The following is a 257,942-nucleotide window of genomic DNA, read 5'->3' as shown; positions in this document are numbered from 1 at the left end:
CCCAATCCCACCATAAACTGCCGACCCAATAACCCGGATCCAACAGACGGAGGAGACGGGGGCTCCAAAGTACCGAACCGGCATCTCTCTGTTACACGCAACACAACCCAACTTCCAGAGGCTGGGACCAACACTCAACCATAACACTACAAGTCAACCGCATTGTTGATTTGTCTTGCAAATTGCGCACACGCACACACGCGCACACACACACATGCAGTTGCGTACACTTATCAATATGCATCGCTTCCGCACATGTGTGAGATACCATTCCCTTGCGGGGTGACAAACTATACGCAGGTGTCTCACATTTCAGCGAATGATTTTATAAACCCCGACCACTCATTGTAATCGCAGTCATCGTCATTCATGCTTCATGGAAGTGTTCACGCTCCTTCGAACAAAAGTATCATGACTATCAGAATCAGGTGGCGAGTGGGCAGGTGGTTTCATTTATTTCTCAAGAGAGAAAAAAAATAAAATGAAATAACAAAAGCCCACGATAATTCCTATTTGAAACTAGGTAGCTTTCTGCCCAATAGGGGCCGGTCAGCGTGAATCCAGCTTCAGGCGGATGCCCAAGGCAGCAAATACATGACTGGTTAGGCGTAACACGGAAATGATGGTATGCCTATTCGATGTCTTGACCAGTCACGTGAAGAAAAAGAGGCTTTTGAAGAAAGAAAAAGAAAAGAATCATAAAGACGTCAAAGGTCAGTTGCGTCCTCATTTCCAACGGCCACAACTGCCTCGACCAATAAATAAAATAAAGCTTAATATCCACACAAAAAAAAAAAAAAACATCAGCCTCCAAGGTCTCCAAACTGGTGTTGTATGTTCGCCGAAACCGGTCCACTCGGATCCCATGGGTAGCCGACAATAAATCTCCCGAGCCAGTTGGCCAAGTCAAAGCCACGCGAAACGCACACACACATACACGCACGCACGCACCACACCACACCACACAGCACACAGCATCCCGCATGGCTTCGACTATTTCCCACTATAACGGTCAAACTAGAGTTGCCTCCAGGGGTTTGTTGCCCGATCCAACAAAGAAACCCGTCCGTGAGTCCGTCTTGAGAGTGTCCTCCGTGTCCGGCTGGTCCTGTGATACCCAGCAGAAAAGGGTGGAAACAGACAAGCCCGGGTCATCAAGTCTTTTTTTTTTTTTTTTGGGTCAAAAGTAGAAACACGGAAGCCAGAGTCCAAATCCAAACCATGCAATGGCGGCTAGCGGAAGCCATGGTTGTCGAGAAATTGTCGTCAGAAATGGAGAATTTGTCGTCAGGAACGGAGCTTTGTCTAGGTTGTCGTAACGGTCGTTCAGTCATATCGTTGCAGTAAAAATAGAATCTTTCATGGGGGAGAAAAAGAAATAAAAAAGAAAATAGAAAAAGGAAAAGAGAAGACACCATGTCTTCATCCAGTTCCGCTCTCCTGAAATCCTCAATCCTGGAACACGGTTGGTTGCCACCAACAGGGTATAGTCCACGGCTAGTCTCGCGCTTTCTGTCTTTCTCTCTCTCCTTCTCTCTCTCGCTGCGTCGCTGTGAAGCCTTCCCCAAATTTATATCAGAAAAAAAGGTCCGAATTTCGCTGGCCGCTCCCGCTCCGTGCTCTTCAATGATTGGGAAATGGCCCAGCTCTGGAGGGGAAGGGGCCGGTTTGGCGATTCAGCGAATCCCAATCGGCATAATCCCCTTGTCACGCAAGAAATGCGGCTCTTCTCACGCCTCATTCTAGTGAGGCAGTGGAGCTGCTGCTAGAGTGGTGGCCAGACCTGCGGCTGTGTCCGTGGCTGGAAGACGTGTGGCGGCTGCTCTTGCGGGTCTTGCGGCTGGTTTCGTCCACGGGAAGTCCCTGGACGATCCCGTTACGAGCGAGCATGCCCCCATTGACCGAGAAGTTCCGGCATACCATAAAGGCGCGCATGGCTGCGTTCTCCTGGGCTAACTTGCCCGATTCGTATGCAAGATCCGTCTGGTACTCCCGGCCATTGACTAGAACCAGGCAGGTGTAGCCATTGGTGTCGCGGTAACATTCGTACATGGGGTCATGCCATCCACGACGCCGACAGAGGCCTGCAAGACGTGCTCAGTTAGCCCCGTGATCCCGGTCACGGCCAAACTGACCTGTAATTGGGCATCCTTCCTCTGCACAGGATCCAAGAGGAAGGAAGGGAGGGGCCGCAAGACTTAGATGACGTGAAACAATCTGCATGGCAGCCCGACATGAACGCCCTCAGCCCTACAAGATGCATTGGGTGCGCAAGGGGGTGGGAAGGGGGGGGGGGGGGGGGGGGGGAACCAGATCGATGGATGACAGGGCTTAGATGTGGTGGCCAGGGGTTAAGCGTCAGAAGCAGGAACAGGCGGAGCAAGCTCTCTGTCGTGGACATGTTGTGCGGGGGTCAACCATCCTGGAGGTGTGCCGATGGCATCCTTCTCCAAGACAACCCCACCAAGAAACGGGTGACGTGTAATCGAAGCCGACAAAAAGATGCCAGGGATACGCGTTTAGACGGGTCAATTGGTGACTTACTCTCAAGGTACTGAATGTAAAAGCCACCCATCGTGTCGATTGCTTCCAATGCGCCCGGTCTGACTTGCAACGGCCGGCAAGGGGATGTAAAGGGACAACGCCTAGAAGCCCGGGGCGAAAAACAGAAAAGTGGACGCAAGAAGCAAACCGAGAAGGCGGGCCAGGATCCGGGACTCCGTATAATGCGATGCAGTCGAGCCCAACCTAGGGGCAATGGGGTATAGAAAGCACACGAAAAAGTAGGGCAACACCCGAGGTGAAGGCTTGTCCTACGGAGAGGAGGGTGGTATGAGTTGGGCGGTTGGAGATGTTAAGGCTGATCGTGCTACGTATCCAAGGCTCGGACGCAGGAAGGGAGGTCCTGGGCCAGCACCAGCGAGACATGTGTGCTTTATTGCGGTGACGGGAAGCGTTAATGCGGGGCAGCGGATGGCAAAAAAAAAAGTCAAGATACAGACAGATGCAACAAGGAAAGACGGGAAGCGAGACGGAGACGGGGGAAGGGTTCGCCAGATGCAAGCCGACTAGGAGATGCGGCTCAAAGTGTGACCTATTTTGATGCTTGATGTGTTGGCGCGTGTCATTGCCAGTTGATACAACCGCTGAGGCCGGGCCAACTCCACACCAACAACATGGGGGGATGCATCGTCTTGGGGGAAGATCTCCTTCGATAAGTCCGGCCAAGATGGGCTGGGGAAGGACAAGGGTCCCAGCACGCTGCTGCGTCTGCTCGTACCTGTCGGTCCTGGCCCCTCGGGCAGACTCACCAGAAGGGTATCTCGGTATCTCGCCGTTCACACCCCCCTCCACGCAAATTGTGTTTTGTCCGAACCTGGGCTGGACCGCGAGCAGCTTGCTTGGGTAAAAAGGCCCCAGAATATGCAGACCTAGGCATGGTGAGGTGGCAAAATGGGGACCGCCGAAGGTAAAATGTGCTCAGGAGGGGTGACGGGAGACGAAGAGGATTCGAAAGGAAAGACCCGGCAGCCTGTGGTTGTTGTTGCTCTGCTGCCGGGACCCAGCCAAGACCCGTTATTTGGGTAGTCCGAAGGACGTAGAGCAAGGGGTTGTCTGGCTTCGTAACTTCGAGAATCGGGGGGGCAGGGGGGAAAGGAGTGAGGAGACGATACCTTCCCCGAGATCCATCTGGCGGCCACTAATGCAGCTGCATCGAATCGACCATGTACCGCCTAGTACAGGAAACTGTGCCATCCGCAACGGCATGTCTTCGAGCAGTCCCCGTTAAGAGCCATGCATCTCCACCCTGCCAAGATGCCGCTGTGGTCGACCGCCACAAGTAGCGACCAGCAGAATAACGCCGCCCGAGTACATTGCATTGGGACCGGGCGGGAACGAGACAAGGTTGGCGCTCCAGAAAGTTAGCGGCGACGCAGGTCTCCAGGCCATTCTGCAAAGATGTACATCCGTATAACGTCGATGGTCTTTGGAGTCGTATTTGTGGGCCATAACCCCGCGGGGCCATGGTCGATTCGCCCGTCTCGCGTCTCCGTCGCCGTCGGCAACCGATTTTTGGGAGCGAAGCGGGCCCGAAGAGTGTGGTTCTGGAAACTTTTTTTTTGATTATCTTTTTTTTTTCTTATTATTAACATGCGACCGACACGCCAGCGAATCAGGGGCGGGCAATTGGCTTTCTGGAACGACACTTGACAACAGCGGGGGGAACGACCGGCGCTTGTCGGCGATCATGAGTCCAGTCGGAGAGGCATGAATGGGAAAGGCTGTGGTCGCCTCGATGGCGAATTCGGCCCCTTCCTCTGGGTGGACTAGGAAGGCACATCGGCGCGCTGCCAGCCGCGAGAATGACTGGCTTGAGGCCACACCACGAAGTCGGTGAAGAGGGATGAGGTGCATGAACAGTGGCTGGGGCCGGCAAACCCTTGCATGCCCTGCATCTGGCCCTAACGACAAGCGGCGATTCTGAATGGAGGATGGGGCCGCAAGGCAACTAGGCACAGGCCGACCTTAACACTCATGCAATGATGAGTTGGCACTGCTGCTTGATATTAAAACAAGAACCCAAGTATGGGTCGGCGGCGAGAGGGGGGAAAAGCATGGCGAATAGACTCTGACGAATGCGTGCATGTACAGGACGACCCGCTATCGGCCTCGGACCCCAAGATCCGCCCAAGCGAGAGCGGGGAGAGAGGTTGGAGTCGTCAGCGAGGCCAATTGCCCGTACGATGGGTGAGAGGCTTTGCGATGCTGGAGACAAGACAGACCAGGTGAGGATGCAGGTTCAAAGTTTTGGTGGGGTTGACGGGTTTCGGCGGGCCAAGGCTCCCTGCCAGTGTGGAAATTGGCGTGGGGCATCTCCAAAAATGTTCAGGTTGAACGTTGCCAGTGGGACACAGACCAACGACCGCAGGCAGAACGAAACAAAGTCCCGCGGGGCAAACGCCAAATCGGGCATGCGAAAACCTTCCATGTTGCGGGCGATGCAGTGGTCGGCGTGAGTGCCCCGAGTGGTCGGGAAGGGATGGCCAGTGAGCACTAGGGAGAATTCTGGAACCGTCGGCGGTCCAATCCAACGAATTCTTCCCATTTTCGGCGCAGAACGCCAGCCGCCGGTAACGTTTGACGGTTCGGCCTGGGCGTTCACAAAACAAACATTGACCACTGAGACCCGGCCACGCGGTACCTGGCACAGAGCTAGCCCGCAACGGCGGTTTTATTCGCAGCCTTTCTGTTTTTCACATCATCAACATGACACCATCAAAACACAGCCTGTGCTCATGTGACGGGAGACTTCCACACAGCAAGCAGCCAACGCGAAGCAAAACCTTCCAGGCACACGCACCCCATGGTGCTCTCGGCGTGAGCGCGGCAACGTCGTCGGCTCCGGTGCCTGCCCCGGAATCTCGGTGGCCGGGTCGGGATCGACGGATTTGGACGTCTTCCTCGTTCAGTTGAGGTGGGGGTGGGAGAACAGGGAGCAGGAGGGGTCCCCTGTGCCCCGCAGCAGGTTACACAGGCCTAAAATGGGCGCTGGTGAGGGGCAAGCCGACCCCTCATCGCATTTCCAGATGTCAGTGCTTCCCGTCCCCCGCAACGTCATAGCCACGGGCCAATCGACCGAGTCGCAGGCGGTATCGCTACACCACAGACACCGTCTCTGATGCCGCAGCTGGATATGAACAGGGACACAACCGGAAAATACTGGGGAAGCAGAAAAAAAGGGCGGCGGCATAGACCACACCCGGCACCGCACCCTTGGTCCCCCTGTCGTTAACCTCGTTACCCCTGTCCACGTCACTTCTGCCGGCGCCGTTTCAAGTAGCTTTGGTATATCTCCTCTGCCTTGCCCACCTATACCCATGTAGGATTACACGGCAGGAATTGTACCGCCCGAATGCATGTAAAAGGCCTCTGCCATGCAACCTTCTCATTTCTCGAGGTCCTTGGGGCCACTCAACTGGCAGCCGTCATCCGAAATGTCGCCAAAGGACCCATTCCGAGGCCCGTTACCACGGCCATGTTTTGGAAAACACGGGAACAGCTGGGTCCGATGGATGGCACGGAACGAAAGACAGGGAAAGGAACCGAGAACGCAACTAGCACGGCTAGAAGCCCCCCAAAAATGTATTCCCCATCGCTAACGACGGAGACTAGGCCGGATCGACCCGAGAAACATTGGTCAGGGGAGAGCGCCTCTTGCGTGCTCCCGGCGGCCACATCCCCTATCATCCTTCCGGCCTGTCTGGAATCAAGTCGGTTTCCGCGGCAGGCGTCATTAAACCCCAACCAACGCTTGATGGCCGAGCAGGGAGAACCCAACCGAGATCTTCGCGACTACAGCTGCGGACGCGTCTCAGCCCAGCCCGGCCGCCCAACAGGGCCCGGATTGGCGGGTCTCACTTCGGGGTGTGGGCAGGGAGGGAGGATGGGGCCGAGGGATCCAGGCAAGCCCGATGCGGTTGGCAAACACCATGAACATTGGGGGTGGCCACGCGCGTCGCTCAGTTCTGGCTGATTGAGCTGAGAGCAAGCAACTTGGCGGCGCCGTGCATGTTGAGAAAATGGGGGGATCCGGGCCAGGGTATGCAGTTGTTGGCGCCACGTCCCATCATCTCGTCTTCCTCACCCTACCCACCCACCTTCCCTCCCTGCCATCCGCGCTTCCTCAGGCAGACAAATGAGGTCGGACAGGCATATGATCGATCAGGTGGCGAGGCCGCCGGCCGCCGGATATGCAGTCAGCCACTAACACTCTTTGTCTCCTCCTCTTCCCCACCAACGGTACTCACGGTTAACGAGCAGGGAAATGAGAATGGGAAAGAGATCTTGCGGCAGGTTCGCTAAGGGGCCTCGAAATCAGGCGTTCCGTATACGGATCCAAGATGGGCGGCTGCACCTCGGGTCGTTTATTCTGGCCTAGCCTCTCGACCAGCCCACCCGGTCGCCACCGTATCCTGTACATCCGTTTTGTACTCTACATAAAGTAGTGGTGCCGTATCTTCTCGGGCAAACGACTGCCCTTTTCTCTCCGCATTATCGCCAATTCTGACATATGTCCCATGCCTGCATCCAATGATCCAATCTGACTCTCCTCTCCCCACCCTCGCACTTCTCGCTCTGCATACAATACATCATGCTCGCTGCGTGCAGCCACGTTGACTAGAAGGCGTCGTTTGTCGGTGAGAGGACTTACCTTCCGCCCATACCCATCCTGCTCGCTTGCCATACATACCCCGACCGCGACGGACGAGGATCGTCCGAGGGCCAATGATAGACCCATCAGGAGATACATGTGGCGTGTAAACAACTTGTGGGATCCCGAGAGCTTACAATGATGGCGGGAAGCGGGCGAGATGAAGCAACTGAAAAGAGAAATTTTCTTTTTGGCACTCGCAGGGGTGGACGAGAGTGGGTTTCTACCCCTTCCAGCCTGCTGGCACCGGGCTGTTCTGTCGTTCCCTTCCCGTGCATGTCTTTGACTTGATAGATCTGAGCAAGCCCGCTCAGAAGCCCTGTTTGGCCTGAAAGTACTCCTTGATCATCCGTACGTTCTGCTGCGGTATGGCATAGACTGGGTGGATTGGACGAACGAGGTCCTTGGGATCGAAAATCTGCACAGGATACGGCAACACGGTCCACTCCAAGTCTGCTGCTGCTGCTGCTGCTGCTGCCGTCTCTCCTGTTGTCTCTGGCTCCTCGAGATCCCACTCGTGCTGCGCTGAACTGAGGCCGGAAAGGACGTAGCAGGTGTGATAGGCATCTGACATCCTAGAATGTGGGGGCAAAATCCAATGAGACACCCGAACGGACAAACCATGAACACGCGAGATGACAATGACGACGGCGAGGGGGCGGGTTATGGGGGTGGCAGGAGTGGCGAGAAAAATAAATCAGGAGAGACACGACTTACTTTCCCGGTTTGTCTCGCAGACCGCCCCTTTTGGTCTGGTCTTGGCAACAACAGAGGATATACCGCGTCAAGCCTTCCCGGCTGAATAGGCTTTCTGTCGCCGGAGCAAGCTTACTGCTGGCATATGGGCTGGCCGGGTCATCTGCGGCCTCGGTTCCGCCGTTGCTGTTAAGGCACGCCTCGATCAGGGGAAAGCACCCGCCGACCCAATGACTGTAGCATCCGTCGGCCAGCTTGTTCGTGCGTCCAGAAAAGCCGCCTTCCGGCGCATACTGCCGTGACGACAGCCAGGCTATGAGTCGTGGAACATCCAGGTATCTGTCCGTCTAATCAGCATGCTGTGCTTCTCGCCACGACGTGGGACGGATCTGGGATCCTGCCGATGCTGCGTACTTTTGGAATATGTGGCTGGGATAATCCAGAAGGGCGAGTGAGCCAAGAGCACAAAATGCATACGCCCCGTGGGCCTCGGCGTTCGGCTGGCCGGAGATGCCGCCCTCGTAGGTTTGGCCTGGCGGGTTAGCAGCGGCCCTCTGGGATTTCGAGGATCTTCCATTCGCTGTGCTTACATCGTCGGACGTAGTCGGCCACTCCCGAGAGGAGGTTCGTGCCGCCGTTTTCGGTCCATGCAGGAGACTCGGGCGTCAAATCCAGTGGGAGTTGCAGCAGCGTGATGATCACAGCTGCGCAGTATGCCCCCCTTTTTGTGGTGGTCAGTTCAGATTGGCTTTTTAAAAGAAGCATGCTGGGCACTGTTGGGCATCGACGTACCGGATGTCTTCTTCGCCCCCGAGGCAAACTTGGAACCCGCCATCCGGCTGCTTCAGACTGCAGAGCCACCTCCACATTGTCCTACGATCGACCACCTCGAAGGCTTCCTCTCGGCCTACCAAGGCGAGCGACAACACAACGGCATACGTCGTAGCCAAGTGCGAAAGCTGCCTTCCTCCGCCGCCAAAGCCTCCGGTGTCGTTCTGCATCGACCGCGCGGTCTCGATAACCGACTCCCGATAGGACGACACATCCTCGCCCAGCATTGTGAGTGCCGACAGACACCAGTAGAGGAACCATGGCCTACTGGCGTCGGCAGCCACGAAGCGACCGGGCAACTTTCCCAAAGATTGGTGCAGGAACTTGATGTGCTTTTGTCGGTCCAGCCGCGGAACTCCGTGCTCGTTGTACTCGACTAGATCATCCTCTCCACTCAAGAAAGGCAGGCAGCTGTCGGCAACGTCGTCCTGGAGCCGGGATGTGTCGGTGACCAGGGGATCCCTGACGAGCGGGTGCCGTGTGAATAGGTCTGGAATCATGAGGCCTAGGTCTCTGCGCTCGATAGCTATCTCTTCGTCGACGGTCTCGCTGTCTGGCGCCGAAGATGAAGTCGGTTGCGAATTCGACATCTTTTTCCACCTGAAGGCCACGCGCTTTTGGTGCCTCGACGGCTTTGTTCGGATCGGCATGTAATACGAATCTCGGGACGGGATAACACAGGTAAAGGAACAATACTTGTGATTCACTTGCTTCTTAACATTATTCTCGCATGCCATAAATGGAAGCTTTGATGTTTGCAGCATCGAGGCGCTTCCCATTGGGCCAAAGTGGCGCCCAGCTGCCTTCGCATGGCGGCCAGACGCCAAGACCCTGGTCAGGGCGAAGGCCGTTGGGAATGCGGGCCCTTTCAGTTCGCATTCTCAGCTTCTTTGCTGCCTTCATTTTCCCCTCTTCGTCCAGTTCGTCTGTTTGCCAGTTAGGCCTCTCCCCTATGTTGGGTTCTGAGGCCCCTAGTCCCCCAATCTAGCACTCCAACGCCAGTTCCGCGGCGCCGGACTCAGCCGCCGAATTCTACGAGTTTGACGGACCCGGATTCGGCTTCGGTGCACGCTGCTATATCCCGGGGGTCCTGCACCCTAAACCTGCACAAACGAACGGCGCAGCACCGGGTCTGCCCCGGCCTGCCGCCCGCGAAAAGGTCGGCACGGCAACGTTACCGGGGCGCTTTTCGCTCATCCGGTTCATCAACTCGCTTCACCAGACCCCTCTCGGCTGGTGGATCGTTCGGTGTTCAGCCTCTGACTCGCGTCCCGTCGATAGTCTGATATCTGCATACTCTGCAGCATCGGGCGACATCGCAATTACCTTCATTGGACCACAAAGAACACGCGAGGTCTGGACCGAGCAAAGTCTCCTGCAACGGCTTTTGCTTCTTCGCCATTGCGGCCCACAAGCACCGTTGGACCTGCATATCCCTTCCGGATTGCAAGCTCCACGGCTTTGTCATGCAGAGCAGGAGCTAGTTGACGGCAAATCTGCTGATACTATCAGAGCAGTCCTATGTTTTCCGAAACAGCTTCTTTCGGGGTTCGTGAGATACGCCCAAGTTGGACAGCTAGTGACGAAGAAGCAGACGGGAGGACAAGGTGACGGGTTGAAAGAGAAGCCGTCGCGAAAGACAAGTGTCTACGACTTGTCTTACCCGGCCGCAGTGGCCAAGAGTTGAGAGGTGATAGTTCGACCGACCGGCAGCACCGAACCGAGCCGAACGTGGAGCGCATTGGTGTCCTTGCCTCCCCGGTCGGCAGGTGATGCCGGAGGGGGCTTAGGACGAGCACCCCGAGGTCTTTGCGGGCCCCGGAACCTTCCCCGGAGCTTTGATGTCGATTCAGATCCGTATTAGGGTTGCCACATACCCCCCCGTTATTGACCGTCGTAGGATAGGACGGGGCTGGCTCCATGCATATCTTGCGCAGCCGGCGTACACAGGCGCATACCTGATCAACCGAAGCCACGAGAATTCCGCTGCCTTGACAGGCAGGTGAGACCCGGCTCGCTCCTTGCGTGGAAACAGGTGAGCAAACGGCGTATGTGCGTCTCACGCGTCTTTGTGGCAGATTCTCCTCCTATCGCTTGTTCCTTGAGATGGGTCAAGCCACTAGGGTCCTGATCCCTCCCGATCCTGTTTCTGAGGATTGGGTGATCTGGCCTATCTGGTATGGTTGTTGCTCTCCTTAACTCTTTGCAGCTTCCACATCTATTTTCTCCCTTATTCAAATCCAAACCCAAAGAAGAAAGCAGCTTTACTACGTAGTTAATTGGCCCGCTAGGAACCAGTGGGGTACGGAGGTATTAGGAAAGGCTTATTGTTCGAGACCGCAACGCAAGCTAAACTTGATCTTGGAAGCAAACATTTGACTCGGCTCGTGCGTCTCGGGCTTTTTTTATGCTTCGTTTCCTTTTTTTTTTTTTTTTTTTTTTTTTTTCCTATGGGCCCCTGAGGTTTCCCGATCCTTACGCTGGGTAGGAGGTATACCCCTCCCGGCAACCCTTGTCCGGATGCTCATCCCGTAGACAGATGCTGCTGTGGTTGTGGCGAGTGGCCTGGCCTTAGCCATGGAGTATGAGGCCCAGGACAACGAATTGACCTCGTGTATCTCTTCCCGTTCTCATTGATCCCCTCTCAACAACAACAACCCAGCAAGGAGTCGCGAAGGAGGCTAACCACTCCTGGTTCAAAAGGGTCCAGCACAGCTGAAGGGTCCCGCTTCTCAGCGAGATCTTGATCCGTGTGGGGAACATGGCTTGGGCATCGTGTCGATTAAGTCCTCTTTGCACAGTGGGAGACACGTTGACCACAAAACGAAACAACTGGCCGTCCGAGCCGAATGCAACCTAGGGAGCTAATACGCCGTCATGATGCAGGGAAAAAAGGACCTCCATTTTCTACTGTAGCAAATACATGACTGTCCCATTGCCCGCTCTCTGGCGTGCTTCACTGCTAGCCTTTACTGGTCCCGCCTTGTCGACATTTCGCAGGAGGGGAGCGGGGCTTGATGGAGCTTTGCTTGGCATTCAGGTCTGGACGGCGAAACAGCCATCCGAATTCGAAGCTTGGAAGGTCGACTCTGCGGGGTTCCGCCCAAAGGGATGAAACTCGGACCGAGACCACGCACATTACGGCGGTAACCTAATGTACTGTGAATACGGTAGTACCTCTTACAGTCTGTGATGCTCCGGTGGGATTCGGCCAGCATCTTTTGGGTGTAGGACGAAGCGGAGGTCCGCATGTCTAGGATGCATTAGATAGGGTAAGTAGTATGCCATCACAGCGGGAACGGCAACCACACTTCAGCCGCCAGATGGCCCACGCAGACAATTGATTCGGCAGAAGCCGAGGTCCCGTCACGCAAGACGTTTGTCGAACAGCTGCCATGCAACAGATCACGTTGCATCTTGGCCACTGCGTAGATTGGCCGAGACCCCTCAATTGAATTTGGAATGAGATCTGACCTGCACAACCCACTTTTGCTTTGATGTCTTTGACTAGCAACAATAGCTATCGCACACGCGCCTCTTTTTTTGTTTTTCTTTTCCTCTTCATGGGGGAACCGGCTTCGGGCCGGAGATCTGCGCAACATCCAGCATTGACGGGCCAATCCGCCCCACCAGAATCCAGGCGGGCGCCCCTCGATCGTTAGCCTTGTTATTCAAAGGCTCGACTCAACCAGCAACTAGCAACACCCTGGAAGCTGAGACCATACTACGTATGTAGCAGCTGGTCGAGTTGGTTCGAAGGACTCGGATCCTGACGCGCCCTTTGGTTGTCGTTAACGGCACATGATTTTCCGATCTTTGATGGGGGGCTGGCGCCGTGACTTTAACACGGAGACCGCGCCTCTCGAGTCAAGATGCTAGGCTCTTTCGCACAACACTTCCTGGCCAGCTCAGCCCCGTGTCTCTCGGCTCCGCGATGCTGTCGGCACCTGGAGGGGCTGGGAAACCGGGCACCAAGTCCTTGCACAGTGCGGCGGGGCGTTTGGCCGCGACGATCCCGTGCTGCCAGTCGCCCGCGGGTGGCGGGATTTTGGCGCCGCTGATTGGCGGCGACGACCCATGCACCCGCCCACTGCGTGCATGTCCCGGTGGCCTAGGGCCCAATCAACGATGGGCGCGGAACCGGGGTTTGGATGCACTCTCACCGCCTCTTCAACCGACGGGAGCGAGTCGGTTGTGAGAAGGCGCGGCAGCTGGGGTGGGGGTAAGAGATGGTGCGCTCCACCTCGCCCCGGCCCTGCGATCTCCTCTCCGCTCCCGACCAAGCAGCGTTTTCTCACGCTTCTCGTACGCCCGGAAGGGTTCCTCCTGCACCCTTTCCCCAGATTCACCCGTCGCTTCTTTTCCAACGACCAAAGTCAGACGAACCTAAGGCGCTGGATCCGTCTCTGGCGACTTCCTCCTCGTCCGTGCTCCTCGACCCAAGAGACTCTATAGACAGCGCTTGACGCTTGTCATGAACCCCTCTTGACCGACTCGACATCGACAAAAGAGCGGTGTCGGTGCGCCCCCTCGTGGCCCCTGGCTGGCGCCTCAAGACCCTCGAAGATCCTCCAATCCCGTCCCCGCCAGCCCCTTTCCTTCTTGATCTCTCCTTCCTGGTTTCGGCAAGATGACCTACGATTTCAACGCCGCTGGGGGGGAAGCACTGTTGGAGCAGCTTGTATACGACCATCACGAACGTTACTCGTATCCCGCCGTGTCGTCTGCCGCCCCGTCCCAGGATCTCACGTCCACTGCGTTGGCCACCATGTCGCAAGCAAACCGTCTGAGCTTGAGTCCGGGGACGACCTGGCTGCCGCTTGATTTGACGGGCGCCGGGAGCGCGCCTGTGTCGATTCACTCGCCCAACTCTGCCAGCGCGACTGCCTCGTCTCCTGATGACCAGAGCGCACAGTCCCCAGGGCATCAGAGCGCCATGTCGAGCCCTCTCCAACAGCAGCAACACTCCCCTTTCCAGCCGGCCGCGCACCCGAACCCCTCGGGCATCATTCCGGACTGGTCGCTTCCTCTGCAGGCGCAGCAACAACCTACTCCTGACCTCGCTCAGTTTATCCAGGATTCGGCGTTGATGAGCTTCAACCCATTCCAGTCCAACTTCCCGCCGGCTCCGCTGGAATACCTCCCGGCAACCACACAGGCCACCTTGGAGGCCAGCTTGCAACTAGAGCCGACCTTCAACACCATGTCCCCGATTGACGGGGCGTCTCGGGTTATGCAATGGGGGGCGGGCATGGCAAACTGGCAGGATTTTGATACGGCCATCAATTTCCAGCATGACGGGCTCTCCCGCGTCAGGAGTCTAGGGAGTCATTCGCCCACGGGCACCTATCTAGAGGTTCTGTCGCTGGGCTCGAGCAGCGACAATGGTTGGGCGGCCGTAGACGCTTATCCGAACTGTGACACCTTTCAGCAGTCTCAGCATTCGCAAACTGCAGCAATTTTCAACCCAAGCCAGACGCTCCACTTGAGGAACAACTCCGACTCAACTTCTGACAGCAACTCACTCGAGTTCGGCAGTTACGAAGAGGTGACGTTCCCTTATTCTCCCTTCTCGCCCGGCTCCGACACATTTGTAGACCCATCGAGCAATCACCGCAACTGCTTGCCCGGTGAGCATCACCATCAGCCGACCTCGACGGAACTCATTAGCCCTTCTGCTGCTGTTGCGCCCTTGCCGATCAAGACTGTTTCCGCCACGAACAGGCCCATCGTCGCTAGCGGCTCCAGTGGTTCCGGCTCAACGTCACCCCCCGCAAGACGGAACTCGGGCACGCGGAAGAGCCCCATTGCCAAGGCGACGAAACCCGTCATTAGGAGGTCGTCAACGGGGAAGAAGGATGGCACCGGTGAAAAGAAGGTGGGCAGGCGTCGCGGTCCCTTGCTCCCTGAGCAGCGCAAGCAGGCGAGCGAGATCCGGAAACTCCGGGCCTGTCTCCGCTGCAAGTTTCTCAAGAAGACGTGCGACAAGGGGGAGCCTTGTGCTGGCTGCCAGCCTTCGCATGCTCGCCTGTGGCAAGTCCCTTGCACTCGGATCGACATTAAGGATATTGGCTATTTCATGAAGGATTGGAAGGCCGATTATGAGCGGCATCTCGACCGCGGCATGTCCGTGTTTAATGTGAAGGGCTTCGCGCAGAAGGAGACTCTAATGTGGATCACGCACGGCTACGGTTTCTGCCTGCCCGTCATGGTCCGCGAGGTTTATGTGGCGGATGACAGCTGTTTCCAGGTTGACTGGGTAGAGTCGACTCTGCAGGACCAGGATCCCATCGATTTTGAGATCCGCACCGAGCGTCTTGATGTTGGCCAAGAAGGTATCTCGACAGAAGCACTCTCCGAGTATCTCGACAAGCATATCGACGAGGGCTTTGAGCAATTCATTGACGACCACTTTGAGGGAACTCCTTTCATCACCGAGATCTTCAAGACGGCTTATCGGTTTTATACCAAGGAGAGGCTACCCGTCATCCGCAAGGCGCTCAAGCTCGTTGTGGCATACAATCTCACCCTGCACATCACCATGATTGAGCAACCCACGGAGGAACCTATGGAGGGCCACATCGATGACGAGGACTCCAAGTACTACGGCAAGGTTATTGCCCCCGTCATGATCAATTTTCAGATCAAGTGCGCCATGGCCGACATGTGGCGCGAACTACAGAAGGATATCCTAGAGGAACTCTCAGCGCTCTACTCGAGTGTCTACAGCGGAGAGCGATTAAAGAACTGGCCCACCATCTTCATGCTCGCCTCCATCCTCCTGGCCGTCTGGGAAGAGATCCAGTTTGATTGTCATTACCGCGTTCCCGACCCCGTCGCTGTCGAGAAGTTTTGCAATGACATGGAGACGGTGCCCGTCGGCGTCATTGTCGGCCTGTTCCATGCCATCTCGCAGAAGCTGCCGGCCTTTACCGAGTGGGATACCCGGAGGCACGGCCAGCTACTCAACAACAACCCCGCTGTCTGCGAGGCAATGACTGAAGTACGGCAACATGTCATCAAGCATGGTGAGTTATGACTGCTGCCCCACCCCGTTTATTCTGGTAAAAGAGACATTATGTATTAACCCAACATTGCAGAGTCGTACCTGAGGACGCGCGCCGATACGAAGTTCGACCGATATGATTTTGATTCGTTATCAAACAAGCTGCTGTCCAAGCTGGTCATTCGGGCTAACTAAATGCCACCTCGCCTGTCACGGCATGATCCTGCTTTACGGTCCCGATGTCGTCAGTGGTATAACCTCCCATCCGGCTTGCGAGGGCGATGGCTGTGTTTCTTATGTCTTTATCTTGGGCCTGCTGCTGAGCGACGGCGTTGTGCTTTTGCAATTTTGCTTTTCTTGTCGTTCAATTGTTACAGGCTCTCATTACTTTTCCTCTTCGCGACTCTCACTCAGGGCTGGCCGTTGCCATGCTGCTACGGAAATGACTAACGTCCATCACGACGGGAAGACATTGAGTTATGACCAAACATTATCATACTTTTACGATCATTTTTTTTTTTTTTTCAAGAAAAAAGGCAAGACCCGACGATCTGTATGACTGAATCGGCACCACCTGCATCTTCATTGTGTAGGGCCGTGATGGCAATCAAAGGGCATGGGCGCAACGCGGAAAACGACGGAAATGCTCTTCACGAATTCATTCGCACTCGGGACGAACACAACAGACGAACAGAGCATATAGAAAAAGATGTGCATGGATTTGGCGTTTGATAGGCAAGCCCTGCAAGCCTTCAAGACACGACTACGTTGCTAGGATCAGCTGTGAGAGGGTTGGATAGGGGAAAGTGCAGTGGATGTGAAGTGGGTTGTTTTAATCGAATCGTTGCTTCGAGTGCGGGTATATTGGAACAATGGTACTGCGTGATGCATTTGACTTTGCGGTATTTGTGTCTTGTTGCTGGAGAAGTATGGAGCAGTGTTACTCAAGCTACTTGAGGCCTGGGCTTTGTGAAGACACTGAAGAACTCGCTTCATAGTGTACCAACCTTGCTTGCATACTGTATTGTCTCATTCTGACAGACTTTCCTGGCAGTATCACGGATCTGCTGCTCATCCTTCCAATTCATTTCCTGGGCCACATCCGAGCACACCCTCTTCTCGACTCTGCAATGCGAGCGATTATTAAGCCACATCTTCTATTGCATACATAATGGCGGGGGGCAGCGGCAGCGGCAGCAGTGGGTATTTGGGAATGATTGCATCCCGAATTCAGAAGGGAGAGAGCGGCTGCGCCGCATCTCACGCCCTCCACTTCATTTTGTTGTCCCGGCCGGGTGATTGACAGGGGCTAGTGGAGTCCGGCCTCTTTGCAAAAGCGGACGGCGATGACGTCGGTACCTGCGCGATGCATAGAGACACCTCCGGGGCCAGGGTAAGGTAGAGAGATCCAGCCGAATACTGACGCCCGAGAGAGTGCATTGGGCGAAATGACAGTGATTATTAATCGACCAAAGCAAACGATAATCTTCTACGCAATTACGCTGGCAATTCAATGTTTTGATATCCCATTCAGACTGATGGATGTGTCGCCAGAGGCGAAGGGGGTCCCGACCTTAGTTCTAGGCCTGGGAACCCCGCCCGGTCGTTTGGGAGAGGGTGGGATAGCGGGTACCTTGGAGAGTGGGGAGTGAGCCCGGCATGGCAGGTCGTGATCAGGGCGGAGAGGTGCAACAAAGAGACCGAAGGAGTCGTTTTGAAGCACCAACTGTGTAATGGGCTTAACTCGCAATCGAGGTTGAGGACGTCCATTGCCTGCGCGATGCCTCTCTTGATGGCCCAGTCCTCGGCCCGAGCGACGCGTTCGTTTGCCCCCTGCTCCAGTCTAAAGTCGGCCTTGGCCTCACCGACCAGCCCGGGCATGATTCCGGCTTCTAACTTAATCCTTCCTCATTGCACCATTGAAACTTGGATATATGCTTTCGGTCTTGTTGATTGAGCACTTTTGGCCCAACCCACAAACGGCGTTGCAGGCTTTGCTTCGCCGAACACGTCACAAAGGCCTGGCTTATCAGCCAAGTGCGGGGAGAAGCTACGCTGGGACCACTCTTGCACGGTCGCTTTGGTCTCGCACTGGCGGAGGGAATGACCGCCAGACTGGGTGCCGCAGAGGTAGTGAAGGAGGCAATAAGCACTGCAAATACATTTTTCTTTTTATTGTACAAAGAAGGTGGAAGAAGCTGTTACAGACTGGATATCACTCCGCTGGCTTATTCAGCTCTGGTTGTGGCAAAAACCGGCCGCGCGAGGCTGGCCGTTGTTGGAGGACCACATTCGCCCCACTGCTATCGCCCGTTCTTGTGGATTCCGCGCCATTCCCTGCCACCACATTGACCAGATGGCGGCCCTTGCGCCTTCACTGACGCATCACACAGCCACCCCGCTTCGGAGCGGCAGCCTGGCCTTCTCCAACCTGCTTGCCCAACTATTTAACCTTTACCGCCTGTCTTCCTCCTCTGCAACCTTCTTCCATCAACAACCTCCGATTCCCCCATATTGCCATCAAACGAGCGTCTTTTGAGAGTCAAGAAAATATCCAACCCATTAATCAAGCAGAGGGAGTCCCGACTTCAGCCGTTGCCAACATGCAGATCTTCGTCAAGACCCGTAAGTTGCCCTCGTTGTCACGCGCCGGCGACCTGATACCTCTTCGACCCAACCAATGTCCCGACTTGATGAAGCCGATGTGCTAACTCACACTAGTGACCGGCAAGACCATCACCCTCGAGGTGGAGTCGTCCGATACCATCGATAATGTCAAGTCGAAGATTCAGGACAAGGAGGGCATTCCGCCTGACCAGCAGCGCCTGATTTTCGCGGGCAAGCAGCTCGAGGATGGCCGTACCCTTTCTGATTACAATATTCAGAAGGAGTCGACGCTCCACCTTGTCCTTCGTCTCCGCGGCGGCATGCAGATCTTCGTCAAGACCCTGACCGGCAAGACCATCACCCTCGAGGTGGAGTCCTCGGATACCATCGACAATGTGAAGTCCAAGATCCAGGACAAGGAGGGCATTCCCCCGGACCAGCAACGCCTCATTTTTGCTGGCAAGCAACTTGAGGACGGCCGCACTCTCTCTGATTACAACATCCAGAAAGAGTCGACTCTCCACCTCGTCCTCCGTCTGCGTGGCGGCATGCAAATCTTCGTCAAGACTCTGACTGGCAAGACGATTACATTGGAGGTGGAGTCGTCAGACACCATCGATAACGTCAAGTCTAAGATTCAGGACAAAGAGGGTATCCCGCCTGACCAGCAGCGGCTGATCTTCGCTGGCAAGCAGTTGGAGGACGGTCGGACGCTGTCCGACTACAACATCCAGAAGGAGAGCACTCTGCATTTGGTTCTCCGGCTCCGTGGTGGTATGCAGATTTTCGTCAAGACGCTCACGGGAAAGACGATCACGCTCGAGGTAGAATCCTCTGACACGATCGACAATGTGAAGTCCAAGATTCAGGACAAGGAGGGTATCCCGCCCGACCAGCAGCGGTTGATCTTTGCCGGCAAGCAGTTGGAGGATGGTCGGACTCTGTCTGACTACAATATCCAGAAGGAGAGCACCCTGCACTTGGTGCTGCGTCTCCGTGGTGGCCAGTAAGCGTGTCAGCAGGTTCTGGGATGGAACGCAGGGATTCGGCGTTATCAGCGGTTTTGGGACGGTCAGCCAAAGGCGACTGCATGGCTTCCGGTAAATAGCATAGGGCACGGCACATGACGGATGTGCAGTGCTGAATAGACTCACCTTGAGTCTCTGTACTTGGTTTTATCGTGCTTGCATCCCACTCGTGATTGTATGATTCGTGTCAGCCTCGAAATCACAGAGTCGAGGTCATCCCGGCTCGCCCGGTTGCGTGCGGGGTCGATAAGGTCGAGGGGCCCGTTTCGGAAAGGCGGGGATACAGCGGAATGTGACATGCGTGCGGCACCAGTAAAAAGAACCTGGAAGCTTTGCGAAAACTTCGTTCTTGCAAAACGGACGTAGGTTGCGAGAACCCGCGATAACCTAAGCCGTTTCTGGTTGGCCCACCATGAAGTTTGCTGGAAGGGACGGCGAGCTTCGAGAAGCAGAAACGCTCTTCTTACCTCCGTGACCCCTCCTGGAAAATTCTTTTGCCACCAAACGCATCATCTTTGCAGCCCGGCATTCGTCAAGACGACGGCGCTTGCAGTTCGGTTCGGCCCTACCGGCAAACATTTGAAGCGCTCTACGGAGGCTATGCCGTCCAACTATTATCATTTGAAGTTTGAGCTCTACGCGACGCCCGATCCGACCGCCAGCGGGGACAACGAGACCGACCACACGCGGGAGGGCGACAGTCAGTGCAGCGAGAACAACATCTGGGTGCCCTCTCCCGGCGCGACCGTCTTTGACGATTTGCCTTCCCACCGGCGCGGCCTACCGCGGCAATCGACGACGACGAGGACAGCGGCGGCCCTGACGAGCTGGCCCGCGGGTTTCGACGGATCGTACGACGGCGCCGCCAGCATTCGCACTGCTACTGCGGCGAACTACTACCCGACCAAGATCATCGATTGTGGCGCGCAGAGGGGGAAAGCGCACGCCAGTCACGGTGGTAGCGGCGGCGGCGGCGGCGGCGGTAGCAACGGAGGCGGGAATATTGTGAGGCTCAGCGAGCGGCAGTTCCGAGCGAGGGAGCGCAGGGGTTCGTCGCCCCCGCCTAAGGTCGCGGACGGGATCGGCCCGAGGACGGCAGTGAGGGATTGGCGGTTCGGCAGGATCAGGATCGAGAGTTTTGATCTTATTGACCGGAAAGATCAGAAGGAGGAGGAGCAGCAGCTGGAGTTGAGCCGGAGTATGGGCAAGATGGGGGTAAAAGAGGATGCTACGCCGGCTGTGTCGTTGGGACCGAGTTTGGGAGGGATGGGCCAGGCGACGAAGGCGAGGTATCTGCCGTTGGAGACCAAGAATACCGAGGCTGGGTGGGGCATCGTTCATCTTTATAGGGAAGGTGATGAAACGAATGCGCTGCGCGGCTTGTCGGATTGGAGAGACGATGGTGATGGTGATGATGATGATGGCGGGGAGGGAAACAGTCGTGGGGTAGAAAGGGTCCCGGAGGATGAGCAGGGCACGATTCTTTGCATCCCGGCTGTCCCCAGCTATATGTCGCCGAGTGATTTTTTGGGATTCGTTGGGGAGAGATGGCGAGGCGGCGTTAGCCACTATCGGATGATCATGACGAGCAGGATGAGCCGATACATGGTTCTCATGAAGTTTCGGGATCGCAGGAGCGCGATGGAGTGGCGAAAGGAATTTGACGGGAAGCCTTTTGACAGCGTCGAGGTCAGTGTTCTGCTTCTTTCCTTGCGCTCGTGGAGGATAGGTGCTTACTGCGGATGCAACAGACCGAGATCTGCCACGTTACGTTCATCAAGTCTATCACGGTCGAGACACCAAGCCGGTCGAGTATTCAGAGAAAGACCTCAGAAGGCAATAATGGCCGCTTTTCTCCAACATCTTCTAGCGTCGTCAGCTCGCTCAAACCCTTCCCTCCACCGACCCCGAACCTCATCGAACTCCCAACTTGCGCGGTGTGCCTCGAGCGGATGGACGACACTACCGGCTTGATGACAATACTTTGCCAACATGTCTTCCACTGCACATGTTTACAGACATGGAAAGGCTCGGGTTGCCCCGTTTGCCGAGCGACGAACCCCAAACCGAATTCCGACGCATACGACCCCGAAAACCCTTACTCTCAGCCATTCGGGTCCGGCGTAGCCAACATCTGCAACAACTGCAACTGCACCGACGACCTATGGATCTGTCTCATCTGCGGCAATGTCGGCTGCGGGCGCTATAACGGCGGGCATGCAAAGGAACACTGGAAGATGACGGCGCACAGCTTCAGCCTCGAACTCCAGACGCAACACGTCTGGGACTATGCAGGCGACATGTGGGTACACCGGCTGATCCGCGACAAGGGCGATGGCAAGGTCGTCGAGCTGCCACGGAACACCAGCAACGACCGCCAAGCGGATGGAGGTGGTGGCGGCGGGGACGGGGCAGGGCAAGAGGATGTTGTTCCCCGCGCTAAACTCGACCGCATCGGCATGGAATACACGCACCTCCTCACGAGCCAGCTCGAGAGCCAACGCATCTACTTTGAGGAGATGGTTAACAAGGCAGCTGATAAAGCGGCGAAGGCTGCTGCGGCTGCGGAGTCGGCCTCCGCGCAGGCGAACGAGGCGCTGAAGCAGCTGACGGCGCTGAGAGAGGAGCACCGCATCCTGAAAGAGGAGACGGTCCCATCCTTGGAGCGGGAACTAGCGAGAGAGAGAAACCGCGCGACAAAATCGGCAGAGCTGGCGAGGAATATGGGGAAGGCTCTGCAGGAAGAGAAGGAGGTCACGGCAGGGCTGATGAAGAGGATCGAGCATCTTAATGGGGAGGCGGCGAGCATGGGTAACACGATGGAGCAGCTGAAGGCAGAGAACGAGGAGCTCAAGGAGATGAATCGGGATTTAACCATATTTATTAGTGGGCAGGAGAAGCTGAAGGAGATGGAGAAGGAGGGAATGATCGAGCACGGTGAGCTGGAGGACGGATTGGTCGGTGTGGCGGAGGGCGGCTCGAAGAGGAAGGGCAAGGGGAAGGCGAAGAAGTAAGGGAGCTTGCATTCGGAAGTGGCTCGTGGCGTAGCAGGCGCATCCGGCGTATGGTAGCTGGCTTTGCTTCTAGTAGCACTGTTCAGGAATATGTATGCAAAGCAATTGACTATATACTCTAGCCGTCGTTACGTTTGAGTGCTCGTATCCCTTTGGTTTCTCCCCTGGCATCAGGGGTCCCCACCCGGGCGTTACGTAATATACACACACCAAAAGCCAGGATGCCGTGTAAACAAAGAACACTCCCCCTCACCTGCCAGACATGAGACCAGCGCGAGGCAATATCAGCAGCCGCTTTGATATGGTATAAAACACAGCATGCATCGACTCATCGATAGTTGCGGCAACAAAGAGCTGGGGTTAATGTTGAAATGTGGGGGATGGCGGGTTTGCCATACCCTAGTGTAGTCCGCCAAGGCGAGGTCGTTCGCGGCCACACCGAGCCGAGGGATGGACGCTTCTAGATTTTCAGCGGTATGCCGGCTCGGCATTACGTGACTATGATCGTGGGCCTTCTGCGCCTCTGTACACCAACTGAAGAATGTAACGAAATTTTCGCAGGAAATTGCGGCACGCAATCAAGCCGCTAGGTGCCGGTACACCATGCATCACATGGATGAATTGAGTTTCGAGAGCTTTACTTATCTCTTCTCCTTGAACACGAACCCCGCGCGAATGCTGGCCCAAGCTCTCGGAAGCTGACCGCTTGATGCGTCGTTATCTTATCGCATATTTCCTCCTGCAGGCGTGTGGACGGTGATTTTTGTTGGGATTCCTAGCTTCCTGTCCTCTCGCATGTATGGGATTCTGCTTTACTACCCTCCGTTGGTTGGTCGCTGAACTCGTCTCGTCTCGCTGCTGGCTGCAAAGCAGCTTGCTGCATGCATGGCTGCATGCGTCTCGCATCTTGATAGCTTGGCCAGCTCCTCGAGACGGCCAACCAGAGGGGGGAGACGGGCATATCAAGCCAATGGGAACAATACATAGCACCCAAGCCCCGCTGGGATACCCGAAGGCCATCCGCCCAGAAACCTGCCAAAGCGCTGAAGCACACACCCCTCACCCCCCGTCGAACGGTTTGGGACGGTTGGGATGACATCGTCATGCCCCACATGCCTTGGCGCTCCTTGGGTCGGCAAGGGGGCCGAAATTCTTACACACATTTGCCGCCTCGTTGCCGTTCCGTGTGCGTCGAGGAAAAGATTCCATGTCCCAGCCCAGGGTTCAGCCTTTTCCCCCATCCTTCCTCAACGCTGGCTTCTTTCTTCGATCCTATATTGTCATTTATTTATCGTCATATATACCCTTTTCCCCTTTCACCTCTAGTAGCCCTTGAAAGTTTTGATACCCGTCAGAAATTACGCGCTCCTCGGCCCGTCCCGATCTAGAGCTCTAGACTTCCTGTCACCCTGTCGATCCGCCTCTGTGGTTCGTCGACACTCAGACTGCGACATCAGGTCCATCTGTCTAAAAGCCTCGGTCGGCTGCACTGGGACCTATGAGAAACACCGAGCGCGAATCGAGCCCGAACACCCCTCCCAGTCTTCCGGCCAGTTCTTACCCGATTGGCATACCCGATTGGCACTGCGATGCGAGTGTGCGCTTTGCGGGTATCTTGCAAAGGCTAAAGTCGCATCCATATTGTACAACAAGAACGCACCTCTCTGGCCCACTAGCGAACTAGCCGCTCCGTTCCGCGCCGGTTTTTCTGCAGGAACAATCCGAGGCAGAGATATAAGATTCACCGACTACAACACAGTTGGGAGTACCTCGCAGCGTCTTATCGCTGCCTAGGCTGCCCTCTTCCGACGGCAGCGCCAATCACCCTCTCACCGTCGCCATGGCTGACCGCAAAACTCAGCAACTCGGTCCCCAATCGCAGGGCGCAGCTTCTCCGACTTTTCCAAAGGAACTCTACCCCATGAGCAACTGGAAGTATGACACGTTCCTGTGGACTACCTCCGTCCTGGTTGATCTCTTCTTCCGGGAGGTGCACCCCCGGGGCTCTTGGAGGGTGCCCCGTAGCGGGCCCGTTCTTTTCGTCGCAGCTCCTCACGCAAATCAGGTAGGTACCTCGGCCTCCCTTCACGATGACAATGTGAGACGCGGTCCGCTGACGGCGCCATTGCCTCGCAGTTCGTCGATGCCCTGATCCTCCAGCGAACACTGCGAAACGAGGCCCAGCGCCGCGTCTCGCTCCTCGTTGCCCAGAAGTCAGTCCATGGTTTCATCGGATTCGCATCCCGCCAGGTCGGGTCGGTTCCAGTCGGGCGGGCCCAAGACTACGCGAAACCCGGCCAGGGCACCATATATCTCCCCGATCCCGTCAACGATCCGACTCTTATCCGCGGAATTGGCACGGATTTCGAGAAGCAGGCTGAAGTCGGCGGCATGCTCTTCCTCCCGCCTGCCAAGGGTCAGAGCGGATCGAGCATTGATATTGCGCAAATTCTCGGGCCCAATGAGATCCGGATCAAACGTCCCTTCAAGGGGAAACTTGCTCTGACGCAGCTCACGGGCCGCACCGACGTGGACGAGCACGGCAATTTGAGAGACGAGGATCTCAAGGGCCCCACGGATGGGTATGAGGGAACCAAGTACAAACTGGCACCCCACATCGACCAGTCCGAAGTATATCGGGCCGTGTTTGACCGGCTCAAGTCTGGCGGATGTGTCGGTATCTTCCCGGAGGGAGGTAGCCACGACCGCACCGAGCTACTGCCCCTCAAGGCAGGAGTGGCCATTATGGCGCTGGGAACGCTTGCTGAGGCTCCCGATTGCGGCCTGAAAATCGTGCCGGTTGGCATGAACTATTTCCACGCCCACAAGTTCCGGTCGAGAGCTGTCGTCGAATTTGGCCCGCCATTCGAGGTTCCGACGAGGCTCGTTGAGCTTTACAAGAACAACGAGCGAAGAGAGGCGATCGGCCAGGTACTGGATATGGTGCACCAGGCCCTGAGCGCAGTCACGGTCTCGACGCCTGACTACGATACGCTGATGGTTATCCAGGCGGCACGGAGACTGTATAACCCCACCGGCAAGAAGCTGCCTCTCCCCGTGATCGTCGAGCTGAATCGGCGGCTGGCATTGGGCTATGAAAGGTATAAGAACGACCAGCGCATCGTCCAGCTCAAGAAGTCGGTCAACGACTACAACAGACAGCTCCGCTACCTAAACATTCGTGATCATCAGGTCCAGTACGCCAAGATGTCGTGGCCCAAGGTGGTCCTGACCTTCTTCTACCGCTTCGCCAAGCTACTAGTTCTCTCTGCGGGCGTGCTTCCCGGTCTCATCCTCTTCGCTCCCGTGTTCATCGCTACAAAATATATCAGCCAGAAGAAGGCGAAGCTGGCGCTGGCGGGTTCTACAGTGAAGGTCCAGGGACGGGATGTTATGGCTACATGGAAAATCATGGTCTCGATGTTTTTCGCCCCAGTCCTCTACTTCTTCTACACGGCAATCACGGCGATATTGGTCTGGCGGGACCGCCTCGGTGGACGGGTGCCCGAGTGGGTCCCTATATGGGCGGTGTTCGTAGCCGGATTCATCTTCTTCCCCGCCATTACCTTCGCGGCGCTTCGCTTTGGAGAAGTTGGCATGGACATACTGAAATCGCTTCGGCCGCTCGCACTTTGCATCATCCCCACCTCAAGCTACAGCATTAGCCAGTTGCGGGAGCGTCGCGCCGAGCTTAGCGAGCAAGTCACGCATGTGATTAACACGCTCGGACCGGAGATGTTTCCCGACTTTGAGCATACCCGATTGATAGGCGATAGCTCGGGCCGGGCCGGCGCCTCCGCAGCAGCAGCGGCAGCAGCTAGCAGCGAAACTAGCTCTCCTGTCTCGACCACCCGACCGCCGATGCACTACCGCGCTTATAGCGGCACATCGTCGCCCGGCGCGGACGGCGTCGAGAGCCCGTCGCACAAGATGCCCTTGCGGCGCAGCACGACGCAGTCGAGCCGCAACATCCCGCGCAACGAGTCGTTCAGCAATATCGGCAAGGTGCCCATGTTTGCTACGCGCCCGCCGAGCCGGAGTCGCAGTCGGAGCAGCAGTGCCGGCGGCGGCTCAGGGATGAGTGGATTCCCAATCAGCGGGTTTACCGCGCTGGATAGCAAGGAGGGCTTCGACGAGGCGAACAAGAAGATCAGGGCGGCGATGAAGGAGAGGGGGGAGATCAGGCGGCGGAGGAAGGAGGCAAAGGAAGCGGGATTGGGGGAATCTAGTGACGAGGACGAATCCGTGGGCAGTTTGGGGGAGAGTGCGGTGAGCCTAGGAGATTATGACGAAGCGAGGAAGGCGAAATGATGGAATTTGGGGGTTGGGATGGAGGGAGGGGTGGGAGGAAAGCGCCATGGGGGAGAGGGTTTCTTGGGTTTTTACTGACGAGGTTTGGCGAATGGATGAGATAATGCAGTCATGGCATGGTTATTGTTGGTAGGGCTATGTGTATCTAAAAAGGGGGTATTGGGTTTGGTCCGGGTGTCTTTTCTGTCTAGGCTTCTAGAGTATTTAGTCTAGCGTCTCAAAGTGGATCTGTTGTCGTGGGATCGCTAAGGGGCGTGCCTGACCGGCCTTTCAATGTGTTGTAATATTGTAATAAATATGAGGGAAAAAAAGGGTTCCCGTTGCAATGTTATATACCGGTATTGGTAAATCTGTGAAGCAGCCGGGCCTCCTATACGCCCACACCGCCGTGATACGGGGGTGATGACACGACTAATCTGATCTTCTGGTAAACTAGCGGTCGGGATCCTTGCCGGCTCAAACGATATATTACGCAATGTGCCGTCATGGTGCCTATCATATCTAGGTGAGCTAGACGGATGCGGTCAGAGAAGGAATATAACGGGAGTAACGTTCCCATCTGGTGTCGCTCGGCGTTACGAGGCTGTTGTGGCTGTTTTTTGTTGACGGATCTCCGTCTGTGCACTGTGACGGAAAGAAGGAATCTCGCGTGCCCACATTAATCCTCTATCGTCTTGGCAAGTACTCTGGGCCGTTTTTGTGATGGCGGATTCGATGAACCACAGTATCGGGCTCCCATGCAAATACACCCAAATCCTGGCTTGAACAGCGATCCGCCGGGTTTTCGGAAGGCTTATACGGTCAACGGCCCCCCGCGGGCCCACTTTAACCATTACCTCCGAATCACCGACACACGCGGGATAACCGGACGGCTTTACGCCACAGGTTTTCTTTAATTAGTGGATCGCCCCGTTCCTCAACGGGGACCTGTCGCCGCTGGCCGGCTGGGGAGCACCTTCGTAGGGCGCTAGACAGACGGCGGCGACGCTAGGGTTAGCACCAGCATCAGCACCAACACCAGCAGCAGTGTCGGCCCCCTATAAACCGGAAAAAAAGAAAAAGAAAAGAAAAAAATGACGAGCGCGTTCAAGTCGCTCATCAACAGCGCCAAAGCGCTCGCCATCGGCAACTCTGGGAGCAAGGCCTCGATGCAGGACCTCTTCCCAGCCGTGGACAAGGCTGTCGACGGCGACGACTGCGACCGCGACTGCGACACTTGCGCCGTGCAGTACCCCAAGGGCTTCAAGATTGACGAGTCCGACGACCTCTACGGCTTCGTGAAAGGGTGGAGCACCCACGTACTAGTCGCCACGGGCAAGACGGACTGGGTGCGCGATGTCGCCGACGAGAAGGGGAGCCTCATGCAGGCCATCGCACACGCCAAGCCCCCTAGCAACGGGGTACGGCCGCCTCCCATCCCTCCCTCTTTCCCTCCCTCCCTCATAACTCCCCTCCATCAGGGTATTACCCGCTAACGACGGCGACTCGGATCTTTTCATCCAGCGCCTCCTCGTCTCGGCATCCAACATACCCACGCCGCACAGCCCGCCCTCCTACTCGGAGCCCACCAGGGTCCTCCTCCTCCCGGCCTTCGTCCTCATCGAGAACGTCACGCCGGCGACCGTCCAGACCCTCCTCACCTCCATCGTGTCCAACTCGCCGACCACCACCACGCCCCTGACCGCGAAGGTGTCCATCCCGCCGTCGCTACCGGCCCCGCTCCCCGAGGGGACGCCGGCGGCGCTCAAGGACCTGACGACGCGGCCGTGCCCGCACCGCGCGCTGATCCTCCTGTGCAGCCAGAGGACGCGCGACGCGCGGTGCGGGCAGAGCGCGCCGCTGCTGCGCAAGGAGTTCCAGCGGCACCTGCAGCCGCTGGGGCTGGCGCGGGACCTGGACGACGAGCGGCCCGGCGGGGTGGGCATCTACTTCATCAGCCACGTCGGCGGCCACAAGTACAGCGCCAACGTCATGGTGTACCGGAGGCCGAACGCGTTTGGGATAGACGGGGTGCGGCGGGCCGACGGCGGCGCAGAGCTGGTTGTCAACGGCAACGGCAACAGCAACAGTAATGGCAATAGCAATGGCAACGGCAATCGCTCTGCTGCGAAGGATTCTAAGAATGGCCAAAGGGGCGGTGGCGCAGGTGAGGGAGAGAGTGGTAGAGAAGGGGAGGAGGAGGAGGAGGAGGAGGAGGAGGAGGAGGAGGGGAAGGTGGAGCAGGAGAATGTCGGTGCTGGACAGTGTATCTGGCTCGCAAGAGTTAGGCCGGAGGATTGTGAGGGGATTGTCAAGTTCACGGTGCTGCAGGGGAAGGTCGTTAAGCCGGCACGGCAGCTGCGCGGAGGCTTTGATAGGGGCAAGGGGTTGCTGAGTTGGTGATGATGGGGGATGGCGGATGATTGAGAGGTTAGGAAGTTGATTAGAGGGGTAGTTTAGGTAGCGTTCGCACGCTGACTTGGAGGCTGCCTCATCAAGGTTCCCTTTTTCTTTTTTTTTTTAAAAAAAAAAAAAAAAATTCGTTACTATTTTGCTTTTGGCTGCACACCGCTACCAGCCCGATCGCCGTGGGGTAGTGGGGCGATCGCGGGGTGGAAACGTTATCGATAACTGCCCCAGTGGTTCACCCGACATTGCCGTGGCAACCGTCCCCCAGTAAACAATCATGTCATTGGCTGCGGCCGTCTTGGCTCTGCCAATGACGAGCAACCAGAGCGACTTGCAACATCCGGGCGTGGTGCAGTTTCCCCGGCGAGGCCGCGAGTTATTTCCATTCCAAACGGCCGCCTTGGTCCTCGACTCTGCCCATTGGCATTCTCAGCTTCGCCGACACGAAGCAGCCCGCGGTTTCGGCAATGGCATAATACAGCATCGCGGCATTCTGACAAGCGGCACAGTTGGCATTTCTTTTTTGTGATTTTGTTTTCGGGGCGAAGTAATCACTGGCATCTGGCATCTCGGCATCTGGCATTTTCGCATTGGCATTCCGCTCGGCGTTCCCACGGCAATTGCAAAGACATCGACATCTCATCTCACTCTAACGCAGCCATGTCCACCATGGCCGACCCGAACAGACCTCCCGGGCCGCCCGCGCCAGCGACATCAGCTCAGGCCGCAGCAGCCGCAGACGCAGGGTCGCGTCATCAACGGTCCAAGTCGTCAGTCCTACGCTCGCTCATGGGCGGCGGACACAAGAGGAACAACTCAGACGGCTCGTCCCTCCCGCCCCCAGCCCTCTGTACGCCAATAGCATCGACACCGGGCTTCCTGGCTTCCCAGCGCAGCCTGGCGGTCGGGACCATTGGCGACGTGTTCTATGTCGGCTTCGACACATCAGCAGCTGCAGCCATGGAGCCGCAGCGCTACTCGCACGCCCTCGGGGAACTGCAGCAGAACCGACAGGAGCGGTCGCCCGAGAGGCCACGGGGCCGCGGTCGGGGTGATGAGCCGCCGCCATCGCCGACGAAGAGCGGCTTCGCCACCATCTCGCTGAGGCCCTTCGGGTCGAGGGACTCGAGCAAGCCGCCCAAGTCGAGGGACAACAACACCTCACCGACAAAGCCCAAGAAGGCCAAGTCGGCAACCAACATCACATCGCTCCTACGGCCCAAGTCCATGAAGAACTTGAAACAGCTGCTGACCGACGAAGACGACGCGGCCCGCACCGCCAAAGAGAAGGACAAGGAGAACAGGACGCCACCGCATTCGCTGGGCAGCGACCACCACGTGTTGGTGACAGCACCAGCGACACCTATTTACGCACAATTCGCGAGCCAGGCGTTCGGCCTTCCCTCGCCGCGGCTAGAACCCCCGGTCGAGCTCCCCATTAGGAACGGGAACCAGCCGGAGCGGCCCGGTGCGCTGTCATCATGGAGGAAGCCGCGTCCCAAATCGTTCCAGGCCTACGTGACGCGTCGAGAAGATGATACGGCTCGGTCGGCCGAATCGGGTGGCGACAGTCGCGCCAAGCGATTGACGTGGGGGAAGGGCAGCGCAGCATCGGGACCGGGACCGCAGCCTGCCGCGGGATCCGGGTCAAAGTCGTCGGCACCTGTCGCCGCTCCCGAGGTCCCCTTTATCGACCCAAAAGATATCGACAGGCACCTCGAGGCCATGCTGGATCGCCGCAATATTCCCGAGAACCAGCGGTACAAGATGCGGAATTTGAGTGACACCATCAAGATGGAGTTTATCCGGCAGGATTGGGCAGAGATGCAGGCCAAGCTCGAGCGCCCGGGCTCGAACGATGGTAGCGCGCCATCGTCGGGGCCGAGTGGAACGGCAGTGGGGCTTACAGCTGACCAGGAGGACATCAATGGGAATGCCAAGAAGGAGAAGAAGAAACACGGCCGGGGGTTGAGCCTAACCATCGTCAGGGGTGGCAACAAATCGAATCCATCATCGCCGCTCAAGAAGAAAAAAGGGGATAGCAGCTTGGGTCGGCATTTCAGGACCAAGTCGAGCGAGAGCCTCGTGAGCGAGCCACCGTCGCCGGGGCCATTCTCTGGTTATGGCAGCGGCCTCTTGGCCAAAGTCAAGGGCCAGCAGCTGCCTGGCGACTTCGTGACGTATCTTCGAAAGGTGCAGCAGCCCGAGCAAGTGGAGGTGGGCAAGTTGCACAAGCTACGGCTCTTGCTCCGCAATGAGACGGTCGCCTGGACCGAGGAATTTATCCGACAGGGTGGCATGAAGGAGATCGTGGAGCTACTCCACCGTATCATGGCCGTTGAGTGGAGGTATGTAATGCTCTGTTGGTTCTTTTTCGGGGAATGAAATCCCTGCCTGGCAGCTGCGTTGGTGCTATTGTGGTCGCAATCCAGGGGTCCAGGCTCATACCCACCCCCTTACTCTCCCCTTCTTACTGGTCCTGGATACGGGAGGATCACTAACGATGCCCTGTAGAGAGGAGCACGAGGATGCCCTGCTGCACGAGAACCTGTTGTGCCTCAAGGCGTTATGCACCACCGACATGGCGCTGCACTATCTGCATTCGATCCACACCATCCTCTTTCCAGCCTTGCTGCACATGATCTTCGATCCGGAAAAGAAGGGACCCAGCGAGTTCACCACCCGCAATATCATCACTTCCATCCTCCTCACCTACATCGAGGCCGCCACACCCCAAGAGCGCGTGTCGCGGGCCCGGGCCATCTTGGGCTACCTACGGGATCCAGAGCCCAAGGAGGAAGACCGGCCAGTTGACTTTGTCCTCGAGATGCGCCGCGAGCGGCCCTACCGCGTCTGGTGCAAGGAGGTAGTAAACGTCACCAAGGAGGTGTTTTGGATCTTCCTGCATAACCTCAACATCGTCGCGCTGCCGGCCGCCGACAAGCTGTCGTCTTGTGACCAGGAAGGCGCGGGCCCTACCGTCCCCACGCCCTCTTCAAATCCGGGGGTGGGGGGCACAAGGTTGTCTAGCGGCAGCAGTCGCGGAGCAGCAGCAGACCCTGACAGCCAAAGCCAGTACGCCTACATGGCGCGGTACTTCCCGCAGGAGCGGCCGCCCGTGCCCGCGGCGCCCTACGTCGGAGGGGTCGAGTGGGACGCGACAAACTACTTGGCCAGTCACCTCGACCTGATGAACGCCATCCTGGCCTGCACCGGCCCGACGGCGAGGGAGCGCAACGCCCTCCGGGCCGCGCTGCGCATCTCCGGGTGGGAGCGCTGCCTTGGCGGCAGCCTGCGTCTATGCAAGGAAAAGTTTTACGGTGCCGTCCATGACGGCTTGCGGACCTGGGTCGCGGCCGCGTACGAGGACGGGTGGGACGTCCGTGATGTCAGGTACGGTCCGCCGCCCGAGACCAAGAGCCGGAGCTCTTCCCCCGCTAAAAAGAACGGCGGCGGCGGCGGCGGCGGCGCTGGTGCTGGTGCTGGCGCTGGTGGCGGCAATAAGAAGAATAAGCAAGACCCGGCGCCGCCGCCAAGGATTGAGATGCCCAAGCTCGATTTTGGCAGCGGTGTCGTTGGCGGCGGGAATCAGCTGCTGCTGGCTGATGTACGAGCGAATGAGCCTTGGCTTTCTTGAATTAAGGGAGGGGAGTGGTGGGAGAGGGGGGAGACAAGGTCGAGACATGAAACGGGCGGCCCCCAATTTGTCTCCCATTCGGCTATTTGCGAAGAAAAAGCAAAATAGAAACGGTTTTTGAGAGAGCCGTTTGTGGCTGTGGCGGGTGGCGTCCCCTTGTCTCACCTTCATTCAGCGGTGCGAACGGAAAAGTCGAACGGGGGAGAAACGAAGAGAAAAAAGAAAAGGTATAAGAGAAATACCGGCCAACGAACGGACGAACGAGCTGTATGGTCGTTTACCCTGCTTGCAAGGGATTTGGTTGGTCAGCTCGTCTCCTCTCTCCTCCCCCCCTTCTCTCGTTCTTTCCCTTTCCCTTTCTCCCATCAGCTCTTCATTCGCTATCCTACTTCACATGTACGGGGCAAGATACACATTTCCTTCCTTTTTTTTTTTTTTTTTTTTTTTTTTTCCCTTCAGCCATAGAGGGTCATTTTTTCCCCAAATGGACAAGCCTGCTCCACGGACGAAAGCCATTTTTCGCCGCTTGGATTTGTGAAACCAAACGGTTGGCTGGCTTGGCTTTTCGGAAGGTCTATGTTGGTGGTGGCGATTAGGCGGTCTTTTGTGATCTTGTTTGTGTGTGTTTTGCTTGGACATGGATAAACAGGACACTTATATGAAACCGAGGACTGGGGAAGACAGGAAAGAGAGTTTACATGATTCACCGCGGCCGCGGGGTAGGATACATTGGGGTTTTTCTTTTCTCTATGGGGGTTTCTTTTGTCGCATTCCGTGTTTCTTCTGGGTCTGGTATCTGTTGTCCTTTTACACAATGTTACGAAGAGGTTGGGTGGGGAGGAGGAGGAAGAGGAGAAGGCGGCAGCGGCGGAGGAGAGGAGAGAGCCAGGCAGGCGGGTTTCTGTTTGTCATATCCTTCGGGTTGGTTACACTCACAGAAGGATCCGCCCTGGGACAGACGCTGGGAAAAGATGGCTTTGTCCTGTAGCCAGGATAGTTATGTTATGACTGCACGCTTTAATGAAACATGGAACCTTGACATCGACCTGAGCTGCAAGAGATGTCAGAGATGTGAGCTTCCCTGCGGTACTACCCGAGGGATTCATACAAGCACATGACATCCTTCTGACTCAGACAGCCAGGGTATGTACCGAGCTGTCAGACCTCCAACGTGGCTATGTCATTTGAAGGGATACGGTACACGTACTTCCCTGCCGTTCCCATTGGCGCTTAGAGCGGGCATCTTGGGTCGGAAGCCGCGATCGGTTTGATGGGCTCCGGACGGCTGGGACTGACGCCACATTTTTCAGTCTAAGGAGGCCGGGGAAAGATTTTGGCTAGGTCTGGGGTGAGCTGGGCTGGATTCCTCAGACCGACTTCTCGCCGCGCAGTCAGTTCCACCAGCACATCGACGACTCTTAGGTTCTCGTGCTCCTGTAGGATGTCCCCATGGCGCTGTCCTCCTGAGGCGCGCCCAATCACACCGACAACCCGGCCAGCAAAGGCAAGGTCACAAAGAGGGCTTGACACGACTTTCCTTACAATCAATCAGAAGCCGAGAGTGACAAGTCACCATCCAGGCCTAAACAACCCTTGCTGCCTTAGTTTTCCTCTGTGCGGTACGATAGGCTGTCGGCAGTACGTCAATAAGGATGCCCATACCGTTAGATCCAGGCAGGCGCGGATAATGGGGCCGAAGAACAAAACACGTCGAACAGCTGGGAAGCTTGGCGTATGTGCCCGATCAGGGGCGGAAGTAGGAAGTAGTCTGCCGAGGCCGTGTGACTGATCAGCCGTTGTCAAGATTTGATGGGTGGTTGGTTCGCATATCCTCGGTAATCGCGAGAAGGATGTCCTGAGCCACGGCGATTTGCTCGTGGGATGCCTGGTGACTCCTCCCTCAGGTGCTTTCCCCGCAGGCATCTTAGGACACATCCCAAAAACCCTGCACATGCAACATAGGCCACTGATCCGAGTACTCCAGCGGTCCACTCTGCTCGTGGCGGTTGGCGAGGGGGAAAACCAACCAGCCACGTAGGGGCGGTTGCGTTTGGGGCCGAAGCGCCCTTGACCCCGAAGACGAACCGATCTTCTCCAATATTAAAAAGTTTTCCAGACGACTTTGTGGCGGGAGCCTGATCGCTGTGGTTGAGGATCCGAAGCCCGGAGGGCGCAACAACTCTTCCCAACCCTATCTTCATAAGAAAACAGAGAGCGGCCAGCTTCCCGATTAATCTGTAAATGTCAGCGCGGTGAGAGAAAGTGGCTGATGAGCAGAGAATGGTCTTCTGCGTATAGAGGATCACCATCGCCGGCGGGTGCAAGGGTTTCTTTTCTTTCTTTTTCTTCCCAAAAAAAAAATAAAATAAAATAAAAATAAAAATAAAAAAAAAGAACAAGGAAGCCGGCAGCCAGGCCGAAGATCAGTGGTGCGTAATCCCAAGGACTATCACATATACCGAATACCAATCATCCGGTGCGTCAAGCGCATCTTGTTCATGGGTTGATTGATGGTGACGGCATATGACCTCAGATCAAGAGTCGTCGACGGCGGTCAAACCGCAGGGGACCGACTCTTTCGTCGTGGTGGAGAGTAGGGAAGGAGGCCAGGATACTTCAAAGCTCCCTAAAGGAGCTGTATTGCTCGAAACAGACACTGGACATGCTCGAGCCGCGCACCTCGGCGGAAGGGGTTTGTTATGCAGTTGTTCTGTTGGTTGGCCTTGTTGAAGGGCCTGGAGCAGGTAAGTGGCTAGGATCAAGGGCCTGTCGCGCTGCGCGACGCCATTGGAAGACGACGGAAAATGTAGACTGGACCATCCGAGACACATCCGAGAGACCAGACGAAACTAGAGGAGCCGAGACGGTGGACATTAGGCCAGGACTATGTGATGGGACGGGCTGGGTCACCGCACGGCCTCGCCGGGACGGGCATGAGGACCACAGCCAGGGGCGCCCGCGCCCCTTGGAGCGGGTTTGTCCAACTAAACACGGTTTTCTGACTTTACCATGACATTTTGCGGCGTGACGGAACCGATAGACAAACCACAGTGTGGTTGTGCATACTCTTCCAACACAACAAGGATGCAAGTGTGCAGAGAACCAGACTGGGGGGGGAAGAGGGGGGGTGTGGGGTGCGACTCGGTAAGGAGACAATGCCCCTGCTGCTGCTGCGGTGCGGCTGTTGGGAACGTCCTCTCGTTGCGGTTGGCGGCCGAGGAGGAGTCGTGGACCGGATCGGAGGGCTGCGTTACGTAGACATTGACCGGCACCATCCGCGGCGCCGGGAGTGAATCCACGGTTTGAACGAGATGGCGGCGCTCATCCGGGTCCCGAAGACGTCATGTTTGGTCCTCAAGCGATTGACACCAGGGAACAGGGAAGCTCGTCTCATTCCTCGTCGACGAGCAGGTGCCACAGTGCGGTCGGAGAGGGATCGGGAACGGTCCTGAAGGCCCCACCCGGCCGGCGCTCACCCCCTGGTCCTCCCCATTGCATCGGGCGGTGAGCGTTGAGTGGGTCTGGAGAAGCCCGGACCTTTCGGGAAAGCGTCCTAGGGCCACCCTGGAGCCCGGTGAGCAATGGCGTCTGCTGATAGGCGACGACATGAGGTAGAGAAAGGGGAAGACAGGGGCGCCGGCTGGATGGGACAGGCTAGCCATGGATTCACCCAGCATCACTTGTAGGCTGGCCCTAATGCCAGGGTTCGGCACTGCCTTGGTAACGTCGCCTGCTGTGTCTTGCTGTGTATGCGGATGCCCGAGAGCACATGCCATGTGCAGTGTAACCAGAGCATCGATGGCCAACTGCCTGCCCTGGACGTGGGCGTCTTTGTGGGCCGAGGCCGACCCCCATCATTCCGGATTGCGAGGGCCCCGCGGCGCGCCTCAAGAGGCTGACGGGGTGTGTGCCGCTAGGCGACAGGGGGGCGCAACTGCACATCGTTCTCAGAATCCGTTCGACCAGGCTGTTTGCCGCTGGGTGCAGTGGACGTACGGGCTGCATAGGAGACCTGAGGTGCTGGTCCGACAGCAGGAAGGCGGCGGGGACTTGGATCCGAGACTTCGGTGAGAGAAGGCCGAGGTGGTGGATGCGTGCGCAACCTGCTGGCCTTGTTATGAGTAGGGGGAAGCAGCAGTTCGGGCCTACCTGCGTTTGCCTGCTTTGCCATGTTTCGCTTCACTGGCAGCTGCCCTGCAGGCCTGGTGCAGCACCAGCTCGCGTGTAGCTTCGTTTCTGACGCGGCGTGGCAGTCGTGTGGGTTTTCTTTTTGGTTGTTATTATTTTTATTGTTTTGATTTTCTTTTCTTTTCCTCTCCCGCGAGCATGCTGTGTCAAAACAACATCCAACGCTCGCTCAACCGGACGCTACAAGCGAGCAGATTTGAAGGGCACTCGGATGGCGGAACGGGGCGATATTAATAACTAATATTGGCACCAAATCTCAACGTGGGCCGCGGAGAATGAAAGCCAAAACGTCCCGTCCCTTCGTCACTGCACCCCGTCTGCGTTACGGTTGGGTTTTGTTGAGAGGCTTCCCGTGTGGTATCTGCGCGTAGTGGTCACTGGCCACTGGTCACTAGTGTGTCTGTCTAGCGTACCTGCCTGGCATGGGTGACCCGGCGCGGCGTACCACAGCAAGTCGTGGTACCCACAGGCTCCCACATGGGCTAGCGCGGGGTCCCAAGCAGGCATGCCCACGCCACGCCTCACACCTCACATGCCAGGCTCTTGGCCCGCTCTTACCCCTCCACCACGAAAGCTGGGAAACTTCCGCTGCGTGTCTCGCCGTCCCCGGTTCTCGTCCATCAAAGGCTTCCGGGACCTGACGCTCATCCGCGGGGGTCGCCTGGATCTTACCGACCACTACCTACCTACCCTTCCTACGCGGATCTGACTTTTGTCGATTGCACTGGCAGCCCGTTTTCCGTACGTCTCTTTCGGCCACCCCCCGGTGCGTCAGCAATAGCCAGGCTTCGGGTGGCTTCGAAGAGAAGCGAGCCCCAGAGAGAGAGAGAGAGAGAGAGAGAGAGAGAGAGAGAGAGAGAGAGAGAGAGAGAAAGAGAGAGATCGGGTTGCCGAGGCGCGCCGAAAGGTACGCCAACGATCCAGGCATCCCGGCGCAGAGGGCAAGCAAAGCATAGGCTGCCAACACCTCCAGCAAATCCGGCCCACAAACACTATCTCCCAGGAATCCCAGATCTCGGCCGTTTCCTGCAGGCGGCACTTGTGCGGGACGAACTGGTCGTTACCCTCGTGCCGCTACTGTGTGAACCCTGCGGCGTGCTAGCGAGCGACGAATCCGGCGACTCGAGGCCGGGAGCCCCATCGCAAGGCCTCTCGACCTTTTTGACGTGTGTGGGACACCTATACACCACCTAACTGCCTTGCGGTGCAGCGGGCCATCCTGCGGCCGGGCTAGCCCGCCTCCTCTCAACATGTCAATAAAGTAAGTCTATTTCGTCGGCAGGCCCCGTTTCCCATCCCCGGCTACCGACACTACCTCTTGCGTGTCGTGTCTTGCGCTTTTACATACCTTTGACCCGTCCTCCCCCATGACGTCTCTCCTATGCACTCTTGCTCCCTCAGCGCAAATCGGCCGCCTCCCCTGTCTGACACCTGCTCTCACCCGGGACCCCACACCGTCTGCTCCGAACCTGTCAGATCATGGCCGACCAGTTCCTGGCCGAGCAACACACATGGACGCTCATTCGGAACTCTCAGTCTAACGAGGAGGACAGTTGGGTCATGCTGACCCGGGACGGCGAGATTGTGCCCATCCCCGGCGAGAAGATTCTGCATACTTCGCGGCCGCGTGTCAGTCTCGAGATCTCGACGCCGCGTGAGCTTCAGGTCGCCGAGCCGTTTTCCCTCAAGTGCGACAACGGCATCGCCTACATCACAAATGAGCGGGTATGCTCACCGCCCTTCCCCTCTCTCCCCCCCCCCCCCTCCCCGCCTTCCCTTCCTTATTGCTTCTTCTCGGGCCCTTGGCCCCGACGGAGCGGGTCGTTCCCTAGCTTACCGCACTGCAGGTGATCTACCTCCCCGCCAGACCAAGCGGGGACTTCAAGTCGTTCTTCACGCCCGTATTGAACTTTAGCGACACCCATGTCCATTCCTCCTGGATTGGCCCCTGGAGCTGGGGTGGCGTTGTAAGGCCTGTTCCTGGGGGTGGTATTCCCATGCACATTCCGAGGATAGACGTCAAGTTTATCTTCAGGGATGGTGGCCATAGTGACTTCCAGACCAAGTTTGAATGGCTCAAGGAACGCCTGCACCATGCACAAGAATTGGGTGTACTGCCGAGCCAGAACATCGAACCCCCGCCGCCGTACGAGGCCGGTGGATCCGGTCCTTCCAGCAGTGTCCCGGCTGGTTCCCAGACACCAAACCAGCCGGCTCAGCCCGCTCCCGATGAGCCGCCGCCGGATTATGTGGAAGCACAGACGCAGGCCATCACGATGCGGTACGAAGAACGCATGCGGGAGGAAGCAGAGCGACATTGAGCATCAAGCAAAGCTTTGAGGCTGGCGTGGACTCGGTCGTTTAATAACCTTGTTTCCCTGCTTTTCGGTTCATTGTTGACTTGTTTCCCCCCCCTTCGTTTTCTCCATTTCACTCGCAGGCTTCGCTCCGCGCTATGCCAATCCCTGATACCATATTAATTCTGAGTTTTTGCATCGTACAGTATTTGGATCATTTCGGTGGATCTCGGGTGGCCAAAGCCGTTTTATTGTTTATTTTATTGTTTTTTGCTCTCATTTTTAGGGAGCCGTTCTCAAATAGCTTTATGAGCGGAGAGAAAAGGTGCTCACACTGATCTTTGGCTGGCGTCTGTGTTAAACATTTCGGGTCAAGGTTCTATGGGGCTGTATACCACAATTCCATGCAGAGGACGAGGCTACTTTGGGTCTTGCGGTGAAGGATCTGCCGCTGGTTATTGTAAGCTGTCAGACGCTGGTTTTAGAATATCCCTCAATCTGCCTGATTATGTTGTGACCATGTCGCAGGCTCGTCGATTCGTGTGGATGACAGTGGAAGAGCTGCATGGCTGCTCGGCCGCAGATTGTAAAGTCAATCATGCCGCGGTAGTTGTTTGGTGCCACCCCAAGCTCAGCTAAGCTCAGCTCCCACTTTAAAAAAAGCTCAGCCACTAACTCTCACATCCGGCGGCACGTGACAAGCGGAATCAGCCGGAGCTCGGGCCCGAAACAATCTGACCAATCAACAGGATGCAATTGGAAGCCCGGCCGGTTTTCGCTTACCCGATTTTTGCGAGAGCTCCAACGTCGCGCGATTGTCGACTGCTCGAGCAAACCCCGTTCAGGCCACCCGCCAACCTTTCTGCCATTGACACCGCTCGCCGCCCCGGCTGATCAACAATGGGCTTCTGGGACACGATAACCGACCTCGTCGAGGCCGCCACGCCTTGGTCGACGGCTGATGCTGAGGCCCCAGCCAAGGAATCGGTATGCGTCACTTTGGATTATTCCCGCTCTCCGTCTTCTGCTGGCAGGTGCTGGCCCTGGGAAAGGTTTCCGAGAGTTTCTTGCTATCTGCCCGCCGTTTCTGGGTCCTCATCAAATCGGCGAGGCGTTGCTCCATTGTTGTGGCCGTGCGTTGGCCGGAAAGGGCTCGGACAGCAAGTTTTACTGACACGCGGATGATTTTCTACAGACCGAGGAGGTGACCGCCGAGACCACCAAGGAAGAAGCCGACACGGAGAAGGAGGCGTCCGCTACCTCCGAAGAGCTCGCTGCCGAAGAGGAGGCTGCCGCTGAGGAGGAAGAGGAAGAAGAGGAAGAAGAGGAGGAGGAGGAGGAGATTGTCGACCCCAAGGAGAAGTTTGAGGAAGGTGGGTTTACCGATATCGCTTTGTTACCATTGCCGCCGCCTTTCTAGCCCCGAGTCATAACGCTATTGCCGAGGAGGACGAGGTTCTTATGCGTTGCTTCGTCGCCCTTTATCCTAGCCCGCGAAGAGGGGGGCTAGCACTGGCCGATCGATTTGATGCACATGTTTCGCTGCTGCACATGCCAAGATACATGCTGACGCCGGAGTGGTTTTGATATACAGAGTGCAAGGAGTCCAAGCAATGCGCACCTGCCAAGCATCACTTTGACGAATGCGTCGAGCGCGTCACCAATGCCCAGTCCGAAGGCAAGACCAACGAGGACTGCGTTGAAGAATGTACGTATTTCAGCATCTCTTCCTCGCCGGTTAAGCACTGACTCTGCAAACAGTTTTCCACCTTGCCCACTGCGCCTCCCAGTGCGCAGCGCCCAAGCTCTGGTCCGTCCTCAAATAAAACCAATCAAATCGCTCCCCCCCCCCCCCGCGATGGGCCCTGTCTTTCGGTCGGCAGCCGGCAGTCAGCTTCTCCCAGGATAAGGTTGAAGCGTTTTCTCATTGACAACAGGCAAGCGCATATATGGCTTCTATAGAAGAGGAGGATGTTCCCATAGACGAATTAAGGGAGTTAGCTGGCTTTTCTCGTCTGTGAGTGCGAGGGTCGAGGGGCAAGGGGCTGCATCGCCAGGCGGGCTAAAATACAGGACGGTGGGGGAGAGACACTCTGTATATTTGATTCGGCTGGGGGCGGGGGCGGGCCGGATCTGTTGTATCACTACCTGCCCTCTCATCTGGTCACTATTATACTACACGCTGTGAAAGAAGGATATTAGACGTTTGATGCTATGACTAGCTCGCATTTTATTTTCCCTTCCATCCGCGATCTCCGCGCGCCCTTCGCCGCCGTTGGTGCATGCGAGGTACTCAGAGGCTGCCATGGAGCCCGATCTCACATCTCACATTGCAATGGGCCATCTTGCCCCTCTTCCATCATGCATGATGGGCGACTGGCATGCATGAGGATGCAGGCGCGGCGTAAGCAAGGTTGTCACCTAGGTTTTCATGTCTGCCACTCCCTTTTCGTTTCTTATTTTTTTTTTATTTTTTTTTTTTTTTTTCCCATCCGCCGTCACCGTTCAGGATTAGGTACGTATGCACCTAACATGGGGACCAAGGATGACCCAGATTGCGGCTCGGCTCGGTAGGTATATATAGGTACTACCGTAGGTGGTGATGACAGTCCCAATTATTATTTGTTCCTTTTGGTCATTGGCTGTGGGAAGATGGAGAAGATGACTGACCCCCACGGCCAGGTCGTATCGTATTACACGAGGCTCGTGAGGGATTCAATCTCCTTTGTCAGACTCAATTAATCACTACCTTAGCATTGAGTGGAGTGGGGAAAAGATTTGTATGGACTTGGGGGCGGCGGTTGGGGTAAGACGCTGACTGCTTTGGTGGTTTTGGTTTTCTGGGTCAGCAGCACATATTCATGCCTTACACATGTACCTGTATGGTACATGCCAGGGACTAAACACCTCGCCAGTTCAAGTAAAGCTGCACGTGCACCTGCCAGACTGGGGATGATAAGGTAAGAGATGAAACTTGCAAGGGACGGGAGCATTGTTTCCCGGCAGCGTTGAGCTTGATATGAAGCTGGCCAAAAGCTTGCCTTGAGCTCAGTGGCCGTCCCCCGTGGCTTTGATCCTGTTTGGTGTACACCAAAGCCCAGTCGCGGCGGCTGGCAATACCTCGCTCTTGTACGGCTTCTAAAAGGACGTTGATGGATCATCTCTAATCCACTGTCATTTGACCCCTGGCCGGCTTCCCTACCATTCACATGCGGGGACGGACCCCAGTCCCAGTCCGGGCGAGCGTTGTTGCCAAGATCTCGGGAAGAGGGGATGCGCCACGAAAGACTAAAGTGATCATGGGTTATTCTAGCGCTATACTTCGTACAAGCATGCGAATCTTGCTGGATCTGCTTTGTTTCGTCTATATTGTGTATTCTACAAATCCAAATCCAAATCCGTAGGAGAGGCAATAGGAGTCAATCTGACGGAGGATTCAAACAGGAAAGCCGCAAACTTGGAGAGGACCGCGCAATCAGCCGCAGCGCGCCGCGATCCTGCAGACCGACCCCTAGACCCATGCTGTGCAACTTCGCGCGTCGACAACGGAGGCCGGCTTGAAAAGCTTGACCATGGCCCACGGCGAAAAGGCCGGAACAGAAACGCGTAGCGCCAGTCAAGACGAAAGTGCACGCGACTCGGGCATCGGTGACGACAGAGGCAACAAGGACAAAGTTGGCCACAAGATGCAGGGACGGGCTCATCCATGGCAGGAGCTTAGGGGGGAAGAGGGCGGCGAGGATGACAAGAAAACGACGAGAAGTGGCGGCAGTGGTAGCGACAACGGCATCGGCGACACCACTATGGTAATCAAGCGCGGCACTTCGGACGACATAGGACCGATTGAGATGAATGAGCTCCCGACGCAGACGCGGCAGACGGGTGCGGGGCTTTCGCCGCATGCACCGCTTGGCTCGGCGTCGGAGGCTGCAGATGCCAACGGTGGCAGTACGGCGGTGCCGGCCGCGGCCGAGTACAAGGTGTATAAGCGGCGGTGGTTCGGATTGCTGCAATTGACACTGCTGAATATCATGGTCAGTTGGGATGTAAGTGGATTTTCCCCATCATCCTCTTCTCCTCTGCCGCGCAGTTGTTTGGTGGCGGTTGGGGCCACTCCCGCCACATCTGCATCCTGTCGCGCAGAGTTCCGCTCTGAAGCGCTGGACGGGAAACGGCCAGCCGGTATCATGCCCTACTGATCCGCCACGAACCAACAGTGGCTCACCTTTTCGCCGGTCGCCAGCCACGCAGCGCGGTACTTCAACACCGACGAGACCACTATCAACTGGCTAAGCACAGCTTTCCTATTCGCCTTTACGTTTATCACCCCCGTGGTCATCTACGTCCTGCACTTGGGCCCGAAGCCGTCCATCATCGTATCTGCCTCCCTCATCCTGGCCGGGAACTGGATCCGTTTTGCCGGCTCACACTCGAGCTCGGGGGGTTTGTTCGGTGTCGTGATGTTTGGGCAGATCCTCATCGGTCTGGCCCAACCTTTCGTGCTTGCAGCTCCCACCCGTTACTCAGACCTCTGGTTCACGAACCGGGGCCGTATTGCTGCTACGGCACTGACCAGTCTGGCAAACCCGCTCGGCGCAGCTCTGGGCCAACTGATTGTCCCGTTCTGGGTTACCCAGCCGAGCGATATGTCCAGCATGGTGCTTTACGTCTCCATCATTGTGAGTAGCAGAAATTATCCCACGAGATAAGCTTAGCTCCGGCATCCTAACGACTATTTCTAGTCTTCGGTATGCGCCATACCGTCCTTCTTCATCCCCGCCGCCCCTCCGACCCCAGCAGCTCCCTCAGGCGAAACCCCCAAGATGAGCCTGCGCGCCTCAGCCAAGGTCCTCTTCAACCAGCTCGAGTTCTGGCTGCTCTTTGTGCCGTTTTCAATCTACGTCGCCCTCTTCAACGCCATCTCCTCCCTCCTCAACCGTACGTTCCATCCCAATGACTAACACATGAACTCCCCTTTTTCTAGCCGTCTTGTCTTGGCCCCCTTTTTGCTCACGAGCATCTCTATCCCCGTCCCGCAATGAAACCTCTCGGAAGCCCTCTTCCAAAGAAGACGAACAGAATGAATGAAAAAAAAAAAAGGAAACACGCGGCTAACATAACCCGTTCATCCAGAAATCATGCTTCCCCACGGCTACAACGAAGAGCAAGCCGGCATAGCCGGCGCCCTCCTCATCGTCGTCGGCCTCGTCGCCTCGGCCGTCACCTCCCCGCTGATCGACCGCACCAAGGCCTACCTCGTCGCCATCCGCCTCGCGGTCCCCCTCATCGGCCTCTGCTACCTCGTCTTCATCTTCATGCCGCCCACCAACCCCTCCGGGGGCGTGGCGGGCCCCTACGCGGTCATGGCGGTGCTCGGCGCCGCCTCCTTCTCCCTCCTCCCCGTCGTCGTCGAGTACCTCGTCGAGCTGACCCACCCCATCAGCCCGGCCGTGACGTCGACGCTGGCGTGGAGCGGCGGCCAGGCCTTGGGCGGCGTGTTCATCATCGTCTGCGGCGCGTTGAAGGCGGGCGAGGGCGGGGACCCCCCCGGGGATATGAGGAACGCGCTGATATTTATGGCGGTCGTGGCGTTGGTGGCTGTGCCGGTGCCGTTGTGCTTGGGCTTGTTTGGGAGGGGGGAGAGGTTGGTGCTGAGGAGGGTGAGGTCGGATGAGGAGGTGAGGGAGAGGGGGGAGGAGCCGAAATGAGTCCCTGAGTTGGGTATGACTGATGATTTGGGCCATGGTTGGAGTTGTTATGAGGATGGTCTTGATTGTTTATCTCGAGTTTGTATATATGGAGGGCATTAATGTTTATTGGGTGCTTGGGGAGGACCGACTTTGCGCAGATACCCCGATCCTCCACCATCTATGAGTATTTAGGCCAGCCACATGTAGCGGCAGCCTTTGAAATTACGATTAGCAATAGTATATGCGTTATTTCGTCTTCATGACCGCCCAGCCTCCACGGCATCGACCCTTGCCTCCCACTCTTCCCTCAGTTCCTCCATCTTCCGCCAGCACGTGGCCCCTAGCGCCTGGAACTCGGCCAGCCTCTCCTCAGTCACATCCACCGCGTCCCCTTTTCGCCCGGAGAGCTTGCCTTGCTGCTTCAACGCGAGCATCTCCTCCACCTTGCCCTCCCAACCCCAGCCGTCCACCTCCGTCTTCTTCACACGGCACTCTCCCATGATGTTGGTGCTGGTCCCCCACTTGACACGCTCGGCGTGCGCCGCGTCCAGCCACGCCTGATCCTGCAACGCCATCCACACCGGTGCGCACGCCCCGTTGTACCCCGTGATTGGATGCCACGGGGAGCCCAACCAGCGGGCAATGTACAGGACGATGGTGTACCAGAAGTGCATGAAGGCGTTGAGCGGGAAAAGAGTCGTCTGGACGACGCCCGGGTGGACGAGGTAGATTTTGGGCGGCGTAGGGGGCTGCGACTTGCCGTTTGACTGGTCCTTGTCCTTGTTAAGGGGGCTGATGCTGAGGTAGCGGTCAACAAATGGTCTAGAGGCTGGGAGGGTCGATGTCAGAGCCAAGACATCCGTCAGTCGTTTGGTGGACTCGTAGGCGGCTTTGGTCTTGATGGCCTGGAAATCATCCAGTGACAGACACGGCCAGTCCGGCTCGACGCTCGTCTCCCAAATGATGCGGCCTGGCGGGAGGGTGCTGCTAGCGGGGCGCGTGAGCAGCGGTACCAGCCGCTGCGCAAAGATGTAGTGCCCGAATACGTTGGCGCAGAAGACCTCTCCCATCTGCGGCGAGCCGTTTCCCTTTGTGCCTTTGATGGGGTCGATGAGGTGCCCCCCGGTAGCGCCCTTGAAGGTGGGCCAAGTTGTAGCGCTGACGAGACCTTTGGTGAAGATGTTGTGGAAGACCTTGGACCAATCGAGGCCGTCCCACCCTCCTATACCAGCGTTGAAGATGACGGAATCCAGGCGTGGAATTTTGACATCGACCAGCGATTCGAAGCTGTCATCGTTGCTGAGGCTGGTGACGGTGCCAAAGAGGAGCTGATTCGCTGCGCGGCGGATGGTGGGCAGGTTGCACAGGTCGACCTGGACGCTGAGGATATGGACTCGCCGAGTAGTTTGCTTCGGATCGTAGTCGGGCCCAGCGCGTGACCGGAGGATTTTGGATGTCGCAGCGAACTGTTTCGCGTGTTTGCGGAGGGCATCGATCGTGTCCTGAGACTTCTTGGTACTCCGCGTGGTGGGTATCACAACCAGATGCGACGACAGGGATCGTGTCGTGAGGTATTCGTCAATGAGCCGTTCGCCGATGCCAAAACCAATTCCGCTGTAGCGCTTGACGTCAGAGCAGATGAAGGGTGATTTTCTCAGGGCGGCACGTACCTGTTACCACCAGTCACCAACACGAACATGGTGTCACGGCTTGGGAGCCTTTCCCACGGTGCTGGAGCCATAGTGGCGGAGATGTCCGATTCTGGTGTCCAAGATTGCTCGATCAAGATGCCAACTCGATACCGGATCGCTATACCGTATAATTGAGCTTGAACTAGCTGATGGCAGTTACCGGCGACTCTGGACTTCTTGACAGCAGAGTTCGGATGGCGGTCGAGGTCGCCACTGCAAAAATGTCTATTGGACAAGTGAACTGCATGTGGGGCATGTCTCTTCCCGCCGCCCTGCGCTAGAGGCTCGCCCCACTGCTCGCCTTGCATACCTGGGGACAGGGCCCTAGCTTTCCTCTTCCAAATCCCTGCCTGGTTCCAAATCCTATCCCAACAAGAGAACTGGTGGATTCGGCAGCATGGTCAACAAAGTCCTGATACTCGCTGGAGCTCCCGAGAGCAGTGTGATCGATTGGGCCTCCACAGAGCTGCTCTCGGGCTTTCACGACACCATCGCTCGATTCCTCGACAATAGCAACACAGGCAACCGCGCCTCTCTCGCAGAGTCCTCCGCATCCGAGCATGCAGCTTGGCGGTCACTCTCGTTGGACCAGACGAGGATTCCAATTGGTTTCTCGCACCAGTATGCCTTCGAGTTCGACTACCTGCCGCGCGGTTCGGCCACTGGGGCGAGCACAGAGTTTCTCACCACGGCGTCTATCTCCTTCGCTTGGGAGGGTGACAACGATGAGCACAGTGCCGTACTGTCGCAGTTCTACGAGCATTCTATAGCCGTCTACCAGGATTTGCCCTCGTCCCAGCTCATCTCTTGTCCGGGCAGTCAGGTCACCTCGTTTATCAGCGACGGCTCGACCTCCTTTCTCAGCCGTGATGGCAGTCAGGCCCAATCTCTCCGAGGCCCATTGCAGTTCAGGGGCAGCGACATTCTCACTGATCTTGAGAGTATTCCTTCTGCAGCATACCTCCTCAAAATTTTACCACAGACCATGACCTGCAATCTGATTGTGGGAATCATCTCCATCTCGCAACCGCGCATGGTCAAGACCCGGTGGGGCGCCACGAGACACCTCGTCGAAGTCCTTGTTGGCGATGAGACCAGGGCTGGTTTCGCCATAACATATTGGCTGCCGTCTGACAGCCTGGCCGAGAGCCCTCTCGCAGGGCTGCGGCCCCAGGACATTCTCCTAATGCAGAATGTGGCTCTCAACGTCTTCACCAAGAAGGTGTACGGGTCCAGTCTGCGAAAGGAACTCACAAAAGTATACCTGCTGTATCGAATGAGGTTGGACGCTGGAGACACGGGTGGGTATTACAGCACTGCCGACCTCGCATCCAATAATAGCACCCATCCGCAGCTAGAAAAGACGCAACGGGTTCGAGATTGGGTGCTCAACTTTGTCGGACAGGGAAGTCACGCCGAATCCAAGACGAGCCCCAGAGCTCGCTGGGACAGACCACCTGCGGACGATACTCAATTGACATGACCAGCAAAATGTTAAGTGCCTTGAAGATAGGAAATCAAGAACAGAGTTTTACGTCCGCCGACTGCTGGAAGCTCCCTCGTCGAGGACCCAGCAATCCCCGGCAAAAGGCCATCGGTCGGCTTCCGTCCCGAATGGAGTCCGGCCCCGGCTTGGCGGCACGGATCATCGGGTGAGACCCGCGTGTGGCTGAGACCCCCTGACGCGTAATGACGAGAATTGCGACGACGTAGCGCCACGGTGTTCGCCAGCCTCTCTCGAACCCGCGGATACGTATAATTCTTTTGTCCTCCATTACCGATTTGCCCCAAGGAAGCTTCCACGACAAGCTTGCCGAGATCGATAATGGACACTATGCCAGCTCCTCCAAACATGATGCGCAGAAGTCACAAGAAATCCCGGAGGGGATGTCTTGAGTGCAAGCGTCGCCATATCAAAGTAGGAGACAGTGACACTCTCCCATGTGGCCACACCTAGAAAAGCTGACTCCGCAGTGTGACGAGACCCGCCCACAGTGCATCAACTGCACCACCGGGGAACGAGACTGCCAGTACTCGATTCCTTGGAATGAGCCCCGGAAGCCACCGTCAGATTACTCCACCGGCTCGCAGATCTCGTCTCCCGGATCTACTTCCAACCCCACCCCCGCAGCATTCCCCGAGGTGCACCACCCCCCGGTTGATGAACCGCATCTCGCAGTTGATATGGTCCACATGGAGCTTCTTTACCATTACGTGTCCGACGACGGGGGGATATACCCGTTGCTGGACGATTGCCTTAAGCATATCATCATGGCGACGGCCCTCCGCGAGCCCTACGTCATGCATTCGGTCCTCGCACTCTCGGCGCATCATCTCAGTGTTATCCGGCCCGGCCAGCAACCTTTCTACCACAACCTGGCGATCCAGCTCCAGACGCGCGCACTGTCCCTTTTTAACAGCATCGACGTCAGTTTCTTTGGCGACTCAATTGAGAAACGGATCCCCGTCTTCATCTTCTCATGCCTGTTGGGGTTCCATGCCCTCTGCGATTTCCTATCCCACCGAGACGGCGACTTCGATTCGGCCATAGCCCGGTACCAGGCGTACCTACGTCTCCATCGCGGCATGCACACTGTCATGGCAGGCCATTGGGACGGGCTCCGAGATACAGAGCTAAGAGTGATCTTCGACGAGTTATGGCCACGGCGTTTCCGAATGAAGCTTGAGGGGCAAGAATGTGACGATATCCGGAGAAGAATTGAGTCTTCCAGTTTAGACCCCAACGAGCTTGCGACGACTCAAAAAGCCATTGACCTTGTGCAGGCGGTGCTCGAGGCCCGACACAGCCTAAAGCGCAGAGCATATATCCTCGGCTCCTGGGCCGCCTTGATTTCTGAGCCATTTGTAGGGATGCTAGAGAGGGGCCGGCCCGAGGCGCTGGCAGTCCTTGCGTACTATTTCCTGGCGCTCCATTACTGCCGCGATGTGTGGATGGTCGGCGGTGCGGGCCAGTTCCTCCTGACGTTGCTTGTTGATCACTTTCGGGGCGGGGAGTGGGAAGCATGGGTGGGACCACCGTACCGGATGCTGAAAGATTCGTTGGAAAACGAAGCATTCGGGGGTCAGTTCCCGGCTGCCTGTCGATAGCTTGGTACAAGCCATGCTCATGCGCGACATGTGTCACATGATTTCCCTGCGCGGTTAGCCACCTAAGGTTCGGCCCTCGTTGCGGCCCAAGCTAGCCCTGCCCGTTTCACCACATCAGATGCCGCATGTCCCAATGGCTCGGAACTACACGTACGTGGTCGCCCGACCCCTGGAAGCCGATGCTTCCCGCATCGCTGAGATCCACGTCGCGGCGATGGATTCCAATCCGTTGTTGCATGCGCAATTCCCCACTTCCGACAGCCTAGTGGCGCTCCAACGCTTCTTGGAAGCAGACACGGCCGACCGGCTGCGGAACCCCACCAGCGGATTCCTGGTCGCGCGAGATCCCGAGGCTGGAACGATCGCCGGCTTTGTCAGGTGGGACTCGCCGTCGCATCCGGAGCATGTCAAGCTCGAAAGTGGCAGCCTGCGAAACTTGGAGGGATGTCGGCGCGAGTTCCTAGACGAGTATTCGTCGCGTGCCGCCGAGGCCAAGAGAAGATCGTTCTGTGACAATCCCTGTTACTGTAGGTGATCTCAAAAGTCTCTATTTCCGCCGGGCCCTCAGGAACTCTGGGATATTTGGAGGCAAACCAAATGAGATGCAGTCCATCCGGCCGGGCCCACGATTGGACGGTCTGAGCCGGTGGGGATTGGCTGTCACCTGGCCGAGCAATCGCCGTTTCCCCTGACGGCCCTGTCTAGTGTTTCTGGAAATTGTGGGTAGAAGGCTAACTTGTTCCCCATCTAGGCTTGAGCTTCGTCTGTGTCGATCCGCTTCTTCAAGGTCGGGGAACCGGTTCCCTGCTAGCCCGGAAAGTGCTTGAAATGGCAGACGCGGATGGATTGCCGGTTTACCTGGAGTGCACCGAAGTCGCGGTCCCCATGTATGAGAAGCTTGGGTTTCGAGGCATCGATTCTTTTGAGATGAGGGTTCCGAGATACGGTTTGGCAGGTCAAGGCGACGTTGTCTATCGGGAGTTGTGTATGACTTGGTATCCCGCGCCCAAGGAGCAACAAGCCGGTGTCTCTAGGTGTCAAACCGACAGGTTCGAAGTGTGAGGGTTAAAGTGTATGATCAGCAAGCTGTTAGACTGATGGACGAAAACCTCTTCGACGACAACTTAAACCGGGCACAAGTGCATCTTTCTTGGGGCATTGCAGCCAATGGCCGGCCCGCTCCGGCTCCCGGCCGCCCTTCCGGCGTGGTCCGCTCCCCCCGGCAAACCCCGTGGTATCACTGGGATTGCATCATGCAGCTGAGGCCAAAGAAACTGAGATCCCACTAAATGGACGTGTTTCCTACAGAGAATTCTATTCTCTCCCGTGAGTTCTGCAGGAGCTGATGAAGTAAGTGTATGTTAATTCAACTACCTTGGGTCTCAAAAGAGCCGGGTATCCTTTCCGGGTCGCTTGGATGATGAATGACTCCGGCAAATCAACTCGCCGCTTACTCTCTGGCATATGCAGATTGGCCGAAGTTGGACAGGTGATGTAACGATGGCTGGTTGGCACCCCCGCGCCGAAGGAGCTGTGGAACGCAGGCGCAGGGGACCCTTGAAGTCTCCTCCACAGTTTCAGGGACCTGGGGAGTGGGGTGTTGGAGGAGCAAGGCGTTCCCTAAACTGTCTCCGGAAGACCCTCACGCGCCCACTCCCACACGAGAGCTTTAAATGGAGGCCAGTCGTGTGTTACCTGCAGCCATCTTCTTCGATCTGAAATCCTTGAAGCTCTCGTGTCTTTGCCGTGATAGGCTGTTGGGCGATTCGCGGCAGGCAAGACAGAGCTGGTCAGCCCACACAGGCTTCTAGACGCAAATGCATGCAATTGTACTTTCGAAGAAGCACCCCGCTCTCTCGGCCTAACCTCCCTATCACCTTTTCCCTACTATGTACTACTACATTTACCTACCTTACCTGCCGGCCATCCGGCGATGACGGACCAGAACGATAAAAACTCGGAGCCGCAGAGCTGGGCTCAATCGTTTCAACGCCGTGTTTTCCGCTGCCGTGCATGGCCCATCGCACTAGCGGATCTGGGCGCGCTCACCAATCGGCCCCTGGGTACGAGGTTCCGGCAGGCTCGTTCATCGTACATGTTTTGCAAAGAATCCGGCCAACGGGGACGCAAAACATGCGACTCTGACAGAAGGATAAAAGCAAGGGCGCCAGGCTTGTGACGCTGGGCAGCGCTTTCTGATCCGATCCGACGTCGTTGACGCATTCTGACTCGGCAAAGGGGGGAGCCATTACGTTAAATGTATTCCCGAAAGGGCGGTAGCTGGCTAACCAGTCGTTTTCTATTTGGTAATCGGGCGCCCATCCGCATCGACGGGACGATGCTTCGGCGGGGCACATGCAACGCTTTGAGGCGACCCCCGGGCGACTTTTCGGCGCTCCTATCGAGCTTGCTGCCTAAACATGGACTGCTGTGAAAAGCTTAGCACTCTGTTACTGCAATGAACACCGCCAGGGGCCTGCCAAAGTCGCTGCAGGTACCGCCCGACCTGCAACCGTTATCTCGGACTTTTGGCATTAGGAATTTCCAACTGAAATCACCGTCATGATAAGGTCAAACTCTGCTGCTATCATCGGGCGGGCATGTGTTTCTGCATGCCTTTTACGGCTTCATCCGCGTCAGAGCACGGGGCGAGCGAGACACGAAAAGCTGGCCTTTTGCCCGCCGTTCTTGCTTGGCGATGTGCTGCACACCTGCCAAGTGTTAGTGATTTACGAGGGACTGAGGAATCCAAGCTGGCAGGAAAACCGGCAACTGGCACAAGAATCTTGGTATCTCCCTATACTCTTGTAATGGCGTGCCCTCGGCGGCGAGCAACCGCTCCTACTCCTTTGCGTCCGACCTCTGGAGAGAGTCCGCGCTGAACTACTCCTCCGAAAGGGGACACTTGCATTTCTTTATTATTACCGGTCAGTGCCAGGACCACACCGACTTCACCCTCTCCAGCTAAAAGCTCCTTCCAAACTCGTCAATTGGGCCCAGGCTTCCTTTTTCCCATCCAGAGCTTTGGAACGGAGGGCGAAGAGAATAAGAGACGAAGAAGAAGAGAGCGGAAGAAAACAACACCCACGCCTTTCCCAAGAGCGAGCAGGTGTTATTCATGCGAGATCCCTCGAAAACGCGAGTCTGCTGCTACTGCAAATGACGCAGATAAGCCTGGCTTATCTTATCCTTGCCTCGATCATCACATAGATCCATCCTGCCAATCCGGCCACATCATATCTGGTCCGCCCTCATATCTACGGGGCCCGCATAACGTTACCGCTTGCTCACTTATCAGCTCCTGCTCTGGTCCGCACGCGGCCAGTCGGCCGTACCCCCCTTTTTGGTTATCTCGCTCGACGCATACACCCCAGCCGCAGTACCGTTCGCCCTCTCCTCCGAGCCGACAATCAGGGCCTCCGACTGGCGACAGATACCGACGATAAGGACCGATACCAAGATAAACAGCACTTACACGCCCCGTGCCACCTTGGCTAGAGACGGACAGGCGTGGGTGCCCGTGCGTGGATCGTGAGAGGCAGTTCCGGCGCAGCCCTGCGACTGGTCAGAGAGCGCCGGTCAAGCAACCTTATCTACGGGCCTGCCTTATCTGCCCTGACGCGGCAGTCTTTGCGGTGCCTGACAAACCGGACTGCCGTCTGTTTGCGCGGCATCCGTGGACCCTGTCATCTCTGTAGCTCCCGGGGGATACTCCGTTTGGTCCGTTAAGGGCAGATCGCAGCAGGCCACCACATCCTAACCTTGCCGTGGCGCCGGCGTTGAAGGGAAATCTCCGATCTGGAGAGTCAGCCGCCTCGGTTGGAAGCGAGCAGGGCGTCTGTGTGTGTCTCGGACCAGGGCATTGGGAAGCCGCGGCACTTGGCACTCGCTGTGGGAGGGAGGAAGAGCATTCCACCACGTTGCATCCTCGGCCATCCTGCCGAACTGCACTCATCCTCGAGTTGGGGGCTTTGCCTAGATCCGTTCGCGGACCTTGCCGCTTTTTACCTACGCCATGTCCGCTCACTGCGCCGTCCCCAGGACGGCTCCCATTGCCATTGCGCCAAAACCGCCGCGCTTCCCCCCGAGCCGCCAGGGCAGCATACACCTTGATTCGTACCCCGGGCTTCGGAGCGGCTTCGACTCACCCGACTCCGACTCGGTAAGCGGGCACTCAGCACCCCCTTGTGAAGCCTGTCTCCACCGGCGAAGCGATTGCGTCATGAACGAGGACGAGGAGAGTTGCGTTGCGTGCCTGGTCACGGGGACGGAGTGTTCCCTGTCCGACAACCCACCGCCGCGGAAGCGTAAGCTGAACGGTGACGTTGAGGGTAGCTGTAGCAAGAGAAGGTGAGGGATGCCCTGTTACGAATTCGGGTTAGATGTCTCAACCCCACCCACATTCCTGTCTCATTATCTCCCTATTCCCCTGCCTGTCTGTTTAAACACACCCCGAGGCTAGGCGCAGTGTCGACACAAAATTTACCTAACATCTGATTGGTCGGTGCAGTTCTCCCGGACGGTCTGATAACAGGAGGCGGCGGCATCAACAGTCAAGCGCCCCGTGCACCACGGCCAGTAGCTCCTTGATTGAGGACATGGCTAACTTTGGCGGTCCGACGCTACTGAAACGCACCCTCGGCCTACAGACAGACAGGTACAGTCAGTATATAGGACCGACCACTGACTTTGAGCCGTCCCTGATCAACCTCTCGTCGTTTGACCCGCACGATGAGAGCCTCCTCGCGCGCGGGACCCTCAGGAGGGTCAGCGACAATGACACCTTTCTCATGCTCCCTGACCACAACACTCCGGGATATGACCACATCATCGATGACGCGGACGAGATCGAGAGGCTGGTGGCGCCTCACGGCCGCAAGCTGATAGATCTATACTTTCGGGTCGTGCATCCCGGCTTCCCCATCATCCAGAAAGGCGTGTTCCTCGAAAAATATGAACGGTCGCACCGCGAGTTCTCACCCCCGCTCCTCGCAGCCGTCTATATCTTGGCCATCAACTGGTGGGGCCACTCGGAGGAACTGGCCAGTCTCCCGAGGCCGAACGTCCGCGAACTCGAAAGGCTGGTGCGGACCACGCTGGCAGATGCCATGTACCGGCCGAAACTGTCGACAATACAGGCCGGGCTTCTCTTGTCGCAGCGGCCCGAGGGAGACCAGTGGGCTCCGACAGCGCAGCTGGTCGCCATCGCGCAGGAGCTCGGTCTGCACCTAGACTGTACTAACTGGAAGATTCCGCCCTGGGAACGCGGGTTGAGGAAGCGCCTGGCTTGGGCGTTGTATATGCAGGTAGGTTCCCCAGGTGGAAGGCATGTGCCCATCGTCTTAACCACTGCTTCTAGGACAAATGGGGTGCTCTCGTCCACGGCCGGCCCTCGCACATTTTCTCTTCCAATTGGGCCGTTCAGCAGTTGAATCCAAACGACTTCCCCGACGTGGAATGGGATGAAAACGACGTCGAGGAGAAGATAGAGATTGAGCGCGGACGTGTCCTGTTCGGGCAGATGGTTCAGCTGTCGCAGATCCTCGCCGAGATTCTCGAGACCTTCTACACTCTGCAGGCCTCGCGGACTGCTGCCGATGCGGGACCGCAGGGCACGCAGCTGATCCTATCGCTCGCCAAACCGATCCAGCTCAAACTCAAGGAGTGGTACAGCGGGCTGCCGGCCGTCGTGCGCATGGACAACACATTCCACACCAGCCCGTCGCCGCCCAACCGCCTCTCCAGCATCGGCTACCTCCACCTCGCGTATTTCGCCACCGAGATCACTCTCCACCGGCGCATCATCCGCTCGATAGACGCGTCCACGGCAGCCAGCGAACAGTTATCCCCCGGCGCGGCATCATCCTCGTCACCCTCGCCAGCCGCTCTTACCAACAACTATCCCGGCGGCGGCGTCGACCCGTACATCCAACACATCTGCCGGAGCGCGGCCAAGGCGCGGCTCATCTCGGCAATGGACTTTGTCAACCGCCTTACGCCCTCGCACCTCCGCGCGTTCTGGTACTTTGCGTCCAAGACGAACTTTGCGCTGATCGGCACCTTTGGGTCCCTGCTCTGGGCCACCTCACCCGGCCGTGAGGAGGCGGATTGGTACCGCCGGCGGCTCGGCGAGTACCGCTGGACGCTATCTGTCAGCTCGAAGCCGGGCGGGGGCAAGGGCCTGACCGAGTTCGCCATGGGCATGCTGGACATTTCTACGGGCTTGCTCAAGCAGTTGCCCGAGAAGCCACTGCTGAGCCGCAGCGGGAGCGCGGTGGATTTTGATGCCGCGCGGAGGCAGAGTATGTTGGCGCTTGGGGGGAGCGGTGGGAGCGCGAACAGCTTGGGTACGTTGACGATGGGGAGTGGGAGTGGGGGTGGTGGTGGGTTCGGCGTTGGGCTGGGATTGCAGAGGAGTGCCGAGGCGAGCGGCGTGCAGAGTCCGGGAAGTGCGGATGTCGACGGCGATGTTGATGTCGATCTCGACGAGGAGAGCGAGAGCAGTGAAGAGGGGGCGGTTTATGGTAATTTCTCGACGAGAGCGGGGATGGCGGGTTTGGCGGACTGACTGATATTATGTGATGGGGGATGAATTTTGTGTGTTGGGTTTGCCTGCATGGCGTGCCTAGCACGCGATCTACTCGGGGACCAGTAGCGCGGCGCGGCGGTAAGATTCGGCACGATGCCGAATGGCGCCATGCGCCCTTTCGAAATTTTTTTTCCAGACCTGATCTTAGATGGCGCTATCTATGAGGGAAGTAAGGGGAGCGTGGTGTCGGCATGGATGAAGATATGACGGATGATAAGGATGCGATTTGATATGGCTTCATGTTCTCCAGGGTTTGGCTTGTTTGTGGCTCTGAGGGATTTGATACCCGCCGTGTTTATAGAAGGGTCCGTGTTTGTATATAGCTTATCTACTTGCAAGAAGCTGAATAGGTGGGTGGAAGTTTGTTCCTACTATTCGAAAGGACGTCCTTTCTCCGGTGTCATAGTCTGTGAGTGGTCGGACGTGGTCGTCTCGGCTAGGTGCTTGGTTAAGACGAAAGCTTTTGGCTGTCCTTAATGCGACAGGACTGCTGCAGCGACTTGGCCGCTCTTGCCAAAGCGAAAGAAAGCAGCAGAGTCAAGTGACCACTTGAGTCACTAGCACTGCCAGTAGCCGGCGAGGTGCTTACTTGACTCAGAACAATGCTTCTTCCCTCGGTCAGTTCCCGGACCTCTCATCCACACTGGAATTTCACTTCAATTGTCATCGAACCGCTAGAGACCACACATTCCAGTCCCTCTTTATATCGGATAGCAGAAGAGATTCGGACCGGGTACTGCTAATTCTTTGCGGAATATAGCCATTGGCGACTTGACAGCCATTTTCACGACTACCGGGACGCGACTTCCCAACTCTCCGGGTCGGACCCGCGCCCCACTAGGCACGAGACCGTCCCGGGTTCGCGGGGCAGTTCCGGCCAGGACAGCAAAAGTAGGGTTATCAACCCGTATCCCCATACAACAGGAAAACGACCAGCCTCAAACGTAAGAAACGCAGATCCTCCTCAACCGTACTTCCCCGCGACGGTTTACGCCGACACACATCTCCGAGTCACCAAACGTACTCTCTCTGCCTTGTGTGCCATCGGAAACTTCGAGTACCAGGCGGCGCAGGCTACCCAGGCAGTAAAGCGAGGGCACGCGAACCATGCTCCGTAACTGGTCAACAGATCGACGAATGACTCGGAGACGCACAGTCACTCTCTAGCTGACCTTCCTAACATTTCTCCAACTGTTGCCTCTCGTTTCCGCTCACTACCTTCTTCGTTCTGCTCTCTGTTACTTGCCCAACGCCAATGCAAAGACGGCCGATTCCTACCATGGTCTCGACCACCCCTCTCTTTCGTTTATTTCTGCAACATCAGATTCGATCCTTCATCGACATCCGACTCGATGTCCGAGGCAAGCGGCTCGCAGTCGCAGACCATTCCCTTGAGTGACTTCCTCAGTGCCCGAGATGACCTTCATTTCGTCTGGAACGACGCCAATCGGGAGACCTCTGAACTCTGGCTGAGACCTGTTGAAGCGGCGGCACTTGACCCGCGAAAACACAAGGTTTTCCATCACGGCCACAAAGAGTACCTCCGGCCACCGGCCCCGTTTGTCCAGCAGGGGCCGGAACTCGGCGACTCGGGATCAACCGTGGTCTACAAAGTCACCGCGCCCGAGGGGTACTCCTACCGCCGCCCTCTCGCTCTCAAGGTCATAGTCTGCAAGGACAACTTCCGCCCGCCGGGTCCCGATAGCTGGGTCCGCAGGAAGGCGTTGGAAGAAGTCAAAAACATGACCAATATCAGGCACCCGCACATTGTCGCCTACGTCGCCTCCTTCGAGGACTACTGCATCCAACCCAGCGAAAGCAGATCGCGGCAAGGCAAGGGTCGTCGACTCTCTTTCGTAGGGACCCACCCACAGCATATAAAGCGGCACATCCTTGGCATTGCCATGTACCCGCCGGCGCAGTGCAACCTGCACACCTTCATGAACGAGGTCTTTCACGATCCCAAGGAGGTTGATTGGATGCTGGCCCATCTCCACACCTATTTCGGGTGCTTATCCCAAGCCGTTGCCTACCTGCATAACCAGGGGGTACGGATCCGTCACAAGGACATCAAGCCGGAGAATGTTGTCATTGACGACTTCGGCCTTCCGATTCTCACCGATTTCGGTCTGTCGAAGCATTTTGAAGCAGGCCAATACTCCGAGGGACCGACCTTGAAAACGCTCAAATACGCAGATCCCGAAGCAGTACATGAAACCTCTCGGGATGTGAGCTCAGACATCTTCTCCTTGGGATGCGTGTTCCTGGAGATGGCCACCGTCCTCCTCGGCAAACCACCCCTCTTCGCCGAGGAACAACTGAATTTTTTAGATGGCCGCCCATCCAACCAATTCAAGTACTCAGAGTCCCTCCACAACCTTGACACCTATCTCGCTCTCTTGTCATCCACCCACCTCGTCGCCCGGAATTGTCGACAGCAGGAATCGACTGCGGCCGTACTCCAGATCCTGCCACACATTCGCCGTATGATGGACGAGGACCAGAAGAAGCGGCCCAGGGCGCAAGAATTGTACCCCTGGTTCAGGCATCTGTATGATGTCTACGAGGCGCCCGGGCCGTGTCCAAATTGCGAGGCGGAGAGAGCTACGGGGAAGGCAATTCCACTGCCACCCATGAGCGGGAGTGGTAATCCAAGAGCGAGTCAAGGGTCGATTGGCGGTTCGGCGCATAAGAGGGGGTAGGCTGAGTGAGCATAGACGGTTTGGCGGTGGGTAAGTGGTTTGCCATGCGCCCGTGGCTTGACGAAATTGATAGGCGGATTTGGGGAATTGGCGTTGAGAGGTGTTTGTTGCTTTGATCGATGATCCCTACCCAGTATGTGCTTACTAACGGTTTGGGAATGGGGTGTTGATGCGAGCTTTCGTCTCTTTTTGTCTTCTTTTCTTCCATTTCATATGTCTTTCTTTCTTCACCGCGGTCGTCAATTGCGGTAGTCATGGTTCGGTCAGATATCACACAGGGCCCGGGGGGACGGGGGGAGGGGAGGGGGGGGGGGGGGGGCGAGCATATCTAGAGGGCGACGACAATGATGATGATCGAAAGACACGTCGACATATGGCAATATGGTATTTGCGGATGATCGGTATGGATTTTGGGAAACAGAAGGCCCTGCATGCCGTTGATGGCACTATCTACCGGGGCATCATATCTAGGCTCGGTCGTCGAATTAGGGGCTATACGGCGGGCGAGCATGATGCTTCGAAGGCAATGAGCGGTGGGTTTCCGGGCCGAAGAAGTATGGGAACCCGGCAGCTGCATGCGTATCTCAGTGGCATAAAGGAGACGATTATATAGGTAAAATTGATAAGTAAATGACTTCTGCTCAGGCTGTGCAACATGGGAGTCTTACTCTTGTTTGAGAAGTGCCAATAGAATGTCGTTGCGGCTAAAGGCCTAGGATACCAAGCCCGATTACGAGCTTACACGAAGAGCAAGAAGCAAGGAGATTACACAGCATGGAAACATCCTCGCTAGTCCTGTTAACAGGACGCAATGACAAATATGGGCTGGGAATACGTATCCTTGCATATGTGTACCGGGCTCATGGGACCCTAGAATGGTTTGACCAAGGGGATAGGATGACACTGTGCTTCTATGACTGATTACGCTGAGGGTAAGAGTTAACTGACAGAGGGCTGACATGGAACAATAACTTGGCTGATCAGACAATCCTATTTGCATAGGTGTGCAAGAGCTGGGATGGTTGAAAAGATGCTAATGGAGCGTACCTGCAAAATAAAATTCCATGAGGCACGCGGTAAGGGTGGAGAGCAATGACCAAGCTGGCACCAGTTATGGTCATCGGAATGAGTGTATGCATAGAGGGCAAGGTAATCTTCTTTAGGAGAAACAAGTTAGCTGAAATTTGTACGTTTGTTCGGCCGACGGCCTGGGCTGGGTAGGGTACCCGGACTTTAGAGACGGGAACAGGGTAATTCAAGGGTAGCAAGTTCTAGAGTTGGTGGTTCGGTGACAAAAACAGGGATCGGGAAATATCGAATGACAGCTATCCAGAATGTTTTCACGTTTCCTTGCCGCGGTGTTCGGGTTGTTGTGGACCGGTACCAGCCTCTGACTCACAACTCCACACCAGAATTTGATTCACCTCCTACGGAGTTACGCTGCCTAAAACCCACTTTCTCACTGCTCTAACTCAACAAGCAAGCACAAGCTGCGTGGCGCAGCGGAAGCGCGCCGGGCTCATAACCCGGAGGTCACTCGATCGAAACGAGTCGCAGCTACTTAACTTCTTTTTCGTTCCTCTCCAGGATAATATGTTTGTGTGCTTCAGAGCAGGTATTTTGGTTTCAAGACCACAAACTCCAACTCTCCTCCATCACTATATCTTTTCGCCCTCCAATATCGGCCTGGCTTCCTCGCTCCTCCACCAGCTGCCTTCTCCGCCGGGGTACTCATACCTATCCATGCTTTCCGGCTTCATTTCCACACTGTATCCGGGGTCCATCGGCGTCTGGTAGAACCCGTCCTTGATGACTGACGGATGCAAGAAGTGTTCGTGCAGGTGATCCACATATTCCAGCACAGATTGCTTCCCGCTCACGACGACGTAATCGATGGTGCTGAGGTGCTGCGTGTACTCGGGCAGGCCGACGCCTCCGGAATGCGGCACGATCGGAACTCCATACTTCTTCGCCATGAGTAGCACGGCGAGAACCTCGTTAACACCCCCCAAGCGACAGGCGTCGATCTGGCACACGTCAATTGCGCCCGCCATGAGTAGCTGCTTGAAGATTACGCGGTTCTGGCACATCTCGCCCGTGGCCACGCCGATGCCGTGCGGCCGCAGCGCGTCGCGCACGGCCTTGTGGCCCAAGATGTCGTCAGGTGACGTTGGCTCCTCAATGAACCAGGGCCGGAACTCGGCTAGCTGCTTCATGTACTCAATCGCTTCGGGGACCGACCACACCTGGTTGGCGTCCACCATGAGAACGTTCCCCTTGTCGTAGCCGATCACGTCGCGTGCAATACCCAGCCGCCGCTTGTCCTGTTCCACGCCGCCGCCAACCTTGACCTTGAAGTGCTTGTATCCCTTGGCCAGAGTCTCGTGCAGCAGGACGCGCATCTTGTCTTCACCGTAACCGAGCCAGCCGGCGCTGGTGGTATAGGCCGGGACAGCGCGGCTATTCTCGGCGTCGCGCAAACGGTCCGCCTTGCCCGGCTCCGCCTCCCGCAGCATTGCCAGGGCTTCCTCGGGTGTTACGGCGTCGGTGATGTAGCGGAAGTCGATGCAGTCGACAAACTGCTCCGGCGTCATGTCAGCCACGACGCGCCATACGGGCTTTCCTAGCACCTTTGCCCATAGATCCCAGATTGCATTGACAACGGCGCCCAGGGCCAGGTGGATGACGCCCTTTTCCGGACCGATCCATCGCAGCTGGCTGTCGTTGACGAGATGCCGCCATGTCTTCCCACAGTGCGCAACGAGACTAGACAACGTTCTGCCCTTGATGCGATCGGCAACGTGGTTGATAGCCGCGCAGATGATGTCATTTCCGCGGCCAATGGTGAACGTCTGGAGGTGCGCAGTCAGCCCGGGGTCGCAACGATTCACATTGATAGGAGCCGAGTACCATTCCGTGACCAGCATGAGCCGAATCTGTCTGCAGGATGCAGTAGGCGGCCGAGTAATCCCCAGCCGCATTCATGGCATCCGAACCCGTCTTGTCCAACGAGGTGGGAAACCGCACATCCCGTGTGGCCCAGCCAGTGATGGTAATTTCAGCCATGATGTCAGGCGTGTTCCGGGCGCCGGATGCGGGCTGACCAGAGGGGACAGAGAGAGTTCAGAGTACTAGGTGAGCAAACTAGCCTAGCCACGTTGAGACCCAAGTCCTATGAAGTATCTTCGTGCCAGTCACGTAATTCCCTCAACACCATAGGAATTTAGATGCTTGAGCATCATTGTCACAGGTTGAAGCCACGGCCTGCGCTATCGGCTTCCGACACCGAGCTGCGCGGGAATGAGGGGCATGGTGGGGTTAAATTCCGACGCGGTCCAGTTCAAGGCACCCTCGACCTATGATTGATGGATAATTCGAGTGGGCCGCCGTCCGGGTCCATCACTGGATGCCGTTGTTTTATGGTACGCGCCACTGTCGGGGCAATTGCATTCGAAGAACCGAGTCCGGGCCCGTGATGTCGAGCTGGGTGTCATCCCGTCCCTTGAGTACGCTCCCGGAGATCCCCGGTTCCGGTAACGGCCTCGGGACGCTTCAAGGTCGGCGGGGGCGGAGTGATTCAGACCATGGAGAGTGAGCGGGAAGCACCATGCGTGCTATCCCTTACTATTCTTAGGAGCACCAATACCGGTATGTCGATGAATGCATCATATTCTTGATTTTGATAGCTCGTGATTCACAGCTTTAGAATCCGTTTTTTCGGTCCTTGATGTCAGGTTAGCGGTCTGACGCGCGACGTCATTGCTCTCTGTGTAACAGGAGGACAGGTAATTGATTGGTTTGGGTGTTAACGTGATTCAAAAACGGTTAGTGCTCTGAGATACAACAAGGACCAAACCAAAAGAGGAAAAGCAAACGGTGTTCACGCCTATCGGTCCTTCGAACTTACTGCGACAACAACAAGCGATTTTCTTCAGCCTCGTCTTGCCCCGGACTGCTGCAATCCACTGCGACGGACAGCCCGTATGCCCATGCCCTGCGTCCGTTAGTAGCAACTAGCCCGCAGGCCAAAAATTGGTTTGCAATGTGCAGTGCATGTTTCAGCAATTGCCCGGCATTAGCCTTTACCACCAATTCCAACGAACGGCTGAACCGTCTCCTCTTCCCCGCACTTTGGGCCCTTGGATGCCACGAGGCCACCCGCTAGCCGGCAGGCCCTCAGTTGACTAGTCCAGCGAGGTTGATTTCCCAATGGCCGCCTCATGGTCTGAGAAAGGCGCGGTGCGTAGGGCTTCCTCTGCTTGACACCCTCCTCGATTTATGCGGCTTTAGTCCATGTGATTCCCGAGTCCCGACTCAGCCGTCGGAATGCTTAAAAAAAAACCAGAGAAGATCCAGCCGCCCGCCGGCACACAATGCGCCTTCACCTTGCCGAGGCGGTATTCCCGTCTCGACATACTCGGAGCCCGTCTGTCCGCCCAACCCCCACTGCGCTCGAAAATGCAAGTCGTGCCTTTTCGAATGGGAACGAATTTTGGCAGAGCTGCATGGCCGGGGTCCAGCCGCTTTCCCGCTGATGCAAGCGCATCAGAATGTGGTATCCGTTGATGTTCCACTGGAACGGCCATTTGCCCGAAACAGTCCTCCACGGTCAAAAAGATCAAGTGCTTTCATGATTCAAACCACACGAGGCCGAGCAGGGTAGCTGCCTGCATGGAATCGGCCTCTTGCGAGTGCGGGCTGGATCTTGTTTTTGGTGTGGGCGGACCGTCCTTGGGCCACCCAAGATCCGAGTTGCCCCAATTGGTGTGGCCATATATGTGTCTGGGGACGTCATCTTTCTCAAACCTTCCCACTCTCCAACTTATAAGCCGTTTGTGAGCCTTTTTGCCTTCATCCGCAACGCCCTTGAACCCTCAAGGGCTGCCGTGCTATATTGTTCCCGCGTCTGACAGCCGTCACCTTCGTCGCCTAAATCGGCATTTCTCAATAAACAATGGAACAGGGGAGAGATAGCCTATTGGCCGCTCTTCCGTCGGTAGCCAAGGGCCCCAAACTGAGGAGGAAACTGCAGAAGAGCGTGTCGAAGCATCGAAGCAACATCGCGTGGCGGTTCGGCTCGGGCGCGTCGACCGAAAGCCCGTCATCCAATAAATGCGATACGGCAAACAACAAACCAGCAACCCAGGCGCAAAACCAAGGGCCGCCATTGCCTTCTCCTGACCTCAGCGACCCCAAATGGGCCGAGTTTTTCCGGGGAGACCTGTGCACCCACGCGCAGGAGATGACTTCCAGGTCATGGGAGCATCTTGGAATCACGACGCACATAGTTCCAGAGCTCTCCCATCTCGCCACCACCAACTCACAGCCGCCACCAACTTCCGCTTCAGACGCTCCTGCCTCGTCAACCCCTAAAATGAGGCGGCGCGCAAAGACACCCATTTTCTCGATCGGACAGCTGGAGGATATCACGAGGCCTAGCAATGCCCTTGCAAGGACTTCGAGCGTCGAACTTATCGCCGACCAGTACCGGGCTTTACTCGACTATCGCGCTTCTGTGTACACCGACTCGTACTCTGAGCCTCCACCCTCGCTTGAGGACGATGATGAAGGCGATGACGATGACCACGAAGGGGCAGCAGCTATGAGGCGGCAGCGGAGCTCCGAGAGCTTACCGGACGACGCGCCAATATGCGTACCAATGCACCTGGGCGAGCTTGTACAACGCTCGCCCACGTCGGACGACGGCACATTGGTTTCGTTTGAGGAGGAAACGGTCTATTTCAAGCCCGTCTCATTTTCTCCGGAACCGACATCGCCGGCTGTGCAGGTGCCCAGTAACCCGTCTCATTCACCCCCGGACGACAATCTGAGTTTGCAGATATGCCTAGATCTTCTTACGCGTGATCTATCATCTGCGCTCGCAAGCCGACCGAGCCGGTCTTGCGCGGGTACATCGGCTTTGCAGGTATGGGTTATGATCGAAGCCTACGAGAAGCTACGGGACCGGATTTTGGAGAGCGGAAACGGTTCGGAGGAGTCGCGGTCACTTGGGATGATGTTCGATATGTGGCTACGGGCATTGTACACGATACACGACTCGTTGAATGGGAGCCAGGCGGCGAGCGAGAGTGACTACGGAGCGGAACTCGGGACGGAGGAGTTGGACTAGGGCATTTCATTCATGATACCAGGATGGGAGTTCCCGGACGGATTATAGGGGCGTTTCTTGGTGTATATTCGGTAGTTTCAGGGCGGTATTTCTCAATATTCGACCTGTTACCTAATCTCTATATCTCCTTGTATACGGCATTCCAATAGGCAGAACACGGCCGGACTCATGGCTGTCAGTCAAATTGGCATGATGCCCCACGCATCGGACCTGTCTCCGCCCCCGATCACCGGTTCGCTTGCCCCACAGAGATCGGCAAGAGCTCCGGGACCCACTAAGCAGTGGGGCCTGTTCCAGTTAGTGCAACCCCATGAGGACGCTCAGCCAAACCCCAAAGACCAGGGGCGGTTCCCCAAATCGCGAATCGAGCACTGGCCAAGCTTGTCTGCCTGCTGCTGGTCAAAGCAAGCACCCATTCATCTTCATCGTACGGTAGATACGCGGCTAAAGATGGACGATGACGATTTCGGCGCCGACGATGATATTCTAGCCGCCCTGGCAGCCGCTCAATCCGGGCCATCCAGGCAGCCTCAACAACGACCAGCTGCGGCTCCAAAGGTCCAGCAGCCGACGCCCCAGCGGCTCGACAGACCGCCGCCGCCGAATGCTTCTTCGACTTCCGGGCCTAAGATTGTGCAGCCGACTCCCCAGGCATTGCCCACGCGGTCATCAGGGTCATCAATCCTCGTCTCGCCTAGGCAAAAAGGAAACCCGGTGCTGGCGTGCCTCCGATCGGTTTCGTGGGAGTACAGCGACATCCCTGCGGACTATGGATTGGGGTTGACGACCTGCGCGTTGTTCTTGAGGTGAGTGCCGCTTCGCAACCTACCGAACCTTTTCCCCTCAGCCAATACCCGCCAAACCAGACCGATCGATTGGATTGACATGTAAACCGCAAAACACAACATGGAACAGCCTAAAATACCACCGCCTCCACCCGGAATATATCTATACGCGCATCCGCAACCTCCAGCACAAGTACAACCTTCGCATCCTCCTGACGCTGGTCGACATCCCCAACCACGAGGAGTCGCTCCGCGAGCTGTCCAAGACGTCGCTCGTCAACGACGTGACCGTGATCCTCTGCTGGAGCGCCGCCGAGGCCGCGCGCTACCTGGAGCTGTACAAGTCGTACGAGCACGCCGGCTTCGCCGCCATCCGCGGGCAGCAGGCCACGGGCTACGCCGAGAAGCTGGTCGAGTTCGTGACGGTGCCCCGCACCATCAACAAGGCCGACGCGGTCGCGCTGGTCAGCAGCTTCGGCAGCCTGCGGCACGCGGTGAACGCCGACCCGGAGCAGGTCGCGGTCGTGGGCGGGTGGGGCGAGAAGAAGGTGAGGAGCTGGTGCAGGGCTGTGGAGGAGCCGTTTAGGGCGCGCAAGGCGAGGAAGAGGACGGCCGTGAGGGATACGGGGGACGTGCCGATCGGGAGGGTGCCTACGGGGGCGGCTGGTTCGAAGAGAGGGGCTGTGGGTGTTGGGACAGTGGGGGATGATGAGGAGGCGGAGGAGGCTTGGATGATTGCGGCCGCGGAAGATACGGAGGGAGGAGGGAAACAGAGTGACGCGGTGCCGGCTTTGGCTCCGACTCCGGCTCCAGGTCCAACTCCAGCTGGAACTCATAAGAGTGACCAGATGAGCGAGGGCGTGGCGGCTGCGCTGGCAAGGCTCAGAGAGAAGGGCTAAGTAGTGCTCTGTGTCTGGTGGGGACGCCGGCGCTCTCCAGTCCTCCAACGCACGGCAACGCACGACGTGACTCTAGCGCAGAGATCCGTCATCTGGCACTGCATTAGGCGGGAGAGTGCGGTGTACCTACCGGCCCGCTGTTGTGCTTGTTAGCCACAAAGCCACGCGCCTGCTGTTCCATGAGGGGGTTGCTCTTCGTATCGGCGAACAGGCCATGCCCAGGCAACGGCCCACAACAGTGGAGCGCGACAGTGATCAGCCGAGGAGCCTGCCATGCTTTCCCAAAGCGGTTCTGCGCCCATGTATGGTTGCGTTGCGGAAGCAAAACAACCATTGCGACAACCACGGCCCTCGCAACTTCTTTGGGCTGTCTTCTCTTGGCTTTGCCGAGCAGAAGTACCCCGAGACGCAAGCTGAGTGGTCCGGCACCTGGTCTGCCAAGCGACAGCGTTTTGACGGAAAAGGCGTTCAAGGAGTTGTGGGGCAGTAGCCCGGGATCCACAGTGCATGCGCTTATCGTGTGATCCCTCCTGCATTTGCCGAGTGGGAGGTGGGGGGGAACGAGGGGTTGCAGCAACCTCTGTCTAGGTAACCTTCCTTCTTCCAACAACCGCGCGTTGTCCATTGTCCAAACCTGAATGTCGCACAATCTAGAAAGAACGACGGCTTTAACCTATATTGACCGCTTAATGCATCCGCGGTCCCGGGTCCGCGAAGGGATGCGGCTCACAAACCCTGCTGTGGAAGCCTCGAACACAGGTTGCTGCCCAACCTCCCAGAGGACACTGTTCTCATGAGCAGAAGGATGCAAAGTATGCATATCCTGAAATGCAACCTGGAATCGGCAGTCATTCCTCTCAAAGAAACATGACCGGGGGAATGGCGCAGCTAAGGCTTCGGCCCTTTTCCGGGTTCTGCTTTCTGGTGGTCTTAATAAGATCAAGGCGCTAGGTGGTATTAAGATCTTCTGGGGTTGGCAGCCCGTCACCATTTCAGGATCTGGGCCTAGAAGTCCAGATGTTGTCAGCGAACTCGTTGTTTCCCTGCCCCATCCTTCTCGGCCAGGATCTCAGGGCGGAACGGTCAGAAGACAACATTGGCACTGCATTGCAACATTGGCCTTTCACTACCGTAAGGTAGTAGATGTTGGTCCCAAGGCCAAAGGTGCCCACGCCAATGTCGCCAATGTCGCCGGCAGGATCCGAGCTCCTGCTTCTTTGGGCAGGTCTACAGCGGAACTGGCCAATCACGCCCCCGTTCCGGGTCACTCAGGGGAGCGCCACGGATCGGCACTCAGCGCGCCACGGCTTGCTTGACCACGATTCCGCGTGCCTGGGTGCATCTCTTTCGTTGCTTCCCATGCAGAACGGCGTGCGACCTTCTGACGTTCTTCAGCGCACTGGCCGGCCTGCAAGGATCAGGTAGCCAGAGTGCAGTATTTACCTGCTCACATGGGCCTGCGGTCCGTTGCATCAGGCGCCATCTGTCGTCCGACTCGTCCCCAGTTGGCATTCGGCCACGGCGAGACTTAATATAAGAATTCCCTGGGAATTCCAGTCGCTCTTGGCTCTCTCGCGCGCGCTCCAGTCAAGTTCCACTCCGGGAGTCCTTCTGGTTTTGCATCGACTACTCTGCTATCGTCTTGTTTATAGCAGGGCACTCTTTGGCAGGCCGCCCTCTGAATCCAAGAAGCTATGCACGTCAACAACCTCGGACGCGTTGCCCTCCTGGGACTGGCAGCGTCAGCAGCGGCAGCACCCCAAAAGCCTCGGGCACCACAGTATGCGGCCAACAAACAGCGCACCGACGCGGTGAAGCAGGCGTTTCAGACATCATGGGACGGGTATTACAAATATGCCTTTCCCCATGATTCCCTCCGGCCTGTGTCGAACGGGTTCGCGGACGACAGGTGTGCTTGCTATGTGCTCTCTGGCTTGTGGTAGTGGCTAACCGATAATGTCTTTCAAGAAATGGATGGGGAGCAAGCGCTGTAGACGCGCTCAGCACTGCACTGGTCATGGGAAATTGGGATGTCGTAGAGCAAATCTTGGAATTCATCCCGAAGATCAACTTCGATAACACGTCCACCGAGGTATCACTATTCGAGACCACCATTCGGTACCTTGGAGGGCTGTTGTCTGGTAAGATTCAAAGCATGTCACGTGCAGCCAGTGTGGTTCCTGACATGGTCAACAGCCTACGACCTCGTTACGGGCCCTCTAGATGGCCATGTTGATCAGCCAGGCAAAGTGAAAGCCATCCTCGACCAAGCCAAGCGGCTGGCGGACAACCTGAAGGTCGCCTTTGATACACCCAGCGGTGTCCCAGACAACGGCCTCTTCTTCAACCCGCCGCGCAAATCAGGCTCAGCCACAAACGGTATCGCCACCATCGGCACCCTGGTGCTAGAGTGGACGCGGTTAAGCGACCTGACCAACGACGACGAGTACGCGAAGCTCGCTCAGAAAGCCGAGTCGTACCTCCTGCGTCCGCAGCCCGCGCTGGGAGAGCCCTTCCCCGGGCTGCTCGGGACCAACGTCAACCTCACAACGGGCCTCTTCGTAGACGGCAACGGCGGCTGGGGCGGCGGGACCGACAGCTTTTACGAGTATCTCATCAAGATGTTCCTGTACGATCCGGGCCGCTTCGGCGAGTACCGCGACCGCTGGATCAAGGCGGCCGACTCGTCGATCAGGTATCTCACCTCGCACCCGACAACGCGGCCCGATCTCACTTTCCTAGCCATGTGGCGAAACCAAACGCTACATTTCGTTTCTGAACACTGTAAGCTCCCTCGTTCCCTTCCTTTCTCTCCCATTTCTTCCCCTTTCCCCAAGACTGACATCTTCTAACTAAAGTGGCCTGCTTCAACGCGGGCAACTTCATTCTGGGTGGCCTCGTCCTTGACGAGCCGGCTTACACGAAGATGGGCCTCGCTCTCGTGGACGGCTGCCGCGCCACGTACGCGTCGACGGCCACAGGCATCGGGCCGGAGGTGTTCCGGTGGCAGGACCTGTCGCGTGCGCCGGCCGACCCGACGCACAACCCGCCGCCGCCGGCCGCCCAGAGCGCCTTCTACGACAAGGCCGGCTTCTGGGTGACCAACCCCGGCTACGTCCTGCGGCCCGAGGTCATCGAGAGCTACTACTACGCGTACCGCGCCACCGGCGACAAGAAGTACCAGGACTGGGCGTGGGAGGCGTTCGTGGCGGTGCATGAGACGTGCAGGGTGGGCAGCGGCTATTCCGGAGTCAGGAATGTGACGGTGGAAGGCGGAGGCAGCTTCTTCGATTTCCAGGAGAGTTTCTGGTTTGCTGAGGTGCTCAAGTATAGCTATTTGATTCATGCCGAGGTGAGAAACCTCCCCTCCCCCCTCCCCGCTGGTCTGGTGGCTAGGGAAATGTTTGGAACAGGAAGTGGGCTGACGATAGCTTTTTGATACAGGACGCCCCGTGGCAGGTCAAGACCGATCATGCGAATCAGTTTGTGTATAACACCGAGGCACATCCGATTCGGTTGGCGAAGGGGCGAGAGGGGGGTCCTCGGAGATAGGGCACGGAAGGCTAGAAGCGTGGAATGGTGATGGGGAAATGGCAAGTTATCGGGGGGATGAAGCGTTTTGCATAAATGTACCTGTTGGTGCTCTTAATTGTAGTGAATATCCATCTTTGATGTCCCCCGACCGTAATATATGCAACGAATCTCTGCAGGGTCTGTCTGTCTCCACACGTCATGCTACAGTCACGTTTGAAAGCACGCGTAATGTTTAGTATTCAAGAGTAGAGAAGAGGTCCTTGATTCCTATCAATAGCAAGACTTGATAAGTCGAGATCTTATTCCCACGCCATCTTTCTAGCTGAGAGGAACGTCGGGTACAGCATGTACCATCGGGAACGGCCCGTATCTCGCAGCGACCCCCATCATGCTCCGCCCTCGCGCTTGGCATACTCCTCCTCCATTGCCTCCTCGTAGAGCCGGTCAGCTTCGAGCTCGGCCTCTGTCTTCGGCCGCGTCGTCCCCGCGCCTGTGTTGACCCCAGCACCGGCTGGTTGCGTCGTGGTAGCACTGGGTGCCTGCGTAGTGTCCGAGAACCCTGATTGGGCAGCGGTCGACGGGGTCGTTGTCTTGTCAGACATTTTGTTGACTGTATGAGTGTGAGATAATTTGTGGTGTAATGTGATAGGATATTGGTAAACGCCGAAGAGCTCTGTGGTAAATTTTTGGTTGTTGTTTGGTCGAGTGTTTGCATTGAGGTTGCTCGGTTCTTGCCATGTTCCCTGCCTTGGCGGGGGCGAGTTACAGGTGGCAAACTGCCTAAAGTGAGAATCTCAACATTCGCGAAGAGGTGAGTGAAGAGTGATGAGGTGTTGCCCAGGTGAATCAGACTCAACGCGCTCGGTAAGTGAAGGTACTTGCAAGGCATTCACCTCAGTGCCTGTAGGACTGAAGTGCAGTGACTCATTCACTAAGACCCACTTGCTTCAGTGATTCAGCGGACTTTCCTGGTGGTTTTACAGATGTTCATACCAAAAGAATCCGCTCACCGCTTTCGGTTCCTTTCTGCTGGCAGAATTCCTCCAGTGGGCATTCCAGGGAGCCACAGCGGTTAACCACTATAAGCGATTGGCTCTGTGCCTGGCGCATCCAGCGCCACTGCGGCAATAAAATAGAAGAAAGTAGATAGTTACCCTGAAATTGACGTTGATTACGTGCAATTACGGTTGACGGCGCGCAATTGAGGTCGATAGAATTAGTTGTGGCGATGATGGTGATGGCGATGGTGGGGTTGGTGGAAGCGCTGTATTTTCAGTGGGTTATAGTGGGTAAGCTCTATAATGGTTAAAATGCCAAGAAGGCGGTGAGCGGATTTTTTTGGTAGGAACGTCCGTTGTAGCTCTTCGTTTGCCATGAGACATGGGGTCGGTCAGCCCTTATCAATTCGCGACGCCTAGATAAGTCTATCTTATCAGAAGGCAGTCCCACAAAATTATAGCGCGATTTACTGGGATATAGTGTACGTTATCATCCCACTTTTGTTAGAGTCTCTCTACAAAATGTTGACTCAGTTCTTCTCACCACTTTGCAAGTACAGTGAGGGGTAAAAAGTTTAAGGCCTACAGCCCCACTTCGGTACGCACATGTAGACTCAAACTTTTTGCCGGGCACCATAATCTTCGGAGCTAGAAATCGTAAAAACCTTGACAGCATCTTCGCCGACTTTGTGCCAGACACCAAGTTGCTTTGCTTCCCGTATACCTCTTGCATCTAACCCTTGGGTCTATCTCTCGCACTTACCTTTTCAGGTCACCTCTTGACTGCAAGGAATCATTATAATGGCGCCGGAACGTGTTTGTCTGTAAGTGATTCCGGCGCTGGTGTAAGATACAGCTTGACTGACGACTGACCTAATTCAGTGCCTACTCAGGTGGTAAGTTGAACACGCTTAAGAGAAGATCACAAATTCGTACTCATGGACATAATAGGCCTTGACACAAGTACAATTCTCCGGTGGTTGGTTTTGCAAGGCTATGAGGTTGTGTGCTTTCTTGCCAATTGCGGTCAGGAGGAGGACTTCGAGGCTGTGAAGTCCAAGGCTCTTAAGCTCGGGGCTGAGCACATGATCATCGAGGATGTCCAACAGGAGCTCATTGACGAGCTGGTCTGGCCTGCCATTCAATGTGCGTCCGCCCGCTCTGCGTCTTGGAGTGAGTTCTACAAGCCTGCTGACACTTGACATCCATAGGCAACGCAATCTATGAGGACCGATGTAAGATACTCAGGTTGACCGCTTATCGACATCCCAGCTAACATCGAGATGACCTGCTCGGGACGAGTCTTGCCCGCCCAGTGATCGCCAGGGCGATGATCAAAGTCGCGAAGAAGTACAGCTGCACGATCCTGAGCCACGGATGTAAGCAGCCTTCCGGCTGGGTCACAACATGCTTGTTGTATCGACAATTTGCTAACACAGGTTTCCCATCTCTTCAGGTACCGGCAAGGGTGTAAGTTGTCGAATCTTATATTTTCACGTTCCTGATGCTAACGCTTCCAGAACGAGTATGTCTATATCTCCAAGGAGCCTCTGGCTTGATACTTACGTCTTTCTCCTAGTCAAGTTCGCTTCGAGCTGGCATGGAAGGCCTGCGACCCCACCCTGAAGGTTCTGGCTCCGTGGCGCATGCCAGAGTTCTACAACCGATTCGCGTTTGTTGATCACTCACACTCGCTTTCTCGCAGCCAAGCTGACGAGCGCACAGAGGACGTGCGGATCTACTCAAGTTCGCCGCCGAGCAAAACATTCCCGTCAGCTCTACGCCCAAGGCCCCCTGGTCCATGGACGACAACATCATCCACTGTAGCTACGAGGCTGGGGTAGGCCGCCTTACATCCGCTTGATAAACTCTATCTTGCATCGTGCTGACCCTATCAGATCCTCGAGCAACCAGAACTGGAGCCCCCGAAGGATATGTGGAAGCGCACTGTTGGTAAGGCGCTTCTGCCCATTCCAACCAATTCGAGTAGACGCTGACGTCCATCTGTAGATCCGACGAAGGCCCCTGACGAGCCGACACGCTTCACCGTCCATTTCGATCAAGGCGTTCCCGTCAAGCTTGAGGTCGGCGACAAGGTCGTCACCGGCTCGCTGGAGATTTTCAAGGAAGCAAATGAGATCGGCCGGGTCAATGGTGAGGCTTCAAACTACGAAAGCTCCTGAGTCTCTGCTAACCAATTATTAGGAATCGGACGTGTCGACATTGTCGAGTCCAGGTTTATCGGTGAGTTCGCGCTCGTCAGGAAGTGTATTGCTGTCAGCTGTGTCATCCGCTGACGACTCTCAGGCCTGAAAAGTAGGGGCTGTTACGGTATGCAGCTAGATCTGGATCAATGACCGTACAATTTCTAACATCGCGTCCATAGATAGTCCAGGCCTATCGATTCTTCGACAGGCTCATATAGATCTTGAAGGAATCACCATGGACGCCAAGGTACGCTCCATCCGCGACCGTCTTTCTCAAGACTGGTCAGCCGCTATCTACAACGGTCAGTCATCTCCGTCCACGCTCACGTCTTGTCGTCGAATTGAACATCCTAACTCTTCAACTAGGCATGTACTTCAGTCCCGAGCGGGAGCTTGTTGAGCATGCCATCAAGTTCTCACAACGTCAAGTTGAGGGCAAGGTGAATCTCGTTGCCTATAAAGGGTGCGCGTACGTCGTTGGACGTTCCAGCGAGACCTCCAACCTCTACTCTGCCGATGAGAGCAGCATGGACACGCTAGACATGAATTGGACGCCCCAAGACACATCGGGCTTCATCGCCATACAATCTATCCGCCTCGAGAAGTACGGTGCGAGGAAGATCAAGGACGGCGAGCCCCTTGCCCGTGTCTGAGCGCAGACTCGGCATGTCGGCCTCAGGTTTCGGCACCTTTGGGTAGACGGCGAAACTTACGGGGCTCAAGGCCCACCATGCGGTAGTTCAGTCTCGTGCTTAGAAGAGAAACCCTAAATCTGTATGCTATTCTGATTGTCTTGCCGTACCATCCGCAGTCATCATACTGAATAAAGGGGTAGAATAACTCCGTCGCCTGGTAAAACAGACATACCTACCTTACTCTTAGGTGCCGCGAGCTGGTGCACTGCCAGCTTCCTGTATCAATAGATTTAATAGTGTATAAAGACTAAGCAGCAGAGTAAGTGGAGTGTATTTAGAATCGGATAAAACAACCTTGTAACATGTCTATGTTGAGCTATCTTACCTACCTTAGTAACTGTAAAGCACCGTTGATGCTGATGATTATACTATACCCAAAGATACCGAAGGAGGATTTGCTCTCTCCAAGTGTTACTACCTAGAGGACAAGCAGCAAGACCGCGGCCCGGCACTTGTGTCGTTGGGCTTGGTCGCACAACTACTGGCAAGCTACGTGACAGATCCACTAACTAAAGAGCAGCCGACGGCGGACTATTGGGAACAGGACGCCGACGGATGCTACTTCCACAAACACTCAGATGGCAGAACCACTTGGGCTGAATCGTAATGTAGATTGATGGATGCATCCGAGCAAGCGGAGAGTAGATTCACTGTTGGGTAAAGGACTGGTCCGTGCTTGCCGAAAGCCGAAGGTAGCCTGCTTCTGCCTACAAATAGGGAACTGATGCCCAAGACCGGATGCCTCAAGCGGGTAGCCGATCACTTCCCGTCACTTTGATCACTTGTGATAAAAGTCTGAAATCGTCTGGATCTCCTCCCTCATGAGCCCTGTTGATACCGCTACACAGCCGTGTTTCTTTCATATGGACTCCACCCACCCCGGCGAGATAAGGCGGTGTGGCGATGGGCAGGCTCTGCTTGAGTCTCGTTCGTCATTGACGTCTGCCTTGTCCGGACGACACCTTCCACTGGTCCTTAGTTGCGCATACTGGCTAGACAGAGCTTCTTGGTTATGTGACAAGGCACACGCCGCGCTCGGGTATGGGATTATGAGACCCTTTTGCGCCTGTTGGTGGAGATCACAGAAGTGACTGTGCCCCGGGTCCATCCCTCGGCAAGCCACCTCGTTGCGGTAGCCAACCTCTTCCCTGGCTGTCGAGAAACATATCCTAGACCAGCCGTCGAGCGGGTTTTGAAGACAGTTAGGAGGAGCGTCTGCGTACATATCCCCGTCGCCGTATCCCAGATCTTGACGGTCTTGTCGGATGACCCGGACGTAACGAGCTTTGAGTCGGGAGAGAACGCGACGGAGCAGGTAGTATCGCTATGCCCCTCCAGCGTCTGCGTGCACGCATTCCAATCATCTTCTACAACTGGCCCAGTGGTGATCCACCTCGGTTCTTTCTGCTTGAATAGACCGGTGCAGTTGCCGTTGGTCGTTACGACCGCATATTTCAACAAGGTGCGGCCGACTCGCTGAGATTATACTTCACAATTTGATGTTAGGTTCGCGACTAGTGTATTCCAATATGGAATCCGTCGCCACTGGCTGGTTTGATGTTAGACATAGCCAACCTAGTGTTAGTGAGGAGCCGTAGGTCGTTAGGCGGACAACCCAAACGGCTGAAGTCGAAGACGGATCCATGGAGCCATTGCAGCGACAGGGATGCTGCTCATCAAATAACGCACGGGGGTATGGGTTGATGGACTCGCCGACTGTGTGTACCCTACCACTCACTGAGACCAACGACTGGGACCCTTTCTTCATTTCGCCTTCCGCCGGACCTTAAACGTCTTTAGTGGGTCCTTCTTCCCGCCAACCTTAAACGACCTCCCCTTGTGCTTGCCTTTCCTATGTCTCCTATCCTTGACCTCCTTCTTAAACGGCACGAAGCCGACATCGCTGGACGTCAGCGCCTTTTTCCCTTCTTTGGGAAGTAGGTAATCGGGCACGTGCTTGAGATGTGGCTGTTGTCTTGTCGTCCTGCCGAGCTCGCCGTCGTGCCTCAGGTGCGAGAGCTCTGCCGGGTTCTCCTCAAAGTACCTGCGTGGCGGCTTTAGCGTCTGCATGTGCGAAGAACAGAAAAAGATACTCACCGCTTCAACGTCTCGCTCCTTAGCAATTCCTGCCTCAGCTCTCTTGTCCTTGCTTCCCGAATCGCCACCTTCGTGACGGCACGCAGAGCTGAAAATGAGTCAGTACTTGTTTAGGCGGTCTTAGGGCCGGGGTGGGCATACCATCGTTCATACGGTATCTGAAGGCCTCCATCTGGGGTTTGCTGAAGTTGTACGGCTCGAGTTTCCTATTCTGCTTGGCCTGTTGCCTCATAATCTTGGCCAGAACTTTTTCATCCTTCTCGCAGCTCTTTATTGACGTCGCCTTGTGCTTGCCGTAGAGCTCCTTTGGGATGACGAAAGAAAGGGCAATACCGGCGCGCCCAGCTCTGGCGGTACGCCCTATCCGGTGAGTGTAGGATGAAGAAGATGTGGGCAGGTCAAAGTTGACCACGGCCGCAACGTTCTTGAAGTCGATTCCTGCGGAACATAGTTAGTTTTGCTTGGCTCGAGACAGTTAGAACCGGTCGGCGTACCTCGAGATACACTGTATTCTTCATCTATTTCGTGTTTCCTCTTCTTCTTTGGTTGATCCGCTTCCTCGCCCCCTTTCTGAGACTTGGAATCTTTCTTGGACTGCTTGGCTTCCCCTTCGCCAGCAGCTTCGTCTCCAAACACCTCGCTCTTCTCGTCTGACGCGATAATGATGTCGTAGATGCCCTACTCAGCGCATTAGCCCCTGGGTCTCTTGAACGAATTATTTGGACCTACGCGGTTGAACTCCTCGATAATCTTGATCCGAGTATTGATCGGCAGTTCGGAGTTCAAGACGCAACTTCTAATACTGAATTGCTCAAAGAACAACTGCAAGCGGTTAGAATGCTGTGGAGTCACTGGATAGAGCACCTGGAGGTTACCTTTAGCCGATACGACCGATCGATATCGGCGACAAAGATTAAACAGGGCCCCTTGATCAGCTGCAGCTTGAAGATGAGGTACGAAATCAACCACTTGTCATCCTCGCCGCACCTAACGTCTGTCAGCCAATGCCCAAGCCAAGATATCCGTTCAACCCCAACATACTTGACGTAGAACTGAGTAAGTTTCTCGTCCTCGTTGCCAAACTCCTCCTTCAGATCCAGCAACGTTGGGTTCCGACAAAAGATGCCCTTCAGCGTGTCCAGCTCAGCCGAGAGTGTCGCGCTCATCATGATGGTCTGCACGCCCTTCGGCAGCGAGCGTGAGATGTTCTCCATGTCCTCATCGTAGCCGTATGAGAGCACCAAGTCGGCCTCATCCAGCACCAGATACTGCAGCTTGCTCAGCGAGAGCGCCGACGAGTTGACGCTGTTCCATGCGCGGGCGGGGGTCGAGACGACAATGTCCGGGACATTGGCGAGGAGGGAGCGCTGGACGGCGTCCGAGAGGTTTTCGGTCAGCTTGGCGGCCTGGATATCCTTTGCGCAGAAGGCTGAGAACTGCTCAATGGCTTTGAAGACCTGGTCGGCGAGTTCGCGGGTCGGGACGAGGATGAGGGCGGCAGTGAAGGGCGTAGAATCGGTCTGTCAATTGTCTCAGCATCTGGATCCAGAAGGGTGGCAGTAAGAGAGGTGTTGGCGAATGCACATACGCTCTTGCGCTTTAGGATAGAAGAGAGCACGGGAAGAACATAAGCAGCCGTCTTCCCGGATCCTGTCTTGGCCTTGCAGAGCACATCTTGGCCTTGCAGAGCCAGTGGGATGGCCTTGCGCTGGACGAGGGTTGGTTTCTCGAAGCTCTGTTTGGCAACGGCCTGCACCAGGCGCGCGTCGAGGCCGAGCTCGGCGAACGACGGCTCACTTTCGGTCCGCTGCGTCTCTGCTTGGCCGGGTTTGCTCTCGGATTCCGCCGCCGCCGCGGGTTCGTCATTCCTGTCCAGTTTCCGCTTCATGGTTGCTACTTAGGTATACCAATCGAATTACGGTGGCGGCGCTGTTGACTCGGCACTGCATCCCCAGGGCCTCTTATCAATTATTAGAGGGGCTTCGACTTGGGGAAAATTTTTGGGAGACTGGCAGTTCTGTCTGATAAGATAAGGAAACGGCCCGCTCTTTCGCAAAGCGGACCGAGCTCACAACCCCACAGGCCCCACACAGCTTATTTGGCCCCTGTAAACCCCCAATGCAAGGGGTCTACCGGTAACTCGGCGTCGTGCCGGAACCAACAATGGCATATCCAATTATTTGAGAAGTTGACGTTAAGGGCCTTATAATGTGGAGAGCAAGCCTTGACAGACATGCGCAAAGAGCTCTCCGAGGGATGACAAACCGCAGCGGACAGAAGACTGCAGAAAGTGATTGAAGTATCAGTAAGCAACGAGAATCTTTGCGTCATCGCGTGGGGAACGCGGGGCCGGCATGGCACCATCTGCAATAGTCCTAACGCCAGCCAGCATCTAGTGTACATAAAGAGTGGGAGGACAGCCTCTCCGAGCATGCAGGTAACCAATTGCGCTACACGTCGACCCATGCCTAGCTACCTACGAGGGAGTCGTCATTTGATACGTTACTGTATAAGAAGCCGGGCTGTTCCCAGGCCTGTTAGGACCCTAGGGACCGTGTCGCCTCGTCTTAGCTATCTTCGGTTCTCGGCACACATCCCTTCAAGGACGCTGTCCTCTGCCGCACATTCAACTCAGACAACATCAGACGAAATGGCCGAACCCACCGGTCTCATTGCCAAATCCGGCATTGAGCTCTTGACTTTCGGTCAGCCTCGCAGCCTCTCCTACCCCGCCCGCCTAGCTACTCACACTGGGCCCCTCTAGGAACGCCCAATGGCCACAAGATCTCAGTCTTCCTCGAAGAACTCAAAGAAGCGTATGGTAAGGATTACACGGTCCAATCGGTCAACATCAGCAAGAACACGCAAAAACAGCCATGGTACACTGTGCTCAACCCCAACGGCCGCATCCCCACCATCGTCGACCACGACCGCGGCGGCTTTGTCGTCTTTGAGGGTCTCGCCATTCTGTCGTACCTCTCACGGCACTATGACCCAGAGCACAAGTTCAGCTTCCCCCTCGACTCGGACGACTATTCCGTCTGCGAGCAGTGGATGGCTTGGCAGCACGGTGGTCTAGGGCCGATGTAAGATTTCCCTTGTTCTATTTCTCTCATTTTCCTCCCACCACATGAAGCAGAAAAAAAAAAAATAATAATGAAAAAAGAACTAACCAAAACCCCTTCACCCCCTTTTTCCCCCCGAAAATAGGCAAGGCCAAGCAAACCACTTCCTCGGTTCCGCCCCGGAAAAGATCCCCTACCCCGCCCAGCGCTACGTCGGCGAGACGGAGCGGCTCTACGGCATCCTCGACGCGCGCCTCGCCGAGCGCGACTACGTCGCCGGGCCCGGGCCCCGCGGCACGTACAGCATCGCCGACATGAGCCTCATCGGCTGGGTCAACATCAGCCGGCACGGCGGGATCGACCTGGCCGGCCAGTTCCCCCACGTCAAGGCGTGGTATGACAGGCTGCTCGAGCGGCCGGCCGTCCAGAGGGGGCTGACCGTCCCGAGCGGGGCGCCCTCGCCCATCTCGAATGGCGTGTTGGAGAAGGCGTGGAGAGAGGGTGGGGAGGCGAAGAAGCGGATCGAGGAGAAGAAAGCCTTCGTGGAGGCTGCCAAGGAGAAGTATGGGTACAAGTACTCTTCTCCTTGAGGGTAGTAGTAGTAGGGGGATTGTGGTCGGGTACGTGGGGCATGTCTCTCACTGACTGCAAGGCGCATCTCTCCGCGTCTAGGGTTATGGTGTGGTGAGGGGCTCCTTACGGTCAGGGGAGACGGTCATCTTGTAGATGAGGAAGATTTGGCCTTGGGTTAATCGCTTATGGGATTGTAATACAGAACCATCGTGAGGCTATATAAACAGCGGAGCCTAGAGACCTCCTTATCCCTCCACCCAATATCTTACAGAGCCACCTTTCCTCTCAGAATCACCCCCATGTAGCCCCACCCCTCCTCCTAGACTGCCTCATCCGATGGCTCAACCGCCACTCATCCCCCTTCGTATCCCTCCCAGCCAGTGGCCGAATCCCCTCCTCCCTCACATAACCCCCAACTTTCCTTCCCGACGCAGAGGCCGCCTCCGCCTTCTTGCACTTGTACAGCCCTCTTGTCTCCTCCAACAACCATTCCGCTTTGATGCTTGTCGCACAATGCATGTACTCCTTGCTGGTCGCCACGACAGAGTGATACACCACCAGATCTGCACTCTGCTGTCCCCGCCGCGTCGGCGATATCAGCGCCGAGGAAGGGTGCAAGAAGACGGTCGAGCCGTCGGTTAGGGTCTTGAACGACCCCGGATCCTGGTCGGATGACCGCCGCGCAACGTTGCGGCAGAAGCCAGCGCAGAGCGCGCGGCGGATGGGTTCCGTTGACGATAATGACGGCGGCAATGATGAGGATGAGGAATATGAGATGATCGGGTAACCGTGCTGCGTCAGGAGATTGGCCAGCTGCTCGCGGATGTGGTCGGCCTGGTGCATGGCGCGCTCGTTGACGAAGTTTTCGCTGCAAAACCTGCCTCTACTGGTTGATGGGGTGCCGGACCAGACCGCGTGCAAGTTGAGCAGCGTGAGGTGGTCGCTGGTCGGGTCGTGGAAGCGGGCTTTTCTGGCGTCGGCTCGGGAACGTTGTTTTTCGTCCTGGGGGCGGTGAAAGACGGTGGTCGATACGCTCAGCATGGCGGTGATGCTGAGCATCTCGGCTGAGCACCCCTTTTCGGCCGACGCGATGAGTGCCCGGGCCAGGGGCGGGTCCACGGGGAAGTCGGCCATGCGCCGCCCAAGGCTTGTGAGCAAGCCCTCGTCGTCGAGTGCGCCCAGATCGAAGAGGAGGTGCAGGGCTGAGTGGACTGCACCCGTGGATGGCGGGTCCATGAAGGGGAAGGCAGGGATGTTGTTGATGCCCATGGCCTTAAGGAGGAGCGCCGTGTTGGCCATGTTTGTGCGTTGTATCTCGGGTACCGTGGTAGGTATCATCTCTGACTGGTAGGCGGCCTCGGTGTAGAGCCGGAAGCACTTCCCAGGCGCAGTGCGGCCTGCACGGCCCGCCCGTTGGTTGGCTTGTGCTTGCGAGATTGGAGTAACGACGAGCGACTCCATGCCAAGTTTTGGGTCGAAGACATTCTGCTTAACGAAGCCGGAATCGATGACGAAGCAGATGCCGTCAATGGTGATGGATGTTTCGGCGATGTTGGTTGCAATGATCACCTTTCGGCTTCCACGCGGCGTAGGCTCAAATATGCGAGTTTGTTTCTCGGGCGGTAAAGTTGAGTAAATCGGCAGGACGATGAGTTCCGGGATGGTGTGTCCAAAGGCTTTCACTCTCTCGTTCAGGACAGTGCAGGCCATGTCGATCTCGTCCTGGCCGGTCAGAAACACGAGAATGTCTCCGCTATCTTCGGCCAAATGGACCTCCAGGGCGGTGTTGACGGCCGCCTCGATATAGTCTGACTCCGGATCTTTCGAATAAAGAATCTGAACCGGGTAAGTCCGGCCAGGGATGGTGAGGATGGGGCAGCGGTTGAAGTAGACTGAAAATCTCTCGGCGTCGAGCGTGGCGGACGTTGCAATGACTTTGAGAGACGGCCTCCGGACCATAGCCTTCTTGAGTAAGGCGAACAGGACGTCGGTGGCGATGGTCCGCTCGTGGGCTTCATCGAGCATGATAACCGAGTATCGCTTGAGATACGGATCCGCAAGGATCTCGCGTTGCAGCATGCCGTCGGTCATGTATTTGATCTGGGTGGAGGGGCTTGTGCAATCGTCGAAGCGGATGGAGTACCCGACCTCGTGGCCTAGGGGACAGCCGACTTCTCCCGCAACGCGCTTGGCCACTGACATTGCTGCAACTCGCCGAGGTTGAGTGATCCCGATCATGCGGTCCTGGCTAGCGATGCCAGCCTCGCAAATGTATTGAGGTAGTTGTGTGGTTTTTCCGGAGCCCGTCTCGCCGATGACCACGATGACTTGGTTGTCCTTCACTGCTTGGATGAACTGGTCTCGGAATTTAAAGACTGGGAGTCTTTGTCGCTGCTGTGAAATCCTTGTGTCCAGCCCTCGGTGCGGGGAGCGACGTCGGGAGCCATCATGCCGCTCACGGAGTCTTGATCGTTCTCTGAATGAAGATTGACGACATTGGGGCGTGCTGCCTCTGAACGGGCTACGGCTTCTGCTGCGGTAATCTCTCTTTGTACGCCATCATTGTCACAATTGTATTTTTTCTCTTGTGGTATGGCGTCCTGTGTTTAGGCTGGTCTGAGATTAAATGGAGGAATAGCACGGAACGAGACGAAACCGTGTGCAAAGTGGGAAGGCCAAGGTACTTATGGCCATTCTGACATTACGTGATTAAGACGTTCGTCCCAAGCTAGAGCCATTCTGTGACGGCTAGCTTTGGAGCTAGGTATTAGTGAGTTCGAGGGCGGAGGTCACTGCAGATACCGACATGTGATGCACTAATTATCGCGGGAATACGTGCTAACACCGTGGAGTTTCAACAGCCCTCCGATAGCCAGCTGTTGGGTGCAACGTGCCGAAGCAACTCACGACTACTGTAAGGTAGTAAGCAATGGGTATCCGAGGGCGCGGGTTGAAAAAGAACCCTGGTACATTGCATAGATAGAACTCGAATGTCATCGACGCGCGTCAGAGATACAGGGTCCAAACTTTCAGAACAGTAGTGACCTGTGGTCAGGCCGCAAAGTTCAAAATGAAACTGTTATTTTGCGCTGGTGAATGGAAAACTCGACTAAGAAAAAACGAGACCGTGGCTCCTGACGCTTTTCAGTAAGACAACCGCCATAGGATATTAACCATTCATCATCAAAGTCCATCCCGGATTCCCCCCCGACTAATCTGAACGTCACAATCTACTGGGGGGCACCCATCAAACCCTTCGAAACTTTAAGGCGAGAAATCTCGACCTCAATACTCCTAGTTTGACGACAGCAGCGCATGCATCCCCATCGCCATTCAGTGCACGCTGACGTATCCTCTAGTAACGACGTTCGTACTCACGAGGATAGGGCTCCCTTGGATACGGATCGCGGGCCGGGAAGTCCGGGGGAGGCGGTCGACGATCATATGGAGCGCGTCCGTTCATGTATGGGTCGGGGGGGTAGTCTCGCGGGGCGCGATACGGCTCATCGTAGCGGCCGCGAGGGGGAGGATAGTCATCCATGGGCGGTCCACGGCGGGGAGGCGAACGGTAACCGCCCCTCCGGTCGTCGTAATAATCCCGCCTTAGGGGCGGGGGGGACCGTTCACGGTATCCCTCCCTATAACCATCCCGACGAGGGCTGTAACCACGCGGAGGACCACGCCGGTCATAGTCATCCGCAGGAGGAGGATAAGGACGTCGCGGAGATCTCGAGCGAGCCCGGTCGCCTCTCGGGACGTCAGGTTGGGTCTGTTCGGCGGGTTAGTTCATGAGTCAAAAGCAATTGGGAGGGTAGTCGTACGTTTGCAACGCAGGTCACACGAGAGTTCTTGAACTCGCGTCCATCCAGCTTCTCAACGGCCGTTCTTAGATCGGCAGCAGTTTCAAACTCGACGAAACTAGAGCGCGAGTCAGCATGTGCGGTTCGCTGCCAGCCTCCCGGGTAGCCGTACCCTTCGTTGTTGGAATTGCGGTTGGTCTCAGAGTAGACGACATCAAGGCCGGACTGCCGAGCAAAGTCCTTCAAGTCCTAGAGCCAGAGTCCATGTAAGTCGAGATCCTGGAGTCGGCATTTGGCGATATCCAATGCGAGAACCAGTCAAGTCCAGTGAAGCCAAGAGTGCCAGAGGGTTGGGGGGACATGGGGAGAGAGCTTCCCGAAGCATCGCCAACAAAACCCAGCGAAAATAACGGCAAAGACGATACTGTGACCACCGAAGAACAGCAGGGAAGCATAACCCTAGGGAAGCATGCCGACCAGGACGCGGCCATCCCAACAATAAGACCTGTTTGGAGGGCAGGGAGTGACGTCCAGACGGGCTGACCAAACCAGCCGAACCGGGATAGGGGGGGAGGGTTAGTCCAACCAAGGCCAAGGGATATGGCCAGTTCCAATAAGGCTCAAGTGGATCAATCGATATTATGTCCGTGGAAAACGAAGTGGAAGAGTTTTAACAGACCTGCCAGCTGGTATCATTGGGGAGTCCAGTGATTTGCATTCGGAAAGGTGTGCGACGGGGCCGAGGAGCGCTGTTGCGCTCATGGCTGTACCCGCTGCCTTGTTCACGATGTCGGGTGCCGCGAGCAAACTGGACAGTGAGACGCTCGCCCATGAAGTCGGATCCATCTTGAGCAGGGTCGTTAGCCAGGGAAGCGGTGGGTATGAAGATCGGGATTTCCAATGGGGTGCCTCAACGTACGGAAAGCTAGATAACATATCGTTAGCAAATTTGTCGCCGCCAGCACACAGACAGAAGAAAAAAAAAAAAGCCATCCGACGAGGTGGCAAAGAGCTTACCTGGGACGACATCCCGTGCATCCATGGCGTCCTTGTATTCGATGAAACCAAACCCATTCATGAGCTTGATCTCAGTGATCTCACCGGTGCCATGGGTTGCAAAATGAGCCTCGACATCGGCCTTGGTTGCTATGGTAGGCATCAGCATCAGCGGCGCGTGTCGGCGCGAGCCGTTGATGGGACAAGGCCGGGGAGTTCTAGGTCGCGGGCGACTCACCATTCCTGGGCAGGTTGCCCAAATAGAGGCGAGTAGACGACACCTCTGTCATTGTTGCCAAAGTTGGTAGTTCCTTGTCCTGGAGCGACCTGGATGGATTGGATGAATTGTTGTTAAGGAAGCGGGCGTGGGGATGGGAAGGCTCCGTCCTGCGGGTGGGGTCAAGACCTCGAGTCGCGACCAAGCCTCGCCGCAAGTCAGCCCGGCTGCGACGGTTTTTGGCCTCTTTAGCGCGCGCGAGGGCGAGGGCGACCGGAAGGGTGGAAATACTAGACGCTGGATGCGAGTATTGACGCTGCCCGGTGGATGACGATGCAAGGATGCCGAGCAACAGTGCTGTGGAATCGCACTGAGATGGGGACCAAGTCCGTGCCGCGAGGAAGGGATGGGGGCGTGGCTGGTGGTGAAGAGTGGAAAAAGGAAAAATTGGCTAGCAGAGGCGACCGGGGGGGAAGAAGAATGGGAGGGAGGCGGTCCCACTGAGGCCAGAGGCTGCAGCAAACTGCGCAAAGAAAGCGGGTGGGAGGAGCAAGCAGGATGCACAGCTGCCCGCGCCAAGGCTTGGTTTGCCCAACCACAGGAGGATTGCTGCAGTGGGGTGAAGTCCTAGCAAAGCCAGCCGCCGACACAGAACCTAACGCCGCCTTGCATCCACATGCGACCGGCATGTCGCTTGCCCCATCGTTCGGCAGAGAGCCTTGTCGTGCTAAGTCGTTGCCACACGATTCATCCGCGGCTTCACATGACCAAGCCACAGAGTCACACCCTTACGCGCTGCTTGGTCTGCATTCAATTGGATTGGTGGATTCACGGCGGGACATTTCATGTCGCTTAGAGCCCTCTTGTGCCCAGGATACGTACGTACACTAAGCTGAGACTTTGTGGTTTGGAGGTTAGGATTCGGCGTACAGTATATATACGGACTAAACTCAAACCGCTGCTATCTAACGCTAGACATGCTAGCTGCTAATCAACAGCATAGATCAAATCAACAAACCCTCATCAGGAACGCCTTTGCTATGCAGCCCGCAAAGATCTGCAACCCGCCGGCTCAGCTTTCAAACAGAATATCGATGATTTCGTCCAAGAAGGTAAAAGCCAGATGGGCACTGTACAACCAACAACGTTAGCGCTTCTCCAATCTGAGGTACCCCTAGATGTGATGGAATGGGCATACTTCAACCGCGAATTATTGAACGTCGCAAACAGCCTCCTGCTCGCCGCCTGGGCATTCAGCCGTCCCACCACGCTTCCGACCAAATCCGGCACGAGTGTCGCAAGCATCAAACTGGCCTCCGTCTTTGTCCTCGCCTTCTCCGCCGGCGTCCGGGGCACCTTGTTCCTGGGCAGCTTGCCACCAGGCCACATGCCCTCCTTTAGCAAGCTGACATACTTGAGCAGAGCTTCTTCCTGCACTAGCAACTTGACGTTGTCCCTCAGCTTGCGCTCAATCGTGCCGCCCAGCAGCTGGTGCAGCACCACCACCACGGCCCTGCCGCGCAGCCAGTTGTTGCCCCTGTTGAGTTCGAACACCTCCAAAAAGATGTCACATATCGGCTTGACGAACGGCTCGAGCTCCCTGTTGTTGTTCTCAAACGCGTTGAGCTCGGCCTCCGCCTCGGCGGTGTTCATCATGCCCGCTGTCGCTGCCGCCTCGTCAGTGAGCGCGCCCAGGGGCATCGGCATCGTCCCCAGCTGGTTGGTAGCCGCGGCGATCAGATTCTGCCCCGCCAGCGAGAGCTGGTCCAACACGGGGATGCTACCGAGTATGTCCTCCATGCCGTCGGCGACTGAGTCGTAGAGGCGCGAGATCATGTCCTTTTGCTTGTAGCTGCTGCTGGTGGCAACCCCGTCTTCGCGCTCTGTCGAGCCCTCGCCCTGCTGCGGGGTGATGACGCTCTGGGAGAGAAACGCGCGCAGTTCTCGGCTGCGGCAGACATCGGGCAGGAGGAGCAGCTCGCTAAGGTATTTTTCGAGGGCGATGCGCCGCTTCTGGAGGAAGTCACTCTGCAATTTCATGACCATGCGCCGGCGTGGAAAGTCGAGGTTGCGTACCGAGGGGTAGCACGAGCGGAGCTTCTGATGCAGCTCAAGGAATTCGCTGTAGCGCCGCGTGATGACCCACGTCGCTGCGGGCATCTGTTCGCCCGCGTTCCTCGAGACCTCGATCGCGTAGAGAGCAAATTCCTTGCCGTCGTCTTCTCTCCCCACTTGGATCGACTTGATCTTGATGGTGGAGCGCCCGTACAGGCTGTTGTCACTCTCCTGGATGACGTACTGCTGTCTCTGCAGCTCCTTGCGCCGGATCTCTCTCTGTAGGCTGGTCTTTGACTTCCGTAATATCCTTAGCTCAGCCATGTTGTTAGTCAATTCTGCCTTTCTCAGAAGAGAATCCACCACTGCTTCTTGAGCAACTAGCTTGTCAATATCGTTGGTTAGGACCGTAATCGCTTCTGCAAGTCCAAGATCACCGGGCGCAGCCTGGTGCACCGCATCCGCGTCATCGTCATCCCTCTCATAGTCCGAATCAGACCGCTCGTCAGAGAGGAACTTGTCCTCGTCACCAAAAAGGTCATCGTCAACAAACACGCCAATGCGCGATGCCGCGCTGACAAGGCCCAAAGACGCCAAGCTAGGTTTCTCCTGTCCTTTCGCCGGCCGATCCCCGTCCAGCGAACCTCTGTTTGACCGGGGAAGATCCCCGGGTCGCATGATATCGATGGATCCCCGATCTGGCCTGGGTTGTTCGGTCGGCCTGTTAATATCAAGTGACGTTCCGCCGGATCGAGGCATATCCACCGAGCCCCTGTTCGATCTCGACGCGTCTGCTGGTGAGCTCGCTTTTTTTATTGCCCCCGGAGCACCGAAGATGCTGGTTGACCCAACATCGTCTGAGCCAAACAACGAGGCTCTCAGATCCTCCGCCGTTGGGGCTTGAGTATCCTCGAGAATGGTATTGAGCGCCTTCTCCATCGCCTGGACTACCCTGGTGTCGGGGACAGGTGGCGTGGCGCTCGAATCCTGGTCGAGACTCGCTACGGAATCAGCCAAGGCGTCGTCCCCTACATCATCATCGTCGAATAATGGATTGGGAGAGCGATCCTCGTCAACAGATCGCCGAGGCCCAGCGACAAGGGCATCGAGACCACCGTTGCCATTAGCGTTCAGGGCTCTTAGATCAGACATTGATCCGGCTTTCCGGGTGTTGAGGCTTGTTTGTAGCCTTGGGCCAAGGCGCGACGAGGGGTTCAGTTTGGACGAGGTGTATGAAGAGGCTCGAGGAAGGGGAGATCCCGAGCGGAGAGGCCCCGTAGCTGGCAATGATGTGCGCTTGGACGCCTCTTCAGCAGCTAATGCTTTGAAGAATAGATCCGACCTTTTGAAATTTTGAAAATGTTTGGCCTGCATTTCCTCCAGGACGGCGCTCTGCGCACGCAGAATTTCCCTCCGCGCCTTGTAGTACTGCTCGGGTGTTGCTCGTTTGCCGGCCTTGAGGAACTCTTGAATGATGTGCTTCGAAGCCTCTGGAACCTTGAGCTCAGGTTTACTGAGATAAGCGGCATCAATCTGGGCAAGATCGAGTCTGTCTGATTCGGTCCAAGGGGGCAGTTGTAGAGGGAGTTGTTCCCCCCCGGGCCCGTCGTCCTCGAGAGGGTTGCGGAAGCCATCCACAACAAGCCAAAACTGGACCATGGGCATGAGACGCTGTCTATCCATGTACTCCATGAAGTAGGATAGACCGGAAGGGTCCCGAAGCAAGTCGGTGAGCGATGCGTTTTCGAGCCGGGACGCGCTCGGTGTGACAACCGCCGGACTTTGTGGAAGGGTTCGCCGACCGCCTCCCGCAGCCAGATGCTGGACCTTCTGATCCAGCAGCCGCTTCCCCATCTCCAGCCTACGTAGGTAGACCTGATCCACATTCTCCTGTTGCAAGTCCTTCATGAGTTGACTGGCGACTTCGCTGCGGAAGCGCCTCGCATCCGACAGATTGTTCACCTTCCGAATTGCTCGAATGAACCTCTCAAACCTCCTCTCGCTATCTGCAGGATTCAAACGCGGGAACGCGACTGGCTTCCCCATCTTCGGGGCGGGAGAGGCGTGCTGGTCTAGTGCGGCGCGGAGTCTCCGGACCGTGGAGCGGTCTTGTAGCATGCTCCGCCCATAGTTCTCCATCAACTGGTTCCAAGTATCCGGCTCGGCCAACATCTGCATCAGAGGGAACATGACTGCGCAGGCAGTGATCTCGCGGACGATGATCGACACAGCTCTCGAGGCTAGCAGGCTTTCTGGCAGAACCTTGGATAAAATCTTGGGCATTGTTTGTCTTAGATAGTCTTGTTGCGTTGTTTTCGTGTCCGAGAAAGACAAACTCGCAGCTGGATGCAGCTTCCCCTCCTTGTATTTGGATGCGATCGCCAGGTCCAGCTCTTCCGTCTCGGTGACGGACCGATTCAGCTTGCGTCCTCTTACGGATCGCTCGGCGTCATAGAAATCGCGGAAGTGCGTCGTTAAAATCGGGACAAGGCGTGTGGTCAGCACCTCGGCGAGGTCGAGCTCCCGCATCCGGTCGCGAACCTTAAGCAAGGCGCCCCTTATAGCCTTGTCTACCTCGTCCGTGAATACCGGGTTCTTGCTAATGTTCGAGTACCACACCCTAATGAAGTCACGGACAATGTACTCAAGCACCTCGTCGAGAGCCGCTGACACCTTCGGAGACTCGGGGCACAGCGGCGTCCTGACGTAGGCTTGGCGCTGTTGCAGGGCGGCAACCTCTCTCTTCCACGCATCCGGGCCGATGAATACGGGGCCATTCGGGAGAGCTGTCTTTCGGAGACTGCGATATCTAGGGCCCCGAGAAGTGAGCAGCACGAGCGCAAGCAGGGAGACGAGTGCGACTAGCACACCGCCAACGAAGGCGTGACCGGCCCATCGCAATACCGGGAACCAATTGACGGCATAGCCCCAGGCGATAAAGCATGCAATACCGCCAAATGCTATCTCTCTCCCTTGAAGGGCCATAGTCGGGAGCGGGCAGCGGACGGCTGTCGTCGCCGCATGTTTTATCACTGGTTGTTTGTTGGAGGGAGGGGAGATTAGCTATCATAGCGGAGCCGACGTCGCGTCACAGGTGATGTCGACCATGCAATAGATGCATAGGTAGCGACATGGATACCCAGCAGCCCAGTTACACAACGCTAAAACCCTATCCCTAGCTATTCGCACTCAAGTTCGAGCTGTGCAACATACTGAACACCACAACTTGAGGAGCCGCCGTATCCTCTTACTGTTGTATTATTAATTATTTTTTTTTTAAAAAAATATTTATTTATTTTAATTTACTTTTTTTGGGCCGTATCTTTCAGTGTAGGAATACATTTGCAGCCACTGGGGGTATCACTCAACCACCGGACCATCCCCTCAACTCTCTCCCATACAGTATCTCAGATGCTTCCACTAATCACCAAGCAGGATCCTCCAGCCTCCTAAACAGCGCAACATGCTTTTGGCCCTTATGCCTCTCCACCTTCTTCCCCTCTTCTGTCTCAGTCCGCATGATAGACACACACGGGTCTGCCTCCTGCTCCTCTTCGGATACTCTCTCAAATGAAGGGTGCGCCTCAAAGTGTTGTACCATCCACTCATGCAAATCCGGCACGTCGGTGATCGTATACACAATCCCGCCCGGCCGCACAACGTACGCATACTCCGAGTTTAGAGTCGTCGAGACGATGCGCTGCTTGTGCTTACGCGCCTTGAAATGCGGATCCGGGAAGCAGATGAAGATCTTGGTGAGCTGGCCCTTGCGGAAGAAGTTGGGCAGAAACTTCATCGTGTTGGCGCGCAAGACGCCGGCATTGCGGTAGAGCTTCGCTTCCTGGTTCTGTACCCGCAACGCCTTAATCCGGTCCTCCACGAACTGCGTCACAGAGACGCGAATTTCGAGGCCGAGGATCAGCGTATCCGGCATCGTGGGAGCCAGAGCGACCAGCAGGCCGCCGAAACCGCAGCCAATGTCTGCCACCTCGACTTCTTTTGATAACCTCTTGGGTGTGTTGCTGGCAGTTTCTTGTCCTGATGCAGTATCAAGGGCCGTCATTTCCTGGTCTTCAGCCTCTTGAACCACGTAGTCAGGATATAGTGAAGACCAGTCCATCTGATCTGGGCTTGGGGGGCTGTATCCGAGTCAGGTCCTGTAGTCTACGAAAGAGGCGGCGCTACTCACTATATTAATTGATGATCGGAAAAGGGATTGGCATGGGCCCTCTGGCGATAAAACTTCTTTCGTGGGAGCTCCGAGACACCCTCCTGCCTCATCGCCGCGCGATAATCTTCGCGCTTTTGCCTCTTGTTCTTGGTACCGCCCATCTTCTCTGTTGCCCGCGGCATATGAACTATGAGCGATGGAATACGGCGGAATTCTGGTTTACTCGAGGCGCTGCTCGTTTGGAGACCAAAGCAAGCTGCTACGTGTACGAATGCTGCAAAGCTGAGATGTTGGTAGATTCCATGACAAGTTCCTTGTCACTGATACGGCAAAAGTTCAGCGTCGTGCTTCATGGCGGCTCCACTCCACATTTGTGCTGCAGGGGTCATTTGCCCCGCTATCGGCAGCTTTGCATGGCGATATTTGAGGGACCAGTACCCCGCGATCTCTTAGTGATTTTCGCTGAATTGCTATCCTAGAGTTTCTGCTACAAGTTCCGCTTCCTCTGGAATTCCCAACGATACCTATTGATATACAATGGCTTCCGTGCGGCAAATCAACATCGCCATTATCGGTAAGCTGCCCAGCAAGCCGCCGTCTTCCACAGTTAAGCTTACATCGGTTTCCCGCAGGCGCTGGCGGAGTAGGAAAGTGCTTCCTGTCCCAGCTCGAGCAGCTGGCTCACCGTCGGCCCAACCCGAAATTGGTCCTCGCCTACATCTGCACCAGCAAAAAGGCCCTCTACAGCACTGACTACCAGGCCATTAGCCTCAACAACGTCTCCTCAACTCTGGCCTCCTCCTCGCTGGCCCCTCTGCCGCTTCCCAAGCTGGTCGAGTTCCTCAATGGTTCGGGGTCGAAGACGGTCCTCGTCGACAATACGAGCTCGCAGGATGTTGCCGAGGCGTATCCTCTGTTCCTCAGCAACGGTATCAGCATCGTCACCCCCAACAAGAAAGCCTTCTCAGGCTCCTACAAGCTGTGGCAGGATATCTTCAGCGCAGCCGAGAAGTCGGGCGCCAAGGTGTACCACGAGTCCTCTGTTGGCGCCGGCCTGCCCGTTATCTCGACGCTGAAGGACCTGGTGGATACGGGTGACGAGGTCACCAAGATTGAAGGCGTCTTCAGTGGCACCATGTCCTTCCTCTTCAACTCGTTTGCGCCGACATCAGGCTCCGGGGGCAAGTGGTCGGCCGAGGTAAAGAAGGCGAAGGAGCTGGGTTACACAGAGCCCGACCCACGAGATGATCTGAACGGACTCGATGTCGCGCGGAAGCTGACCATCCTCGCTCGGCTGGCGGGCCTGGAAGTCGAGTCGCCAACGTCCTTCCCGGTGCAGAGCCTGATCCCTAAGGAGTTGGAGTCTGTTGCCAGCGGGGACGAGTTTATTGATAGGCTCCCGGCATTCGATGCGCAAATGGAGGAGACCAAGGCGGCCGCTGAGAAGGAAAGCAAGGTGGTGCGGTTCGTGGGCAGTATCGACGTCGCCACAAAGCAGGTCAAAGTCGGCCTCGAGAAATTTGATCTGTCCCATCCCATCGCGGCATTGAAGGGCAGTGATAACATCATTAGCTTCTATACTAAGCGGTATGGAAGCAACCCGCTAATCATCCAGGGCGCCGGAGCTGGTGGCGACGTGACGGCGATGGGTGTGACAAGCGATCTCCTGAAGGTACTTTCTCAGATTGCTTAGTCCAAATTCGATGTATGGCAAGATGTATGTCCGTAAAAAATTCGGCTCCAGCATTGGCCCTGTTGTGTACGAATGGGCCTCGGCCTTCTTCAAGTGTTGTACATAGCCGTGCTGGACTCGGAGTATCGGGACTGTCAGTCGGTCTTCTTTGTCCCGATTGATCCATGCGGAGCCGAGACCCTATCGGGCTGTCTCAGTTGGCCGGGATTTTCGTCGATTTCCACGTGGCCTGGCCGCCGCCTTCCAGCGGTTATTCGCCATAAATACAGTGATACATCGGTGATGAATAGTAAAACAATTGGTGAGAGAAGTAGGAGGGCAATGATTATCTAGCTTCGGTTAGAAAAAGCCGCTTGTAAAGACTATGAATGAACTTACAAAGAACCAAAACGTCCCGCGGAGGATATAGTGGTACGCGGACGGAACGATGCTAGGCTCCGTGAACCAGACATACCAGCTGGAGGAGTCGGAGCCGTCAGCCATCCCGGCCAGTGCGTTTATCGACTGCACAAAGAAAACACGTAATGCAAGTGTTTGATGCGACTCTCGACGGTGGTCAAATGTGTACTAAGTGGCTGATTGAGTACACAGTAGCACTCCGCGGTGTAGCGGGGGATCGACTGGTCGAAGTGAGCTTGCCGGCGAGCTGTTGGGGATCCAAAACGGCATATTAACCATGCGATTGACATATACTTCCATAAAAGACGAGATTGGGGTTGGGGAATGACACGTGTGTTGAGCGAGACGGTGCGCAGGGAGAAAGAGAGGGAGAGTCGGGTGTTCGCGATAAGGCCAAGCAGATGCCAGGGATAGGATTGGCCATCCGAACCTGAGCCGATGTGCTGGTGACGGGAGTGACAGCTTCCCCGGGTTTGGCAGTCCAGCCCCAGCTTGGTGGGCCCGCCAAGTAACTTAGTGGTGACGAGCAACGAGGCCCGGAAGGCACCGTTTCGATTTGCTCCGCTCAGTCCACTAGGGAGGGAGACATCCATTTTCCCCACACCATGAACGCAGCTTTCGCTGGGTTACGCAGTCAACCCGTCCTGACATGCGGCAGATACCCATCTTTACGCAGCATTATCTTCTACAAGTGACGCAGTTTCCGGCATAAGAACGGCTTTGCCGCGGCAGCTACGCCCTCCACGGCACATTGACAGATCCCCGACTCTCCGCTGCGCTCCGAATACACCAGCGATACCATGCCTCAAGATCCGCACTTATACGGCCAACCACCGCCCAAGAAACAAAAGAAGGAGATGGCTCTCTCGGGCTCCCTGGCCTTCACCTCACAGCTCAGCTCTCTTCTCGCCTCATCTTCCGCCGGCATGCCCAGTGGCGCCTCTTCGAGCACAACTACAGGCCGGGCACGCCCGTCCAAATCCAAGACAACCGATCTTGCTAGCGTGAAAGTCAAGAGGTCGAGCAAAGATGGCGCCACCAACACCAACACCGACGTGGTCATGGATGGCAAGAAGCTCAACCTCAAATCGCCGCTCGGCACCGAAGAAAGCAAAGCCGAGCTCGAATTTGCCCGCCGTAAAATGGAGTCAAAGGCTCGCCTCTACGCAGCCATGCAGCGAGGTGACTATGTCGGCCGCGAGATTGGCCTCGTGGATTTCGACCGCAAATGGGCCGAATCGCAGTCCCAAAACAACCTCGATAAGCCCCAATCCTCCTCAGACTCGGACTCGGACTCGGACACCAACGTCGACACCGCCCTAATAGAATACACCGACGAGTTCGGCCGCCTCCGACGCGGTACGCGGGCGGAGAAGATGCGCATGGAACGTCGCCTCGCACGGGGTGCCGCCTCCGCAGCGGAGCTCGACCGCATGTCTGCGCGCCCCAAGGCGCCGGAAACACTCATTTACGGCGACGCGGTTCAGGTCGAGGCCTTCGCTGCTCGGAACGGCCTCGAGGCAATGGAGGAACTCGCGCGCAAGCGGGACCGGAGTCCTACCCCACCCGAGACGGTGCATTACCAGGCCGACCGGGAGATACGGACTAAGGGGGTTGGTTTCTACAAGTTTAGTAAAGAAGAAGCGAAGCGGGAAGAAGAGATGAAGGCTTTGGAAGAGGAGCGAGCACGGACAGAGGCGTCGAGGAAGGAAAGGGAGGAGAATATGGCAAGGAGGAAAAAGGAGATTGAGGAGCGGAGGAAGGAGATTGGGGAGAGGAGGGCGAAGAAGATGGCCGAGAGCTTCTTAGACGGGTTAGGGAGGGATTTGGTTACTAACAGCAAGGGCGGGAGTGACGATGGCGATGACGGTGATGGCAAGCGAAAGGCAATTTAATGCAGAGGAAAGTTCAGGGTGAAGGATGGATTGTGGTCGACGAAATTGCCAAGTGATACCCCTGAGTGACCCAACATCGGGCACCTAGACAATAACGGAAATTGATCTGATATATGGATACAAACCAGCATACCGGAATTATATAACCTTAGAGCCCCAAAGCCCTGCTCGACTACCGAATCGTTTTGAAACCGGAGGACGATCGTCTCGTCACACAATGCAAAACCACTACACTATGTAGTCGTCTCGATGCGCCATAGTGGTCCTGGGAAACCGGCTACCCCAAACCATATCTACATACCTCGAGACTCTCCCCCTGACAGCGCTCACCGTATCAACCACACTCCTATGATTGCCGCCCAACCTTTTCCACTGCAAAACATTTACAAACATCATCTGCATTGCCTATCTATTTCGGGCTAGAGCAAAATAGAGCATGGTATCCGTAACCAAAGGCACTCTCTCGATCAAAATCGCACGACGCAGCCCAAACTAAGCACGTCAATCGTCCTTCATACAAAATGCGGTCTTTTGCCAGATCGATTCCCCCCATCCTCGATCCAGCGTGCCCGTCGCAGTCACAACATCAAATCTCCTCGGTACCTGCCATCCCATTCCACCCATATCCAACTGAATCATCGCCGCATTTCCCAATATCCAATCCCGGCATAATCCGAACTGCAACTGCGCCGCTCCCATGACGAGCAATTCCAAAGAACAATACAAACGAGCTCGCAACATCGGCTACGATCGATCGATCGATCTCCGTCTCAATTCCCTGCTCATGTCCTCCTCGTGCTGTGGCGTGCCGTGTATAACAGGTCCCGGCCCAAACCCGCACAACTCCCCCAAGAACGCCAAATGGCTGGTTGACAACCAACACACCAAAACGTAAATCCAAAAAGTCAATCCGTGGATATTTCCTCCGATCCTAACCAACCCAAAGGCGCAACGCAGAAAGACAGCTTGTATGCCTTTTTAGATGCCAAAAAAAAAAAAAAAAATAAGAACCCCGGACAGTGAAAGCCGAATGAAACGAAAGGAAGAAGAAAAAGGAGTCAAGAACGTAGCCCAACGAAGGAACGCTACGTCAAGAACCACATGCACCCACAAGCGCTCATATCCGCCCCATCCCTCGACTGCAAACCCCGTCGCCGCCGATCCCATGACGACGACGAGAATGACCTCCTTTCCAAACCATCAACCTCATCCGTATCCGGCACACCCACCGGCCCCCAAGACGGTTCCGTCTCCACGATCTGAACCACAACCGGTTCCCCGTCGTCGTCATGCACTACCTTGGCCGCCTGCCCCGGCTCCTGAATCTTCACCTGGGTGCACTGAGGCATGGGCGCGCCCGACGTCGGGACGCGGCGCTCCTCAACCTTGATCACCCTGGGGTAAGGCGGGCGCGGGCTGATACTGGCATAGCCGGAGGGAAAGGGGCTGCCGGGTTCGGTTGTGGTGGTGGTGGAGGGGGAGGAGGAGGAGGAGGAGGAGGAGGGGGAAGAGGTGGTGCTGCTGGTGCTGGTGGTGCTGGTGGTGGAGGATGTGGTGAACGACTTGGTAGAAGAATCGGGCGGGAAGCGCGCGTGGGCGTGTTGCATCCCATAACCTTTGCCTTCCGACGAGTGCTCATTCCCGGGCCCTCCATTGTCGAACGATCCGGTTGGGAGCGAACTCAACGCCGATTCCGCTACCATCGGCTCTGAGCTTGGTGTTGGAGTTGTCGATGATGAGGAAGAGGTTTGTGTTGATGATGTTGAAGGCGACGGCAGTAGGGACCAGTTCGAGTAGCTCGAGTTCTGTTGGGCGTAAATGAAAAGCTCGATGTACGTGTCCGGCCAGTTGCACACCCAAGCCTTGTCGCCGGATTGTGCGACCATCTTCTTCTTGAAGTTTGCCATTCCGGGGTCGATCGTGACGTGTCGTACCTTCTTCTCGCCGATCTCGGCACTCTCGGTACTGTCTGACCGGCTGAGCGCTCGTTCTGGTAGAATGACGGTTTTGGTGTACGGTAACGTCTTGAACCAGGCGGGTCCGCGGTTTGGCTCGCTCTTGTCGGTGACTAAATCCAGAGCTACGGGCTCCCGGATCAACGGCGGCTGCGTTCCGTAAGCGTATACATGGTTCAAAAGGATAAAGTCGTGATTGCTGTCCACCGAGATATTGTATCGGCCATTCGTCCCGCTAACCGTCAAGTACAAGCTCGGCGTGACGCTACGGCAGTTCCAGGCTGGCGACAGAGTGGGGTCCTCGAAACATTTAGACGAACGCAGGTCGTCCAAGAGCGGCATGCTGTAATTGCCGATCGGCAAAGGTGGGAGATCTGTTGGTGTAGGGATTGGGACAACATCAGATCGTGGATCCCTAGTGAGGTCAGCAACGACCGGTCTCCAACATGATCATTAACAAAACTTACCAAGGCCCAGGCTTGCGCCCCTTCTTTTGTTTGGCTAGGAACGTGCCAATTACGGAGCCCAATATTACTCCCATCAATACCAAAAGTACGGCAATGAGACACATCACCCAGTATGGGATTATGCCCCATAGCTTCCGTCTCATCCAGACCTGCCATTTCTTTGGCGGGTTTCTTTTTTCTGATACTTCATCGTCCAGTTTGATCCGTCGCTGGCTATCATCAGAGGTGAAGCTCCGCGATGAGTGCCGTGACCGTGGTGAGCCTAGGTCATCCGTGGATTCAAACTCCGGATTTCGCGTGGCTAGGCCAAGGCCCCCCGCTCCGGGGATTGCCGGGAGCGTGGATGAAGGGACCGTGACATTGAGAGGCACTATTGACGCGCCCCCTTGAACAATCCCGGGGAAGCCGTCGGCGACCGTCGCCTTCTGTACATATGTCTCATCAGGGTACCGGCTATAGGGAGGCAGCTGCTCTGTATGACCGTCAGGGCCGATCATGTCACCAACTTCCTCACCATCAGGGCCCACCCGCCGTTGGTACTGATCCGGAAGACCATGGAAACCGAGCGGGATGGAAGAGGCCTGAATGGCACTTGACTGGATCCCGTCGATTTGCGGATACAGGCCGTAGGGGTGACTCGGGCCTCTTGGTCCCGAATAAGACGACTCTGACAGGGGCAGTGTTGACGACGTGGTCATGCTCGTTGTCCTCGTCGGCCTTACGTTTTGCGGGTACATCTGATACGGGTGTGAAGGACCTAGGGGTCCTTGATATGGAGTGTCATTGGGAAAATATGCCGTTGACTCGGTCGAGTTGGTGTTGTGTCGAGTCAATCCCGCCGGCTCATTGCGCGAAGACAGCGAGTCTTGTGACATGTGAAGCTTAGAAGCGCTCGAGGGGCGGCCGGACCTAGACGATGACCCGGGGCTCTCGTCAGCCAGGAGGGTGGAGGCGGAGGCAAGGGAAGGCGTTGACGGCGCCGGTCGGTGCTGTATGTTGGAAGGTCGAAATCCATCTGCAACAACGCCCGCCGCAACGAAATCAGGCTCCTCATCAACGTCATTGACCGATATCCTCACCGAACTCCTCGTCGACACTCTCCTCTCCAGCTCGCCGGCCTTGTTGCCTGTCGGATCCATGGTCGCGTCTCACGGGTCTGACGGGTCAGACCACCAGTCTGTCCGGTCGGCACCGCCAACTCTTCAAGGACGGGCGAGGGCTCCCTGCCCAGTCATCGACGCCTTTAGATTCGGCTGCCTTTGCTGGTGAGCGAGGAAAAAAAAAAAAATTGTTTCCTGAAAACCTATTCCGTAGTGATTCTCGGGGCGGTCGTCGCTCCGGGACAGCAGTTTTCGTCGGCTCCGAGGGCTCTGCTGCGCAGGTGTGCGGCGGTGTTTTTGTGGTTGCGAGAATGATTGGCAGACGAGTTTCTCCAGGCTGAAAAGGCGTGAACAGTCACTCTGCTGTGGATCCGCATGTCCCGCCCCAGATGTCCACGGTCCTACCACGGAGAACAACCGGATGGGCTGCGCGCGGAGACGAGGGAGACCTTCGGACAGTTCAGGGACAGGTAAGTCTATCCGTCTGGGTTTCGGACTCGATTTGGGGGGCTACGGCACACACTGCCATTGGCGGGTTGCAGATGCCCTGACCTCCCACCCGTCTTCGGGCGGATCGCTCTGGCGGGGCCGTCGGAGTTGCTTGGCATATCTGCTGTGCGCGAGGGATATGCACCGCTCACAGGGCGATCCTTGAATCCAATGCCGGATTGCCAGGCTCAGTCCCAGTCGGATAAATCGACCGTACCCCTGCATAGTACAACCATGCCTGACTGTACCTGTCTGACGGTAGATGACGATGAAATACGAAAATATAGGGGCGGGAAAGAAAAAATGAACAAGAAAAAAAGAGAGAATGAAACAAGCCGGGAATGAAAGAAGAGAATACGGAAAAGAGAGTGAGGAGAGGAGAGGGGGAAATGGGAGAAGGGAACCAGAAATTTGCTAGTGTATGAGCGATCGCTAGAACGAGTCGAGTAGTTAGACATTGTCATAATATCAAATACTACTGTCCATTTACCCAACGCGGGCTCATCCACATCAAGCCACCCACTCCTCCACCCATCCTACCCGGGCATGGAACAAGTGTCTGGCACACAGGCTCGCTGCAGCTTCCTGCGCATTCAGGTCGACTGTGCTGGTAGCGGAATCGTCGCTGGCACCACGAGAATCGTCGCAGGCACCACGAGAATCGTCGCAGGCTCTGGGCTCGTTTAGCGATCGTTCAAACTTTGCAAACGATCCAAGCAGGCCATTGCCCCATCGGCAGGGCGGTATCTACGAGTACTTTACTCAACTTATTCCACCGTAGGTCTCGCAAGCAAGATCCCAAAACGATCCGCAGCTCGTCGTCCCATCCGCCCTGGAGGTTAATTAACCGGCAGTCTCCGAGTGATGGACGCTTTGGGCTCGTGAGCACCTTTTGGCCGGTAACACTCGAGTGCCCTGGCTAGCCAGGCTTCAGCAGCATCTGCAATCTGCAGCCCGCAGAAGGCCAATATCTTCCACGCCCGGGATTCGTCCGTCCATTTGAGCCTATGGCTAGCGAACCCACGCCCGTAGCAGAGCCGGAGGATGAGGGACGACCGAGGAGGCTGCCTCTCTGGGCTATACAATAGCGAGATGGGGTATAGTAGGTACCAAGGGAATGAAGTGTTTGACGAAGAGGGGTCCGGAAGTGATTTCTCGGACTGGTCCGTCAAGACAGCGTGCAAACAACTCGGCCAACAGGGCTTGCTGTACTGATGAGTGGAACGGGCTCAGCGCCCACGGATTTGCATGATCGAGGGTGGTTTGTTAACGGGCGTCGGGGTCCAGAACTCGTCACGCGGTCGGGCAAACCGAACTTGGACAAAAAAAAACTGCAATGGCCCGTCGGCGAGCGCTGCCTTAGCATAGAGTTTGTGTTGTTTGTCTCCATAACACCACAGGTGAGGCAGGCCGGCTGTTCAGCTCCAGTTCTACGAGCGAACAAGCGATCTGCAGCCGAAGCGTCGCGGGCGAGGAGATTGTGGGGTCATCTTCCCAGTCCCGAGTCTTGGGATGGCTGCTTTGCTTTGCCGGCGCCGAAATTGAAGACTGGCAACCGCACACGGGAGAATGCACTCGGTTGAAAATGCCCCGGGCCGCACGGTATTAGCGGCACAGCCCCCTATAATTAAAAACGAAGTGCAGAGAACTCACAGCGCTCCGTTGTTTAAATCCCTGAACAAGCGTTGATGTAAATTCCGAGTTCCGTGCAAGTCTCACCAACCGGGCTGCTCGAAGAGAGAGGGAGCGAGACAAAAGACGCAATTCCCAGCTTTGCGCACCCCCCATCCCCCCAATTACATGATCGAAACAACGGTTTTGTGGGTATTTTGTGATGGAAGTTGCGCTTCGCTCCGTGGAAAATTTAGACACACCTCACACCTCAGGTTTGAGCGCCCGACCTCGGCGGACCTCGGCAGTGAGACGATCGGTAGCTGTTGTGAGCCCAACGAACCAAGCCCCTCAGCTTCCATTCCAGGTTGGTAAACCTCGCGATTCCTGGCAAGATGCCATCTCAGTCGTTACGGCAAACCAAGTCCGGGCCATGCGCCGGGAGCCCACCACTACAAGCACCCATTCTCCTTCTCCGATAAATGGAACGAGATGAACAACCGCGACTCAAAAGGAGACAAAACATCTTCTCTCGGTGCTCTCTTCATATTGCGTAGCTTTGTTGCCCCCGCGCAGAGCGAGTCAAGCAAAGCGCCAAAACTATTGGAAACGAGCCATTCCCGAGCCGCCTCGTTAAATTGTCTTTGCTCTACACTTCACACCATTACCACACCCAAAATCGAGCCATATGGGACGTCTGGTGTGCTGGTGTACTGGTGCAGCCTCACTCGAAATATTAGCGGCACCATTTGCCAAGCTCTTCCGTAAGGCTGCGGTTACGTTGTCTTAGCTTAGCGATACCCCGGGTTGCCCCGCCCTCCTGACCAAAGACATCCCCAGGTCGTGCTCAAGAAACTTCATCGGCGCTAAGAGCAGTGGCCATTTCTAATCCTGCTTCAACCATGCCCGTTCGATACCTAACTACCTTGGGTAGCAACCTGACCGGTCGAGTGGCGGTTCTGGTCGGGCGGCGTAACTGAAGACTAGCACTTGCTTCTCCCATCGTCTCCTCGTGGCTCCATTCACGGACCTCTTCCCTCATGAGCAGAGCCCGCCCTCTTACCGCCGAACGCCGGGGTGAGGAAAGGGGTGCACAAGGGCGCCCGCACCTTGAGCCTTTTTTACCGCCAAGCTGTGATGCAGCTACCCAACTGCAGGTTCCGGCCTCCTCTGGGAAGCAGGGCGCGTGGCTTACTGGTTTTCAGCACGCACCTTGCGCCCAAGAGCGGCCCTGAAGACGGACAGCCAATCAAATCTGCGCCCGACCAGAGTGTGTGTACCAGACACACGTCCATCCGACCTTCTCGCGACTTCTGAGGCTCCGAGGCTCTGGGACGAATCGAGGCAGCCGGATCAGCATTCCACAGGGAGCTGGCGAATCTGCGATGCCCAAAGCGTCGTGCAGTTTGGCCAGATACCTGGTCGCCTTGTCTGCCTCCGGCTCGGGTTCTTTGAATGTAACCATGCGCATTGCAGCCCCAGACGCGCCGCCCGACTTAGCTGCAGAGCAGTCAGCCAGGAGGTCGCTCTGCGGCGTCTCCCCATGCACCTCCCTACGTGGTGAGCTCCCCGAGTATGCTCAGGTTTTGCCCGGCCCATAAAATGCTGTGTCTATCTTTTTCCATGTTGGTCCTCCTTTCCTTGTAAACTCTTCCAAAGTTTGACTCTCGTCACTCGCCCCGAACTAGTATCTCAACGATCTCAATTGGCCGCAAGGGTCAACCCCTGGGTCACTCATCACTTGTCCACTTGTCATTGTCCCGCAGGCATTGCCCCTGTTGTCGTCCGCCTTTGCTCATCCACCTAGAGCAAGGCTCGCTAATACCGCCCGGAATTGCGTATATAAGGCCACGACTCCCCCCTCCAACCATGTTTTCCGACTCGAGCAGCTCGGGCTCGAACTCGCGGGGCCGTTGCAGGGAGCGCCGCCTCCCCAAGACGGCGGCTGTAAATGCCCTCCTCTACTTTAGCGGGCGGAACCCCATGAGGGTCAAGAGCATCCGGGCCTACGACAGCGACGACATTGAAACTCGGAGCACCGGTTCCGGTGCCTCCATGTTCTCGTGGTCTAGCAGCGGAAGGAGTGATGTCTACCTAGTCGAATCTACTACGCCGTACTGGTACGACTACCCAGGTCCAAAACCGGCTACGCGCAAGAAAGCGAAATCGTCCAAGAAGGGCCGTTCTTCTCGCGCATCCCCGCCGCGTCCTCCCACGGGGACCTGGCCGAGAAATGCCACCGTCCAAGATGTGAGCGACGACGACGACGACGACGACAGCAGCGTCGGGAGTTTCGAGGGGTATGGCCACCCGCAGGCGCCCTTTCCGCACCCGGGAATGATGCCACCTCATGGTCGTTCCCCGAATCCCCAGCCCGGCGCGTTTCAGCCCGTCTACCCCGGCATGTACACGCATGCCAATCATCCGCCCCCGCCCCGTCCAGCTGGCTTCGCTCCGACGCATCCTCCTCCGCCGCCGGCGCAGGCTGCCGCGCCACCCCCGCCTGGAGGACGCTTTGTGCCTGGCCGTGGCGGGATTCAAGTGTTCGTTAATGACTGAGCCATTAAACTCTGGGTGTCTGAGACATCTTTGGTGATGATGATGATTTTACGACCTATCGAATGAGCGTTCCTGGCGTTTAGTGACCGAATGGTGGGTAGGGCTCGGAAGTCTATGTCTAGTTCGCTTTGTAACACTATCGGCGCAGTTTTATCCGGAAGGACAGGACGGATCACAACAGTGCCAGGATACCTTTTCCTGAGGGGGGAAAGAAAAAGGACTTTTTGCAAGGCTTTGGGAAGACTGGTTCTCGAGATATGAATGGCTCGTGGAAGGGGTAGGTTTTTGAGAGCCATCATGTTTTTCTATTTTCTCCCTCGTCTCGGAGGGAAGATTGGCATATAATGAGACATGACTTCTCTTGTGCGATAATCTAGCAGCCTAAGAAGTTTTGATTTCGTTTGCAAAGCCCTCTCACGCACCGGGAGCCTACTAGTAAATGATAAATCCGTCCACCTCAAACGAGGCTGGACGTGGTGAGTTGCCCCCATCCCTTTCCAAGATGCGTGTGAAGTACGTCACATTATCCATGCCTAGCTGCTGATTTGCGCAGTAAACTTTGTCAGCTTCGTCACAGCATCTGTGTCACTCTTCATTTGCACGTATGGGAAATACATCGCGATGAGTTGGAAATGGACCTAGTTGGCAGGTCTGGCTTACCGCCTGCACTAGCTTAGCTAGGCCTTTCATTCTGAAGAACCGGATACCATACACTGGGTGTGCCCGGGAAACCAGGCCTTTACGGCGGAATAGCATGCGGCGCTCCGTACTCAAGTGAGATACAACGCTTTTTCAAACCTCGTCGCGTAGATTCTAGTACTAAACCCAAAATGATGGGTAGTATCTTGCAGAAATGGAAAAGGTACCTTGTGAAGCTCTTGGATTCCCTCCCTCCTTCCTAACAGGGACCAAGGATACTATGACTTAAATTACCTAGAGGCCTGGGACGAGGCGATCTAGAAGGCGGATACAAGCATTACGATGGACTTTATTGACCATATAACAATTATAGGATCACATCGAAAGGCTCGTCCTAGGAATACTTTCGGTAGTATTAGCAGCCGTATACCGACATCAATGGCCAACATATAGACAGAAACGACTGCAAGGCGATCAAGAACGCAAGTCGCCTCCGTCTAGCTATCGTAATGCTGAGAGATATGCCATTTCAGTAGTTCTTTAATACGGTAATAGCCATCTACTTCAATCTGCGGAAGCCCAATATCAATAGAAAACTAGTCGCGAGTGTAAATAGCTTAATCTCTCTACTGACATTCAACATTGTGTAGGATACAGCTGTCTTTCTAGTCGAGGGGCATTGTATACAACTGGCGGGCTGTTGTATCTTCCTCGTATATACCGGAGTACGGCCTGTGGAGATTGTCGACAACGAGCCGAGCAAGCTCAAAGACGGAACATGGGAAGAGCTCCACAGTCAAAAAAACACTAGAAATGGTGCCGATAACGGCGGCGACGAGGTAGCAAACGAAACCTTATAGTTGCCCGAGGCCTTGCTCTAATAAAAAGACCTCCAAGGAGAGCGGCTCCCACGATGGTTTCGGTTGAAATCTTGTCCTCCAATCACGGTCTAATGGGCGGGTCCTACTCTTGTAGATGTTCATAAAAGAGCATTCCCATCTCCGTTTTGCCGCCTAGCGCTGCTAGTTTCATAGGTGATGAGAACATGTTGATATCCTTGATCGGGCTATGGCCCGCCAAATGCAGTCGGTTAGTTAGGGGTGGGTGGTTGAGGTGAGCCGCGGGGCTGAGGAAGTTGATGCCAGGGGAGAGCCACCAGCACAGCGCATCGACAACGGCTCCAGCGTTATCGTCTCCGGTTTCTTGACAAGAATGACTCTGCCGACCTGTCGAATCTCGACCAAGCGCCCGATGGATGGATCACGTTCGATACGGACCCGATAGACGACACATGCGTGGCACAGTTTCTGAACACTGTAGTTTCTCAGATTCTCTTGATCCGCCATTGTTGCAGGTTACCGCGAGCGCCCAAAAGTTTTTAGCCGCGACTCAAACAGAGCAGGCTGGAGCAGGTTGTAAAACACACAGCACACGAGCCTTAAGCCTCAGCGCCCTGGTGACGCCGCGTGAGTAGATGCAGGATAAGAGAATTTGATGAACTAACTCGGGCAGGAGCTGTAGAATGTGCACCATGTAGCGACTAGGATAAGTCCTTTTAAGTGTCGAAATGCAGTTGCTGGGTAACCCTAACCCAGCCAACTTGCGTCCCTGAGAAGTCGCATCCGCGCCGCGCCGCAATCATGGCGTTTCGGCAGTGGCCCCGCCATCCGGCTCAAACGTTCGCTCCCATCAGGACTCTGCCGAGCGTCGCTGACAGCTTAACGCCGGCGTCGCGTCCTATCTGTCCTATCTAAATGTTGCCCACACAGCTGTATCGCGTCACAATTGCGCCCGAAAGTTTCGATACCACACTCACGCTCCGTGGAGTTTATCCACGAAAACCAATATGACGCATGCCCAGTACCCGTCCAGGCCGACCGCGACGGACGACCTTGTGCGACGCATGCGGAGCGGTACCGATCCGAGGGACTCCCACGCTCTGTAGGCCTTGGTAAAGGAGATGATCAAGATCTTCCGGGATGACCGCCGTCCGTCCCACGTGCCAGAGGCTGCTGCACTCACCCCTATCACCACCGTCAGCAGTTATCAAGACCTATCCCGGGCTTTTGGCAACGCTGTGATTCACGGTACAGCAGACGGTAATATCCTCGAACACCAGATCCTGGAGGCATTTGTGTCCGTCCTCCGCTGCGCTGGCGGGAACAAAACCGCCGATCTTGAGCTTGGGTCTGTGTTGAAGAGCCTGCAAACGCGGCTCAAGGCCGCCGTGGACCAGGCCGATCCCATATCCCAATATCGGCTAATCCGCACTTTGTCGTCCGTCCTGGACGCCCTGATAGATACGAAAACCGCTGGCCTTAGCCGCGAGGAGCTGCACGAACCTTTGTTAAAGCAGCTCGGAACCTTGAGCGAAGAGCGAGAACTCCGCCTCGCTCAAGCCGCTTGCTACGCGCATCAGGCCCTGCTTGGCATTCCGAACGACGAAAGTCCCTACAGAGCGCTCTGGCGCAATATGCAGCCCGTTATAGGAGGTGTCGCCAAGGTGGCCGGTGCGGTGCCCACCATGGATCCGGCGAAGCTATTCGACGGTCTAATGCAGTTGGCGGATCTGCCGGCTTTGGTACGCTCCATGGTCGACGTGGCCAACGCCGTTTCCGGCTTGGTCAACAGTTTAGGAGGCGCTGCCGAGGCTGTCAAGCTTCGACAGAAGCAGAAGAGTTGGTATGTAGCTCTTCGGTTCACGGATATGCTTCTCGAGGCAAAAGCCTTCAGCCACCTCGAGAAATTTATCAAAACTGTCCCCTGCCGCTCCGAGAAGGAATTTCTATGCGGTCTTTATGCACAGCTTGAACTGGCCTGGAAGACTGAAGACCGGGAGACTGAGGGCCATAAACATCAAATCGTCCAGCTCTTCGATCAAGTCCTTGTGCCAATTGGGTGCGAATCCCGCCATCGACGTGTCTACGAATGGGTTAAATTGGTTGCCGATACCCTGGGGCAGCCCCATTGGAAAAGCAGAGTCCAACTGGGACGGGGCTTCCGATGGCCATGGAGAGAAGAGTATACGGATTTGATACACTTCCAGGAACCTAAAAAAGACGCCCTTCCGGCAGACCTGCTTAACGAGGCTTGGAAGCGCTGCTTCGAAGCCCAGGTGTTTTACGCGGATATCGAAGTGCGGAAACACTATCTAGAAAACGATGAAGAACTCCTCAAAATCGAGCGGCTCTCGGGTGATCGACTGCCCATGGAGCAGTGCTACATTAATCTCGCGGTCGTGGAGCAGGTAGATGTCAATGCCAGCCACTCAGAGCAGGCAGATCCAGAGCAGGCAGATCCAGAGCAGGCAGATCCAAAGCGTCGCAAATCGTCCCCTTTTTCGCTCCCCGCTCGGCTCAAAGTGAAAACGCCTTCTCAAGACAAGAAGGCATCTATACATTCTCTTCTTGACGTCCGGAAAAGACAAGATGGTACGGAAGCCCCGTCGCAACGGATTTTGATTCGGGGCCAGGCAGGCGTGGGAAAAACCACACTGTGCAAAAGGATAGTTTACAATTACCTCCACGAGGGCGTGTGGACTGGCATGTTCGACCGTTTATTCTGGGTGCCTCTGCGCACGCTGAAAGCGAAGTTGCCCTTGAACCCAGCTTACAACCTCGAACAATGGCTTCACGACGAGTACTTCCGTGCCGGAGATGGAGACAAACTCGCCAGAGCATTAGCAGAGAAAGTGGACGACCCTGGCCAGCGGAGCAGGACCCTGTTCGTCCTCGATGGGCTAGATGAAGTGTCCCGCGAGCTGGATTCCGAGACGCCTGGACTTCTTCACGACCTCCTAAAGCAACCTCGCGTCATCGTCACATCCCGGCCATCAGGGCTGAATCTGGCGTATGTTGGACGTGTCGATCTGGAACTGGAAACAATTGGCTTCGACCAGGACCAAGTAAAATCCTACATCAAGATGGCTGCAGGCATGCAGGCCTCAGAAATCGAGGCGTTCCTCCAGGGTCATTCGCTTCTACAAGACCTAGTTCGGATTCCGATACAGCTAGAAGCACTTTGTTACTGTTGGGACGTTTCTATGAATTCTCAGGGGGCACCTACGACGATTACAGCCCTCTACCGAAGAATTGAATCAAAACTGTGGAAGAAGGATGCCGCGCGGTTAGAAAAGCCGCATGAAGGCAAACCGCTCGCCGAGGACACCGCAAAGCGAATGCTCGATAGCGATATCGCTTGGAAGGCGGCACCAGAACACAGCCTTCTCTGCTGCCTTGCTTTTACTGGTCTTTGCAGCGACGTGATAGAGTTCGACCAAATCAACCAAAACGAAATTCTGGGTCACTGGGGCCGTGGCTTGGAGGGCCTGCAAGCTGCGGACGCTCGTCCGTCGTGTCTCTCGCTCGCGAAAATCTCATTTCTGCGCTCGTCAGACGCCGCCTCCGACCCGGGAAACCGAAGCTACCACTTCCTGCACTTGACCTTCCAGGAGTTCTTCGCTGCGCAGTACTTTGTGGAGCACTGGATTTCTGGCAGGAAGCTTGATGTTCCCAATTTGGGACCAAGCAGCCCCGAGACCGAGCCCACAGCTGAGGTTTTCCTGCGGAAGGAGAAGTACAAAGCGCGCTACGATGTTTTTTGGCGTTTTGTTGCTGGCCTCCTTCACGAAAAACGCGATGATGGACAACTGTGCCGGTTCTTTCACACGATCGACAACGAGCCGCGCGACCTCTTAGGCCCGACGCACCAGCGGCTGGTCATGCACTGCTTGAACGAGGTGCCGTCGAATAAATCGATGAGTTTCGCTCGCCTTCGAACAGGCTTCGAAAAACAGTTATCAGGATGGGTGCTGTTTGAATGCAGCTTCCGAGATCGGTCATCACTGGCCAGCGAAATGGAACTTCCCGAGCAGGTCCTAGAGGATGCCATCCGAGAAGGGTCTGAAGACGCGAAAGTGAAAATTCTGTTCGCGCTCCGAAAAGTTTCGGCAACGGCCATAGAACTACTACCCAACTGGCTGAAGGACGGCGTTTCTGCACAGCTACAAGTGGCAGCGCTTAGCATACCACAACCCCTCAAAGGCTTACCACCAACCACCCTTGAACCTATCATTGACCGGCTTCAAGACGAGCACGGGGGCGTCCGAAGGGCGGCAGTTAAAGCGCTCGCACGCCAAGGCCCGTACTCGCCCGAAGTCTTGGAAGCTATACTCGGCCGGCTCCAAGACAAAGACTCGCCCGTCCGACAGGCCGCAGTTGAAGCGCTCGCAAGCCAAGTCAAGCACAAGCCCGCAGTCCACGAAGCTATAGCCGGCTTGCTTGTTCAAGACGAGGACGTGCATGTCCGGTTGGCCGCAGTTACAGCGTTCGCAGACCAAGCTAAGCATTCGCCCGCCATCCTCGAAGCTATACTCGACCAGTTTCAAGACTATAATGAGGAATACCGAGAGGAGGTAGTATCTGCGCTCAGTGGCCCAGCCGCGTACTCGCCTGCGGTCCTCAAAATGATAATTGGCGGGCTTGATGACTGGGATAAGGGCGTTCGACGGGTAGCTAGAGAAACGCTCGTAGAGGAAGCTGCACGTTCGTCCGCGTTTTTGAAAACCATGATCAGCATGCTTCGAGACGAGAATAGAAATGTCCGCCGGGCTATAATTGACGCTCTCGAAGGCCAAGCTACACACTCGCCCGAAGCCTTGGAAGCTATACTCGGCCAGCTTCAAGACAAAGAATCGCCCGTCCGACAGATCGCAGTTAAAGCGCTCGGACGCCAAGCTAAGCATTTGCCTGCGGTTCATGAAGCTATAGCCGGCTTGCTTGTTCAAGACGAGGATATATATATCCAGTTAGCTATAGTTGAAGCGTTCGTAGACCAGACTAGGCACTTTCCTAAGATTCTCGAAGCTATAATCGACTTCCTTCAAAACGAGGATGAGTTTGTCCGACGGACTGTGTTTCAAGCGATTACAAGCTACGCTAAATATTCGCCCGAAAGTCTCGAAGCTATGATTAGCCGGCTTCAAAACGAACATAGGAGCGGCCAACGGGCTATAGTTGAAGTGCTTCTAGGCCTACCTATACACTCACCTGAGGTCTTCGAAACTATAATCAACTGGCTTCAGGACGAAGACTGGCTGGTCCGGCAGGGTATAGTCAAATCACTTGCACGCCAAACCGAGCCCTCGCCTAAAGTTCTCGATGTCATGATCGGCCAGCTGCAAGATGAGAATAGCAGTGTCCGACGAACTATAGTTGAAGCACTTACAAGCTATATCGAATATTCGTCTGAAGTTCTCGATGCTATAATTGGCCGGCTTCAAGACGAGCATAGGGAGGTCCGAATGGCCGCGGTTGAAGCGCTTGCAGGCCCAGCTGTAAACTCGCCCGAAGTCCTTGAAGGTGTAATCGGCCTACTTCAGGATGAAGACATACTTGTCCAACAGGCCGTAGTTCAAGCGCTCGCACGCCAAGCCGAGGACTCGCCCTATATCTTCGAAGCTATCATCGGCCGGCTTCAGGACAAAGACTGGCCTGTTAGACAGGCTACAGTTAAAATACTTCTAGGCCAGACCGAGTACTCACCTGAAGCCCTTCCAACTGTTATTGGCCTACTTCAGAACGAAAACGGGTTCGTCCGAGAGGCCGTAACTAGAACGCTCGTACGCCAGGCTAAGTACTCACCTGAAGTCGTCGAAGCTATCATCGGCCTGCTTCAGGACGAATACAAGTTTGTCCAACGGGCCGCAATTGACACGCTCGTACGCCAGGCTGAGTACTCGCCTGAATTCGTCGAAGCTATCATCGGCCTGCTTCAGGATAAAGACGTACTCACCCGACAAGCCGTGACTGAAGCGCTTGTACACCAAGCCGAGTACTCGTCTAAAGTCTTGGAAGCTATAATCGGCCGGCTTCAGGACGAAGACTGGCTCGTTCGACATGGCGCGATTAAAACACTCCTAACGCAGGCCAAGTGCTCGCCTGAAGCCCTCAAAGCTATCATCAGCCTGCTTCAGGACGAAGACCAGTTCATCCGAAGGGCTGCAATCGAAACGCTCACAGGCCTGGCGACCCTTTCACCGGATATCCTTATCCAGAACGCAGAATCTCTATACAAGTATTGGCTAGAAAGGAGCTTCGATGAACATTGCAGTTTGTACGTCGACGATGAATTCTACATCGACATGCCGGAATGGATTAGAACAGTGTCTTCTCCTGAGGCAGACCGATTCCGAGACGCGATCCAAAAAGCACAGGAAACGTTGGGGATTCTAGAGCTAGAGAGACGGCGCAAAGATACTAAGTGACATCTCGGATGTTAGGAGTACAGAATAACAGAGGATGTGTTCTTGTGCTAGGAAGGCCAAGCTTGGAGCCGATCACCGAGCCAGGGACGCCTTAGTGACCCTCTGGAACTGATGCAGAACTGTCCTCATCTCCGGCAGCGAGTCCTCGGCTCAGATCATTCTCATACTGTATATATCTACTCTCTCTGCTCAAATTCCAGTCCGTGTTTTTAGACACAGCGGCTCTTCCTAAGTCTCTTGCTTAGAGAAAGGGATTCATCATCTCGGATACTGAGGACAGGTGCTAAGCCGCAGAGGAGGTCTCTGCTCAACTGGAGCGACTGCTACCTACCCAAAGCCAAGTGATCGAAGAACACCCTAGACAGTACACGCGTACAAAGGCCCCAGGGCTGTCGTGCCAACTCAATCGGATGCGCCCGTGGCCGGCCGAGGGCACCTATTTTTATGAAGACAATGGCATTCGATATCTTTGGAGCCGGAAGAAACTGAGATGCAGAGGAAGTTCTTAGTGTTGGATAAGTGTATTTATTTGCAGGATTCAATTCAGAAAGAGTTTATGGTGAGTGCCTCGAGGCTTTGTCGGCAAGTGAGAAAAAGGGGTGAAGTTGTGTGATTCGTGTACAGTTACCGATCCAACACGGCGCTGCCGGGCGTTGCATGAGCAAGGCGAGAGATCTAATTTCTGACGGATTCTAATATGGTGTCCGAAAGTAGAGGGCCACAGACGTGTTGAAGCTCGGGATCATATCAGGATTTGTTCCGCTCATTATTCTCACGATGCTGACGGCCACGCAAATAGAGAAGTGCATCCTGGATTCCCCACCTTCTTTAAGTGGGGAAGCGAGCCCTATTCATTTCAAACCGGTCAACCACTGGCTTCGGTTGTGCGACAAGGGGAACCGCGGACATGAATTTGGGTGCGTTTCCCCTACTGATCAATTCCAACCAGCTCGACTTCTTCGGTTATCACCAGACTCACAGACTCGGCTGGAGAAAAGAGCATCATACCCATCATCAAAACCAGTCCCGATGAAGAATACTCCTACTTTGCGCTTTCCCACTGCTGGGACAGCCAACATAACGACATGCCCTCCTGGTGCACTACCCGCGCCAATATCTCCTCGCTCATCAGCCCCCTCAGCCCCGTATCAGCATAGAGCTCACCTCTCAGGCTGAGCAGCTCTATACCCTCTTGTTGATCCCATTCCTAGGCTCTCATCTCTAGGCCGTCATCTCTCAGCCCATTCCCGTTACCCTACCTAGCTTCTAAGAATTATGGTAACTCCAAACGAGAGGGGGCTATAGATCTCCTTTTGGACTAAGGGTCCTAGTTTTTGTAAAGGGGTTGTTCTGGGAACACGTTGAGGGAGATGGACCACGATGTCTTGATACCGAAAAGACCTGGACCAGCGGGCGATATCTTGGTGAACAGCCTCCTATCAATTACACAGAGACTGATCCTTGCGGATCAGAAGTGCCCCGCGTGAGAGAGTTCCCTTACGGGGTTCTTATCTATCCTGTATCGTGACATCATCCAGCATCATTCGGCGGGTCCTCCTGACCTTCGTCTGGAGACTCTCGTTACAAATTATCCTCCCCTCTGTAGAACCTGTCCTCAGGTTCCTTACTGCTGAGGATCGTCTGAACTTAGGGGGTAAGACTTGGGATGACATCGGGTGGATATCAGGTGTACGTCGAGTGCTGTTCGTAGCCGCGTAAATGGATAAGTGTCGAACCGGTGGACCTCACAGTCCATCCGCTCCAACGAGCTGTGTAGTAGGAAAGGAGAAACGATGGTTTGGGGTGAGGAGTGAGTCGTCTTATAGTCGGGAGGTTTTCGGGAAAAGTTCGGCCGGTTGTCGGGCCGTAGTGGGATTCGCGGCTCCGAGGTCCTACTTTCCCGGTTCGGGCCTGAGATCCGAATTACGGCCGAATCGTCCGGATTTCCATCCGAACTTACGCGTTGTCCTCGCAACTTTAAAACGCGTGAAGATTATGCGACTGCTCAATCGCAAGGCTTGTGCACAGTTGCAAATTTGCAGACGTGCATTGGCCGTTTCTCCTCGGGTATAAATACCCCTCTCCTCTCCCACCTTTTCCAAAACTTTTCTTCTTCAGGCTCTCTTCTATACGTTGTTTCGCTCGCTTTTCGCTCTACTCCTACGCGTGGCTCGCTGCCCGTCCTCGCCTCTCTCTCCCTCTCTCTCTCTCTTCCTCTCTCTCTCTCTCTCTTCTCGTCATCGCTTCGGCTACTTTTCCGTTGCGATGGACGCTTTCGCTGCCTCCGCTACCGAGGTCACGCCGTATATAAAATGTATTCGCTCGGCGCTTAAAAACACTAACCCTCGCTCCGGCGAGGTCTTTACGATTGACTGTTCTTTCGAGTAGTCGACCTCCTCGCGTTACTCCTATTATAACGTAAAGAAAGAGTTATATATACCGGTAAGTTGTATATATTTTCGGCGGATTGGCGGGGGATTTGCTAACGATTATAGGCCGCTACCGGAATGGTTAGCAACTCCGTCGACCTTATAATCCTTATCGACGCGGTTCGTGCTATCGTCGATTATCGTATAGAGGACGCCGAAGGCGAGCTCGATAAGGAGGGTAATCGCCCTCAAGTTTCTATATTATCTCGCCGTAGCCATAAGAAGATCGCTGCCGCCGCTAAAGATCTAGTCGGGGCTTTCGACGCCGCCGAGACCGCTTATCGCCGCTAATTCGGTATTTCCGGTATTACCAAGCCGTCTTCTATAAATGCATTTGTCTCACTTGTCTTCGTATACAAATCGCTAATATCTCGATAGCAAGCTTATATAGTATATTACTCTATAGTCGCACTACGCAGCTAACTCCGCCTATAGTAGTCGTCTTACCCTAGCTGGAACTGCGGCTGTAATACCGACGTTAGTCTTAATTACTATATTTCTACTGAGTTATCGCTGACTTTTCATAGTACGAGTCTGAGGTACGCACCTAGGAGGTATAGTCTGTTGCTTGTCTATCGCTTAGTGATATTGGTTTCGTAGGTTAGTCGGGCACTAAATACCGTTTCCTTAAGAAGGTTAAAGAGGAGATCGCTGCCAATGTAGAGGATATAGAGGCCTAGTAGGTTTAGATAGAGGTAGCTCCTGACTTAGAGCTAGTACCGACCTCAATTTTCTGAAGTTCATATTATTTTCAGGGGTTTTTCTAGGGTATTTCAGTTGGGGTTGGTATCTAGTATACCCTGGGATATAGCTTTATATAGGTAGATATTAATTAATATCTTATTGCCTATATTTTCGCTAGTTTTTATATACTTTTCGGAATTATAATACCAGCTTAGATGCATTTATTATATCCTCCTCTAATACCTACTGATTATACTCCAAGGGCCAGCCTACCTATTTAACTAAAAAGAAGGTTTTACCCTAGAATTTTCTCTCGTCTCGAATCTCTTCAACTTCCTACTCTCCGTCGTCCTTAAAATCTGGTATCGGTATCACAAACAAATCGTCTCCTTTTCAGCTATACCACGGTTCCAACATTAATATAGGAAATATATTATACAAACGATCGTACTTATCCGGGAGTACCAGACGATAAGCCAGCAATCCGACTCGGTTTAGAACACGAAATAGACCGATAAACTTAAATACCAATTTCCTCGGTAACTTGAATCTCAAATTCCAGGTTAATAACAATACCAAACTTCCATTCTTAAACTCCTTTTTCGTATACTTCTTATCGTAATATCGTTTCTAGACTACTACAGCTTCAGCCTAATTTTGTTCTAACTATTTTCTCAGCTCAGCAAGTTTTTCAATTCTTTTAATTGCACTAGGTATCCTCCTCTCTTATACATCGCCCTCAATACAGCAGGAAATCGGAGGTTAATAACCCATTAGTACTTTAAAGGGACTTATCTTAATTATAGAATTAACAGCACTATTAACAACAAATTCTACTTCTAGGAGGAGATTTGCCTAGGTAATTTAGTTTTAGCATACGAAGTAACGGAGGTATTGAATGAGTATCTAGTTTACTCGCTCTATTTGCCCGTCGATTTATAGGTGAAAAGCGGTCGAAAGCCGCTTATATACCTTTTACAGGTAACATAGATCGCTCTAAAACTATAATATAAAAACAGAACCTCGATCACTAATATAACCATCAATAGGATTATACTTAAGTTCAATCTCTTTATAAACAAGCTCTACCAATTCTTAGCTGGTAATAGTAGTAGATACTAGAAAGAATCGGTTTATCTTCGTATACCAATCGACAACCACTAGAATTACGTCCTTCTCGGAGCCATCGGGACTCTTCACTACAGGAAAACCCACAATGAAGTCCATAGTAATTTCACTCCAAGATCGTATAGGAATCGGCAACGATTCGAGCGATCTATACAGCTTATACCGTCTTATCTTATTGACTTAGCAGGTATAGCAGGTTCTACAATAGTCTTTAATATCTTTAGTCATACTATACTAAAAGTATTTTCTTTACAACAGTTCGAGAATCTTTTCGATACTAAAATGACCTGCTAACAGATCGTTATAAAAAAGCTAGAGTAACTCCTGCTTAACGGCTTACTCTACCGGGACGAACAATCGTCCTTAATATAGTAATTCTTACTTGCATCCAAGTGCCCATTCGGACGAAACTCTCTGGTTTCGGGCTGGACTTACCAGCCTTTCCTTGATTTTCAGAGTCACCGGATCTATAGCTTGCAGCTCTAGGATCAATTCTCTCATAGATTTCGACGGTTCCGCAGTATAAACCGCTTCTAGTCGAGTATACTCTCTTGTATATTGACGAGTAACAATCTATTCCCGTCTAAGCTAATTGGCTTCTTAGTAATCCTGAGGTCCTAGTAGGTAAATACTTAGCGATCCTATAGTAACTTCTAAGGGACAACCCATTATTTCGGGTTTCTAACTAGCTAATTTACTAAGGTCCTGTATACTAGCATCTTCGCTATTCTCTGGTACATAGTAGGCTCTCTTAACCCCTTCCGCAGTCGTCTTTCCGACCTGGGTACTAGCTGATTTACCAGGATTTCTTGTACAAGCTAATTTACTCTCTTCTACGTAATAGGCAATCTTATTTCTTTCCGCGATCAGCTTTCTAATCCGGTTTGCCCGAGCAATTTTGCTCTCAAAAGTAGGCATCCACTCGAGTCTATCAGGACGTTCTTTATCCTCGTAATCTAGTCTTCTCGAAGGGCTATCGGCCGGATTTCGCTTCCCAGGCTGATACTTAATAGTGAAATCAAATCCTGCCAGATATATACACTATCTAGCCTGTCGGCCGTTCAATCGGTTTTACTTCATAAACCTTTATAGGTTATTGTAATCCGAAAACACAATGACTTTATAGCAACTCCCTTCAACGTAATGTCGCCAATGCTTGAAGGCTTCTACAATAGCCATCATCTCCTTATCAGGAGTTCCATAGTCCTAGGCCGGTCCAGAAAACTTCGCCGACCAGAACGTAACAGGACAGCTCCTATTGCAAAGTCAGAGGCATCTATCTCAATAATGACAGGGAGTTCGGGGTCGAAATAATACAAAACTAGTGTATCTTAAAATACTCTCTTAAGCCGCGCGAATACCGCACACTCTTCGGCCTCTAACCGGAGGGTTCCCGGTTTTCGTCCGTTCTATAACCCCTTTAGCAAATTACTCAACGGTAATACAATCTCCGAATAACCTCGAATAAATCGACAGTAAAAATTGCAAAATCCTAAGAAAACTTGGATATCTCGATAGGACTATAGTTCAGGCTAATCTTAGACAGTCTGAATTTATGCCGAATCCATACCGATACCTTCGGGAGTTAAAACATAACTGTCAGGTGCAGGAGGGTGTCAGGTGCAGGCGGGGCACTGCCAGGGTCAGGGGCCTATAAATTACCGGCTTCGCCGGAAGTTTTGGAACGTTCAGAGTTCAACACTGTCACCTACCACCTCCTTAGAAGCGATAGCTGCGCAGACGCCGCTCCTTCAATGCGAATCATCCTTTCACTCTCCTTTTCTCACAGCAATCCCAGTTTTCGATCTGACACGTTGAACTCTCTACCCTTAGGGCGGGGGACCGTTAGGAGATTCGCCGAAGGAGCGTACAGCTTACGAACAGCGACTCCCTAGCTCAGAAGCTATCGCAGACGCTATACAGCACAGTCCCTGCAACTGTTCTTCGCTTCTACTGCCTCTAGCACCACGATCTTCGCTTCTCTTAAGCACCTCAGTTGCAGCGAGCGAGGAAGTCAAACCACTTCGAAGATTCGGCTAGCCTACTGAGTGTCAAGATGACGTTATTCGCAAAGTTCAGTTACCAAGCTACGCAGCTACCCCGCACGCGCTAGGACCACGCAAAAATGCAAGAGAAGAAAGATGACGTAATGTAAGAAGCAGTTCCTTCAATCGTCGAGTGACGTACTATTTAGTCAGGCCTGACTACTTTCTGTTTCGATTATCCAAGTGCTTGCAGTAGGGCAGTATACTGCCTATGATTAGCTTACGTCTAGGAGCTACGTTATTGCTGCTTGAGAGCCGCAAGAAGTCCTGTGCAGGAGGGAGCCCCTCTGCTAGGCAGGATTGAGTTCGCTGCTTGAGAGCTGCGAGAAATCCTTGAGAGCTGCAAGAAGTCCTATAGAGGGAGACCCTCTATTAGGCAAGATCTGCTGGGCCGTTGGGGTAGCTCTAGCGCTTAAAAGGTGCAGCGCTTAAAAGGCGTTAAAAAGAGCAATCGGTCAACGAGTCTATTGGGTAAGCGTGAGCCCAGCGCTTACCGCCGTCAAGCAACCCTGGAGGAACGAGATAGGGGGCAGCGAGGGCAACCGGGAGCTCTGCTGTGGAGGAGCGTGGGCGCTACAAAAGAGCGTTTGGGTCCTGAGAGACAACGCGTGAGTAGGCCTGCTCTTAAGCAGTATCTCTGTTCGGTGGGCCTGTACGCGGGAGCCAGGGAGCGCAAGCGCTCGCCTGGAAGGGACCTTTGCCGGGCCGTTGAGGTAGCTCTGGCGCTTGCCAGGCGCAGCGCTCGGAAGGCGTTATAAAGGAGCAATCAGTCAACGAGCCCATTGGGTAAGTGTAAGCCCAGCACTTACCGCCGTCAGGCAACTTGGGGGATACGAGATAGGGGGCAGCGAGGGCAACCGGGAGCTCTGCTGTGGAGGAGCGTGGGCGCTGCAAAAGAGCGTTGATCTTGTACGATAACGCGTGAGTAGGCCTGCTCTTAAGCAGTATCTCTGTTCGGTGGGCCTGTACGCGGGAGCCAGGGAGGCGCAAGCGCTCGCCTGGAAGGGACCTCTGCCGGGCCGTTAGGGTAGCTCTAGCGCTTGTCAGGCGCAGCGCTCGGAAGGCGTTATAAAGGAGCAATCGGTCAACGAGCCCATTGGGTAAGCGTGAGTCTAGCGCTTACCGCCGTCAGGCAGCTCGGGAGGTGCGAGATAAGGGGGTAGCAATACCTAGCCAGTCTGCGGCACGGGAGGGGCAGCGAGGGCAACTAGGAGCTCTGCTGTGGAGGAGCGTGGGCGCTGCAAAAGAGCGTTGGTCTTCTGAGACAACACTGCCTGCAACTGATTTCGCCAGCCAGCAATTCAGAGTACGGGTTCCAGGAGGAACCCTAGGGAAGGGAGGTAGTCAGTCGGTTCGATTCAGTCTTCGAGAAAGCCAGTCAGTTCGATTCAGTCTTCGAGAAAGTCAGTCAGTTCGATTCAGTCTTCGAGAAAGTCAGTCGGTTCGATTCAGTCTTCGAGAATTCATTGCAGCTACGGTAACGCAGTCAAAAAAAACCTTTTACGCAGTTGCAGAGGGCAGTCAGTCAGTTCGATTCGGTCTTTAAGGGAGAGTCAGTCAGCTCGCTGCAGTCAGCGATTCAGCCTTCGAGAGTCAGTCAGTTCGTTGCAGCTACAGTTACGCAGTCAAAAAGCACCTTTTACGCAGTTGCGGATGGCAGTCAGTCAGTTCGATTCGGCCTTCGAGGGAGAGTCAGTCAGCTCGCTGCAGTCAGCCAATTCGATTCAGCCTTCGAGAGATCAGTTCGTTGCAGCTACGATCGCGCAGTCAAGGAGCACCTGTTACGCAGCTAGCCAGTCGAAGAGAGCTCTGTACGGGTTCCAGGAGGAACCCAAGCAAGGGGAGTACCTTGTCAGGTGCAGGAGGGTGTCAGGTGCAGGCGGGGCACTGCCAGGGTCAGGGGCCTATAAATTACCGGCTTCGCCGGAAGTTTTGGAACGTTCAGAGTTCAACACTGTCACCTACCACCTCCTTAGAAGCGATAGCTGCGCAGACGCCGCTCCTTCAATGCGAATCATCCTTTCACTCTCCTTTTCTCACAGCAATCCCAGTTTTCGATCTGACAATAACCTAGAAATTCCACCTTATCTTAATAAAATAAACATTTACTGGGCTTGCAGTATAACTATGTTTATCTTAGGCGATCCAGGACTCGTCGGAGGTGAGTCGTATAGGTTTCCCGGTCTAGGGAGAAAATTAAAATGTTATCCAAATAATATATATAACAATCGTCCAGTAGCCCGCCTAAAGCAGTCTGAATATAACTTTGGAAGGTCGTAGGAGCATTTGTCAGGCCAAAAGGCATAACAAGATACTCAAACAGACCGTATCGGGTACGGAAAGCCGTCTTCTATTCGTCTCCTTCTCGGATGCGAATCCGGTAGTATGCCTCTTTCAGGTCCAACTTCGTGAAATACTTTACTCTGGATGCTCGGTCCAAGAGTTCTGAGATTAACGGTAAAAGATACCGATTCTTGACCATTATCCGGTTGAGTCCGCAGTAATCTATATATAAGCGTAGAGTACCATCTTTCTTTAGGATAAACAAGACAGGACTTGCAGCTGAACTCTGGGATAGACGAATACGGCCTTTCATCAGGTTTTCGCGCAGATATTCCTCTAAAATCGAAAGTTCATGTCGTAATAGAGGGTAAAGAGGTCTAATAGGAGGAATAGTATTGGGAAGTAGATCAATAGTATAATCAGTGCTTTTAAAAGAAGGTAGAATATCTGCGTTACTGGAGTTTATAATATCTGTAAAGTCTGAGATTTTAGGAGGGATATCTTCAGGTTTTCGGGGGGTATTCTCCTCTTCTTCCTCCGGAAAAAGCGCCTCCGGTACGTCTAGGTACTGTATCAAGGAGTAAATACAAGCTTCTCTTCGATATATTTTTAAGAATTTCTTTGGGTTTTCAATCCGAATACGCTCCGATTCCATTATAAACTACTATAAATTCCCTTCTAGGTATAACAAGATTTTATAGGATATTAAACTTAGTATCCTAAGAAGAATAGGGGAATTGTTTGTAATAAAGGGGTGATTGATAGCGGTATAAGAAATGTATATTCTTTAGGTAATTCCTTAGTAGTCTGTTAGTTCTAAGGGAACTTTATAAATACCAAATGCTTTAATAATATAATAGTCTATGAACCGAATATAGGGTAATTGTATCCCGATCTATCGGAGTTTCCTTTGCTTTATAAACTCCAGACTAACAACATCAATCTCTATTCCAGTATCGAGATCGACTATGATGGATTGAGGGGCATAGTTCAATAAAGTTGCGGAAGTATATATTCGTTCTTTGACTGGAACCCCTAGTACATCGTCTTCACCGACGTAATCGGGGTTTATATCCACCGGTATCTACCGTTTCCCTGCCGATTTAGGCGCGATCCCCTACCTCGGCGACTGGGGTACCTAGTGGCTTTATTCACTGATACTCCTTTTTATAGGCAGTCGTTAGCGAAATGGGTATTACTACTATAAATAAAACAAGTTAAAGGGTTTCCCTGACTGTCTATAGGGTTCAGCTAATTGAAATGAGATGGAGTTGACGTAGAGTGATCGTTAGGTTTTGTATATAGCGTCGTTGATTACACGTTTCGTTAGTAATAACGGGATAATAACGCTCTTCGAGGATAAAATGACGATTTATAGGTTAGGGAAGAACGCGATAAAGGAGAAGAGTAAGAAGAATTTCGGGACGAATACTTGGAGGCTTCTTAAGGTTTTCGGTGCTAGAAACTATACTAAATTTAAGTGGCGAGTTTGACTATCTCTTCCCGAGTCTCTAGCTTGTTATAGATATATAAGTCGATATAGTTGCTAATTGCAGACGAAAGCTTCGTATAAAAGGTGAGAGTGCAAGCCTTTTCGTCCTACTTCGGGAATTAGGCCTCAAGGGATTCCAAGTACTAATGAAAGTCCAAGGGAGACTGGTTTTCTCGTTACTTAGTATTATTAAGCTGCTTTATAACAGTAGATTCTTAATCTGTAAGATCTCGAATATAGTTTAGTATCTAATCTTCAAATGTTTTCCAGTCGTTTTCGGCCTCTTATTGTATATCTGTCGGAAGATTGTTGCAATGACTGTACTATCGATTGCAAGGACGTTCTTCCATTTAATCCAAGGCGAAAAGGATCCGGTTTATACCCGTTTTAAACCGTTTCGGGTCTCCTATAAATGCTCGCTATAGATCTTAGAGCCATTCTAAACGGCGTCAATAGGTAGTGTTGTCAGGGAACTGAATTAAATGCTTTACCTTAATCGCCTTTCGGTCCTTATTATAGTCACTAGAACCTATTGAAGGAGAATAATATCGCCTGCATTTCGGTAAGGATTCGCCTGATGAGATACCTAGCTTCCGAAGCAAACCCTCTTCTTATTCTCGCAGTTGTTTCAGCGCTTCCAGTTACTGTATCCGAAGACAGGTTGATTCTAACAGGTTATCATAGTAAGGAGCTTGACGCAGAACCCGGGAGTCCAAAAGGGTATACGAAGATATACGAGGTCGAAATCCTGGTAATTCCGACCGATAAAGGCGTATAGGATTTGTAGGTAATTGGGAGGTGTTTTCCCCTGGACTCGACTCTGCTCCCAGCTCACGGGAGGTACTTATCGTAGGTGCTATCTCGGCCAACGGTAGAACAGAAGGATCAGAATTATAAAGGGGTTGTTCTAGGAACACGTTAAGGGAGATGGACTACGATGTCTTAATACCGAAAAGACCTGGACCAGCGGGCGATATCTTAGTAAACAGCCTCCTATCAATTATACAGAGACTAATCCTTGCAGATCAGAAGTGCCCTGTGTGAGAGAGTTCCCTTACAGGGTTCTTATCTATCCTGTATCGTGATATCATCCAGCATTATTCGGCGGGTCCTCCTAACCTTCGTCTAGAGACTCTCGTTACAAGAAAATACTTCTGGTATAGTATAACTAAAGATGTTAAAGACTACTACAGAACCTACCACACCTACTAAGTCAATAAGACAAGACGGCATAAGCCGTATAGATCATTCGAATCGTTGCCGATTCCTATATAACCTTGGAGCGAAATTACTATAGACTTCATTATAGGTTTTCCTATAGTAAAGAGTCCCGATAGCTCCGAGAAGGACGTAATTCTGGTAGTTGTCGATCGGTATACGAAGATGAACCGATTCTTCCCAGTATCCACTACCATCACTAGCCAAGAATTAGCAGAGCTTGTTTATAAAGAGATTGAACTCAAGTATAGCCCTATTGATAGTTGCGTCAGTAATCGAGGTTCTGTTTTTATATTATAGTTTTAGAGCGATTTGTATTACCTGTAAAAGATATATAAGCGGCTTTCGACTACTTTTCACCTATAAACTGACGGGTAAACGGAGTAAGTAAATCAAATACTTATTCAATACCTCCGTTACTTCGTATACCAAAACCAAATTACCTAGGCAAATCTCCTCCTAGAAGTAGAATTTGTTATTAATAGTACTATTAATTCTATAATCAAGATAAGTCCCTTTGAAGTACTAATAGGTTATTAACCTCCGATTTCCTACTACATCGAAGGCGATATATAAGAGAGGAGGATACCCAATGCAATTAAAAGAATTGAAAAACTTGCTAAGCTGAGAAAATAGTTAGAACAAAATTGGGCTAAAGCTATAGCAGTCTAGAAACGATATTACAACGAGAAATATACGAAAAAGGAGTTCAAGAATAGAAGTTTAGTATTGTTATCAACCTGGAATTTGAGATTCAAGTTACTAAGGAAATTGGTATCTAAGTTTATCGGTCTATTTTATATTCTAAATCGAGTCGGATCGCTGGCTTATCGTCTAGCACTCCTAGATAAGTACGATCGTTTATATAATATATTTCCTATATCAATGTTGGAACCGTAGTATAGCTAAAAAGGAGACGATTTGTCCGTAATGCTGATGCTAGACCTTGAGGATAACGGAGAGTAGGAAGTTAAAGAGATTCGAGACGAAAGAAAATTCCAGGGTAAAACCTTCTTTTTAGTTAAATAGGCAGGTTAGCCCTCGGAGTACAATTAGTAGGTATTAAAGGAGGATATAACAAGTATACCCAAGCTGGTATTACAGTTCCGAAAAGCATATAAAAACCAGCAAAAGCGTAGGCAATAAGGTATTAATTAATATCTACCTATATAAAGCTATATCCCAGGGTATACTAGACACCAACTCTAACCGAAATACCCTAGAAAAACCCCCGAAAACAATATAAACCTTAGAAAATTGAGGTCGGTACTAGCTCCAAGTCAGGAGCTACCTCTACCCAAACCTACTAGGCCTCTATATCCTCTATATTAGCAGTAATCTCCTCCTTAACCTTCTTAAGAAAACGGCACTTAGTACCCGACTAACCTACGAAACTAATATCGCTAAGCGATAGACAAGCGACAGACCGTACCTCCTAGGTATATACCTCAGACTCGTACTACGAAAAGTTAGCAATAACTTAATAGAAATATAGTAATTAAGACTAATATAAAGGGGTTGTTCTGGGAATACGTTGAGGGAGATAGACCACGATGTCTTGATACCGAAAAGACCTGGACTAGCGGGCGATATCTTGGTAAACAGCCTCCTATCAATTACACAGAGACTGATCCTTACGGATCAGAAGTGCCCTGCATAAGAGAGTTCCCTCACAGGGTTCTTATCTATCCTATATCGTAATATTATCCAGCATCATTCAGCGGGTCCTCCTAACCTTCGTCTAGAGACTCTCGTTATAAATTATCCTCCCCTCTATAGAACCTGTCCTCAGGTTCCTTACTGCTAAGGATCGTCTGAACTTAGGGGGTAAGACTTGGGATGATATCGGGTAGATATTAGGCGTATATCGAATACTGTTCGTAGCCGCATAAATAGATAAGTATCGAACCGGTGGACCTTACAGTCCATCCGCTCCAACGAGCTGTATAGTAGGAAAGGAGAAACGATAGTTTGGGGTAAGGAGTAAGTCGTCTTATAGTCGGGAGGTTTTCAGGAAAAGTTCGGCCAGTTATCGGGCTGTAGTAGGATTCGCGGCTCCGAGGTCCTACTTTCCCGGTTCAGGCCTGAGATCCGAATTACAGCCGAATCGTCCGGATTTCCATCCGAACTTATATATTGTCCTCACAACTTCAAAATATGTAAAGATTGTACGACTACTCAATCGCAAGGCTTATATACAGTTGCAAATTTGTAGACGTACATTGGCCGTTTCTCCTCGGATATAAATACCCCTCTCCTCTCCTACCTTTTCTAAAACTTTTCTTCTTCAGGCTCTCTTCTACGCGTTATTTCGCTTGCTTTTCGCTCTGCTCCTACGTATAGCTCGCTGCCCGTCCTCGCCTCTCTCTCCCTCTCTCTCTCTCTTCCTCTCTCTCTCTCTCTCTCTCTCTCTTCTCGTCATCGCTTCGGCTACTTTTCCGTCGCGATAGACGCTTTCGCCGCCTCCGCCGCCGAGGTCACGCCGTATATAAAATGCATTCGCTCGGCGTTTAAAAACACTAACCCTCGCTCCGGCGAGGTCCTTACAATTGACTGTTCTTTCGAGTAGTCGACCTCCTCGTATTGCTCCTATTACAATATAAAGAAAGAGTTGTATACGCCGGTAAGTTATATACATTTTCGGCGGATTAACGGGGGATTTGCTAACGATTATAGGCCGCTGCCGGAATAGTTGGCGACTCCGTCGACCTTATAATCCTTATCGACGCGGCTCACGCCATCATCGATTATCGTATAGAGGACGCCGAAGGCGAGCTCGACGAGGAGGGTAATCGCCCTCAAGTTTCTACGCTATCTCGCTATAGCCGTAAGAAGATCGCTGCCGCCGCTAAAGATCTAGTCGGGGCTTTCGACGCCGCCGAGACCGCTTATCGCCGCCAATTCGGCATTTCCGGCGCTACCAAGCCGTCTTCTATAAGTATATTTATCTTGCTTATCTTTGTATACAAATCGCTGACATCTCGATAGCAAGCTTATATAGTATATTGCTCTATAGTCGCGCTATACAGCCAACTCCGCCTATAGCAGTCGTCCTGTCCTAGCCGGAACTACGGCCGTAATACCGACGTCAGTCTCAATTACCATGTTTCTACTGAGTCATCGCTGACTTTTCGTAATACGAGTCTAAGGTGCGTACCTAGGAGGTACGGTCTATCACTTATCTGTCGCTTAGCGATATTGATTTCGTAGGTTAGTCGGGCGCTAAATACCGTTTTCTCAAGAAGGTCAAGGAGGAGATCGCCGCCAACGTAGAGAATACAGAGGCCTAGCAGGTTTGGGTAGAGGTAGCTCCTAACTTAAAGCTGGTACCGACCTCAATTTTCTAAAGTTCATATTGTTTTCGGGGGTTTTTCTAGGGTATTTCGGTTAGGGTTGGCGTCTAGTATACCCCAGGACATAGCTTCATACAGGTAGACATTAATTAACATCTTATCGCCTACACTTTCGCTAGTTTTCACGTACTTTTCGGAATTATAATACCAGCTTAGGTACATTTATCATATCCTCCTCTAACACCCACTGATTATACTCCGAGGGCCAGCCTACCCATTTAACCAAAAAGAAGGTTTCACCCTAGAATTTTCTCTCGTCTCGAATCTCTTTAACTTCCCACTCTCCATCGTCCTCAAGGTCTAGCATCGGCATCACAGACGAATCGTCTCCTTTTTAGCTATACCACGGTTCCAACATTGATACAGGAAATACATCATACAAACGATCGTACTTATCCGGGAATGCCAGACAATAAGCCAGCGATCCGACTTAATTTAAAACACAAAATAAACCGATAAACTTAGACATTAATTTCCTCGGTAACTTAAATCTCAAATTCCAGGTTAATAACAATACCAAACTTCTATTTTTAAACTCCTTTTTTATATACTTCTTATCGTAATATCGTTTCTAGACTGCCATAGCTTCAGCCCAATTTTATTCTAACTGTTTTCTCAGCTCAGCAAGTTTTTCAATTCTTTCAATTACACTAGATATCCTCCTCTCTTATACATTACCCTCGATACAGCGGGAAATCGGAGGTTAATAACCTATCAGTACTTCAAAGGGATTCATCTTAATTATAGAATTAACAGCACTATTGATAACAAATTCTGCTTCTAGGAGGAGATTTACCTAGGTAATTTAGTTTTGGTATACGAAGTAACGGAGGTATTAAATAAGTATTTGATTTACTCGCTCTATTTACCCGTCGGTTTGCAGATAAAAAGCGGTCGAAAGCCGCTTATATACCTTTTACAGATAATACAAATTGCTCTAAAACTATAATATAAAAACAGAACCTCGATTACTAATACAACTATCAATAAGGCTATACTTGAGTTCAATCTCTTTATAAATAAGCTCTGCTAATTCTTGGCTAGTGATAGTAGTAGATACTAGGAAGAATCGGTTCATCTTCATATACCGATCAACAACCACCAGAATTACGTCCTTCTCGGAGCCATCGGGACTCTTCACCACAGGAAAACCTACAATGAAGTCTATAGTAATTTCGCTCCAAGGTCGTATAGGAATCGGCAACGATTCGAGCGATCTATATAGCTTATACCGTCTTATCTTATTAACTTAGTAGGTATAGCAGGTTCTATAGTAGTCTTTAATATCTTTGGTCATACTATACTAGAAGTATTTTCTTTACAACAGTTCGAGAGTCTTCTCGATACTAAAATAACCTACCAACAGATCGTTATAAAAAAGCTAAAGTAACTCCTGCTTAACAGCTTGCTCTGCCAGGACGAACAATCGTCTTTAATACAGTAATTCTTGCTCGTATCTAAATGCCTATTCGGGTGAAACTCTCTAGTTTCGGGCTGGACTTACCAGCCTTTCCTTGATTTTCAGAGTTACCGGATCTGTAGCTTACAGCTCTAGGATCAATTCTCTTATAGATTTTGACGGTTCTATAGTATAAACCGCTTCCAGTCGAGTATACTCTCTTATATATTAATAAGTAACAATCTGTTCCCGTCCAAGCCAATCGGCTTCTTAGTAATCCTAAGGTCCTAGCAGGTAAACACTTAACGATTCTATAGTAACTTCTGAGGGACAACCCATTATTTCGGGTTTCCAACTAGCTAGTTTACTAGGGTCCTATATACTAGTATCTTCGCTATTCTCTGGTATACAGTGGGCTCTCTTAACCCCTTCTGCAGTCGTCTTTCCGATCCGGGTACTAGCTGATTTGCCAGGGTTTCTTATACGAGCTAATTTACTCTCTTCTACGCAATAGGCAATCTTATCTCTTTCCGTAATCAGCTTTCTAATCCGGTTTACCCGAGCAATTTTGCTCTCAAAAGTAGGTATCCACTTGAGTCTGTTAGGACATTCTTTGTCCTTGTAATCTGGTCTTCTCGAGGGGCTATCAGCCGGATTTCGCTTCCTAGGCTAATACTTGATAGTAAAATCAAATCCTGCCAGATATATACACTATCTAGCCTATCGGCCGTTTAATCGGTTTTACTTTATAAACCTTTATAGGTTATTGTAATCCGAAAACACAGTAACTTTATAGCAACTCCCTTCAACGTAGTGTCGCTAATACTTGAAGGCTTCCATAATAGCCATCATCTCCTTGTCAGGAGTTCTATAGTCCTAGGCCGGTCCAGAAAACTTCGCCGACTAGAACGCAATAGGACGTTTTCGGCCCCTTTTCGGGACCTGCGACAGGACAGCTCCTATTGCAAAGTCAGAGGCGTCTATCTCAATGATAACAGGGAGTTCGGGGTCGAAATAATGCAAAACTGGCGTATCTTGAAATGCTCTCTTGAGCCGCGCAAATACCGTACGCTCTTCGGCCTCTAACCGGAGAGTTCCCGGTTTTCGTCCGTTCTATAACCCCTTTAGCAAATTACTTAACGGTAATATAATCTCCGAATAACCTCGAATAAATCGACGGTAAAAATTGTAAAATCCTAAGAAAACTTGGATGTCTTGATAGGACTGTGGTTCAGGCCAATCTTAGACAGTCTAAATTCGTGCCGAATCTATACCGATACCTTCGGGAGTTAAAATATAACCCAGAAATTCTACCTTGTCCTGATAAAATGAACACTTGCTGGGCTTGCAGTATAACTACGCTTGTCTCAGGCGTTCCAGGACTCGTCGGAGGTGAGTTGTATGGGTTTCCCGGTCTGGGGAGAAAATTAAAATATCATCCAAATAACACATATAACAATCGTCTAGTAGCCCGCCTAAAGCAGTCTGAATATAACTTTGGAAGGTCGTAGGAGCATTTGTTAGGCCAAAAGGTATAACAAGATACTCAAATAGACTGTATCGGGTATAGAAAGCCGTCTTCTATTCGTCTCCTTCTCGGATGCGAATCCGGTAGTATACCTCTTTTAGGTCCAACTTTGTGAAATACTTTACTCCGGATACTCGGTCCAAGAGTTCTGAGATCAACGGTAAAGGGTACCGATTCTTGACCGTTATCCGGTTAAGTCCGCGGTAATCTATATATAAGCGTAGAGTACTATCTTTCTTTAGGATAAATAAGATAGGACTTATAGCTGAACTCTGGGATAGACGAATATAGCCTTTCGCTAGGTTTTCGCGCAGATATTCCTCTAAAATCGAAAGTTTATATCGTAACAGAGGGTAAAGAGGTCCAATAGGAGGAACAGTATTAGGGAGTAGATCAATAGTATAATCAGTACTTTTAAAAGAAGGTAGAATATTTGCGTTACTGGAGTTTATAATATCCGTAAAGTCTGAGATTTTAGGAGGGATATCTTTAGGTTTTCGGGGGGTATTCTCCTCTTCCTCCTCCGGAAAAAGCACCTCCGGCATATCTAGGTACTGTATCAAGGAGTAAATATAAGCTTCTCCTCGATATATTTTTAAGAATTTCTTCAGGTTTTCAATCCGAATATACTCCGATTCCGTTATAAACTACTATAAATTCCCTTCTAGGTATAACAAGATCTTATAAGATATTAAACTTGGTATTCTAAGAAGAATAGGGGAATCGTTTATAATAAGGGGGTGATTAATAGCAGTATAAGAAATATATATTCTTTTAGTAATTCTTTAGTAGTCTATTAGTTCTAAAGGAACTTTATAAACACTAAATACTTCAATAATATAATAGTCTATAAACCGAATACGGGGTAATTGCATCCCGATCTATCGGAGTTTCCTCTGCTTTACGAACTCTAGACTAATAATATCAATCTCTGTTCTAGTATCGAGATCGACTATAATGGATTGAGGGGTATAGTTCAACAAGGTTGCGGAAGTATATATTCGTTCTTTGACTGGAACCCCTGGTATATCGTCTTTACCGATATAATCGGGGTTTATATCCGCCGGTATCTACCGTTTCCCCGCCGATTTAGGCGTGATCCCCTACCTCGGCGACTGGGGTACCTAGTAGCTTTGTTTACTGATATTCCTTTTTATAGGCAGTCGTTGGCGAAATAGGTGTTACTGCTATAAACAAAACAAGTTAAAGGGTTTCCCTAACTGTCTATAGAGTTCAGCTGATTGAAATGAGATGGGGTTGACGTAGGGTAATCGTCAGGTTTCGTATATAGCGTCGTTGACTATACGTTTCGTTGGTGATAACAGGATAATAACGCTCTTCGAGAATAAAATAACAATTTGTAGGTTAGGGAAGAATGCGATGAAGGAGAAGAGTAAGAAGGATTTCAGGACGAATGCTTAGGGGCTTCCTAAGGTTTTCGGTACTGGAAACTATACTAAATTTGAGTAGCGAGTTTGACTATCTCTTCCCGAGTCTCTAGCTTGTTATAGACGTACAAGTCGATATAGTTGCTAATTGCGGACGAAAGCTTTATATAAAAGGTGAGAGTACGAGCCTTTTCGTCCTGCTTCGGGAATTAGGCCTCAAGGGATTCTAAGTACTGATGAAAGTCTAAGGGAGACTGGTTTTCTCGTTACTTAATATCATTAAGCTGCTTTATAATAGTAGATTCTTGATCTATAAGATCTCGAATATAGTTCAGTATCCAATCTTCAAATGTTTTCCAGTTGTTTTCGGCCTCTTATCGTATATCTGTTAGAAGATTGTTGCAATGACTGTACTATCGATTGCAAGGATGTTCTTCTATTTAATCTAAGGCGAAAAGGATCCGGTTTATACCCGTTTTAAACCGTTTCGGGTCTCCTATAAATACTCGCTATAGATCTTAGAGCTATTCCAAACGGCGTCGATAGGTGGTATTGTTAGGGAACTGAATTAGATGCTTTACCTTGATCGCCTTTCGGTCCTTATTATGGTTACTAGAACCTGCTGAAGGAGAACGATATCGCTTACATTTCGGTAAGGATTCGCCTGGTAAGATGCCTAGCTTCCGAAGCAAACCCTCTTCTTATTCTCGTAGTTGTTTCAGCGCTTCCAGTTACTATATCCGAAGACGGGTTAATTCCAACAGATTATTATGGTGAGGAGCTTGACGCGGAACCCGGGAGTCCGAAAGGGTATGCGAAGATATGCGAGGTCGAAATCCTGGTGATTCCGACCGATGAAGGTGTATAGGATTTGTAGGTGATTAGGGGGTGTTTTCCCCTGGACTCGACTCTGCTCCTAGCTCACGGGAGGTACTCATCGTAGGTGCCATCTCGGCCAACAGTAGAACAGAAGGATCAGAATTGTAAAGGGGTTGTTCTGGGAATACGTTGAGGGAGATAGACTATGATATCTTGATACCGAAAAGACCTGGACCAGCGGGCGATATCTTAGTGAACAGCCTCCTATCAATTACATAGAGACTGATCCTTGCGGATCAGAAGTGCCCCGCGTGAGAGAGTTCCCTCACGGGGTTCTTATCTATCCTGTATCGTGACATCATCCAGCATCATTCGGCGGGTCCTCCTGACCTTCGTCTGGAGACTCTCGTTACAACTAACGTCGGTATTACAGCCGCAGTTCCGGCTAGGGTAGGACGACTACTATAGGCGGAGTTGGCTATACAGTACAACTATAGAGCAATATACTATATAAGCTTGTTATCGAGATGTCAGCGATTTACATATAAAAACAAGCGAGATAATATACTTATAGAAGACGGCTTAGTAGCGCTGGAAATACCGAATTGGCGGCGATAAGTAGTCTCGGTAGCGTCGAAAGCCCCGACTAGATCTTTAGCGGCAGCGGCGATCTTCTTGCAGCTATAGCAAGATAGTATAGAAACTTAAAGGCGATTACCCTCCTTATCGAATTCGCCTTCGGCGTCCTCTACACAATAATCGACGATAGTATAAGCCGCGTCGATAAGAATTATAAGGTCAATGGAGTCGCTAACCATTCCGGCAGCGGCCTATAATCGTTAGCAAATCCCCTACCAATCCGCCGAAAATATATACAACTTACTAGCGTATATAACTCTTTCTTTACGTTGTAATGGGAGCAATACGAGGAGGTCGACTGCTCGAAAGAACAGTCAATTGTAAGGACCTCGCTGGAGCGAAGGTTGGTGTTTTTAAATGCCGAGCGAATGCATTTTATATACGGCGTGACCTCGGCGGCGGAGGCGGCGAAAGCGTCTATCGCGACGGAAAAGTAGCCGAAGTGATGACGAGAAGAGAGAGAGAGAGAGGAAAAGAGAGAGAGAGGGAGAGAGAGGCGAAGATAGGCAGTGAGCTATATACAGGAGCAGAGCGAAAAGCGAGCGAAACAACGTATGGAAGAGAGCCTGAAGAAGAAAAGTTTTAGAAAAGGTAGGAGAGGAGAGGGGTATTTATACCCGAGGAGAAACGGCCAATGTACGTCTGCAAATTTACAACTGTATATAAGCCTTATAATTAAGTAGTCGTATAATCTTCATGCGTTTTGAAGTTGCGAGGACAATATGTAAGTTCGGATGGAAATCCGGACGATTCGGCCGTGATTCGGATCTTAGGCCTGAACCGGGAAAGTAGGACCTCGGAGCCGCGAATCCTACTATAGCCCGATAACCGGCCGAACTTTTCTCGAAAACCTCCCGACTATAAGACGACTTACTCCTCACTCTAAACTATCGTTTCTCCTTTCCTACTATACAGCTCGTTAGAGCGGATGGACTATAAGGTCTACTGGTTCGACACTTATCTATTTGCGCGGCTACGAACAGTACTCGACGTATACCTGATATCTACCCGATGTTATCCTAAGTCTTACCCCCTAAGTTTAGACGATCCTCAGTAGTAAGGAACCTGAAGACAGGTTCTATAGAGGGGAGGATAATTTGTAATGAGAGTCTCCAGACGAAGGTCAGGAGGACCTGCCGAATGATGCTGGATGATGTCACGATATAGGATAGATAAGAACCCCGTAAGGGAACTCTCTTACGCGGGGTACTTCTGATCCGCAAGGATCAGTCTCTGTGTAATTGATAGGAGGCTGTTTACCAAGATATCGCCCGCTGGTCCAGGTCTTTTCGGTATTAAGACATCGTGGTCCATCTCCCTCAACGTGTTCCCAGAACAACCCCTTTACAGATGGGGACTTCTTGGCGATACACTAACCGTAGTGTCCGAAGTACACTTGTCGGAAACACGGCACCTCTGGATCTTGGGAAATAACAGTTTAGGATTTTATGTATCTTGTGTTGATTGTATTGATTATGTTGATTGTCCCTGTTCTGTTCGTCTCCTCTGTCCCGTCTATCTTTGCTGGAGAGTTTGCTCCTTTTATAGACGAGATACGCGTACAGGATGACGTCCGTACAGTGGCGCAGTTAGCTGCCAGCCTGCTTTAGCTGACTAGAATACATGGGTTTGATTCCTGCACTAGATCCTGTGATCCTGATCCTTGGACTAGCGCCTGACCCTTTTGACAACACTAAGCCGATCTCCTTTAGCGAGCGGTATATAGACATGGACACAGTACTAAAGGGATAGGTCATCAATTCTCTCTATACGGGGCAGTATACCTAGGGCGACTGCAATTCAGATAACAAAAATTCTCCTGAGTGTTCCTTAGTACGCTATATTGAACCTCAAATCGCTTGCTGAAATAAGATATCCTAGTAGATGGCCTGCCGGCTGAGGCAGGAATGACAATATCCGGCATTATAAGAGTAACCAGCTGGCCACCGGCGAAGGATTCAAAAAACGCGGATCCGAGACTTTAATTGAAGGGCTGCTAGGGTTTCACTAGCGAAGTAAAAAAAAAAAATAAGAGAGGTAGGGCACAAAGCTGGGACTTGTAGGGAGATGGAGCTACTTAAACGAAGGGTTAGAATGGAAGGACGTACCAGAAGACGTAACCACCAGGGGACCTAATACGCTAATACGCGTGGAAGGCAAGTAAGTAGTAGAAGAGTTGGTGATGTGAGAATTGTGGTGTTGAGGAAGAGAGTGTGGCTCGCCTCTAGGCACTTATTAAGTGCCCATTGGAAATTGCCCACAATCGGTAAAGTGGGTAGAGCGCACGGATCGTAAAGCGATTCTTTCTCAAGAGACTATTTAATATACATATCTAATTAACACGTGATATCTGTCCATCCCTCCGTTCTCAGACACCGGTATCAGGACCCTATAACCGGATATTATGGTTCACAAGCAGTTTCGAGTAGATTTTAGCAAGCTCAAGAAAAACAGCGAAATTTGTATTAAAGAAAGTGATGTAGTATCGCTTTCTTTTTACCCTAGTTTACGAAAAGGTGTGCACATCAGATTATATCTGGCCATGGGGTCGTCCAGTTGTGAGGTCACGCCTTCTAAGGCTCGAAGGAGGATTATTGAAGGTGGGCCTTGCTTGGGCTAGTTAAATTTACTCTGCTGTGCAACGTTAACTTGTCCTCAATCAGCAGCTCTCCCACATGCCTTCAATTCACTCATGCTTAAATTTACATGATTTTGCCTCCTCGTCATGTACGCAATCGAGGCAAATGCTAGCCTTTTTCTTCATAGCTTCTAGTTTTCCCCGAAACGTGTTCTGGCCAGTCGGAACTTCGTGATAGTGGACAAGAGTGCAGCGCTTCCATTCCACCTCCTCTGGCACTGCTTTCATCATTCTAGCAATTTCCGAGATGGGAACTTTAAGGCACATCAAGGGTCTGTAAGTGCCTTGAAGTACCACATATCTCTCTTTGAGTAGTTTATTCCACCCGCAGCTGCATGACGTGTCTATCCACAACAACTCTGTAAGCTCCGCTCTCATTCTTGTTCTTCGCTCTTCCAACAAGTCTAAGATTCGTGAGTTAATACGAGATCCTGTCTATTAATAGCCATCTAAATATTGAAGAAGCGTGATGATACCTACGGAACGTTTTCCAAGGTAGAGCTTGACTGATTTTCTCGTCATCTAGTAGCTTTCGGTAAGGAGCGGTGTAATTTAAGACGAGCTCTAGTGTATATCTGGCAAAATTGTCCATATCGCCGAATAAGAAGGCCGAAGCCATGAGACACCCCGTTTCCATCATATCTAGGGTGTCTGGCTGCTTCAACCACTGAGAAGCGGCGTATCTGAGAGCAACAGTGAAGTCGTATTTGTCGGACTCAATAGCAATCTGAAGAACTTGCTTCGGTGGTAGTATATGTGGCACCTCATCATTGCGATGATGAATCACATAGCAGATGATACGCAGAGCTTCGGGATCGTCCTCCTCCAAAGGAACTCGGCGCGGAGATGTCTCGGAGAGCCCCTGGCCTTCGCTCCAATTTGGTCCAAGCATGGCATTGAAAACATTGGAGGCGGACCGAAGAAACAGAGAATGGACCCTCAGTTGTACAGCCTGCGGCCCTACGACTAGGATAACGTCGCCTTTGGGAGAGATGCTGACAACGGGGTCAGCTTCGTTAGTCGACTCCGGTGTATCCATACTCCGATAGGGGACTCAAACCGGTATCTTTGTACAGCAGCGTATCCTATGCCGAAAATAAATGACAATGGATTCATCAGAGGCGTGGCAAAGTTTTAGCCAGGCCTCCTCTCGGTCCTTGGAGCGTCTCAGGCTGGAGGTTGGGCACTGACACCACTATGACTGGTCTGTGCAACTCTCGCTCTGGTCCCACTTATAGAGTGTCTTGGATTGGTTGGGCTGGAAGGGTAAGCTAGATTATTTATGAAGTGAAAGCTGTCGGCTATTTGCGGCTGTTAGAGCAAACATGGGAGTATACACCCTACAAGTTGAAACATATTATGCGTCAGGCGTAAAGAACTAAAAACAGATCCACTTATATAGGTGCTGTATATTATAATCCAGACACTGAACCTAGTTACTGCACCCGAGCCTGAGGTGCTCTAGCCGTACGCTAGTACTCGTAATATATAGGGGTAGGACGTAGGCTGCTCCTCCATCTAACTAGGCGCTCGGACGGCTGACGAGGCTCGGCCGTGCTCAAGCTGTGTCTCCATTAAGTGGAGAGGAGAACCTAGTACTGAGAAACTTCTATAATACAAAAAGAGAATTCATCGTAAACCTAGGTAATCATCTCACGGTTAGGCCAGGAAAAGATACCGATGGTGGGGTCAAGGCCGGGCCATCTGTTCCGTCGAACTGCGGCCACGATGAAGCGTGACATCGACGAGCTTGGTGGCGGCGGTAGGGACCAGCCTTTGTGAACCACCTTTGTGTTCATATGCGAGATCAAGGAGCATGGTCGCCGAGACCTGTTTGATTCGCCACCTCAGGAGGGGCTTGCCGCGTCCCGATAGGCCCCGGCCATCCCCGGAATGCAGAGCCCCACGCCTGCCCCGCTGCCGCACATTTGCTGGTCGCATTGAATAAGGTAGGCGCCTGAAATCTGAGAGGCAACCTGCAAACATTAGGTTCTTGACCCAAGACGCTAACATCTTTGGAAGGAGGCCGCCCCGCTTCCCTGCGGCTCACTACCTGACCTTACCGGGCTGCGGTTCAGCGGTCCTCACCGCCTGAAGCACGACGTGTCCTGTGGACAGATTGGCCCAACAGGTGTATGTCGTCGGCTGACACAGCGCATCTTCCAGCATGCGCCTAGAGCCTGCAAGAACCGCCATTGGCTGGTTCTCGGACCGTCAGACCTCTACAGATGGACCGAAGTTGGAATCTCACAATTACCATCTCGCCACACATCCCAAGGAACGGCTGGCTGCCAAGATAGGTGTAAGATGTGCTTGCGCGACACGCAGTGATGCCTACATGCGACGATGACGGTATTGCATTGATAGGCCGAGGTGCTCTCCCTGGTCTCTGAGATTTTCGCCGCGGCCCAGTCATTAGACGAAGAAAAAACTCCGAGTGTCGGCGAGCAGTAAAAGGCAACAATTCTAGTCCTCACACGCGAGGTAGTCAGAGCCGGGACTGGTGGCATGTGGAGGTCATGCTACGAGGAGCCAATGACGCGTTGTGGGGGAGGCTGAGTTGCTTGTCTTTTTGGGGGGGGGGGGGCACGTCGTCCTCCCCGACGATCTCGGCAGCATCTGCTCGCGCCTCTGCTTTGCGCAGTATTTGCAGGAGGTCGCTGCAACGCAAAATACTTCCCGTTCCGAGGAAGCATGAGAGGTTGTGGCTAAGCCGGGCTTCGGCGGGGAGAGAAGGGACGGCCGTAACCCTGTTGGAGGCAACCGGTTCTGGGGCCGGCTGTCCTGGTGCAGCCGGTTTAACCAGTACGCCATAGGCCGCAAGCCCAAAACCGACAAGGCCGTGCACGGCTCGGCGAAGGTGCAGCCAACGCCAGGCTGTGTGCGGTCACCAATAAGCCACACGGCGCACCCGTCCACGGATGTCATACGTATGTCCCGCCCACAGATGTTAATGGAGTCCTCCGACTGGACTGCTGCCTCGCAGCGGAAATCTAGGACGATATATTGTGTGTCGGATGACTACTCAGAGCCCCACGTCTGGTCGTAGTGTCAAGCAACGCCTTCATCTGCAAGTAAGCATCACATTGGACAGGATACGTTGTCTGCCTGATCGAACCACTTTATTACTGCTTGATTTGTTGTGTAAAGCATAAATACCGACACAGACCCCTCGCATCCACCCAGGACCTTCAAGCTGTATCCTCTATCGTCTTCGGTCCAGGGCGTCTACAGGGTCCCGTTGTTCACTCCGAGATACCATTACACCCTTTCCCGCTTGTTTACGGCCCTCACCATGGACGGCCTTCCCCCCTTATCGTCAGGGGAGGAGCTTGCCTCCAACCTCCCCCAAAACGCCCTGCTCGACTTCTTCTTCCCGGGCTTCTCGGTCTTCAGTACCGCGGCCCAGAAGTACCTGCATATCGACCTGAACCTCTATATTCCCCTGGTCATCCTCTTCGGCGGTGCAATCTTTGTCTGGCGCTACTTTAGCGAGTACTTTTCGGACCTGACAGAATCATATTTTATGTCGGTCGTGGACATCCGCATCGACGATGAGATCTACAACATGCTTATGGCGTGGGTGGCGAATCAGCGCTTTGCCCAAGGCGCCCGCCGCTTCGTGGTCAACACCAACCTGAACTCGCGATCATGGTTTCTTTGGCGCTGGGACTATGACGAGGATGAGGACGAGGAGGGCGGACAAGATGAGATCGAGAAGGAATCAAGCCAGAAAAAGACGAAGGCGCTCGCCTACACCCCGACGTTCGGCAGTCATTGGTTTATTTACAAGGGTCGTTTGCTCGTGTTCCGGCGTACCCAGAACAAACAAACGTCATCCTACCTCACAGCCAGCGAGCGGGAGGAGATCTCGATCGCGTGCTTCGGGCGGAACCCGTGGGTGTTGAAAGAGCTCCTACACGAGGCGCGGCAGGAGTACCTCAAGAGAGACGAGGCGAAGACGCTCATCTACCGGGGCACAGCCAAGAGCGGAACCGTCGCCGAGCCTGTTTGGCAGCGATGCATGGCGAGGACGTCTCGGCCCTTCTCGACCGTCATCATAAACGAGAAGGTTAAGAAGGACCTAATTGACGACGTCACTGACTACCTCAACCCCGCGACCCGGCGCTGGTACTCGAACCGCGGCATCCCCTACAGGCGTGGCTACCTGCTGTACGGCCCTCCGGGAACAGGAAAGTCCTCGCTCAGTCTGGCGCTCGCCGGCTTCTTCAAGATGCGCATCTATATCGTCAGCCTGAGTTCCGCGTTTGCTACAGAGGAGAACCTGGCCTCGCTCTTCGCCGAGCTACCGCGCCGGTGTGTCGTCCTCCTGGAGGACATTGATACAGCCGGTCTGACGCACACACGCGAAGACGAAAACCAGGCCAACGCGAACAATGACAACTCCAGCTATAACGAGGATGAACACCCCAACGCCAGCTCCTCGCACCGCCGCCTGCCAGGGAACGGGCCCAACAACGGCCCCATCGGCCGTCTCTCACTCTCCGGTCTGCTCAATATCCTCGACGGTGTCGCCTCCCAGGAAGGCCGGGTGCTCATCATGACCACCAACCACATCGAGAAGCTCGACAAGGCGCTCATCCGCCCGGGGCGCGTAGACATGATTGTCAAGTTCGACCGTGCCGACACAGAGATGACGGCCGCCATTTTCCGGGCCATCTACGCGCCCCTCGAAGAGGACGACGTACCCACCCCCGCCACCTCCCCCTCCGGCGCCTCAACATCGGCCTCGGGTTCCTCCCAGGCCCTCTTCCAACTCGAACGCACCCTCAAATCCGCCGCCTCCAAACTCAGCCCCGCCGAGGAAACCAAGCGGGAAGCCGAGGCCGCCGACGCGGCCAGGAAAAAGGACGAGATCATCGCCAAGGTGGACGCCCTGGCTAAGCAGTTCGCCTCTAAGATCCCCGCACATGAGTTCTCACCCGCTGAGATCCAGGGGTTCCTCCTGAAGAACAAGCGTAGCCCGGAGAACGCGGTCGAGGGAGCGGAGCAGTGGGTGGCTGACACGCGGAAGGAGAAGAAGGAGAAGGAGCTGAAGGAAGCGGAAGAGAAGAGGAAGGCGGAGGAGAAGGCGAAGAAGGAGAAGGAGGAGGAGGAGAAAAAGAAGAATAAAAAGAAGAAGAAGAAGGATGAGGAGAAGGAGAGTGGCGACGAGGACGAGGTCAAGGGGAAGAAGACTAGGAAGGGAAAGAAGGGGAAGAAGGAGTCAAGGAGGAAGGCTTCTTCCATCTCGACCAAGAAATCAAAGTCCAGAAGGAGGAAAGAGGAGAGTGAGGGTGAAGACTCTGATTCGGCTGGGTCCTCGTCGTCGTCATCGTCGTCGTCGTCCGGGGCTGAGAGCGAGTCCGAGTCGGAGAGGGAGACGGTTACTGCTTCCAAGAAGCGCAGCAGGCCTGCTGCTGAAGGCAAGGAGAAGCCGTCGCCTGTGCCCACGGTTGAGGTCAAGGTTGAACCGGTGGTTGTCCCTGCCCCGCCTGCCATCACGATCGACACGGTCAAGGCGAGGGAGGCCGCGCTTGAAGTGCAGCAAACGCCTCAGGGGGCCGACTCTGGGTATGGCACGCCGTGAGGTGGCGGGAGGTCGGACGTAGTATTGGGGGTGATGCAATAGTTGGAGCCCCACACCGCCAGACCACTGTGTAATCTTGACGCCGGAATGAGTGTATGAATAGGCGTTTGGGTTAGCGATAAGCTTTGTTTGTTTTGATAGATATCGAGATAATACCGCTTGTATTATACGCGTATTACGTGTATTCGGTACCAAGCCACAAGCAATGACCTGGGTTGAAGTGGTGCAGCCAAAATTCGGCACAAACAAACCCCCCATCACGCGGAAACGGAGATGGGTCAATTAGGTCTGCGCTCCTGTGTCTCGTCAGCGCCACGAAGGCAATGCTCTACGTAGTTCCTGTGTCCCGGACTGGTCCGGCTGAGGACGATTGGCCCGGCTGGAATGGGGGCGAATCCGGGGGACGGCGTTTGCCCCTTATTGGATTCGGCAGCTCAATCGACACGTCCGGTTCGTCACCACTCAGCCACGCCGACATCCGAAATGGGAAGAAAGCAGGACAAGACAGAACCGTTCCTGCAGCTTGTTGCAAGCGTGGTGGCCGACTGACGAATGGAAATGCGGGACTCGCTCGCTAAGTGGTGGGGGATGTCGTTGGGACCCTGCATCCCGGATTCAATGCTCACTCGTTCACTCGTTCATCAGCGCACACACAAATGTCCTCACATCGCCACCGTCATCTAAGTCTTAGCTCGTTCCGTTTTAGAGGACTCAAGCGATGGGTGGGGGTGGGGTGGTCAGGACCTGGACGATATTTCGCGCAGTATGATGATGTTCAGGACACTTTGAGTCGAGTGGCGTTACGAAAAGTATAGCTGATGGCTGTCCTTTGTCTCGCCTTGGAAACGAACGGGCTGAACCCTGCAGTTGCAGCAGCGGGAAACACTGGGCTGACGGAATCATAAATTGGGTGTGGAATACGGAAACGGCAGGCGTTCAGGTACGCACATACGACAGCTTACCTACTCAATGTCTCGGCTGCGAGCAGCACACTTCCATCCTCTTACTGTCTCGTCTGGCCAGCCGAACTGCGGGTTGCCTGTGGAGAGTTTGTTTATCAATCTCGCATGAAGCCTCCACCGTCGAGATTAGATCCGCGAGCAGCCATAAAATCCCACAGAACCCACAAACGCACAGAGCCCACAGCGGGAACAACAGACCACCAGAGGGGAGCGACGTGGGCATGCTTCGAGTCCTCTACACAGTATGCACGCGCTCTTAGGTCAACCTTTCTCTTAGGTCTGCAACCCCTGCACGTCCTTCCACCTGGCTGGCGCCCGAGAAGTCCACGTACTGTTGCTATTGTCTAGCCCGTCTTAGACTATTGTTCCCTGTCACGAGTGTGGCTCGTCGAAATTTTCCTATTTGAACCTCGCGGCCCCCCTCCGCGTGCCCTCGCTCTGTTTTTGTCTCCCCTTGTTCCGACCTCCCGTCCCGCCTCATCTGCACGTCGACACCGCCTTTGCAAAGAAGCGTGCTCACCGAAGCAGCAGGTATGTTGTCCTGCGGCCACTTCACCCTCCATCACACCTCAACACGGCCCCAACATTCTGCATGTTGAGAAAGCTGGGGCGTGGGTTGTCTGTCCAGCCCGCGGACATGGGGAAAACAGCGGTGAATGGTTGCAAATAATATGGGACGAGGCGCTAACTGATCTGCCCCTCCAAAGACAAAGACCCTCCTTTTTTCCCTCGCGCCAGCCGTCGTCCACTTTTCCCTTCTTCTGCGACATCCGCCCCCTAAATACTCCAACACAAAATACTCAATTGCTCGCCAAACATGGCCTCGCGCCCCCAGAACATCGGCATCAAGGCCATCGAGATCTATGTCCCCAGTCAGGTGCGTGATTTCAATGCTCCCCGGCAGCATTGAGCCTCCACTGCCACTCGGCCGATATCGCTGACAGCTGCTGTCTGCCGCAGTATGTGGAGCAATCCGAGCTCGAAAAGTTCGATGGCGTTGGCACGGGCAAGTACACAATTGGCCTCGGCCAGACAAAGATGAGCTTCTGCGATGATCGTGAGGGTTAGTACTTCCAAGCTTTGCAATTTTTTTTTTTTTTTTTGTTCTTCCGCCAATTTATTTTTCCCGCCGCTGCGCCTCGGGGTTCGCACCCGGCCGTCACCCTCCCCTTGTGCCAGGTCTCTCTGGTGGCGGGCGGTGAGCGGCGGGTCCCGTGGAATCAATTAGCCACTCGTATGGCGCTCAAGGGCTGATTTGGCGCGGGGCACCCCCGTTCTAGACATCTACTCGTTCAGCTTGACCGTCGTGTCCAAGCTCCTCAAGAACTACGACATCGACACCAATTCGATCGGCCGTCTCGAGGTCGGCACCGAGACCATCCTCGACAAGTCCAAGTCGGTCAAGTCGGTGTTGATGCAACTTTTTGGCGACAACACCAACATTGAGGGTGTCGACACGGTCAACGCGTGCTACGGCGGCACCAACGCCGTCTTCAACACGATCAACTGGATCGAGTCTTCGGCTTGGGACGGCCGGGATGGCATTGTTGTCGCTGGTGACATCGCGCTCTACGCCAAGGGCAATGCGCGGCCCACAGGCGGCGCTGGTGCCGTCGCCCTGTTGATCGGCCCTAATGCTCCCGTTGTTTTCGAGCCCGGCCTCCGCGGCAGCTATATGCAGCATTCCTACGACTTCTACAAGCCCGACCTGACCAGCGAGTACCCCTACGTCGATGGCCACTACTCGGTCAACTGCTACCTCAAGGCGCTCGACGCCGCCTACCGTGCCTACAACAAACGCGAGGGCCAACTCACCAAGGGCGTCAATGGCCATGCCAACGGCAACGGCGCCGCCCTCGAGGGCGCTGTTCCAAAGACGCCTCTGGACCGCTTCGACTACATGGCCTTCCACGCCCCGACCTGCAAGCTTGTGGCCAAGTCGTACGCCCGCCTCCTGTACCACGATTACCTCGCCGATCCTGAGAACGCCGCCTTTACCGACGTTCCCCCGGAGGTGCGCGACATGGACTATGGGAAGTCGTTGACGGACAAGGTCGTCGAGAAGACCTTCATGACCCTCACCAAGAAGCGCCTGGCAGAGCGCGTCAACCCCTCTATCCATGTCCCCACCAACTGCGGCAACATGTACTGTGGTAGCGTCTGGGGCGGTCTGGCCAGCTTGATCGGCCTCGTCGACAGCTCGGCGCTTCAGGGCAAGCGGATAGGCGTGTTCAGCTACGGCTCCGGCCTGGCTGCCAGCTTCTTCTCGCTCCGCGTTACCGGCAGTACCGAGAAGATCGCCAAAACCATGGACATCCCCAACATGCTGGCCGCGCGACGGGCAGTGCCCCCGGAGACGTACGATGCTGTAAGTCTTTAGAGCAGACCATGTGTGACCGTGCTCGAGCCTTTTTTACTGACAGATCAATCTGGCAGATGTGCGGCCTCCGGAAGAAGGCGCACCTCCAAAAGAATTACATCCCCGAGGGCGACGTCTCGACCATCGCGCCCGGCACCTACTACCTGGAGAAGGTCGACGACATGTTCAAGCGCTTCTACTCGGTCAAGGCATAGGCACTCAAAAGATCCATTCGATACCATTACATGCACAAATGCTCATTATAGAACCACTACAACCAGGAGTCCCCGAAGGGAGGGAGGGGGGGGGGGGGGGGTTGTCCTCGCAGGAAGGGGAGTTGAGAGTTTAATAGACCAATGATGCATTTTTGCGTCCGTTGTTTTGGGCACCTGCTTCGGACCGGCGCAGGGTGATATACACGGGCGAGGATTGCGTTGCATTGCCAGCCCTTAGGGTTGGCTATTATCGAGTGGCGGAGTCCCGAGTCGACACGCGAGTCTCAGGGTAGGTACACTTGAGGGGAGTGGGCGAAAGGGGGTATCTTTTGTATGGTTTTAGACCGGGGGTGTCTGATCCGCACCTGTAATGTCTGATGAGGCCGGGAGTTTATATCTGTCTGTCTCTCTCTCTCTCTCTGTGTGTGTGTGTGTGTGGTTTGGTGTCGTTTGTTCCACCTAGATAGGTTCGGTGTATCTAAGTGTTTGGGATGCTGCTGCTGCCGCCCTGGGTTGTTATTGTACCGGGACCGGCTGGGTGTTCTGGCTGGACGAGTGATGAAACGTACCTCATGGAATACGCAAAGTATAGTTATGACTCAGTGTTTCAAAGCTTTTGGCCTGGGTATAGAGTAGTGGCCCCCGCTTGTTCCGTCTTGACATCAGTTCCGCATTGAGCGTCGTCCCGATGGACCACGATACTTCTCGCATGTGTATAGTCGGGGTGCTTGCAATCCGGTGAAGGACATACGGCATATTCAAGGGGGGATGCAGCGAGAACTAGCTGCAGGCGCCTGCGGGTTGTCCACTCAGAGAAAGCCAATGTTCAGCAAGCCGTGATGGGCTCAATACTGAATCCCGTAGCAATATAGTAACCTTGTGGGGGGATCTCCAGCGCCGTTCCTATGTGGGCACAGCGTGGAAGTAATGTATAATGACAATACCGCCCATTGCTTACTGTTCCATCGCCTCTTCTCCGCCCAAAGCATCACCAACCATTGCCCCCAGTAGCGTTCTCCCAATAATCGTCTCCGTATCATTGCTCAAACCATCGCACGAGGGCGAGGCAGCGGTCCGAAGTAACGCCCGGGGAATTCAGCTGGACAAAGTCGACAATGGCGAAGACTACTACTGCGAAAGCCTTGGGCCCTCTCGAACGGGGAATTGTCCTCTTAAGTGACGTAGAGTGGGTTGAAATAATTTACCGACTTAACTAAGGTTTAATTATGCGGGATTGATGCTGACGCTTTCGAAGCCGACCCCTCCAGCGACGGCTACCTCACCTGGTTCCAGTACCTGGACACGGGGTGCGTCGACTTCTCCCAAAAAGGGGCCTGGGCCAAGGGGAGCTTCATCCTGACGTCATGGAGTGGCAACAATGTCGTGGGCATGCAGCGCAACTTCGAAAACCTGGGTCCGAAGTACGATGTCAGGCTGAACGAGGGACTGCTTGGCACGAGGGCTTGAATATCCCTGCGGGACAGGGGGTGGTAATCCGGGAGTAGTCATGGGTTTGTTGTTTGCAGGGAGGAGTATGCGAAGCAGAGACCACCGGGAGAGGGCTATACGGTAAATGTTCTGGAGTATAGGAGGGTCGGGCAAATTTGGGGGCCCACTGAATCCGCCGGTGAATTGTGCCCATGTGAACTTGGTGGCTGAGTGTGATTCGTTTGAAAGTCAGCCACAGTATGGTTGGGGGTTGAGGGGTGAAGGACTATGTGGCCAACGCGGAGGTGGTGGGGTGCTGTGAGAATGTTACGGCGGTGGTTTGGTAGATATAATGGCTGGAGGCTAATGGTAATGGGGAATTGGTACATGGTTGGTATCTGCATGGTTAACTAGGAAGAGAACTACTGCCGAACTGAGATAATTCCCATGAACCGGAACTCACGCATTGTCCCTTGTTGTCGCCAGTTCTACTTTCGTCGACCGGTGATGTATCCCACCCAGACTTGATTGTAACTTTCCCCCGGGCCGAACTACGCGGGAGGCTTTCAGCTTCGTACGAGATAGTGAACCAGAGTTCAGCGGACAGGCTCTCTGCGAGATGAACCTCGCATTCGCCAAGATGATACCCCTTGATCTTCCAGAAGCAGGACCTGTGTCTCATTTTTCCTGATTACTAATCCATCGAGATGCACTCCCGTCAGATTTGCCCGGACCTTGTATAGCTTTTCCACGCCGGCTATAGTTTCCGACTTAGATAAGGACAATATGTAAGCTGTGGCTTATGTGTTGTGATTTACGGGCATTCTATTGATCGGCTGCGGCCTTCCGGGTTATCCGAAGAGACAATTGTCTCAGTTCTAGACACTGACTCATGCCGCCTGATGGTTACTGAGAGTTGCTTTCCGTTAACAATTATATCGCCTCTCCTGACGATCCGCTAGATTTGTTCCGGGACATATACTTTGTCGTCCCAGACATCGACAGTCTGGGGCTGACTAGAGTGGCATTTTCGCCGAATACCGCTCTCTGGTCACAACACCGTAACCAGCTTGCCCTCGCGATCCGTGTTCCGAGGATGCTGCTCGCATACTCAAGAAGCTAGTTTTTCATGGCCAGTTAAGGCTCCGCGCACATCTAGGCCATCATACTATATAAAGATGGCCGATCTAAGCTTTTAACACATTCTTGGAGTCTTCAAGAATATACTCGGAGCTCCCAAGCCTGACAGAATGATTCCATTCTAGCAAGACGTTAGCCACATGCAATAATTATCGGTTAGGTGAAATTCGTGCCCTACAACCTGGCCCCTATTAAAATAAGTTTCATTGTTCGTAACAGAGAGTTACGACTCCAACATCGCCTCAATTGGCTCAGTCCAGCATACGACGATAGGATTGAAACAAGGTCGTCCGCGACTCGGTGACGACATATAATTAGCATAAGAGAGTTTTCTTATTACTCTGAGTACAACTTAAGGCTACCTCCGTGATGCTGCTTACGACACAGTCTCCCGTTTGTGGTGGGATAGTAGGGCACCTGGTCCGTGACGTACCAGTCCTCAGACCCAACCGCCGTCTGCGCGTAGAAGGTACCTGTGGGGTCATACTTTTGCTTCAGCTTATACAGATGAGGGTAGTTCTCTCCATAAAAGGACTGCTGAAAGTTAGGCTCGTTGATATCTCCCTCGTTTAAGTAGGAGCCTGCGCCGGGCGATACGGCCCGCCACTGGTCCATCCACTCCACGAGCTTTTTGCTGTTGGCGGTGATAGTTTCGAGACTCGAGCCTTCGGCCCAGGGATTTGTCAGCATGGCAAACATCATATTCTTACGCCATGCTGGCGTGACGGCGTTGTCCTGGTTCACAGCCGGGTTAACGCCGGTCTTGATGTTGTAGGCTAGCATCCTGCCGCCTGCTTCGAGGGCATAGCGAATCGCGGCACATGTTTTAGCGCGAAGCTCCGGATTCTCGAAGTTCTCCCGGGGAAACAGTCGTGATGCCGCGTGGATCGTAGAACCGCCTGCGCCTTCATTCGCCGCCGGGAAGGTAAAGTTGAAGGCTTGGTACACACTTGGGAACTCGTTGAACACGACGTTATTGACAGTAATGCCCAGTTCCGCATATTTGGCGAAGAGGGGCGCGCTCCAGGCTTTCAACGAGGCCGCTGTCTCACCGTTGGCCCAGTGTGGATGAGTTGCAAGAGTGCAGAGTTCGGGCCGAGCAGGACCCTGACAGACGATCCTGTGGTAGACGTAGTGTCCAGCGTCAGCGTTTCTCGGGAATGTCTCAAAAAAAGCTTCAACCGCGGCCCAAAATTTCTCGGCGGTGATATTCTGGCTAGGGATCGTCGTAGTGATGTTGTATGTGAGGGTAGCGACGGGCATCTTTGGATATGCGGCGATAACTGCCGAGGTGACAACGCCAAAGGTACTGCCACCGGCGCCCCGGAGCGCCCAAAACAGGTCGCTGTTGTGGTCTTCGCTAGCGGTTACGAACCGGCCGTCGGGGAGGACAACCTCCAGCGAGAGAATCTGGTCCGCTCCGAGCCCGTAAACACTAATAAGAGGCGAGTGGCCGCCGCCAGCTGCGTAGCCGCCGGCAAGACCAACAGTCTACAAGCGCGACAGGTCAGACAAACAGCACTGTCTAGAAACCCCCAAGACCGAAAGTGATCGGCTTACCCTACCGATGCCTCCGACAACGCTAACGCCCCGTTTCTCGGCTTCCTCATACAACGTGCCCACCTCGACTCCGGTAGCGACCTTGAACGCTGGGCCTCGATAAGATCCGCTCGAATAATTTGAGATGAAGCGAATATCTCGGAGCAATCCGGTGAAGACCGACAGACCACCACCGCCAGTCGACTTAGCGTTGAAGTCGTGGCCCTTATTCTTGATCACGAAGCGCAAGTTTGCGTTGCGCGCAAAGTTGACGGCAAGCTGAATCTGGGCGACGTTTGTAACATTGACGGCATATGCTGGGTAGCCTCCGACGGTGCAGTTGCCGTCAGGAGAGTTGTTGGGGTGACACGTCCGCCCCTCGTAAAGTGGGAAGTTCACGCTTGCTGGGTCGTCAACGCTGCCAAGGGTAAGCGCATGCCGCAGAGGCAGTTGGGAGGGAGGGGTGCATACTGGAATCTGGGAATGCCCCATCGCGACTTGACCATCGCGCATCTGGCTTCATCCTTAGTCTCGGGCCAGCTGTTGAAGCACGGGGCGGCAAGCGGAACCGTCTTAACGAGTTTGCCGCTGACTAGGGTGTCAAACTGCTTCCAAACGGCGTCTGACGGCCATTCTAGCGTCCCAGGATATGCCTTGCACCGCAGCCTGGGGATGTCCTTCTGGGTGCCGGACTCTCCTGGGCTGGTAAACCCGAACAGCGACACGTCAACGACACCCTCACTCGCAAGATTTGCTATGATCTGTGGCGTCAGTTGAGCGGTCTCGAATTCAAAGTAATCCACGTCCGCGTCAGTTGTGTCGGGGGCGACAATCTCGAAAGCCACCGAGATGTCCTTCCCTCGCGCTACCACTAGCCATGCGACAGGCGAGAGGACTACCAGCAGGAGGATCCGCAATAGAGAAGGCATATTAAGGGTTATGATTGAATAAAGCGATCGTGGCTTTCAATTATGCGCGGGACGGGCAGGCTGGGATCAGGTCGTCGGGGGGACAAGGCAGGAAGTGCCGACGAGGAAAGCTCTTCACCATCGAACGTAGTAGTAGTCAATGGCCAATGATTCAGAAAGATGCAAGGCGGATCATGGGGTCATCATACACAAAATTCTGTAAGGATGGGCCCGATAATTACGCCAAGGACATGGTGGCTACGGATCACGCCGCGGTTGCCCTGGCCGGTTGATCTATCTGCAACTTACACTATAAGAGGAGGTCTTATATACATCCCAAAAAACTTAGGGGTACTACCTCCGGCCCTACATATACTAGCTTCAGCTTGGATTCTTGCCAGCCGTTACGCTAAACCCATAAATAAAACCCAATTTTTGTGATACTATATCATTCCCCTGATCACTAGTCTTTTTGCAGTCCGAAGTCATTCACAACGGGGCCGGAAAACACAATCGACGCAATCTTTACAAGTAGCATTCGGGGCCACAGAGTCGGAAAGTGAGGGGTATTCTAAAGCATTTTGGGTGTCTTCGATCATAATACTCGCCGCGGCTGCCACACCGGCCGGCCGTCACCACGCAGAAAGCTATAATTAGCATGGGAAATCCTACCTTTCAATGCAGTCAGCGACTCGCAGTAGCGGAACGAAAGATGCCATACCGAGCATTTTAGTCCTATGTCTTGGGGAGGTCGGAGGGGTATGAACTCGGTAGATGGAGACAGTCTACAGTGAGCACAGATGCACTCTGTATACGCCAGGATAGTAAGTGACTTGACAGACATAAGAACTAAGGAGACGTACCCACTTAACGGGCACCCCACTTACTGGACAGTCTATAAGATACATCGCTATTTTCACCTACCTACTTCAACTTGCCACAACGCAGTCAATTCTAGGCCAAATCATACCATATCTAACTACTTCTTCGTCAATTACTAAACATGGCCTACACTGAGCAAGTTGTCTAGGATGGTCTTAGTTATCTTGATAAGGGCTAGTTATTATATAAGGTCTGGACCCACTTTCAGAATTCTACGCTCAACTTCATACGATCAAATTCGAGGTCTAGCGATTAAGGTACAGGTATACGAACACTACCAAATTCTGTCTGAATTACAGGAGACTCGATTAACTAGATAGGTCTTAACCCAAGAGACCTTAAGCCTCCCCCCGACCTACACGCAGTTACGAGCATTTGCCGGGCGTATCCTAGGCCTTGATACAAACCCTTCAGCAGTCGGGAAGTCCTAGGTATGGCGGTTCCTACGTAGGAACCTGCCAGAGAGCAAGGTGCTATCTTATTACCTCGCGGAAGGCAAGGTGGAAATACGGAAGGTTGGGGCTGTTTGGAATGTAAGTGTGGGAGATGGTAACGACTACTTGTAAGTGTGGAAAGTAGTGGTAGGAAGTGGACTCGGCCTGCTACTGTAGTACAGTGGTAAAGGACCTCCCTCTTAAGCCCATTTCCCTACGTTGGATCTCTGGGATCTGGGCACAAGGATACGGGTCCGGGCATAAAGATCCGGGCTCTGAAACGGGTATATAGATACGGGCTACAGTGGTCCGTTTATGCAGATCACAGTGATCCGGATCAACCCAGTTACAGATCTAGGATCATGGGCCGTAACAGACTCAATGCCTGTTAAAGGAAGCTAACCAAGAGGCTCACCTACAACAAAAGGCCGTGTACATAACGTTATAACCGCGTCTACAAGTGCCGCAGACCGATGCCGAGGTGCAGCACGGCTGTAGTTCATACGGGTCGTGTAAGGTGCACCGTTCGGGCGAAGTCGAAACTGGCTAACGGGACGATATTCGCGGCATCTACTGCAAAAGTGGTCCTGGGAGGCCCGTTGAACACGCCGTTGACACGGCATTTTGAAGTATAGAGGGAGAAAAGGAGGGAAAATGTCCGTAAAATGAGCAGTCCGTAAATTTTTCCAGGTCTTCGCAGGCCTGTAATGAGTTGGGGAAAACTGTCCCCAGGGATCTTGGCCCTCTGATTAGAAGAAGGCGGTCGCAGGGATGACGCCCCGGGGGCTGGATTTTACGCGGATCCATTTTTGCTCCTTAAGTATGGCCATCTTGCCAACACTACTTAGACAGGACAACAATCAACACACCTTTTCTTCGCACTTGTCGATGATAGGTGAAAGAATACGCGAGGCAGAACGCAAGGCGGGGCAGAGCGGGGGAGGGGTAAACTTATGTCGAGTGCGATGACACACTCAAAGTTTAGGCTGCAGTGGGAGCTGCAAATACTAGTAGCCAGTTCTCAAAGAACAAATAACCTGGTACAACGACAACATTCAGTTGCGATCATAACGATATGCATAGTCAAGAGGCAATTCAAGCTCTGATCGAAGCCCGTTTAGCGAGCCTACGGGAAGCATCGGAAAAGCGCGATGTCGATGCGCTCATGTCATGGCACGCGAAGGACGCCGTCTTCACCGACGTCGGTACGGAAGCTGAAACTTTGACTCGGTAATGAGACCCAGCTAACATGACATCACAAAGTGAATGGTGTTTCTCGCGAGGGTATCGAGGCGATACGCGAGTTCTACACCCAAGCGTACTCCGCCATGCCAACGTTCCGCATCACCGAGCCGAAGACAACGGGGTTCACGCCGGAGTTTGTGGCTTCCGAGATGAGATGCGAGGGAGAAGCTGTGATAGACCTTCCCCACGCAGGCCTCAAAGCTGGGGAGACACTGCGCTTAGTTGGCGTCTCACTGTTTTGGTGGAGATGGGAGGGTGAAGGTGCACAATGGGATGGGAGCTTATCAGATGGAGCTGTGCGTGGGTGGAAGATCGTACGCGAGCGATCGTACTACAACTTTACAAACAAAGGTTCGCAGTAAAAACTTACCGTTGGTCTATTATTGGTATAGATCTTATCTCAAGCCGAGTAAAACAAGACTTGGGAAACTCAACGACTTGAGGATTTTGCAATGAAAGCAACCTATCTCAGAAAAATCACTGCGACACTTTGGTCGAAGACTGCAGTCTTTTCTACTTTGTGTATCCGTGCCATTGGCCATGACGATGATGTCCGGGTTTAGGACGCGTATTTCCCGCCTCTCTCTAGAAGAAGCTGGTCCCAAGGTCTTCGTTATCGGCGAACGATTGCGCGATCATGCGTGATATTGTAGGCTTCCTCGTGCCTGCCATACCGTCCAGCTAGAAGATGCACTCCCCTTGCGGATAATCTGCCCACTTTATTATCTGTTGGCTGAGAACAACTCGGGTTTCGGAGTGGCATCGCGCGTCGTGCTCGTCGACATGAGAGTCGAAGGATGCATCTTTCGTAATCGGAAGTTTGGAGAAAGCCAGGGTCTGGCTGATATCAAGGACCTGGGCCCTGTGGACCGTCTTAGCTTAGGGACATTAAACGGAAAGAGGCGGCAGTATACATGTTGTCGATAGTAAGGGCCGCGGACACTGTATCTCTATGTCGTTCGAGGGTTGTTACAATGACCTCGATGCCCTTGCTCTCAAACGGCCAGTTTATGCTCATAACTCTACCGTGGCCATGTCATGGTTTGTTTGATTAGAGGGACTACTCGCGAATTGCGAGTAGTCCGGATAAAGGGCCACTCGATCACGAAGTATACTCACGGTTCTGAGCGGACTCGGAACGGGGATACTCGACTGCAGGGTCTACTCGAAGTCCTCGAGCAGACCTAGAAAAGGGATGCTCGACTGCAAGATCTACTCGAAGTTCTCGAGCAGACCTAGAATTGGGGTGCTCGATTACAACAACAACGTCGCCATTAAGGAACCCTGGAACCTCGACCTCATCAACGCGGAACCCCATCGACGGGCGAAGTTGAGAACCATGGAATAACTTAAATAGCCTCTTAAAGATGAGTGTCAGTCAAGAACGGCCAGCTGCACATCACACCTGCCCTTGCTAACAAAATCTTGAAGGTCTTGGCAAATGGGAAGCATCTCGCTACTATGGAGGAGAGGGCCATATGATGAGGAAGCAGAGATGAGCTATCTGAGACGTAAGGAGAAGAAACGTAAAGAGGTTAAGCTGACCAAGGAGACCTAAAAGGGCAAGAGGCGAAGAGTAAAGCCAAATACAAGGCTAAAGTTGCTTTACAGCGGAAGGCGGCTGGCAGGGACGCTGATAACGATGAGGAGTCCGATGAGGATGGCCAGGCTGTCGATGCTACCCCGGCTGCTCAAAAGCAGAAGGCTGTGAAGCAAGATTCAAGTACAGTACCTGAAAGATCGTACAATCCGGAGGGAACAAATCTTATTAAGCATTACGTAATTTCGCTACCCATTAACGATTTCCAATTTAATCGGATCCTCGTCGACGAGGCATAGCCTCTCCGGAACAGAGGGTCCAGCTTCTATAGGGTCATCCGCCTCCTTGCCATCCATTCCCGCGCCCTGTACATGATGCTAATTAGCTAACCCTACTCTCAACAAGATTAACAACATCGGGTCCCTTGGGTCGCTACCTTAGCCTCGGCAGTCTCGAAACTAAGGTAGACTGAAGCTCCTGGGTACTGCTCAGTGATCATATACTGCAAAAACCTACCGGCCCTATATAAAATGGTCCTTTTCACAATTTTTCAAGATGAGTAGTGCTGAGGTACGCCTACAAAAGTGGTAAGAGTCGACTGGTGGGCGGCTTCCACAAGCACGGTCCTCGTTGGGCGTCTGGCGTCCGAGTCTTTTGGATTTTGATTTCTTGCCCCACCGTGACCTGAGACTCAAGGGCTCCCGTCTTTCTCTTGTGTAGCTCGGTCTCACCGGTGCTCCAACTCGCGAATTGAATTGCTTATAATACAGCTTGTATTCTCCCTCGAGTAGCTGGTCCTACCATTGATGTCTTGCAGCGGCTATCGGGGCTCTGCAGGCATGGCTCGAGCTTGTCCTCGCTGAGGCTGGAGCCGAGGGCTGAAACCGAGTGAGTGGTAAGCCAACCATCCTGAATTCAAAATGTGCAGCCGGCGGGGAGCTTCCAATAGGAATCATTGTGGTTCTAGGGCCAATCGAGGCACATGTTCACATCTACGCTCTTTTAGCCACCACCGGGGTTTGCTCGACTCACCGGCACTGTGTAAAAGCGCCATCTGGCCCGCTGCTGTCATGCGCAACTCTTCTCAACCCGTGGACGTGAGTTTCAGCATCATGTGCCTCTTGGGAGTGATACTGGAAGTGTCGGCATACGGGGCAAATGGCCGTCAAGGGCCGATAATTGACCCGGTACGCGCCCTACTTGCGAAGAAATGAGTCGGCGCACTAAGGCAGTCTCTCTATCAAGATAAACCCCGACCCCCACATGTCCACCATACCCGTATTACCCAAGACCAGTGTGGTGAAAAGGCATACATCAAAATGCCTAATGGCCTTCAGGCTGTTGGAGAACTCGTCGAGTTTAGCTGGAGTTTCCTCGACGGCGTGCCAAAGGATACCATGGATACGGAGGGGTATTTTGCTTTCCGGGCAAAGGGCACTCTCATAAATGAAGTAACCCAAGGTTAGCCAGCATATTCCCCCCTTTGTATCTTTGCGATTATCAACCGGTAAGTTCTCAATATTGAACTATTCGAGTAGCTGACCTCTATCCTCATGTAACTTCCGATTGCCGTACGAGAGCGGTCGCCGAGTGCTTTGGGCCGAGCAAAAGGAATGTCAGTGATATCTATCGCGGTAAACTCATTATCATATATAGGGCGGGCCAGAAGTGGTCTTTGCACGCACAACCTGGAGCAGATAACCGCCAAGCTTCATACGCTTTCATGACCAGTACTTGTTGCCACGATCTTAACGCAGATGGGGAAATGTGGTTAAGCGAACGGGACTTGGTGGTTATGCTCGGTGAACAGCATAGGCTGGACAGTGGCATACTGCTGGACACGCCGGTTCGAAAGAAAGAGTGGGTGACGTTCCGGGGGTACACAAAGTTGCGAGTTGGTGGTCCAGAACCAATACAGCTCTGATTCTCCAAAGGTGATGGAGGAGCATATTGTGGCCAGGTTGAATATTTCTCTTCCGGTCTATGGAGTTTTACTTGGCATGCAAGAATGTCAGCTGTAGTCCCATCATATCTCCGCAGAGAATGGTAGCCACCGAACAGAGAATGGCTGCAAAAAACTGCACCCTTCTATGATCCAAGCAACCAACCTATGATCCTGGACGGATACATATACACAGGGCGTTGCTCGGACCTGTCTAGTGACGCACGAGAAGAGGAAGAGACTGCCCATGGAGTTAGTAATTTAAGCAGTAGCCAGTAGACCCTTGTTGCAGATTGCAAGATGACGTATCATCCCGCGTTCTCTCAGCACTGGCGTAAAGGCATGATTTCTAAGACGTCAACAGTGGCTTGAAATTTGGTGTTTGTACAGGGCATGAGAGATTACACATGAGAATTCCTCTTTGTCGGGACGATTAAATGTCGGAGAATGCATTGGCTTTGGGGCGGGATCTGTCAACGCGGGTGGCAAGTTGCTGTGTGATTGCGTGATGAAACCAACTATTATGAAGTAAAGGGAGCTAGTAACGCCTCAACATCTGAACGCCAAATATTGGTAAATAGTCCGTTCCCCATCCGTTGCATTGTATACATCCAATATGAAACTACCATCACCATCATTGCCACATCTGCACCCGCGTCCTAAGTAGGTGAATCGCTGTGTGGCCATGGATGTTGAATATGAGCCTGGGAGTCGGTTGTTGCAAGGGTTATCATGTTCTCATGGGGAGGTTAGTGGTGTTGCTTTGGTTGAAAGTATCTCTTTCGAGCGTGGATGGCCCGCGGGAAGTGTCTTTCCCACCTTGAGCACTTGTCATGTTGCCGGCTATGTTGCTTGGCTGGGAGGTGCCATTACCGTTCCATTCTGGTTCACCAGAAGGGTACAGGTGGTGGACGAGAACTACTTGGGTGCGCAAACATTTGTACCAATGAATGGCTCAGAAAGAGCATCTCACGTCAACGTGCTCGCGTTCTCGCGGACAGACAGTGAAACCAACTCGGGACTTCCCTTTCGCTCTCAGCAATGACCGCCCGGAGCTCGCTAGTATCGGGAAGTGACCGGACGGAAACGGGCCAGGTGTCTGCAGCATCCGGATGGTCGATGTCGAGTTGCGGCGCTCTGCAAATGCCCATGGTCGCAAGCGCCTGGTCGCTGAGAACTGTGTCCTCCAGTGCCTTCAGCTGCTTCTCGAGCCTGGTAACGCGCCAGAACTCTGGTGTATCTGGGTACGGCGCCATGTTGTGAGGCGACTCGTGTTATAGCGCAAGAATGCGGTACGGTCTGCGGGAGGTCTTGCAAACAAGATACCCAAGGTAAGGTAGGTAGCATTACGATGTAGCTCTCGATATGAGTGGTTCTGAATGTAAGAAAGAAAAAAAAATTGAAGAGAGAGAAGAGATGGAAAAGAGAAGGAGATATATGGATAAGAAATTGCTTTTTTCCCTGACTGTTTGAAGTATCTTAAATCTATATTTACGTATAGGAGAGCAAGATGCCTCAGCAGTCCGAAGTGGCACTACCTGAGCTACAGTAGCAGCCGAGTGGGGGCCTCACACTATGTGATTCGCCCTAAAACTTGCGGCACCAAGCGGCCGGATTCCATGGATATTGGTGCAGCTTGCAGCCTGTCATTCAGGCACCCAAGGCACACTCACCACCTCATTAAAGTAAGGTCACAAGGGGCTGAGTGGCGCCCGGGATGCCGTCGATAAAATGGTCTGCGCCCCCGGTGCGCCAGCTCTGCTGCACTTGATCTCCCTAGGGTTTCCTGATTGAGTCCTGCGCCTTCAACCACCGTAGCCATGTCCGAGTCGGGGCACACGGCGACAGATGTGATCACATACATTGGCGTGCCGCTCGCCGTGCTCGGGGTGCTGCCAATCTTGTACAACACAGCTGTGACGCTAACGGCGCTCTCGCGCATCAAGCGCATGCTCCGGCACAGCAAGCTCACGGCCCTCACGCGCAGCGACGTCGTCAACCGCGTCATCGAAGTCGAGCTGCCCCGTTACGCCGTCCGGCCCTGGGACCGCTTCACCGACCGCGCCGAGTACTGGACCCTCTCGCGCCACCCGTCCAGCATCCCCGGCGGCAGCTGGACCACGTTCAACTGGCGGACGAATGTCATTGGTCTCAACACGCAGCGTGTCGAGTATGCCGATCAGCTCAGGCAGCCCCAGGTCGAGGTCGCCTTTGACGAGCTCATTTGCTACCTGCTTGACCTCGGCGCCGTGCCCGATCCCCAAGGATGGCGCCTCCTGCGCTCGACGGGGTTGTGGACGCCCGTGGGCTGCGCGCTGATGCTGTCGCCCGACGGTAAGGAGAAGGCGTTGACACTTGCGCCACTGGATGGCTCCGATGGGCATCTGAGTCTAGCTGTCACTTGGTCGGGGCCTTGGACGACGCGCGACTACTCTCACCTGCCTCCGTACTGGGTGCGCTTGCCGCCGTCTGAGGACGTTAGACAGGCGGAATCTGGCGAGGACTGCAAATCAGCAGCAGGAGGAGCTGCAGCAGCACCAGAGGGAAGCTCGGAACCTGCCCGGGACGATTCCTCCAGTCTGCAAAAAGAGTCTTTCGATTCAGCGCAACAACGTGGGGTATCCAGCTCGAGAGTACCCATCCTCTGCCAGATCTCCATCGACGGCATCGTGACAGCATTGTGCCAGCAGGAGCAGCTGCAGAGCACCCTCCAACTCGACAGCATGTATATCGACCACATCCGGGTGCGGCCCGGGAGGTCGGACGGTGCTTGGTTCGCTAGTGCCGTGACCGCCTACGGAACCACAAGCCAGACTATGTTGTGGAACTACAAGATCCCGGACGACATCCTCAACTTTTCGCGCAAGGAGACGGTGCCCTGCGGCGTTCTGGTTCTGCTAGGCGTTGTCGAAGAGTCGGCTACCCCCGATTGGGCGACCAAGTACGATAGTGACCACATCGTGCGAATGGAGCAGTTCACCAGGAGAAACCACGAGCAGCGCGCGGCGATGGCTGCCGAGGCAAATCTGCCGCCGGCGCAGAAGGCGCGGGCTGTGACGGAGAGGATGATGAGGGAGACTGAGCAGCGGATGCAGGATAGTAAGTTAAAGCGGTCTCTTCTCGCTCCTGGGACGCAGCAGACTAACCCGAGCAGTGCGTGAGCAATTACGGCTCGAAAAGCAGCGCAAAGAAACTCGCATGATGGAGGCATTGCAAAGCCCCAAGTGGGACACCAAACTGGTGGCGGAGCACAATCTTGCTTGGCTGAAGAAGGCGGGCGCAGTGCCTGCCGATTCAGGACTGAGAGAAACCGTGGGAACATTGCTTCACCGGATGGTTCTCGACGGCCAGTTTGCTTCGGCGCTCTGTCGGATGCTGGATCTGTGGAAGGCCTGGGCTGAGAACGGAGGCATGCGCAAGTCGGACTTGACCACTCTGCAGGACGACCAGACGACGTTTGCGTATGCGACGCTGCTGGTGGCCATGATCAAGGATACCACGACAGCGCTGGAAGGCACCTTGTCCATGGATCTGCAGGAGTGTCTGAGGTTGTGGCGCACCGTTAGGTTAGGGTAGAAATTCTACAAACCCGCACATACGAACATATATCACTCGTATCCATGCCATGACCCCATCCTAGCATCCTATCGTACCAAAGCTATTTTTGTACATCAAATAATACAAGTGCGACCCCTTCCTCATCTCCCTATCCTTCAGCCAACCCTCTGCACCCCCAGGAAGTAATTTCCCACCTTCTCACTCCCCCTCACCTCCCTCCACCCAAGCCCAGGCACGTACACCACCCCCATGACCCTGATATCCCCCCACCGCCCTCCCTTCCGGCGGAAATACTCTTGCAGCTCCTCGGCATTCACATACTTGGCCCAGTCATGCGTCCCCTTGGGCACGACCCCGAGCAGGTCCTCGGCCACCAGGTTCGTCACGACCCAGCTCGTCCAGGTGCGCGCGATGGTGCTCATGACGAGCCAGCCGCCGGGCCTGACGAACTCGCCCACGCGGTCCAGGAACTGTGCCGGGTAATCGACGTGCTCGACCACCTCGAACAACGAGACCACATCGTACCCGCCACCCCCCCCTTCCTCCGCCGGCAGGGGCAGCGACTCGACCGTCTCGCCGAGGTAGCGCAGCTTCGCCCGCAGCGACGGGTCGCGCTTGGCGTGGGCGCGCGCCACGGCGAGGATGGCCGGCGAAGGGTCGATGGCCGTCACCGAGGCCGTCGTGGGCAGGCGCGCGGCGGACTCGGCAAAGATGCCGCCCCCGCAGCCGATGTCGAGGTAGTGCAGCTGGTTCGGGTCGGTTGCGGTGGAGGAGGCGGAGGAGGAAGAGGAAGAAGAGGACAGGCAGGCGCGGATGAAGTCGTGTCGGAGCGGGTTCATGAGGTGGAGGGGCCGCGATGGGCCGTGTGGGTCCCACCAGGAGGAGGCGAGGGCGGAGAAGTGGGAGATTTCGGTCGCGTTGACGGAGGAGGGGGAGCGGCTCGGAGACGAGGATGGCGATGGGGTGGTTGTGCTGAGATGCCGTAGGAACGGTAGCCGGGCGATGAATTGCGAGGCTCCCCGGAGACGGACAGTTGGCCGGCCGGGCCGGAGGACGGCCGTTACTCGTCTTAGTGACGGCCGCATTTTGGGTCTTGGGACGATTTGGCGTTCTCGGTGACACCGCTTCCCGTGCCGTGCGGGAGGAGTGAGCATCGGCCCGGAACTTTTTCCTTTGGGAATTGGCCGCGCGCTGCCGCAAGGGTGCATCTGCAGGGTTCTGTCTGCTCCGAAGGGCCGGGTTCTAGAACCATTCTAGCGTCTCGGAACCCTTGCCCCGCAAGAATGTCGCCGATGCCCCGCGGCCTGCAAGGAAACCTGGAATCCTCGCCTGCGACCCCGGCGATCACGGGATAAGGCGATAGCCGAGCGAGCTCGGCGGATGCATCAGCGTGGTGTTTGTCAGCGCTGGTCATCAATTGATAGATCGGGACGTGCAATTGGCAGTTTATGTAAGAAGAGATGCACAGTTGGTAATGTCTTTGTCGTCGTCCCGCGGTTGCCGCTAGTCCCAAGTGCTGAAATCAGGTTAAGGCCCGAACGACAGCAGCCAGGCCGAGCCTTCGGCACTCGGTTCCCCACTCAGGCCGGGGTGTTTTCTCAAGTTGCCGGTTTACTCGGCCTCTGCCTGGCATCTGACTCTGCCAATTCCTCTCCTGTTCCGTGGAGACGAGGCGGACAAGGCCTCGATTATATCAAGTCGAAACACCATCCCACCGGACACCAGACGGCTGAGTAATCTATCCAAGACCCTGCCGGCCGAAGTCGCAACCGCAATCCCAATTGAAAGCGTAACTATTTTTTTTTCCCGGCCCCTCGCAAGGCGACAAAACACGCCCTACCCCGCCAACGCCCCGTCGTTCAACCCGTCGCAGACAACAACAGTACACCCCCTAATCTACCGTCACAAGCATGCCTTCCACCGTCTCCTCGGGCGTAATCGACGCCTCACAGTTCGACAGCATCCCCGATACAATTCAGGCCTTCCGTACGCCCCTTCTCCCAGGCTCCCGCCCTGTTCAACCCCCCCCCCCCCCTTCTCTCTCCCACTAACCCCCTTACCCCATCAGGTGACGGCCATTTCGTAGTCGTCCTGGACGACCCGTCGCGCGAGAACGAGGCCGACCTGATCATCGCGGCCGAGTCCATCACGCCGCAGCAAATGGCCTTCATGATCCGGCACTCGTCGGGCCTCATCTGCGCGCCCCTGCCCCCGCAGCGCACCCTCGACCTGGACCTCCCGCAGATGGTGGCGCACAACGAGGACCCGCGCGCCACCGCCTACACGGTCAGCGTCGACGCCGCCGACCCGTCCGTCACCACGGGCATCAGCGCGCACGACCGCGCCCTGGCCTGCCGCGCCCTCGCCGACGACCGCTCCACCCCGGCGAGCTTCCGGCGGCCGGGCCACGTCTTCCCCCTGCGCGCGCGGCCGGGCGGCGTGAGGCAGCGGAGGGGCCATACCGAGGCCGCGCTGGACCTGTGCCGGCTGGCCGGTAAGAAGCCCGCGGCGGTGATTTGCGAGTTGGTGGATGACGGCGCCGAGGTCCCCGGCCAGGCCGTCCGCGAGGAGTCCGGCATGCTCCGCGGCGAGGCGTGCGTGGCCTTCGCGAGGAAGTGGGGGCTCAAGGTCTGCACCATCGCGGATATGGTGGCCTATCTGGAGAAGACGGAGGGGAAGCTCGAGGTGAATGGTTCGTGAGGGCCTTCACTTAAGATCGGCAGTAAGGGCGGTACAGTAAAGACGCACTCACGTACATATATATTGTCGCCGGGCTGTTGCCCAGACGCATGGACGGGTGGATATGTTCGGAGGGCTGTTCACGTACGAATGTGTAAATACGTTCTTTGGGTACTTTTGGCGCATTGCGGGCATCGGCTCTTTGGTAGAGAAAAGGATATATCTCATCCTTGGGCATGGAATCAAACCGCGACTCTGTCTGATACTCTTTTCTATACACATAACACCAGGAAGCCTCCCATACTTGCTGTCGACGAGATATATGCCAAGCACGCCCAGCCCATTCCCAATTTTGTTTATCCCGATCTATGCGGCAACAACACATCACTCAGCTCAGGTGGTTCTCCTCAATACATAGGCTTCGACATGGGCGCAATAATGCCCTGCTTGATAATGACCCTTGGCTTAGTCGCGTCCTGGAACGTTTCCTTGGTCATCCATTCGGGGCCGACAGGTAGCCGCAGTGAGCGCTCATACTGCTGCTGGGACTCGAACGGATGAGGCAGCTGCGTGGCGAGGTACTTGTCGTTCTATCAGATTTCAATGTTAGCCCCCCTCTCTCTTCTCAGTCAATAAATGAACCAGAGAGACAAACCTTTCTCACTCGCTTCTCGTTGACAATCACCCCTTTCAGTCTGAAGTCCTTACGGTCCTTCTTCTTGACGCCCTCGACCTTGGTGACAAACCGGCCTTGGTGTCGTTTCTTCTCGCGGTTGCTCACGCCCTCGCCGACCCAGCCGCCCCAGCCCGGCAACGTATTGTCAATCTCCTTCTCATCGTCTTCCTGCTCGATCTCGGCCTTCTCCTGCTCAAAGTCCTGGGCAACGTCCTCGCCAGCAAAGGCCCGCTTGAGCAGCTCCTGGTCGCGGATGGCCAGGGGAAGGTGCATGGCATCCTCATCGTCCGAGTCCTGAGCACCGTCCGCATGGCCGTTCTCAGAGGGCCGAGGCTTGGTTTCTGTCTTGGGTGCCTTGCCAGCCCGGGGCACCGCCTCAGTGGAGAAGTCGAGCTCCACGGTCGTGCTCTTGCTGGCCTTTTTGCTTTGGCGGCCATCAGGCCCAACAGAGGACCACGCGCCAGCGGCGCCGGGGGCTGAGACGGCTGATTCGGTATCAAGAACGGGCTGAGATTGCGATGCTGTCTCTGTGCGGCCTGTGGCTGCCTTGGACAAGACCGCGCCCAGGGCGTCAGCGGCCTTCTTTTTGGCCGAGGCCGTGTTTGGTTGCACCGTGGCAGTTGAATTGCCCATGCCAAACTGTCGGCGACCAATATCCATCCCTTCCTGATCAGAGGCGCCATCATGATCAGAGTCTAGCTCACGGCGGAGCTGCGCCGCGAGCTCGTCATTCTCTTTCTTGCGCTGCTCCTCGCCTCGCTGCATGAACTTCATTTGCATGAGCTTCGACCGAGGCTCGTCATCGTCCTCATAGGCAGCCGCACGATCGAGCTCTGCCAAAAGACGACGTCGATCGTCCTCGTCTCCAGAGCCACCCGACACATCAGAACCGTCGTCATCGTCCTCGGACCCATCCTTCCGACCTTCGACACGACGCCGCAGCTCTTCCTTCCTTCGAGCCATGTCGGTAAGGCCGGCGCGGAAATCGTCATCCCAGACCGCGCGTCCGGCCTTCTTGCCCAGCTTGGCCCACTTGCTCTCCCGGTGGCGCGTGCCCATCCGCTCCATTGCTCTCCTCCGATCCTGAGCCTCACGCTCCTCATCCGAGTCCAGCAGGCCAGCCTCAGCCATTGCGTCGTGTTCCGCCTGTTCCTCGCGGAGAAGCTCCTTGCGATGTATGCGGCGGTAGGCCTTGCTCTTGATCTTCTTGATGCGTTTTGCCCGAGCCATCTCGCGCGAGTGCCTCTCGCGCTCAAGGCGACGCTGCCGCTGGATTTCTTTTAACTCGGCTTGTGACAAACCGGGTTGCTTGTCGCCCTCGGTTTCCTCCTTCTTGGGCTTAGCGCTCGGGCCGAGGCCGCTCTCCTCCATAATCGCTAAAATGGTTTGCTCTAACTCGGTGCCTGACGTTTTCTGGGTGATTGGCATGAGCTCTCCCTTATCGAGGCCGCGGTCGTGGGCATTTTGCGCCAAAGGAAACACCAAATGGTCCGCCCGGCGGTTGTGCTTGACCGTGTCAATCCACCTGTCGAGCGTCTCGTTTGTCTTCTCGTACGCCGCACTCCGCAGCAGCCGATCCTGCTGGCGTTTGGCCAGGGGCACGTCGAGCTTCTTAGAAGACCCCGGCTTGACAGCCTTCTCTTCCTTGTTCATAAGCCTAAGTGACCGCTTGATGTGCTCGTCTTTGACTCCAAAGAGCCCGAGATCCTTCAGACTAAGCTTCGTCTTATTCTGCGGCCCAGCCTCCTCATCTTCCTCATCTCCGCCAGCAAACCCAGCAATCATGTTCTGCAAGGCGTCCAATTTCGACGGGTCGTCCTCGTCCTGGTCCTCGTCCTCCTCACTCTCGTCATCCCCATCAGTGGACTCCTCATCCTCTTCTTCTGACCCAGACCCGGACGACGCTTCCCCTTGCTCTTCCCCGTCCTCATCCTCCGAGAACTGATCGAGAGCGGTAGCGAGGTCAATAGCGTCAGAGCCAAGTGACTCCAGATCGTCCTCTCCCTCCTCACTCCCCTCCTCTTCCCCTTCATCAGCCTTCCTTCCCTTCCCCCCTTTTTTCGCCTTCGAACTACTCCCCCCAAACGCATACCCCTCAAACCGCTCTTCATCACTCTCCCCAAACGCCTCGTCCGAGTCCAGCTCCGAATCCTCGTCCTCCCCGGCGACACCTACATGCCACTCCTCGCTATCGTCACTCCCCTGACCACCGTCGCCGTCTGAAAACCCGCCAAACCCATCTTCGTCTCCACCGTCCCGCCGCGCGCGCTTGTTCCGCGGCGCGACGTCCTCTCCGTCCCCGTCCTCGGGCCCATCCCCCTCGCCGTCCTCATCGTCGTCCTCGTGCTGTCGTTTCTGGTTGTGACGGCGGCCGCCGTCGTGCTCTTCCAGGCCGCGGGTGCGCACGCCGCGGGCGGGTTCGGGGCCGACCTGTTCGGCGGCGAGGGCGAAGGCGTCGAGGGCTTTGGAGGTAGCTCTTGCGCGGGACTTCTTGAAGTTCTGGGGTTGGGATTTGGGGCGGTTGGACTTGCCCGAGGCCGGGAGCAAAGGGCGCCCGTGGGCTTGGCGGCCTGGCATTCTTTTTTTCTGGGTCGTTCCGGGGATTGGTTTGTCGGCAACAACCTACCCTGCCAAAATCGAACAGGTTTTGAGTCCCAGAATATTTATTTTTCTGCCGGGAGTTTTGCTGGGCTTTTCTCGGGCGGTGAGGTCGCTGGTGGGGCGGGCGATTGCGGGGCTGGGCCAGTGAGCTGCCCCAGCTGCAGCAAAGTGGGTGCTTAGGTACTGTACAGTACAGTACTTTGCTTGGCACTGCGGGACGGGAATTGCCTGCCGGAGGGACGAAGCCGTCGCAAAATTTCCGGCTCCGAAGTTCCTCAACCTAATTGAACTCCCATCCCGACGCCGCCGACGACGCGGACATCACCAACAAACGAACCAACCAACCAACCTCCTACTCGACTGAGACAAGCGCCGAAATGCAGCCCACTCGCGCCCTCCTCGGCATGCGATACCGCAAGCTGCGGCTTACGACCAAGGACGTCAACAAGGGCTTCTACAAGGGCACGCGCACCGGGTCCATGGGCCGGCACACCAAGCACGGCGGCTACATCATCGAGTGGCACAAAGTGCGGACCTATGTGTGTCCGTCGCTGGAAGGTTTCAAGGTGTGCCAGGACTGATCCCGAGGAGGAATGATCGGTAATGAAAGCGGAATGGGAAGCTGACACGATATCGACAGCTCACGCCGTTCGTGACCAACAACATGCCCCGGACGAACGGGCAATACCAGGGAGATCCCCTCGGTCCCAAGAGCCCGTCGCTGTATCTTGCGCGGTGGAAGGCTGAGAATGGGTTGGACTGAGGCTGGGCGCAGAGAGATGGGAGAAATCGATTCTAGCTAAAATATCCGAGCCAACTTGGGGTGATATCCTGTTGACCGGGGGAGGACGCCGATAATAAAGCGGGAAATGGTTTTGTAACCTCTCCTCTCGAGCGGAGAAGACGGCATTGTATCATGGAACGGCGTTAGGGGGCGTTGTTGTAAGAGGAACCATGTATCAAATACACTGCGCAATTACAGCGGTTGTCAGACTTTCGTTGCTGAGCAAATACTGTCCAAGTCTATTCCGATAATTCGGTCCCATAATAACACTTACACCCGAAATTTAACTATCTATGGGTATTGGCCGAGATAATAACGGCAACACACAAGAGGGTATCGAACGAAACTGCATCCCACGGTTGACTCCTTATCAGCTTGCCTTTAACACGTCCTCCTCAGCCGTAACAAATCTTTCCAGACCAGGCCTCTCACCGGGGGTGATGGGCGAGATGGGCGTTAGAAAAGGAGACGCCATCCCCTGACTTGCACCGTCTTGATCATTGTTAATGCTCTGCTCAGGCGCGGCCGCCTTCTTTGGGTCCTCCGAGACTTCGATTGAAGGGGGAGCGACAACGCTGCTCGAGTCTGCGGTCGAGTGCCTAATCGAGCTTTGATCCATTGGCGTTGCAAGGGTAATCATGCTCGCCGTTTCCGGTTCCTTGCGCAAACTGAACGGTGTCGCCAGCCCGGCGATCATGACTCGTTTCCCTGTAATGCCAGTCTCTTGGGCGTCGTCCGGAGACAGCAGCCCGGCAGACTTTGGCTGCGATGTCTGCTCCTCGCCTTTGCCCGCGTCGTCCACGGGCCCGGCAGGTCGGAGATCCACTTCCCCCTCCACATCGCGCTTTTCAGCCTGGTGTTCATCGCTGACTAGCGTCCTCCAAGCCTGACCACTGCCTTGACTAACCGTCGATGCCGCACCGCTCCTCTGCCTCGCCAGCTGCTCCTGTCTCTCTAGGTCTGAAAAAGCGCGGGCACCCTGCCCCTGGCTGGCGCTAGCAGCTGCAACCTCAGGAGTCTTCTCGGCCAGCTGCTCCCTCTTAACCGTCATCTGATCGTGCTTGGATCCCCACAGGGCCCAGAGCGATAACCCCATGCTACGCGCCTTCTTCTTTTCGAATTGCTCTGTACCGAGTTTCCTCCGTCCCGCAAGTGCGGTTGGCGGGGGGACTTCGCCCTCCCCAAAAACCTCGTAACCGACGGCCATATCTCGGAGACGCTTCTTGTGAATGCGTGCCTTTGTCTGCTTGAAGCGGGCGTCCCATCGCCTTTTGTGCTCGAGCCATTTGCGGACGGTACCAACTTTGACGACGCCGACTAGGTCGCGGGGCATGCTGCATCCTGGGAGTTCTTCGGGAGCGGCCAAGGGGAAGATATCGCCATGCCGCGTCACTCTCTGACGGATCATATGGTTCTCGAAAGGGGGAAGCGGGTAGCCTGCTCTGCCGACCGCGGTTTCGACCCTCTGCTTCGTCTTCTGCTCTCGCTCTGCAGTATTCTGCTGCTTCTTTTTCTTCTGAGGTTGTGTTAGCACTCAGAGATCGAGTGTGCGTCTACTTAACACGACTCACCTTGTCCCGCTCTTCACTATCACTTGAGGAGCTGGATGTCGAGATGATAGATATCTGATCATCATCGAGTATGTCGATCTCAGTCTTCTGGGCCCTCGCCAATGCCCACGCTGAGAACTGTGCGACGCTCTAGTGTTCACAATTAGCAGCTGCGATTCAAACGCCACAGCGTCCTCAACGTACCCTGTACATGAACTTTGCTGGTCTGGTAAAGCTCAAGGTCGGGCCGACGTGGCACATGTCCTCCCATATTTGCAATTGAACATCTGTCGGCTTATACTGGTCTACTAGAGCTCGAGCTTGTTCGTCCATCAGTGCCTCCGGTGGCAGGTACTGGGACGGGTTGGCACATTTATGCGCGAGATAAATCTGTTCATCGCGCAGCATCTCGCCTCCTCCAACCATAATTAACAGAGGCGGGAGCCCGCCCAGCGTGGGCTGCATGATGGGGCTGACCAACGGGTGAGCTAAAAGTTCGTTGGTTGTGTAGATCTTGCGCCAGCGTCAGTATATAAACAAGACCTGCTACCAAATGAGGCATACCTGTATCTGTTCCTTGACCTCGACGCGCTCGCCGTCAATGTCGAATACCAACCGGTGGGTCTTTTCCGCGACGTCCCTCACAGTGGGGATGCCAGCACTATTATCTGGCCCGCCTTGTTGCTCATCAATGTTCTTTTTCTGCTGCAAAACTGCTGTCTTGAGCGCCTCAAGCTCCTCCTCATCAGGCGGCGGCCACGCTAGTGAAGGCTTGTGATGGAACCCCGAGGGCGGTATGTAATCCAGGGGGGCGTCTCCTGCTACACTGGGAAAAGAGTGTGTAAGATCGACCCAGGGACTGATAAGCACAGCACCGGCTGGTAGCGGAATGCCCCTGTCTCGGAGGATAACCATCATCGAGAGGATCATACCAGCGCCTGCGGAATCGCCAGCTAAGATAACGGTGCTCGGTGCCTGCGAAGCAATGAGATATAGGTACGTGGCAAGGCAATCCTGGAGGCCGCACGGGAAAGGGAACTGCGGTGCAAGTCGGTATTTGGGTGCCAGCGCTCGCGCCTTGAGCTTTCTCGCATGGCGTTGGATTTGGTAGCGGTGCTCGTCAACGCTGCCAAAGTAATAGGCACCCCCATGGACATAGAGCATGACGCGGTTACCAAGATCGGCATTCTTTTTGCGCTCCTGGTAATCGGCCTTCATCTCGATCCATTCTGCCTTCAAAGGGCTCTTGGGCTGGCGCCATTGCCACCACTTCTTGCCGCCGACCTGTCGGATACCGTCGGGGCCCAACTGCTCGACGAGGAGGTCGGCCGCGCGCAAGAGATCCGTCTCAGGGATCTCGACGTGGTCAACCCGGACCCATCGCGGGTGTGGCACCCATTGGCTAGTGAAGGCTTGCAGCTCCTCAACGGTATGGCGCGAGGAGAATTCGAGAAAGGAGCGGATGAGGTGAAGTCCTTCATCGTACGAAAGATGCGCCGTTGGTTTGTGAGCGAGAGGCTTGCGCTTCAGGTACTGTATGTTCATTAACTCGACGTCTCGAGGGTTTGCGCCCGATTTGACTTACATGAGCCAGTAGAGTGGATATGACAGTTGGGGTGACCGCCAGGCTCACGGTTGCGGTGTTCATGGTCATCTTGGGGGCTCAATCTGGCAGCAGACTCCAGATGTTGTGCAAATGATGACTGAGAGACCAGACCGGTAGGTATTTAGTTCATCGAGGCATGATGTCATGCGGTAAATGAAGCCTAATTGACAGCGTTGGCAGAACCCTGCGTCGGTAGGCCCCAACAATAGCATCTGGCCAAGGAACCAACAGCAACCGATCGGCCAGGTGGCGGTGATCTTGCCTGAAACCGGCTCCTGATTCACTAGCCGTGGCTCCATATGCTATTGGCAATTCGGACGACAGGCCGTGCCGCAAGAGCTGGCCGCTGCCAAAAGAGCTGCGACAGCTAAGCTGACATCTTGGATCCTTAGGTATGAATGGCAGCTTTGATCTCGGCATCAGATGGCCAGCATTTCAAGAGCTGGCAGGGAATTGAGCCCAAAAGAGCGTCTGTTGGCATGCGATACAGAACTGGCCTGTGCCAAATTGAGGGTTCCGGCATAGTGCTCCGTCCAGTACCTTGATGTGGCACCCCTTGTGCCTGGAGCTCCCTGGTAGCGCACTGACCACCGCCTAATCGATAGCGACGATGCAAGCACCGCGTCACCCCAGGTTTGCCTGTCCAAGAGGGAGACCTTTTTATCCTCCTCTCCACTGCCCAAGTCGGCTACGCCAACGTTGTGCAACAAGAATATGAGAACGTAGGATACCCACTTCCTTTCAGTCAGGCCACCACTAAGCAAACCAACCCACCATGGCGACCCAATATGAAGGTAAGCTCCCCTTCGACCCCGCGATGCGATGCGCCGCGGGGCACCTCTCGTCCAGCCAGAGTAGCTAATTTCGCCCTCAAAAGTCGAGCACAACATCAAACCAACCCCTTCCACCTCCCGCCGGCGGCGGCAGATCGACATGTCCACCTTCACCGCCCACCTGCATACCATCTCCCCAGAATCCTCCACCAGCCCCGACCGACCGTCCTCGCACCACAACAACCCGCACGCCGTCCCCTCCCCGACCGACACGTCGGCGCTCTTCCGCCTGATCCAGGACCAGATGGGCACGCTCGCGACGACGGCGCCCACCGAGAGCAACCGCACGTTCCTGCAGTCGCTCGTCGAGGCGCTCGAGCTGGACGTGGCGCGCCCGCCGCGGCAGATCGAGGGCGTCTCGCAGGAGTACCTGGACGGCCTCGACCGCGTGCCCAAGAAGACACTCAAGGAGGACGACACGTGCCCCATCTGCGCCGAGCGCTACCTGGACGACGACTACCCGCTCGTCGTGGAGCTGCCGTGCCACGGGAGCCACAGGTTCGACCTCGAGTGCGTGGGCCCGTGGCTGAGGGCCAAGGGGACGTGTCCGCTGTGTCGGAAGGAGTTGGGGAAGAGGAAGGAGGTTGTGCCGGCTGCGGGGGAGGAAGGGGAGGAGGAGGAGGATGATATGGATGGGCTGTATGCTTAATTGGGAACGGTGGAAAGGGTGGTAGGTTACTGGGCAGTGGCGGTGATATTTTATTTTCTTTTATTTTTTTCTCCCCCACCATGGCTGGTGTCTCTGGGAAACGGTTGAGCCGGGGAGCAATGCGGTTGGGCGGATAGCTCTCCTCGACGAGACATGAATGATGAACAAATCATTAGATTTCGCGCCGTAGCCCTCCTTTATCATGAACGCAGGCAACGTGGTCCTGCGTTGCACGCCGATGCATTTGTACAGTCCCCAACAACAGTGCTGGGAGATTCCAACCTCTATATAAGATACATCCTGCATGCATCTCGCCCTCACATAGGCCCAACATTGCCATGCTTCTTTCCCTTGCTGGTAGTACTCCGTGTCTTCTTGTCCGACCTATCCGTGGCCTCCTCCGGGTTCTGCGGTTTCGAGTACTCCCGGTTGGCGCCGCTCACTTCGAGCGGGTTTCCATTGCTCTCACGCCCAGCCGCCTCCTTCTCCGTCTCGGGGTCGGTCGTCTTAGGGTTGAAAGCGTCCTTCTTCTCCGCCACGTCGAAGTTTGTGCCGCTGTTGGTGCCCTCCGATGAGCGAGGTCTGAGAGATTCGCGGTCTTGGTCGTCTTTATACGACGAGAGGCTCCCCGTTGGGTGGTACTGCCGGGCGATGACCATGGATATGGCGGGAACGGCTGCCGAGCGCAAAGCGCAAACCCGGAGTGAGGATTGGATAGGTATTCTGAGAGAAGGCATCGGTGGTGGTGATTGATGATGTCGGGTGATCAATTGGAGTGTTAGAAATTTACTGTTCCTTTCTCGGGGAGGATACTGGCCTTAATGGGCAAATAAATCAATCCCAAAGATAGGCATACGCATGAGAATTGTTGAACATCAGGGACGGGCAGTAACGGGGTGAGGTGTGACGTCATTACTACTGTACTTACCGTCCAACACTGAATGCGACCCCGCAGCGCAGTGGAGCAGTTACAGAGCAACTGCACCACGGCACTGACAACCCTGAACGTCCGTGACACGACAGTAGAGCATAAGACAGCTAGTTGGTTCTGATTTTTCTGATATTGGCTTTCTGTTCCTAACAGCTCGCCATAGTCAGCACACAAAGCGGCTATTTCCATGTCCCTTGCCTCTGAGCCCTAGGCCTTCACGAGAACCGTCGATGTAGACGAAAGAAATAGAAAGCAACAGGGCCGACAATCTTCTGGAGTGAAAAGAATGGAAGGGGGGAGCAGGTAGTCAGCCCTTCTCGGCATCAATTTCCTCAAACGCTGGTGCTTGTTTTTACTAAACAGTTGGCTCAGGTCTTCCCAAGGCGGGTGAGTGTTTCTTAATGGAAGCGCCTTTCTAGACTGCATGCAACCTACCTAGACACAAACCTCGAACGTACACTCTTATGGACGCCTACTGGGTTTATCATTTTATCTTGGATATTTCCTTCGGAGTTAGACCTGCACTCCATAATAAGAAACCCAAATCCAACTTCCATGATGATAATAAAGTCTTAGAATAAACATTATCGCGGAACTTTATCGTTTGTTATTTACCTTTATAATGATCGACTGTAATGTAACTAATTAGCCCACAGAGATGGAAATGTCCTTTGCCGTTCGTTAGCTGGCCTTCCACAATATTTTAATTTAACTTAATCCAATTTGATGTTACCTTTTGCCTGGCATTTCCAGCGTATTCCTCCCAGTCACAAGATACGTTGGTAGTCATTCCATTCCTGCTTGGGGCACAGTCCATGGATTACCCGACACGTCTTACAAGGTCGGTGGCTAGGAGACCGAGTGCTTCATCGAAACCTAAGCAGGTCTCAGAAACTTTATGAGCCGTAAAGATTGTAAGCAAAAGCTAGAATCCGCCCAATCGAAATACAACCCCCAACAAAGTTGTTAGTAGACGGTAACTGCTAAAGAGCGGAAACAAACATGTTCGACTTTTCACGTTACGTTTACCCCGGTATCCAATAAGCTTAGCAAGGTGTGTCTGACAGCACATGGAAGGTGTCAAAGACCCGTCCGGCCGTAGGTGGTCAAATGCTGATCGGCCGCGCCTCAAAGACCCTAGACTCTGGGGAATGCCGTGTCACAGTGTTAACAAAATAGATTGGTCGTTTGACGAAGCAGCGGTGCCGCGTTCCTGGGTGGAGTTACGATGAGTCGTGCGTTGTCAGCTTCCCGGAAATACCGGAGGGTAGCATTGCCCAATCCTTTGCAAAGCGCTGTGCCAAATCCACCAACGAAAATGTGACTGTCAGGAATTGTCGCGCCCAGGTTCCAGGTGCGCGTTCCGAAGCCTGTTGTCGACCATGTAGCGCGACTCACCGACGATCCACCACACGCAGAAAAGGCTCGGTTGTTTATGACCGACGTTCCTAGCTGGATTCGATTTGCTGGAAGTCCCGCGATTATGAGCCCTGGAAATACGTCGGCGTTAGGTAATTTGGGCATACCGTACTCTCCGTGCCGCCGTCCCAACACCAGTGGCTGACACAGAATGATGCAAGTGGTCCGTCCCCGAAGTTAATCTTTTGTTCTAGAAGTTCTGAAAAGTCCCGGATCCTTCCTTTGTTGGTCGGGTGGGTCCTTGTTGCTCATGCGATGGAAGCCTTCTAGAAGCCTTCTAGAAGCCTACCTTTGTAGGAGTCGGGTCATTGGTTTCAGGTGCCGCAAAATGTGTTGGCTGGTAGCGGGATCACCGAACTTTTGGAGGCACAGCGCCCGCGGAACATTCGCTATCCAGACTGGTAGCTGATACTGTACCGACGGGCTTGTTGGACCTGCCGTCTTTTGAGACACTCTTGAAGCTATTGTTGACCTCTCATAGGGCCGACGGGAAGGCATCTCGCTGCTTTGGGACCTGAGCCCCCTACACATGCATTCGATGCTTCTTCAGCGGGTCCTGTCACGTCGCACTGGTATTGAGCATATCCGCCCGTGACAATTCGGTAATTAGTCTGTGACACTAGAATCGACAGTGTGCCGTCTCAAATGCGACTTGCACGTGGGAGAGCAGGGATTCCATCCGGGTTGCGTTCTTGGTCGACTGCGTATCGCTACAGGTGTGCGTTCATTTACGCTTCCAACGCATCCTGACTCCGTTGCAGTGATGAGCTGATGGTTTGTCATACCACATGCTCGGGCTGCAGGTTGTCAGAAGTCACTGTTGATTCATGCCTGGGTCTCGCTTACAGGAATCGGGTATTTTGGTTGCTGCCGCCATGCCTTCCTGGGGTACGCCAACTGCTGGGCCGCAGTCATGTCCTCCATTCCCACCCGAATTGTTGCCCCCCCGCATCTGTCTCCCCGCATCTAGTTGTCCTCTGTCCAGATTTCTCTGTCCGCTAGCGATATTTTTGACTTCGACTTCAAGTCCCAGTCGGTTGCATTCTGGTGCACGGTTCCACCAGATACCCCTGCACGGTGGCCGTCTCTCATGTGGTCTCTGGCCCCATGCAGTAAGCAAGTGGAAGAATCCCACTCCGGCCAGCACATGGTGCGCAACCACCAACCCGTCCCACGTTTTGGACATGCAGGACATGCCCCATCGGTTCCCGTGGGCTCGGAAACATGAAGACAGGACGATGTGAAGCGAGAAAAACAGGACAGATAGCATGGCTTCCATTGACGGGCTTGACATTGTTTGCCGCTAGTGCCGCCACGGTTTACATAATTGCCACGGCCAAGCCTAGCGCTTCCCACACCCTGCCGCTCGGCCACGAGGTGGCGACATGCAGGGAAGAACCATGAAGATCATCTCGTCAGGTCGCGGACCATACTACAGCAGGCTGCTGCCGACATCAGCATTTGCTCATGATCGAATCGAATCGTCCAATTGACTGCCCTTTTGCCCTACAAACACTGTCAGACATACCGGCCGGCGTTACCAACGCTGCGCTGCCGGTTTGTATTGATCAGTTTTGCCCGCCGGGATCTGAGATGCAGGACAAAGCTTTGCAGACAAACCCGAGCCTTTGTTGATAAATTGTGAAGGTGGCTTGAGAAGAAAGCCACGGCGGGTGCGAACGCAGACTTGCATGCCACATTTCAGGGCGGGATCAGCGCTCTGGAATCGGCGGGGCGTTCGATTGGAGAAATGCTCCCCAGAGACTCTCCACACCAGAAGAAAATCTCGCTCTCTCGCGAAGATTGCGATGAGAGAGCGAGAAGATGAAGGAAAGGATCGGAAATGTTAGTTTAGGCGGGCTGAATTTCTAGCCCTGTTGGTGTGTAAATCCCTTGTATGGCCGTCCAGCTTTCTTTATCTGCGTCCATGCTGCTGGGCTAGCACCCCTGCCGCGTTCCGACCAGGCACCTTTCCGGCGCCGTGACCACGCCGCCCTCCACCCCCCCCCCCCCCCGGCCCCAGCACCTCCACCGCATTCTAATAAACCGACACTCTTTCGACAGTTATTCCTCAACCCCCTGGGCCCCTTAAATGCCAACCCGTCTCCAGTAGGGCCAGCCGACTTGCAGCTGACTACCCGGGCTCCTCCTCTTTGCTTGCATTTGATCAGGATCTCCAGTCCTCGATCCTCGGGTGTCTATTTTTTTTTTCGATACCCCTCAATTACCGACGGCCCTGCCGTATCCCCGTTCCCGCTGCGTTCGTGTTCCTGGCCGACACCGCCGCCCGGCAACACGGCGAACAGAATTCGGCCCGGCGCTGCGTTCCGATAGCGAGGCATTGGACACCTGCGAGCCGCATTCCCACAACTACCTTTCGCCTAATAGTATACTCGGTTCCCCCAAGCCGTGGTCTGGGACGTGGACCAGGCCATCCGCTTCTCCGTTTCACCGCCAAGACAAGACCCGAATGTCGATCAAGCTTGGTCTCGATCCGTCGGGGAGCCACCACAATCGTTTCGAGCGCCGTCGGGTATAGAATGTTGTTTCGCCCTATGGGTCCTTGACTGGCAATCCGCATCACGGAACGAACCCGCAGCCGCTTTCGGAAGGAGTGCCAAGCAACGAGTAGTAGCTGGCCATGGGCAACAGCCAGGGCAAGCCCGTCGAATTCGACGGGGAAGGTGTGTTTCCGGAAGCGCGAACCGTTCGCCATCTACTCTTACTGACCGGCCGTGTCTGCTGCAGTGAACCTGAACCACTTCCGTCTTCTCAGAGTCGTCGGCCGAGGTGCCTTTGGCAAGGTACGAATCGTCGAGAGGAAGGATACGGGCCTGTCATTCGCGCTCAAGTATATACGGAAAGATGAAGGTAGGATTGCCTTCGGGATGCCACGAGAAGTCAAGTATGGCCAAGGCTAACTCGCGCGGGATACAGTCGTGCGGTCAGAAAGCGTCCGCAACATCATCCGGGAGAGACGAATGCTCGAGCATGTGAATCACCCATTCATCTGCAACTTGCGGTACAGTTTCCAGGACATCGAATACATGTACGCAATAACCTCGGCGTGATTGGGGACCCCGCTGACAAGAACAGGTACTTGGTCGTCGACCTAATGAGTGGCGGTGACTTGCGGTTCCACATCTCGAGAAAAACGTTTACCGAGGATGCGGTCAGGTTCTGGATAGCCGAGCTGGGCTGTGCGCTGAGGTACATTCACGGGCAAGGCATCATCCACCGGGATGTAAAGCCAGACAATGTTCTCCTCGACGCCGACGGCCATGTGCATCTCACAGACTTTGTGTGTACCGCCCCTTGTTATGGATGGTGGACCGGGCTAACCTGCTGCAAGAATGTTGCCTCAGATGTTGTGCCAGGCAAAGTCCTGACTAGCAAATCCGGTACATTGGCGTATCTGGCGCCAGAAGTATACGCGGGGCAAGGCTATGATGTTCGTGCAGACTGGTGGTCGCTAGGTGTTCTGTTCTACGAATGCATCTACAACAAGGTACGCAGCGAGTCCGATTCGAGTCCATCTTCATACGACACTGCACAACTCGAGCTAACACCGAAAAACAGAGGCCGTTTGAAGGCAACTCTGAGAACTCCCTGAGCAGCGTCATCCAAGCCGCCCGGCCGAAGTTTCCGGTCACGAACCCCCCAGTATCGCTACCCTGCATGTACGCCATCAAGGACGCCTTGGAGCCGGATCCGAGTAAGCGTCTTGGTTCCACATGGGAGAGCTTCACCCGCCATGACTTCTTCTCGCCTATCGACTTCGTGGCACTGGAGAAGAAGGAAATCGAGCCCGTGTTCGTGCCGTCCTCGGAGAAAACAAACTTTGATGCCACCTACGATTTAGAAGAGCTGCTGCTCGAGGAAGCGCCGCTCGAGGCACGCGCACGGAGGCAAAAGCCGCGCGAGAGACTAAAGGATGATGCAACAGACAAGGAGATCCGCGAAGATGAGCTCTACCGCATGATCGAAACCGACTTCAGGCCGTTTGATTACACGGTCGCGGCTTACAAGAAGTACGTCCTCTCTTTTATCTCCACCCTGTCCTCCCCGGCCACTAACACCGATGGTACCAGGATCACACAAAAACAGCAAGGAAGCACCACCGCCGCGCAGAGCAACGGCGCAAAGGAACCCGTCCAAGGGCAGGCCATAACAACAGACGAGGCCACCCCCAGCCCAGCCACCAACGGTGCTTCCCAATCCAAATCCTCTGACCATCAAGAAACCACCACCACCAGCAACAGTTCCACTAGCAACAAACTCCAACGAGCAGCAAGCAACCAACAACGCCGCGGCGGTGCCGCGCAGGGTGCACGGCCGCCCCCGCTGCCGCCCTACCCGCAGACGTACAATACAGGCGGCCGACCAGGCCGTTCCGGTGGTCCGGGCATGATCGTGGAGAGCCCCACGGGCGGCGTACAAGTCACGCTGGACGGAGGCAGCAGCTGGAGCGACCTGGCCCGGCAGGACGCGACGCTGCCGGCCGACGCGAGTGGGGCGAACAACGAGCTGCTCGGTGGGGCCGGCGGCCCAGGGGGCAAGGAGAGCTCAGGCGGAGGTGTGTTTGGGTTCCTGAGGGGCAAGAAAGGCAGGGGAAACAGTCCGAAGCCGAAGGAACGTGGGGTCCTGGGGAAAGAAGGGGCTAGGGTCGTTATTGGTTAGGTGGTGGTGAGGGATGGGAAGTAATGGCGGTGAGAAAGGTGAGGGGAAGGCGGTGTGTACAGCCCGTACGTACATGGATACGTTACGTCCGTACAGACGGGTAGGCAGGCAAGCAGGCAAGGCTGGCTGGCGGGTTATATATACAGTACATGCGTATATTGATGAGGAGAGGGGCCGGAGAATAAGGGATATAGCACTACCCACCCAACCGACTGACTGGTTGACCGGTCAAGTTGGACAAGGTTGTTTTGTTGTTGGCTTTTAGGGGGTGGTTGTGCTTGGTTGTCTGGGGTTGGTTAGGTGGGCGGGTCCGGCTGAGAAGCATAAACCAACTCGCTCTGTTGTATAAAGTTTTTTAGTCTCGATGTCTTCTTTTCTGTATCGTCTTCTATGGCTCGTGAGAGGGTGCGTGTCTCGGTGGGGGGGTTGGCTAGGGGTTGGCCAAGGTTCTTTGGATTTGGCTCGGCCGGGGCTGAGACAGGTCAGATGACTTAGGCCCCTGTCTCCTATTTCCTTTCTGCTCGTTCGCTCTGTTTCTTTCTGTCTTCCCATTTTTGATAGATACCCCATGTTATATTGCATCTTGGGAGAACATGAGGTGTCGCAGTAGCAGCAGCAACAGGGAAGTGGATCTCTTTTTGCTTATATTCTTGGTAATCAAGGAACACATCCGAAACTTTGGGCTGTTTCTGCTGTTGCCATTGTGAGTACTGCTGCCGCTGTGCCCCATAGCTGACGCCAGTGAATAATGGTATAGGATGATCTACTGTTCCTACTTGACTTGCTTGACAAACGGGTGTGGGAGACGGTTGTAGCCAGGCAGTCGACGGCTTAGTGTTAGTAGGTACTGCCGTTATGACGTGGCCAAACGAACAGCTAGTTTGGGGTGAGAAACCAGAGCGAGGTTAGTCTTGGGTGTGAAAATGTTGACGTGGCAAGGCGTATCCCGTACGTAGGCGCCGATGTCAGGGAGGCCGGTACACCATGCTGCTGTCTGGGAATGAAAGAACGGTGTGTGTATATTTGAAGAAGAGTGTCTCAATGCACTGTAGCTTAATTGCTGTGAATATAGGGTATAGCCAAAATTTTATCGAAAATACAACGAAGGAAAGAATACAAGTTAAAGAAGAGGAAGGGAAATAGAGAAAAGGAGAGAGAGAGAGAGAAGTACCGGATTCGAAATGCTATAACTGTAGGTAATGTTTCCTTATCTTTTTTACCGGTCTGTTTTTATGTTGAGACCTTTCCAATGGTCTGAAGAGACGCTCTCATTTCATGAGCGGTTTAATCGCGCAACAAGGGGCAATCGAAGGTATTGGGGTGTTTTTCGCATATAAGTTTTTGTGGTTTTGTCTCGGGGCACTTTCGCAACTACTCGGGGGTTAGAGGTTAAGGCACAATGTGGTTTCTCGGCTCAACTATTCTAACCCGAGCATGATAACTTACGAGAAACGGGCCTTTTCCAGAACACCCAACTGCGTTTGCGTATCGCCACTCAGCTTGGTCACCGTAATCATGCTACGGTTCAAGTTTTGTTTGAAGCACCCTAAAACCCGGTTCCTGCTATTGACTAGTGTACCCGGCCACCGTCATCATATCATCTCTGCATAATCTTTTCTCGTCGGTTTGATAACCCCTGGTTTCCCAAAAACCCGCATCAGAGTCTTTTAAACCTCCAAGGAACAGTAACCGTCCACCGAGCCACCGCGTACCGTACTTGACAACAGTAAACGAAGGGTAAGAGCCGAGTTCATGACTACCATACAATCCAACTCCCTTAAAATCCGTCCTGCGCATGGAACGAGCACCCCCGAGAACAAAGACCAAATTCACCATTAGTGTCCGGCCGAAACTCCAGACTTGTCCAGTCGTCAGATCTCAATACTGACGAATTGCCAACCGACCCGCTTTCAAAAAGTACAAGGTCCCGATTCGGGCCAATGTTCCTTCAAATAGGTATATCCCAGATACTCCATCCCTTCCTATCCATGACTCGCCGGCGAAGGCCCCGTGAGTGCCTCATCAATTTCAGCTCCGAGCCCAATATTTTGAAGAGCCGCTATTCTCGAGCACCACCCGGTGGATCGAGTGCTAAAACGTCTCGTTTGCTTAAAGTATACAGCGGCGAGGGGGGAAAACCGGCCGGCTTAGAGCTGCTGTTGCTTGGCTGTTGCATCAAGTCTGGCCGCTGTGTCTTTATCCTTGCAAACATGCTTCTTCAATGCTTCGTCGAAATCCGCTTGGGGGATCACCGCCGTGCCGGGGGTACCGGAACACTTTGCCTTCTTCTGCAAGTCGGCGCAGAGGGCTTCTAAGTCAAAATCGCCACTCTTTGCCTGGGGGCAGTTGCTCAGTCTCTCCCTACAGGGGTTGTTAGCGAGGGCACGCAATGCCAGGGCTGATAAGCCGTACCAAATCTTGTGACAGGTTATCATCTCTCCGCCTGCGTCAGTCTCTTCCGCTTCTTTGGCCGCATCGATTTGAGCAACAAGGTCCTTCTTGGGCTGCGCCGGACCCGTTATCGGGAGGTTGTACGGCATCGCGAAATCCGCATCCAAAGCGTCGTTGAAGAAGCTGTCATCGAATCCGTGCGACAACACGCTCTCCTGAGGCTCGCGGTAGTCTCCGAAAAGCTGCGGATTGAATTGAAAGTCCGTCTGAGGGAGCCACTGGTGGAAGTCATCTAAGCCGGTGTTGCCAAACTGGCTGAGACCTGCTCCTTGTTTAGCAATTGTTCCACACATAGGATAGATGGCCGCCACCAAAGCATGCTGCTCACCTTGTGTCGGGTCACCGCCGAAACCGGCCTGTTCCTCGCCAATGGTAGCCAATGTATCGACAGATTTGAAACCCATTGGCGACTGGGTGAAAGGTTCTGGCGACGTCCCGCACGAGGAGCTGCTGCCGCCCGTATTTGAGTTTGATGATGCGGACGGCGAGCTCGATGTCGTAGCGCCGCCAGCGTTCATCTGGGAATCGACGCTATATGAAGAACCGTTCGTACGATGACCGGCGGCGAGTGACGCTGTGTTCAGGTCGAACGGTACGTCCGAGAAATCATCTTTGCTCTGAGAACGACTATAGCGGCTCGAGTTGCCCAGACTAATGCCGTTGCGCGACGTATCGGTGGGACTTTGCTGTTCAGTACCGCGTCGTTCCGCTGGAGCTGAGGCGGATGTTGCCGTGGAAGATTTCTTGGGTTCGTTGGAAACTGGTGGACCCGGAAGAGAGCCGAACTTGGGGAACTCGAACTGGAAGTTGACGTCGTTCATGTTATTGAAGAACGCACCGCCGAAAGGCCTAGCCGGGCCCTGGTGGGCAATGCGGCTGCTCGACAGCAATGTTACTTGCTTCTTGTACTCGTTCAACTCGGCCGTCATTTTATCAATCTTGGAACGGAGAATTTCGTTTTCGTTGTTCGCGGCTTGGGACAACTTCTCCAACTCTTGAACTTTATTCTCTAGATCTTTCAGGTGCTTTTCCTTACGCTCCCTGAATGCCCGCTGCGCGGCCCGGTTCTGCGCCTTGCGCTTCTGCCGAGAGGCTGTTAGTAATTGGCCCGGCTGTCTGGCGCCGACATGGGGACCGGTAATCTTACCGAGGTTGGCTCCGTGGTCAGAGGCTTCCTGCCTGGTTTCTTTGCCACCTTGTCTTCGCTCTCTCGTCTTTTAGCGCCCGAGCTCTCCTCGCCGTCGTCGGGGTAGCTGCGCTTTTCCGAAGACTCAGTCTCGGGCGAGTCCGACTTGGACGCCTTTTGGGCGCTAGGCAGATCGCCAATCATTTTGGGCTGGTTGCTGTCGTCAAAGGAGAAATCAAAGCCGGCGTCTGCCCCGGCAATGTCGTAATCGTAGTCGAAGTCGGGACTGCCCTGGAAGCTCCCCATACCATCAGTCCGCTGACCGGGCGATCCGTCGAACTGCAGAGGCGACAAGTTGAGGCCGGAATTGGCGGGCGTGTTGCTCGGCCTGTTGGAATTGAGGGCGGCGAACAACAGACTCTGCTGCTGCGGGGTCAGGATGAAGTCCTGCAACGGGTTCCGCGTCGACGTCATCTTGCCGACCCGCGCTCGATCGCGAGCTATGAACCAGGAGAATGTCGCCGTTGACTGGGCTGTAGGATCCCTAGGGCGCCTGAGCTCAGAAAGGATACGTATGCTGTCCAGACGAGGCTTGGAGCGTTGGAAGAGCGATCGCGGCGACGGAGCTTGGGTTATCTCCGCGGGCCCGATGCAGATCGGGCGGGGTATCGAATGCTAAGGCGAAAGACGAGCGAAGCAAGGCGAACACGTCGACTGCACAGAAAGAACAGAAGGATATCAAAGAGGCAGTACTGAGACGAAACAGTCGCAAGACAGAGACAGTCGCCACCCGGCCTAGGCAGGTCTAGTGGAGGTTGTGAGGGGAAGGTTACGATGGAGCCGAGCGTGGGCGGAGCGAACAGGACAAGTTGGTGCCTGACTTGCTGCCTTGGCTAATCCACTGGTGCACCTGACGACAGCCGTTCAACTCCTGAAGGAACGGGATGCAGTGGCTGGACTTGCGGCGTGTGTCAGACGATGGCAAATGGAAAGTTGGCCGCAGGAGGGGTCGATGACCTCGTTGTATTTGTCAGCGGGAAAGAGAAGGCGCGGGAATTCGCCCGACTGGTCTGTCCGTGCGCGGTGGGGAGGGGCTCCTGGAGGCTTAAAGCCGTGTCCGAGCCCGCCGAGTCCGCGCTTTCGCTGACCTTGTGAGTCTGAAAGGAAAGGCGCTGAGTCAGGCCGGCAGATTGATGCATCTGATAACTTGTTTCCATGGTTGATGCACAGTTGGTGGTATAACGATCGTCTTACATACTTGAGAGGCTCGCCGGTCCCAGGCAATTTCCATGGCCGGCCAAACCTTACTAGCAGATTTGACCAGGTGATTTTATTCGGGTCGTCAACTGAACGCTTGCATCTCCAGGTCTAGAGTACAGTATGAACTGGGGGTATTGAACCATGTTAACCTAAAAGGCGGGAGCTCCACCGTGAAGGGGGTGGCTTGTGCGCTTCTGTTGGAGCTGCACCGCGGAGCCCCGCAGTTCCGGATTGGCGACGTGATGGCATCGAGACTTGTCCACCCTTACCCACAACATCTGTAGACTCATGTGACACCTCCCAGTGACGCAAACGCCAACCCCACCAGGAACATCTCGGCATACCGTCGTTCAGATACAGACACGGATCGCAACCGACTCGGACCGTGATGGACATTGCCTACGATCATATCCAGGAGTCGACTTTCCCCGAGGACCACAGCGACTCCTCGTCTGCCGACACGAGGCCTGCGCAGCAGTCTACACTGAATGCCGATCTGCAAGATGCATACCGTGCGTTTTCCTCCAGCCCCTGGGGCGCGCGGATCGGGGGTTTCTTTGGCAGTGTTGTGAAGCAGGCATGTTACCATTTCCCTGTCTGCCCTAGACTAGCCGCGTCTCTGACTGCTTACTGTGCAGGGCGAATCGGTCTATCATGAAGCCCAAAAAGAGCTCTCAGCAGTGGGCCAGGACGCCACACGGGGCTTCACCGACCTGCGCCAATCCATCATTAACCACACAAGATCGCTCTCCTTGAACACCTCAGCGCCCGCCGCAGCATCGTCATCCGACCAAGCGTCGAAAGAAGCGGGCGAGAACAGCGAGACTACGCCGACGAGGGCCAAGGGGATGTCCTCGGAGGAGGCGATCAAGGAGTCCGAGACTGTGCTCTCCCGGCTCCGGGGGGAAGCGGCCAAGCGGTTGAAGGATCTGCAGAAGGCCGAGGATGCGGCAGACGAGGCGCTGCTCAGGTTCGGGTCAAACCTACGAGACTTCTTCCGCGACGCCATCCAGATTGCGCCTCCGAACGGCGACCAGACCGGAAACCAGGGCAGTACCGTACTGTTCGAAAGCAAGGACGCTCATGGAAAAAGAGTGATACACACATCCCGGTTTGACGCACAACTGCATGTGATTCACACTACCACCGATAACTTCATGAAAGATGGTACCGGGGCCGAGTTTGAGGCTTGGGCGAAGGAATTTGACATTGACAAGAAGACGGAGGACATTAGCAGTGATCTCGCCAAGTATCCCGAGCTCAGGACGACGATGGAGAAGCTTGTGCCGGACCAGGTACCTTACGCAGACTTTTGGAAGCGGTACTACTTCCTCCGGCACGGCATCGAGACTGCCGAAGCACGGCGGAGAGACTTACTTAAAGGTGGGAAGGACTGGTTTCTATTGCTTCTATCTGCTTTTTGCTGACGCTGGACGACAGCCGCTTCGGCTGAGGAAGAAGTCAGCTGGGATGAGGACTCGGATGACGAGGCCGAGCCTAGCACAACGACAACAGCGCCAAACCGGCCCGGCTCCACCGAGTCTTCGACCACCATCCACCCACCCCCGGCTAGCCAAGGCCTCCTCAAGCCGTCCGAGTCACGAAAGTCTAACGACGAGAAGTCGCAGGCAGGTAGTGATGCGAGCTACGACGTTGTCGGCGCCACGTCTGGCGTTCCGAGCCAGGCGCCCAACAGCCCAAAGGAGGCCCGGAAGGTTGACGATAGCGACGAAAGCGACGATAGCGACGATAGCGACGAGGAAGATTGGGAGTAGGCATCTAACCGTTCGTGTGTGAGACAGGAATATGCCCCGAGGCAGGCGTTTTAGGTGTGGTGTAGTCGTTCGTCGGGTCACGTCTTATGGTATCGGACACTCGTTTAGGTTTGCGGTACCAGCTGTAATCAGAATCCCCCAACACAGATATCAGCGTTGCACTGCGTCGGGTTCCCTTCTTTGACCGCGTGGGTGCTGCAACCGACACACTCTACCTCTTCTTCCTCGTAACCATGGTAAACCCATCCTCGTCCACCTCGGGCTCCTTCTTTTCCTTACTCACCTGCGCCTCCACCAGCGCGGGCGCCTCGTCCATCTCGACGTCGCCATCATCTTCCTCGTCCCCGTCCTCATCAGTATCCCAGTCCGTCTCATCCTCTTGCTCCTCACCCTTCTTGAACACCACCTTATTCCCCTTCTTCGCCTCCCACCTCCTCCTCAGCGCCTCAACCTCGTCAAACTTCCCCCGCAAACACTCCCCCCGTATGCGCACCACCTGCTCGGCCACCTCGTACGCAGACTCGTCCTCGACGTTGACCTCGAACTCGTCGAACATGACCTGGAGGAGGACCGTCTCGACGTCGACTTGGTCCGGTTCTTGGTCGCTGCTCGACTGTTGGGATTGCGGTTGTGATTGCTGCCTGAGTTTTTGTTGGAGCTGGGCGGGCGAGAGCTTGGAGATGTCCGGGAAGAGGTCGACGATGGCGCCGGCGAACCAGTCGCGCTTGTCCGACGAGTCCGGGCCGCCCCAGTTGTTCTGCACGGCGAGAGTCAGGGCCGGCCAGAGGTGTAACGCGATGGCAACGCCTTGTTCGAAGTGGGATTGGCAGATTGCTGGGTTTGGCGCGGGGGAGGTGTTAGTGTAAGTGAGGGTTAAGAAGGGTTGGGATGGTTCGCTTACCCGGGCTGGGGGACGAGGCGCTGCCGGCCATTGTGAGGTTAGGATTGTGCTGGATTCGGTGGGCGGGATGGGACCAGTATGGAGAATGGAGAGTTCCGTGGGCTGGGCCAGGCTCGGGAAGTCGCGAACTGGTGAGGATTGCGGGATGGAGGGGTTGTTCAATTAGGCCGAGATTTTTTTCCCTCTCGAATGTCTTCTCGGCACCGTGCCCCGCGGTTTCAATTTTGGTTAAAGTAGAGGGTTAGGGTTGTTCCGTTTACTTGGGTCGTGTTTGACGTCGCTGGTCAGGCATCTCTATATAAGAGACTACAGGACTGAAAAAAAAACAACGGTTCGTAGGATGGTTGATTTGGCTGTAAAACAGGGTTTTCCTTAACAAATTGTTAGTGTTTTTGTGTTTTTACGGGCTGCAAACCCCTAACAGCTTAATAGGATTTGGTTAATTGCTGTTATAAATTTTCATTGGCCCAAAAAGTCTTGGCTGCCGATCCCACTTACGGGCCCTATATTCAATTTTTGCGGGCTACTCAATTTTTACGGGCTATTCCTCTCCTCCCAACTCTCTTAATTCTACAGTTCAGAAAAGCTCTCCAAATGCCTCTACGTCGTTGTCAACGTGCCTCCTAAGATCATTTTTGCAGTGGCTGTCGCGTATACCGCCCTCTTACGGATTTTCGAACTCGGTCGAATGGTGCACCGTATGCAACGTGTATACGTTGTTCCGGGGCCCGTATACGTGCTGCATCGTGCCGTCGAGCTGCAGCAAACCTTGTAGCACCTGCAGGAGCGGCTGTAACGGTACCTGTACGACACCTTGCTATAGGTGAACCTCTTGGTTGGCTTCCTCTAACGGGTGTTGAATCTGTTACGCCTTATGATCTCGGTTCTCAAACTGTTGAATGTACTGAGTGCGGTGCTTTATACTGGTTAGATGAGTGTCTTGCGGTATGTGTTGCCCCTGTATTCTTCTCTGTCAAATATACTAATAGGCCTGTAGAACTCAATACCTGCAAACCCAAAGTTTGGGTCCTGTTGCTTGTAAGGCGATATTACCTTTCCTGCTTGGTAGCTGTTGCCTCCTTTTCTCCTCTACCTGTTAACCGATAACGGGTCCCGTGTATCTATCTTTCGAGACAATTTATGGCGGTATAATAATGCCTTTGCTTTTACTTCCATCTCTGTAAGTCAGACTATATACGGGATTACAGGTAGCGGCCCAATGGACTACCAAATCCATGGTACCCTGTATTATCTACAGGGCCCGCTGGAATCTATCCTAGGTTAACCTCTGTAGTTTGCGTAACTCTATTTCTTTGACCTGCAAACAGCTAATGTATATCGTTTGGGCCGCAGTGCGGACCTTGACCCTACTTTTCTCTCTGATTTCACCGAGTTCTTATACACCAACAACCCCTTCGTTTTACGATATCTTATAGCTCTCGAGCGTTTTATAGCCATTCCTGGTCCTGTACGGGTGTTGTTGAACCTGCAGATGAGCCTTATTGTTTAAGAGGGAGTAGATCTATGTCGAGAAAACCTCCCTGTTGTAGACGATGTAGCTGTTCTCATCCTAGATGAATATGCTGGAAGTGGTTTTCGAGATGTTATCTTGGCCCAATGCGGATCTGACGGGGCTGTAAGAGGGTGGTGCTATATCCATCCTCATTTAGCTGTATACCTCCCTTTAGCGTACCCGTTAATGTTCTCGCGAGGTGACTTTGGTTATCGATGGGGGTTGCCTTTACGGGATTACCGAGAACGCGGGCGTGCGAAGAAAACCCTTGACTGGGGAGCGTGGTGCAGATACATTTTGTATACCTGTCAGAGTCAAAGTCAGACCCCTTTTCTTTTCCGGCGGCTGTTCTAGCAGTTCTTAGTGGACTTATGGGCTGCAAGCGACCAAGTAAAGTTGTTGTGGCTTAGCTATTACTAGCGTGAGCTTCGAGCTGATTTATACCGGGGCGTGTAAGACTGGCTTCGAGATGGTGATGGCGATGCTGTGTAGCTTGGCTAGCGTGTTATTTTACCTGCTATTTATGTTGGCGGAGCCCGCTTTATCGTACAATGCTACTAGGATTCGATGGCAATTGTCTGTAAATTTGGGTATCCTACTTTCTTCATTATAGTTACTGTAAACCCTTACTGGCCTGAGATCCAGCGGGAACTTCTTGCGGGCCAGAGTGCTTCTGATCGCCCTGATGTTGTTGGCTGTATCTTCGAGTTGAAGTGCCAGTCTATTTTATACGAGTTAAAAGGCGGGCTGCTAGGAACTTTTACGGGTATAGTCTGGACTGTAGAGTACCAGAAATGCGGTCTACCTTACCGCTATATCCTTCTTTTCCTTACTCTAGAAGACTCTCGCCGTTATCTTGACCCTGTAAATATCAACCGCGTTATTAGGGCCGAGATTCCTACAGAGGCTGAGGATCCTGATGGTATCCTATGGGCGATTGTTATGAATAATATGGTTTATGGCCCCTGTGGAACTGACAATCCTAACTCGCCCTGTATGGTTCGGGACCCGCGAACTGGGATTCGAAGCTGTTCAAAGCGGTTCCTAAAGGCATTTGTGGAAGAGACTACGGTATTGGAAGATGGATATCTTTGCTATAGGCGCCGGAATAATGGCTAGGTTGTAACTCGAAGGATTAATAGCTAGGAGGTCCAGCTTGACAACCGTTGGGTAGTTCCTTACAGCCTATACCTCTCCCGCAAATACACTGCTTATATCAATGTTGAGATCTGTGCCTCTATAAAGGCTATTAAGTATATATACAAGTACGTGTATAAAGGCACTGACCAGGCTACTGTTAATATCTCTCCTGCTGAGCAGCTCGACGAGGTCCGTATGTACTTACAGTGCCGCTACGTTAGTCCTGTAGAGGCTGTGGTCCGGTTATTCGAGTTCTATACCTACGAAGAGTACCCTCCTGTTATTCGTCTTCCTGTCTACCTTGAGGGTGAACAAGCTGTTTTCTTTCAAGCAAACGCTACTGCTGAGGAGGTTGTAGTAGCTGCAGAGAGTCGTCAGACTGAGTTGATGGGGTTTTTTGCATATAATGCTATATATAGCAGTTCCCGTAACTTGCTATATATCGATTTCCCTACCCAGCATGTCTGGGATAAGCAGAATCGAGTTTGGAAACCCCGTCAACGAGGTATTTGCGTTGCCTGTATGCAGTATGTCCCCCCTACTTCAGGGGAGCGATATTTTCTACGGGTTCTGCTTTGCAATATCCCTGGCCTACAGTCTTTTGAACATTTACGGACTATCAATGGCTATATTTATCCTACTTTTCGGGCTACTTGCTTAGCTACTGGGTTACTTGACTCTGACTAGCGGTGGGTAGACTGCTTCGAGGAGGCCCGTGTTTGGCAGAGTGGCTAAGCTTTACGGCACCTGTTTATCATCTGCTTACTTACTGGAGATGTAGTAGACCCGTTAAGTCTATGGTTACAGTTTCAAGACTCACTCTGTGATGACTTTCTTCAGCGTATTGCTCGGTTTGTAGATGTCCCGCAAGGTTTATAGGACCCTTATATTGATTACGGGTTGTTTTTACTTTACGAGTTATTTACGGAGTTTGGGAAGACTTTACAGGACTTTGGCCTCCCCTATTTTCAGCACGAGTGGCAGTCTGCTGATAGGAACCGCCTTTTGGCCTTCGAGCTTTCTTATAGCCCTGAACAGCAATACTCTGTATTTATAGATATCCGCTCGAAGCTGAACCTTGGCTAATCTACTCTATTTGAGGAGATTACCTCTTATATTAACCGGGACCCGTAAACTGCCTACTACTTTATATAAGGCCCCGGCGGGACTGGGAAGACTTTTCTTTACCGTTGCCTCTCTTCGTTTTACAGGTCTCAAGGGCAAGTTGTGCTCTGTGTTGCTTCTTCTGGAATTGCGGCCCTACTTCTCGACGGCGGCCGAACTTTATACTCTCGGTTCAAGATACCTGTCGAGGATATTACGGAGTTATCATCTTGCAGTATCCGTTAAAATACGCAATTAGTAGTTCTATTACAGAGAGCTAAGCTTATTATCTGGGACGAGGTTCCAATGCAGTATCGGTTTTGCTTTGAGGCAGTAGACCGTATTTTACGGGATATTTGCAGCTGTAATAGTCTGTTTGGCGGTATCCCTATAATCCTTGGGGGTGATTTTGCTCAAATCCTTCCTGTTATCCGTAAAGGAAGCCGTGCTCAGATTGTACAGGCTTGCCTTCAGAAGTCTCGGATCTGGCTGCAATTACAGGTCCGGAAGCTTACAGAGAATATGTGAGTTCAAGGAGTAGACCTAGAAAACAGGGCTTTTGTATAGTGGCTTCAAGAACTCTCTTATAACCCTGAATTCCACGAGTGTGTAGATTTGTTGCTAGCCTTTACTTGCTGTTTCTCCTAAGAGGAGTTAATTTAATAGGTCTATCCCTAGGGGCTACTAGCTCTTGCAGCTACTGAGTATACTCTTTTTACGGACCGGGCTATTCTATGTCCTCGGTTAGTTACAGTTGCAGGTATTAACTCTGTAGTCCTGTCTACTTTTCCGGGGGAGAGTAGGCGGTATTTCTCTTCAAATACGGTTGACAACCTGCTAGAGGGTGGTACTAATACCCCCGTTTTATCTCCTGAGTTTCTCTTTTCTCTAGATTTTGCTTCTATTCCCCCTCCTGTATTAGAGTTGAAGGTTGGTGTCCTTGTTATTTTACTTCGAAATCTTCACCCTCAAGAGGGGTTGTGTAACGGAACCCGTTTAGTTATTATACGGTTAGGCCGGTCTGTTCTTGAGGGCCGAATTCTCTTAGGAGAGTTTGCGGGCCAGTTACGGATGATACCCCGTATCAAACTTTCTTCAAATTGTCATGACTTTCCTTATATTATTTTACGGGTTCAGTTTCCTATCCGGCTCTGTTTTGCAATGTCTATTAATAAAGCATAGGGTCAGTCTTTTTCTTATATTGGGGTTGATCTTCGAGAGCCTGTATTTTCTTACGGACAGCTTTATGTAGCAATGTCTCGAGTTACAGCTGTTCGTAATATCTCTCTTTGTTTTCAGGGTCCGTAAGAGGAGTAGTGTAAATTAAGAAATATTGTATATCCGGAAGTTCTAATAGAGTAGCTCTTATATTCTTATAGCCTTATATTTTACTGGAGATAGATCTTATAGGATGAGATATATTATTTATAGTTCTTTAAATTAGAATCTTAATTGTAAAAGGAAGAGAAATCTAAGGGTATCTGAAACAACATAGCAAATAAAACTATTTTACAGGCCCTATTAGAAACAGTCTTACAGCTTCTTATTTAGAAGCTCCAGCATCATTGTCTCAATCTCATCCTCTACCTCCCGAAGACGATCGCGTAAATATTTAGCAACAGCACGCGACTCTGTAATACGGCTCTGCAATCCACCTTGACGAGCTTCTACAGCTCTCGTAGTAGTAGAAGAGGTAGCAGTAGTAGAGGTCTTCTACAACAATTATCTGTTAGCAGGTGCTGTTTATAGTTTGAAGCAGAAAATAGAGAACTAACAGGAGGATATTTGCAAAATATCATAATACAAACCTTCGTTTTTTTTATAGGAGAGCCATCTAACAAATCCCCAGAGTCATCAGCCAGTTTACGCTTCTGAACCTGCTTGCTGCTGCTTGCAGGACCTGTAGCCTTGCCCTTGCTAGTGTTCTTAGGAGTTTGCGGGCCGAGTAAGGTCTCCTTTCCTTTACCCTTTGGATTGAGCGCGGGGTCCGTAGTTTTGTCCTTTTTTTTGCTGGACTCAGCGGCAGCGTCCTCCTCAGTCTGACGGAAACTGCAACGCTTCCCCTCAGAATTATAGTGACAGTTTGTATAGGCCCCGTTACCGCATTGATCGGAGACGATGCAATTGAAGAACGGGCCCGTATTCGACTGACAGTTCGTGTATTCCAAGGTAGCGGGATCTTTACCCGTGACTTGCATGAGGGCGGCCTCCCGGTTTGTCGGCCTATCCCAATTTAGGACCTGTAGGTTGCCATTGTGATCGTTGTTCATCGTAATGTCACGGACAGTCTGTATATATATTAGAGTCTTATACGCCTGTAAGTAGGAGAGTTATTATTTACGGGCAACTGCATCATAGCCGTAATACGCTTCGTGTTCTTGGGGAACACTGACACTTTCTGCTTGACCTCTTGCGCAGTATACCCATTAAGCGGGGGGTTGCTACTGGGGGATGCCATCCTGGACGGAGGCTGAATGGGCTCTCGACTTTGACGGGTGCTGCAGGACCTTAAGAGTTCCTCCTCGATGTCCCCGTTAAATTGTTCCTCTTCAGACGTGAGATCTCCGCAGGGACTGTTGGTATTACGGAGGATGTTCGTGACGGTCGTGCAAGTGACCGATGTCTGGGTGTTGACCTCCGGGGGAGAAAGCTCTTCAGTGTCACGGGCCTGCTCCGGGTTCTCGCAGGTCCTGCTGCTCTTCGTAATAACAGTAGGTTCGTCGACTTCAATCGAGGGCAGCGGTCCCTCCCAGTCGAGGACCTCTTCGTCTGAGAGGTACGGCATAAATCTCGAGGGAACAGGAGCTGCGCAACTATCAGCAGCGCCCGGAAAAAAATACTGCATACATAGCTCGACTTACAGAATTGATTGACAGTGCCCGCAGGGCCGTAAAACGGGGGCGCGCGGTAGCTTTGGCGGGCTTGGCAGTCGGTAAGTTAGTGGTTGTGGAAAGGAAGTGGGGTTGGGGCGGCAGGATCGGCTAAAAACAGCAACACCACAACCAGCCCGCGAAGCGGGCTGACAACCACTAGTATACAGTGACGACATCCAAATGGCATCAGACGCCACGCGGCTGCATCGGTGTAGCGTGACAGCAAACAACATCCAAGATTGTACCGGCTTGTCTGAATCCGACTTCGAGCCCCATGTACATGCATAGATAACCATTGGCACTCACCCTCGGAGAGCGAAGGCACAACGTGTAGGCCGGGCCATAGAAAGTCTCCGAGTGCGCTTTCTCAGTCTGGATTAGTCACGTCTGGTTTCATGCCCCGTTTGGATGTCTTATCATCACCGACCGCGCAATTTCAACTGCCTAACATCAATTCCCGACCGTTATTAAAGCGCTGTTGCGTTTAAGTCTTAAGAGATCATCCTCCAGATCACCTTGCACAAGCAACTCTCACTTACGGCCTCACCTAACATCAATCACCTCAGCCACCATGGCATCCACTCTCATAATCGGCAGCACCGGCCTAGTAGGTGCCCATATTCTCTCGACAATGCTCGCCAGCGACGTCCCCAGCGTGGTGCACACCATCTCCCGCCGTCCCCCAAAGTCGACCAGCCCCAAGCTGCACGCCGCCGTCGAGGCCGACACCACCAAGTGGGCGTCTCTGCTCTCGGCAATCACTCCTCCCCCGACCACCCTCATCTCAGGCCTCGGAACCACACGTGTCCAGGCGGGAGGCATTGCCAACCAGTGGAAGATTGACCACGACCTGAACGTGGAGCTCGCGCGCGCGGCGAAGCAGGCAGGCGTGCGCAACTTTGTTTTCATCTCGAGCGCTGGCACCAGATCCCTCCTGAGCGGCTATGTGCCGTATAGCCAGATGAAGCGCGGTGTGGAGGACACTGTCAAAGAGCTTGGGTTTGAGACAGCCGTGATTGTCAGGCCGGGACTTATTCTGGGTCAGCGGGAGGTGCCGCACCAGGGCGGGCCATTACTTAACAGTGCGGTTAGGGGGCTTGGGAGGTTGCTGGGACAGGGCGTTGCGGACAAGTTCGGCCAGGAGGCGGAGGTTATTGCACGGGCGGCGGTTCATGCTGCCAGGATCGCGGAAGAAGGGAAAGCGCCGGAGAAGTATTGGGTGTTGGAAGCGGCGGATATTGTGAGGTTGGGACGGACGGAGTGGAAGAGTTAATCAGGGACTTAGGGAGGGATTTGTCCATGTTACTATACGAGTCAATCGGGAGACGATCTGGGATCAATTGTATAAGAGTGTATGAGGGGATGTAGTAATTAGTCGAGGCGAGAGGCAATGCAATAGAATTTCACGAATCTCAAATCATGTACGGGCCGCTACGCTGTTACGCCGAGCTACGGAGACTCCTAGTCGAGGCTGGGTCTTCGGCTGACTACGCGACCTCAACTGATGGGCCGTAAGCCGGACTTCAGGACCTGCCCGGGCTAATTCAGAGCGCGGAGGTAACCGCTGTCACAGGCATAAAAGGGATCAGCCCGCCAGAGCTTCAAGACCGGAGTTCGCATCACTTTATCTTATCTGTGGGAACAGCAAGAGCGCCGGCCCCTGACAGCCACCCCACTACCCCGCCATCGAAACATTCAGCGCGTTTCCATCTCCGAAGGCGCATTCCACCTCACGGACAACGGCCACCATCCACCTACCTGTGCTCCCCTCCGTACCATTCCGACCCGTTCTCTTCCCTCACCCTCTCACCAGCAATCCTCGCTGTTTTAACAAAAACGCCAAAAGAAGAAGACAAAGCACCCAAAAAAAATAAAATAAAATACGAAACATGGCAACCCCCAACCGACCGATCATCGTCGGTCCCGACTCAGGGCCTGTCCCGCCTTATCCCCTGCGCATGTCTGGCCTCGTAATATCCGGCTTCGGCCGGGGTTCCAAGGAGCTCGGCATCCCGACAGCCAACCTCCCCGTCGACGACACAGTCACGCCCTGGATCAGCACCATCCCGTCGGGCGTCTACTTTGGTTGGGCATCTCTGCGCCTACCGCCTTCCCACCCGGATTGCGCCACCAATACCACATCATCAACAACAACAGCAACAACAACAACAACAACGGCAACACCAGCGCCACCAGCAGCAGCAGCAACCCCCGCGCAAGAAAACACCGCACAACAGAACGGAACACCAGCACAGGGAGAAGCGGAAGCGAAAGCGGAAGCGGGGGCGGGAGCGGGAGAGGGCGCGGAAGGGGGTTACCAAGTCTACCCCATGGTCATGTCCATCGGGTACAACCCGTTCTACAAGAACACGGTGCGCTCGGCCGAGGTGCACGTTCTGCACAAGTTCGGGGCGGACTTTTACGGGGTGGAGATGAGGCTGCTGATCCTGGGGTTCATCCGGGAGGAGAAGGACTACAGCGGGCTGGAGGCGCTGATTGCGGACATCGAGTTCGACTGCGAAGTGGCGAGGCAGAGCCTTGTGCGGGAGGGGTGGGCGCCGAGGGAGGTGGAGGTGGAGATTTCGGGGATTGGAAGTACTGCTGGTGGTGAGGGGGACGGTGGGGAGAGGAGGAGGGTGAGGGGGACTTTGGAGGCGGGTTGGTTGATACGGCCTGGTGAGGATAGCGAGGCGAAGGGGGAGTGATGGGGTATGGGAAGGTATCTGGTAAGGGGTGGCAAGGATTGGGGCGGATAGAGGATAGACGGGTGTATCTTCACCTACCAATGTAAAAGAGTCGGTTGCCATGACTACGCACCGCGCTTGCGACAACGACGAAAACGGTGAACGAAAAAAAGATGCAACATGTCCCATTGCGCCCAACCCGATACTAGACCCAGCGGGCGGATCCCATTTGAAATGATAACAGAGTAGGTATCCCAGACCCAATGCCGTGCCCGACACCTTCCAATGCCCCCAACCCATTTTGCGGTTCCCATACGTTTCCCATCCCGATGCCCGGACCGTGGTGCGTTTCACACGGCTTGGTTGTGATTGCGATAATAACATGGCAAGAACTGCGCCCGTCAGTTAGTCGAACCGACCAAGACTCAAAACATGTCAAGCGAAACCCACATTTATGACAAACAACATGGGCATGTCAAACATATCCCGCTTGATGATCCAGGTGTAACTGCACTCGAGCTTGCCGTCCCGCTCCAGCTTCGATATTCCGTGCTCGCCATCGATCTTGGCCACGCGGTTGCTCAGAATACTATTCCGAGGATCCTTTTGCGGGCTCGTGTCGTCGGCGTTGCCGTCGCCGTCCACCTTCTCCTCCGTCCGGTACTTGAGGAGGCGGCACTTTCTCGTCTTGTGTCCTCGGCTGTCATTGAAGGCTAGCTGCGAATAGTCCTCGTAAAACTCGACAACACTGTCAGGGTCCAGGAGCTCGGCGAGGAAGACGGGTTGCGGCCCGTCTGCACCTCCTTGTGCTTCATTCAGGCTCTTGAGGCGTGGTGTCGAGAGGCCGAGTCGCCCCTTGACGCTACTGCTGGCCGAAGCAGAGCCGCCGAGATTGACGTTGCGGTTGGGTTCCTTGCCTAGCAGCACGTCTTTGGTCCACCCGGTGAGCGCCGTAAACTCCTTGTTCACGGCCGCAACCTCTCCTGTCCGCCTACAAGCGAGGGTGGGGCTGGAGCATTGGTGCATGAACTCTTCGTACTCGAAGAGGGACCGCTGAAAGTACTTTTCCATAAAAACTAGGTCTTGCCTTGTCAGGTTTCTTGTAGTTGCCAACAACGACGGTCGGATGCTGGCTAGTGACTTTGCGATGCGGGATGTGTGTGCTGCCGAGAACCGGCTCTGGATGAGATTGAAGAGCTTATGGAAGCTCGCAACGTATCCAAACGGCTCCTTGACCGCATCGTAGATGAAAGAAGGGTCTCGTTGACGCTTCCCTAGAATCGACTGCTGACCCAACCTGGCGAGGGCATTCGACTGTTTGGTGCTCGGTCGCGGCGTGTTAGTCGGCTTGTTACCTGGCGTTGTGGAGAAGGTCGCTATGGTGGGAGAGCCCTCGAAGTTAAGGGTAGTGGGTTGCGGGCTGTTGTTGTCGGTGCTGGGACTCTGCACGCTGTTCGGCCCCGCTGCAATCGCGTAAGCGTGCGGGAGGCCGTGCTGTAGGTTTCCTTGTGAGTACAGGCCGTTTGAGTGTGCATCTAGGCCGGTAAACCCGTCCATGATGCCGCCGTCGTAGACCTTGTCGAACTGGCTGACGCCGTTCCCAAACACTCCTCCGGGACCAAAGCTGAGGTTGGCGCTCGGCGGTCGCGGCAAAGAGGCATCTTGCGGAGGCGTCTCGGCAGCACCTGAGGACATATGGCCCAGCATGCCGAATTCCATGGCTCCATACTGACTCCCAAAGTTGAGGCCTTCGAGATTGAAGTTGAATATGTTGGGGTCACTCGGATCAAAAGGCAGGGTGCCGAAATTGGGCATCGGGCTCGATACGCTGGGCACTGTAATCCCGCTTAATCGCGGATCGGTCACCGACTGGAATGATGGAGACACCGGGGATTGCTGGGTTCCAAACGGGATATTCTCCGCTATGCCACCTATTGGGCCCTGCGTGGGTGAAAAGATTGGGAACTGGGACGCATTCGATTGCGCGAAGAAGGCTCCCACGGTGGGTGACGCTTCCGATGCCGAGACGCTAGGGTGTCGCTGGCCATTATGCTGTGTCGAAGGCGGGCTTGGGTTGTAATTTGGACCAAGCACTGGCCTCAAGGCCTCAGGGGGTGCATCATGGAGATACTTTGCCTTCTTTCTGACCCCATCCTGGCAGCTATCCATCAGCCCGCGTTTAATACACCGCTGGCAAGGCCTCTCGTCCCCTAAAGTAGCGGATCAGCTAACGAGCCACGTACATGCTTCCCGACGCCGATTCAGGGGCAGATAACAAGTCAGGGGTGGAGAGCCCTTGCGACGAGGAGGGGAGGGGGCTGTAGCCATTCCCAGTGTAGGGAGAGTGATGAATGTACCGCGACGGGCAGAATGTAGGCACTTACCGCACGTGAGATGGGCTCTTTGGCAAGCAAAGCAAGCCCGCCTGGCCTTTTTCCTGCGAGGGCGCAGGGGGTCTTTCGGGTCATATTTCTTCTTGCCCTCGCTGTTGGCGTCAGAGCCTTCCAAGATTGTATTCTGCTCCGTCATCCCGTAGTCGTCTCTGTTGATCTGCCCGGCGTCGCCGTACTCGTTCTCGGCCCCGGACATTATGCCAGAAGCCTCTGGCCCCAAATGCGCACTCTCTTCGGGCATCGCGGCCCGACCTTTATATACGGCGCGGCCTCTACGGAGAACACGGCAATGCAGGAACCCCCAATTAGAACGAAGGTGCAGAGCACAGGTGAGGCTGCGCTGAAGCAGAGAAGGGACGAACGCTTGAAGTGTCCTGCGGCAATATCACAGCGGTGGCACCAGGAAGTGATTGGCGCTGCAAATCGCTCCTGTAGACAGGGCAGGGCACTAGCAAGCTGACAGAGACGACCGGAGGGGTGTATCTCACGCTTGGTGTGCAGGGTGCGTGCTGCAAAGGCCTAACCGGCCGTCTAATCAAGGCGTGGCAGGCGGCAAGGAGCAGCAGCGGACAGGCTCTGCGGGACCGGATGCAGCCCCAGTGGCACTCCGGCACTCTCCGGCCTTGCTGGCTTGACTGGGACCCTGTAGTCTCCCGAAATGGGGAATGTTGATCGTCGACCCAGCAAGGAGGGGGGTTGGGGTGAGTTCGTGCCAGCTGACGAGGCCTGGTACACAACGACAGCAGGCTGTCTCGCGTCTCGTATTCTCAGCACTTCTCCTGGCCTGCCCAATTGGGGCTGGCGACGTCGCGCAGAAGGGCGCCCTGTGCAACGGTCGAAGAACCGGAGGACTAGCGGGAGCTAGGTCGTCGAGGGCGACGGCGTTGGGTCATGCGACAGCGGATAGAGCACTTGTGGTGTCCCGGGAAGTTCTCGAGCGCTTTGGAGTGCGCGTCGCACAGCAGCGATAGGGAGGCATCCAGCTGCAACTATCCCGTCACTTATGCTTGTTTGAACCCTTGGCGCCGCCTCGCTGGTGTTTGGTCCGGACTTGATTCAAGATCAGTCCGAGCCAGGGGACAAGCGGGGCCGGATGCGGCACCTCGAAGTAGCGACTGTCGGCGTCCCTCAACGTTTTCCCAAAGTCTAGATGTCTCTGACTACACATCCCCGCGGCGCCCGTCGCCTGTGATTGCCCGGCTTGTCGCAATATCGTTCAGCCGTGCAGACACAGCTCGTCAAGTCGCAGTGGCGGACCGGATATCGTGTCGGTGCGTGAAACGCCCCAACACTTAATAAACAAATCACGCGACCGCGAATTCGAGAAGCGGCGAGACCTCGAACGGCCGAAGAGGAGGAGAGGCCGGCCGGTGGGGGTGAAAACAATCGCGCTCGTCCGTTACTGGAACCCCCCCGGCATTGTTTGCGACGCAGCAGTGGAGACGAAGCAGAGATGGTCCCTGTATGAGCACGACGGTCGGTCACGGAGTCGGTCCGGGAGGTTGTGTATACCAGGTCGGCGGCGGGTGTGGTGACCTTTCGATCTTTGGCGGACGAACCGCGAGGCTGTTACAGTGAAAGGTATCCGTAAGGTCGAGTTCGGTCGGTGACTCGGTGTGGGCAAAATAAGCCGAGCTTTAACGTTAGCTGCTCCGTCCCACCCACGACGTTGCGGGGTTTTCCACAAACACCCTTGTAGAAACCAAGCAGCCAAACCAATGCACTCTCTTCAAAGACCCCAGCTCATGAGCCCAAATCGACAAAAAAACCTAGGCTTTTGTTTGCCGACTTTGATCCCATGAAGCTTGGCAGTGGATACGAAGTACCTCACAACGCCCAGAACCGCCTCCCAATTGGTGATTCGCCGGTGCAACGGCCGGGCTCTGTTACGGGAGAACCTTGGAAGAATTGGCCGAGCAGCGACGGATGGAGGAGCCCTTGCATGTGGCCGAACTGTCGACGCCGACTGCACGGGCCCACAATCGACCGCAGCACACTCCACCAAACTCCAGTTCCTTGGGATTTGGATCTCGTTCCGGACGGTAATTACGTACCAACAAGATCCCAAGTGTCGTCTTTGGATCGAGCGAATCCACATTCCGAGACATCAGCCGCTGTCGATATCTGCGCTTTGGATCTTATCAGCTTCGCAAATCTCGATCCGAGACCGACTAATCATCAGTTCGGCTATCTGCGTGGGGCCGATGCTACTCCCATCAAGACCTTTTGCCGCCCGCCTCGGACGCCGCTTTCAGACGACCGGTCAAGAACTGGCGCATCATGTCTCGGATGGTCAGATCCAGGGCTGTGGTTTGCACCCATCAACTAATGTGACGGGATAGCCCCGTCTGCTTTTGCCTTCTCGCTCACCTACTTCCACACAGGTCCTGTTCACCACCTCTCATGCACTCGACTACTCTGTGTTTGCTGATCGACGTTGTGTGTCCCTTCCTCTGACCAATGCCAATGCTGCCATGACAGGCAACAGAGAGGATAAGGAAGTTTGTTAGTCATGTTAGTCACATTTCCACCGTCTTCACACCCGCCAAGATTCCCAGAGAAATGTGAGTGGGTCCACCGCTTATAGATCGCAGCTCTCACAGTTGATATGGATGGTAGAGGGGGGGTACAGGGGACACAGCAGGCATAGCTTATACAGCTCACCAAAGTTCTGACACTCCGCCTCCGTGGCTATGAGTAGCACGTTGCAAGCTATTTGAGCTGTCTATCTCATCGTCCATGACGCCAATGGCGGCCCGCCGGAGCAACAAGAGCTGGCCATGTCTCCGCCCGCGTCTGCCCGCTCGTATGAGAATGGCAGTTAATTCCCCGGCCACACCAGCTCTCCCAGGGCTAAAATTGGTTGGTAGGGAAACCGCTGATCCCATTGGTCGGCACTGGGCTCTTTCACCACCAAGTCCCAAGATCGAACCCCAACCTGACATCCGCCGGCCCATCTCAATTCTGGCTTACTGCACCCCATGCTGCTCAAGCGACGGCTGTTCTCCGCGTTCCGAGTGGCTTGACCAACGTACCGTGCCCATTGGCAGGATACCGTCCCCTCCAAAGACGCACGACATAGTCCTGGCTTGCGCACAGGCGGTGGATGTTATCAGCCGGCCGGCTGATCGACCCAAGGGCGGAAACGCGCTTCAGCGCCAGGTTCCGACGACTCATCTCTGATCCGCTAGCCAAGTTCCCGGCGGCCTTATACCAAGTCGTCATCCTCCCCGTCTTGTGAGACGGGCTTAGCCGACGGGGTTGGATAACCCCCTGGGAAATCCCCGAGCAGAATAACCAGCTACCGAGGGGTGAAGTCTCATGGAGCGAACGAGACGTTCGGGTATGGCATCGGCGGCTTGATTTCGGTTCGACCTGCTCTTTCCCGCTGCAGATCCTGTGCCAATGCAGCTGCAGCAGGTCACGGCCGTGTTCATGCAACCTTAAGCACTCTTTTCGATCATTCGGATTTGTCTCGGACGGTAGTTCCCATATCTCCACATTGTTTTGTCTAACCCCACGCTTCTTATGAGGACATTGCGAACCGGCTCCGAGCTCGTATCCTCTTGCCGGTTTTGAAAAAGATGAAGGGGAAAGGCATAAGTGCCAGGGTCAGAAATGCTAACAACCCGGTCGCCCACTGGAAGCCGAGTCCCTCATACATCTGATAACCAAACAAAGGGAACGCCGCTACGCGATTGTAAGCGTCACAGTCAACAACAGTGGCCGGGGCGAGTCAATCTCAGCGGGAGACCCAGCTGACCGACGAAACCCCCATACCACCCAGAGCCCAGCTTACCTGCAAATAAACACCGCACCAAAGCGTTGGACGCCAGGGCGCTTGCGGCGTATCGAGGATATGCTTGGACCTATACAACCGTCATCAGCTCGTATCAGTTGTCGTTCCCCGCATTCTACCCAGTACTTCTTCCCCGGATCGAAGCCGCGGGCGCCAGCCTGCCCGTGCAGCGCGGGGGATCAGTTACACTCACCAGGTATGAGAAGATTCCTGTGAAGGCAAGCGACATCCTGCGGAACAACCCGATCGGTTAGCCACATGACTCTTCAGAACCGGGTATGCGAGATCAGGGAACCGGCGGGGAGCGCCCCCAGGACCTGACAAAGCCATGACTAACGGGAGGATCGTGACTGTTGCGTAAGGGTGCACCAAACGTGGCTGTAGTCAGGCGCGGTGTTGCCCTGGCAAGTCAGGTCGCGAGGCCGTTCTGTGTCGCCGAGGCGTGAGAGGCAGTTGCAAAATCCTGGCTTGCCACTGGACGGGGCCCAGACAGCGCTCTGCCAACCACCTGCAGATCATCGCCTCCCTTTCTTGTCTCTCCCGCGGAATCAAGCCGCCCAGAAGCTGCTGAAGTGTTTTGTACTCACCCAAGCCCAAACACACCGGAGCCAATGATGGGCACGATCCAGTGCACCTCGGGGTACGTTGTGAAGCCAAACCAGAAGAGGCCGCCCGTGATCAGGGGCCCCCCGACGATGACGGGCGGCAGCTGGTCCTCGGGCTCGTCCTTGAGCTCACCCGTCTCCTTGCGCCGCTTCTCGACCAGGCCGTCCCGGATCCTGTTCCAGATTGGCGTGCTCAGGCAGGCCACTATCATGGCCACCAGCAGGCCCATGAAGGTCAGCCCGACCTGCCAGAGATTGAAGCCGTGGTTAGTGGTGAAAATTAAGGGGAAAGCTCCAAAGAAGAGGTACAACAGGCCGAGAAGTATTGCCGTGTAGACGTTGAGAACCAGCGCCATGGGCTCGAAGATTAGGATTTGAAAAGGGCGGAGGAGGGAGTAGGCGACCGTTTTCGAGACGGACTTGGTTGATTTCTCGATAGGGGCCCACCATCGTTCGTCGCCTGTTGCGCGGCGGAGCTGTTCCGCCTTTCGTTTCAAGAGGACTGGGTCTGTGAAGGTCGGTCTGGTCAGCTTTTTTCTCCTGTAAGGCCCTTTATTTCCATCGAGTGCTGGAATACTACATACGATACGTTTCGGGCACAAACACCGCGATGCTAACCAGCAACACTCCCGCCCAGATCAGCAGGACGTAGTGCGTCCACCGCCAGTGCGTGTACATGTTGATCAGCCCCCCAACCAACGGGCCCGTTGACGGCCCTATGAACGGCGCCAGTGCGAAGATGGCCATCGGCGCGAGCATCGTTTCCCGGGTGAACAGATCCCCCACCGTGCCGCCCGAGACGCTGAGGAATGCGCTACCCGCTAGGCCCTGGAAAAACCGTGCCACGATCATGGTCTCGATGTTCTTTGCGACAGCGGAAGGGATAAGCCAGATGATGAAGCCTGCAAACGAACAGAGGTATATGGGCCTCCGGCCGTAGAACTCGGCCAGGGGCGACCAGAAGGGCCCCAGCGCAATGCCCAGCACAAAGGTGGATAGCCCAAGCGTGGCCACGAGCCGGGAAGCGTGGAACTCGGGCGACATTTGGGCGTAGGTGGCTGTGTACGAGGCCGAGGCGTTTGTCCTTTGGCAGTCGTACATCAGTTTTAAGGGGGTTTATTTTATCAGGATAAGGGGGACTCACACGCAAAAGCTGCCGACACTGGTGATGCCGATAATGAGCCATTTCCGCCAGGTTGGCATGCTCCGCGGGCAGAGCGGGTCGCTGTCGCCGCCGTCCCAACCTACTTCGTAGGGGTCGTGCTCAAAAGACTGGTCGGGTTGGTCGTACGGCGCGACGATGCTGCTCCCGCCCATGGAGATTTCCTCGAAGTCGTCAACACCCCAACCATTGTTTGTGCGCTCGCGCCGGAGGGTGCTGGTGGTCTCGACGGAAGGGCGGCGCCGAGAAGTTGTTGATGTTAACTGAGGGGTGGGGTGGATCGGTTCGAATTTGGTGGTACTTGACCTGGTTTCTGAGTTTTCTGTTGGTGGTTTGGTTGTCGTTTCTGATGTCGAGCCTGTTTCTCCTTCGGATGGGATGTTGGGCCCAAGGCCCAAGCTGTGGCGGCTCTTTTCTTCGTCCATTTCTCTCCCACTCTGCTTCTAGCTTTCCGAATCGTCCGCCAGGGCGGTACACGGTATCCGGATAACCTCGGGCTATCTCAAGGCGAGGGTTGCTGGTTAGGTCAATCCGTCAAATCCGTGTTCTTCACTTGAAATGCTGGCGGTTCATGTCGAGTGGCATCAACTGTAAACACTGTGTTTGAGGGGCTCCCAAACAAACCAGAGCCAAGACTAAAGGGGGCAAATGTGCAAACACATGGGAGCGTTCAAGGTTTATGAATCACTTGGTCCCCTGCTCTAATCCGGAATGGGGATGGAAGGGCGATGGGGTGCCATTACAAACCCGGGGACGTTTTTCCAAAACGTTTTACCTGTACTGTATATGGGGCCCGATAATTCCACACTGCGATTGCGGATGTCACGCCGGCAGCCAACCATGACAGGTTCCATTCGCAAGAGGTGAGTGGGATGAGCTACCAACGAACTGGGTTACTGCGCTAGGGCGTGGGTGGTGGATTCTGCTGCAACTATTTCCCACATACACGTGCAACGTTCTCGCCTAATGACATCAAGAGATGAGTGATGGGACCGGGGAAAAGGCTTTTCCTCCATCGCTCTGCTGACAAGGGCAACCCACCGCGGATTACGTGACGGATGCCCTAGCTCCTGGAATCGAGCAGTCCAGATGAATCCACAGTGTCGCCTGATAGTATGACTATATCTAATTACAATGTATCCGGCTCTCTTCTAACTAACCCTCACAGCTTTACCCCTAAAAGTAATCAGATTTCTTTTCCATCAAACCGGATATGGTTAGATACGGTCAAAGTATCCGAGGACACCGTCGATCTATCTCGAGGTCATGAGGGGTGCTCAAGAAGGGGGTTCTGGCCAATGACGAGTTGACAATATCGGGTGAAGGCGGAGAAAGCGGAGGTGAGATGGGTTGTGGAGAACCGCGCGCAGACGGCATATAGCCCCCCAAATCTGGCGAGCGGACGGCAAACGGGTGTTCCGCCCGAGCGCGCGAAGTCGCGAGTGGCACGCTGTTTCAAAGAGGTCATCTCGGTGATAAGAGATGGCTTTGGCCGCGTTATTCCCTGAGCAAAGTGCCCGGCTTGGGTTAGGTGAGATGCTAACTATGTCATCAAACCTGTTCCGATCTCGCCTTGGCCGGTGACATCCGAGCCGAACCGAAGAATTCGACCGGCTTTGCCGCCGGTTCATGCCCGGCCAGCCGTTCCAAAAGCTGAACCTCATGTTACCGCCGTATAAATTTGTATAAGCAGATGCGGATGATGACAAACTGGCTCGGGTGTGGTTTTCGCTGCAATCGGAAACAGTATCGCGTTTCGGACTTTAAGCATTCGTGTTCGCCGGATAACATCCGCTTCAAAACTCCTCAAAGCGGCTACGGGTAACTGACCAAATAGTTGGAGGTTCCCAAAATGACCAAGCAAACAGAGGTAGCTTAGACCTAGCCCGCCCAATCTCCCAACGCACAGATTTTGCTCCTCTGTGACCAGAGTCGGTTAAGAAGAGAGCTAGTTTCCTTGCACTGCACCCAGGTAACTTGAATCACGCCAACAGGTTCAGATGGGGAAATATACAATCGCATTGTGTTCACCGTAAATATACAGAAAAGACACCATTGGTCTACCTATGCGCCATCTTGCCCGTCAACGCCACGCCTGCTGTGCTCCCATCCCAGGTTCAATAGTCTAGCACCTTCTTGATGTGGTCGTATATTCCTATGCCGGGTTAGCTCACAGGCACACAGCTTGTCAACAGACTGGAACACCTACTCGCAACGTCCGGAGCATTAAACGCCTCGTACAAAAGTGGAGTGTGTATGCTCCATCCCGCAACCCGGGCGACGGGCGCCTCCAACCTGATGAAGGTTTCGTGGTCTTCCTGGATGGCAGCTGCCACCTCAGCCCCGACACCAGCGTTAACCATGGCTTCGTGTACGACGATGCATCGCCCCGTCTTCCGGACGCTCCGGAACACAGTTTCCTTGTCCCATGGATAGATGGTCCGGAGATCGATCAGCTCTATCGAGACGCCCAGATCCCGTTCGGCCTTTTCGAGCGCCGTCATGCACTTGTACATTGGTTGACCATAGGACACAATGGTAACGTCCGACCCCTCCTTTAGAACCTCCGCTTTAGACAGTGGTAGGGTATATGGGGCGGTGGGCACTTGCTCGACAGCCGCCCGGTATAGGATCTTGGGCTCCATAAAGATGCAGGGATCGTTGCTGCGAATGGCCGACAGCAGTAGCCCCTTGGCCTGGAGCGGGGACCTAGGCATGATGACGCGCAGGCCGGGTATGTGTGTGAACAAGCTCTCGGGCGATTGGGAGTGGTAGAGCGCACCGTGGCCGACACCGCCACACGGCATCCTGACGGTCAGGCCGCCCGCGCTCCGCCCGCAGGCGCCGTCGCGGTAGCGGAACTTTGCCGCCTCGTTGACCAGCTGGTCAAAGGCCGGGTAGACGTAGTCGGCAAATTGTATCTCGGCGACTGGGCGCATCCCCTCGGCGGCGGCGCCAATGGCGAAGCCCACGATGCCCTGCTCCGTCAGGGGCGTGTTGAACACGCGGTCGCCCCCGTACGTCTCGGCCAGCTTGCCTGTGCAGCGGAAGACGCCGCCAAAGGCGACGTCCTCGCCAAATACCATGACCGATTCATCCTCGGCCAGGGCGATGGACAGGGCGTCGTTGATGGCTTGGAAGAGGTTCATGCGCTTCGTCGTGCCATTGCGAACCTCGGGCGGCAGCTCGGGGTTGCTCAGCGCCGATTGCGACTCGTGGGCTAGCAGAGGCGTTGTTGAGTAGTCGGTCGGGAGGTTAAGCTTCGCATTGGGAGGATGGGTTGAGTATTGCCGTCGGCGCAGGCGGAGTGCCAGCGCGGCAGGAGATGGAGGGCGAGATGCCTGGACGAGTGCCCTTGACAGCGGGCGAATTGCTGAGCTCCTCATTATTCTCTAAAATCAAAATTCGCCGTAAGCCGTCTATCTGGCGAAGAATCTATGCATCGTCAGCGCAAGCGGACAGCAGACACCATCAGACGAAGTTGGCGGGGAGGAATGACGGTGGGCGTCGGCTTGCAACGGCTTTGAGATAACGCCCTGCAGCCAGATGCGCGGGGCCCCGCCCAAACCCTGCAAGCAACTTCAAGCGGCCCGCGATTGCGGGTTAATGATCCATGTCAATCCTTAGATGCTAACTGCCTGATGTCTCTCGAAAACTAGATGACAGGTTGGGGTTGAGATGATAGGTTTAGAAATCGGCTGGTCCCCTATTGTCGTCCTGCATCACGTTGTGCTTCCGTTTCGATGACGTAGGTAAGTATGTACTAACGATACGAGGTTACACCGTGCGGTTAGGTGCGCCGCGGCTAGCGTTGCCCCGTCAACAGTCGCCCAGTCTTTACTTTGGCTGCGCCTGGCCACGAAGGATCAAATGACTGGCGCAGGCCAATATTGAACTGGAAACGTGATGCAGCAGGACTGGCATGCCAATTCGATCTTGATTTCTTTACAATTCAATTCTGTATCTCTCATGTGCCGTGCATAACATTATTCCCGGTATACAGATACAACATCCGCCTCAACAGCGAAATATGATGCATTCCTCCTAACAACCGCCGCATACCAATACCGACCAGAAATACCCTCAGAAAAATGGCCCGTGACCCCTCAGTGGCCCGCCATTCCCGCGACTACTACGACCAGCACCGCGAGCGCCGCCAGCGCCGCGGCTCCGTCTCGCAAGATGAAGACGACTACCACCAGCAACGGCGCAAGAAGCGCCGCCGTCCGAGCACCAGCACGCCGAGGGACCACCACGCTTCGTCTGCGTCAGAAGGCGGGAGTGGAGGTGGGTCACATGCGCTTTCGGCGGGGGCATTGGCGAGGTTGAATCGGGAGAATACGAAGAATGGGGGTGGTGGTGGGAACGGCAGGCGGAGGGAGAGGGAGAGAGAAAGAGACCGGACCAGGGAAAGGGAAATAGAAAGAGACCGGACCAGGGAAAGGGAAAGAGAAAAAGAAAGAGAGCGGGAACGGGAACGGGAACGGGAACGGGAGAGGGAAAGAGAATTGGCGGTAAGGCGGCAACGGGAGAGGGAACGGAGTAGGGGGTACGAGAGGGTTGGGCCGCCACCTGGGAGGGGGGATGAATACCGGAATGAACGGGGCCGGGACAGAGACGTCAGGCGAAGGGTCATAAGCGGACCGGTATTGGAGGAGGGGAGAGGGGGAGGAGGAGGAGGTGGAGGAGGTGGAGGAGGAGGGAAGGGGTGGAGGGGGTTGAGAGGTGGAACAGGCGGAAGTAGTGATGATAGTTTGGTCAGGGAAAAGGATGAGTTATATGCGGGGGGGAAGAGGCCGTGGTATAAACAAAAGAAAAAGCTGTGTAAGTGTTTCCCATGTGAGGAGACGGGGAAAGGGGTTTGGTTTACTGACAGGCACAGGGATTCTGATTGGAGTCTGCACAGTCTTGCTGATCATTATTATTGCCGTGGCCGCCGTAGTGGTTCCCCAAGCCGGCGCACACGATCGCAATGGTGGCGGTTCTGACGGCGAGAGCAGCAATGACGGCCTCGCAGGGATAGAGCCGGGAAGCATCCCGAGAGACGCACCGTCATGGCTGAACCCCTTTGTCTGGCAAGACATTAACGATTTCAACCTCACCTACACGGAGGAGACGGTTGGGGATCTACCGGTCATGGGTCTCAACGTAGACTGGGACGACTCGGCCCGGGCAAACGAGCATGTACCGCCCCTGAACGAGCCGTGGGGCGACTACGCAGAGCGACCGGCGCGGGGTGTAAACGTGGGCGGGTGGCTCTCCATTGAGCCCTTCATCACGCCATCGCTTTTCGATTACGATCTCCGCTTGGGCATCGTGGACGAGTATACTCTCTGCAGGTATCTCGCCGCGCGGTGCGGGAGCACGCTCGAGAAGCATTACGCGACCTTTGTGACGGAGGACACATTCCGGGAGATCGCCGAAGCCGGGCTAGACCACGTCCGCATCCCTTTCTCATACTGGGCGGTCCAGACGTACGACGGCGATCCCTACCTCTTCCGCACCTCATGGCGCTACCTCCTGCGCGCCATCGAATGGTGCCGCCGCTACGGCCTGCGTGTCAACCTCGACGTGCACGGCCTGCCGGGCAGCCAAAACGGTTGGAATCACAGCGGCCGGCTCGGCGCTATCGGCTGGCTCAACGGGACCGACGGCGCCGTCAACGCGGCGCGCTCCCTCGAAATCCACGACCGCCTGTCCAAGTTCTTCGCCCAGCCCCGTTACAAGAACATCATCACCCACTACGGTCTCGCCAACGAGCCTAAGATGACCTTCCTGTCCGTCCAGGAGGTCCACCAGTGGACCGAGGATGCGTATAACCTGGTGCGCAGTAACGGCGTGAGCGATGCCGTCGTCGTCTTTGGCGACGGCTTCCGCGGCCTGCACAACTGGCAGGGCGAGCTGACGCACCTACGCAACGCCGCCCTCGACGTCCACCAGTACGTCATCTTCAACACCAACCAGATCGTCTACAACCACTCGGAGAAGGTGCGGTACGCCTGCGAAGGCTGGACCGAGCAGACGCGCCTGAGCATGGACCGCTCGACCGGGTTCGGCCCCACGCTCGTGGCCGAGTGGTCCCAGGCCGATACCGACTGCGCCAGACACCTGACCAACGTCGGCTGGGGCAACAGGTGGACGGGGACGCTGGTGACCGGGGACGAGGTGTCGGATGTCACGACCCCCAGATGCCCTACGATGGATACGCGGTGCAGTTGCGAGGAGGCGAATGCCCCGGCGAGCCGGTGGAGTGAGCAGTACAAGACGTTTCTGAAGATGTTCGCCGAGGCGCAGATGTCGAGTTTTGAGAAGGGCTGGGGGTGGTTTTATTGGGTCTGGGATACTGAGGATGCGTGAGTACCAGTTACACTTTGTTGATTCCCTTGCCAAGAGGATGTTTGCTGACTGGCGCATTGCGTTGGACAGGCCGCAGTGGAGCTACAAGAAGGGATGGGAAGCCGGCGTGTTGCCTGCCAAGGCCTACGACAGAAGCTTCGACTGTGACCTTTCAGAGATTCCGAGTTTTTCAGATTTGCCTGAGTATTATTAGATGGCGGCCTGGCTGGCTTGTTCTGAGCTTTTGCGGTTATGACATGGCTTTGGGGGCGTTGGGGGTTGGGTGCATACGATCATAAAGAGAGTGTCTCTTCGGGCCGTAGAAACCGTAGCTTCATTGCACTATATGTAGAGTTTACCCTTATCTTTTGTTGAGAATGCAATGAAGGAGGAAAGAAAAAAGAATGCAGGGTATACATGAATTAAATGAGCGAAACGAGCAACAATTTTATTTGCTATCCATCTAACATATCTGAGCGGGGATGGCGATTGCTGCACTTGGGGTGACTTGGTCCCGCCGCGTACGGTGTACTCGTAGTGCCCCAGATATAGCAACATCTGGGTCTCTGACAAAACCACCGATGTGTCGCTGGGAAACAGGTGTGGAAACTAATGCCTCTCTTCTGCGAATGACTGCAGCCAACTTAGGATCGATTTGTTTGAGGACCTTGAAACTGAGTGCGGAAGGAGTTACCACAGGCAAACGCAGAACCCCCCTCGAGGACTGGTCACAATCCTTACTCTAGATATCTGACCTTAACCGCTTTACATGGATAAGGCTTTGTGTATTACACGATGTAGAGCTACATTGACGCTGTGGATTTATTGTGTATTGTCTATAAGTGCTCCAGGGTAGTTCGGGGGTAGCAGGTGACAACATTGATTCATGCCCGAGCTACGGTTTTGCCTGGAACTCTTATCAATTAATAGAGTGGCCCCGACTCAACGCCCCTCTCGGTGTGCCACCCGAGAACTACCCCTCCGCGAAAAGTCGTCTGCATTCGAGAAACGGTCCCCCTTTCTTGGTACGTATGGCATTCGATCTTGGCTGAAAACTTGTTGATTGCGGTCCTCTTGGTGGATGGGGACTCGTGGCTTAGGGCAACACTTCCCGTCACAACTAAGTTTGCTGGCCAGTTGCCGTTGATGGCCTGGAAGTGCAATGTCTAACACACCGCTCCCCGGATCTGTAGGATTTGTCAAGTCTTAGTGCTCTGGGGTTTAACAGTGATTCTGCTCCGCTTCTATCGTTGTACCACCGCGGGGCAACGAGATCTTCGGGTCAATCTCGAACGATCAGGTGTGGACCACAAACGGATTGATATGAGCGCACCGAGAACCGGTTTTGGCGCATGTCTCCGTTCGGTGTCAGTGTGGCCGGGCTCTCCAACGCAGGATGTAGGCGGAGGAATGATTACTGGGCACAGTGCTATGGCAAGCAACCAGGTCGGGCACGAGGTTGTTGTAAGTACTGCCAGGGCGGACGGAGACGGCAAGCTGACCCCGGTCTTGGCGCCCCGGTCCAGCACCATCCCACCAAGCAGTGCCCCGCATCTCTCGTTTCATCGAACAGCTTTGACCAGCGGCAGCAACAACAACACTTTGGTCCAGCAGCTTGACAATTCCCTTGCTCAGCAAGTACAACCCTAGGGTGCATCTGACGTCGCCGGTGCTTCCTCTCCGACGCCATGTCGTCCCACAAAGCAATTGTCTCTTCCTTTGTGGAAGGGGCTCCGCCAGGAGAGGTAAGCTGTCGCGATGCCCAACCCAGGTTCCGGAAACAGCATCCATAATAACAAAGCTTTCCTCTAGCTCGCAGATGTCCTCGCAGGCATGCATCCTACCCTCTAGCCCGATGCATCGCAGAATCTGACCGATCCTCCTACAGACATCAAAGCCCTGACCATCTCGAACCCGCACCTGGTTGATGAGTTAGGCACGGCCTTCGAGAAGTACAACGAGGAGCAGTTCACGACGGTCAAGCTCCCGGGAAGCAGCCAGCCGGTTATTGTAAGCTCACACAACTCGCTGGGCGGCGGCCGCTACTACGATGTCGAGAGCTCGTCTAGCTTCGCGTTCGATCATGCGACACAAAAAGCCAGCGCAGTCCAGAGCCACGTACTGGAGGGCGCGCATGCGGACTTAGTGTGAGTCCGCGGTACGACTTCTGTTCCATTGCGGAAGTCGGGCTGACGCTGCCCTCTAGAAAATCGACGCTAAAGGGTCTGGCATCCTATATCAAGGAGCATTTTACAAACGCCGCCTATGGCGCCTACCCGATAGAGAACGATTCCAAGGTTGCGATTATCATTGTCGCCAACAAATACAGCCCGAATAATTTCTGGTATGCCCCATGCACATTCCCATACACATTCCGAGGAACTTCTAGGCTGACCCCGTCGCAGGAATGGGCGTTGGCGTTCGCTCTATATTTTCGATCCAGCCTCAGGTTCCCTCGAAGGTTCCATCAAGGTCGATGTGCACTACTACGAGGATGGCAACGTCCGTCTCCTGACAAACAAGCCCGTGTCTACATCCGCATCTTCCGGAACCGGCGCAGGCATCGCCAAGGAAATCTCGGCGGGCGAGAAGAAGTACCAGGAGGAGCTGAACAGGAGCTTTACGAGCCTGAGCGAGGGAGCCTTCAAGGCACTGAGGAGACAGCTGCCCGTCACAAGGCAGAAGATTGAGTGGGATAAGGTTGCTAGCTACCGCCTTGGGCAGGATATCGGCGGTGGCGCTGCAAGGCGATAGCCCGTTTGTTGTTATGCTGGGCTCTTTTTAATTGACGCTTGGGCAAGCGTGTCATATCAATGAAATAATCCATGGTAAATGGAGACAATCGGCGAAAGATTGGGGAGGTTGTGCCTTTAATGACGGAAATCCATCTCCAAAGCGAGCGGAATGCCACTTGCCAAGCTTCGGCTTTGATTTTGGATTCTGGTGATAAGAAAACAGAGCAAGTTCCCGAGATGCACACCCGAGTGCCCCATTGAAACGGGGTGGTGGAATCCCGGGGTCAATCCAGAATCGGGAACTGGGGTGTAGCCGGACCTAGGACAATTCAACACCCCGGAAAACGGTCGCCGTACTCGGCCCGTTGCAGCGGTGGAGGACAGAGGAAACCCAAAGAAGGGATAACCAACAAACCTCGTCACAAGCTGGGCAGGTAATTACTGCCTCTCGCTGCTCTGCACCTGTCCTGGGCACCGTACTATACTCGGCTCCGAAGGGTGAGTAGTCGTACCATTCAGTGGTTGGGCGAATCAGGATCCAGATTGCATGATTTTGATGATCACTGATTGGCTCCGGTGGGACCAGGGGCTTGTCAAGCGGGAATCCCATCGGGGTCCGCCAGGCGAAAGTCACCTTTACGCCCAGGGGGGCAGAAAAGCTGCCACTGCCGCTTATCTTGTCCGGGCAGTCGAGGTCCATCGCCGCGCCGGAACCTTCAACTTTTTTTTTTTCTCTCCTTTCCACCCTGCTTTCCTCACGCATTCATCTCCAGCTCACCGTCGGCACTCGGACGCAATCGATCACGGTCTCTGCTAGTGTCTTGGAATTTCTGGTACGTACGCCAACTCAATCGTCGCATGCCGGCCTTTGCCGTGTCTGCCTCTGCGTATCGTGCTAACAAACAGCTGTCCAGAAGGAAGAAAAAAGTCACCGAAACATCACTCTTTCACCGACAAACACAGTCAAGATGGCCTCCAAGGAGCTCACCTACCAGGACGTTGCTGAGCACAACACCAAGAAGGATCTCTACGTCGTCATCCACGACAAGATCTACGACGTGTCCAAATTCGTAGACGAGCACCCGTAAGTTGGCACCTGCGCTGCCGCCCGCATGCTGCTCGCATATCATCTTCCGCCGAGCTTCCATTTTCCGTGTTTCCCCGCATCGCAGCGGGCCGAACGACGCAGCATGTGCTAACGAACCATACCCCAACAGCGGCGGTGAGGAGGTCCTTCTCGACGTTGCCGGCCAGGACGCCACCGAAGCCTTTGAGGATGTCGGCCACAGCGACGAGGCCCGTGAGACCCTCGACCAGCTCTTAGTTGGAAAGTTGAAGCGCAACGTAAGCAAAGCCCCTCAGTCCCCCACTGTAGTCCCCCAACCATAATACGCTCTGGCAGCGCTTTAGACTGAGGATTGGACAATTGGATTGCTGACAATGCTCGTCTTTCCACCTTTAGCCTGGCGACCCCAAGCCCAAGGCCCCCGTCCCCGGCGCCGTCGCTCCGGCCGCTAACACCTCCGGCGCCGGCCTCGGCGTCGGTCTGTACGCTTTCGTCTTCATCGGCGGTCTGATCGCGTTCGGTGCCTACCAGTATCTGCAGCAACAGCAGGCTGCGCAGAGCGCCTAAGCTTGATGAGATGGTCGCGTACGGACGGTGACGCGTTGGTATTTTAACGGCGGAGGATTCGTTAGGGTCTTCTCGGTTGTGCTGCACGGCGGGAAATCGTCCATGGGGATCCACCTGAGTCCTACCCAGCTGTCAAATCCCAGCGTGATCCACATTGGATGGGGTCTACGAAGTCGGCTGCTCGCGCATCCGAATGCAACAGTGCTTGGCAAGAAGTGGTGGTCGCGTCTTTATTTCTTCAACATGCGGAGTTGGGTTGAGGATGGATGGTATCTGCGTCTGCTGGTATTTTACGTATCCCATTTTTGGGCGGGCGGGCAAGCAAGCGAGCAGGCAAGCGAGCTGCTAACTACCTCTTTTGGTAGACATAGGGTTCTGGAGGCGAGGTGTGCTGGAAACCAGCACATAGTTTATAGACCTTGTAATTACTGCAAAGTTGACGAGGTCCACTCTTTGAGCATGGTGGGATGCGGTACTAGGTTGGTTCTTTGATCCGTGAGCGTGTTGTTTCTTTGACATGAAGTGCCTCTCATTGAAGGGCGCCTAGTACCGCATTATTTTCACCATGATGTAGTACGGAATACGAATGCTTGGTTTTCTCAAGTATGAGATAGCATCTGTGACCTTTTCCCAGTTTTCTCGTCCTCGCCTTCTTGAGGTTGGCTTTCCCGCTGACAACTCACTCAACCGGTTCAGGTGCCAGCCACCTGGTTGACAGCTGATACATTTTATCATTGAGCCGCCATTTCCACTTGACCTTCGTTCACCTTATCCTAAATGACCTCCACTCCTCCTCCAACCCAAACCTTCCTCCGCAGAAACCGCTCGAAAGTAAGAACCCCAACGAAAAGCGAACGGGATCCCACGGCAACATGTCGAACGCATTCGAGCGCCAGCAGGCGTCGTTTGTGAGCGGCATGTCGGCGGCCGCATCCAAGCTCAGCGGCGGCACGAAGCGCTCGCTCGCGCCGCCCTCTCCTTCGCCCTCGGTCGGCTCGACAACGTCGGCTGCCGCCGCCGGCAGCCTCACGCCGCGCAAGGACCGCGACACGCCCGCAAACATTGTCTTCTCGCAGCCGGCGCTGACGGGCACGGGCGACAGCGTCATCTCACAGATGGCCTACGCCGTCTCGTGGCTGCGTGGCAAAGACGAGCCACAGGGCTACCAGGACGTGCTGGGCTATTTGTCGTTGACGGCGCGTCCGGAGCACGACCAGGAGTTTTTTGTCGAGCAGATGCGCCGTCATCCGCAGATCCAGTGGATCCCCGACCCCGAGCTGAGCGAGCAGACGTGGAGGACGGGTACCTACCTGCACCGGCCGACCATCCCCAACGTCAAGAACAAGACGCAGCTGCTGGCGTACCTGCAGAAGAAGACAGACGCGAGCGGGGTCAACGTCAAGGACCTCAAGGACGGGTGGCCCGACTGCGACGGGGCGATCAACGAACTCGAAGCCGAACACAAGATCCTAGTGGTCAGGGCCAAGAAAGATGGCGCGGCGAGGATGGTCTGGCTGGATGATCCGAGCTTGTTCCACGAGGTTGATCCGCAGCTGAAGCTCATGTGGTCGAGGGTCGAGGTGCCGAGCCTGGAGAACATCGTGCAGCGGCTCGTGGCGGCGCAGCAGAAGCCTGCCTCCGAGGACCCTCGGCTCAAGGCAATGCAGGCGCCTAAGGTGGACAAGAAGAAGAAGCGGGCGCAGCGACGTACCGGCAAATCAACGAACGATCATATGCAGGACCTGCTCAAGGATTACAGTCACATGAAGCGGTGAGGGGCGCAAGGTACCGTGGAGGTGTGCGCATGTATCTTTACGACATATCTGGCATAGACGGCGTTGAGGTTCGGAGGGTTTAGGTACAGTACATTAGGGGGTTGGAGTTGGTTATTTTGCTTTCACTCTGGCTCATAGACTTGCTTGTTTTGCAAGGACATCGACGAGATTGACGATTAAACGGATTACAGGCTGTAACGATCTGGAATTTGGCGTTCCCCGCCATGAATATGACGCGGCGATGGCCTTCTCGTTTTCTCCCCCAGTTATTTCCCTTCAATATATCCCAAACCTTGAAAAGCCTATCTTGCAGAATGCATAATGAGACACATTACACCTCACAAACGGGCACCTCCCTCCTCACCATCCTCTCCGTTCCCCTTCTCATCAACCCCGTCTTCCGCCTCCTTCCCCCCCTCCTCTCCTTGCTCACAACCTCCACTCTCCGCCCAGTGAGCCAAGTACTCCGCCACCTCCCAATGCCCCTGACCCCTCGCCAACTCCTCCGCCGTGCCCCCCAGTCCCAACAACTTCCCATAATGATGATCGCTTGCCACAAGCGTCCAGTCAGCCCCCAACCGCAACAACGTCCTCACGCTCTCCATCTTGCCCTTGTACGCCGCCCCGTGCAGCGCCGTCCCGCCGTACCGGTGCCGCACATTCACCAGCTCCTTGCCCCCGGGCCGGCCCACCAGCAGGCGGATCGCCGCGACGGCCTCGGCCTCGTTGTCGTTGACCACCGCCCAGTGCAGCACCGTCTCGCCCAGCTCGTTGATCCGGGCCGGGTCGGCGCCGCGCGAGAGTAGGAAGCCGACCGTCTCGCCGCCCGCCTGCCCCGCCGCGTACATGAGCGGCGTCGTGCCCCGCATGAGCCCGTCGCGCGGGTCCGGGCTGCCCAGGTCGACCATGCCGGGCCGCCGGCCGTCGTCCAGCAGCGCCGCGAGCACCGCGTGCAGCCCCCCCGCGGCCGCCTCGTGGATAGGGGAGGCGCCGTCGCATTCGCGGGCCAGGTCCGGGCGCGCGCCGTGGTTGAGCAGGAGTCGGACTATGTCGAGGCACGTGGCGGGGGACTTGGAGGCCCTGGCCGTGACGACGGCATAGGAAAGTGGAGTTCCGAGGCCCCGGTTGGTGTTGTCGTCGCTGTTGCTGTTGCTGTTGGGATCTGAAGGCGGTGGTAAGGCCTGCAGGTTCGGGTCGGCGCCCCGCTCGAGGAGTATGCGGACTACGTGCACGCCGTCGCGGCACACGGCGTGGTGTAGAGCGGTGTTTCCGGCGAGATCGCGGGCGTTGGTGAGTTTGCCGTCATGCTGAAGAGCGAGCCAGCGGATAATGGCGGCCTGCTGGGTTGTGGCCGCGAAGCACATGAGGGACTCGCCATTGTTATCGGCGGGCAGAACAGATGCGCCTGCGCTGACGAGGTGTTTGGCGATGGCGAGGTTGCCGTGGAGTACGGCCAGGGATAGAGGCGTCATGCCCTCTGCGGCTCTGGTCAGCTTCTCTCTCCCAACAAGCTCCTGACGGGGACCACTTACGGTCGTTCGTAGCAGTGAGTGCCTCTGGTACGGCCCGGAGAGCCTTTTGGACAGCCTCTAGATCACCATTGCGGACGGCGGCATGGATGTTGGGTTGCTCCTCTGCCTTCTCGGCTCTACCGCTCTGTCGGAGAGGCATATGCTCCTCGCCGGTATCTGCATGGGATAGAGGAGCAGGCTGCGGCCCGCTCTGCGCCTTGGGGTTCCTGAATAGAGTTCTAATGACTAGCCTTAGACCTTGCCGTTGTCTCCTCAGCACGGTATCACTCGAATCCATATTAACCTATGCGTATCGACTTCCGAAATTGACAAGCACTAAAACAACGGGCAATTTGCAGTACAATGGACTGGGTCAATCGGGGACAGACGTGACATCTCCCTCCGGCGAGCCTCCTTCTCACCAGCTCTCTAGGACGGGGTGAGACAGTCCCCCATCACGTCCCCGCACTCCCGACCATTTGCCAACTGACGTGCGTCCATACCGTAAACAGCCAGCTAACTTGATTATTGGTTGTCCCAGAAAGCAAGGCTAGGAGCGCCGGACGCCCAGCAATGGGAACGCCTAACGGACGCCAAGGCGTTTTTTTAGCAGCTTCTAGGCGGTGTCGGAGTCGGTAGGCTGAGCGAGAGCCACAATGGTGCACGTGGACGTTGCGGCCATCTTGCTGGCGCCAGAGAATCTTGTATCCCGCTTGTCTCGCACTTCTCAGGGGGAGTTGCTTGTTCCATCCAGCAAAACGGGACGGGACCGGCAAGAGCCGCGATTGCTGTGACATATCTCAGGTGCTGACTATTACTTCACCATAACCCACCGTGCTGACTGGCAGAATCTGTCAAGAACGTCAGACGGTAACCCCGATGAGATCGCTTCTTGGCTGTCTCCGCTCTATGTCCCATTTTAGAAAATCCTGCGGATAAACCAAACCGTGTTTCCAGAGAGCGTGACCGTATCTGAAATACAATAGAGAAAGGAGAAAGAGAAAGCAAATGGTAATGTTTAGTTATTATTCCTACTCCGTTATACCCTTTGTTGGATGTGTCGGGCCTTCTGTTATACTTGTACAGGAAACCGTATCCAAAAGCAATATCATAGTAGACTTTCTACTTCTAGTTGGGCAAGCTGTACCGTACAGAGAAGTGGAGCGGGGTCGCACACACTACCTTGCACTTTTGGTACGCTCGGCACGGCCATACCCAGGAGACATGGGCTGACTTATCTGCGTTGGTGGGCGCCGATCTGAGAAATTGGCCAATTTTAAGGAGCCCGCCGCTTCGGCCAAACTACAGCCGCCACGATCGATTTCGGTGCCTTTGCCCTGGGCTTGGAATAGAGGTAGATGCGCGGTCTCCCGGGCGCTGTGGAACTGGCACCTGTTTCGAATCGTGTCCGTTTGTGAAGGTGTGTCTTGTATTCTGCTCGGTCAAACAGCCAACGATTTTCCGGAAATCGATGATAGAAAGCAATCTCGAAGCCGGCACAAAATGGGCCACTGATGAACGGCATGATTTAGCGTGTGCTGAGTGTCGTTAGCCAGTGCCCTTCTGCCTGGCGGGCGCCATTGACATCTGGGCCCGAAACTTCAAGCTGCATATGGCGCCCTCCACACTTTCAAATCTCTCTCTGCTGACAAACTCTGTCTCCGGGCTGATCAAGCCTTGCTTGGCCTGGCCACACAATCAAATGATCAGGTACCATCGAAACAGTGAGCGCAGCAACCCGCATCATGCTCACCAGGGGACCTGGGTTCCCAGACACATGTGGACCGGCTGCCTTCCCCCCTGCATTTGCGTGAGCCAGACCTGCCCGGACCCACCGGGCTGGCGGGAGAAGCTTCGGAGAAGGGTCATGGAAGCCTGGGATCCGTTCGCAGAGCTACACTCGGTCGACGCCATGTCGCACTGGTGCGCAATTCATATCTCGGCTCGATTTGCCATATACTTCGCAGTAGCAGCCTCACCAACTTTCACACCACCTCTGTCTTTCTCGGCGTGAGCTGACAGCGGTTTGCCGAAAGAAGGGCATTGGACCGACGAGCGAGAGTTGCAACCCGCGCTACTAGAGAAGCCCTGACGAGGATTCAGAGCAACCGATGGCCGTCCACTTGTTGATCGGCGGGTCGAGAGCGCTTTTGCCCCAAGCTCCTCTTTGCATTGGCTGGGTTCACGGGGGTGCAGGAAGCCGCAGAAATCACGGATTGTTGTGCATACTCCCTGACCTCCACTTGGGCCCACGGGTGCTGCGCTGGCGCCTTTCCATCTTCTGGAAGGATTCTGGAAGCTTTCCGTATGTGGCATGGTCCCAGCTTCAGGTGCCGCTCCCCTGCTCACGACGGACTTGGAAGCAGGGGGCACCCGAATGGGTATTTTCATGCACCGGCCACAGCGGCAGGTCCACGCGTCCAACCAGATGACTCTGGAGCATCCTCCAACTCCGAGTGCTTCAATCTCAGTGAGCTGTGCCAATCTCGTGTCGCTGAGGCCTCATCTGCAACCCTGCTCATTAGAAATGCATTGTTGTTGGCCCTCCCAGCGGCTTGAGATGCTGTTTTTGGCACCCCATTGTTTGCCTGCCGATCCGCTATTCTGCGTTCTGGCTCTACGGGCACGGGCTAATTGCAGGGGCCGCACAACCGCATCCCGAGCGCGGAGGGTTGCAATCGAAGCAAGATCGAAGGCGGAGAAGCTTCGGATCGGTCCTCCCTAAAGACACGGACTGGATATTTAGTGACCTAGGGCAATCGGCCCGCATTGGGTGGCTGACCTTAGCGCCCGGTCGCAAGGAGGGTCTAAGAGCTCGAGGGTTCGAGGGTTCAAGGGTTCGAGGCTGGTAGGAGGCAAACATGATGGACTGTTTCGTACCTGACAAGCAGCCACCGGCATGGTGGTGTAAGCATCCCTGCCGTTCAGCGCCCGCACGGACATATTAAGACACCACTTCCATCTGTATACTTGCTATGGATCACCCTCAACGCAGTACCGATCGGGCTGACACAGGTCAGTCACGGGACACTAGCGCGTATTCCGCGGCTGCATTGCGGGGTTTGACAGAAAAGCCCGATTGCAAGAGCAGGCAGCTTTGAAACACAAGCCGAAATCGTATCAGCCTCGTCGTTTCTCCCTCTTTGTTTAGGGCCGGCTGCTTGCAGATGCGCTCTGTCTGTTGGCACACCCGGTATGCCTACGTGCGAGAGTGGTATGGGCCAGAGGTGTTGTGATTGTCATATTATAGGACTAGGGTTGTGAAGCCGCCGGCTGAGCGTTGGAGATTTAGCCATGTAGACCCGTTGTTCATCTCTGTTGGGTTCGTCCCCATCCTCTTCACCACACCAGTGGGAACGGTCGGCAGAGTGAGCATCCAACCTTACCATCAGGCTAGCCAAAGACCATCTAGACGCGTGAGGGTGATGCACGCGTGTTCAATGCTCGGACACACTGGTCTCTTGAAAAGGTTTCCTGCCCGGTGCTTTTACCGTTATTCATCTCGAACCCGACTTGTCATGTTGTGCGAGCCTCGCGGCGCATCTGGAACGGAGAATTCGTGGACAAATTTGGTAGATACTCCACCCAACCGAAATCATCAAGGTTAGCGTGCTTCGTGACCGGTACTTGAATTAGCGTAACGGCATCTGCGAATCTTAAGTACCCCGCTGCACGGACAGTATCAGGTAGGGCAATTGCAACGCGGACCCGCACATGGCGTGGGTACCCCGGCCCCAGCCTGTTCACCGTTCGTTTCAACCGGCCCCTGCACCTTTGCCCCAGTACGGCTTTCCTGCCCCAGTACTCCCAATTCACTGAGGATCCTCACCAGCGCCGAGCCGTTATTTTCTTTTTTGCTATTATTTTTGACGGTCCTCCCGGCCAGAACCTCATCCACAGGTTTGTGGTCCCCCCCATCGATCGCTCCGTCAAGTTCTTCCACCTCCATCACGTCAAACAATCCGGAACGAGATTCATTGTGGTTCTCGTTTTGTTTCCCATCGCCTCGTTGCTTCGACGTCATCCGCGCCGACTCGCGCACCCCCGGGCTACATCGAAAAACATCGGTACGTAACCTTCAACACACGGATCTCAAAAACACCAGTGCTGGCCGGGGACGTGCTGCCAACCGAGCATGCCATTTCAAACAAGGTGTCACTACCCAAACGGCGCCTTGTCACGCTCGAGCTTAATGCGTGGCTTGATCGCGTTTGCATTCGTTGCGCACTCCCTTCGCCTGGCCTATTTTACGGGCCGTTCCGTGCCCGAGTCCGTCACTTCATCTGCGTGTGGACGAGCATCATGATACCCATTTGGCGCATATGCTTGACGGGGCCGTTCGAGGCAACCGATTCAGACAACCACGCCAACCCCCTTGCCCCGACTTCCATTCAGCATCACATGTCGTGTCGTTCTGCCCAAGAGCACAAACCATCTCATCCGTCTTCTCATCACGTCACGATGCACGCGACGTAGTTCTTTACATTGCACCGATCACGCGAGAGGCTAACAAAGAACATAGAGCTAGTTAGACCCTTCCGTGACGTTCGAGACGGCTCAGTCCTACGGCATCGACATAGACGAATCGACGGCTCAGCCACTGAGCGACAGCGATAAGAGGATCTCTTGAGCAGCGAAGCGTAGCATTGCAACGCGTCCCGGATTTGCCGGGACCACCGACACTGGTCGGACAACACAGCGATCGGGCACAGGATCTGGAGACTGCGAGCAGGCACCGATCCGGGCTGCTGGAACCCGGAGGGCTGAAACACCGCAGTCTTTGTCTTGGGTTTTTCTCTAGAGACACATCGCAGAGTCATCTCGGTCGATCCGTCATTGGGATAGAAGCTCTACTGTTGACGCAGGGTTAGCAGCTGCTCTATCTGCCGAAGGACCCACTCGAGTTTGGCACTGAAATTCCTCCGACCTGGGTCGCTGCGATTCAGAGTTTCCTTTCCCGTTCTAAAGCCAGCAAAAAATTTTGGCAGCACCCTCCGCCGCGAAAACTCGTGTCGCAGGCAGACGGGGCTATTTTCTTGAGCACCAGTTCGAGGGGTGTGGGCAAAGTAGCGCGAAAACCCCCACCGTGGCTTCGGCCAAGCTCGAGGTCGTCAACTTAAACGGACGCATTGTGGTCAGGGCGTCTTGTGCATTCAGCATCCTGCTCTCGAGCACAGAAGCCTACCTGAACCGTGCACGGCTCAACGACAACACCTTCGCAACCGACCTCAATAGCTCAAGAAGCCTGGGGGAGTCGGCTTTAAGAGCTACGTCCTAGAACTTTCCTGACGAGCGAAGCTCCCCTTCCGAATTTCTGGGGCTTCTTATACCTGAGGTATGAAATTTTCACTTCTCGTCAACCCCGCATCCCTTCTCGCTTTTTCTTTTCCTCCGTCTTTCATCATCGGGCATGGGGACGAGTACTGCCAGGGATACTTGATTCGCTCGGGCAGGACCATGCCCGTAATGCCGTTATAGTAGAAAAGGTCTCTGGCTTTCTCGAGTACCAATCATCCTTCGGAAATTCTTGGATGGATCGCTGGTCAGCTGCTTTCGGACCGCTCACCGCTAAAATCTACTGGCGATCTATTTTGCTGACCGTCATCTTTTAGCGACTTAATCCTGGCATAGGGGCTTTGAAAGGATCATTTTTCCCCCGTCGACGCCAAGAGAGAGATTTAGGATGTCGCAATCGCCATCCGCGACCGGTGCCATGGGCATCGGCAATGTCCTCAACACCAAGGGTGCGGCAGCTGGTGCACAACCCCAAGGTGCAACGCCCAAACAACAGGCACCCCAAGCCCAACACCCCCTGCTCCCCCTCGACCGACCCAACTCGCCTCACGGCTCTGAGCACTCGAGGTACTCGGGACCGATGAATACATCGTACCCTTCCCCTACTGCCATGGGAGCAGTCCCGCTGTCGGCTGTGCCCAGCGCCAATATGGCGCCCGCGCCCATGGGTATGCCTAGCATGCCGCCGAATGTCGTGACCGGTATGCCTCCGGGCGGCTTTAAGCAAGAGGCGCCGGCACCCCAGCCGCCACTGAAGGCTTTCCCTTGCAGCACCTGCGCAAAGCCTTTTGCACGGCGAAGCGATCTTGCTCGCCACGGTACGTCATGCTCGGTCAAAGTGGTGTTGGTCTCAGTTAACATGGAAGATAGAGCGCATCCATAGCGGCGTCCGACCGCACGTCTGCGATTACCCAGGTTGCGGCAAGCAGTTCATCCAACGGTCTGCTCTCACGGTCCATCAGCGCGTGCACACCGGCGAGAAGCCTCACAGGTGTGAACGATGTGGCAAGGTGAGCAAACTGAACGTCGATGCACTAGATAATACCGCTAACCTGTGTGGTTATAGCCCTTTAGTGATAGCAGCTCTTTGGCTCGCCACCGCAGGATCCACTCAGGAAAACGGCCGTACAAGTGCCCCTATGCGGACTGCCAGAAGACCTTCACACGCCGCACAACCCTCACCAGGCACCAGAACCACCATGTCGGCACAGTCGAAGACTCGGCTCGGGCGCGGGCTGAGGCCTTGGCCCAAGGCGCGAGTGCCGCTGCGGCTGCGGCTGCTAGAACCAAGTCACGGTCGGAGAGCGAGCAGGCGTCGAATCCCGGTTCTCCCCTCACTACTCCATCCCCTGCGCAACGCACCATGTCCATGTCGCCGAGCGCCGAGCTGGCCGGTATGAACAACATGCAGTATCTAAGCAACAACTCGATTCCCCCGCATCTGCGCGGCGACGTCCACGTCGGCAGCCCGGCGTCCACAACATCTTCGGGCTTCAACAACGGCGTCCGGCCTACGTCGCACCCTACTGGCTATGTTCCGCCTCAGACACTCGAGCCTAGCATTGAACAACATCAACAAGGTCCCGGTAGCGCTGCTGGGAGTCCGCACATTGGCAGCGTCGGATGGGCCTCACCCGGGCCGGTCGGTTCTCCCACTCAGAGCCCTAATGGCAACGGGTACGTGTATCCGGATCCCGAGTCATACCCGACAGGCACCCCAATGGGCCAGATGGGTCAGATGTTCTACAACAGCGCTGCGGCAGTCAGGCGGCCGGGGAGCACGGAGCCGGGCTCGTCCTCGTACGATGCCAAGGCCCAGCAGAGGGAGCTGTGGGCAAATGCTCAGTAGCTACGGCACGATCCGACACGACTCTCATTTTCTAGACAGGTATCGCGATCACTCGGGATTTTCGTTGTTTACTCTTCAGCGAGATAATAATAGTCAGCGGTTCTTAACGACAACCAACAAAATCAACAACCAAACCAAATAATCTGCATGTTAGGGCTGGGAAAAACATTGGTCCTTGTGTGTTATTTCTTACAATAATAAAGACGGTCTGGACCGGCGTGGGCTACATTAATGATGTGGACGGCGGGCGGCGGCAGCAGCGAACATATGGCATGGCGGCGCCCTTGTCATATTCTCCCTACCTCCTCTGCCAGACGAACGCGGCCATTTTCTCTTTCTCTTTCCCATTTCGCTTTTCCTTTCGCTTCCATGATTAGACTGGACTGGACCGGATTGGCTGGGGTGTTTACACGGGTGGTCCCTTTGAGCTGTGTTTCTCCCCCTCTCTCTGGCTATGGATGGTATTTCTCGGGAAACATATCTTGTTGTAGTGAATAGCATGGCTGCCACCTCTCTCTCTCTCTCTCTCTCTCTCTCTCTCTCTCTTTTCTTTCTCTCTTTTGATTCGTTTCTTTCCACGGACGGGGGGCGGGGAAACATGGAGCATTCGAAGCATGCATGCCCGGCAGGAAAGAAGGTGGGGGATGGCGTGGAAAACAAAATTCGGGGTGGTTCTTAAACAAACTAACTAAACGGTGTTCAAGGGGCGGGCTTGAGTTGGCTTGGCTTGGCTTGCGGGCATCTATCTCGGAAGAAGCAGTCCTGTTGTTTGACAGTTGTTGAATTGAAATCATGTTGTTGTCTCTTACCTGAGTTAAGTTTGTCTTGCCGCATTTGTCTGTTGCGCAGGCACACGTTAGGTTCCCATACCGATGCAGAATCATCTGGGAAATACACATCCAAGAGAAAGACGACCGGTACCTTGACATCGTGCTTATAATATATCGAACTGCCTGCCAACCGCTTACCAGAAACTAACACCACACATAGCAACATGGACCCGCTTCGGACTAATAGAAATCACAGACAGCCTTTCCACCGTCACAGAACAGTGTGTACGTCCCGTGTATTTAGCTTCATCCGGGCGGTAGTACCGGCTACTCTCTCACTCGTCGGTAACGGCTGTCTGTGGCCCGACAGCATCCTCAAGCGGCCAGAAGAAGACGGGCCAGGCATCCAAAGCACTCGGATCATCCATATCGCGTTCAGATGCTCGGTAAATACCCATACTCTTAAGGACGGTATTGGAGAGAGCTGTGTCTGTGAGTGCCCTCCACCGCTTCTCGAGCTTGACGGCTCACCAGAATACGGGGCTTTCTCGAAGTTCTACGCGGCACTGTGCTGCAGAGTGCGTCCTTTGGTATGTCCTGTGTGTTGAGTTTGTCCGGACCGGCGCGGAAGGACGAGTTGTTGGTGGGTTTGGGTACCCGCTCTGGCCACCCACCTAAATCAGCACGCTGCATTGGTTGGTGATGCGTATTGTTTCCCCTCCCCTTGAGAATTTACAGCAATATAATGATGATCAAAAGCGTGTATGAAAGATGATTTGACTTTGGCAATACCATCTTCGCTCGTGATATAAGTGTAGTAATGGTGAGGCTCTAGCGTCGGCGATCAGTCATGACTGCAGTCGCCGGTCCAGTCCATGGCCGCCCCTCGGACACTGGTTACTGATGTGATGTTTGCAAAGCATACGTGTAGTGTGAAAAGACAGTGAGGTGGGGTCATGGTAAAGCAGTCTCATGTGTTGCATGCGGTAGGCGGCATGGGATGCTCACTGGATTTCTAGTACCTTAGCTAACCTAATTTCCCCCACTTGTTATTTACCCTACCTCGATAAGGTGTCGCAGACCGACTGCAACGGCTGGAGGCAGGCCCTGATGTGTCCTTTTCAGCCAAGGTTGGTTACATGATTCCGATGTCACCCCTTGACGTATCCAAACCGTTCCTGACAGATTCCACCCAGCTGGCACATCGTGACCCCGTCTGAGCTCCATACCCCGTGGTCAACTACAAACTCTCTCGACTTCGTAAATGGTACGCATAGGGGAACTTGCCGATCGGCACCGGGAGGAGGGAGACAGCGAGATTAGTCGTGCATAGGCATGACATCTGGCGCAAGCATCATGTAACACCAGCTTTGTCCACTAGTAGTACATTTTTTGCGAGTCGATCTTGTGAACCAACTAACGAACATCTCCTTGGTAAGCCAGAATTCGCCTCCCTACTTCTGCTTTGAGCAGCCCTTCATAAAATATAGTGATATCTATTGTACACACACAAGGATTACTGGGATCAACGGGTTCTAAAGGAAACTGGGTTGGAAATGGGAGGGTGAAAAGAAAAAGAAAGACCCGGCTCGGGGGTGGAGTGGTATCTCGGATATGTATGCGTGAATGTATGGGTGTCGAATCGATCAACAATCAGTGCGCTAGAGTCAGAATTCAAGGCTTGCCGCCGAGAGAATCGGCCGGGCTTGCCCAGAAGGCAAGTGCAATAATAACGTAAAGGCCGAGGAGCTGTGCGAGTACAAAGATGGTTAGCTGCTGCTGCTGCTGCTGCTGCTGCTGCGGAGGCGACACCAGAGCTCGGGTCGAGCTACGTACCATTGCGCCTTCGAGGTAGTTGGACTTGCCGTCTTGAACGGTATAGATGACGACGAAGACTGAGAGGGCGAACGCAATAGTCTCAACTAAAGCGACGTAGAGTTAGTGATGGTTCAATGCCGTGCCCAAGCTGAAAGCATGAACTCACGCGACCCGAAGTTGAGCGTCATGGGCTGACCAATGGCCCAGCCAAGCATGACCAGCGCCGGCGTCACAAGAAGTGCAATCTGGATGCTTGACCCGATGGCAACCCCCATGGCCAGGTCCATCTTGTTCTTGACGGCGACCACGCAGGCCGTGACATGCTCGGCTGCGTTCCCGACAATGGGGATCAAGATCAAACCGATAAACGTCTTGCTGATCTTGCCCGTGGCCACCAGGGCGTCGATACTGTCAACCATGTAATCGGCGCACACAGAGATAACCAGCGTCGTCACCACAAGCACGAGCGCGGCCGACCACGGACCCAACACGGGCTCGTGTTCATCGCCTTCACCCCCGCCGCTCTGCGCCTCCGGCTCAAATAACTTTTTGTGCGTGCGCAGGGCGAAATATAGGTACAGGCAGTACAGGAAGAGCAGGATAATCGAGGTGCCGCGAGAGAGGACTAGGATACTAGCCTGCTTGTGGTCCTCAGCGGCCTGGTTCAGTACGTTGTAGAGCGCGGCCGGGAGGATCAGCGAGGCCGACGAGAGCGCCATGAGCGAGCACGTCGTCTGGGCGGTGCCCTGTGAGAAGCTCTGTTCGGTGCCGTTACCCTGGGCATCGCGCATGTTGTAGACGCCGCCTAGTAGGAAGCACATGCCCATCACAAGAAGCAGATTGGAGAGGATGGAGCCCAGCATAGACGCCTGGACGACCTCAATCTCGCCTGCGAGCAGCGCAACAATGCTGACCTGTAGCGATGTGTCAACCTTTGATATACACCATCGCAGATAGACACGCGGGAGACACCTACGATCAGCTCGACTGCGTTTCCGAAAGTGGCATTCACCAGGCCTCCAAGTGTCTCACCCAGCCGGTGCGCAATCTCCTCGGTGGCAAACGAGAGGACGGCGGCCAGCGGGATGATGGCGACGAAATTGAGAGAGAATACCCAGGCGGCGCCCCATTCCCGCTGGCCAGCAACAATACCTAGCGGGACGAAGACGAGGAGAAGATTGATCCACGCTGCAATTCGGATTAGGAGACATTTTTGGAGGCTGGCGGCTCCTCACCGCCATCATCATCGTCATCATCATGACGATTATTGGAAACGTACAGCTAAACAGAGTGACTTTGGTCACGTTCCAGACGTGCGCGGGCCATCGGATAAACGGATTCGGACTATCGGTGCCGGGGCTGCTGTGGGGGTTCAGGAGGAGGTGGCGCCAGAAACCGGAGTCGGGGTGCACGGAGAGGCGCGAGGCGACATGCCGGGGCCCCAGCAGTGGGCTCTCTTCATCGTCCATGTTGCGCTCGGCGACGTAGCCGTTGGCGTTGCCGTTGGCGTGGCTGTGGCCGGTTCCAGCGCGGCGCAGATGATCTCGGGTTTTGATGTTGACTGCAAAGCGCGTTAAGCCGTTGCCCAAGCCTTCTTCGCCCATGGCTGTCCAGATTCGAGAGGTGTGCAGTAGTCTAGGTTGGCGCGGCTGGGAACACTCATTTCTGAAGCGTTGGAGGTACAGTGTTTAGATCCAAGGGATAGATAGGTACTGTACATCCGAGGGCGGCCCTGCCGACGCCGCTCGCACAGACCAAGACGGCGGAGGATTGACACGAAACTCTGCCGTTGGGAGGATGGGACGCCGCGGGCTTAGGGGCGGCGAGTGGAAGAGGGAAGGGAGACCGGGAGAGGAGTAGCTACTCACACATGGCGACAACACGACCGTTTTTAAAGGTCGCACTGGGTAGCTCGAAGGTAGGGTAGAAATGTACCGAAATATCGGGGTTGCAATCTCGGCGCCCTAGGTACTGTATGCCACGACTCAGGAAGAAACGGGGCGAACGAGATATGCTCAAACCACCGTTGTCCCGGCAGAACAAAGGTGGGGTGACCAGATCCGGATAAGAAGGAATTTGGCCCAACACCCTGGTTCGTTGCGATCCCCCTTGGTAAACGTTAAAAGTTAGCGAGAGAGCGCTTGTTTGTCTAGCGTCTGTTGTCTGTTGTCTGTTTGTCCGCCATGTAAAACTGACAAAAATCCATCCCGGCCGTTGCAATACCTCTGCCACCATCGTCCACCATCGACTCCTTCCTTCTCCATAAGCAACACACCGCGGGGAGGGGAGGATGGAGAGTGAGCAGCGCCGAACTCGCACCCCCATGCAGAAACTTACCACGTCACCACAGGCTTCCTTCCGGCCTCCCAAGCGCGATTATTCAGAATCCGAGGGGTCGTGGATGGCGGCGCCAAGTGTGGCTATGGCGTAAATGAAGAAGTGAAGTGCAGATGTCTTTGTTTCCCGAGCGGTTTTTGAAGGTTGCGCTTTTCCCTGTGTTCCCATGTGTGGTACTTATCCGAACTGCGCGCTTCGATTCAAATAGCCATCGTCCGCCCGTGCCGTAGATACTTATATTGCCAAGAAAGGCTGTTACCCTGTGTTGGCGCGGTTGCTCAACTTTGAAACTCGCTCCAACTATGTAAGAAGCCACGGGGCGGCCGTCGATGAGGCCTACGGTCCTCGCCGATGCATATATACATTGTGAAGTATGGATACCTACTTCATGTATGCAGCATGACGAAAGTGCAGGCCATCGTCCCCAACTACGCTGGAGCTTCCCAAAACCCGCTGTGGAGAGCTTCAGGGGTCTCTACATCGATAAGCGACGACAGCTTGTTTCCGAGTGGAACGACCTGCGTCATGATCCGGCTTGGTCCCGTCCTTTGATGGCAACAACAGGGTAAATAAACTCCGGTGTCGCAACAAGAGACTAGAGACAATTATAACAGTCGTGCAACCACAGCAACCGGGACCTTCGTCACCGAATCCATCTTATATGCAGTAACCCTTGGTGCCAAAAGTCCGGCTTCGTTGCGAGTGCATCCCTCATCACCAAAATTGTCCTGTCAGCGGCCACGGAATGTATTGTCCACAAAGAAAGTGGTGAGGTGAGCGGCGCCCGACTGCTACTGACGCATACTGCAGGTTGTGATTGGCTCAACTTGGAAATCTGAAATTTGGTTGCTCTGCTCAAATACCAAAAACAGAAGTTGGGGTACGTACTGTACAAGGAGGCCTCCCAACCCGCCAAGATCGCAGGGCAGACTGGCGGCGCGGTAGCTTGTGGGGCCGCTCCGAGATTGGACAGCTCCAACTGTGGGGGTGGGAACCGAGTGGGACGGGTCCGGAGATGGCATGTTGGTTCTACACTTCCCACACCGGAGACTCGGGTTACGGCCATTAACTAACTGACCAATGGTGGTATTCAACATGTCTTGTTCTTCGTACAACCACTCATGCTTGCTAATTCGCTGCCCTGTGGGAGGATCGGGAAAAAGAGGGCCTCCAAACATTCAACACCACCCAAACCTTCTCCCCTCATACACATCCACCATTGCATTCCTAGGGATATGATGTATCTTTTATAAATGGCCATAACAGAGGCCCCTGTCATCGAACGCCTTCTCCCCCCTCAATACCCCCCAGCACTCCTCATGAAAGCAAACGTACCCTCACCCCAAGCCCTCCGTCTCCCGGCCAGCATCTCAGCATACTTCGCCCCAGAAAGTCGCCTAGCCATCATCTCCTCAATTTTGGGCATGGCATAGCTGACTAGTAGCACTTACATGGAATCATTGCAGTGATATTGCTGGTAACCCCGACTTTCTGCCAAGGGGATGGCCTCCTAGGGGCTGTGGGGGCTTCTGGGCCTCGCTTCGCGTAGCCAGGGTTAGAAGCAGGTCTGGGACCATGCCGTGCAGTTTCTTGTGCAATATACTGCGACTCTTTTTCCGTCTCGAGGCTAAGAACCAGGTCGATGGACGGCGTCACCTTAATCACTTCCACCGTGGGGTGCCGGATCTGCTTGCTGCCGTCGATGAACTGACCCCAACTGAGCTTGAAGGGCTTTATGAAGAGGCATGACAGCGTGGTGATGGTTCTAGCGACGTCGCCGCTAGAGATTAGTGTTGCTGCTTTCTTGAAGCTGCAGAAGCTGTAAGCCCAATGTGCTGCTTAGGCTGTACCTCGGTATACTTGGCGAGGCTTTGGCATTGATAAGTGTCTTTTGGAATCTGCTGGATGCAGTGAAACCCGGAGAGAGGCCTGTGCATACTCCGGTAAGGCTTCGGGCATCGGGCGTCAGGCAGAACTTGACAAAGACATCGAAGAAGGAGCGGCTTCATTGGCTGTGTGACTGTCGGGTCCAAGATATGGCTTGTACGGAAAGCTAGGGGTGTCCGGCATGCTGAACAAGAGATGTGTCACAAGAGTGACCTCGCTGTTGTAGTGAAATTCACTGACGCATTCGTTGGCGCTCCTGCCGCGCATACACGGCGCCCACGATGTAGTCGAAGGCAGTGACGGCAGGCATTCTCCGTTCCTGATTCATCACCGGTTATCAGGTCTGGCACCCGTCATTCTAGTTACCGAGTGGGAGGAGCTGGCTGCTACGGTTCTGAAGAGAAACGGGTGAAACCCAACCAAGGATTTGTTGTTAGAGGAGAGAGTGATGCCAGACAACGCGGGTAAAGACCCAATATCTCCCAAGCTCTTTTTGCTTGGTAAGTCGCACATTCCGAAAGTTGCCAAAGACGATTTTATCTCGGGGCATAAATTTCTTTGTCTCCGTCTTTTTCTTCTCTCCAAAACAATCCGGAAGCCGCCAATAACTGATTGGCCGGCTAACTTTACTGAGAGCACCCGAGCTTCGCAGCTCAGTCCCCCGGCGCAAAAGACGCGAAACTCACAACCCACAACCAACATTGACACAAACCGTGGAGTGAATACGTCTCTTTCCCTAGATAAGCTTTAATCGTTTACCGCTCGGTTAATCTGTTGTGATCTTGTGAAGAGACCCATCTGTAAGTACTCACTCACGTGTAAGATCAGGAAAAAGTACTGTACCAATAGGTTGAGAGAGTTGCCAAGTGACTGAGAGCGGCGGGACCCACATCAAAATAAATTCCATATTCCTAACCTCATCCTCAACCAGTCTCATACATCAACCACCCCTTGACATGCGAAGAAAACAAGATAAGAAAAAAAAGAGGGGCAGTGGATAAAAACTTGAGAACAAATAATAATAATAATAATAAAAGAAAAAGCCCACAATGGACCGGCACGCAGCCGCAGTCTCCAAGATCGCCTCTGCCGTGCGAGGCTACTTTGAGCGCGGCGAACCCTACCGCATCTTCCACGGCAGCACCAACAGCACGCGCCCTCGGCCCGGCCACGCGCGCGCCGTCGACATCTCGGCCCTGCGCAATGTCCTGTCGGTCGACCCGGCCCGGCGCGTCGCCCTGGTCGAACCCAACGTGCCCATGGACCGCCTCGTCGAGGCGACGCTGCCGCACGGCTTGGTGCCGCCCGTGGTGATGGAGTTCCCCGGCATCACCGCCGGCGGCGGGTACGCCGGCACCGCGGGCGAGAGCAGCTCCTTCCGGCACGGATTCTTCGACGACACGGTGAACCGCGTCGAGATGGTGCTGGCTGATGGCGAGGTGGCCGATGTTACGCCCCAGGGGGACAAGGCGGACTTGTTTCGGGGCGCGGCTGGCGCGGTGGGGACGTTGGGGGTCACGACGCTGCTGGAGGTGCAGTTGATGCAGGCGCGGAAGTTCGTCAAGACGAGGTATAGGCGGACGGGGAGCGTGGCCGAGGCGGTGGAGGCGGTGCGCGAGGAGGTCAGGAAGCCCGGAAACGATTATGTCGACGGCATCTTGTTTTCCAAGGACCATGGCGTGATCATCACGGGCGAGCTGACGGATGAGATGCCCGAGGGCGTCAAGCCGCAGACGTTTAGCGGCGCGTGGGATCCCTGGTTCTATCTCCATGCCAAGGAAAAGACGGTAGCGCCGGGGGCTGAGGCGCCGGTGGATTATGTCCCGCTCGCCGAGTACCTGTTCCGGTATGATCGCGGAGGATTCTGGGTCGGTGCCGCGGCGTTCCAGTACTTCAAGTTCGTCCCGTTCACGCGGTTCTTCAGGTGGTTCCTGGACGACTTCCTGCATACCCGCATGATGTACCGCGCGCTGCACGGCTCTGGTGAGAGCGCCCGTTTCCTGGTGCAGGACATCGCCATGCCGTTTGAGACCGTCGAGCCGTTTGTTGACTACACCTCGTCGGAGCTTGGCATCTGGCCGCTGTGGCTCTGCCCACTCAAGCGTCGCGGCCCACCCACCTTCCACCCGTACACCACGCTGCCGGAGGGCGTCGCCAAGAAGGAGCAGGACATGATGCTCAACGTCGGCGTCTGGGGTTGGGGCCCGAAGGACCCGGCGCAGTTTGTACAGAAGAACCGTGAACTCGAGAACAAGGTGCGCGAACTCGGCGGCATGAAGTGGCTGTACGCGCATACGTACTATCCGCAGGACGAGTTCTGGCCCATGTACGGTGGCCGTGAGTGGTATGATGGGCTGCGGCAAAAGTACAGAGCCAGCACGCTCCCGAGCGTGTGGGACAAGGTCCACGTTGACCCCAAGGCGGCTGGTGGGAAGAAGCGCCACTGGCTCAAGAGGCAGTGGCCGCTTGGTGGATTTTACGGCATTTACAAGAGCATCCGGGGCAAAGAATACATGCTGCACCGGCACGCGCAGTGGAAGTACAAAGGGGAGTGATCCGTCGTGTGAACCTCTGGTCGGGTTGTATTAGACAACAGGGATAGATCTCGGCTATACACGTACCTTGTATTCTAGACATAGAATCATCCCCAACTTGTAGTATAATTAGACAACGGATATGTAAGCAACGGCTATCTCAATTCTCCTTTCCTAGGTGTGTATACCACGGATAGTGGTGGCAACCGACCGAGACAAGTGTGCCTAACTCCGACAGTTGGCAGTTAAACGGTAAGGCGCAACGAGAAAGAAGCGAAGGGCGGGAGGAGAGGAGACACTAAGTAGAGAGATGATTTAAAAAAGGCGAGGTGAGAAAACCAAGAGAAGAAAAGAAAGGAGAAAAACCGTTCTAACAATACACCAAAGACAGCTGCCCACACATCATGCCCTCATCCTGGCTGGCGCGTCTGGATTTGTTCAATGTATCTGAACTTGATGTAACTGTCTGCATAGCTTGCCTGGGCCAACATCGCTTGGTATGCCGCTGCTTCATTATTTACCTTACGCATGGTTGTCAGGGGGGCTGAAGTGCAGGCAGGTGCCCGTTGTAAAGTGGCATGCGCAAGCAAGTGCGACTCCCCCTTTGCAGCCACGAAAACACCTTCGAAAACATTCTTGCAACCAAATATGCACTTCAACTTCTCCCTCTTGCTACCACTTCCACGTCTACTGCCAGTCTAGCCATGGAGCTCGCAGCTGGGGTTGTCTCCCTGACATGGGATGTGTTCGACAGCACTATCCGCAGTAAGCCCACAGTTGCCCTAGCTCTCCCAGCCGCGGTCGCCTCCCATGACGGCTACGAACATGCTGACGGCTGTGTACTGTGCAGTGTTCAAGTTTATTAGCGCCCTGGTCGAGATGCCAAAAGAATGCGAGAAGTACAGGCTGCAGCTCATCATCGAGTACAACCGTGTCTTGGCCTGGGGCAAGGCGGCCGGCTTAGTTGACTCTGACGGCTCAACTCTAGCCGCCACACTAGGCACGAATAGCATCGAACTCGTTGGCATTGTAGCGAGGATTCAGTGCCTTCTCGCAGAGTTCCGGGATCTCAATGCCCGATACAACAACGAAGTACCCGCAGAGAGCTACAACAATGAGCCGTCGACAGACCGAGACGTCCTCAAAGAGATATCCAACCTGGCTCTGTCGTACGAAAGGGAGAAGAAAGAGCGCAGCCATCTCCGGGGCACCAACCATATCCGAGAGTTCTTCGAGAATGCCGGCCGTCGCACCAAAGAGATCCTCACGCACCCAGCCCGAGTACGCTGGGTGGCAGTGGATAAGGAGGCCTTCGAGGCGCTTCTAAAAGACCTGCACGCTCTGACGGAACGGCTCTACGAGCTCATGAGCGCCTACCGTGCAAGGAAAATTGACGACATCATAGCCGGGACGTACCGTGAAATGATCCTCGCCCGCAACGACATTCAAGATCTCTGGGCCATGTTTGACGCAGTCTCGGGCCTGATAAATGCTTCTGCAGATACTCGCAAGGAAAGGGACGCCTATGTCAACCATAAAACGCTCCAGGACCTGGTCCGGCTGAAGAAACTCAGCCGTATTTCAGAGAGCATTCTTTCTAAGCTCGGGCACGATGGCGCGTCCGATGCCGACGGTAGCTTGCGCGAAATCGGCATCACCGTGCGCAAATACTCTGCTTCAGAACTAGAGCACTTCGAATGGAACGAGTCCACATTCGTTGACGCTCAATTTCTCACCCGGCCACGGGGTATCCTCAGCATCGCCGAGGACACAGCCGTTTGGGTTGAATGGAAATCACTCCCCGACGCCGTACCCAATTCTCTCAGAGACAAGGAGTCAATCCTCCGCACAGTAGCGCTAGCCGAGATGCTACACCTCCCAAAGCCGGCGTCCCTCCACGTGCCCGAGTGCATCGGTTATTTCGATGACCGCGAATTCTGCTGTATGGACCGCCTCGGGTGGATCTTCAAGATGCCAGCGGGCAGCGACTTCAACACTCTCGTGGTCCCCTTGTACGATCTACTCGGCGATGACAGATTCAAGCCCAGCCTATCGCAGCGCGTCACGTTAGCATCCAAGCTCTGCTCGACGGTGCTGGATCTGCACGCGGTAGACTGGCTGCACAAGGGAATCTTTAGCGACAATGTCATCTTCCATTTGAACGGCGAGGATGGGCTCCATAATTATGACCCGGAGAAGCCCTTACTGACAGGCTTCGAGTTCTCCCGGCCGGACGGGACGCAAACCACGGCGAGGGACACGGATACCATCTGGGATCTGTACCGCTGGCCTGGCATTCAGCGGGAGAAGCCGACAGAGAGGAATTCGAAGAAGACGTATGACCTGTACAGCTTGGGTTTGGTCTTGTTGGAGGTTGCGCATTGGAAGAAGTTGCACAGGGTTATGAGGTTGGGGCAGAAGAATAGAGAGGGGCCAAAGGAGCACAGCGAGGCGCCGATGGTGCCGCTCGAGAAGTCCAAGATGGTGCGGGACTGGCTGCTGGGAATTCGGGGCGAAGGAGACTCGTCGTTTGCAGCGGCGGGCAAGCCAAATCCTCTCAAGGAACTGCGCAATATCGTAGGGGATCGGTACTGGAAGGCAGTTGAGAGGTGTCTTTGGGCGCATGGCGAGAAAGGGTTTGGCGTGGAGGAGCTGGCGGACCAGTCGAATGACTCCAGCGTGGGAATAATGCTTCAGGAGGCGTTCACGAAGCATGTGGTGGAGGAGCTGAGGTCTATTCATCTGTAGTTGCCCTTGAAAGCCAAACGGCTCAGTGTTATTTCCATTGCTGCTGTTGTTGTCATTACTACGATTGTTGCCATTGCTGTTGACTCTTGCTGCCGTTCGTGGTGTTCTCTCTTCTCTCTTCTCTCTCCTTTGTCCTTTCTTTTCCTCTCACAGGCCGCACCAATAGGAATAAGCTACGCCCGGCCAAGGCCGTTGAGCTTGCGAAGCGGAATTTGGAGCGCACTGTCACTGAGCGGGGCGTTGTATGTAGCCTTTCTCATGTTAATACACTCGCAAATCTACATCTCATACCACACTCCGTCAACACCAGCTCCCATCAATGCTTCTATCGCATGCACCCACTCTATAATACATCCTCGAACCGGCCATCCTCTTGGCGATACAAACCGCAAGTCAAAATCCCTCTCGTTCGGATCCTCAGTAGCCCCCTCAAAGCTTCGCGATCCCCTCCTCGCTCAACAACCCTCCCCTAACTCTCCTCCAAATCCTCTCCTCCACCTCCGCCTCCTCCTTTTCAAACCGCCCACCCTCACAGACCTCCCGGGGATCAACCACCTCCTCCTCCAACGTCTTCGCCCTGATCGTGACGAACCTGCTCTCCCCCACGCCACCACCTCCATCCCGGCCCTCACCCGCCGCCGCCACCGCCCCCTTGATAAACCCCGCCCACCCGGCGAGGCACCGCCTCGCCTCCTTGAGATGGGGCAGGACCAGCCCGAAGCAGTGCGGCATGCCCTCGTACTCCTCCAGCACCACGGTGCGCGCGCCGTCGCGCCACATCTTCCGGGCCGCGTGCCGGTCCTCGTCGGCCAGCAGCTCCCACCCGGCGCAGATGTACGTGGGCGGCGCCCCGCGCCACGACGGCGCCAGCAGCAGCGTCACCAGCGGGTGGGTCAGCAGGGCGTCCGGGGCGTAGAGGTGCTTGCGGGGCGGGTGGCCGGTTGCGGTTGTTGCGGTGGTGGTGTCGGTGGTGGTGTTGTCGGGGGGCCAGGCGGCGCACGGCGGCCGCTTGGCTTCCGCCAGCCGCTGCTGCTCCGGCGTCGGGAGGTAGTCGAAGGCCGCGTTGGCGGTGCACGACGGCGACGAGTGCGTCAGGTCCAGCCACGGCGAGTTCACTGCTACCCCTGCCGGCAAGGGGAGTGGGGCGGCGGTGGCCCAGCCGTGCCAGGGGATGGGGACCGGGTGGGAGTGGTGGGAGAGGTGGAGGAGGAGCTGCAGGAGGGAGAGGGCTAGGTTGCCGCCCGCGCTATTTGTGGGGGAGGGCAGAGGGAGTGTGAGTAACGGGCCTTGGAGTGCCGGGGCCGGGAAGAAAAAGGGGCAGCCTCACCTGTCGCCGGCGAATACTATGTGCTCTGGCTTGACTGGCTCGTGAAAAGCGCCCTCGGGCGGGTAGAGCAGTGCGAGGTAGGACATCAGCGCGTCCATGAGGGCGGCGGGGAACGGGTTCTGCGGTGCGAGGCGGTACCGGACCGAGTAGACCCTCCCACCTGTCAGCTTGGCCAGCGTCTTGGTTGTTTGGCGGTGCGTGGCCGGGTCCATGAGCCAATAGGCGCCGCCGTGGAAGTAGAGGACTGTCACGGGGTTCTTGACCTCCTTCATCATCTCGGCGTAGAGCTCCCGCTGCGATACCTGCGGCAGCTGCGCATCGGACGCCGCGGCGGCGCGGTACCCCGTCCACTCGGCTTCGACAGGCGCGGGATCCGGCAGCTGGTATGCCGCCCTGGGCGTCTTGGGGTTCCACAGCCCGTCAATGGCCCTGGTGAGAGCATCCTGCAGACCTGTTTCCCCTGCCGGCGGAGGCGGGCATGTGTAAGTGCTAATCCAGATCCTGCCCTTGATGGGCGGGTGGTGTGAGAGCAGTTTCTGGGTCGCCGTGATGCTCCACGGTTGCGAAGGGTTAATGTAGGCACGCATTACGGCAACGATGAGCTCGGTCCGCAGATCTAGGTATTTCGACTGTTCCGAGAGGCGTAGGATATGGAAAAGGGCGACCCGCAGCATGAGGGGGAGCTGCGGGAGTATCATGGACAACATAGAGGGCGGCTTGTCCGGGGCCGTCTTAGTGGTGGCTTTAGGCCCCGGATTAGGTTCTTCAGGCGGCATGTCTAGAAGATTACCGTACTACGATTCGAGGAAAAGGATATGGGAGACGAGAAACATGTTCAAGTCGGAGTGCGGAGCGGCAATAGCGGTTTTATTGAAGCCAAGTACCCGAGTCCTTTCCCAAGCTGAACAGCGGAGACGGGAGAGATCCTTGACAGGGGTGCATCGCGAGCATTTCTCCCCACCCGTTGAATCCCAATCCGACATCATCCCCGATGTGCTAGGATTGACCGTATAAGTGGTAAGACCTGTGCAGGGCGGCAGCGAAACGTGGGGAAACAGGGCAGCGTCATCTTCGGATTCGATGAAAGGGGGAAAAGCCTCGGCAGCCGGAACTTCGCTAACACCAAGTCTCCAAATCTCCATTTCCAACGAATCAGAGGCACGGCAACGTCTCCTTGGTAAAAAAAAATCCGCCCAAAAATCGCCACAGCCATCCAACGACCTACGGAGCGCGCGTAGTGAAAATGGTGGCCCATTACCGAGTCATGATGCGGTAAAGACTCGAGCTTTGGTAGGTTATGGCTCCACAAGTTTTTAATCTACATATAGCGGAACTTATTCCCCGAGCTTACCTAGGTGGGGGCTTGGTTTCACCCAGTGAAGTTCAAGGTTGTGTTTGTACATATTCAAAACCGCTTGATATTAAGTCCGCTCCTTACGATTGCCCTAACCGCCATGAGAACAAGTTAATCCGTACAGCCCAGTCTGCGGAAACCCGCTACAGCGTAGTGTACACGTTCAAACATGGCATCCTTAGCCCGCACTTCGGTGCTCCCATCCATTCGTCATCGTCGTCATGTACTCAAGGGCTGCCCGCGGCCTCCTGCGTCTCGCTGCTCCCAGCATCTGTGCCGTTAACAGCAGACGAGGTGGACGACGCAGTGCTCTTGGAAGCCATCATCTGCCACGCCGGAATCGATGCCTTGGATTGCATTCCGCTGCTGAACGGCGAGCTGCGGTTCGCGTTGGACAAGTAATCCTGGTACGCCGGCTTTGTGCCCTCGTTGGCCTCGGCGCCTGGGTTCTCTGCCGGCGCAGGAGTCGCAGCGGGACTTGGCGTGGCGTTTCCGCTCGCGGCCGGCCGCAGATAGTTGCTGACGCTGGTTGACGTGGCTGTGGGGTTCATGCGCTGCGTGATCAGCGTCTTCAGGCTCTTGAGCTCGGCGTTGACCTCGCGTAGCCGCGTGTCGGTCAGGTCTTTTTGGGTGCTGAGCGCCTGCGGGATCGAGTCCTTGAGGTTCTGTACATCGTCCCGCATGCGCTGTGCCTCGTCATCGCGCCGCCGGTTTGCCGACTTGAGGTCGTTGATGACGGTCTCGAGGTCGTTGAGCGTCGCGTCTAACCTCTCTGTGCGTTCCTGCTCTGCGGCCTTCAGGGCCTCGGTGTCCTTGGCCAGTTGGTCGACGAGGGCAAACGTCTTCTCGAACTGCTCGTCGATCGACTTCTTGTCTTGCTCGAGCCGCTCCGGTGTAGGTGGCGCAACTAGCGGGTAGACATAGCGCTATCTCCTGGTTAGCCGTGCGACGACTGCAAAAGCAGGGTCCGGATCTCCCTACCTTTCCCAGTGTGTATAACCCATATGACACACCGCTCACCACGGTGGCCATGATAAACCAGTCTCTCCAGTCCCGCCGCGGAGCCGGCTGAGGGGGTGGTTGCCACGCATACGGCGGATATTGTGGAGGGTATTGGCTATAGTAGGATGGTGGCTGCGCAACGGGCGACGACGCGGATTGCGGTGGGTATGATTGTACGGGGCCGCCCTGGGCGTTTGCGCGGATGAGGGCGGCATTGACTTCTTCTTGGGTGAGGTTCTTGGCCTGGAGGAAGGCTATTTTCTTCTCGACCGGCGACGAGGCGACACTAGGGTCTTGCAGGACTGAAACGCAAGTTGTTAATCGGGCATCTGCGCATGTGGCCCGGGGGAACTCACACTTGGCGGCCGAAGCGACCAGGTCCTCGCGGATAGCCATGATAAACAGTATTACCGCACCGCTCTTCCCTCACTCATTACCCGGTGACAAGACAATTCCCGATTCCTGGCCAGAAGAATAAACTGTGATCTGCGCAGATGCGCTCCGAGTCGCTGGTAACGATGGGCGACGGGCCCGGAAAATGGAATGGCGGTGCACAAGCCGAGGTTCGAGGCCGGCGCCCGTGCCCTCCATCCAATCCCACATTCCGCAGCGGCAACAGCGGGCGCCAAGCTCGGCCAGCTTTGGTCCCCGGGAAAGGCGATGATCTGTGTCACGTGTGCTGGAGTGTTGTTGAAGCCCCACTTTACCGTTGTTTGGGCCATCCGACGCGCTGCAACAAGGCCCCGCAGATTTGTTTACCTGAGCAACGCCTGAATTACGCAGTAATTACAAGTCCCGACAGGGCACTCCACCATTCCTTGCTCGATCCTTTGTATTCAGTCTTGTATCTCAGTTTATCTGCACCCGATATCCACCAGGCGCTCGCGCAAACAACCCGGCTGCTGGCGCCTTGTCCCATTTCGTCGACGGGCGCAAGGGAAGCGGTTTTTGGGCTCTGCCATCATGTCGCAGGACACTGGCCTCTGGAGCGTTCGAAGACCGAGGGAGGTGCGCTCCCACATCCCTCCCCACGTCCCTCCCATGCCTAAAGGGATGGCGACAATGGATACTGACCCACTGCACAGACCCTGGGAGGACTGAACCTCAACTCGGGCATCCCGCAACCGCCCTCCGCCATGAAGCGATCTAGCACCATCGGCAGCGCGCCCCATGGCCGCTCCGTCTCCGGGCCGCGCCATTCCCTCGCCATGTCCATGTCGCGCCCGAGCCAGCCAATGTTCCAGCGGTCCTCATCCGGCACGAACCTCGCAGACATCGGCCTGTCCTCGGTCAAGCGCGCCTCCGTCTCGGCCTACAACACCGGTAATACCCCCGCTCATAGACCATACCACACCCCGGGCCCGTCCACCGACGCGGAGCGCCGCAGCAGTGTATACCGCGCCCGACCCTCGACCGCCGGCCCCATGGGGGGGCACCAGAGCTTCTTCCAACAAGCACCCCAGGCGGCTGGCGTGCCGCGAGACCCCCGGCCGCTCAAGGACAGGGCGTACCAGAACCGGCTTGGCCAAGAGCTGATCGAGTACCTGGCGCAACACAACTTCGAGATGGAGATGAACCACAAGCTGTCGGACAATTTCATCAAGTCGCCGACCCAAAAAGATTTCAACTACATGTTCCAGTGGCTGTACCACCGCATCGACCCGAGCTACCGCTTCCAGAAGAACATTGACCAGGAGGTGCCGCCGCTCCTGAAGCAGCTACGGTACCCTTACGAAAGGAGCATCACAAAGAGCAAGATCGCGGCCGTCGGAGGCCAAAACTGGAGCACATTCCTGGGATTGCTGCATTGGATGATGCAGCTGGCCCAGATGTTGGAGCGGTACGCTTGCAACCAGTACGACGATGCGTGCCTGGAGGCCGGCGTCGATGTCGCGGGCGATAACATCATCTTCGACTTTTTGACGAGCGCCTACCAGGACTGGCTTAACATGGACGACGAAGCAGGGGACGAGGACGTCGAGAGGGCTCTGGCACCGCACGTTCAAGGGATGGCGCGGGCGTTTGAGCGGTCCAACGCGAAATACGTCCAGGAGTTGGAGATGCTGGAGGGCGAGCATGCACGGCTCCTCAAGGAAATCGAGGAGCTCGAGAAGTCGACGCCCGACCCGGCCGTCCTAGACAGCCATTTTAAGATCATGGAAGAGGACAAGGTCAAATTTGAAGAGTATAACACGCTGGCCATGCAACGGTCGGAAAAATACGAGAGCCGCATCCAGGTCTTGCAGGAGGAGCTCGACAAGCTGCAAGCCGAACTGAAGGAGGCCGAGGAGGAGCGGCGGCGGCTACAGAAGGCGGTAGACGACCAGGGAATCAGCATGCAGGATATCGACCGCATGACTGCCGAACGAGAACGTCTTCAGAAGAGCATCGAGTCGGCTGGGCAGCGGTTGGAGGATGTCAAGCGCAAGGTGGCAGAGAAGGAGATGGAGTGCAGCCAGCGGCTGGACGAGCTCGAACGCATGGTAGACAGATACAACACTGTCGCCTACCAGATCGGCCTGATTCCGTCGACTGCGGTCAACGCCAAGGGCAAGGACTACGAGCTGCAAGTGACGGTCAACGAAGGGCCCAGCTTTGGCTCGTCGCAGCTGCAAGGGTCGTACGGCCCTGCCGCCGAGGGCGACCGGCTCCTGGCCGACCCCGTGACGGGCTACCAGCCGGCGCACATCCTCAACCTAGACCTCCGGGGGCAGGTTAAGAACAGCTTCCTGGCGCTCCGCAAGGAGATATCCGAGAGGCGCAAGGCGGCACTCGACATGATGATGGAGGATCACGATCTGCTGGACCGGGCCAAGGAGGCTATCGAGGACAAGCGCAACGAGGTCGAGGCGCTTGAGCACCGCGTGCGCGCGGCCGAGGAGGAGTATGAGAAGACCAAGGAGGTGACGATGGCGCAGAAACTGGCGTCGGACGCACAGATTGAGAAGATGGAGAAGGAGCTGGCAAAGATGCGGGCACAGCTGTCCGAGTCGGTGCAGCTGATGGAGCAAAGGGAAATGAACACCAATATCGAGTAAGTACTGTCTCTTGGAGTTGAGAGTGGTCATTTGCTGACATTCTGCAGGTATGAACAGTTAACACTCCGAGCAAATGCTCTCCGGGAAGAGCTTCACACCGAGACGATGCGGATGCTCAACGATGTGATCAAATTCAAAATGCACATCCAAAAGAACCTGGAGGACTATGAGAGTTTTGTGGCCGACGAGCTGGAGAAGGAGCTGGGCAGTGATGAGATGAGAGATGATACCCAAGCCATGGATATGTAAAACCTATAATTATGTTTGGATGTCACGCCTGTTCAGGGCCACTGTTATGCTTAGAATGAGTGAATGAAATGGGCGCGGGGATGGTTTGATGGCATTGTCTTGTAAGGTTGTTTTTGTCCCCTGAGGCCTGAGTTGGTTGTTGCACGTCAGATCCTCTACATTGCCCCGCCATGCTTCCATTTCTATGCAAGGGGAGCATGCCCCTCCAAAGCTTGGCAGCATAGGACCCCACGACACACTACAACACCTCACGCATCATTCACTCGTCGAAGCTCATCCCCTTCTTCTCACGGCCAAAGTACACCCATCACTCACTCACTCTTCTGTCGCCTCGCCATCTCACTCTTCCCTTTCTCTCTCTCTCCCCCTCCCAACCCCAAACCCCCTTCCTACTTTTCAGAGAATGTCCACCCCGACCCCACCGCCAGCCGCCTCCTCAACCGCCAACCCTCCGCTCCCTACCTCCACCTCTTCATTCTCCTTCCCCCCGGAGTACTCCTTCCCGCCCTTCTTCACCCGCCAGACGAACCTCACGACGCACCACGCCCAGCTCACCAAATGGGCCGCGCTCGTGCTGGCCTACTGCCGCCACCACCGCATCCTCAAGCTCTCCCTCTCCGGGTCCGGCACCACCACCCTACCGTCGTCCGCTGCCGCTGCCGCCGCCGCGGCCGCCGCGCAGCACAAGGACCAAGCCGAGCTCGACACCACCGAGCTGTTCCACAACCGGCGCATCAACCGCCGCCTGAGCCTCGCCGACATCAAGGAGGTCATCGAGTTCCTGCGCAAGGACGGGCGGGCCGAGTACTACGCCGGCGGCGGCGGGGGGATTAGCAGCAGCGGTGAAGGCGGGGGCGGGGCGGGGGGAGGGGGCGATGTGGTGTGGGTGTACTGGCGGACGCCGGAGGAGTGGGCGTCGCTGGTGGAGGGGTGGGTGGAGGCGACGGGCCAGCGGGGCAGTGTGTTGACGGTGTACGAATTGGTAGAAGGGGACGGGACATTGGGGGAGGGTGAGTCATTCTCTGTCTTTTCCCTCTTCCTTTCTTTATCTTTTTACTTGGTTGGTGCGGATTGGGATAACTAATGATTGAACTTGTCAGAATTCCATGGGCTCGATCAGGAGTTGCTGCTCAAAGCCCTGAATGTGCTCGTCAAGAGAGGGAAAGCGCAGGTTTTTGGTCAGGAGGAGTCACGGGGTGTCAAGTTCTTCTGAGAGGCCATTTCATTTTGCGACAGACGTGGCCGTCTAGTTACCTATCTCGACGGACGCTGTCCCAACCAGGGCATATCAAACAAGGATACTCGAACAAGCCATGTCCGGGTATCTAAAACGAGACAACTGCCTAAGCACCAAACTCCAGCCGCCGTCTAACCCCCTTCACGACGAGAGTGCACTTATTAAGTGCTTCTTCGGTTCAAACACCAACTCCTGCCGCATCGCAACATCCAACAGCCAATCTGACATGACAATCCGGGGCTCCATGTGTCCCTTGTGCGCCATCTCCTCAAAGCGCGGCCACAACTGCCTCTCGGCCGGCGACGACCCCGATAGCAGATATACAGGGTCCGGGTCCGCCCCACCGTCCTCCTCGGCAGTTGTCGGCTTGATGGTGGTGCCGCCTCTCGCACGGTAGACCTTGAAGATGGCCCCGTTGGCCTCGGCAATGGTCTTGAAGGCGTCAGCGCCGTTGGGTATCTCGGCGGTGCAGTATATTGGCACGCCCCAGAGCAGACGGCCGCGGTTGGCCCGCGCGCGGCAGATGGCCTTCTCGATGGTCACGCCAAATTTCGACTCGTTCGCTTTGTCGACGAGCAGGTAGTCCTTGACATTGGGCCGCTTGCCCGTCTCGAGGCAGGCCGTGATGAAGGACGAGTTGATCACCTCGGGTCCCCTCGCTAGACACCTGAGGAATTTCATCGTCCGCACCATACCAGGAGCGGCGAGGTAGTTGCAGGGGACGTTGTCTTGCACAATCTGTATGCCGAGCGAGCGGAGTTTTTTCTGAATCTAGGTTAGCAAGAACGCATCGTGTCCGGATTAGGGTAGACGGCTTACCCGGTCAGCCTCCTCGGACGACTTGTTTTCCACCCATCTTCTGTACCCCGTCACGCAGACCCGCATGTCCACTTCTGGTAGCGACATCTTCGCTTTCTTGACGGGCCGCTTCTCTTGCTCGTCTTCATCTGCATCTGCGCCCCTTGCTGCTGGACTTGAGCTCCTATCCTCCCGCTCCTTGTCGATCTGATCCAGCGCACGTTTGCCACCCCATATGCCGTGTCCGTCTTTCGCCGACCGCTTCTTCTCCTTCTCGTACAGCGCTATGTCCGGCGCCAAGTCTTGGAGTTTGGAGAGTGCCTGTGCCTTGGCGCTGCGGCTGGCGCTGCTCATAACAGATGGTGTATCATTCTCTTTGCCGGACCGGACATGGCGTCCCTTGGGAGTAGCGAAATTCCCAACCGCCGGGGCGGCTCGCGGTTTCCTCGCCGATTTTGCCGGCGCGGGACTCGAATCTTCCCTTACGCTGAAGTCACGATCCAGTCCCACATTATATGTGTTTTTGTGCGCGACCTCGTTGATCTTCCTCTTCTTCTTGGCAGCTGTGTCGAGTTTCTCCTCGCCACCCGGGTAGAACATCTCGCGGAGGGTGGGCTCATCGAGGAAAGTCTGACCAATAACCTCACCCAGGTTTGTGCGTGGAGGGAAATGCCTGTACCTCGAGTTGTTGAGAGGCAGGACTTGGCAGGCAGCGTAGCTCTCCTCGATCCAGAGGTGGTTGATAATCTCAATGTTCCAATCTTTTGCCGCCTCGCACTTCTCGCTATGCATGCGAGCCGTGATTAGATGGGTGTTCTCCGCTTTCATTGTCCGAGTGTATGTGGCACCGGCGGCGGTGATGAGATTCTCGAGGTATATCCGTGCCTCGCCTCCGTAATTTGATAGGGTAATGCGCATGTCTTTGAATCCGGGGATACCATTCCTAGGGACAGGATAATGTAGTAACCGCCGGAAAGGAGACGTCCACTCGTTGTATACCATCAAGTGATACAGCCACGCCAGGTTGCCCACATCCTTTCCGTGTTGTGCTGCCCGGATGTACTGCTCGCCCTCGCGATACTGGCAGATGAACATATCGCAGTCCGCAACCGAGTCGACAACTTCGCCCTCGCCCTTGGTAATCTTATCCGTGATGGTCTTGCGCAGCATGGTATTGATGGGGAGATCCTGTGAGAGCATGACCTTCTTCTGCGCGAAGACGACCAATTTTTCGCCCCCTTCAGTGTCATAAGGTCCAGTGGGAACCGTCGATATGGCGCCCTCCAACTGCTGGCTCGGTGGTACATTGACTGCTTCTTCTGGCGCTTTTCTTAGGATCTCTGGGTCCGGAAGGAGGTAAGGCCCTTCGTCGATCCGCTTTCCTAACCGAAAGCAGTCGTCAAACCTAGAGCTGGTGAGCCGCTGAGCAGACAGCGAACAGGGCATACGGCCGGGCTTACCAGTGAGGGAGGACGATTTTGCACTTTGGATTTTTTTTCCTGGCTTCGGCACACTTTGGATGTTCCAACGATAAGGCGCAGATGTGGGTAGTCTGGCGCGACAGGTCCTTGGATTCCATTCCGCCGAGCGCCATTATGGCGCCTGTAATCGCTTCCCTGTCCATGGCCGGTATGTCGGCGCAGGTAAGGACGACGTTGGAGAAGATCATCCTAGGGTCGGGGGAGAAGGGGCGGACTTGGGCGACCTTGTTTCGCGCGATGGTAGCCTTGATCCAGTCGGATCGGACGACGGGAATCATCATAGCCTGGGCCTCGGTATACTGGTCAAAATCGATTGTATTCGACACAATGTGCGTGGCCTGCGGGATGCGGATCTTGCCCTTGCGGTCGGGCTCCAGGACCTCGGCGCCATTGTCCTGGACAATCTGCGAGAGCTGTCCTGCCAGTCAGCGACGCCCCGGTGATATATTCTGCGATCGGACGCGTACCTGTGCGATGACGGCACTCGACAATGATTTGCTCTGGACAAAGGCAATAAGGCAGGAGTCGAGCAATCCGGCCTTGTCCCGTGCATCTGCCATGTTGGACGCGAGGATCAATGCGACGCGCGAATGTGCAGCCGTTTACATGAGCAGGAGAGGAATTGCGCAACGACAGCTCTGATTGACGGCAATGTCAGTGTAAAGCCGAGTTGCAGGAGGCTGGCAGGTCCCCCCGCAGATCCGAGCAGGAGGTTATTACGGTTTTAATTAGAAGTAAGGTATTGTCCTGAGGCAGCTGCTGGTGTTGTGCCTAGCGAGACGCGCCTCGAAAACTACGGTGGGGACTACACAAGCGACGCGAGGCGTCCACGACTCACATGACGGGCCCATTTAACCCTGGCCATGTCGGGTGGGTCTGCTCGAGGTTCCGCAACACGCCAAGTCTGGGCTTCACGCGGACTGTGAACAAGAACACCCAGCATTGACGAATCAATGCTTACAATTCGTAGTCATAGCTATGGCGGCTTGAAGTGCTTGCACGTACCATCCCGTTCGGAATGAATTGAATACCGGGGAGGTGACGTACCATCACTATGAAAGTTCGCTTCCAGTGGCTTGTTGACTCACAACCCCGCCTGAATAAGAAAGACAGGGCGGGCAGAGGACAACGTTGACTCAAACCTGGGGCCAGACGAAGCGTCATTCCGTGGCCTAGTCACAGTTAGGCCAAAAATGATCCAGACATCAAAAAATATCGATCTGATCGAATCCAGGTTCGAACTGGAGACCTTCAGTGTGTTAGACTGACGTGATAACCAACTACACCATTCGACCAATCAATGAAGAGTATTTGTGCAAAATCAATACATCATCTCAAACTTGCATTGCATCGCAGCCAGCAAACCCAGTTTCACATACCCAATCGGCCTTTAGAGACTTGACCGACTCAACATCAGAGCATGTAAACGATGCCGGTGTTTCATTGCTATGGCGCACTATCTGCTCCGCGCCTGCTGGATAATCTCTATCCGAAGCACTGGTCGCTCAGATTGCCCAGCGTGATCTCCACTGACTGGGGAGTGTTTCGGTGCCAACAACCAACGGATGGCTCGGCACTTCCTCCCAGAACTGTAGTGACGCAAACAACATATATTACCTCACCAACAACCTTGGGATTAGATCTTCAGAACTCGCTCGACATACAATAATTCGATTCTACAGGTGACATCAACCTCAAGTGACTAGTCAATCTGGCGCCAGCATCGTTATCCAATCCTCGAGCCGTCTCTGCGTGACATAGACAAACTGCCGGCCTGCCCTCACACCCCTGCGTACCCCCAATTTGCGCACCGTGACGTTCGTCCCGCCGGTGTAAGCGGTATACACATTGACGGTGGCCATGCCTTCGTCATTCATAATAAGAGAGCATGTGGTGGAGGCGCAGCACATCCGCGAATATCCTCACGCGACAGCCCACTCACAAGAGGATGTGCTACACCTCGCTGTAAAGCAGTACATACCCAAGAACAACCAGAACCCGGCACCGGGAGACATCACTATCATTGCAGCTCACGCCAATGGATTCGTCAAGGCACGACCTGCTTTACTCGCTTTTTCTCGTAGCACATCTAACACGTGCGCAGGAAATATACGAGCCTTTATGGGAGGACCTCATCAGCTCCCTTTGCCACCGCGGCATCAAAGTGAGAGGCATCTGGATTGCCGACGTAGCCTGGCAGGGCCAAAGCGGTATCATCAACGAGGCAAATCTCGGCAACGACCGTGAGTTAGCGGCTCATCAACCGCCATCCCTTCCTCATGCTTAACAACTCTTCCCACAGCCTCCTGGTTAGACCATGCCCGCGACCTCCTGTACCTGACCAACCACTTCCGCGCGTCCATGCCCCGGCCACTGATTGGCATCGGCCACTCCTTTGGCGCAAATATCCTCGTCAACCTCTCGCTCCTGCACCCACGCCTCCTATCCACCGTCATCCTCCTCGACCCGGTCCTTGCCCGGTTCCAATATATGACCAACTTCTCCTTGGAAAACGCCCTCATCCCAATGTTCATGAGCGCCAACAGGCGGGACCTCTGGCCCTCGCGCGCCGCCGCCATCGCCTCCTTCCGGCGCAACCCCTTCTTCACCTCCCTGGACCCGCGCGTCTTCGACACCCTCATAACCCACGGTCTGCGGGCCGTCACCGGCGCCGCCCCGCGAAAAGGAGGTGCCCCGGAAGAGCCAGTAACCCTCACCACGACCAAACACATGGAATCCTTCACCTACTTCCGCGCGACCTTCCCCGCCTCGACCCCGATCCCGGACGCCGACCCCGACATCCGCGCCAGCCGCCAAGACTACACCTTCTACCGGCCCGAGGCCACCCAGACCCCGGACCGGCTCCCCCACCTGCGCCCCGGCGCGCTGTACATCTTTGGCGCCGAGAGCCCCGTCAACCCGCCCGAGGCGCGGCGGGAGAAGCTGGACCTGACAGGCGTCGGGACGGGCGGCAGCGGCGGGGCTGCCGCGGGCCGCGTCGAGACGGTGACGCTGGACGGGCACGGACACTTGGTCCCGCTCGAAGCGACGGGGCGGTGCGCCGAGCTGGCGGCCGGGTTTATCGCGCGGGATCTGGAGCATTGGAGGCGGGAGCAGAGGGAGTTTGACGAGGTTTGGAAGGTCAAGGACGGCGGCGAGAAGAAGACTGCGAGCGAGGAGTGGAAGAGGGTGCTGGGTGAAGCTGTTAAGGGGGTGAAGGAGAAGTTGTGAGAGTTTAGGTGTGTTTAGGTGCGTGTGGGGGGATTAAAGAGGTATCTGTAGATAGATAAAACAGGGAAATAGTATTCAAATCCGCTACTTGACCCGGCGATTGCTCTCTTTCTACTGCCATAATCTCTTCTTCCTCGTCTTTCCTTCATTTCCTTTCTCTAACTGATTTGGCAACTAGGCAAGGTATATACTATGGTCACTCTATAGGAAGTGTTAGGATTATACCTCTATGTAGGGTTCTGTGGATGTAGAGGTCTGGGCTACTATGCTCGGTGGATATAGATATAGTTCTGCCGGTGAACCCTACCTTGCCTATTGAGATCTAGCCATAACTACCTCCAACAGTCCTCTATCCCCGACACTAGAGCTCCTATCTCCTAGTCAAGTATATAGATAGAGCAAGGAAGGTTTCACACACGCTCTTCAAGTCGTTTTGTGAATTGACGCGCCATGGTCCATAACAGGTCATAAGCAAGAACCCACTGTATTCGTCTACAGCCGACGGATCAAAATTGCCATCGCGGCCTCTGGCCCGCAGCTTGTCCTTGAGCGGGATGGGTGGCGGGCCGCCGCCGCTATTGAGATGCGCTTCGTACTTTCCGTCGTACTCGGCAATAGTGATGTAGATCTCTGAGTGGTCCTGTGAGCAGAGCAGTCTTCTAGATAGAAGCGCCGATAAGTTAGCTAACTATTTTACGGAAAGAAAGAGGAAAGAAGAAAAGAAAGAAGAAAAGAAAGAAGAAAAGAAAGAAGAAAAGAAAGAAGAAAGAAAGAAGAAAAGAAAGAGAAAGAGAAAGAGAAAGAGAAAGAGAAAGAGAAAGAGAAAGAGAAAGAGAAAGAGAAAGAGAAAGAGAAAGAGAAAGAGAAAGAGAAAGAGAAAGAGAAAGAGAAAGAGAAAGAGAATAATGCCGTACAGTTACTTACCGCTTGAAACCCTTTTTATCACAGCGTAGTTGACCAAACTCAGAGTACGGTGGGCTTTTCGAGTACATCAGTGTGTAAATGTGCACTGCCATTTGAGCACCTTCCTGCTACTGGACCTGGTCTAACCCACTTTGGCGAGCAAAAGGTTTGACCTCGAGGAGAGCAGCGGACAAATTGTGAGCCGTATGTCGGAGACAGCCGTCGGTACGGGCTTCCAGGAGCTTGTGGTCTCTGGCCGACGCTCCAGCTGGTGAGGATGTGAGGATCTTGTAGACGTCGCGGTTAGGCAGCCATCGATAACCGCGTGACCTCACATCAGCTTTTCGCTCGGTCAGCGCGTTGAGCAGAAGAACGAGGGCCATGTTCACGAGAATCTCGTCCTCGCTAGGCACAAGCTCTGATGGCTGGGCCGGAGACCACCCTTCTGGTCCCGTGGTCGGAGTGGGAGTCATATCCAAGGGAGTGTGCGCGTCAGAATACGGCCCTGGCGTCTCGGGCGCTTCGGCAGTGTCATCATCTGCGAGCAGGGACATTTTGGATATCTCGTCGACCAATTGCGATACTTCATCTGTGAATGCGCGCCCTCTGCCGGCTGAGGGTGACATAGGGGGTTTCTGTCAGGAGCAGACAGACGACTCAGACGTGGCGTTAGAAGGACCTTTTGGGAACTCAGGGGCCAAAGACGCATCCAAGTCGGTTACCAAGTCCATATACAGACTGACTAGTGCGAAAATCGAATCTTCCGAATATCTCTTTTGTTGCTTGGATTCGGAAACAACGTGATCGTAGAATTCTGTGCACTGGCCGGTCGTGAGCAATTCCTTGGCCGTAGCAATCGACACCTCGTCAACATAGTCTTTAAGTTGAAACTCGGGAGCCTTGAGCTCCTTCCACAACACTTTAAGGCAGAGGAAATCGCCAAAGGTCAGGCCGGACGCAGGATTTTTTCGGCTCAGATGAGAAAGAAGGATATTGCTCGGTTCAATCTTGGGAAACTGTAACTCCACAGCTTTCTTCCACCTTCCAGGCGTGCGTGGATTATTGGACATTACTGCTGAAGATGTTGTGGGCAATGTAGGATGTGGGTAATGCAAGCCGGTGTGTGGACGTTCATATGTGGGGAATGCATGTCTACAAGCTGAACAGCAGCACCCGGCCCCAGTCACGGCCTTATATATGCCTTCCGGGAGCACTTGTACCTCTCGGGGGGGGTGTGCCCGAGACCTCTGCTATTGATTGGGCGGTGGCCTCTGTCAAGAAGACCTCCTTAGATTGGCACTAGCATCTGCGAGACCAAAACCCTGCAGTCGCTCTTCTCCTGTTCTCTTTCTTTCTTTTACCCAGTTAGGATAGGGCTCTGTGAGCGAACGGATAGAAGCTAGTACCGATACAGTGTCATCAAGACGGTCCCCATGGTCCAAACAAGCGCTCATTATCTTTGGAATAGCAGGCTTGACCTACATGATGCACGAGTGGTAGGTGGCCGCACATTTGCCGGCCTCATCACAACCAGCACATAGCTCTGTACGCCGAAACGCACGTCAGGGAAGGGCTTCAAGGGCCGCCTTTCCCCATACGCATTGTTCCGGGACTGACAACTCCATCGTCCCCCGCTTACATTTGGTTAGTGGTCTCGCGTTCTTTCTCAACGCTTGGAGAGGGACTTACGAACCAACAGCTGCGACAGGGCAGCCATTCCCCCTTTTCTCGGTCAGTACGTATCAATCAGCGGACCAGGTGCATTGAGGGGTTCGGTGTGGTGGGCCAAATGAGCAAGCGGTCCTTTTATCGTTCACATGGGGTATTATGATTGGATGGGCTCCAAATTATCTCGAGGCGGTCGAGACAATCGGCGAGGATACTAATGAATTTCTGCATGTTGGCGGGGGAAAACACACAGCGAAACGCTCGGACCAATGGTTCAACTCGTCGCTTAAGCAACGGCTTGTGCCACCTGACTGGTATCGCCGGAACCCTCAGCGTTTTGTTATTTCGGTCTTGACGCGTGTGAGTTTGACCCAGCATTTGCGCTGTGGCCAGATCATCAGTGTCCTCGGCTGTTGTCCCCTTCCGTCAGTTTTATGCGCATATGTGGCCGGCGAATTTCTCAACCACGCAGATCTAGGTCCAGTAATAGATGTACTTTGTCCTCCGTCAATCAGCCTTCCCAGAATCATTAAAAACATCCACGCGGTACACAAAACCAGCAAAAAGACTGTGTCCGAACATGGCACCCCCTAAAGTCCCAGAGAACCGTGCGTTAGGGCAGGTCATGAAACTCGAGAAGCAGCTGGCGACTCTGACGGACACGACTCTCTCAGACACGGAGCTTCTGAACATGGGTATTCGCAGGGCACCTCCGCTTAATGTGGACGATCCGAATGCGTCCGATTCTTGGCCGGTCTTCTTTCAGCCGGTCGAAGACAGCGTCGAGCTCCGCGAGGCCGTTGCGAAACTGGGAACGGAGCTCGGCAATTGGTCATACTGCCCATATGAAGCCGAGCATGTAGACAGGTTGGCATGCGCTTTACATACCCTCGGCTGGTTCACGTATATGCGTGATGAGGTAGTTGACTTCCACCCCTCTGGTGCGCCAGTATGGATTCAGCTCAAGTGGGTGTTCCCTCTACCCGGAACTAAGCCGGGCCCTTGGCTAACAACTGAACGATGTGTTTTGAATCCCACAGCTATAGTCGAAGCGAAGGACCCCGCCTTCCGCACTACTCTGCTAGCGATAACTACCTCAGGAAGCATCGCCACCGCCCTTCGCAGCCGCTTCCAGAGTGGTTTACCAGCACGGCGTTCTGTATCAAAGAGATGCTCCATGTCGGATGCTGCGTCGCCGATAATACCCCTCATAGGCAAGGCACAGCACTTCGCAGTGAGATTGCAGCCGCAGTGTCCCTCATGAGGAGGAGGATGCAGGTTGCTGGAGGGGCAGGCTTCCCTGTCCCGGTATGTCTTATCCGCCAGGCGTCCTTGCTTTCGTCTGCCGTGTGGACTGACAAAAGCGTAGGTAGTCGTCTATTCCATGTACCACAACGAGACCGCTCGCATCACCCAGGTGTGCTGGGAGCCTGACGGCAGTATAACCTTCCGTCAGTCACGTCTGCTTGACATGACCTCAAGGTCGTTTGACACACCTGACGTGTTCCTACTCATCCGTTGGATGGGTTGTGTCGCGCTCCGCAATCCGAAGCAGGCTGGCAAACTTGGCGCTCCCAAGATAGACGGAGCCACAACAACCGCTCATACCGGGAATGCTACTCCCGAAAGGGCCAGCCACGCCCGAGCGGAGGGCTGGAAGCCGCCCTGCTAGTACCCCCCCTGAATCAAGCCCATCCCTGGGCGAGAAGCGATGCCATGTGGTCACCTGTGTCTACTGCTATACTGTTGCAGTCAGCCATATCCAGGATGAGGACTGGAAGGACCGCCGGTACCCCTCCACGGTCAACCCGCGCGCCAGCGAGAAGCGGTGCTATCAATACCCGTTTGACCGCTCCCGTCATCTCCGGGCCAACGACGCCCGGTTGGTGAAACGGCGCCGATACTCATGCCAAGATGAGTACTGCCAATGGGAACCTTCGTCCGCCGGACCAACCAATACTTCAGTACAAGTGGCATTATCCATCAGAACATACACTTCCTAAATGAGGGGGCAACCGGTTCAGGTGGTTTCCTAACCATCCTCCAGGCATACGCAGAAATCTCGAAGATGGTGTTGCGGGACGGAGATAGATTGGGCGATTCTGCAAGCAGTGTAGGGACCATCACATAAAAGGCACTTAGAGCCTCGTGTTGTCTTCTACACAGTAACACCACTCAAAGCCAAAGACTCTAGCAGCCAGAACCTCATATATACCACTTCTACAGCGTCTCTGTCAATGTAGTACGTGTTGATGGGCACAAGACAGCCTACTTGGAGAATTTGCCAGTACGAAATTTATTATATTCATTAGGATGACTCTGCCAAGCGACAAACGTAGATTGATTGGTCAAAAGCAGCGAGCCATGAGAGTTAAAGCCAAGATACGACAAAACATCAGGACACATTGGGCCAAAGTATTCCAGTAATGGGACGTAGTGATGCATGCGAGTGCCAATGGTACTTACCTGGATGTAGTGGTGAGACAGCGAGCCCGCGGAATCCAGTGTCGAAGATAGTCTGCAACAACTTGTTTGTGTTAGATCAGGCTCTCAGCACGATGGGAACGAAAATAAGAGGGCGTTAAGAGCGACTTTATCAGTACCCAAGCCGTGTCACCGGCAGTATCATCAAGGCATAAGCTATGTAGACCGTCGTGATAAAATTGGAATCATCATAAAAGTCAGGGGTGGCAGATGATGGAATGGAATAATGCTTACCAGTTGCTTCAATAGTGGCAATTTCGATGTCGGGTGTCCGTCCATCTTGCAAGGACCTGGGGGAGTTAGCCAAGTCCACGTTCTGTGACCAGGCTACCGTGATGTGCTGGGGGAAGGATCAGACATGACGGTGTCGTCTTCGCATGAGCTCCGACATATGCTTGTCAATTTTAAAGTCGAGTCATCATGGTATGGGTGCAGTGAAAGCAGGCAGAAACGCAGGACATACCAAACGCAGCCGACGTTGGGTGAATATGCTGGCAAAGCTGTAATGAACTAGAAACGATTAGCCAGGACTCGTTTCTGAGATGCAATTGCGGATGTCCATCAATCAGCGTCAGAAAAGCATGAATGGTAGTTTAAAATGTTGTCTGCATCGGGAAGCCCGGATAAGACTCGTCATCTAGAGTCATCATTGAAGGGATAGAAAACGGAGAGAGACGCGTCGACTTACTGAATGGTGTTGAAGCTGGCGGGGTATGCCTTGAGCGTCTAGATATTAAATTGGCCATTAGCCCGTGTCCCGCATCGTTGTCGACGCAGATGACGGTTGTGGATGCTGATCAGTGGACGAGGTTTTCTAGGCCTGTCACAAAGTGGCATGTCTGCTCATGTGATATTCGGAGCCCAGTGCCGCTTCATCATGGAAGCATGTCGAATGCTAGCAAAAGAAGCTGCTTACTCACTCAGGCGGCCATTGCATCTATTTTTCCAGGTCAGCGCCGAAAGATCACAGAATCGATCAGAGAGAACAAGACGATGGGTAAATCAGAAACAGCCAGTTGTTTTCTTCAAGGTGAAATCAGTCGGTAATTCCAACTTGCCGAAGCAAAGAAAATGTTCATCACAAAACCAAGGCGAGAGAAAAGCTGAGTCCCGCACTAACCTGTTGGGATCTGGCCTCAAGTCATGGGTCGAACCATCAGAACAGGGGGCCGTCGTCTCGGCAAGCTCGCAATCGACCGTCACTGGATCTGCTAATAACGAGTGGCCCGAGCCGTCCTGTCCCTCAACCTGTAACTGGTGTTCGTGGATAACTAGAGTCCTGCTTGCCTGTCAGTTTCTGGTCGATTCTACGCTCGAGGCAAATGCGAGAGCAACAACGACAATATTCAGACTGACGTATCAATTTCTAGTTTCATGTCCGTAGATCAAAGACTCTAGTTTGCGGTATTGGGTTGTCATCAGGGTAGTCGCCTGCTGCGCGGCGCGAACAAGGGAAAATTGGCACTTACCAGGCATTGGGCTATGAAGGGCGATGTTGGAAGTTGGAGGAGCGAAGAAAAAAAAGTGCATCTGGAAGTTTTTGAAGCTTAGCCCTGCGGGTGGAGAAAGTGAGAAAATTCCGGCTGATTGATGTGGGTCCAAAAATGGACCGTGTATTTGGAGATCACGTGCGGTCGTTTCTCTTTCGCGTTTGCCAGCCCTCCGTCATTTCCGTCTCCACAGACAAGCTTAAGCCGACACGCGCAGGCCGCTTGCTCTGGAATGTACACAGTATAGATTGGTGTCACGACAACAATTGTTTAGAGCCCAACTGAAGTGCAATTACGATGCCTGAAATTGCTGAAAGTAGGTTCTGCCGGCCACGCATTCATCTCCTCCACTCACCGCTGACAAACATCTTGCAGTCGCCCGGATCGTCCATTATCTGCGCCTCCACTTGGTTGGCAAGACGATCAAGACGGCCACGGCGGTAGAAGACACCAATGTTTTTGGTAAGGTCGGGACCACGGGTGCAGACGTTGCTGCAGCATTGACGGGGAAGAAGGTATGCTACCGAGTGCCGGTTGAACTGTGCATATTCTGACCTCGAGCAGGTCCTCTCCGCGGGAACACAGGGTAAATACTTCTGGTATGTTACTTACTATCTATGGAGTTGCATTATTCTAACTTGTACGAGGCTGGTTCTCGATCGGCCGCCACATCCCGTAATGCACTTTGGCATGACTGGTAAGCTGATCCTCGGAGACCTCGGTACTGCCAGCAACTAACCGTCCCTGCAGGCTGGATACATATAAAGGGCGACCGAACAGCATACACCAACTATTACAAGAAGATGAAACCAGAAGAAAGAGATGCCTGGCCGCCAAAGTACTGGAAGTTCCAACTGAAAACGGAAGACCCTGCCGTCGAGGTCGCTTTCACTGATCCCCGGCGCTTCGGCCGCGTCCGACTAGTTGATTGCCCAGGGGAGGATATCCGGAAATACTCGCCACTTGTGGAAAACGGCCCGGATCCGGTTGTAGACACCGGTATCTTCACCGAGGAGTTTCTACGAGGGAAAATGCGCTCCCGGCATGTCCCGATTAAGGCTCTTCTTCTCGACCAGAGCGTAATAAGCGGGGTTGGAAACTGGGTTGGTGACGAGGTCTTGTATCAGGCGAGGCTGCATCCCGAACAATACTGCGATGACTTCAGCGACGATCAGATCAAGACGCTCTACGAGTCGATCCGTCATGTATGCCAGTTCGCCGTCGACAAGCTTGGGGACTCGGACCAGTTCCCCAAGGATTGGCTGTTCCACTACCGGTGGAGCAAAGGGCAGAAGGGGACAGTCGGTCATCTGCCTAGCGGTGAGAAGTTGGCTTTCCTAACCGTCGGCGGGAGGACGAGCTGTTACGCACCAGATCTTCAGAAGAAAAGCGGCCGTGTTGTGCCTGGTGTAAAGGAGGAGCTCATTGAGTCCGACCCGGAGGAGCCGAAACCTAAAGTGGTGTCCAGGTCAAAGGCTGTCAAGTCGGAAGAAGGTCAGCCTCAAACCAAGAAGAGGAGGAACGCCGACGAGGATGAGAAGCCTGCGAAAAAGAGCAGGACCGTACCGGAGAAGCCGTCAAAGGCGCGCGTCGAGAAATCTGCTAAGGCGGCGGAAAAGATAACGGTCGATGCCGAGACAGATTCCGGAAGACGGCGTTCGGGGAGGCTACGGGGAAAAGCCGCTTGACCTGATGCTGTTCGAACGGACAATGAAGTCCGTCGACTCGTCTATTCTTGGCTAGTCTACAGTTGGAGTCGACGTTGCACGGCACGGTTCCTCTAGATAGTTGCGACTAGCCAGATCTTGACAGTTACGTCGATCAAGGCTGGGATAGATCGAGGTACACACGGGACCGCCTGTACACGATCAGTCTACTTTCAATGTTCTCTCGCATGTTCGCCCCATCAGTTCTTCACGGCTCCGACTCGACATCCGGCGGAAAGGTCCCAAACAAGGCCATCAAATGCTGCACTTCCCCGGCATCGAGCTGCTTGCCTGACTCAGACGCCTTCGCGAGCATTCGGAAATCTGACCGCTTGGGTCAACAGGGGCTCTCTTTTTCCTTCATCCTCAGTCTAGAGAAAGGGTAGAACGAACTCACAATCGACATAATGTCCTGCCCCAGCACCACAGTCAGAAGACAACTCAACTCGGAAGTAAAGTGCGGGAGAGTTTACCCGGAGTGGCAGTCATGTAACACTCGCAATCCTCTGTCTGTGACGGGTTTTTGAACGTGTGGATCGCTCCAGGTGGGACAGTCATGAGGTCTCCCTCTGAGGCTGTCACCTCGCCGTCTGGAGTGACGAATGTCATAGTTCCTGGTAGTGTTCTTCTGGTCAACAAACATACGACCCGCTCAAAGACGGACTGGGGTTAATTTGCTGGTAAGGAAGTACCCTTCGTGATAAGGAACAGCTCATCGTGAAAACGGTGCCAGTGCATCGGCGGTCCACTCTTTCCTGCAGGGACTTCCAGCAACACGGCGCTGACTCGATTTTCAGTCAGAGAACCATCTTCGTAGACGCGGATTGTCATCGGGCCGACGCGGAGCGTTTCGGCCGCTTCCTTTTTGTAGAGTTTCACAGGGACAGGACCTCGGATGGGCATTTTCAGGTAAAGCTTTCGTTTCTGTTTTCTTCGTTACGTATGGTGGGCATGTGGTTAGAGTCGATAAATGTTTCTTTATTCCATGGATGGCTGAGTCGGCCTCCGTTAGGCCTTCGCCCCGCGTCCCCGGAAGCTCCGTACCGGACCTTCAGTGGCGGCTCCCGAATGGTAAGGCACTTGATTATCTAATACACGACAACCATATCCGTACGTTCCGGTCGTTCCCCGCCGTTATGTTTTGCTGAAAAAGGTGGTGAATGGAAAGGAGAACTTGGCACGGAAAGTGTCCCTGCTTGCAGCTTGGAGTTCAGATGTGGGATTTCGACATAGGAAGACTCTGCAACTAACACGGCAGGCTTTCTGGGTTCAAAGCTCCTCGCTTGAGTCTCGCAGATAACTAGGCACCTAGTCCTAGGACTGCCGATTGGTCTACAGCCGCCTTGCACCTATTGCCATCGTTTTCATTTACAACTGCGCCTTTTTTTTTTCTTCTCTCCGACTTGAAGCATCTGCAAGGATATTGACGCCAGGGGTTGTCGCCGTTAGTTCTTTGTCTCTTATACCGGATAACAAGC

The 257,942-nt window shown here is 54.7% G+C and overlaps 74 protein-coding genes and 2 non-coding genes across 76 annotated transcripts; 48 read left to right on the top strand and 28 right to left on the bottom strand.

Annotated features, from left to right (window-relative positions):
* Positions 1–1,737: 1,737 nt before the first annotated feature.
* Positions 1,738–2,575, bottom strand: MFIFM68171_06038 (Double strand RNA-binding from dead end 1 domain-containing protein; the record flags this gene model as incomplete). The annotated part of the gene is made up of 2 exons (XM_071061458.1): positions 1,738–2,084; positions 2,545–2,575. 2 exons carry the CDS (start codon positions 2,573–2,575, stop codon positions 1,738–1,740), a joined length of 378 nt encoding a protein of 125 aa, XP_070917559.1.
* A 4,948-nt stretch (positions 2,576–7,523) lies between these two features.
* RAM1 (CAAX farnesyltransferase (FTase) subunit beta) lies at positions 7,524–9,390 on the bottom strand (the record flags this gene model as incomplete). The annotated part of the gene is made up of 5 exons (XM_071061457.1): positions 7,524–7,788; positions 7,931–8,248; positions 8,324–8,441; positions 8,500–8,630; positions 8,702–9,390. 5 exons carry the CDS (start codon positions 9,388–9,390, stop codon positions 7,524–7,526), a joined length of 1,521 nt encoding a protein of 506 aa, XP_070917558.1.
* Positions 9,391–13,370: 3,980 nt separating this feature from the next.
* MFIFM68171_06036 (C6 finger domain-containing protein) lies at positions 13,371–15,941 on the top strand (the record flags this gene model as incomplete). Its single annotated transcript, XM_071061456.1, has 2 exons — positions 13,371–15,768; positions 15,841–15,941. 2 exons carry the CDS (start codon positions 13,371–13,373, stop codon positions 15,939–15,941), a joined length of 2,499 nt encoding a protein of 832 aa, XP_070917557.1.
* Positions 15,942–18,349: 2,408 nt separating this feature from the next.
* Positions 18,350–19,363, top strand: UBI4 (Ubiquitin; the record flags this gene model as incomplete). Its single annotated transcript, XM_071061455.1, has 2 exons — positions 18,350–18,371; positions 18,468–19,363. The coding sequence occupies 2 exons, from the start codon at positions 18,350–18,352 to the stop codon at positions 19,361–19,363; spliced, it is 918 nt and encodes a 305-aa protein (XP_070917556.1).
* Positions 19,364–19,981: 618 nt separating this feature from the next.
* MFIFM68171_06034 (RING finger protein ETP1) lies at positions 19,982–22,395 on the top strand (the record flags this gene model as incomplete). The annotated part of the gene is made up of 2 exons (XM_071061454.1): positions 19,982–21,070; positions 21,133–22,395. 2 exons carry the CDS (start codon positions 19,982–19,984, stop codon positions 22,393–22,395), a joined length of 2,352 nt encoding a protein of 783 aa, XP_070917555.1.
* Positions 22,396–24,235: 1,840 nt separating this feature from the next.
* SCT1 (Glycerol-3-phosphate/dihydroxyacetone phosphate acyltransferase) lies at positions 24,236–26,706 on the top strand (the record flags this gene model as incomplete). Its single annotated transcript, XM_071061453.1, has 2 exons — positions 24,236–24,460; positions 24,532–26,706. The coding sequence occupies 2 exons, from the start codon at positions 24,236–24,238 to the stop codon at positions 26,704–26,706; spliced, it is 2,400 nt and encodes a 799-aa protein (XP_070917554.1).
* Positions 26,707–27,779: 1,073 nt separating this feature from the next.
* On the top strand, positions 27,780–29,088 carry MFIFM68171_06032 (Sucrase/ferredoxin-like-domain-containing protein; the record flags this gene model as incomplete). Its single annotated transcript, XM_071061452.1, has 2 exons — positions 27,780–28,106; positions 28,210–29,088. 2 exons carry the CDS (start codon positions 27,780–27,782, stop codon positions 29,086–29,088), a joined length of 1,206 nt encoding a protein of 401 aa, XP_070917553.1.
* Positions 29,089–29,754: 666 nt separating this feature from the next.
* Positions 29,755–32,731, top strand: MFIFM68171_06031 (GTPase binding protein Rid1; the record flags this gene model as incomplete). The annotated part of the gene is made up of 2 exons (XM_071061451.1): positions 29,755–31,442; positions 31,609–32,731. The coding sequence occupies 2 exons, from the start codon at positions 29,755–29,757 to the stop codon at positions 32,729–32,731; spliced, it is 2,811 nt and encodes a 936-aa protein (XP_070917552.1).
* A 5,667-nt stretch (positions 32,732–38,398) lies between these two features.
* Positions 38,399–39,240, top strand: MFIFM68171_06030 (WW domain-containing protein; the record flags this gene model as incomplete). The annotated part of the gene is made up of 2 exons (XM_071061450.1): positions 38,399–38,644; positions 38,767–39,240. 2 exons carry the CDS (start codon positions 38,399–38,401, stop codon positions 39,238–39,240), a joined length of 720 nt encoding a protein of 239 aa, XP_070917551.1.
* An 876-nt stretch (positions 39,241–40,116) lies between these two features.
* QCR6 (Cytochrome b-c1 complex subunit 6, mitochondrial) lies at positions 40,117–41,042 on the top strand (the record flags this gene model as incomplete). The annotated part of the gene is made up of 4 exons (XM_071061449.1): positions 40,117–40,203; positions 40,412–40,589; positions 40,811–40,924; positions 40,978–41,042. 4 exons carry the CDS (start codon positions 40,117–40,119, stop codon positions 41,040–41,042), a joined length of 444 nt encoding a protein of 147 aa, XP_070917550.1.
* Positions 41,043–42,788: 1,746 nt separating this feature from the next.
* MFIFM68171_06028 (MFS-type transporter EF102) lies at positions 42,789–44,924 on the top strand (the record flags this gene model as incomplete). Its single annotated transcript, XM_071061448.1, has 4 exons — positions 42,789–43,262; positions 43,434–43,895; positions 43,959–44,154; positions 44,350–44,924. The coding sequence occupies 4 exons, from the start codon at positions 42,789–42,791 to the stop codon at positions 44,922–44,924; spliced, it is 1,707 nt and encodes a 568-aa protein (XP_070917549.1).
* Positions 44,925–45,163: 239 nt separating this feature from the next.
* On the bottom strand, positions 45,164–46,647 carry ERG27 (3-keto-steroid reductase; the record flags this gene model as incomplete). The annotated part of the gene is made up of 2 exons (XM_071061447.1): positions 45,164–46,520; positions 46,577–46,647. The coding sequence occupies 2 exons, from the start codon at positions 46,645–46,647 to the stop codon at positions 45,164–45,166; spliced, it is 1,428 nt and encodes a 475-aa protein (XP_070917548.1).
* Positions 46,648–46,994: 347 nt separating this feature from the next.
* MFIFM68171_06026 (Telomeric single stranded DNA binding POT1/Cdc13 domain-containing protein) lies at positions 46,995–48,080 on the top strand (the record flags this gene model as incomplete). The annotated part of the gene is made up of 1 exon (XM_071061446.1): positions 46,995–48,080. The coding sequence occupies one exon, from the start codon at positions 46,995–46,997 to the stop codon at positions 48,078–48,080; it is 1,086 nt and encodes a 361-aa protein (XP_070917547.1).
* Positions 48,081–48,449: 369 nt separating this feature from the next.
* Positions 48,450–49,705, top strand: MFIFM68171_06025 (Sterol uptake control protein 2; the record flags this gene model as incomplete). The annotated part of the gene is made up of 2 exons (XM_071061445.1): positions 48,450–48,515; positions 48,572–49,705. 2 exons carry the CDS (start codon positions 48,450–48,452, stop codon positions 49,703–49,705), a joined length of 1,200 nt encoding a protein of 399 aa, XP_070917546.1.
* A 118-nt stretch (positions 49,706–49,823) lies between these two features.
* On the top strand, positions 49,824–50,767 carry MFIFM68171_06024 (N-acetyltransferase domain-containing protein; the record flags this gene model as incomplete). The annotated part of the gene is made up of 2 exons (XM_071061444.1): positions 49,824–50,232; positions 50,457–50,767. 2 exons carry the CDS (start codon positions 49,824–49,826, stop codon positions 50,765–50,767), a joined length of 720 nt encoding a protein of 239 aa, XP_070917545.1.
* A 2,953-nt stretch (positions 50,768–53,720) lies between these two features.
* Positions 53,721–56,273, top strand: DAL81 (Fungal specific transcription factor; the record flags this gene model as incomplete). The annotated part of the gene is made up of 3 exons (XM_071061443.1): positions 53,721–54,055; positions 54,216–55,011; positions 55,065–56,273. The coding sequence occupies 3 exons, from the start codon at positions 53,721–53,723 to the stop codon at positions 56,271–56,273; spliced, it is 2,340 nt and encodes a 779-aa protein (XP_070917544.1).
* A 1,373-nt stretch (positions 56,274–57,646) lies between these two features.
* On the top strand, positions 57,647–58,996 carry MFIFM68171_06022 (non-specific serine/threonine protein kinase; the record flags this gene model as incomplete). Its single annotated transcript, XM_071061442.1, has 1 exon — positions 57,647–58,996. The coding sequence occupies one exon, from the start codon at positions 57,647–57,649 to the stop codon at positions 58,994–58,996; it is 1,350 nt and encodes a 449-aa protein (XP_070917543.1).
* Positions 58,997–60,484: 1,488 nt separating this feature from the next.
* MFIFM68171_t92 lies at positions 60,485–60,556 on the top strand. The gene has a single exon. It is a non-coding gene; the product is annotated as a tRNA-Met (tRNA).
* Positions 60,557–60,654: 98 nt separating this feature from the next.
* Positions 60,655–62,062, bottom strand: LGD1 (L-galactonate dehydratase; the record flags this gene model as incomplete). The annotated part of the gene is made up of 2 exons (XM_071061441.1): positions 60,655–61,848; positions 61,907–62,062. 2 exons carry the CDS (start codon positions 62,060–62,062, stop codon positions 60,655–60,657), a joined length of 1,350 nt encoding a protein of 449 aa, XP_070917542.1.
* Positions 62,063–63,950: 1,888 nt separating this feature from the next.
* On the top strand, positions 63,951–65,126 carry MFIFM68171_06020 (Mating-type switching protein swi10; the record flags this gene model as incomplete). Its single annotated transcript, XM_071061440.1, has 1 exon — positions 63,951–65,126. The coding sequence occupies one exon, from the start codon at positions 63,951–63,953 to the stop codon at positions 65,124–65,126; it is 1,176 nt and encodes a 391-aa protein (XP_070917541.1).
* A 450-nt stretch (positions 65,127–65,576) lies between these two features.
* Positions 65,577–66,810, top strand: RAD10 (ssDNA endonuclease and repair protein rad10; the record flags this gene model as incomplete). The annotated part of the gene is made up of 2 exons (XM_071061439.1): positions 65,577–65,932; positions 66,042–66,810. 2 exons carry the CDS (start codon positions 65,577–65,579, stop codon positions 66,808–66,810), a joined length of 1,125 nt encoding a protein of 374 aa, XP_070917540.1.
* A 1,694-nt stretch (positions 66,811–68,504) lies between these two features.
* Positions 68,505–70,362, top strand: mns1B (Mannosyl-oligosaccharide alpha-1,2-mannosidase 1B; the record flags this gene model as incomplete). Its single annotated transcript, XM_071061438.1, has 5 exons — positions 68,505–68,719; positions 68,779–68,951; positions 69,007–69,594; positions 69,669–70,162; positions 70,255–70,362. The coding sequence occupies 5 exons, from the start codon at positions 68,505–68,507 to the stop codon at positions 70,360–70,362; spliced, it is 1,578 nt and encodes a 525-aa protein (XP_070917539.1).
* A 368-nt stretch (positions 70,363–70,730) lies between these two features.
* Positions 70,731–70,946, bottom strand: MFIFM68171_06017 (uncharacterized protein; the record flags this gene model as incomplete). The annotated part of the gene is made up of 1 exon (XM_071061437.1): positions 70,731–70,946. The coding sequence occupies one exon, from the start codon at positions 70,944–70,946 to the stop codon at positions 70,731–70,733; it is 216 nt and encodes a 71-aa protein (XP_070917538.1).
* Positions 70,947–72,143: 1,197 nt separating this feature from the next.
* MFIFM68171_06016 (argininosuccinate synthase) lies at positions 72,144–74,202 on the top strand (the record flags this gene model as incomplete). The annotated part of the gene is made up of 15 exons (XM_071061436.1): positions 72,144–72,166; positions 72,225–72,238; positions 72,294–72,488; positions 72,554–72,577; positions 72,626–72,721; positions 72,782–72,812; positions 72,863–72,867; positions 72,927–73,014; positions 73,068–73,182; positions 73,241–73,295; positions 73,353–73,496; positions 73,548–73,586; positions 73,650–73,673; positions 73,729–73,851; positions 73,916–74,202. The coding sequence occupies 15 exons, from the start codon at positions 72,144–72,146 to the stop codon at positions 74,200–74,202; spliced, it is 1,263 nt and encodes a 420-aa protein (XP_070917537.1).
* A 1,806-nt stretch (positions 74,203–76,008) lies between these two features.
* DBP9_2 (ATP-dependent DNA/RNA helicase) lies at positions 76,009–78,229 on the bottom strand (the record flags this gene model as incomplete). Its single annotated transcript, XM_071061435.1, has 8 exons — positions 76,009–76,288; positions 76,342–76,429; positions 76,483–76,779; positions 76,836–77,019; positions 77,071–77,163; positions 77,217–77,328; positions 77,383–77,861; positions 77,930–78,229. 8 exons carry the CDS (start codon positions 78,227–78,229, stop codon positions 76,009–76,011), a joined length of 1,833 nt encoding a protein of 610 aa, XP_070917536.1.
* A 762-nt stretch (positions 78,230–78,991) lies between these two features.
* On the top strand, positions 78,992–79,996 carry DBP9_1 (ATP-dependent DNA/RNA helicase; the record flags this gene model as incomplete). The annotated part of the gene is made up of 3 exons (XM_071061434.1): positions 78,992–79,046; positions 79,106–79,427; positions 79,552–79,996. 3 exons carry the CDS (start codon positions 78,992–78,994, stop codon positions 79,994–79,996), a joined length of 822 nt encoding a protein of 273 aa, XP_070917535.1.
* A 274-nt stretch (positions 79,997–80,270) lies between these two features.
* On the bottom strand, positions 80,271–82,217 carry PRP22_1 (DEAH-box ATP-dependent RNA helicase prp22; the record flags this gene model as incomplete). The annotated part of the gene is made up of 1 exon (XM_071061433.1): positions 80,271–82,217. One exon carries the CDS (start codon positions 82,215–82,217, stop codon positions 80,271–80,273), a length of 1,947 nt encoding a protein of 648 aa, XP_070917534.1.
* A 1,117-nt stretch (positions 82,218–83,334) lies between these two features.
* On the bottom strand, positions 83,335–85,065 carry MFIFM68171_06012 (Pre-mRNA-splicing factor srp2; the record flags this gene model as incomplete). Its single annotated transcript, XM_071061432.1, has 6 exons — positions 83,335–83,748; positions 83,801–83,897; positions 83,952–84,028; positions 84,459–84,625; positions 84,797–84,925; positions 85,014–85,065. The coding sequence occupies 6 exons, from the start codon at positions 85,063–85,065 to the stop codon at positions 83,335–83,337; spliced, it is 936 nt and encodes a 311-aa protein (XP_070917533.1).
* Positions 85,066–86,064: 999 nt separating this feature from the next.
* Positions 86,065–90,032, bottom strand: TRM8_2 (tRNA (guanine-N(7)-)-methyltransferase (tRNA(m7G46)-methyltransferase); the record flags this gene model as incomplete). Its single annotated transcript, XM_071061431.1, has 2 exons — positions 86,065–86,122; positions 86,191–90,032. The coding sequence occupies 2 exons, from the start codon at positions 90,030–90,032 to the stop codon at positions 86,065–86,067; spliced, it is 3,900 nt and encodes a 1,299-aa protein (XP_070917532.1).
* Positions 90,033–90,471: 439 nt separating this feature from the next.
* On the bottom strand, positions 90,472–91,379 carry TRM8_1 (tRNA (guanine-N(7)-)-methyltransferase (tRNA(m7G46)-methyltransferase); the record flags this gene model as incomplete). The annotated part of the gene is made up of 2 exons (XM_071061430.1): positions 90,472–91,186; positions 91,237–91,379. 2 exons carry the CDS (start codon positions 91,377–91,379, stop codon positions 90,472–90,474), a joined length of 858 nt encoding a protein of 285 aa, XP_070917531.1.
* A 376-nt stretch (positions 91,380–91,755) lies between these two features.
* HOM6 (Homoserine dehydrogenase) lies at positions 91,756–92,911 on the top strand (the record flags this gene model as incomplete). The annotated part of the gene is made up of 2 exons (XM_071061429.1): positions 91,756–91,792; positions 91,851–92,911. The coding sequence occupies 2 exons, from the start codon at positions 91,756–91,758 to the stop codon at positions 92,909–92,911; spliced, it is 1,098 nt and encodes a 365-aa protein (XP_070917530.1).
* Positions 92,912–94,110: 1,199 nt separating this feature from the next.
* MFIFM68171_06008 (Coiled-coil domain-containing protein 174) lies at positions 94,111–95,205 on the top strand (the record flags this gene model as incomplete). The annotated part of the gene is made up of 1 exon (XM_071061428.1): positions 94,111–95,205. One exon carries the CDS (start codon positions 94,111–94,113, stop codon positions 95,203–95,205), a length of 1,095 nt encoding a protein of 364 aa, XP_070917529.1.
* A 1,085-nt stretch (positions 95,206–96,290) lies between these two features.
* On the bottom strand, positions 96,291–98,766 carry MFIFM68171_06007 (Glucan 4-alpha-glucosidase; the record flags this gene model as incomplete). The annotated part of the gene is made up of 2 exons (XM_071061427.1): positions 96,291–97,575; positions 97,628–98,766. 2 exons carry the CDS (start codon positions 98,764–98,766, stop codon positions 96,291–96,293), a joined length of 2,424 nt encoding a protein of 807 aa, XP_070917528.1.
* Positions 98,767–102,696: 3,930 nt separating this feature from the next.
* MFIFM68171_06006 (uncharacterized protein) lies at positions 102,697–103,386 on the top strand (the record flags this gene model as incomplete). Its single annotated transcript, XM_071061426.1, has 1 exon — positions 102,697–103,386. One exon carries the CDS (start codon positions 102,697–102,699, stop codon positions 103,384–103,386), a length of 690 nt encoding a protein of 229 aa, XP_070917527.1.
* A 2,485-nt stretch (positions 103,387–105,871) lies between these two features.
* On the top strand, positions 105,872–111,289 carry MFIFM68171_06005 (Armadillo-type protein; the record flags this gene model as incomplete). The annotated part of the gene is made up of 2 exons (XM_071061425.1): positions 105,872–105,919; positions 105,971–111,289. 2 exons carry the CDS (start codon positions 105,872–105,874, stop codon positions 111,287–111,289), a joined length of 5,367 nt encoding a protein of 1,788 aa, XP_070917526.1.
* A 26,338-nt stretch (positions 111,290–137,627) lies between these two features.
* MFIFM68171_06004 (Mitochondrial chaperone BCS1) lies at positions 137,628–139,922 on the top strand (the record flags this gene model as incomplete). The annotated part of the gene is made up of 1 exon (XM_071061424.1): positions 137,628–139,922. The coding sequence occupies one exon, from the start codon at positions 137,628–137,630 to the stop codon at positions 139,920–139,922; it is 2,295 nt and encodes a 764-aa protein (XP_070917525.1).
* Positions 139,923–141,701: 1,779 nt separating this feature from the next.
* Positions 141,702–143,458, top strand: ERG13 (3-hydroxy-3-methylglutaryl coenzyme A synthase; the record flags this gene model as incomplete). Its single annotated transcript, XM_071061423.1, has 4 exons — positions 141,702–141,761; positions 141,845–141,947; positions 142,165–143,252; positions 143,321–143,458. 4 exons carry the CDS (start codon positions 141,702–141,704, stop codon positions 143,456–143,458), a joined length of 1,389 nt encoding a protein of 462 aa, XP_070917524.1.
* A 1,115-nt stretch (positions 143,459–144,573) lies between these two features.
* On the top strand, positions 144,574–144,925 carry MFIFM68171_06002 (uncharacterized protein; the record flags this gene model as incomplete). The annotated part of the gene is made up of 2 exons (XM_071061422.1): positions 144,574–144,644; positions 144,727–144,925. 2 exons carry the CDS (start codon positions 144,574–144,576, stop codon positions 144,923–144,925), a joined length of 270 nt encoding a protein of 89 aa, XP_070917523.1.
* A 1,437-nt stretch (positions 144,926–146,362) lies between these two features.
* MFIFM68171_06001 (Putative restculine oxidase) lies at positions 146,363–148,494 on the bottom strand (the record flags this gene model as incomplete). Its single annotated transcript, XM_071061421.1, has 3 exons — positions 146,363–147,517; positions 147,587–147,983; positions 148,037–148,494. The coding sequence occupies 3 exons, from the start codon at positions 148,492–148,494 to the stop codon at positions 146,363–146,365; spliced, it is 2,010 nt and encodes a 669-aa protein (XP_070917522.1).
* Positions 148,495–150,864: 2,370 nt separating this feature from the next.
* Positions 150,865–151,396, top strand: MFIFM68171_06000 (SnoaL-like domain-containing protein; the record flags this gene model as incomplete). Its single annotated transcript, XM_071061420.1, has 2 exons — positions 150,865–150,994; positions 151,053–151,396. The coding sequence occupies 2 exons, from the start codon at positions 150,865–150,867 to the stop codon at positions 151,394–151,396; spliced, it is 474 nt and encodes a 157-aa protein (XP_070917521.1).
* A 4,940-nt stretch (positions 151,397–156,336) lies between these two features.
* On the top strand, positions 156,337–158,092 carry MFIFM68171_05999 (uncharacterized protein; the record flags this gene model as incomplete). The annotated part of the gene is made up of 2 exons (XM_071061419.1): positions 156,337–157,615; positions 157,671–158,092. The coding sequence occupies 2 exons, from the start codon at positions 156,337–156,339 to the stop codon at positions 158,090–158,092; spliced, it is 1,701 nt and encodes a 566-aa protein (XP_070917520.1).
* A 137-nt stretch (positions 158,093–158,229) lies between these two features.
* On the bottom strand, positions 158,230–159,159 carry COQ3 (Hexaprenyldihydroxybenzoate methyltransferase, mitochondrial; the record flags this gene model as incomplete). The annotated part of the gene is made up of 1 exon (XM_071061418.1): positions 158,230–159,159. The coding sequence occupies one exon, from the start codon at positions 159,157–159,159 to the stop codon at positions 158,230–158,232; it is 930 nt and encodes a 309-aa protein (XP_070917519.1).
* Positions 159,160–159,984: 825 nt separating this feature from the next.
* Positions 159,985–160,774, top strand: RIB3 (3,4-dihydroxy 2-butanone 4-phosphate synthase; the record flags this gene model as incomplete). The annotated part of the gene is made up of 2 exons (XM_071061417.1): positions 159,985–160,060; positions 160,143–160,774. 2 exons carry the CDS (start codon positions 159,985–159,987, stop codon positions 160,772–160,774), a joined length of 708 nt encoding a protein of 235 aa, XP_070917518.1.
* A 386-nt stretch (positions 160,775–161,160) lies between these two features.
* Positions 161,161–164,006, bottom strand: MFIFM68171_05996 (uncharacterized protein; the record flags this gene model as incomplete). The annotated part of the gene is made up of 2 exons (XM_071061416.1): positions 161,161–161,343; positions 161,409–164,006. The coding sequence occupies 2 exons, from the start codon at positions 164,004–164,006 to the stop codon at positions 161,161–161,163; spliced, it is 2,781 nt and encodes a 926-aa protein (XP_070917517.1).
* A 401-nt stretch (positions 164,007–164,407) lies between these two features.
* On the top strand, positions 164,408–164,793 carry MRPL27 (mitochondrial 54S ribosomal protein mL41; the record flags this gene model as incomplete). The annotated part of the gene is made up of 2 exons (XM_071061415.1): positions 164,408–164,596; positions 164,671–164,793. 2 exons carry the CDS (start codon positions 164,408–164,410, stop codon positions 164,791–164,793), a joined length of 312 nt encoding a protein of 103 aa, XP_070917516.1.
* Positions 164,794–165,184: 391 nt separating this feature from the next.
* On the bottom strand, positions 165,185–168,018 carry MFIFM68171_05994 (uncharacterized protein; the record flags this gene model as incomplete). Its single annotated transcript, XM_071061414.1, has 5 exons — positions 165,185–166,330; positions 166,386–166,514; positions 166,569–166,877; positions 166,929–167,897; positions 167,950–168,018. The coding sequence occupies 5 exons, from the start codon at positions 168,016–168,018 to the stop codon at positions 165,185–165,187; spliced, it is 2,622 nt and encodes an 873-aa protein (XP_070917515.1).
* Positions 168,019–168,745: 727 nt separating this feature from the next.
* On the top strand, positions 168,746–169,452 carry MFIFM68171_05993 (uncharacterized protein; the record flags this gene model as incomplete). The annotated part of the gene is made up of 2 exons (XM_071061413.1): positions 168,746–168,764; positions 168,848–169,452. The coding sequence occupies 2 exons, from the start codon at positions 168,746–168,748 to the stop codon at positions 169,450–169,452; spliced, it is 624 nt and encodes a 207-aa protein (XP_070917514.1).
* Positions 169,453–169,769: 317 nt separating this feature from the next.
* Positions 169,770–170,189, bottom strand: MFIFM68171_05992 (uncharacterized protein; the record flags this gene model as incomplete). The annotated part of the gene is made up of 1 exon (XM_071061412.1): positions 169,770–170,189. One exon carries the CDS (start codon positions 170,187–170,189, stop codon positions 169,770–169,772), a length of 420 nt encoding a protein of 139 aa, XP_070917513.1.
* Positions 170,190–174,443: 4,254 nt separating this feature from the next.
* Positions 174,444–176,482, top strand: PKC1_1 (Serine/threonine kinase; the record flags this gene model as incomplete). The annotated part of the gene is made up of 7 exons (XM_071061411.1): positions 174,444–174,486; positions 174,551–174,673; positions 174,740–174,851; positions 174,899–175,103; positions 175,155–175,310; positions 175,382–175,833; positions 175,894–176,482. The coding sequence occupies 7 exons, from the start codon at positions 174,444–174,446 to the stop codon at positions 176,480–176,482; spliced, it is 1,680 nt and encodes a 559-aa protein (XP_070917512.1).
* Positions 176,483–178,629: 2,147 nt separating this feature from the next.
* Positions 178,630–180,533, bottom strand: YAP1 (DNA-binding transcription factor yap1; the record flags this gene model as incomplete). Its single annotated transcript, XM_071061410.1, has 4 exons — positions 178,630–178,843; positions 178,895–179,195; positions 179,262–180,015; positions 180,081–180,533. The coding sequence occupies 4 exons, from the start codon at positions 180,531–180,533 to the stop codon at positions 178,630–178,632; spliced, it is 1,722 nt and encodes a 573-aa protein (XP_070917511.1).
* A 1,174-nt stretch (positions 180,534–181,707) lies between these two features.
* On the top strand, positions 181,708–183,094 carry MFIFM68171_05989 (BSD domain-containing protein; the record flags this gene model as incomplete). The annotated part of the gene is made up of 3 exons (XM_071061409.1): positions 181,708–181,896; positions 181,958–182,702; positions 182,760–183,094. The coding sequence occupies 3 exons, from the start codon at positions 181,708–181,710 to the stop codon at positions 183,092–183,094; spliced, it is 1,269 nt and encodes a 422-aa protein (XP_070917510.1).
* A 211-nt stretch (positions 183,095–183,305) lies between these two features.
* On the bottom strand, positions 183,306–184,026 carry TSR2 (rRNA accumulation-related protein; the record flags this gene model as incomplete). The annotated part of the gene is made up of 2 exons (XM_071061408.1): positions 183,306–183,928; positions 183,996–184,026. 2 exons carry the CDS (start codon positions 184,024–184,026, stop codon positions 183,306–183,308), a joined length of 654 nt encoding a protein of 217 aa, XP_070917509.1.
* A 7,170-nt stretch (positions 184,027–191,196) lies between these two features.
* On the top strand, positions 191,197–191,898 carry FMP52 (Protein fmp52, mitochondrial; the record flags this gene model as incomplete). Its single annotated transcript, XM_071061407.1, has 1 exon — positions 191,197–191,898. One exon carries the CDS (start codon positions 191,197–191,199, stop codon positions 191,896–191,898), a length of 702 nt encoding a protein of 233 aa, XP_070917508.1.
* Positions 191,899–192,514: 616 nt separating this feature from the next.
* On the top strand, positions 192,515–193,330 carry FMN1 (riboflavin kinase; the record flags this gene model as incomplete). Its single annotated transcript, XM_071061406.1, has 1 exon — positions 192,515–193,330. The coding sequence occupies one exon, from the start codon at positions 192,515–192,517 to the stop codon at positions 193,328–193,330; it is 816 nt and encodes a 271-aa protein (XP_070917507.1).
* A 329-nt stretch (positions 193,331–193,659) lies between these two features.
* Positions 193,660–195,943, bottom strand: ERT1 (Transcriptional regulator of nonfermentable carbon utilization; the record flags this gene model as incomplete). The annotated part of the gene is made up of 3 exons (XM_071061405.1): positions 193,660–193,701; positions 193,760–195,519; positions 195,694–195,943. The coding sequence occupies 3 exons, from the start codon at positions 195,941–195,943 to the stop codon at positions 193,660–193,662; spliced, it is 2,052 nt and encodes a 683-aa protein (XP_070917506.1).
* A 3,285-nt stretch (positions 195,944–199,228) lies between these two features.
* On the bottom strand, positions 199,229–201,693 carry MFIFM68171_05984 (Putative drug/proton antiporter YHK8; the record flags this gene model as incomplete). The annotated part of the gene is made up of 6 exons (XM_071061404.1): positions 199,229–199,392; positions 199,502–199,571; positions 199,695–199,731; positions 200,089–200,614; positions 200,691–201,190; positions 201,251–201,693. The coding sequence occupies 6 exons, from the start codon at positions 201,691–201,693 to the stop codon at positions 199,229–199,231; spliced, it is 1,740 nt and encodes a 579-aa protein (XP_070917505.1).
* Positions 201,694–203,385: 1,692 nt separating this feature from the next.
* Positions 203,386–204,654, bottom strand: MFIFM68171_05983 (3-methyl-2-oxobutanoate dehydrogenase (2-methylpropanoyl-transferring); the record flags this gene model as incomplete). The annotated part of the gene is made up of 2 exons (XM_071061403.1): positions 203,386–203,423; positions 203,478–204,654. 2 exons carry the CDS (start codon positions 204,652–204,654, stop codon positions 203,386–203,388), a joined length of 1,215 nt encoding a protein of 404 aa, XP_070917504.1.
* A 705-nt stretch (positions 204,655–205,359) lies between these two features.
* Positions 205,360–207,818, top strand: MFIFM68171_05982 (glucan 1,3-beta-glucosidase; the record flags this gene model as incomplete). The annotated part of the gene is made up of 3 exons (XM_071061402.1): positions 205,360–206,092; positions 206,151–207,621; positions 207,695–207,818. The coding sequence occupies 3 exons, from the start codon at positions 205,360–205,362 to the stop codon at positions 207,816–207,818; spliced, it is 2,328 nt and encodes a 775-aa protein (XP_070917503.1).
* A 1,474-nt stretch (positions 207,819–209,292) lies between these two features.
* On the top strand, positions 209,293–210,358 carry CAP1 (F-actin-capping protein subunit alpha; the record flags this gene model as incomplete). The annotated part of the gene is made up of 4 exons (XM_071061401.1): positions 209,293–209,349; positions 209,456–209,751; positions 209,811–209,948; positions 210,010–210,358. The coding sequence occupies 4 exons, from the start codon at positions 209,293–209,295 to the stop codon at positions 210,356–210,358; spliced, it is 840 nt and encodes a 279-aa protein (XP_070917502.1).
* Positions 210,359–211,307: 949 nt separating this feature from the next.
* Positions 211,308–211,972, top strand: MFIFM68171_05980 (Membrane bound hemo protein; the record flags this gene model as incomplete). The annotated part of the gene is made up of 3 exons (XM_071061400.1): positions 211,308–211,423; positions 211,557–211,683; positions 211,802–211,972. 3 exons carry the CDS (start codon positions 211,308–211,310, stop codon positions 211,970–211,972), a joined length of 414 nt encoding a protein of 137 aa, XP_070917501.1.
* Positions 211,973–212,844: 872 nt separating this feature from the next.
* tfa2 (transcription factor TFIIE beta subunit, TFIIEB, Tfa2) lies at positions 212,845–213,747 on the top strand (the record flags this gene model as incomplete). The annotated part of the gene is made up of 1 exon (XM_071061399.1): positions 212,845–213,747. One exon carries the CDS (start codon positions 212,845–212,847, stop codon positions 213,745–213,747), a length of 903 nt encoding a protein of 300 aa, XP_070917500.1.
* Positions 213,748–214,085: 338 nt separating this feature from the next.
* Positions 214,086–215,556, bottom strand: BCL3 (B-cell lymphoma 3 protein; the record flags this gene model as incomplete). The annotated part of the gene is made up of 2 exons (XM_071061398.1): positions 214,086–215,224; positions 215,280–215,556. 2 exons carry the CDS (start codon positions 215,554–215,556, stop codon positions 214,086–214,088), a joined length of 1,416 nt encoding a protein of 471 aa, XP_070917499.1.
* A 5,385-nt stretch (positions 215,557–220,941) lies between these two features.
* MFIFM68171_05977 (uncharacterized protein) lies at positions 220,942–222,402 on the top strand (the record flags this gene model as incomplete). Its single annotated transcript, XM_071061397.1, has 3 exons — positions 220,942–221,371; positions 221,424–221,563; positions 221,620–222,402. The coding sequence occupies 3 exons, from the start codon at positions 220,942–220,944 to the stop codon at positions 222,400–222,402; spliced, it is 1,353 nt and encodes a 450-aa protein (XP_070917498.1).
* A 2,444-nt stretch (positions 222,403–224,846) lies between these two features.
* VCX1 (Vacuolar calcium ion transporter) lies at positions 224,847–226,594 on the bottom strand (the record flags this gene model as incomplete). Its single annotated transcript, XM_071061396.1, has 5 exons — positions 224,847–224,921; positions 225,009–225,094; positions 225,157–225,904; positions 225,967–226,178; positions 226,270–226,594. The coding sequence occupies 5 exons, from the start codon at positions 226,592–226,594 to the stop codon at positions 224,847–224,849; spliced, it is 1,446 nt and encodes a 481-aa protein (XP_070917497.1).
* Positions 226,595–230,263: 3,669 nt separating this feature from the next.
* MFIFM68171_05975 (uncharacterized protein) lies at positions 230,264–231,769 on the top strand (the record flags this gene model as incomplete). Its single annotated transcript, XM_071061395.1, has 1 exon — positions 230,264–231,769. One exon carries the CDS (start codon positions 230,264–230,266, stop codon positions 231,767–231,769), a length of 1,506 nt encoding a protein of 501 aa, XP_070917496.1.
* Positions 231,770–232,452: 683 nt separating this feature from the next.
* MFIFM68171_05974 (uncharacterized protein) lies at positions 232,453–234,496 on the top strand (the record flags this gene model as incomplete). Its single annotated transcript, XM_071061394.1, has 2 exons — positions 232,453–232,513; positions 232,599–234,496. The coding sequence occupies 2 exons, from the start codon at positions 232,453–232,455 to the stop codon at positions 234,494–234,496; spliced, it is 1,959 nt and encodes a 652-aa protein (XP_070917495.1).
* A 429-nt stretch (positions 234,497–234,925) lies between these two features.
* Positions 234,926–236,599, bottom strand: MFIFM68171_05973 (uncharacterized protein; the record flags this gene model as incomplete). The annotated part of the gene is made up of 2 exons (XM_071061393.1): positions 234,926–235,742; positions 235,824–236,599. The coding sequence occupies 2 exons, from the start codon at positions 236,597–236,599 to the stop codon at positions 234,926–234,928; spliced, it is 1,593 nt and encodes a 530-aa protein (XP_070917494.1).
* An 805-nt stretch (positions 236,600–237,404) lies between these two features.
* Positions 237,405–238,575, bottom strand: PEX14 (peroxisomal membrane protein pex14; the record flags this gene model as incomplete). The annotated part of the gene is made up of 3 exons (XM_071061392.1): positions 237,405–238,103; positions 238,159–238,481; positions 238,536–238,575. The coding sequence occupies 3 exons, from the start codon at positions 238,573–238,575 to the stop codon at positions 237,405–237,407; spliced, it is 1,062 nt and encodes a 353-aa protein (XP_070917493.1).
* Positions 238,576–239,142: 567 nt separating this feature from the next.
* Positions 239,143–241,466, top strand: NDC80 (kinetochore-associated Ndc80 complex subunit ndc80; the record flags this gene model as incomplete). The annotated part of the gene is made up of 3 exons (XM_071061391.1): positions 239,143–239,187; positions 239,265–241,213; positions 241,265–241,466. 3 exons carry the CDS (start codon positions 239,143–239,145, stop codon positions 241,464–241,466), a joined length of 2,196 nt encoding a protein of 731 aa, XP_070917492.1.
* A 403-nt stretch (positions 241,467–241,869) lies between these two features.
* Positions 241,870–242,679, top strand: MFIFM68171_05970 (uncharacterized protein; the record flags this gene model as incomplete). Its single annotated transcript, XM_071061390.1, has 2 exons — positions 241,870–242,476; positions 242,567–242,679. The coding sequence occupies 2 exons, from the start codon at positions 241,870–241,872 to the stop codon at positions 242,677–242,679; spliced, it is 720 nt and encodes a 239-aa protein (XP_070917491.1).
* Positions 242,680–242,844: 165 nt separating this feature from the next.
* On the bottom strand, positions 242,845–245,542 carry ESC4 (regulator of Ty1 Transposition; the record flags this gene model as incomplete). The annotated part of the gene is made up of 4 exons (XM_071061389.1): positions 242,845–243,474; positions 243,523–244,906; positions 244,962–245,395; positions 245,450–245,542. 4 exons carry the CDS (start codon positions 245,540–245,542, stop codon positions 242,845–242,847), a joined length of 2,541 nt encoding a protein of 846 aa, XP_070917490.1.
* A 661-nt stretch (positions 245,543–246,203) lies between these two features.
* Positions 246,204–246,277, bottom strand: MFIFM68171_t78. Its single transcript has one exon. It is a non-coding gene; the product is annotated as a tRNA-Val (tRNA).
* Positions 246,278–246,842: 565 nt separating this feature from the next.
* Positions 246,843–248,213, top strand: MFIFM68171_05968 (Alpha/beta hydrolase family-domain-containing protein; the record flags this gene model as incomplete). The annotated part of the gene is made up of 3 exons (XM_071061388.1): positions 246,843–247,034; positions 247,087–247,225; positions 247,285–248,213. 3 exons carry the CDS (start codon positions 246,843–246,845, stop codon positions 248,211–248,213), a joined length of 1,260 nt encoding a protein of 419 aa, XP_070917489.1.
* Positions 248,214–248,583: 370 nt separating this feature from the next.
* On the bottom strand, positions 248,584–250,186 carry MFIFM68171_05967 (uncharacterized protein; the record flags this gene model as incomplete). The annotated part of the gene is made up of 4 exons (XM_071061387.1): positions 248,584–248,872; positions 249,138–249,222; positions 249,268–249,729; positions 249,796–250,186. The coding sequence occupies 4 exons, from the start codon at positions 250,184–250,186 to the stop codon at positions 248,584–248,586; spliced, it is 1,227 nt and encodes a 408-aa protein (XP_070917488.1).
* A 1,178-nt stretch (positions 250,187–251,364) lies between these two features.
* MFIFM68171_05966 (uncharacterized protein) lies at positions 251,365–252,456 on the top strand (the record flags this gene model as incomplete). The annotated part of the gene is made up of 3 exons (XM_071061386.1): positions 251,365–251,750; positions 251,825–252,092; positions 252,154–252,456. The coding sequence occupies 3 exons, from the start codon at positions 251,365–251,367 to the stop codon at positions 252,454–252,456; spliced, it is 957 nt and encodes a 318-aa protein (XP_070917487.1).
* Positions 252,457–255,055: 2,599 nt separating this feature from the next.
* Positions 255,056–256,446, top strand: MFIFM68171_05965 (Formamidopyrimidine-DNA glycosylase N-terminal domain-containing protein; the record flags this gene model as incomplete). Its single annotated transcript, XM_071061385.1, has 5 exons — positions 255,056–255,074; positions 255,134–255,273; positions 255,323–255,357; positions 255,406–255,455; positions 255,509–256,446. The coding sequence occupies 5 exons, from the start codon at positions 255,056–255,058 to the stop codon at positions 256,444–256,446; spliced, it is 1,182 nt and encodes a 393-aa protein (XP_070917486.1).
* Between the last annotated feature and the right edge of the window lie 1,496 nt (positions 256,447–257,942).

This window comes from Madurella fahalii (genome assembly GCF_045866475.1).
Source record: "Madurella fahalii IFM 68171 DNA, scaffold_3, whole genome shotgun sequence".
NCBI classification, from domain to species: domain Eukaryota; kingdom Fungi; phylum Ascomycota; class Sordariomycetes; order Sordariales; genus Madurella; species Madurella fahalii.
This window is presented reverse-complemented; position numbering and strand designations above follow the sequence as displayed.